Genomic DNA, 250,112 nt, shown 5'->3' with positions numbered 1-250,112 from the left:
CCCACCTGTCCTCCTCCTCAAATTAAAATGAGCAATATCAATAGCTCCAGACTGGTTCCAGTGCAGGAGAAATACAAGCAGGAAGCTGGCCCAGAGCACAGTCACACAAGGCCGAGGCTGGCTTTTTTTTGCTGCCCCATGCGAACAATCACTGTGCTGCCACCCCCCCACCCCCGTTCATTCATTCTCTGTCCTGGGACCGCCAGAAAAAAAACCGCCCAGCTCCCTTCAGTGATATAAACTTTAAAAACTGACGACATCCTTCCACCTCGAACCCATGGCTGGTGCAAGGGTATTAGTGCCCCAGGTGAACCTCAGAGCCTTGCACACCGCACCCTCCTGCCCCATTCCACACACACATAGTTAAGAGTTATGTATTTATATTTTACATGAAAAATATCAAGGTACATTATTCTGAGGTAAAAATATCACTTTCATTACATTTACATGCACTGCTGTGATGCCAACCAGAAATCCCTGCAAAAAAGACACCTGGAACCCATATGGTATTAGGCCTATTGTGCTGTGTGCTGGGTGTGGGCTTGACCCTCTGAAAGCCTTAAAATACTAATACATTTTATATTAGGAGAATGCCTCACCTCAGTCACACTATGCAGAACATAAACAGACCCTCACCAAATACAGAATAGAGCAACAGTAAAGTAGAAATACAAACGCGCAGACAAAAACTGAACTGGGAACTGCAGGAGGCCAGACTCTCTATGCAGTGCAACAATGAAAAAACAGAACCATCACCATTCCTCAAACATCAAACAATAAAATCAGGAAATAAAATAAACACATAATAATAGTACTAATAATATTATTTCAAAAAAAGGTGATGAATAAATGATCAAATAATTAAAAACTCAAGTCTCAAACACCAATAAAATATTTCAGAACAGCAGACACATCAAATAACACCTGAAAAATAAAAATAAAAAGGATTTTAAAAATGCACGCTCTTCATACCTGGGAACTTTTGATTTCTAGTCATCTGAGATTGTCGTGGATTAGTGGGAGTGGGATGTACATTCTTCTCTCTTTCTTATATACACACACATACACACACTCACATACACACACACACAAGCCTATAAACACATATGCTCACTCTCAGACAAACCCACAGTTGTCTCTAGCTCTTCTTCATTTTCTTTCCGGCTGCTGGCAGGTTGGAATCCATCAACAGCCCCCATTCTCTCTCTCTCTCACTCACACACACACACACACACACACCCCTACCCATCCTAGGCAGCCTCCCATTCACACACCCACTCATCCCAGGCAGCCTCCCATTCACTCATACACATATGCAGACCAGGCAGTCAGGGTCCACGGGCCATTTCTCTTCCACTGCTGCTGCCAGCCTGTACCTTCTTCTTTGTGGACAGCAGCCATTCTGCGGCTCTTCTTCATGTGCTGGCCCCAAGATAATTCTACACTTGCACTGCTAATACTTCTTGTATTCTCATCTCGTGCATCGTGAGATGAGAATACAGGAAGAGTTAGCACCACGAGAATTGATACCTCAAGGCCAGCACATGAGGAGGAGGAACTGCCGGACGGGCTTCCTCTTCTGTTGTGGCCTCCTGCTTCTTCCATTGCTGATGGGATAGGGTCCACCAGTGGCACCATGACCCTCCTGTTTCTTCTACCATTGGGTCCACAAGCGGGACCACAGGCCTCCTGTCTTTGCCGCTGCTAGTGGGATTAGGTCCACTGGAGGCAGCATGGGCCTCTCCCTGCTCCCGCCGCTGCTCCACCAGTTGGGCCGCCCTGTGCTATTGCGTGGTTTGCACATCTGGTGGCACCGGGCCTGCAGTCGCCAGCAGCCTAAGGGTCTGTGAGAGAGATTTGTCAGCCTGTGATTCAGAGGGTTTTCTTTTACGTTTTGTGTGGGGTTTTAATGATGAAACAAAGAGGTGGGGGTGCCAGTCATGCTAAGCAGGAGGTGAGGTGGTGATGGCTGCAGTTTTACCCATTGTGGCTGGGCAAGCACCATCCGGTCCCAGAGTGGGCGATAGGGCAATTAGCAGATCGAGCAATTTCTGAGGGCCTCTGGACTCAGTTTTTATTATTATTTTCTCTGCAGACATCTGCTAGTTTTTTCCTTTCCCTCTGCATAGAGTCCCCACCGCCTTTGCCTGGTCCACTCCACCCACAATTTCTGCTGCGGTTGTTGAGGAAAGCATTGTTGGACCTTCCGGAGAGATCCAGTGAGCGCCAGTGCTGTGCCCAGCAGGGATGGAGTAAATGAAACAGTGGAGGATTAAGTAAGAGGAGAAAACCTGAGAGGGAATACAAGGAGGAGGAAGACTCGTAGAGGCCAGTGATGGGGAAGGAGGTCCTTGACCAATGCAGGAAGATGCTGGATGCAGAGTCAGTTCAGGTTTGCCACCACCACCACCAAACAGCTCTGTTGTGTGTTGCTGTGGAGTGAGAAAGGAGACTGCATCTCTAAGGCCAAGCCACTATCAGGTGTCATCACTCTAGGCAACTGCTAGGCCCACCAGTGGCAGACCCAAGCTCTGGGCCAGGTTCTAGTTGAGGCAGAGCTTGTGGGACTGCATCCTCTGCTGGACCTTAATTCAATGCTGGTGCTAAGAACATAAGAAGTTGCCTTACTGGGTCAGACTGAAGGTCCATCAAGCCCGGCATTTTCTTTCCAACAGTGGCCAATCCACGTTACATGAAATAGATCTCATGCTACTGATGCCAATAATAAATAGTGGCTATTCCCTAAGTTAAATTGATTAATAGCATTTTATGAACTTCTCCCCTAGGAACTTTTCCAAACCTTTTTTAAACCCAGCTACACTGACTGCTCCATCCACCTCCTCCAGCAACAATTTCCAGAGGTTAATTGTGTATTGAGTGAAAAATAATTGTCTCTGATTTGTTTTATTTTTTATTTTTATTTCTTTATTTTCAATTTTTGAAAAATTATCCCAAGAAAATATACTCTTGTTCAGCAAATTCGATGTCTTAAACAAAAGAAAAATAGCATTCAAATAATAGATGAATACATACATATAATTTCATGAAATTATTGTTAGACATCTAAATTATAAGATAATAAGGAGGCGGATAATGAGCCTCTACAATAAGAAAATTATTTACTGTACACATTAATTTTAACTGTGCTGATTAGTGCTGAGAACCAATTTCTAACTTACACCAATTCTGTTGTGGTTACTTGGGGGGATGTGCTACTAAAAATTCTCTTAATTGCACAGGTTCCTGAAAGATATAATTATTATTCATATATGTTATACAAGCCTAACAGGGGTATTTCAGTATGAATCAGGCTCTCTGATTTGTTTTAAATGTGCTACTTGCTGACTTCATGGAGTTCCCCTTCTGTTATCTAAAAGAGTAAATAACCGATTCATATTTAACTGTTTTATAGGCCTCTATTATATCTCCCCTCAGTTGTCTCTTCTCCAAGCTGAACAGCCCTAACCTCTTTAGCCTTTCATAGTGAAGCCATTCCATGCCCTTTATTATTTTAGTTGCTCTTCTACGTACTTTCTCCACTGCAACTATATCTTTTTTGAGATGTGGCGACCAGAATGGCACAGTATTCAAGGTGTGGTCTCAGCTTTATGACATTTTCCATTTTATTAACCATTCCCTTCCTAATAATTCCCAACATTCTGTTTCCTTTTTTCATTGCCGCAGCACACTGAACCGACGATTTCAATGTATTATCCACTATGATGCCTAGATCTCTTTCTTGGGTGGTAACTCCTAAGATAGAACCTAATATCGTGTAACTACAGCATGGGTTATTTTTCCCTAAATACATCACTTTGCACTTATCCACATTAAATTTCATCTGCCTTTTGGGCACCCAATCTTTCAGTCATGTAAGATCCTTCTGCAATTTATCACAATCTGCTTGTGATTAAATAATTTTGTGTCATCTGCAAATCTGATCACTTCCCACATCGTACCCCTTTCCAGATCACTGTACTTGGACCAGTGCTATTAAAAAGCACTGGTCCAAGTACAGATCCCTGAGGCACTCCATCTTTTTCCAGTGAGAAAACTATTTAATCCTACTCTCTGTTTCCTGTCTTTTAGCCAGTTTGCAATCCACAGAATGACACCGCCTCCTAACCCATGACTTTTTAGATTTCTTAGAAGCCTCTCATGAGGGACTTTGTCAAACATCTTCTGAAAATCCAAATACACTACATCTAGCAGTTTACCTTTATCAGAATCTTTGTTTTGAAAATCTGTCGGGCCTAGGCCTGGGTTTCTCAAAGGGAATAGGCTGATACCCAAAGTAGGGGCCAAGGCCTACTCCTGAACATGACACCAGCGCTTCTGCTTAGGCCTAGGCCCAGGCCCAGGCCCGAGCCCAGGGCCTTGCCAAGGCATAGGCCAAGGCCCGACGCAGGGGCTGTGCCCTAAGTCTGAGTGCAACGCCGGAGTCTAGGCCCGGGCCGAATGCCGGTCCATGGCCAAGACCTGAGCAAAGGCCCAGGCCTGAAAGAATTTGCTCTGGTCGGGAAATTTATTGACCCCCAGTTACCTTCTCCATCAGGGTTCCATGGACCGTGCCCATGCTGCGACCAGGCCAATGGCTGAAGCCAGGGCTCGTACTTGAGCCTTTACCTATGTCAAAGCCCAAGCCGAGACCCAATGCCGGGGCCCAGTCTGGAGACTGGTTCCTAACACTTGGGCCAGGTCCCAGGCCCGACTCTGACGCCTGACCCGGAGGGCTGGTCCTGACACCTGGGCCTTGGCCCAAGCTCAGGACTGATGCTGGGTCCACCCCCAAGCCCGATGCCGGGACTTGGTCCAAAGACTAGATCCTGAAACCTATTCCTCAGCCGGGGCCCTGCCCAGAGGCTGTATCCAGATGCCTGGGCTTTTGCATAGGCTGGGGCCTGGCCTAGAGGTGTGGTCTCAATGCTTGGGCCTCGGCCCAAGCCAAGTGCTGATGCCAGGGCCCAGCCCGGCATTGCGCATGGGCTAGGGCTGAGGCCCAGGTGTCAGGACCAGGCCTTTGGGCTGGGCTCCAGCATTGTGCCCTGGCCCGGGCCCTGGCCTAGGCTGAGGGCCCAAGTGTTGGGAGCAGGGATTCTGGGCTGAGTCTGGGCTTGGGCCGATGCTCATGCATCGGGACCGGGCCTCCAAAATGTAATGAATTAGAAAACACATGCTTGTTGGTACCGGGCCCATACATAACTCACATATTAGCATCTCAACAATTAGGGTCAAAATGCTGACTCAGTCATAGGACAGGTAAAAGAGAACCTGATGTAACATCCCTTCTTCTGTGTTTCCATTAATTTCCAATGCAAACATTCACCTGATGTTAATTCTCAATTATAAAATAAAACTTCCAAAAATATCTTTCAAAACTGGTCATAAAAAACAGAAGAAATATCCCTCAGTTTTGCTGAATGTAAGTCTAAAGTACAGCCCCAACAGCATTTCAAATGTATCAGATTAATAAAGTTAAAAATGATGATGCTCTTTAGTCAAAAAGGTTTAACTCCACCCAGAATTATTCAGTCACAAATTGTGCGCTTACACCAAGTGAAGTCCATTTAATTATATCAAACCATTGCAGTTACATCGTCCAAACATAAGCTGCATTAATCTATGTCCATGTGAAAAAAAACACTCAAAAGCATTTAAAAAAAAAAAGCTTCCCCGTTGCTGCAGATGAATCACCGGGCACGTGTTTCAGCCCAAGCTCGTATGCCGGCTTCTAAGGATTTTCTTGGCAGCGTACAATGAAATTGCTTTCAACAGTAGTCCACTTTTAATTAAATTCAGTTTTGCTGCAGGATATATACTGTAGTGTGTTGGTTACACTCTGCAGATCTTTAAAAGGCCCCGAGATCTGCTCCCTGAGTGCTTACTAATCTGCCAAGGCAAGAAAGTCAACAAGGGAAAATGTGCTGAAAGGGTATTTTACATTTGTCATTTTGACTGCGTTTTGGGTGCTGGGTTTATTTTCTGTCCCAGGCTGCGTTCACAGTGCAATGATTTACTGTGAAATATTTAAGATTCCAAATTTCGACTTTTTAATGTGTTCTTTCTGTCCCAGATGCAGGACGGAGCTGTTGTTGCTCCTTAAAAATCCAGCGAACTAGGGCAGCCTGGAAAAAACTGGAACATGATTGATGAGTTTTGGCAGATGCTCTGCTTGCCACCTTTTCTTCCTGGGGGTTGGTTGGTTAATGCCCGATTGTTATTTGCTCTCCTGTGGGCCGATGTAATAAGGTGAAGCTGAAACCTCTGCGGGCTTGTGCGCGGATGTATGCTCGTTTTCCCGTGCAAAGCCCTATACGGGGATGTAATAAGGGTTTTGCGCGCAGGGGGAAAAAGCGCGTATGAACGCGCGTACAGACCCGGGAGTTTTTCCTGCGCGAATGTATGCTAACGGCGTGCAAAGGAGGTGATTAGCTAATCATAGGCAATGCAGGGAGCTGCCCTAGGGCGGGTTTTTTAATGCGGGTTTTTTACCGCCTTGGTCAGGGCACAAGTTGTGTCAGCGCCGACTTGGTGGGGGGGGGGGGGGGGGGGAAAGGCTATGTCGGAGTCCGAGCTTCCTGAAAACCACCTAGCTGAGTGCCTATCTCGGCATCAGAGTGGCCAGCTTAGCTTGGCACTTTTCTGGGCGCCCGATCGTATAGATTTGCGAACAAGTAAGCGCCAAGCTCAGCGTCTGAGCGGCAAGATTAGCTAGGTGCCAGAGCGTCCATATTCGCTCCCGGCTGAGTGCCCTTGTCGGCACCCGAGCATCCAGATTGGTGCCCAACTGAGCCCCTATCTCGCTGCTATGCCAGTGCGATTTAGCATCCATGAAAATATTTGCCACGTTTTCTGCAGCCCGGTTATTTGAAATATTAAAAATACTTTCCAGGGTCATACTTTCACTTAATGGGAACCCCAGTTCACTCGCTCGGTTTTATGCGCAGATTATCAGCGTGGGGTTTGAGCGCGCATGCGGCTGCTTATTACATAGGCTCTTAAGGTACGCGCATTTTTCCGTATGCGCGTAGATTTCTGCGCGCAAATCATTTGCATAATTTATGTTTTTCTCATCCCGCGGAAGCGGCAGTTTCAGTTGTGCGCGGTGATCAAAACCCCGTGCTCATAACTAGCGCCTGTTTTGCTGCGGGTCTTATTACATCAGCCTCCTGGTGAATAAATGTCTGCCTACGGACCTGCACAGATGCACAATGTAGGATGCAGTCCTATCCTGGTCTGCTGTTTCACCTTTCTAGCTGCTGGGTTGAAACCATTGGGGAGGTACACGTGCTGTGTTCAGTTGCATCAAATGGGATTAATAAAGCAAATAGAGATTTTTATATTTATTTTGGCTGAACATTATTCTGACAAGTGCAGCTTCCCCTAATCTGTTTAAACCAGTGCCCGGTGTCAGGAAGCATGCCAGTTGTTAGAATAATGGACCGTGATACGGAAGATCTGGGTTCAAATCCAGCTGCTGTCACTGCCACTCTTTGTGACCCTGGGTAAGTCACTTTGTTTCCCATCGCACACAGGAATGTAAGGTCTCATTGTACCTGTATGAAATCTTTTGGGAAGGGCACTGTTTAGATGCAGATTTTGCACGAACTAGGTAAAATTAGCTGTAAATCAGTTTGGACACATTCTAACCAGTAATTTGGTTAATGACATTTTTAGACTGAAATGATAACAAATGATGTTAATTCTCCAATCAGGGAATTTCTGGTTGGATCTGTGTTCTCCAACATACGTTCATGCACTGGCAGCTCCCAGGTGTTATTGCTTTACATCTAGTGGTTCTGAATAACCTAATAGGGCAGAAATGCGGTGGGAGTATTTCCCAGATTCTCACCGTGTATCAGAGTGTGGAAAGAACGTGACATGTTAACCCGTTACTTTGCAAAAAAGAAAACCGAAACAGTATTTTGGTAGTGCAGAGGCTCCCAGACTGCATGCCGTGGGAGGACCTCAGAGGTGCTGCAAACTCTTAGCCACTTCCAGAGGGAAGACAAGGGCATGTCACAGCCACCGCTGCCAGCAGCAAACGTTGTGCTGCCCTGCCTCTCTTTTGCCTCCTGCGGGCAGGAGGAGAACGCGAGCATCGCTTTTTCACCTGCCTGCTGCTGCTGACACCTTCTCCTTTGCCTGCTGTCTTCTGGTCAGAACCATGAGGGGGGGTGTCCCATAGTCTCTGCAAGACCCGCCAGTCCTGTTCAGTGCCGACTTCAGAGGGAAGCCAGCGGAGAAGGAGGCAGCAGCAGGTGTAAAGCAATGTTCTCTCTCTGGTTTCCACTGGCGATCGACAGTAGCAGGCTGACGCCATGCAGGGCGCCAAGCCTAGCACGCAGCTGGACGTGCGGTTGGATGCGCGTTTTGTAGGCAATAGAATAACTCCCAATGCAATAATGCGATTAGGGCGTCCAAAATGCGCGTCCAAACCAGCACGTAGCTAACAGCGCTCATCGCATATACATGCCAAGTAGACGAGGCTATTAGCTAGGACCCCCGATGCAAAAAAACCACCGTGCGTTCAATACTTATATTTGAGCCCGCAAAAATTAACGCCAGCCTAGGCGCTGGCATTGTCTTGAGCCACCCAAGCCTCAACAAAACAGCAAAAAATACTGCTTTTCTGTTGTTCCTCCGATTTAATATCATCGTGATACTAAGTAGGAGGAAACCACAGATAGCAGCATCATGGAAAAAAAAAAGGCTTGACGACGGTCAGGTTAGGAAAACTGACACTCAATTTACCAGCAATTATATGCAAATGTATCTCATGCATATTCATTGTGGATATCCTGAAATCTAGCCTTTTTGTGGCATTCAAGGTGTAGTTATTCGGCGTGAAATAGGCAGCGATACGGAAGCTTACCGTTTCGCTGTCCGCGCTGTCTTCACAGAGTCGGCCCCGGTGCCACACCGACTCCTCCTCTTCCGGGGCTGACTCTGCCCCGATATTGCTTTCGCACGCATGCGCTAAGCTTTCTAGCTATCGCACGCTTGCGCTGGTAGCGCAAGCGTGCGATAGCTTTAGAAAATAACCCCCTTAGAGTGTTACAGTACCTAAATGTTGAGACAAATATTCTTCATTGCTTCTATGTTTTTATTTACCCTTCTCATCTATATTAGAATGAAGTTAATTTGTATAGTAAACAAAGCAGAATTCCTTTATCCCCCAGCTTGTCTACATTCTCATCCTCTGGATGGTTCACATGTTAATTACTCTGGTTGTGTGTTTTATTGTGGTATTCTTTGAAGTGGTGTTATTGTAATTATTATTAATACATTTGATAATGCACTTTCCATCAGAATGGCAACAAAGCTCATTCATTTACCCATATTTTTTGAATACTATGATTTGGATTTTAGATTTAATTATTTACCTTTCCAGACCTGAGCTCAAGGCATGCTTTACATTCTGGGGCTAAACTTACGCGAGGGTGCAGCTTTGTTCGCGCAACCCGGCGCAAACAAATCTATGCCCGATTTTATAACATGCGCTACCACGCGCATATTATAAAATCCAGGGTCGGCGCGCGCAGGGGGGTGCACAATTGTGCAACCTCCACGCGCTGAGCCGAGCGGCCTGCCTCCATTCCCTCCAAGGCCACTCCGAAATCGGAGTGGCTTTGGAGGGAACTTTTTTTTTGTCCCCCCCACCTTTCCCTCCCTTCCCCTATCTAACCCACCCCCCAGCCCTAACTAAATCCCCCCTACCTTATTTCGTGGAGTTGGGCCTGCCTCTGGCATGCCCACAGACATGCCCCCGGACCTCCACCATGCCCCCGGACATGCCTCTGGCCAGCTCCTTATTTGAAGCCCCGGGACTTACACGCGTCCCAGGGCTTGCGCACGCCACTAAACCTATGCAAGATAGGCTCAGCGCGTGCAGGGGGAGGCAGGAGTAGGTTTTCGGGGGTTGCGCGCGTATCTTACGCGCGCAACCCTTTGAAAATCTACCCCATGTATAGTAGGTATTTCCCTGCCTCAGGAGACTTAAAATCTAGGGGGTTTATTTACTTAGCAGCATTAGGGGGTAGATTTTATAAATTTCCGCACGCGCGAACAAAAGTACACTGGATTTTATAAGATATGCGTGTATCTTATAAAATCCGGGGTCGGCACGCGCAAAGGGCTGCACATTTGTGCAACCTGCGCGCGTCGAGCCCAGCGCGTGCTGCCTGTTCCCTCCGAGGCCGCTCCGAAATCGGAGCGGCCTCGGAGGGAACTTTCCTTCCGCCTCCCCTCACCTTCCCCTACCTAACCCACCCCCCCGGCCCTATCTAAACCCCCCCTACCTTTGTTGGCAGATTTACGCCTGTGAGGCCCAGCTATGCACGTAAACCCTCGGTTTTACGCGTGCAGGCCTTTTAAAATCCGGCTTAAATACATACATTTTCACTTTTTAGCACTGAAGCACATTTTCCAAAATCTTTACCAAAATCTAAACAGACAGAGTTAAACCAAACTACCTAGATTAAAGGGGGATTTGCATTCTTTTGAATCACGCCAATCTCTTTCAAAAACAAATCTGCAAAATACTCATCTCTAGGCAAGCCTGCTAGTATCCCTTGAAGGGCTCAGTGGTGCTCTCGCTTGAGCCAGGCCACAAGGCCGAGGGATGAGCAATGTCACTTTAGGTCCTGCCCCAATACACCTTTAAATTTGTAGGTGCCAGGGCATGGTGGGGGCAAAACCTAACCCGGGACTGGCCCGGCCTCTCACGGGTGACCTGGCTCAAGCAGCAAAAGCCGCACAAGCTCCAAATCTCTCTCACACTCAAAAGGAAAAAGAGAGCAGATGAGCCCTACTGCACCATGCACAGATGCAGGTGCAAAACTCGGCAACTCCAACCCCACTGACTTGGATGTTGGCCGGGGAGAGGCTGCGGGCAATGATGAGACTCTTCTCCGATGGCTGCCGACAGCTTGAGCGCCGGCGGCTTGCAGCCTCTCTCCTTTGGCTGCTGGCAGCCCCGCATTCCTGCTGCTGCCGATTCGTTGCTTCCCTCAAGTGTGCTGCCCCATGCAAATGTACGGTGTGCACACCCAGTCGCGCAGGGCCTGTTTATATAGTCTTTGTACACTTGTGTGCATGCGCACATGCACGCAAATAGCTGAGTATATGGTCGTTCACACACTTATTTTAAAGTTATCTTTCCTAGAGGGAATTTTGAAAAGGATTTATGCATCTAAAAGTAGCATACATCGTGGCAACATTCAAAGCCCATTTATACACATAAAACCCATTTTTGCATCTGTAAATCCTTTTGAAAATTTCCTCCATACTTTGTAAGATAAAAGATATGTGCATGAATCCCAATCCCGCTCAAACTCCACCTCCTGCAACACCATTCCATTATGCGTGTAAAAGTACGTAAATGTAGTGTATGTACATATAATTTTACGTGCGTATCAGTTGCACAATTTTCTAAAGGGACATTCATGTGGATTAAAGCATCAGTTTACCTCGCAGAAGTTCCTTTGTTCTCTTTGCCAATACAGAAGAGCTCAGGATTACAGTTGAGAAGGGTCTAATGCAAAATGCTTTACGACTCTTAACTAGGGATGTGCAAAGTCCGAATTTCCCGCAGTTCAGGCCTTTGTGATTTGTGGGGGACCTGAATTTCGTTTAGTGCGCACTAACGGGAGTAGTGCATGCTAACTCCCCGTTAGTGCGCACTAACTCCCGTTAATGCACGCTAACATTTTAACGTGCACTAGTGCACGCTAACTCCCGATAGTGTGCACTAACCCGAAACAGAATTTTTTTCCGAAATTTCCGAAAAAGTCCGTTCGAGTTTTGGGGTCCCCGAACCAGGACGAATTAGGCAATTTAATTCATCCTTGACAATAGCACATCCCTAATCTTAACTTGTAATCTACTGGGGCTATGGGTCGGTAACCAGACCCTGAGAACATGAAGCCAATTACTAATGATGGCTTAAACACCTGAGATCATTCTAGGTGGAGTTTATCAGATTTTAATCTCATTAGGTAGGTGTGCACTTCAAACCCACAGCAGTAGGAGCCCTCTAGACGCTTCTTATTTTTCAGGTAACGGCAATCAGTTTGGGGATCCTGTGGAGCACTTGTAATTAAATAAATTCAGAATAGTTTGATGGAGGACAAGCTCAAGGACCACCATGGGATACTCAATAAAGCAGAGGAAATCCCACTGGTAAGTTTCATCATCTTTCCAGTAAAAAGTTCTTATATATTTTTTTGGGGTTTTCAGTTTACAATGTACTTATCAAATACATATTAAAAGGTAATGTTAGCTTCTTTTATTACAATTCAAGTTTTATACTATGCAAATATTTTCATATTTTATTCTAGATATTTAACATGATAACAAGCGCATGTCCTGATCTAAGTTACTTCTTAGAAGGATTTTTTTCCCTCTAAATATGTAAAGGGAAAGAATGGTATCATATAATTACACAATGTTATTACATATGGCTTATGCTTTTGTACTCCTCACTAAAGAGGTGTGGAAGTGTGTACTAACCCATGTGTTACCAAGAACTTATTATAACAGGGGTAGTCTATTCAAATTCTCAAGTGCTCTAAACAGATCTAGTTTTAAAGATAGCCACAATTAATATGCATGAGATATATTTGCATACAGTGTAAGCAGCACATGCATATTCATGTGGAAATCCTGAAAACCATACTCTTGTGCCACTCGAGGATCAAAGTTGCCTACCCCCTGACATAGTATATAATATCATTTTGTAATTACATTATACTGTTCTAGTTCTGCAAAACACGCAATACAAGGGTTTTCTTTCCTTCCGTAATTTTTAGATTAGAATATGAAACTTTCGGTGCAAAAGTATAAATGAACATTTATTTCTTGATACAAAAAAAAAAAAAGGAGAAAAATTCTGTTCGTGTTTTGGTTCAGTATATGGTGCTGTTCTGCCTTTAAGAGGGTCCGGCGATGTGATCGCCTTTAGCTCATGGGGAGATGCTGGAACTAATTCCTACAGGTCATTGAGTGAAATGATCATTAAAGATCAAGAAATAACATTGGCAATCCCTTTAAATGGAAAGACAGTGAAAGGAAAGATATGGAATTCACACAGCAGTTCTCATCAGATTTCTTCATGCTTAACTGTTTCTCTCCATTTTTTTTAACCTTAATGCCCTACAGAAGAATAGGAAAGCAGGGGGAACAGAGATATCAAAGCTGTCATCTCTGCTAAAAATATATATTTTTGGTCTTGTGGATGATTGTAAGGCAGGTATCAATTTATTTTAGTTTTTCTAACTTATATAGGCTTTTTGATGACTTTTGTCTCTTGCTTGGAAAGCCGACGTCAACACCAACTAAACAGAATGCACCCGAATACAGAGAGTGAGTGACCTGTTGCTTCAGTGCTTTGAAGGAAGGTTCTGTTTAGGAGGATTAGAAATATTAACTCCCAGATCTAAGTCCATAATAAATAACTATAAAGATAGATTAAAACACCCCACAGTTGAAATAGATATAATATACTCAACATCTCTGCTTCACAACTGGCCACTAAGAATAACTATTAATTATGTATCTTTGTAGCCAGCATGGTATGTTAAAATACGAGCCTTTATTGCATCTCTTTCATTAAAATAACCTACCCCAATTCATCTCAGTTTAGTGTTGAAGGAATTTGGGCCAGGCGTACATAGAAGGCGGTGGAGAATTCATCGCGGCTCCAGTTAATATTAGACTTCTGCGAAGGATGAAATAAGTGAATATATTCAACAGTGCTGTGGCTTTAAATCCTAGCAAAATTGCTTTTAGAGTTGGCAGCATAGGTTATCATGCAAAGCATTTGTTAAAGTTGTTTGAAGGAGAGTGCCCCGGGTATCTGAACAATATGCTTTTGTTTTAACCCACTGGAGCCTGGAAATGGAGTTTCAGAAACCAACGGTCGGTTATGCCCTCGCATTTTTACTCATATCAGACCAGGTTTTGCATCAGCTCATTCCAATAAAGCAAGGTATTCAATTTCCCGAACATCTAAGCCGATTATTTGTTGCCATAGAGACCATGTGAACTTAGCAAGAAGTTAATGCAGATTTTTACAGCAGTGCTGGTATTACGGGCTTTGCATATTCAACAGTTAATCTTTCCAAAGTGTATGCATGCTCTCCATGTTAAAATCCAAGTTTATCAAAACTGTATTTTGTGATTTTTTTGTGGAAAAGAAGGTAATTGATTTATACAGTGTCATAAAATGATTTGCCATATGCCGTCTGCAAACTGATTTTGAATAAGTTAATTTTTATGGGAATCAGAAACATTTTATTTATTATTATTTTATTTAAAGCTTTTCTATACCGGCATTCATGATACAATCATATCATGCCGGTTTACAAATAACAGGGGGGTGCAATAACTTTGTTCTTTTTAACCAGTGCAGAGGAAGTAAAAAGTTACAATATAACAAGGTTGTTGAAACTGGGGGAGGAAGAAGACAAGAATAGACAAGAATAAATATAAATCTTTACAGAGGTTATTTACATTGTGCAGTAATGTCTCTTTATGGAATTTATTTACATTGTGCAGTAAGGTCTCTCAATGGATAATAGACTCTGGAGTGCTTGACATGACACCTAAACATGACACCTAAAGTTACACCGGTGAGCAGGATTAGGGATGGAAGACTGCCCTATCACTGGGGCCGATGCAATATAAAGCGTGGAAAGCGGGCGCTGAAAAGCCAGTGCCCACTTTGCTAACGTGTGCATGGCGCCCGCAAGGGGGGGGCGCCATGCAATACCCAAATTAGGGGGTCGTGCTAGCAAGGAGGTGCTAGGGTTGCTTGCGCAATCTTAGCGCCTCCTTGCTAACGTGACCCCGCCGCAGCTTCCGGTTATGAAGACCGACGCCGGTAAACTCGGCATCGGTTTTCATTACTAGCAGACGGCCGGTTATGAAAACTGAGGACGAGTTTACCGACTTCAGTCTTCATAACTCGGCAGTCTGCCGAGTTTTGTTTTTTTAAATTTTTTCTTAAGAAAAGAAGTTCAGAAAAGCAGTTTTTTCTGCTTTTCTGTACTTCTTTTACCTGCGCTCAGTTATTAACGCGTCCAGGCAGGTGTTAATAGCTAAGCGATAAATGTGCGTCTGAGACGCACATTTATTTTTTTGCATGTGGAGTGAATGAGTAATAGCCTCATTCTCGTGCATTTGCATGTGATGAGCGCTATTACATTCACTCTGTGTCTGGTGCAGGTTGAATAGGCGCTAATCCCCCTATTGCATTAGGAGGTGGATTAGCACCTATTTAACCCAGGTGGGAATGCGGGTTATACAATGCACTTGGCTGAGCGCACTGTATTGCATTGGCTCCAGTTAGGGCAATGAACTGAGAACCAGGCAAGTCCTGCTTCATCCACTGGTGCTTATTACGACCTTAGGCAAATGACTTTATCTCCCATTGCCTCAGGTTCCCACGTAAGCACTTTGTTACAGGGACTTATCATTCCTGAATATTTATCGCCATTATACAGCATTGTGGATGACTTAGTAGCTTTAGAAAAATATTAAGTATTAGTCACCAAATTAATAAGGAGGAGGGACAGTTTTATTTTATTGGACAGTATTTCCATGCACTTGAAAAAGTCACAATAAAGAATCATTTACTTCTGAAATTCCAATTAAACTTTACCTATATTTTTTGGCATGAGATGTGGTTGAAGACAATAGCACAGTGTGTTAGAGCACTCAGAAAACAGTGGAACAGATGCAGGAGAGAAAGAGCCCAAAGAAAGAAAGAAAGAAATCACTACCAGGGCATTAAGCTCCATGGGGCAAGCAAGAGAACAATATGGGAACTGTAGCTAGGAATGCACACCCTTCACTCACGAGTGGAGAACACATATAGAAGAAAACTTATCTTGGGAAGAGGGGTATTAAGAAACAGGGATGTGCATTAGTTTTCAACCAAATAGACAATGGCAACAAAATTGTCTATTTTATCTTGTTTTGGGAGCGCCATGAAATGAAAAAAAAAAAAAAAAGCAAAATTTTGGAAAAATTAGTATTTTGTGCTAGTGTACACTAACAGGACTTGGTGCGCACTAATTATAGTTTTCCTATATTACGTACTTAGGGCCGGATTCTCAAAGCCCTACGCGCGTAAATCCCCGGGACGCATCTAAGTCCCGGGGCTTTACAAAAGGGGTGGTCTGGGGGCAGGGAAGGGGGCGGGGCCAGAGGCCTCCGGCACAACGGCCATTTGCCGCTGTTTTGGAGGATCGCGTGCCGGCAGGCTGCCGGTCTGTGCAACCTGCGCCTGCCTCCAGGCAGGCGCAAAAGGTGAGACAAAAATTTTGCGGGGGTTGTAGGGTTAGGGGGCAGAAAGGCTAGGGGAAGGGGGTGGGAAGGTTAGGCCAGAGGGGAGGGAATGGGAGAAGCCCGTGGGTGTCGGCACGCACAAGGTGCACTAGTGTGCACCCCCCTTGCACATGCCGACCCCTGATTTTATAACATGCGCGTGCCTGCGCACGCATGTTATAAAATCGGGCGTACTTTTGAAAATCTACCCCTTTGTGCGCACTAACTAGTTTTCCTAATTTCAGAGTTGGTGCGTGCTAACACAAACAAGTAACTAAGGAGACAGCCAATGGGAATCCAGAACCAGACCTCTAGCTAACAAACTGCTCCTCAATCGACACTTGTTAATTTATTGGTAACATTTTTAGTTAGTGCGTACTAACTCTGAAATTAGGGAAACCTGAAATAAACACCTCCTAAACCATTTTAAAAACAAAATCAAACAGATAACGACCCAAAATGAAAACGACCTGAAAAAAAAAAGCAGTGCACATCCTTATAAGAAACAAGATTAAAAGTCACTATTCTGCTCAAGGGATATTTTGTTTTGTTTTAAAGATGGTTGAAGTAGTATATGAGTGCAGCAAAATAAATGTATATAATGCAAAATCTGAATTAGGAAGTAACAGATTTAATGCTGACATAGTGATCAGTATTAATGGCAGTGACTCGCTTTTGCATTAAACTAGAATTTCTTGAAGAATCATAATGAAAATCTATTAGCATTACACTAATGCTTCTTAAAGCAGGATTTTCACCCAAAAGTCAATGATGCCGATACAGTAAAATCGCGGGAGAATGGGCGAGCGCCCGCTCTCCCAGTGCGCGCACAGGGCACTCTCCTGTGCTCGCGATACAGTATTTTAATTTATTTTAATTAGGGCCGGTGGTAAAAAGAGGCGGTAGGGACACTAGCGTGTCCCTAGCGCCTTTTTCTTGACAGGAGCGGAGGCTGTCAGCGAGTTTGACAGCCGACGCTCAATTTTGCCGGCGTCGGTTCTCGAGCCCGCTGACAGCCATGGGTTCAGAAACCGGACGCCAGCAAAATTGAGCGTCCAGTTTTCGACCCGACAGCCGCGAGCCCATTTTAATTTTTTTTTTTACTTTTTTAAACTTTCGGGACCTCCCACTTAATATCGCCATGATATTAGGTCAGAGGGTGCACAGAAAAGCAGTTTTACTGCTTTTCTGTGCACTTTCCCGGTGCCCGGAGAAATTAGCGCCTACCTTTGGGTAGGCGCTAATTTCTGAAAGTAAAATGTACGGCTTGGCTGCACATTTTCCTTTCTGAATTGCACGGGAATACCTAATAGGGCCATCAACATGCATTTGCATGTTGCGGGTGCTATTAGGTTCGGGGGGGGGGGGTTGGACGCGCGTTTTGGACGCGCTATTACCCCTTACTGAATAAGGGGTAAAGCTAGCGTGTCCAAAACGCGCGTCCAAATGTACTGTATCGGCCTGATAGTTGGGTGGGATTGAGACCAAACCTTCACTGACCGCATTCCAGCAAGAGGGACATGAAAGTTTTTCTGAGTCTGTGACCTCTGTATGCACTGGAAAAAAATATGCTTAGAACCTTTTCACAGTGAATGCAATTTTTATTGACTTTCTTCTTTTTTAACCAAAATATTGTTCAGGAGATGTTTGGCTACAGAACTCACTTATGTCGCCGAGTACTGTGCGTGGCTGGTTACCTCTTGTCCTGTGGGATTCTTCTGCTTGTGTTTTATTGGAAACCAGAATGGAATGTCTGGGCAAACTGTGCTCCATGCTCTTTGGAAGAAGCAGATGTCATCTTGCTAAGAACAATGGTAGGCATGCATATTATACTGCTATTTAAATGACTCCATGTCTCCTGGTTTTGCCCAGTTGCAATGCATTTACAGTCATGTACTTCTGCTTGTTTTGGAAACTGGAACTAAACATGGCAGAACTAGAACCAGATCAACCTGTCTCTGATGGCATTCAGTCATCTGGGAATAATCTTAACTGAAAGCGTTCCCCGCTTTCAGTTAACCTCTCCTCACTCTCCTCGCTCTTCTCACCCCCTTTCCCCTTCCCCCAGATCATTCTTCTCATTGCCCCTATACTTTATCCTGTCCAAGTAATTTACCACTATCAAAGTATTCCTCTCTCAATCCAAGATGATTGGCAATCCTATCCACATACTCAAACACAAATACCAACCCTTCACACAGACTCACCATAAACATCAACATCTAAACAGGCACCTGATCCCAATCATGCTCACACCATTCACTCAATTCCTAGGCCTCACGACCTTATCCATTTTACTATTTAACGCACAATCCATCACAAAAAAAACCACCATACTACATGACTTATTACTGGACGACGAACCAGACATATGTGCCATAACTGAATCGTGGCTGAAAGACACCGACTCTGTCCTACTTAACCAACTGCCCATTAATACATATGACATCTTCTCCATCCCTAGACCCAAAAAAAAGGGAGGCGGGCTTCTACTTGCTGCCAGAAAAGAACTAAAGTTAATCTCATATCCTGTGCAAACCAACACGAAATTTGAAATCGGCCTGTTTAAATCACCCAACCTTCAGATCTGTCTTTTTTATATACCTCCAGGCATACTTGAAAAAAAAACCTTCTCCCCTCATTGAATGTATTGCTCAAAATATCAAGTTTGACACTCCAGCTCAGGGGTCGGGAACCCATGGCTCGCGAGCCAGATATGGCTCTTTTGAGGGCTGCATCTGGCTCGCAGACACGTGTCGCCATACTTCGCGGTTCCCCGCTGACCCAGCTGCTCCCCGGTCCTCCGCCGCCCGGGCTTAAAATGCTGTCAGCCCGGGCGGAACGCGGCAGGACAGCTGGAGTCAGCGGCACCGGCGTGCTCTCTTCTCCTCCCCCCCCCCCCCGCGGCCCGGAAGAGGAAGTGGAGAGCATCGGGTGCCTGCGCGGGAAGAAGAGACCACACTAGCGTGGTCTCTTCTTCCGCGCAGGCACCCGATGCTCACCACTTCCTCTTCCGGGCCGCGGGGGGGAGGAGAAGAGAGCACGCCGACTGGAGTCATCCGGGTGCCTGCGCGGGAGTCATCGGGTGTCAGCCGGGTGCCAGCGCTGGAGTCATCGGGTGCCTGCGCGGGTCTTCCCGCGCAGGCACCCGATGCTCTCCACTTCCTCTTCCGGGCCGCGGGAAGAAGAGAGCACGCCGGTGCTCTCTTCTTCCCGCGGCCCGGAAGAGGAAGTGGAGAGCATCGGGTGCCTGCGCGGGAAGAAGACTGCAGCGCGGCTCGGAGGAAAATGAAAATCTTCAACCGCGGCCGATGGGACTTCCGCCTTCGCCTCCGCGAGGGCTGAAAATGAAGGAGGTTAGCGTTGGGAGGTGGCTGCTGCTGCCGCGAGTTCCCGGGGGGGGGGGGGGGGGGGGAGAGAGAGAGTGAATGAGCGAGCAAGCATGTGTGTTTGAGATCCTGTGTGTGTGAGTGAGAGATTGCATGTATGTGAATGATTGAGAGCCTGTATATGTGAAAGAGAGTATGTCTGTGATTGAGATCCTGCCTGTGAGAGAGAGAGCATGAATGTAAGTTTACCATTGGGAACCTGTATGTGTAAGTTTGTAATTGAAAACCTGTTTGTTTGAAAGAGTATGTGTGTATGATTGAGATCCTTTGTGTGTGAGAGAGATCATGTGTATGTATGATTAAGAGCCTGTGTGTATAAGTAAGAGAGAGATCATGTGTGTCTGTGTCTGATTGACAGCTGGTTTAGGTGATGGAGCATGTGAGTATGTGATTGAGAGCCTGTGTTTAAATGAGAGAGAGAGACCATGTGTGTCTGTGTGATTGAGAGCTGATTTAGGTGAGGGAGCATGTGAGTATGTGATTGAGAGCCTGTGTTTAAATGAGAGAGAGAGAGACCATGTGTGTCTGTGTGTGATTGAGAGCTGATTTAGGTGAGGGAGCATGTGAGTATGTGATTGAGAGCCTGTGTGTAAATGAGAGAAAGAGAGGACATGTTTGTAAGCATGTGAATGAGAGTCTGTGTGTGAGAGAAAAAGACAGCATGTATTTATGTGATTGAAAGCCTGTGTGTGTGTAAGCGTGAAAAGATAGACAGCATGTGTGTAAATGTGTAATTAAGAGCCTATATAAGTGAGAGAGAAAAAACATTTGTATATGTGAGTGACTGAGAGCATGTGTGTATAGGTGTGTCATTGAGAGCCAGTGTGAGAGAGAGCGCTGGTATGTGACTGAGAGAGGAGAAAGTTCCAAGCAAACCACCCCACCTCCTGCTAATTCAGAACAATCTCAGGACACCTGGATATCAAACGTTCCCAGGTATGCAGAGCAAAAAAAATTTTGTATCCTTATTATTTTTCATTACTGGATCTTTGTGTCTGCTATTTTGAAATATTTTGTTGGTATCTGGAAATGTTTTATATGAGTTTTTTAATTATTGGATATTCCACTCATCAGCTGTTTCGAAATATGTTCTTTTTGTTAGTACAGTTTTACTGCTGATGATTTTATATTTCTTGATTTGTTTTATAAGGATGTGTGATGTTTCTTTTTTCCTTTGTTACACTGCATACAGAGACTCTGGCTTGTTGCAGTTTCCAATTCAGTTTTTTCTGCATGCTTCTTGTTATGCGTTTTGGTCTCTTTATTCTATGTTAGGTGAGGGACAGCACGTGATTCAGGTGAGGTTTTCTGCTGGCGTGTAGTTTCTGTGTAGGACTCTATAGCAGCCTGACTTGGTCCGTTTTCCTAATAGGAGATGTATTGGTGTCTTAAGGCCTGGTGTAATATTTTCAGAGACTTATTGTACTTTAAAAGTGTGATCTTACATAAAATGCACACATTTACTTGTATTTAGTTTTAAACATATTGTATGGCTCTCATGGAATTACATTTTAAAATATGTGGCGTTTATGGCTCTCTCAGCCAAAAAGGTTCCTGACCCCTGCTCCAGCTATTATTCTGGGCGACTTCAACATACACGTTGATGCCCTACCTCTCTCACCTGCTTCTGAAACGTTTATTGCTGCCTTAAAGGCTATGGGATTTACTCAAATCCTATCAAGCCCTACCCATCAAGCAGGCCATACTCTAGACCTGATATTCACTAATGACTCCATTAATGCCACCTCACCCACCTGCACCCCTATACCTTGGTCAGACCACCACCTTATTCACACCAACCTTACACTCCAACGCAATGCATCTCATAAAACCACAGAAGGTAAAACTATTCAGGTTCGCAAGCTATGTGCAAAAGATGAGCTTACCAATGCTCTCAATAAGGAACTGCACAACCTTGACCTATCAGATGCTAACACTGCACTCGCAACATGGCACTCTCTCACCAATACTGTTGCAACCGAAATTTGCCCTCTACGCACTAAGAAAATCAAACCCCCCAATACAACAAAAAAACCTTGGTACACTCCCGAAGTAAAAATACTCAAATGCACCCTTAGGAAACTAGAAAGAGACTGGCGTAATGACCCCTCTCTCACACGACGTAATGCTTACAGAACAACCTTAAACAAATACCGCGAACAAACTCACAATGCAAAAAAGGAATACTATGCCAAAAGAATTCATGATTTGCAATTTAACTCAAATGCGCTCTTTGCATATGTAGCCCAATTGACAAAACCCAATACTACACCTTGCATGGACAAAGACGCTGAAAAGAGAAGTGAAGAACTTGCCAAATTCTTTCATGAGAAAATCGCAAAAATCATGACCCGATTTCCTAACAACAATCTTCCTGCCAAACCCATCCCCAATATACATCATGCCACATTCAATTCCTTTGATCTCACCGGCTCCTTAGAAATTGAAAACACCATTAAAAAAATGAAGCCAGCCACACATCCTAGTGATACTATACCTACAAAACTCCTCATATCTATCCCTGAAATAATTGCTCCACACATTGCTAATATTATCAATTGCTCCCTTACCCATGGTGAAGTTCCTACCCCAATGAAACAAGCCATCATTAAACCCATACTAAAGAAACCCAAAGCTGAGCCCTCTGACCTCTCTAATTACCGGCCCATTTCCAATCTACCTTTCCTAGCAAAAATTCTTGAAAAAATTGTAAACACACAACTTACAGATTACCTGGAAAAGCATAATTTTCTCGCTCCTACTCAATTTGGCTTTCGTAAGCATCTTAGCACCGAAACCCTTCTCATCTCACTCACCAACGCCATCCTCACTGGGCTGGACAAAGGGCACTCCTACCTCATAGCCATGCTTGATATGTCGGCAGCATTTGACACCATAAACCACAATATCCTCATTTCCCATCTCAGTGAAATAGGTATAGCTAATACCCCACTGCGCTGGTTTGAATCCTATCTTCAAGATAGACAATACAAAGTCTACTTTGGGGACAAAGAATCACAACTATACAACATAAACCATGGAGTACCCCAGGGTTCTGCTCTATCTTCTACCCTATTTAATATATACATCCTCCCCCTCTGTCACCTCCTTTCTGAACTTGGTCTCTTGTAGGGATGTGAATCGTTTTTTGACGATTTAAAATATCGTCCGATATATTTTAAATCGTCAAAAATCGTTAGAGCCGCGATACAATAATAATTCCCCCGATTTATCGTCAAAAAATCGTAAATCGGGGGGAGGGGAAGGGGGAGGGCAGGAAAACCGGCACACTAAAACAACACTAAAACCCACCCCGACCCTTTAAAATAAATCCCCCACCCTCCCGAACCCCCCCAAAATGCCTTAAATTACCTGGGGTCCAGAGGAAGGGTCCCGGTGTGATCTTTTACTCTAGGACCTCCGTGCGTTGTAGAAATGGCGCCGGCGCTACCTTTGACCTGTCATATGACAGGTCAAAGGTAGCGCCGGCGCCATTTTGTTTTTTTGTCCCCCGACGTCAGGAGCGTAGGAGATCGCTCCCGGACCCCCGCTAGACCCCCAGGGACTTTTGGCCAGCTTGGGGGGGCCTCCTGACCCCCACAAGACTTGCCAAAAGTCCAGCGGGGGTCCGGAACGATCTCCTACCGCGAATCGTTTTTCCATACGGAAAAACGATTCGACTGCAGGAGGTCGTTCCGGACCCCCGCTGGACCCCCAGGGACTTTTGGCCAGCTTGGGGGGGCCTCCTGACCCCCACAAGACTTGCCAAAAGTCCAGCAGGGGTCCGGAACGACCTCCTGCAGTCGAATCGTGTTGCCGTACGGCCGGCGCCATTTTGCCCAAAAAAATTCAAGCAGAAACTTAAAACATGGTTATTCTTAAAAGCCTTCACATAAAGTACCCAACATCACATCCTGCTATTCCCCTCATGCTTTTCCCTGAGACTAAACTTATGTAAATTTGTAAATATGCATTATCCTTTTGAATTACATAAAGTACTCCTTTCTAATATCTTTATAAAGTTGACGCCTAGTAATCTATTGTACCTAATGTACTTAATGTATTTATCCTATGTATTAATTTTAATGTAATCATCTTATTTCTACTGTTTTCATTTTTCCTCTTCCTCCCCATCCCTGTTTGCATTCCCATGTATCAATTCTTCCTCTGCTCTAACTTAACTTTGTTATAATCTCCTAATGACCTTTCTTAAGTTGAATACTAATTGTAAAGCACTGCTGCTTATTTCTATCTGTTCCAGCGCTGCTGCTAAAATTTTGTTGAATGTTAACCGACATGATGTTACTAAACGAATGGCGGTATATAAAGAACCTCAAATAAATAAATAAATATTGCCATAGGCTGACTTTTACAAGAAATTCCTTTATCTACATATTAAAGCAGTAGTTCCAGAAAAAATGGGCCGGATTTTAAAAGGGTTACGCACATAAGGAACGCGCGTAACCCTTTTAAAATGCCCCTCTGCATGCCGAGCCTATTTTGCATAGGCTCGGTGGCGCGCGTAAGTCCCGTGGCTTTGCAAGGGGGCGTGTTGGGGGCGTGTTGGGTGGGCCGAGCAAATTTTGGAGCGTTCCAGGGGCGTGCTGGGGGTGTGGCACCGGCCCAGGGGCGTGGTCGAGGCCTCCGGACCAGCCCCCCGGGTCGGGTGATGGAGCGCCAGCAGCCTGCTGGCACGCGCAGAGTTACGCCTGCCTCTGGCAGGCATAACTTTCCCAACAAAGGTAGGGGGAAGGTTTAGATAGGGCCAGGGGGGGTGGGTTAGGTAGGAGAAGGGAGGGGAAGGTGCGGGGGGGGGTGGTGGAGGGAATGGGCAGCGCGCGCAGGGCTCGGCGCGCGCAAGTTGCACAAATATGCACCCCCTTGCGCTCGCTGACCCCGGATTTTATAAGATACGCGCGGTTACGTGAGTATCTTATAAAATCCGGTGTACTTTTGTTCGCGCCTGGTGTGCGAACAAAAGTACGCGCGCGTGTAGATTTATAAAATCTACCCCAATATGTTTACATCATAGAGTTGTCTGTTAAACCAAGAAGAGACGGCTGAGGAGGATATGATAGAGGTATTTAAAATCATGAGAGGTCTAGAACAGGTAGATGTGAATCAGTTATTTACTCTTTCAGATAATAGAAAGAGTAAGGGGCACTCCATGAAGTTAGTATGTAGCACATTTAAAACTAATCGGAGAAAGTTCTTTTTCATTTAATGCACAATTAAACTCTGGAATTTGTTGCCAGAGGATGTGGTTAGTGCAGTTAGTGTAGCTGTGTTTAAAAAAGGATTGAATAAGTTCTTGGAGGAGAAGTCCATTACCTGCTATTAAATAAGTTGACTTAGAAAATAGCCACTACTATTACTAGCAACAGTAACATGGAATAGACTTAGTTTTTGGGTACTTGCCAGGTTCTTATGGCCTGGATTGGCTACTGTTGGAAACAGGATGCTGGGCTTGATGGACCCTTGGTCTGACCCCGCTTGGACTTAGGTGAGCCTCGTAGGGTCTCCCGGAGAGGTAGTAGAGAGGTATGCCCACGAACAGCAAGGGAGCGTGGTTGGTCACTAGGTTGTAGGGCTGGAGAACCAAGGAAGGCCAGTACAGAATAGGCGATGACAAGGCAAGGGATAAATACACAGTCCACAAAGGAGTGCAAAGAACAATGTAGGTCCAATTTTTATCTTCATCAAAATTATTTATTTAAATGTTCAAAGTCGCCACTCCAATTTTCAAAAACATGCACAATTGAATGACTGTTTCAGGGTCCCCCGATACGGACCCCGTGTTTCGCCCGTAGGCTGCGTCGGGAGGGACAGTCTGTAATTATAATGAAAGCTAAAAAGGAAGAAGAACAATAGTACATAAATGTATAAGAAAGGACCAAATTAAGGGTACAAAATGTATCTATTGGTGCCGAGACACATACCTTCAAGACAGCTGTGGAATTCATACAGCTAAAGCAGCGAGGAGGGCGGGCGGCCAGACTAACCACTGCGTTTAAAAGGGCAAATTTGGCGCGATTTGAACCACCAATCAGAACGCAAAAGAGCTTAGCCAATCAAAACAGGGCAGCACTGCATTCACTGAGGGAAACAGTGAAAGGAATCAAGGAATTCTTGATACCTTTAACTGATTATAAAAAGTACTGCCATTCAATCTCATTATTTAATCCTGCTGGATGCAGGCTATTAAGTGTGAAGATCCACTTCTGTTCTCTTAGGGTAAGCATTTCGGAGAAATTACCACCCCGACTTGGCGGATGAAGCACATCGATCACAAGAAATCTTAAATCATCCTCAGTATGTCCAGCTGTTTGCCAATGGGAGACTGCAGGAGCAGTTTCACGGCCGGTGCGAATGTTGGATCGGTGTTCAATGATACGCGTACGTATCTGTCTCGTGGTTTTCCCTACATACAATTTTGGGCAGGGACACAAGATCACATAGATTACTCCTCGTGACTGACAGGTAGTTGAAAATCTTAAAGGAAATTTTTTATGTGTAACAGGATGTTCAAAAGTAGTGGTGGAGAAGGTATAAAGCCAGAATTAGGAGACGTGGTCAATGGCAGATGGGGTCAGGTTCCGAGGATCAGTCCGAGGAGTAGTCAATGAAGCAAGGGTCAGGTTCCAGAGATCAGAAGAGGTCACAAGGCAGGCAGAGGTCAAGATCCAGGCAGCGAGCAGAATGGTCAAGGAGCAGGCCGAGATCAGTACCAGAGAGACAGTCCGAGGGTACTACCTGGGGAGACAGGACAGACAGATGCTAGAACAGAAGGACGCTGGAACAGGAGGACGCTGGAACAAGACTGTGAATGTGGAGGCAAACTAGTACATGTACAGTGCCGACCCAATTGCCAAGACAAGGAAGTGCAGGCAGGAACTTCCTTATATCGTACGTTCACTCAGGGCACGCCACAGAGCTAGGACCCGTGCCTGGCCCTACAAGAGGCCGGGCGGTCCGTATGTACGCACGAAGGGGCATGGCCAACGCCACTGAGGTTGCCGAACTTCGGCATGAGGCCTGGTACGTGGTGGAAGGCCCGGCAACTGCCACCACGGGACGCTGAGGCCTGGAGGAGTTAGCGGCTGCCGCTGGGGAGGCCGAACCGTGACCTGCAGAGGAGCTAGTGAGGTGAGCAGGCCCATGTGTGGGCCGGGTGCAGATGGGGCATGCAACAATGATCACTATTGCCAAGCGGCCCCACCACCGTTACCTCTCTCACCAAATCCTGTGCTCCACTGAGAATTAGAACATAAGAACATAAGAAATTGCCATACTGGGTCAGACCAAGGGTCCATCAAGCCCAGCATCCCCCTCTTGTCAGTTCATGAACCAATTGCTCCATAAAGCTGTCATTTATTCCATCCAGGAATTTTATCTCTCTTGCATGTCCTGATGATACATTTACCCAGTCAATATTGGGGTAATTGACATTTCCCATTATTACCACACTACCAAGTTAGCTTCCCTAATTCTCTTAGCATTTCACTGTCCGTTTCATCATCTTGACCAGGTGGACAGTAGTATACCCCATCACTATAGTCTTCCCCCAACACACAAGATTTCTACCCATAAAGATTTGATTGTGCATTTAGTCTCATGCAGTATGTTTATCCTGTTGGACTCTATGCCATCCCAGACATAAAGCTCCACACCGCCTCCCAGATGTTCCTCTCTGTCATTGCGATATAATTTGTACCCTGGTATAGCACTGTCCCATTGGTTGTCCTCCTTCCACCATGACTCTGAGATGCCAATTAAGTCTATGTCATCACTCACTGCTATACATTCTAATTCTCCCATCTTACTTCTTAGACTTCTGGCATTAGCTTACAAACATTTCAAAGTTTGTTTTTTGTTTGTATTTTCATTCTGCTTTTTAATTGATAGGGTTAAGTTAGAATGTTTTAGCTCAGGTGAGTTTTTAGTTACAGGCACTTGGACTACTTTTCTTATTATTGGAACCTCACTGTTGGGATGCTCTAATTCTAATGCATCATTAGTATCCTTTGAAGGTACCTCTCTCCGAACCATGCGCTGCTGAGCGACTGTCGGCTTTCCCCTTTGTTCTAATTTAAAAGCTGCTCTATCTCCTTTTTAAAGGTTAGCGCCAGCAGCCTGGTTCCACCCTGGTTAAGGTGGAGCCCATCCCTTCGGAAGAGACTCCCCCGTCCCCAATAGGTTCCCAGTTCCTTGCAAAACTGAATTCCTCTTCCTTTCACCATCTTCTCATCCACGCATTGAGACTCCGGAGCTCTGCCTGCCTCTGGGGACCTGCGCGTGGAACAGGGAGCATTTCAGAGAATGCTACCCTTGAGGTTCTGGATTTCAGCTTTCTACCTAAGAGCCTAAATTTGGCTTCCAGAACCTCCCTCCCACATATTTTCCTATGTCGTTGGTGCCCACATGTACCACGACAGCCGGCTCCTCCCCAGCACTGTCTAAAATCCTATGTGACGCGTGAGGTCCACCACCTTCGCACCAGGTAGGCATGTTACCAGGCGATCCTCACGCCCACCAGCCACCGAGCTGTCTATATTCCTAATAATCGAATCACCAACTATGACGGCTGACCTAACCCTTCCCTCCTGGGCAGTAGGCCTTAGAGACACATCCTTGATGGGAAAGGACAATGCACCACCTGGAGAGCATTGTCCTTTCCTGCTGCACCAGGTTGATGCTCTCTGATCATGAGACCTTCTTCCTGCCAGTCTGAAGTTGGGACTTGGCTACTATGCCCCTGAAGGTCTCATCTATTTACCTCTCTGTCTCCCTCAGCTCCTCCAGGTCTGCCACTCTAGCCTCCAGAGATCGAACTCGTTCTCTGAGAGACAGGAGCTCTTTGCATCGCATGCACATGTAAAAATCATGCATGTTTCATTTCATTTCATTTTATTAAAATTTCTTGATTGCCTATCCCACAATGGGTCTAGGCGATTCACAGTAAAAACATACACAATATAACTTCATAACGTATATTACAGATAGCAAACATACCGTTAATCTTCAAGAAAAACAAAACAAAAGATAATAAAGACATTTTCCAGAGGAAAACGATATTGTTAATATTCATGTAAATCCATCATTATATATTTGGAACAAGTCATGAGCATATTAAAGGAAAGAGGCTATCTTCTATACGCAACTCATTAATTGTTTTGAACACGCTATAAGCATGTTGAAACAGGAAATCTTTTAATAAACGTCTAAATTTTTTCAAATTATCTTGTATGCGCAACTCAAATGGGAGGAGATTCCACAGAGCTGGAGCAGCTACAGAAAATGATGTTTCTCTAGTAGAGGAAAGATGTGCAAGACGGACAGAGGGTATTTCAAGTAAACCAAGTTGAGAAGATCTTGACACTTGATGCAAAAGACTGGGAAGTCCCCCTCTTGCTGCTGGACTGCTGCCTTCATCTCAATTTTGTTTAGTTCCTAGTTAAGTTTTAGGTTGCTATGGGAGTAGGTATGTGTCTAATTAATGTCCTTTAAATATATTAGTGAATTCACTATATATCTGGTAGTGGCCTACAGGGGAATGATCAAACTCTCAATAAGGGTTTTTTTTTTGTGAAAGTGGCACCTGCCTATAAATTAAAGGATGAGCTAGGGGTGGGTGGGAGGGTTGGGAAATACAGTCTAACTTCAGTTAGTCAGCCAGAGTGACTCACTGCTCTCTTGATTAACAAATGTTGGTACCTAATCAAACCAAATCACACTACCTCAACACCTTTCCAAGGTGAGGAACTGAACTGAACTTTTCAACCTTTTTACTTAGGTATACACTGCTCCTAGCTTATTTCTAGCTTCTGGCTACTTTTTTTTTTTAATATACAAACACTCTAACTTCTGCTTATTAGCTGCCTTACAGACTATTAAAAATAAACACACTAACTACTGCTTATTAGCTGTCTTTCTGACTATTTAAAAATATAGTCTAATTTCTGTTTATCCCCTGCCTTACTATTAAAAGCACAAACACACACAAACACACTAAATACTATTCCCAAATAGTTAACTTCATCCCAATACTTTAAAAAAAGAAAACTTCCCAAGCAAAAACTTACTGATTCATTTCAGCTACCAGCAAGGTGATCCTCTCCTCACAGTTCTCCCATTGGATTGTGGATTTGAAAAGTTCGGTTGATCTTCAACAAGCATTGTTAAAAGAAAATCAATTTCTTTCAAACTGTCTAGAACAAATGGAGAATCAAATTAGGGGGGAAACTCTACATTTCATTAATTTTCCAAAAGATCCTTTTATATCCCTAAAGAGATGTGGAAGAAATATTTGATGGAAGTTGTAAAAATATCTGAACAAACTTCACCTTTGTTTTCAAGGATTTATTATTTCCCACTCCGCCTCGTCCAGTACAGACTCGCCAGTTCAGCTGTTGCTGCCTCTGGACTGACCGCGCCATCCTTTCTCCGATGACTACATACGGAGGCCCAACTAAGTCCAGCTGATCTCAGTACCCAAAGGCTCAACCCGCGGGGAACAAGGGCCGGTATTGGCCGAAGCTCCAGCCGGCCTCTGTCAGTCAGCCCACTCTGCCTACCAACGGTGGGGACCTGTAGGATCCCTCCTATGGGTAGCGTCTACCCCACCTCAGCCCAAGGGTCCACCTCCTGCGCAACAATGCTTTCACGTCTCTTCGGTCGGCTTTTACACGCATAAGTCAGGGGATTTTATACTGTGCACGGCAAAGAAATTACCAGTTTTACCAATTAGTCTACCAGTTAACCCAGTTCATCTGCAGCTCGTGAAGACCCTCCTGGCTTTTCAGCCTGAAGTCCCCCCTTTTCACCCAGACTCCCCCACTCAGTCATTTTTTCACTTTTAAGATGTTCACAATCACTTAGAAAGGACATTGAGCAGGAGTAAATATACTCTAGTAAAAGGCTTAGGTGCGGTATCTTGGCAGCTTGTAAAGTAGCAATGGCTCCTCCCCACAATACCCCTGGCCCACCTCTTTTCTGCACATGCAAATTCTCTCACAGATCCTGGTTTACATGTGTATGTTGCAGTTTCTAAATTAGTATACCCTCACGTATGTGCTTTCATGTGCGCGCTAGCGCTAATTTTTAGGTGCGCAAGGTTAAAAAAAAATTCACCTTTTATTGTGTGGCAGAATGGCACCCAGCAAAGTGGGAGAAAAATATTTCATTAATCTTTTATCTTCTCCAGGACGACTTCAAGAAGTACTTTAGGAAGAAGGTGTTATGGGTCTACATACCTGCAGCAAATATTCCAGATAGATCAAACATGGCGGACGAAAACTCTGTTATATATAGAGCTATAATGAAGCCAGATCTAAAAGTAAGTCATTGCTTACATTAGCAGATTTTACGTGGTTCCCTCCACCCCCCCATTTTAGGATTTTCCTTCATATCCAAAGGAATATGATGGCCAATAAAGACAAATCAGGTTTGTTATAAGGCACTGCAGTATTTTCACAATTTTTGCTTGTACAGTTTTATGTAACACTATTTTTCATATGAGCGTGATCTATACATGCAGTTCCATGCAGACAGGGCTCATTACTATACTAGCTAGTCTGATGAAAATTAGGTCTGCTGGGGAAGTGATGAACCCTGAGATGGGAATCTCAAGATCGGCAGAGAACTGATGAGGTGACGGCACACCAGTGCATGGGTCATTCCTGGCATCGTCTTCAACAGTAAGAGGAAAAACTTTGACGGTCCTAAGCAGCACCAGAGATATTCCGGATGATTGCAAAGTTAGGTGGGGTGCTTAAAAAGATGCTGTTCATGCATGAGCAACCAGGCCCTGGTGCACATTTTCTGGGGTGGACCAGATAGCTCCATGTCCTAAGGGACAGGCTGAGACGCTCCTTGAACTTCCATGCCATCTATAGACTTCTAGTTCCACTTTCTAGGAAGCTTCAAACCATCGATGCAGTGGGAGTAATACCAGGACTGTCTCAGCCTGTTTCCTTTGACATGTGTAAACCCTCCTTTCATCAGGTTAAACTGAGCACGGATTCATCAGGCACTGCTGAGCACGGATTCATAGTGTGCAGCGTTAGGGACACAGATTTAGTGATGGGGACAGGCTTATTCGATTTTGATTTATATTGCGATTTTCGGCACTTCAACGTGGATTACATTCAGGAACCGTAGATTTAACCTGTATGGTCCGAAAGAGCCATCACCTTTAAAAAAAAAAATAACAGTCCTCACACCAATTGTTGCGCTCTGAATGAAAAAAAGGTTTACTGAATAATAAAAACAATAAGGCAGATCAGCAATTACAAGAATAGAAATGGTGCAAAGTGCGCATGGCAGAAAAATAGTGAGAATTGCTTAAGTGGTTCTTACAACTATAGCAGGTACAAAAATAGATCAGACACAGTCGTCCCCCCCCCCCCCCCCCAATATAAAGAAAACTCCACTTTTCTGAGGTAGGACTAGGGGATTCCTCATAGTTCTCCCAACGGAATCTTCTCCTCTGGAAACTGATGGACTACAGGAAATTTCTCTTCTCCCACACCAAAATTGATTTATTTATTTAAAACCTTTTTTATACCGGTGTTAGTGTGAACATCACATCGGTTTACAATTTAACAAAATGAGTAGAAAATACAATTAACAAGGGAATAAAACAGATGGGCGAAGAGAAACGTGGGAAAGCAGCATAGAAAGATAGTACATCTTAACATAGGTAACTATTGGAACATATCATGTTGGATAACATCATGAATGCTAGTTATTATATACATTATATATATTATTAGAACATAAAGATCACAGTGTACGATGGTAGAAGAAGATGATTGATGGTTATAGAGGGGGGGGGGTTTGCTAGTCAGGAAATGCCTGTTTCAATAACCATGTTTTTAGTATGAAAACATACTATGGCACCTGATGGGCGACCAAGCTCTTTGGCAAAGCTTTCCCTTCCTCCTTCACCCCTAGAATCCAGGAACCCGTTTCGGATGTGGACACCACAGAATCCACACGGAATCTTCTTCAGAAAGATTCCCACTAGCACCCTTAGATATCAACCCCTCGGAACTTGCAAAGAACTACCCCTGGCGACTCACCTTTTAATGTCTTCCTCACTGAGCCACCCTTTAAGGGTTGGGCCCACCTGTTTGAGTGGGCAACGTTCCTTGGATCCTCCCATTGCTGGAGAGCCTAGCCCCCCCCCCCCCCTCAACACATGGAATTATAGAGGTTTGGGTCAGGGCTTCCGAAACCTGTCCTGGTGAGCCCACCGCCAATTGGGTTTTCAGAATATACACAATGAATATGCAGGAGACAAATCTGCAGATCCTGGGGCTTCAGTTCCCACTGTGGACTTCCTGAGGACTCATCCAGCGTCACCACGACAGGGTTGGGAAAACCTGATTTAAGACACTGGATTTAGTTCTGGATTTCCACTTTTTGACATTCTGGCACAGCTGCACAGTGGAAATTCTGTAACATGAGTTTTGCTGTTGTTAATATCACTGCATGTTAATTGTTGTCTCTCACTTGAGTTGTCTCTCTCATTTGAGGCTGATAAATGGGAGTGGGGAGGGATTTTTTTGTTCCAGGTTTGCCATTGTTGCTGTTTCTTCCTGTAGATTAGATACATCGTGGTACAGAAAATCAAGTATGTCTGGATTGCGTCTGAAAAAAAGTTCCAGAAAACTGGGTGAGTATGATGCAAGGGGGGGGGGGGGGGGGAGTGTTTTTGGTTTTTTTCTCTCAGAAGAGATTTTTGATTAAAAATTCCTTTTGTTGCTAATTCAGATCCCTCTTGCTATTATTGTTATTCCAGAGTCCTGGAAGACAGCCTCTCGTGCTCAGAAATACATGCCAAGTTTGCCTCGGGTCTGACAAGAGACGATCAAGACACAAGGTAGGCATGAAACGCATCTGAAGAACTGCATATCATTATCGCTCTATATCAGCAATGTTGTTCTCATTTTAATATTCTGAAAGTCTTTTTAAACGAAAAAATGCTGAGCTGGACTGGTGGCTCGAGGAGGGGCCGTATACCGCCATTTGGAGAGTCTTTGCTACGATTCTTGGATTGGGTCTTTTACACCCTGGCTTCGCACCTGCAATTTAACAGATGTCATTGCAAATAATGTGTTAATCCCATCCAATAATTGTTATCCCACTGAAAATCTGCAGGCAAGCTTTGAAGCATTGGGGTATAAGCTCTTTATATGTGCATGATGAGTGTCTGGCCTTTCTCGCATCATAGAAAAATAACTCGTCATAACCTGGTGCGACCTAAATAGAATGTTCTCGATTCTGAGCAATCTGACTGGTTGGAACACGGAGCATTAAGGCGAATTTAAAAGCCGGGCACGGGCCAAAATTAAGAGATACGTGCGCATGTAGGACATGCGAGGGTCCACCCAATTTTGAAAGATGCCCACAAGTCCAGAAGCATGAATATCTCACTTCCAACAAAAAAAGGGGTGGAGTGTGAGCATGGTGAGGGTGGGGCATGAGTGTGATCATTCCAGGGTGTGCATAAGTATGTATGCACCAGGGCACGTACCCAGGTCTAGTGCCACTTAACTTTACTTCTGCTAATGAGGAGGTGTAAGTCTAAACAAAACTGTAGGCATCTCCAAGGTATTTGAGGGGGTCTGGGTTAACTTGAGAGGATGCAGGCTTATGAAATTGTTTCAAAATGAAACAGTAAAATAACCCACAATATTTTGTATTCTTCCTTCTATCGTTTTTTAGTGTTTATTATTTGGAAATAGTGTACACTCTTTGAAATAGTGTCTATTATTTCTAAATAGTGTGCACTATTCTGAATAGAGTGCATTGTCTCCAAAACCTAAAAAAATGAAAGAAAATTGGGAGAAAACCTAAATGACACAGAATTTGCCCCCAAACAACATGAAACATGACAAAATATTTGGCCTGCACACCCGTACATTAATTGTATATTAATCTGTGTTTTAATTGTGAATCGCTCTGGTCTGGTATCTGATGTGTGGTATATAAGAAATGAGAAATAAAATAAAGTAAATAATGATTTTCTAAAAGGCCATTTAATGTGTAACTGCTTTTGAAAATTACCCCCACTATTTGTCAATAATGTGCTCTATTTGTTGAAACAAATAATCTAAACTTCAGGAGGATTTCAGAGGCCCCATGCATTCGTTTTGCGGAAAACAAACCAAAATGAAAACGGGCTGTTTTGATTCAGATTCCCCATTTCTTTTGAACAAATTAATATCCCTAATCTGATTCTATGGGGCACAGAGCACATAACATTTGTTACTTTTTCTAGAATCTGTACATAAAATCATAAGTTAGGTGGGTGTGGTTTTAAGAACAAAATGTCTGACTCAACCTGCCTTCATCTCATGAACTGTGCTTGCTAACCCTTCTCATGTCCTTATCATACCAGCAACATTGTTTCTTATTTTTCACAAATAATTAAAACCATGCAGGAGAAGAATTTGTGGGCCCAACACCATTGAAGTTGAAATTGCCCCCATATGGAAAATACTTATTAAAGAAGTGAGTGACATGTTATATAATTTTATTTTCCATAATGTTAATTTTTCATTCTAGATGTCTGAAATGCCACATCAGGTAAGTTTGTTGAAGTGGGACTATGCCTAGTCAAGTCACGCGACCTCATCTACTTTCCGAAAATGCTAGCTTTTTTTTTTTTCTTCTCGGATTTGTCATTTTATTATGAAAATCAAATATCCCAACCCATCGGCCTATGGCTTAATGGTAGGACTGGACAGGCTCATGTGGGAGATGTGGACTCAATGCCCAAACCCGGCTTCTGTCTCTATAGTGCTTGGGGCACTATAGAGACAGCATTCACAGCTCCCAAGCAGGGAGGGAATCCTGGCCATTGCACATTGGTGACACCTAGTGGCTAGACTTGGGCTACAAGCGTACCAAGTTTCATAAAGAGCCACAGTCTGGGGCTCAGGGTTATTGGCTATCACTGAGCTATGTGAAAGGGAGGGAGGGGGGAATAAAATGGGGGGGGGGGGGGGGGAAATCCAAAGTAACTGTAATAAATGCTCATGCCATTGTATTCTAAGAGAGCCGACTGAGCTGGCAGCCCAAATAAAAGCAGGAGGAAACTGCCAAGCAATTCAATTTAAGTTATTCATAATCTTAACAAAAAAGCTTTAATGGGACAATTTTCAGAGTCCGCAGGTACTTTTTAGCCACAGACTTTGCACAAGTGATTACCTTCTTTTTGGCCGAGTATTTTTCTTAAGGGAAAATAGTGCTCATAGAATTGAAAAAACAAGCTGCACCCGTTATTTCCTTCCTCTCGACCTGAACGCACTCCGGGGATCACCTCTTCTAAATGTGGAAGCATTGAGGAAGGTCAATTTTTCCCCCTCACCCCCCCCAACTCAAATGGTTTTGAAAACAGTCCTGTGCACGTGTTCAGGGATTTGTGCATTCATAGAACAGAAACTGGCTCGGCAGAGCAGCACGCTACCGTGGATATAATTTAGGTTTGTCGTATAACTAGAACGCACGGGGCGGTGCGCACCGAAACGCTACCTGTGCTCTCCTGTTATGTTATGGCTGTAGAGAAGCCCCGGGACGGCATCACTGCTTAATTCTAATTCTGTGCTGTTTCCTTACCCACGCAGGTTCTAAATCTATTCTACCTGTTCCAGTTCTTCACCGTCAGCCTCTGGATCTCTGAGAATTACCTTGAATATTCTCTCGTCATCATGTTCATGTCTTTCATTTCCATTGCACTCACTCTCCTTGAACTCAGAAAGGTGAGCCCCTGACAAACGTGCGGCGCGGGGAGAAAAGGCCCACTCTCTTCCGGTTATCGGGGGTCCTCCCTCCCCCAGCTGGGCAGGGTTCCAGTGCACAAGACGGGGCCTTTCTGTGACGAAGGATCCAGGGTTATGGCAGGGACCAGCATTTCGCTCAAAGTCCAATTAAAAGCTCATTCGAGGCCACTCGCAATGTAAGCCTGGGAATATTATCTATGGCTAGGATTTAGAGCCGCAGGCTCGACTAGCACCTCCCCCCTCTTGCTGTGGAAATATTGTGGATGGTCTTACAGTGCAAATCCTAATCCCCCCTACAAAAAAAAAAAAGGTTAATAGAAAACGAATGGCCCGATCTAAAACGTGTGCGCAAACTCCGGGAGGGGTTGTGCGCGGGGCCAGGCCCTGTGCGTGCTGCGCGCATTTTCGAAGGAGCCCGGCCACGTGCGTGAACCCCAGTACTCGCCAAAGTGCCAGGCCTCTAGAAAGGAGAAGGCTGGGGAGGGGAGGGGGGCGGGATACTATCCCGAGGAAGCACGCACCGGCAGCCGTCCAGAGCGCGGAGTCTACTGCTGCTCCAAAGGAGCAGCAAGGTAAAAACCAAAAAAAATTCTTATAGCTAGGAAGGGGTTAGGGGGCGGGGAGGAGAGGGGAAAGGTAGGAGAGGAGAAAAGGTAGGAAGTTTGGGTAGGGGTATTGGGAACCGGGGAAGCCCTACTCGCATCTTAGCTTTTTAAAATCCCCCCCCCCCTTGCGCAGAGGCCACCTGCCCGTAAATGTGCGCGTAGACACTGAAATCCGGCGCGCGTGTACGCACGGGAAATGTATTTTAGAACAGGCGTGTGCCGACACGCGCATGTTGTAAAATTGGTGCGTCCGTGTGCGTGCGCCGGGAACCGCGCGTTCCCTCTCAGATCTTCCTTTAAGTGGTCAGAGACATCATCGGGACCTGGGTCATCCGGACAGCTTGCAGCTTTAAAGGTTTCACCGCCTTGTGTATGTACCGCCTCATCCCCGTGCAACTTTCTCTATTTCCTCGTTGTTCTCGGGCGTAGTGCAGGAACCTTATGACTGATGAGACCCAGGTAGCCTGTACGGCACTATAAATGTAATCCACCACATCATTATTGCCAATCTTACCCCCATCCACCCTGCTACTTCCATTACATCTGCTCTCGCCTCCGCTTTGGTTCATGGGTTTGCAGGCAGAGGGCAGAGGCAGAAGAACATAGCCTTAAAGGAAGGAGTGGGAAAATATTAAGTAACAAGAGACTGAGCGTGTTTTTATTATAGTAACATTCTGCAGGCCTCAGTTCTACCTCTAGCCCCTCTATAGGATGTTATTATCATTGTCCATGCTGATGTAGCATCATAATACATCAGGCTCTCCATTAGCAGTCGCTGTAATGCTGCATTGCACAGGGAATTAATTATTGTTTTCATAACCAGTCATTATAATAATGTGAAGTTGCAGCAGATAAAGGCAGTGTTGTTAGATTCATGGCACCCAGTATTATATAACTCTTATCAGTAATTTAAAACAAAATATCTGTGTTTGGTTAAGTACATCTCCTTATTATATTAAAGTTGAAGGATGCATTTGCAAGTTGTTTTAATTGTAATGTATTGACAGCTTTTCTATACTGACATTAGTATAGACACATCATATCGGTAACACGCACCTTTTTTTTTTCACCTCCCAATTCACAGCAATCTATAAAACTTCACAAGCTAGTTGACGCCCATAATAACATCCTCGTTACTGTGTGCGGAAGGAACGGAGGTGAGTCATTCCGAGTTTTAACTTCCAAAACAATGCAAGAAACAAAAGCAGTGAAAGAAGAGGAATTAACAACATTGTAAAAACTCCAGCCATGCTAGCATTCATAGTGTAGTTCTAGCTTAAGACGTACATAGGAAAAGCAACATTGGAAATCATAATTTGCTTTGGCAGCTGAGGAATCTATTAAAACCTTCATAATTAAGGTTTTAAATCAACTTGAGGCTGATTTTCAAAGGGTGTAGGCTCCTAACTTTCGGAGTTAGGCTCTTAAATCAGCACTTTTGGAAACTTATTAGGGCTAATTCCCTAAATTTAGGATTCTAGTTTTGCTAGTTTTATAAATTTAGAATCCTAAAAAAATGGATTGCTAGAGGGGTAGATTTAGGGCAGGAAAAAAAAAGTTAAGTGCTTATCGCTAATTTTCAGGACTAGGAACATAACCTAGAGGCCTAAATCAGGAAAATGGATGGCAGCCTAAATTTTTGATAGATTTGTGGGACCCATACACTAATGGGATTTTATATAGAATTGCACTAAAAGGGTTTACAAAATAATTAAGGAGGCTTCTATGACTGATGATTGATCCTAAGTAGTAGGATGAGCCAAGCCCTATTGATCACAGGCATCTGTTCCTCCTTATTTTTCGGGCATATTGAAAAATAGTTTATGGGAATGCTGATTTTGTGAGTTCAGACAACTGTGGTCCCTTTTCTCCTTGATACCTTTTTTTTTTTTGCTTTTTACCATATAGAGTTCTTTCTGGCTAACAAATGATTAGGATCATTTATCAAAATGCAATATGGCATTTTTCTGATAGAATCTTCTTTCTCCACACTCAAACAGACACACACCTCTCCACACCTTTCTACCATTCAATTCAGGAAAGCATGTCCATCTGATATACTCAGCGATCAGCTCTCCAAAGAACTCTCTAACTTGGACCTAGCTAACCCTGACTCAGCCCTATCCTCCTGGCAAAAGATTACAGAAGCAGTCGCAAACAAATGGTGCCCAATAGTCTCCAAATCAATCAACCCAACAAAAAAGGGAAATCAACCCTGGTTCAGCACTGAACTTAAACAGATGAAACAGGACCTACGCCATAAAGAAAATAGATGGCGTAAAACCCCTAACACATCTACCCTTTCAACTTACAAGGGATTCTTACATCACTACAGGACCGCCATTCTACAGAAAAAAAAGGAATTCTATGCAAACAAAATACACCATTTCCAGTATGATGCCCAGGCCCTATTCGCTTACGTAACACAAATCACTAAATCTACCCCCTCACCTATTCCAGACGAACAAGCTCTTTCCAAGGCTAATGAGCTCGCTTCATTCTTTCAACAGAAGATTTTAAATACCCTTGCCCTCCTTCCTCCAAATACAACACCTCTCAAGTCAAGCGAGAATCCCAATTCTCTTACTAGACCCAAATTTGACAGTTTCGAATCAATCTCCACTAAAGAGATTGAATCCCTTCTAAAAAGACAGAAACCATCTAGCCATCCGGCTGATAATATCCCATCGAGACTCCTGCTTCTCATTCCAAACACGATCTCAGGACCTCTGACCAGTATCATAAACAGCCTTGTAACTCAAGGAAGCTACCCAGACAGTCTAAAAACCGCCTCACTCAAGCCCCTCCTCAAGAAACACAACTTAGACCCTAATGTACTAGCTAATTTCAGACCCATCTCTAACCTCCCATTCATTGCTAAACTAACGGAGAAGCTGGTAAACACCCAACTTTCTGAATATCTCGAAGACCACAAGATCCTATACCCTTCGCAATATGGTTTCCGCAAATCACGCAACACAGAAACCCTCCTCATTTCACTTACAGACCATATTATTATGGGGTTAGACAAAGGTCACTCCTTTTTATTAGTCCTGTTAGACATCTCGGCGGCATTTGACACTGTCAACCATACCATCCTGCTGGATCGCCTAACAGATATCGGCATCTCCGGATCCGCCCACAACTGGTTCAAGTCCTTCCTCAGCAATAGGACTTTTAAAGTCAGAATCAACAATAAAGAGTCACCCCTAACAAAATCAACTCTCGGTGTACCACAAGGATCCTCCTTATCCCCAACCCTCTTTAACATATACCTCCTCCCCCTCTGCCAACTGTTAACAGATCTCAACCTAATTCATTATCTGTACGCAGACGACGTGCAGATTCTAATCCCCATAACAGAATCAATCTCAAAAGCGCTCACCCATTGGAATAACTGCCTTCTATCCATCATTAATCTACTCAACAGCTTAAATTTGGTACTCAACGCCTCTAAGACAGAGCTTCTCCACATCTCCTCAAATGAATACAATATCTCCCCACCATCACCACACAATTCTCACATTACCTGTAAGCAGGTTAGAGACCTTGGGGTAATACTAGACAATCGACTAAACCTAAAGAAAATGGTCAATACAACCTCCAAAGACTGCTTCTACAGACTACAGGTTCTAAAACGACTTAAACCACTCTTATTCTTCCATGACTTCAGGACAGTCCTCCAAGCGCTACTGTTCACCAAAATAGACTACTGCAGTGCCCTTTTCCTAGGCCTCCCCAAATCCACTACCAAACCACTGCAGATGATACAAAATGCGGCAGCGAGATTGCTGACCAGTACCAACCGCGGCGAACACATCTCACCCATCCTCAGGAACCTACATTGGTTACCAGTGAATTTCAGAATTCTATACAAATCAATCACCTTAATTCACAAAACCATCCATCATCAACTTCAACTCGACCTGGAAATCCCATTCAAACTCCACTCCTCTAACAGACCAACTAGAGATATTCACAAAGGCACTCTGAAATTTCCCCCCACAAAAGCATCACGCCTCTCTACGACCAAAGACAGAGCTTTTTCGATAGCAGGCCCATCTGTCTGGAATAGCATCCCATCAAATCTCAGATTGGAGCCTTGCCTTTTAACTTTCAGAAAAAGACTTAAAACCTGGCTCTTTCACCAAGCCTTCGCCGATCCACCAGACAATCACTAATTGTCCTTTCACGCTTCCCGATCTGGCATTTATACTCACCAACAATGGACCCTGATACTTCCAGGTTAAAGCACCTCTTAGGCTTTTAACCCGTACGCTCTATGGTAACACCTTATATTTATTCCTGCCTTTATCTTCTTTCCAGCTTGTTGCAAGCTTCCAAGTTCTCTTTCCCTGTTGATTGTAACTTTGACTTATTCCTACCTATTGTTATCCATCGTTTACTTGAATTGTCTCTCCAGTTATACCCTTGTTAAATGTAAACCGATCCAATGTGGTTATTTACTATGAAGGTCGGTATAAAAAACTGTTAAATAAATAAATAAATAAATAAATAAATAAAATAATGTGTTATCGCACGAGTTAATGCCTGCGAAAAGTAGAGTAGTGCATGGTGTGAATACATATTTTTTGAGGTGGGGGGATTGGGGAGGAGTTCGGGTGGGTTTTAGTTATATTAGGGGGCCAAATCACAGCGTGCGATAACATAATGCATGCTATTGCATGGTTTTAACGCTGGAAATAACTACAGCTTTTTCCTTGGCATTAAATAAATAAATAAATTAAGATGTGTGATATGTCTGAAATGGCCAAAATGCATTTTGTGCTAAATTTTTGGAATGGCATTTTGGCCATTTCTGGGCTTGGGGGTGGGGGGAAGAGAAAGAGAAAGAGGGGAGAGTCTCACTGTGTGCCCCTATTTATATCTCATAGGAGGGCCACAGGATAGGTCAAGGTGAGGGGTAAGTGGTAGTTTAGGATTTAGGGGTCAGTTTTGCATGTAGAGTCAGGACATACAAACAAGCACAGTACACCTTGGAGAAGATTTGACGTCATTTGGAGTGAGGAAAGTCTCAAAGACGAAATTTCTACTATGTCCTCTCACCCTAGCTTGATGTACTCTATAACAGGTTACCATCAAGCTAGGGTGAGAGAACATAGTAGAAATTTCATCTTTGTGAGACTTTCCTCACTCCAAATGATGTCAAATCTTCACCAAGGTGTACTGTGCTGTTCGTACGTCTCGCTCTACATGCGAAACTGAACCCTAAACCACCATTAACACCTCACCTCGACCTGTCATGTGGCCATCCAATAGAGAAATAAATACTTAACTACTATGAGGACCTTATAGATAGGTTCTCTCTCTCTCCCCCATAAACATGCCCCTTTTTGATAATGCATGTTTTATTAATTTTTTTTTTTATTAATGATGGGGGTAGTTAAGGGATTCTTGCTCAAAGGAAAGCTGGAATGGTTCAAATAGCTCTGTAATAAGAGATTTAAATATATTGTTTGTTTACAGTATAGCACCTTATTGTTCTTTAGTTCACTAAAGACCGTACAGGTGCAGGGCTAATAAACAGGTCTTACAAAGAGCGATATCAAATAGCTCAAATTAGCAGCTTTCAGGAAAACATGTTCTTAGCTCTTAGCGATTCTGTTTCCTTGCCATCAGATATTATTTACATTCTTGATTGTTCTCCAGACTTTGAGGAGACGGAGTCCCGTTATTTGGTCCCAGGAGACGTCCTAGTTTTAATGGGGCGGAGGCTTTATTTACCATGCGATGCCATATTAATCCAAGGAAGCTGTGTAGTGAACGAAGGCATGCTGACAGGTACAAAGCCAAATTTTTCTTTGTAATTTCATTGGTCACATTGGGGAGCTTCTACATGCGATAATTAATGGTTCAATAATTGATCCTTTGCTGTTGCCAACGCAAACGAATCCAACAGCAGATCTGATAGTTAAGTTATATGCAGGACATGGGTAAGACTTAAGTTGAGTGATATCCTTCTCTTCTCTACTATCTTGTTTAGGAGTTGTTATGTAATACATCAAATATTTTACATAACACTTTAATCTGTTGAATCTTCGATTATTTTAGAAACTAGAACATCCTTTAACATGTATTTAAAGCCACTGTTTTCTAAACATTTCTCATATTATTGGCATCAGTTCAGAAACAAGTTAATATACAGAACCGAGTACAACGAAGTCATAAATAGGTCTAGTCTATAGAAGGGAGGACACTGCTCTGGTTTAGAGGGGAGGAGGCTGGACTATGCTTCTCAGAGGTAGTAGAAAAATGTTTTGAAGAGAAATTTAAATTTTTGAGGATGCATTGTTTATTTGGACCCCAGGATCTTCTCATTTTTTGGGTTTGTAGCCATGACATTCCTTCTGCATTATGGAATCTGATAGGGATGGGCATGCCGAAGATTTTCATTTCAGTTTAGGTTTTGTATTTTTTTTTTTGTTTCAGGAGGGTTTCATTTGCCAAAAGAAAGAAAACATTAAAAACAAAAACAAAAAAAATCCCCTATTAGAAATATATATTCAAAACTTGCCTCTGAGAGGGTTCCAACCCACCTCCTGCTCCAACAGAAGCCTTGGGGCCTGGGCTGGGCCCAGCCAGGAACACCTCAGCCGCTCTGACCATCCTGCCACAAAATAGCTCTAGGCTCTCCAGGGCCCGGCTGGGGCCCTCCTACCCCCATCCCTTTCTTTCCACTTGTGGCTGAGAGCAGAAGGCCTCCCCAGCTCCCACTTGCCACTTCTATTGAGGGTCCGGTGTCAGTGGTCATAAAAAGCAAGAGCAATGTCCATTCACTCCTGCCCTGTCACTGTCTCTGTAGAAATGGTGGTACCGGCCCTCCTCGTTCATACCATTTTCGACATTTAACACAAATGAACATTCTTAGAATTTGAATTTCTATTGGCTAAACAGGAAGGGGGAGGAGAGATGTCTTGAAATATTGAAGATGTGGTAGACAGAATGTGACGAAGAATCAGGGGGGCCATGGATCTTGATAGGACCAGACGTGGAAAGGAGAATGCTCAGAAATGAATAAAGAAGTTCCAGGAAAGAGATGCTGCTAACTGTCTGGAGGTTGAAGAACAACACTTTAAAAGATTTTGGGTATATCTTCAGATGGAATGAGACCTATGATTATAAAGGGAGTTGTAAGAGCAGGTTTCTCAATGATTCAAGCACTATGATTGGCGATCAACAATTTATAACGGTCTCTTTAATTACACATTTTTTTGTGCTCTAGTTGAGTAGGATTTTGACAGATATACACATAGGTGTTTCTGTGTTGATATTTTTACCTATGGTGGGCTTTTATTTGCTTGTTAGATCTCTAATAAAATATTCCCTGTATTAGACTAGGAGGAGAGAAGCAAATAGATACAATTTATTTATTTAATTAACATTTTTCTATATCGTCGTTTGGTGGGAACCGTCACAACGGTTTACAATAAGGCACATAAAAATAAAGCTAACGTATCTTAGGTTACATAGATGCCATTTAAGGGTCGGTAACATAGTTAGTAAATGAAATTAATTGGTAAGTGTAATGAGTCATTTCCAATTCACATTGTAACAGTTTAGGTTACTAGATTACCTTTATCATTGTACTTTCACCCTTTTGCTGAGGTTTAAAAGAATGAAACTTGATCTGATTAAAATTACACACATATTGATTTTGGTTATGTGTTTGTTGTTCAATTGCTAGTACTTGCTTTACCTTAAGTGCTATTCTCCTTTCTCTTTTCAATGCATTAAATGCGGGTACTTTTCCCTACCTATTTTAAAAATATACACACGTAAATATTCCGAGTAAAAATGAAGCAGGATTTACCTGCGTAACTCAGGTTTTATGCGCACAGGCCGGTATATTTTATATTTATCATTTTCAATATACACCATCATAATAATATAAGTGAGATCACAAAAACATATCATAATCACAAAAAAAAAAAAAAATTTAGCTGACATGTATTTATTTATTTATTTATTTATTTAAGTTTTTTTATATACCAACATTCAAGACGATAGTCCCATCATGCTGGTTCACAAGAAACAGGGGTGCAATTAAAATAAACTTTACAATTTGAACAATAGTGCAGAAAAGCAGTTACATGTAACAGGGAATCATGTAACAGGGAATCATGTAACAGGGAATCATAACTTGGAGTAAGAAGGAAAATGAAGATCAGATAATTATAAATATATATAATAACATTATAAGGGGTGGCTATTAATGCTATTACTAGCGAAGTATGTTGATTGAAGGGAGTTAAGTAATGTTGGAGTTAGCAAAGGCCTGCGTGAACAGCCACGTCTTGAGTCTTTTCTTGAATGTTGAGATGCTGGGTTCCATTCTAAGACATATCATACTGAACAAAACTATCTTATTTTTCACAACAAAAGAAATTCAATCAGCTCAATTTTTTACTTATATATTCAAAGTAATATAGTGATAACACCATAAAAGGTAAGGAAGGCATTTAGGTTAATACAGGGAGTCTAATCCATGAAAAAAGAAAATTCAAAAAGAAAGCAATAACATAGATTTTTCCTGCACTGTTCTCTAATTTTTAATTAGATAATGGGGATGAAGTGACTACTTTCCTTTGCTCAAAGGGATTCTCCCTTCTGCCCCTGGGGTGCAGTGGTGGGACTAGGGATTCAAGGGTTAAATTAGAAACCAAAACGAACTTGGGTTTAACTGTAATCCATAGCCTTACTTCTGGTGAAGATGAATAATCTGGTGATGTCACTGGAGTATAGTCTGATAGCTCACTGAGCATGCAAGTGCCAGAAATAGACCTCCTTCCCCTGCAGCCTGGGTTCATCAAAGAACTGACACTGCAACTACAAGAGCTTTACACTTAGTCTCTACTCAAAAGGGATAAACCATCCATTAATCTCCTACAGCCCACTCTAAACTGGGATACGTATCGTGTAAATCACGGGAGGTGGCGGAAGGCCTAAGGAACAGTCAGAAGCAGCACTTCTGCTGTCCCTCAAATACTTTAGCTCTCCAACTGCACCTCAAATACCTGGACAGATTTACAAATCTTTGTTCTCTCAGCTTTCTTATTGGTCAAACCCTCTTCTGCGCTTCATTGGCTCTTAGTCATGTGATCGGGGCACAGGGCAGTCCTATGAGGAGGTGACAGGCTGAGGCAGTCCTGTTGAGAAGGGCTGCAGAGATTCCGGAAGCAGCAAATCAGCAAGCAGGGTCCCAGCTCCACTTATGTGACAGGCGTGAAGAAATAAAGAGTAAGCTAAGAGAGCACAACATTTAAAATGTAGAAAAAAAAAAGAAAACAGTAAATGACTTTCAGCGTGAGGATGGTGAAAGCCAAGATATGACTTATACATGCTATAAAAATTGCATGTTTAAATTGATCTATTATATTCTAAGATACACAATGAAATAAGAATTTAAAAGCCCATCATAGTGATTTCTATTATATCCTGGGTTGTGTATCGCTCTGTGCTTGTTTAATTTGCTTTATGTATCTGATTTAAATGAAATGAAACCAAATACGAGAAAGTGTATTTAAACCACTCTTTAGAGAGGTTAATTGGACTGATGAAATTGCAAGCCTCCTTTTTTTTCATTTCATTTTCATTTATTAAAATTTATTGATCGCCTACCACAGGGAGGCCTAGGCGATTTACGACATTAACATACATAATAAAAACATAAAAATAACAAATACAATAACACACGAATTGCATATGTTTCACAGAAACAGAAATAGACAATCTCATGTAAATAGTTAGTAGATCTTCTGAATCTCTTGATTCTCCTAGTAAATAATGATCTTCTTCAGGTGAGAGCATTCCTGTGACGAAGACCCCATTGCCCCGTGAAGATAGCTCCATGCCCTGGAAGAAGCACAGTGTGGAGGATTCCAGGAGACACATCCTGTTCTGTGGAACCGAGGTCATCCAGACCAAGCCATCCGCTCAAGGCCCAGTGAAAGCCGTTGTGATGCAAACAGGTTGGGCAGTAATGATGTAACGGGCATTTCATTCTTCTAGAAGAATGAAATTATGCATTACCTGGATTTCTGAACCCAGGAAAAAGGGACTTCAAAGCAGCCAGCTCTACCCAGGTCCTTTCAGATATCACCTTGTCTCTCGTATGAACTTATTGGTATTGCTGCTGCCTCTGTTCTTAGATCCATCTATTTTTCATGCCCTAGGTTTTATTTTTCCTTCTATTTCGACACTTCTTTGAAAATCCAAAATGTGCAGCTATGTTCTTATTATTATGCTCTCGCTCCCATTATTCCCGATTTATGTTCCTGAAACCACTGACTTGGTTGTTTGCTAAATTGTTCATACTTTCCATGCACCGATGTGATGCCCACATGGCATTCTGACGAAGATCAGCACTGAGGAGCTTCTCATAGTGGTGGGGTATATTAGTCAGAGGAGATTTCCAAATCTTTCAGTACTACTCTGGCTTCAGGAAATAATCAAAAACCAAAAACCTGAATGATTTTGCTCATTTTAATTATCAGCTGAGTTAATAGCATTTTTATGAGTTTAATTGCTCTAGAGCATTACAACTTCATATTTGGCTCCGTTTTAGAGCTGGCGTTCCTTTCTTTTGTTTCTCAACCCATTGATCTGGTTCTTCTCATTGACACTCTTTTTTCCCCCCAAATGATTTACTTTTTCAAGCTGCGCGTTGGACGCGTGTTGTGGAGGCGCTAATCCCCTTATTGCATAAAGGGGATTAGGTTGCGCATAGACAACCCGTGTCCAACTGCGGGTTACACAGTGCTCTCAGACCCTTTGTGTTTGAACGGAGCCTAAGTCTGGTTATGCTCCTTTATTTTCCTTACACAGGAAAGTTGTTTCTGGCAATGCTTTAGGAGGCTCATGCTGATGAGGTCTCTTTTTTCTTACGTCAGCCCTGTAAATGCATGGTAAAATATTGTGGTATAAAATATGTTTTCTTTGTCCTAAATAGTTGAGATATTTACTATAAGCTAAAAAGCTTACTAGTTCTCCAGTGGCAGAAGGATGATCCATCTTGTTAATATCCAAGCTGAAGAAAGCCTACATTTTCTAGTTAGTGTGTGGCTTATTTTCTCCCAGTATTATATGGCTTTCTCCCCCTGTGTTTGATGGATTATGAAGGTGCGACATCATATGTTGAATTTCTACATTGTTTTATGTTTGCATTCTTGGTTTCTGATCATCTTGAACCTCTATTTCTATGGCAAGGTTTACTTGCATTTTGTGAATTTAAATTCTACATAACAAGGTCCTATTATAATTTTATACAGGTCCGCCTTGGTCTTGTGTTTTATAGTATGATTGGAAATCTAGTGCCAAGTACCTAAAAGTTATAATTGAACACAGGTACCTCCTCCATTACTCACAGATTGCAGGCACTCAAGCACACATTGTACTCTACAATGAGCTTTTCCAGCCATTAAACATTCGTTTCAATTTGGGGACCTCATTAGAAGTCTTCTAGAGACTCTGTGATATAGTTAAAAACTGCTGATCACAAGAGATCAGCATTTTATTTTTATTTTTACCATTAATGCTTCTTTTTTTTAAAATTTGAGGTTTCAACACAGCTAAAGGTGATCTGGTGAAGTCCATTCTCTACCCAAAGCCCATGAATTTCAAGCTACACAGGGATGCCTTTAGGTTCTTCATGTTTCTTGCCGTTCTTTCTGTAGCCGGGACAATATATGCAGTGTATGTGTACGCAATGGCTGGGGTAAGTGCATGGTGCTTAAAAGTGATATTTCACTGATGGAGAGGCTGCCTTTCACAGTAAAACCTCTCCATCGGAGCTGAATGTTATCAGCCATGTTACTGTGAGATAGTTCATTATGCGTCACAGTGAGCGGTTAATTTCCAACAGGATGTTTTAGAGGAAACCTTGGACACAATAAGACCCAAGTATAATGTTTATGCCAGTTAGTGGGATTTTTCGGTCTAGTGGTATTGCATTGCATTTATACAAATGCATCCCACAATACAACTTGCTTCATGCAACTGGAGCAAAAATTAACCTTGGTGCAATGTAACACTGGTCTTGGTATGGCTGCATCTATGCCACATGCATTCCAATAATAAAATATTTCAGAAAAGAAAGCTAAATTATTTAATAAAAAGAAATCAATGGGTGATAGTTTGTTCAGTGGTTGGTTCAATTAAATCAATAGACAATGATTGGTTTAATCCAATCAATTGTAGCAGGACAAGAGGCCGGAGTAGCGCGCTGCTTACCTGTAACCGTTTCTACAGATTTCTGTAGGTAGAGTTGTGAAAGAGGCCCTGCTTCTCATGACCGGCGCAATTCCTCCTGCTATTCCGGCTGCTTTAACGACGGGGAATGTTTATGCTCAAAGGAGGTTGAAGAAAAAATCCATCTTCTGTATCAGTCCAGATAGGATCAATATCTGTGGACAAATAAATCTCATCTGCTTTGATAAAGTAAATAAAACATTTTCTATTTTTTGCATTTCTTCAAAGCTGAAATCTCTGCTTCAACCCAAAATCATGCCAGAACCAAGTGCTCAGAGGTGTACAATTGATCAAGAGCATCTCCATAAAATTTCACTTTGTCCCATAATCACATCCCTGGCTTCCTTCCTGATCTGGGTAGCTTTAAAACAGATACCTTTTCCTAAAAGGATTCAGTTCCTGATAATTTCCTATAATTATTTTGCTTTTAGAGATATTAAGGCCTGCAGAGGCCTTGTCTTGGCTACACTAATCCTGGGCTTCGGAATCCTCTGTGCAGGGAGCTTGAAGTTCAGGTTTTTTCTGTTTGTGAATGCATAGTCTATAAACCGTAACCTAACACGGATATCGGTTTTCACTTAGACTGGCACTTTAACAGAAGATGGACTGGATTTGTGGGGTATCATCCCTTCACAAGGAAACTGGTATGTATCTCCCACAAAACGTGGAATATGAACCTCGCAGCAGAGCTGTGGCTCTAATAAACTTTACCATTCTCATTTCTTTAGGAGGTAGCAGCAACAAACTTCACCATCTTACTTTTTCCATGCCTTTTTTTTTTCTCCGTATTGGACCGCATCCTCCTCCCCTAGAACTCCCCCTTGCCTTACTGCCCCTTCCTCTTACTCTGTCATTCGTTTCTCCCAAGTCTTATCTCTGCAAGCAAACCCTCTCCCGTTTTCTTGTACTTGAAATCCCAACTTACTTTCTTCAGTTCTGCCCTCTCCATTGGCTCGTCGCTTTCCTCCCTCATCCGTGGTCTACTGCCGATGTAAACTATTTGCCTTTGATTCCTTCATCCCCTTTGTTTACCAAGTCCATTCTGATTTCTATAAAGGAAAAATAATTCCATCTGCTAGGAAATGGATGAGCTCATCGCCTCCCCTACCTTTCTAAGTGCAGCCTATGGGGGATCGACCCAGCAGTTCCTAACAATGGCACAGTGAGGGGAAGGGTCCATACTCAAGGTATCTCCCTGTCAGAGCCTTCTTGTATAATTCCACTCAACGTTTCTGAACCCCTATACTTCCCTGCCCATGCCCCCCCCCCCCCCCCATCTGCTATGGGCTATGCCTATGTGACTCTAAAGCCACCTGGTGACCAGCTTCTTCCTCCATTTCTCCTTCGTTCGCCCATTCCTTTCCAAGAACTACAAGCACAGCATCTGCAATGGTCTGAGCAGGGGGCACAGCCAGAGCCCAAGGTTATGACCCACCCCCATCCTTTACCTCATCCCAGGTGGGTCTTCACGGCAGTGGCTACAAAACCCTTTAATTTCTGACAGCGCTCTCCATCTTCTGTCTTTCCACTCCCAGTTGTTTCTCGCTATCCCTCATGGAAATGGCAGGTACTGTATGCAAGCTTTAAACAGCAATTATGTAAATAGGCTTCCACCCGGGGCCAGGCATTCCTGAGAGGAGGGGGGGAAAAGTTATCTGCTGGCCCCAGACTCTTACAGGACTGGTGTTTCCCTGCTTAAGCTAAAGGCACAGGGGAGTGTGGAATGGCGGAGATTCCAATGCCCCCCCCCCCCCCCCCCCCAGGCCCTCTAACTGCTGTACCTTTAGGAGCCGACATGGGCCTTGTTGCTAGGGGTGGGAGCCTGACCCCAATGTGACGGGGGGCACAGGCCTCCCAACGCCCACCCGTAGCTATGCCCCCGTCTCCGAGCACCGTGAGCCTGAATTTCAGGAATTAGTTTCAAGTCTCCTGCACTGGACCATGATGCATGGCTACTGGGCCATTTGGTCAGTCTAGAACCCAATTCTTTTGATCGCTGTCATCTCTCTTGTTTCTACAGCAGAGAAATGCTAATTGCCACCAGCTATTCTACTTCAATCAACTTGAAATTCTTTATTTGAAAACAGTTGGAGCTTTCAGAACCTGCAAACTACTCTTACAAGTAGCATTTCATTCTCTTTAATAGTACAAGCGAGCAGAACAAAACACTGTAAAGCATTCCTTAGAGTTTTGTTTTATAATATAGTATATATATAATATATAATTTTATTATATATATATATATATATATATATATATATATATATATATATAACATAGTGCTGTTTATTGAAACTAGCGTGAAAGACGATGCATGTAAATTTTATTTTATTTTCTAAAGAAATGTTTCCAATTTAATAATAAGTTTGCAGAAAGTTCACAACTTCTCCTCCGGCAATGCCTTGCCCCGGGGCCCTCTGCTGGGAGCTATGGCCAGCTGCCACTCGCTGATTGCCCTGGACGGGAATCTCCAGGGAGATCCGCTGGACCTGAAAATGTTTGAAGCCACTAACTGGGTAATGTCTACGGTAAGTTTATTATTTTTCTAATTATATGTGCAAGTATTGATATAGCATATTATTCAGCAAGATAAGTTGCTTAGACATGTGGGAATATTTGTATAGATAAGAAGACCTGTACACGCAGATCAGTTTGCCAGATACCTACATCTGGCCATCAATTATATGACGTGTCATTACTGCACATATATATATATATATATATATATATACTTTCTATTGTAGTATCCTAGGAGACACCACATAATGGAATAAGTTCTTGATTCTGGACTTGGAGATATTTATAGCGAGCCTATGAATGCTCGCTATATGTTAAACATTATCATAGTTTACATGAAAAGACAATTTGTTAATGATAATGCAAGATAGCAAAAATGTTTTTTTTAGTATCAGTGTTAATTAAATTTGAAAAAAAATTATCGGGTAGATTTTAAATGCCCAGCGCACGTAAATCCCGGGGGTTATTCACGTGGAGCAGACTGGGAGCGAACTGGTAGAGGTCCGATCTCGTCACTGCATGTACGTTTATAAAATTAGGCCCACCCTCCCCTGCGCATGTTATAAAATCGGCGCATCCACGTGTGCGCGCCAGGAAGCATGCGCGCATGGACACGCGAGCGCACCTTTTAAAACCTACCCCTGTATTTTCTTGGCAAACAGTTCAGCAAGCCTGTTCCTCCTGAAAAGGCAGAAAGAGCACCATCAAATGAATGCATGATAAAGTGAAATCTCAATTACTGCATATACTCAGAAACTGTTCATATTTATGTTTAAAGTGTCCGTTTTCTTTTCACAGGGTATGGAAGATTCAACTGTAGATAACAATAATGATGAGACACTTTCAGCGACATCAAGCATAATTATTAAACCAGGGCCCAAAGCCAACATGGTACGGTTTTTACTAATGTGGAGGCGTTACAGCCAAAAAAAAAAAAAAATTTCACAAAAGAGGCCAACATGCAAAACATCCCCTTCACAAGTAATCCCCTTTCATAAGTAGTCTGAAACGAATGAGCTAATGCGATGCAAATATCATCCAAAGCAGCTCCTTAATTCAGAAGCAAGCAAAAACCAGCGCAAAAATATCTTTGTGTGCCAGTTTTCACCAAACAAATAACTGCACCTCAATGAGATGTGGTTAACTCTTTAAGCTAGCCCCCCTAGCAAAGTTTCTGGCCCAGCAAACTTGCATGGGAAAGAGGTGATTAACCCATTGGAAATCCTGCGCGTTGGTACATCAACCCTCTCAGTTTTACCTGACCACCAGATACTACTTGTATGTGATAATCTAGAAGAAGCCAAAAAGGAAATCCACCATATATCTTAGCCAAGTTTGTAGAATATTTAAAAATTCCTTCCTGACCCCAAATCTGGTGAATTTTTTTTTTATAAAAAATGTGTTAATCGCCTTCCAATTTTTACAATAAAAATTTCCAAATCGATGTACCTATATTTAAAAACAATACAACTTTAAAGTGAACATAAAACATAGCAAAATGGATTACCTCACCACCTCCTTGTTCCCACCCACCTACTCCATCTCTGATACAACATATTTATCATTATCTCCGTATTACCATCCGCCTACATCATTTTACCAGATATATCACCATCTCTTTTACCTCCCGTCTACTCCGCATTTCTAAAAATAAATAAGCCATCTCCTTCATAGTAATACCCCCCCACCCACTCAACCCCAAACACCTCTAAAATAAGGGACACGCCTTATTCTATAAATTATTATTATTATTATTTTTAACCCCCGTTCGAGGTAACCCTTGTTCTATGTAATATTATTATTATTATTATGTTAACCTTGGCTCGATGTAAACCGATGTGATATGTAGAGTCATGAACGTCGGTATAGAAAAGTTCTAAATAAATAAATAAATAAATAAATTTAACTTCCACTGTCCTTACATCAACTATGAAACTCTTACGCCCTGAGCCAGGTTTTCAAGCAACAAGGTCTAACCACCTAGCTTCTTTAAAAGAGAACTCTGATGCTATCAGCCATGTTTTTAGCAAACAGTGAAATGTCATCAAATTTGTTTCCTCTCTAGTAGTCAGATGGAGCTCATTCCACAATAGAAAAAGACCGATTAAAAAGTCTTGTAGGTTGAAATTTCCAGTTGCTGTCCCTAAATTCGCATACTCCCTAGAGTTTTTATGCCTGCATATCTCTTCTTTTTCCAAAATTTTGTCCCACTTTTTTCTTGCATTGTTACATGCGGTCACCTTGGCCAAAATGGTCTATAATTCAGCCATTCCTGGAGGGAAAAACCCTTTCTCTAAAAGTGGTAAATAAAGCTTCAAAGGAAAGGTATGTATATTTACTTTGCCTGTCGAATTGAAAAATGGCCAAAATGGGTTACTTCATTATATTCACAAGAAAAACGTAACGTGACTCTTGTCCCAGCTGCTGAACCAACTTCCTACAGCACTACCACAGCTCATAAGGCCTGATAACCCCATCCTCATGCAATGTTATCGACAGCTTGTACACTACACCATAATACAACATGACGTCTACAACTCATTCACTACAGCCCGATTGGTAAAAATGCTGTCAACAGAACTGCCAATATCTTACATTAATAGTCCATAAATTGTTAAGAATCAGGAGGATATAACAGAATGGAAGTTAGCATCTATATACTAAGATCGTGCAAACAATTCAAGGCTAAACTTAAATGAGATGAATTTTGGCCTGTTTAGAGTTTTTATTTCACAGAGTCAGTGGGAAAAATTGTCAATATGTCTTCAACAAATATGGGGAAAAATGTCACCAAATAATGACGTTGATTCCCAATCTTCACTGCTAGACTCTGCTGCAGATCCCCATGAAAAGTAAATCTGGTTCAGTTTTCCCCAAATTGACCAACTTGAGTTGTAAGCATCCGATTTCTTTTTTAACAAAGTTTAACAAACTATTCTCATTCATCAAACTTGCAAACTTCTTGTGCATTCAGACTAGTTTGCAAGCTTTTTTTTATATTGTTTGTACATCCCTAAATATCATGTCATTACATAAAGAAATACTTTGAGATCTAGTGAAACTAAAGGCCAGAAAACCTCAACAGCAAATTGAACAAAGCGTCAGGGAAAAAAAAGAGAACTGTATAACAATTTAGTATTTATATTAACATGCATGGCATCTTTTACATCTTTGCTCTTTTGTTTTCTCCTCAGGAATCAGTGCAAGGAATTTCAATTCTCCACCAGTTTCCCTTTTCCTCAGCTCTGCAGCGCATGACTGTGATCACTCGGGTAATTGGAGAGGACGAGCTTACTGTTTATATGAAAGGGGCTCCAGAAATGGTGGTCGGCTTCTGCAAACCAGAAACAGGTATTTAGTATCATGCAGTTGAGTTAGTTACTTCACGCTTGCTGAACTGGTTAAGAGCGTTACAAGTACCAAAACCTCTTAGAATTTCAAATGAAATCAGAACAAATAAACCCAAGGTGCCAGCAAGCCAGTCAGTGTGCTCTATCACTTGAGACTTTGTGTCCATGGAAGAAGATGATAGCAATCATAATTAAGGTCATCATTAAGTGACTCCTGAAGCGTCTGCAAAATTGATATAAAGCCATTGTTGGGCTTTATATAAATTTTAAGAGTGCTGATCTACATATAAATGTTTATATGCTCTGAAAAATACTTAAAAAATCATTGCTTGGGAATCATGAGCCCTTGATGAATAAATGAAAAGACGGGGTGGCCCATGCACTGACTGGCTTGCTGAAACCTTGGGTTTATTTGTTCTGATAACATTTGTGTTTCTAATTAATCTTATTTTTTGGTGCTTGGTTAAATGCTTCTCTTTGTATTGTAATCGGTTAGCACACCTGGTCGAAGTAATAAAGTTCTTTATTGGGTGGTCACTATATACTACTTTCTATACAATATTGATAGTCCATGAACAACAATAGTTGTGGAACCATCTTTATTATGAATTTAAAGTCCCTTTCCGGCAGGGCCGGCACATCCCAATAGGCGAACTAGGCAGTCGCCTAGGACGCCAGCCATTAGGGGGCGGCAAAGAGCAGCCATGTGGGGCCGCAAGCAAAGTCCATCCCACTCAAGGCCAAGAGAAGCAAAGACTCAGCAGGTCTGAGCAACTCTCATTCTGCTCATGGCTGAGAAAAGCAGACACTCGGCGGGACACGAGCAGTGCCTCTGTTTGTATGTGTGTGTGTGTGTGTGTGTGAGTGAGAGGGATTATATGTATACAAGAGAGCAATGGTGTTAGTGACAGAGAGGGAGGGAGCCTGTGTAAGGGTGCGTGTGTGAATGAGACAAGGAACCTAAGTGTGTGTAAGAGAGGGGGCCTGTCTGAGTGAATGAGGTCAGGGCTGGGGCCTGGACTGGAGGGGGAGCGGGGGTGGGCGCAAGGCATAAGGTTCACCTAGGGCGCCTGACACCCTTGCACTGTGGCCCTGCTTTCTGGCATCCTTCAGACATATTTTAATGAGCTTTGCCGTGATATTGCAACTGAGTGCTTCGTGTACTTAAGTGCACATTTATTTATTTATTTGACAGTTTTTATAAACTGGCATTCATCAAAGATATCATATATGTATAATTATTTACATTTTAATTTTTATTACTATTATTGTTTTAAGTTGCCTTGGGCATTGATATGGAAAGATGTCTGCAAAATAAAGATCATGATGATGAGTCACAGGGGCGCGTTGAGGAATTCTCATGTAAGACTTCATACAACTTCTAGGCCAGTGGTTCTCAACTCCTGACCCATCTGTTTTTTTTCAGGCTGTCCATCATGAACATGCATAAGGTACTTCTGCATACATTAGAAGCCCAACATATGCAAATATATATCTCTTATATATACATTGCGTATAACCTGAAACCCAGATCAGCTAGGGCGCCTGAGGACTGCATTGACAACCCCTGTGCCGGGGCCAAGTAACATAGTCACTTGAATGGCTGAGAATCTGAGTTATTCTGATTGCGATATTCTCTTACTGCAAAAATAATTTTTGTGCCAGTTTCTGGGGACTTTTGGGCTCTGTACTGTGGAGATTTACTCCTGTGTCAACTTGCATTTGTCTCGAATTTTGCAGGATAAAGAGTTTTCAGCCTGAAAATGGATGTTTGTTCATTATGGTAGATTTTTTTTTTCTTCTGAGTGACCTAGAAGCTCAGAACTTGTTGTTTCGAGCATATTTAAATGAGGCAGCGCGGTGACTGAAGTGTGTGCAAGCATTGTCAGCTTCTTGTCTTTATGTTAAGCTGATGGCAGCTTGCTCATATCGCTTCCACTGTCCAATTCCAGATGTTGATCAGATCAGTAGCATGGCAATACACATATCTGAAAAGGGATGAGGTTCATGCATATTTTACTGAGACTGATTAGTTTGATATTCCTAGGGATGATCAATCTAAAAAGGCGAATAAAGGGTGTTCGTGTAACTTTTCTGCAATTCTCAGGGTCTCTGAGTCAAGCTTTTTGTAACGTGATTATTTGTATTTGCCAAAATTATAAGACGTCTCTGTGCCAGAAATTTTTCTCAGGCCCATATTCAGTAAGCCATTTAGTGGACAGGTTATCTGGCTAAATCTGGCCAAACACTTTGTCCAGTATATTCAACAGGATAAACATTTCGCCGAATATACTTGACTAAGATTATCCAGCTACATGTAGCCGGATAACGGGAAAACCTAACCGGCAATGTTTGAATATAGCCTAAATCTTTAATTTGAGTGAGGTGAGAATAGAATAACAGTAACTGATCAGAATAAGAAAATATATTTCTTATTAATAATAAGAATAAGAATTATTATTATTATTATTATATTATTATTATTAAAAATAAGAATAAGAATTATTATTATTAATAATAAGAATAAGAAAATATATATCAGAATAAGAAAATATATATTCTCATCAGCAGGTCCAGCTCTCTGGAACTCGATCCCACCTGATTTGAGACAAGAGCCATGCTCTTTAACATTTAGGAAAAGACTAAAAACTTGGCTTTTCAAAAAAGCATTTCCAAGCCTTGAATAAAACCTCCTCTCACTAGCACTAACTCGTATGCAATAATGGAATGTAAACACGAATCAACCAACCTCAAACCCTCTCTCACTAATTCCTGCTGAATATTTATCATACTATTACCATTCACAACTGTGTCATATTTATTCATTTGATTACCTATGTACCGTTTCATAGTCTTATTTTTTCACTTGCTATTCTAATGTATCAATAGGCTGAAATGTAAATATTGTGCAGTTCAATTTCTCCCCTTCCATCCCAAGTTTATTTTCCTTGTTTTTTGTAACTTTCCCTCTCCCTTTTTCTGATTCACTGTATTTAAAGTTCAAGGTTCTTATTGAAAATATTGTTTTTTACGTTACGTTATGCTTTACACTCCTTGTTATTTGTAAACCGGGTTGATGTGATGCCTATCATGAAACTCGGTATAACAAAAACAATAAATAAATAAATAAATAAATAAATATTTACAGGCTACGTGGGCAAAGCATAAACCATTCTTGGAATCCATCAAAACTATTGACTTATTTTTATTTTCCAACAGTCCCACCCAATTTCTCAAGAGAACTTGAACACTATACATTTCAAGGCTTTCGAGTAATTGGCCTAGCATACAAAACTCTGGAAACAAAGGATCACAGTGGATTGGACAGCTTAATAAGGTAAGAAATCACTAAGCTTTGTTCAGTATCTGCTGGGTAGTTTCCAGTGAAGCAGAACCATTAGCAACTTCAATGGAAGGAGGCAAGCAGTGATCAGAATGTCCAAATTCATCCTGCATTGTCTGTTTATTTTAAGAGAAGAGGTAGAATCAAATCTGATATTTCTTGGACTTCTGATTCTGGAGAACCGTCTGAAGGCAGAGACCAAGCCAGTCATACAGGAGCTCAACAATGCCCACATCCGGACTGTCATGATAACGGGTACGTAAGATTCTATACACCATTAGGTCAGGCAGCAAGATATGTAGGACATGGCACTCTCCGGGGAGTTCCCTGCGTACCATAGATGTAATTTAATACATGAGGTGGCTTGCAAGTTGTAAAGGATTATTTGCCATATTTCTGCAGTATGCAAAGCTCAAGAGATGGCATGAGCCAGGAGGGGAAATGAGAATTTCTGCTTTATGAGAGATTTGAAATAAAAGGGGCTGATAGAGTGTCTCAGAAGAAATAATTTTACAAACATGAGTCTAAACGTGAAACAAAACTGCATATGGAAAGGATTAACAAGCTGCCCGAATATATTTGCTGGGACAGATGATACCAAACTAAAGCAGATGTGATGTGAGATAGTTACTGGATTGCACTGGTTTGAACTGGGCATGGTGGGGGTCATTTTCAAACAGCGGTGGCAAATACACCCATAAATTATACCAATTTTCAATGACGATCTTATGCACATAGGTCCACTTTGAAAATTATTCCACCAAATTTGCCTTCTCACAATTTCACCCGCTAATATATATCAGTGGAATCATTTTTGGGGAAATTTACATGCGTACTTTTGAAAATCCAAAAAGTTTGCATATAGGTTCAAACCTATCCCTAACTTCGCCCTCAGGAATGCCTTCACTCAGCCCGGGTAAATTTAGACATGAACAGGACATACATGTGTATCTTTATCTGCATATCGGCAGGGCGGTTTTGAATAAAATCATTTCTTTGGATAAAATATTGTTTTACCTGTAGAAATGTCTTTGAAACTTGCCCTCAGGGACAATAACCTTTCAAACTGGCACACGTACTTTTCAAACTGGCGCACGTACGCACATTTGTACGCATTTGTCGGCCCGTACCCAGGGATGCGGCCATTTTATAACATACGCATGCATATGTGCGCACATGCGCACCAAGTATTAAGTGGGCATGTGCATCTGCGTGCAAATCCCACTGCTGCCACTTAAATCGGAGGATTTTAAAAGGGGAGTGCGCCGATGTGATTCCCAGTTTTACCAGTTCATGCCCAGTTTGCCCAGTTAAGAGATGGGTCCTCTAACCCCCTCTGGTTTGATATCGTCACTCCCCCAGTTAGCCCCAACCCTTAAAACTCCACAGATCCTTCCATTTTTCTTAAAATTTTAACTACATGGAATTCGTAGCAGAATTAGGAATTACTGCTTACTTGATAACTTCCTTTGCTTTAGGACACAGATGAATCCAGAACAAATGGGTTATGCACCTCTACCAGCAGATGGAGATGGAGTAAACTGACATCACAAAATATATACCCCTGCAGTGACATCAGCCTGCCAGTATTTTCTTCAAAAGCAAACAGTGGACAGACTAGCAAAAAACTTGATTTAAAACAGATAACCATTTCAATACTCAGCCATCAGGCAACACTGAGCTCAGACAAGAAAGTAATAACAGTATAACACTTGTCTAGGGACAGGAGTAATACTTACCAGTAATCCCTGTAAAACATAGGCACACAGGTGGATCAATATGCATTCAGTTGGCAGCCAAGGGAGGGAAGCTGGATTCATCTGACTGTCCTAAAGAAAAGGAAATTATCAAGTAAGTAGTAATTTCTTAGCATCCAGGCAGATGAATCCAGAGCAAGTGGGATATACCCAAGTTACTGCCGAATAGAGCGGGAGGCTGCCCACGGTCCAGTCGAAACTGCACGTGCGAAGGCAGTGTCCTCCTGGGCCTGAACATCCAGATGATAATACCTGGAAAAGGTGTGGAAGGAGGATGCTGTCGTAGCTCGGCAAATGTGAACGGGAGACAACAATTTAACTTCTACCCATGACACTGCCTGAGCACAGATGAAATTTAATGTGGAGAAGTGCAAGGTGTTGCATATAGGGAAAAATAACCCTTGCTGTAGTTACACAATGTTAGGTTCCATATTAGGAGCTACCGCCCAGGAAAAAGATTTAGGCATCATAGTGGATAAAATCGTCGGCTCAGTGTGCTGCAGCAGTCAGAAAAGCAAACAAAATGTTAGGGATTATTAGGAAGGGAATGGTTAATAAAATGGAAAATGTCATAATGCCTCTGTATCGCTCCATGGTGAGACCGCACCTTGAATACTGTGTACAATTCTGGTCGCCACATCTCAAAAAAGATATAGTTGCGATGGAAAAGGTACAGAGAAGGGGATGGAACAGCTCCCCTATGAGGAAAGACTGAAGAGGTTAGGGCTGTTCATGCTTGGAGAAGAGACGGCTGAGGGGGGATATGATAGAGGTCTTTAAGATCATGAGAGGTCTTGAACAAGTAGATGTGAATCGGTTACACTTTCGAATAATAGAAGGACTAGGGGGCATTCCATGAAGTTAGCAAGTAGCACATTTAAGACTAATCGGAGAAAATTATTTTTCACTCAACGCACAATTAAGCTCTGGAATTTGTTGCCAGAGGATGTGGTTAGTGCAGTTAGTGTGGCTGGGTTCAAAAAAGGTTTGGATAAGTTCTTGGAGGAGAAGTCCATTATCGGCTATTATTCAATTTTACTTAGGGAATAGCCACTGCTATTAATTGCATCAGTAGCATGGGATCTTCTTAGTGTTTGGGTAATTGCCAGGTCCTTATGGCCTGGATTGGCCACTGTTGGAAACAGGATGCTGGGCTTGATGGACCCTTGGTCTGACCCAGCATGGCAAGTTCTTATGTTCTTATGACGTCGCTTAATGTGGACACATAGACTGCAAGGCCCAACTGTGCGTCCAAAAATTGGGCGCACAACCTGGACACACAGCTAGACGCACGTGCCGGACTGACAATCCTGTAAAGGGCAGCCATAGAAAATGTGCGAAATGACGTTGCGACCTATCACGTGGCACACAGCACAAAGTCTCGGAGCGGGGCCTAGCCTAAGGAGCCTGCTTAACCTGCCAGACTGCTCACGTCCCTCAAACTCCCACAGAGTGGGACGAATGTCAGACCTGTGCCCCGAGCACGGAGACCAGGAGAGGAGGAAGCCCTGCACAACAAAGAACAATTTCCTTCTAAGTCTCTGTATAATCTTTTAAACTTACCAGAGCTCAGTCTTACCTGCATAAGTACAGAGATTGTCTCCGGCTGTGGGGGGAGAGGGCAGGCACCGTCACGGCCGTTCTCGGCTTCCTGCACCCGCTGCCTTTCAGCTGCTCAAGCAGCTAAGTCCATGCTGGCTGAAAAATCAGCTAACGGACCAAGGCACTCGTCCGAAGGCCCACGGAAATCACCTCAGGAATTCTCAACTAAGGGAGGGACCATTTGGTATCACTGTAGGAGAGTGGGGCGAATTTATTTCCTTAATTCTCCTTTTCTTTAAAATAAAAGCAATCCCCAGTAGGGAGATGCACGTCCACCATCTGCTGGAGACGGAGAATACGGCAGGCTGATGTCACTGCAGGGGTATATGTATTTGTTATATCAGTTTGCTCCATCTTCATCTGCTGGTAGAGGTGCATAACCCGCTTGTTCTGGATTCTTCTGACTGGACGCTAAGAAGCTAAAGTTATGCAGCAGGGGGCCTCGGCACATACCAGGTCACCTCAGTATTTGCCCGCACATCTCTGATGTATGCCCCGAAAGGCCCATGCCTCACCTAGACCATGCCCACGCCCCGCCCCCTTTTGAAAAACTTTCTAGATGTGCATGCGTGCTGGGAGAGATATGCGCCTATCTCGGCGGCTTTTAAAATCCACTTGGCACACGCGAGCCCAGCTTCTTCGTGCGTCTCCTAATTAATGCGCATGTCGGGCTTTTAAAATTCGTCCAAATACTTCTATTTCAACAGAAAAAAGTACGGAAAAGAGAGTACAAAAAAGAAAAAGAGGTACAAAGGACGAGGTAAAAGGTACAGGAAGAGTAGATGATAAAGAATGGGAGAGGACATGGAGTGAAAACCTGCTGAGAGTAGAGAGAAAGAAAGGACCATGCTAACCAGAAAGATTTATAATATTTCTAAAGACTGTCCTAGATTAAGGGAAGGACATGTAAATTACATATGTGTTCCTGCTTCTCATGATAATTTCGTAGGCGACAGCCTTCAAACAGCTATCACTGTTGCCAAAAATTCTGGAATGGTTTCCGAGAACAGCAAGGTGATTGTAGTGGAAGCCCGTGGACCAGAAGGAACCAACCTGGCGTCTATCGCCTGGCAAGCACTGGAAGACAACGGGACGAATGGATATGGAATCCATGCAAGCACTGCCTGTGTAGGTCTGAAATGTTTATAGTGCAGGCTGTGCAGAAGGATGTGAGGAGAGCACTTGTCATAAACAGTCACACATTCGGTATCTCCATGGATTTTTCACGAGTTTTTTTTTCCATGGTTTACAGTGGTGCGTTTTTTTGTTAAAAAGTATTTTGGAGAGCTTTAAAAAAGTATTTTTGTTCCTTTGGATCTGTCTTGGAAACTGATCCAGAGGGCTGTTTCCTGATGAATTTCCTGATTTTTTAAAAATGTAATTGGCTTTCTATGTAAAACAACAGCTCTCAGACAATAATAGCATTTTTTTTATTTATTTGAGTCTTTGCTGCATTAAAACAAGACATTTTTTTATACTTCCTACTGTTGGCATATCTATTACTGCTTGCAAATGTTTAGTCCAGGCGGCGGCGTCATAAATAGGGGGCTATGTACTAAAGTGTGTTAATGTTCTTTATTTAATGCACGTCACTTCTGCACCGTTCTCCAGGCAGACAGCACCATTTTTCAAACACTGGGACCCAGAAAAGCAGAGGCTCTAGCCTGTGCCTAGGCCTCGGCACTGGGCCCAGGCATTAGTGCCAAGCCCCAACACTGGCCTGAGCCTAGGTCTTGGTACCAGTCCAGCCTGGACTTCTGCACCGGGCCCCGGTCTGGACCAGGGCCTCAGTGCTGGGCTCAACACTGGGCCTGGCCTAGGCCTTTGCACTGAGCTTAAGACTCTGTGCCATGACCTGGCCTGGGCCTAATCCTCAACACTGGGCCTGGTCCAGTGTTAGGCTCCAGCTTCAGACCCAGGTAGTTTTATGGCTGGAAGGTTTTGGATATTTTCATAAGCAGCTATTTTTAGTTCATTCCATTTCGACTGAACCAAAAATGGCCTTGTTTGTTGCAATTTTGGCATTTGTAACAAATTAATGCACATCCTTATTACATTTTATTTTGTAGATGGAGAATAAATACCCATTAAAAACATATTTACAGGAAAGGAGGTTCAATAGAGGTGTATTTTGTTTTAAAGTTGCAAACTAATTCAACATACTTTTAACAATTTTGGGGATTTGTTGAATTAGTATAAACTTTTTTTTGTCAGAAATCATACGCAGATTTTCACAAATCTACATTGGATTTCAAGCAGATTTGCTGACTTGGGCAGCTCTGCTGTGGATTTCTATATGAATCAGCAGATTTTGGTGAATTTGCTCAAAATTTTCCCCATGACTGCTGGGAAAAATTTGATGAACTTCCATAGCAGATCAGTCAAAATTTTGAAAAGTCCATTAAACTCAAATAAAGCAGAAATCTGCCCACTTCAAGACTGATCTTAAATTATTTTCATATTTCTAGCCCTCACATGCTGAGGGAGTCATTGGGAGAGCTAGATGTCCTATATAGAAAGTTTTTCTCCTTTTTAAAAAAAAATAATTCTATAAGATTTCAAGCTATCACCATCATTCTTCGCACATGAGTCTGATTCTTTGGTCTTATTTTTGATGTCAGACTTCGTGGTAATAAAAACGATTATCCCTAGCCGACGCAGCAGCTCAATGGCAAGGCTCTGCACTCCCTATGAAGGACACTAGATTTGATTCCTGGGCCAGATCTTCCACTCTCCAGGTCAGCCCGAGGCTGGATCTGCTGTGGAGGCAGAGGTCATGGACCCTAATGGGGAAAGGCGTTATAGTCATTGCGCAATGATGACCCCTAGTGGCCGGTTTGATTGTGGGATTCAAAAAAGATCCCTGGTGCAAGGCCCATTGCTGCAATAACTAGGACCAAAGATAAGCTGGGATGGGATATAAAATATGGGGGGGGGGGGGGGGGGGAGGGAATATCTCAGGGTAGTTGCAAATAGGGAGGATTACTTTCAAAACTGCTTGCATGCGCCCATTACTTTGTAACAAGTGCGCACAAATGCTCGCGTATGTAAAAACCACGAACCTGAAAAATGCTGATTTATCCTGCTAAGTAGCAGCACACAGATGGATAAATCCGAAAAGCGCTACTTAATTGGCTATGTAGGCCTTTCTGTTACTTAGTTGGATAAATTGGAATGTTGCCGATAAGTTCAAATTTTTCCAGCTAAATAGCCAATTAAGGCCTGGATTCCTTAGAGAATCCGATGGTAACAGGGGGCAGGGGTTTGAAGCGGGGGGCAGGCCGGCTTTCGCGCCGAATAACTACACCATAAAAGGTGTATTATTCGGCGTGAAACTGGCGGGCGATAAGGGGTCCTTACCTTTCGCCATCAGCGATGTCTTTCCAGCGTTGGCCCCCGGTGCCGCCCCGACTCCTCCCCTTCCGGTGCTGACCCCGCCCAGAACCCGCCCCGATTTAGGTATCGCACACGGGATCTCTTTAGAGAATGACCCCCTAAATTGGAAATGAGTCCGGCTAAGTGTGTGGAAATGAGGTAACCGCGTATTTGTACTTTCAGTTTTAGAAGGATTTGTGAGTAAATCTTACTCGCGTTAATCAGATACTTTAATCCCGTTAGTCAGCTTTTGCACGCGTACGTCAGGGTATTTTCTAACACGCGCCAGCCATGAAATTACCAGTTTTACCAATTAGTCTATCAGTTCCCCCCAGTCCATCTGCCAGTCGCTAAGACCCTCCCGGCTCTTCATCCTGATCTCCCCTCACTTCATCCACAACCCCCAGCCAGTCATTTTTTTCACTTTCAAGATGTTTATGATCACTTACACCAGATATCGAGCAGGAGTAAACATAGACAAGTAAAAGACGCACGCGTGCCACTTTAGCGGGTTTTAAAATAGCAACTTATGTGTGCACGTCTAGGCCCCGCCCTGGGACGCCCCTGACACCCCCCTTTCCTTACGCGCGCAGACCCTGATTTACGCGTTGGTGCTGTGGTTTTGAAAGTAGCGTGCCCTCGCGGATGTGCTATTTTGGGTACGGGAGTGCTCATTTTTACGTGCGCATGGTTTGAAAATTCACCTTTTAGGCACATGGCGCCAGATTCCAGACTTGGACCGAGCAGAGTTGGAATCCCAAATGTGCAGGAGGAAACTGCTGGGTCAAAAAAGAAAAAAAAAAAAGAACAATTTAGTCTTATAAGAGACTAACCTGGAAAACGATTTTGTGTGCTTTCTAGATGTACATCAGTACTGAAGGAGAATCTCACTGTGCAGATGAAACACGTGATTACCATTTCGCCATGAGTGGAAAATCCTTAGATGTTATAGTGGAGCATTTTTCTAATTTGCTTCCAAAGGTAAGTAGGAGGGAAGCTATTTTTAAAACATTTGCTATACTTTGAGGTCTCCTTTACCTGCGTTTTGTCAATGAAAAGTAGCAATGGGCCAGAGTAAAATATCTGAATACCCTTCGATCTGCTTCCTGTTTAATGTAACTGCAATTCATTTAATCAAGAAAAGGTTTCCAAATCTGTATGCTGGGCCTGATTCTTTTTCTACCCTCTGCCTCCTGTCATTCATCCTGAACAGGAATCATTCTCTCTCCCTTCACGAGAACAGGCTGAGATGTGTGGTGCCCCGATAGACCTCATCTTGAATTCAGAATGAACATATTCTTTGCTAGGCACTTCCCTCTGCCCTTTGAAATCTCTCTATGAATATATTTCCAAGTTGAATTGTGCTGAATTGAGCCTTGTCTGCATCTGCCTTGACTAGATGCAAAGAAAAAAAAAATTAAAAATCCTGCAAAAGTCGTACAAAAAGAACATCAACATTCCTACATCTCTACAACACCCAAGTGTACAAATAAGTTATGGCAGCTACATGCATAAGCTGCAGCAGTTTTCAAAATGAACTTTGTGCAGAATCTGCTTTGAAAAGTATACAAAAATATGTACACAGCCTCACCTGCACAAAGTTAGACCTGCTCTTAGCAAATCGGAACTTGTGAACAGGAATATACATGCATACTTTTTAAAATCCATGTAAGAGCTGCACCTTTCTGGTAGTCGCTGCGCATACATTTAAACAAGACACGTTTTCTTGTATAGAATTCATGTATAGAATTCATGTATAGAATTAACAATTCCAGAATTTTACACTCTCCCCCCACCCAAAAAAAAATTACATCCAACACAATAATAAGCACCTTACAAGCACTAAAATGAATACAGGCTAAAAGAGTCATTCTTGAAGTGCACCCTCTCTTAAAATTAAGGAAGTATGAACAGTATACGCTATTAGTGGTTTGATGTTTTCTTATTCCAGTTGTTGCTGAATGGAACCATCTTTGCCAGAATGTCTCCAGCACAGAAATCAAGTCTGATTGAAGAATTTCAAAAACTAGAGTATGTTCTTTTCCTTAAAAGTGTAAACTGCAAACTGCCTTTTCTGTACAGATGGTAAACTCATATGGCCTTTTCTGTTGAGTCTGCAATGCGTTTACAGCGAGTATATTTTATCAAGTTAGTCTGTGCTCCATTGAGCTGGGAATTCTCTCAAAAAATCATGTTTTGAGGGATGAGAGAACAAGATGGCGGCATGGCCCGAGTGCACTGTATTTGTGGCTGAGCGTTTTGTTTGTTGGCTTTACCTTGCCTGATGCCTTCAAAACGCAAAGGGAAGGTTTGGGTCTTTACTTCCCAGACAGCAGCGGATTTCATCTTTCGTGTCTCGGATTTCAACTACCAAGGGGGGGATGAGGTCCCTGTTGCAATTGTGGCAAGGGAACGCCTCAAATGCAGGGGAGGAGGTAGTCCTCTAGATCAGTGACCCCCCCCCCCCCCTCGGAGCAAAGATGCAATCTTTCTAGTTGCCTTCCTTGGCGCCAGTAGATGACTTCATCAGTGCGCCCAAGGTGGAGGGGGCAGTTGCAGCAGTAGCATCTTTTGATGATCTGGTGATGGGAGATGCCATAGATACTGGAAGATCTGCTCAGGGAAGTTTTCTTCCTTTGCAGCCATTTGGGTAATGACTGTTTTGGTGGTCGGTCCCGTCTTTACTGCTGCTTCCATGCTTTTGGATAATTTGGCTGTGCGTGGTGAGTCTTTCGTTTCACCGATTAAATTGGCAGTATTCACCTTAGTCTCTATTTAGGAACTGGTGGCTAATCTTGATAATTCCATTAACAACTGTGGCAAAAAAATAGACTTCCTAGCTGCTTCTTTGGAGCCTTTGGTTCATCAACATAGGGGCCAATTGCAGGAACAAGACAAAGATTTAGGGGCAGATTTTAAAACCTATGCACGTGGCCTACATTAGTACGGGCTGCCTGGCGCGCACAAATGTACCCCCAATTTTATAACATGTGTGCGCAGCCGCGCGCATGTTATAAAATCCGGTGTCCGCGTTTGCAAGGGGGTGTACACTAGTGCATTTTGTGCGCCGAGCCCTAGGGGAGCCCTGATGGCTTTCCCCGTTCCTTCCGAGGCCACTCCAAAATCAGAGCGGCCGCTGAGGGAACTTTCCTTCGCCCCCCCCCCCCCCCCACCTTCCCTTCCCCTACCTGTTCCGCCCTCCAGCCCGAAAAAAAATACCCCATACCTTTATCCCAGAAGTTACGCCTGCCAAGGGCAGGCACAAATTGCATGTGCCAGCACTCGGCTGGCGTGCAATCCCCAGGCCCAGCGGCCGTGGAGAGGTCTCTGGCCATGCCTCCACCCCGCCCCCGGACCGTCCCACCCACCCCACCCCTGGACCGCCCATTCTTTCAAGCCCCGGGACTTACACGTGTCCCAGGGCTTTATGCGCGCCACCGGGCCTTTTGAAAATAGGCCCGTGGCACGTAAACCCCCTACGTGCGTAAATCCACCTGGATTTACATGCATAGGCTTTTAAAATCTGCCCCTAAATCTTTGGAAAAGGATATTCAGAATATCAAGTATCTTAATACCTCTCCAGTTAAGGAGTGACTTGTTCTTAATTAGTGGCTGGAATCAGAGGAAAATTAGGCATTGGAGAACTGCCATTGTTGACTTTAAGAAAGTATTTTCTTGATATCATAAAACATGATCCAGATGCTGTTCCTTTGGTGAATAAAATTTCTTTTTTACCTTCTCACAGTATCTCACTAACCCCTCGATTAATCAAAATGCTATAAATATAGCAGAAATAGCTAAGTAGAGAGTGTATCAAGGCCTGGATTTATCAAAATGCCAGAATCGATGTAGTTCCTACATACAACCACTGGGGGGACCATGTTTAAGCTCCTGAGGGGGGAGGGAGGGAGAGAGAGAGAGAGAGAGAGAGGGAGAGGGAGAGGGAGAGGGAGAGGGAGAGGGAGAGAGGGAGAGAGAGAGAGAGAGAAGCCATAATGCCCTCACACTAGATAGGTATTTATATCTCTAAGGGAGGCCCACTAGTAACTCGAGGTGAGGTTTAGTTATTAGTGTAGGGCTTAGGGGCCACTTTGACATTCAAAGTGAGACGTACGAACAGAACAGTGCTCTCTTGTGAAGATTCGATGACCTTCGGAGTGAAGAAACTCACCCAAAGATGACATTTGTGCAATGTTCTCTCAACCTAGCTTGATGAACATTGCACAGATCTCATCTTTGGATGAATTTCCTCACTCTGAAGGTCATCAGATCTTCACCTCTGCACCTAATAAGGGTTTTTAATGGGCTAGAATAGTTGTGTGCATTGGGCGTCATGCTGTTTTCTAAATATTCCTTTTCTTGATTAAACTCCCTTAATATTTTCTGTTTCTCTTCTCCTTTCTCGGTTATTGATCAATGTTTTGGAAATGAGAGAATATTGTATTACTTAATTTTTGTTTCAAGCAACTAATTTCTATATGTTTCTGTATACAAAGAAGAAGGTTTTGCTTTTGTATTGCAAGTGAAATTTGATAAATACATTTGTTAAAGTAAAATTGTGTTTTGAGTTGAATGCAGAATGTGGAGCATCCTTGGGATTGCCATTATTTCTTGTTTTCTCATTATTAGCAGTCATCTGCTAGTAGCAACAGGGCTGATAACGAGCCGGGCTCACTTTTCTATATAGATACAGGATGGGAAAAATCTCTTAGTGAATCAGGCCCACTCGAGTCCATTAAACACTACCATGGCTGTAGTTCATATTAACTTGACGTTGACCTTGGGACACAACTAAAAAACAATCAGGAAAGAGCCCTGTTGTCGGTAATACAGAATATTATTTGCTCCCAATTTTAGTGAAAGGCATGCCTTAATGTTAGAAGGACTCGATGTATTTCAAATTAAATGGCAAATTTTATAAGGAAAATAAAATTAAATGGCCAAGGAAGTAGAAAGCCTTTAGTACTTGGAATGAATGATATAGGCTGAGCATGAACTAAGGTACTAGCCATGCATGATGGGTCCTTGATTAATTTTTTTAAATGATTTCTTAATTAAGTGTTGGGTTTTATGTTAGTCTCTTTCTGTGGACCTAGTTTTTCCATACATTTTGATAATAACCTGGATATGTTTTTTCCCCAGTTGCACTGAGGTTTCTCCCCACCCTGTATCCTATAGAGTTGATTATAGAAAGAAAGACTTTACCTATATATCATGTGGTCTAGTAATGTCAACAAGTAAAGGCCTGATCTTTTAATCTGTATCATAACTGTTGTTTTAGCTACTACGTGGGTATGTGTGGAAGTGGAGCTAATGACTGTGGGGTGAGTAGATGTGACAAATAGTTTTTTGTTAGTAGAATTAAAGTTTATTTAGACGTGGCTTCAGTGTCATCAACCATTTGAAATTTTTATTTTGGAACTTTAGCTAATTTAAATATTTCATGAGTTGTGTGCAAATATTTTGTGAAACTATGCACTTGAATATCGGATGTACAGGTTGTAATGAGAAAATATGCATTAGATTATCTGTTTTCTAAATTTATATCGTGGTACACTATGGGGTTAATTTTATAACAACCCACATAAATTTAAATCAATTACCCACAGATTTTATATCAATTTTTAAAGGGTCACAGGGAGGGTAATTAACAATGTGCTTAAGTCAGCAAATGCATGAATAAGAGTGTGCACAAAATTATGCCTATATTTTATAAACCATGTGGAGGGAGAAGCCCAATTTATAAAATACCACCAGGGCCAATGCAAGGGTAATAGGCACCTTAGGCGTAAATTACAGCCTGCCACTCTTCAATCAGATTTTCCCCATACACAATAAAAAATTATGCATTTATAATAGATTTTACATGAACGATTACATTTCAAGTACAGTCTTCTGGGTACAAATATCACTTACAATGTATATTTACATGCAGTGCTGTAAAATCCTGCAAAAAAGTAAAAAAGAACCTTGGAATTGGTTTTAAGTCTATTGTAATGTGTGTTGTGTATAGGCTTGGACATCAAAAAGCCACGAATAAACTGAATTGCAATTTCAATATAGTAAATCTCCCATAGCAAAATTTGCAACATCTGCCACAGTCAAACACCATCAACCCTACTTATCAAAAGGCAATACTACAATGGATTACACCAGGCCCTAAAACACCAATGCACCTCCAATTAGGAAAACAGAAAAAGCCAAGCTGCACAGAATCTACACATTAGCAGAATACGTCAACTCGGTCCCACGTGCAAAACACAGACCCTCACCAAATGCAGAATAAAGTGACAATACAGCAATAATGCAAACATGCAGACAAAAAAATTAACTGTAAACCACAACAAGCCAAACTATCAGGGTCATTTATCAAAATGCGTTATGGCCCTAATGCCCACGGTAACGCCATAACGCATGCGATATTTCCCATACACAATAAATTTTGCGAATGCAAATTTTTGGAATTTATTCAGAGGGGGAGGAGTCGGGGAAGAGTTTGGGCGGGTTCTATGAAAATGAGGGCATCACTGCAGCATGCAATAGCGTAACACATGTTATCGCACACTTTTAACGCCAGAAATAACTACACCTTTCTTCCTGGTGTTAAACTGCACAATATGCCCGAAACGGAATTCACGACAGATATTGTAAATTCCATTTCAAGCAGGAGAGAGAGATAGAGAGCTTCTGGGGTGGTCACATAATTCCCATCTATATATACCACTATAGGAGAGTCATCTAGTAACGCAAGGTGAGGTTTGGTGCTGGTCTAGGGTTTTGGGGCCAGTTTTACATGCACAGTGAGACGCATGAAAGTCACAGAAAGATTAGTGTAGAAATCTCATCTTTCTGTGACTTTCCTCTCTCAAAATCACATCAAATCTTCACTGATGTGTACTGTGCTGTTTGTATGTCTCACTATGCATGTAAAATTGACCCCAAAAGCCTAGATCACCACCAAAACTTCATCTCGAGTTAATAGATGACTCTCCCATAGTGCTATAAAGAGTTGACTACTATGAGAGCCTTATTAAAAAGTCTCTCTCTCTCTCTCTCTTGCTGTCCCCCCCAAAATAAGGTTATCATGGGGTGCAATAACCTTAATGCATGGAGTGATAAAATACCTGTGCACCATTCTGTAACGCTAAAATTATCAAAACCACACCCCTTTTCCTTATCGTGGGCATTATTCATGCAAAAAGTATCACATTTTGATGAATCTAGCTATAAGTATGTAGTGCTACAATGGAAAAACAGAAACATTACAATTCCTCATAAAACAAACAATAAATCATCAATAGAAGTAAAACCATACTAATAAAAATAATATTTCAAAACAACTAATAAATAGAATAACATCCCATAATTTAAACTTATATACATTTTCCAAAGACCAATAAAATATTTCGAAACAGCTGACACAAACATCACCCAATACTTAAAAAGTATTTTTTAAAAATCCCCTGCTGTCTAAATCTGGGATTTTTTTGGTTTCCCTAGTTGCCCTGAGATTGTCATGGATTACAGGGGCGAAGCAAGGGGTTGTTTACAGTCTCTTGTCTCTCTAATATATACATACACGCTCAATCACAGCACATGCTCTCACACACACAAAGAGACAGATATATTTTCACATAGACGTGCCCACACACAAACACAAACATGCTCTTACAGGCACACACACAGACATGCTGTCTCACACAGAAACACATTCTCTCACACACACACAGATAGGCTCTCTTTCACTCATACACAGACTTGCTCCTAAACAAACATGCTCTCACACACACATACTGACATGCTCTCTCTCTCACACATTCACACACACACATATATGCTCTCTCACACACATATACACACACACTGACATGCTCTCTCTCACACATTCACACACATATATGCTCTCTCACACACACACACTGACATGCTCTCTCACACACATATACACACACACACACACTGACATGCTCTCTCTCACACATTCACACACATATATGCTCTCTCACACACATACACACACACACACTGACATGCTCTCTCTCACACATTCACACACACACATATATGCTCTCTCACACACATACACACACACACACACACTGACATGCTCTCTCACACATTCACACACACACACATACTGACATGCTCTCTCACACATTCACACACACACACATATATGCTCTCTCACACACATATACACACACACACACACACACACATATATGCTCTCTCACGCACAAACAGGCATAGCCACATAGACACACTGTCTCACTCATGTTCTCCCACCTCCCCATCAGAAGCCTATTCCAGTGGGCAGCCTCCTCCTTCAGCCCCTGGGCAGATGGCATTCTTCATCTTTCTTGAGGCCATAGGGGCTGATGCTACTCTGCTTCCTGCATATGCTGGGGGTGCGGGTGCTGCTGCTGATCAGACGGATCTAGGGCCTATGCTGCCTCTTCCTGTGATGGACTGGGGGGACAGGCTGCTCTTTCTGCTGTTTTTGGCCATGAATGCACGGTCTCTCCTTCTTCCCTCCCGCGCAGACATACCACGTCCTCTTCTGGACTGCGCGGGCAGGAAGAAGGAGGAGCCGCGCCGCCACTTTCCCCCCAGACTGGCAGCATTCCAAGTGACTGCCTAGCCCGCCTGCAGCTTACCCTGGCCCTGAATACTGCATTTCATGTCCCCAAAAGTATGTGTTTCAGTATGCGTACGCTTTTTTAATGCAGCGAGCCACATACTTTCTCTATGTATTTTACACGAGTGCGTTCATATATTTTATGCACAAAATAATTGTGTGTGTGTGTAATTACCGCAATTTACACGTGAAGGCAGGTATTTTGTAAATCAAGCACATACTCTGTTTATGAAACGAATTGCTTGTGCCCAAAACATTTGAACGCCAATTCGCTAATGCCTCTCTCAGATCCTCCAGCAGTTTACCCTGATCCCCGCCACCACTTAACCACAGCCTCCCTCCTAAAAACAGCAAGACAACGGAGAATCGCAATTTCAATCGTGCGACCCGATTAGCGAGTGTAAAGGCGAGCGCGCAAGTTCCATAAAATATGCGCGTACGCTGCTCGCAAGATACCAACTTGGGCCGAACTTCCAAATCCCCGTCTGCCCCGTTTTTTCCCCCGTAGCATTTGCGCGCAGCGCCGCTCGTGCTTGCATTCCTCCAGCTTAGGGAAAATGCCGAGCGTGCCGTTTGCACGGGGATTGGTAACTTTCAAAGGGGCGGGCAGGCGGACATTGACGCGTGCGTGCGGCGGCGCGCGCCCAGGGACAGGGCGGTTTTATAATTGTGCGCACAGAAGCGCACGCGTTATCAAATCGCCCGGGCGCCCCGTTTTTTTGCAAGTTGGGCGCACGGCCGCATAAAGTCGGGTTTCAGCCGCGCAAGTGGGTGAATTTTATAACAGGTGTGCATCCAGTTTGACCAATTTGTCCACCAGTTCTCCCAGTCTACAGCCAGGCCCCCCCCCCCCGGTTCTTTACTCCCCCTCGGACCCTTTAAACCACTCAGGGATGGTTGTGGGTTTTGGTTTTTTTTTTTTTACTTACACTTCTTCCATAGCAGAAGTAAATTTACGCGGCCCTGAACCTGGGAGCGTGCCCCCATCTTTTGACCCCGCCTCGGAATGCCCGTGCCCCGCCCACAGCAGGCGCCCTTTTCATTCAAAGGGAGGTATTCGCCTACGAACGGGATGCGCGCGCATGTAGGCTTCTTAAACCGGGTGGACACGTGCGTGCGTGCGCATCCCCCGATTTTGGCGTGCGGCCCGGCTTTTAAAATTCAGCTGTTAAACTTCCAGTTTTATGCGCTGAACCCATCTGAACGCTTTATTTATTTATTTATTTAGAACATCTGCTCCCTGCCCTTCCATAGTTGGCCTTGATGTGCATATTTTTCCCTTTGAAAATTATCCCCTTCAAATCTCCTCGCATACCCATGTACCCCCTGCTAATGTGCACTTGTGAGCTTGGGATTAAGTGCTGTGTTTGAACATATTCTAAATGCAAATACATAAACATGCGCATACTTTTGAAAATGTAAAAAGTGTCTAGGTGCAAACCCTTCCCCAATTCTGCCCACAGGAATTTTTTCTGCTCGCTGCGGGTAAAGTCATCGGCATATATCTGAAAAGTCCCCTCCCTGAAAATTGCCCTCATGGGATCCGGCTGGAAATACAAGGCAGCCTTCACGGTGGGCGTACTTTTAACCACAAGTATATAGGCACACACAAATGTACTACTGTATTTTATAACCTGCGTGCAAATGATATGCACAGATTATAAAATGCATGTACACGTATGCAAAAACCATGAACCAAGGATAAGGCAAGTTCGGCCTTATCCTTAAAAGTAGCGATACTTAGCTGGATAACTCCTGAAAAGCGCTACTTGCCTATCTGACTAGCACTTTTTGGACTTATCCGGGAATGTAAGATAACTGGAAAAATCTAAAAAAACAAAACAAAACGCTCTTTATCCAGATAAGTTCAAATGTTTCCATCTACGTAGTGGCGAAGGTGCTACTTACCCAGATAAGTTGGAATATAGCCAGATAAGTGTGTGCAAATGATATACCCATGTATTTGTACTTTAAAATTTGAAGGGATATGTGAATAGATTTTATGCACATTATTTAGATGCATTTATCCCCCAGTCGGGTTTTCAGGATATTCACAATGAATATGCATGAGAAAAAATGTGCATGTTATGGAGGCAGTGCATGCAAATTTTCTCTCATGCATATTCATTGTGGATATCTGGAAAACTCGACTGGCTGGTGGGCACCCAGGACAGGGTTGGAGACCACTGCCCTAGAGGCAGGGAAATGCCTCAAGTACGAGAATGTAACTCACCTTGAACCAGCACTGAAAAGGCTTGAGCTAAATTCAAATTAGTTAAGAAGTAAGTGTGCACTTTTTCCTCGGTAGTTTACTGTGTTTTCCAGGCACTGAAAACGGCCCACGCAGGAATCTCCTTGTCAGAACAGGAGGCATCGGTGGCGTCACCATTCACCTCCAAAACTCCCAACATAGAATGTGTCAGTCACCTCATCAAGTAAGTTCATCCTAAGGTGCCATTGGATATACAGAGGTGCCCAATGGAGAAACCATAGATGAGTGCATTTTTTAATTGAATCCCTCTGAAAGATCCCGTTTTTATGTGATCTGTGCAAGAAATGCCTTCCGAAAATTGTCGCTCAAATGTTGAAAGAATGCAATGCCAGTGTTCTCCTGTGGAAAGCAAAGTGGTGGCAGTGATTGTTTCAGACACGTATGAAGCTATGAGTAAAGATGCACAAATGTCTTCAAAATTTGTTGTCAGAACTGGGTTTTTTGTTGGGGTTTTTTTTTTTTTTTTAAGAAAAATCTGATAGAACCAAAATGGATCAAAAAATTTGTTTAGGTGAAAAAAAAAAAAAAAAAAAGCAAAGCGGATTCCATTTGATGCCTATTCAGATGATCAGAAAATCAGAAGCAGGTTTTTTCACATCTGCTTCAGAGTTTTTGGATATTCTTTTAATTTCTCTCCCCCACCCCCCCGTTGCACCAGGGAAGTGTTACAGAATTCAAACTTTCCCTCAAACAGGCTGGAGCTTGACTGAGAATAATTTGTACAAGACTAGGCGTGAGGTCTTTTTAAAGCTAACTCTCTTGGCAGAGCCATTTTTATCTGAGAAAGAATCCCCGAGGTCAGGATGGTCCAAGATTTAAGCAACGATGAAGGATTCAGGAACACTTTGCCATTTTGGCAGTGAATAAGAAGTAAAAAATAGATTTCTCCCAGTCCCTGTGCATAAACCCTGCCATTTGTTTGTTAAGAGCTGATTTCCTTTCTGGTTTCTCGTCGCATATTTCGTCTCTGAAAAATCAGGGATACAAAAAAGGATAACTTTACTCTCGTTTTCCCTTCCCCTCGCCCACATAACATATAGAAACATAGAAACATAGAAATGACGGCAGAAGAAGACCAAACGGCCCATCCAGTCTGCCCAGCAAGCTTCACATTTTTTTCTCATACTTATCTGTTTCTCTTAGCTCTTTGGTTCTATTTCCCTTCCACCCCCACCATTAATGTAGAGAGCAGTGATGGAGCTGCAACCAAGTGAAATATCAAGCTTGATTAGTTATGGGTAGTAGGGGAAGTAACCGCCGCAATAAGCAAGCTACACCCATGCTTATTTGTTTTACCCAGACTGTGTTATTCAGCCCTTATTGGTTGTTTTTCTTCTCCCCTGCCGTTGAAGCAGGGAGCTATGCTGGATAACTCTCTCTTCTCCCTTCTCTTTGACTTCTCCCAATCGATATTCCTCTAATATATTTTTCCCAGCACTGGATTTTTTTGTGTAGACTTGTAACGAAATCAAACTTTTTATTGTTTTATTTATGTGTTGCTTATAATATTATGTATGTTGAATGTTCTCCGCACCGATCACTTTGCTTGGAGATAGCAGAATCCAAGCGCAATAAATAAATAGATAAATAAAAGACAAATAAATAAATAGATAGACAGACAGACTTCCTGGGCTAAGATTGATAAGTAACCAAGTTATTTATTTCCTTAACAGGGAAGGACGAGCTGCTTTGGTCACATCATTGTGTGTCTTTAAGTTCATGGCTCTCTATGGCATGATTGAATACATTGCTATATTGCTGCTTTATTGGGTAAGGCTCTGAACATAATCTCTTATCAATTAGAGCAAAAGTGATCGGGGGCTTCCTAGTATTGTATACCTATCTTACAGCCAGCTGTCGGCAAATTTGCGGAACGATGCTGTGCTTTTGTTGGGAACAACATGTAAAACCTTTATTGTTCTAAGTTATGATGCCAATAATAAATGTTACACTACAACCTCTCAACTCACCTTCATTGCTAAAGGGAATTTTTTGCTAGAAGATAGTCCCTCCCTTGACCGATCATTCACCTTCACAGTCACCACTGCCATTATCTTCACTGTATGTAGGCAGCAATATCACCCAGCAAGGGGTACAGTAAAGGCTGGAGGGGAGGAGTTTGGATCCAGCAGTTTTCAGCTGCTTCTTTAAATATTCCCTCTCCATTGGAACTGGCTCCTACTTGGGCTATTATCCATCATGAAGCTTTATTCGTAGGTATAGGGGTTTTTCCTCCCATTTCTAATTCATTCCTCCCCTAGCAGTGCTTGACTATGAGAGCCAGATACCGTGATTATTTTATTTATTTTTTGTTTTTGGGGGTTTTTTTCTTTTTACTGATGTGAAGTCTGTGCCAGATTTCACCAATAACACAGTCAGGCCTATGCAATACAGTAAACTCAGCTGAGCTCACAACTTTACCGATGCTTCGATGTGTGTTTTGGCTGCATGTCCAAAACCCCTCATGCTATAAGGGGATCAGCATGTCCAAAACGCGTGCACAAACGAGCACGAAGCTAATAGCACTCGTCACATGCAAATTCACCTCGATGAGGCTTTAGCTATTACTCACCGATGCAAAAAAAAAAACCATGTGCTCTCGACACAGGCATTAATTCTTGAGAAGCCCCAAAAGTTTACAGAAAAGCAGAAAATGCTGCTTTTCTGTAGTTCCTCTGGCTTCATATCATGGCGAGAGGAGAGGAGGAGAACAGAACACAAAACTGTCACCGGCAGTCAGGTTAGGAAAACGGACGCTCAATTCACGAGCGTCTGTTTTCCTAACCCGCTGACAGCGATGCCGAGGAGGCGTTAGGGACGCAAAATTTTCTCTAGCGCCTCCTTTGTATCGCAGCAGCCCATTTAAATATTAAATCGGGTGCCTGGGAGAGAGATGGACCGGTGTGTGTTAAGAGAGCAGGCGTTCAATCATGAGCGACTGTTTAACGTGCAGGATATTGCATCGGCCTGCCTGTGCTTATTACTTCAAGGATTCTGATACTTCAGCTTTAATTTACACATTAGTGACTTTTGTGCTCAGCAGCTATCCATTGCTGCCCGAAGCTTCTCTGATTTAAAATACAATTGAAAACACAATCTTCCCATCATAACTGAAGTCAATAGCAAACTTCTCTCTCACTAGTGATTCATCAGGTTCAAAAGATATGTAAAGCTGTATGCTCCTAATTCATTAGGGGTAAAAGATCTTTAATTTTTCTCAAGTGAAAGCTAAATGCTAACTTTTATGCTTCGGAAAAATAAAATTAAACATACCCAAGAATTCACGAGAAAGAGAAAACAATATAGTTGTATCGAAAATATATTGTCTTAGCAGTTTTAACGATTTTAATGTACGCAACTAAGCTACCTTGAAACATAGTCATTGTGCAACACCTGAGAAACTGCTAAATTCATCTGCTAGATAAAAAAAATTCTGGTAATAGCTGCACCATGCAAAGAGCTTTTAATGGAATATCTGATGAAACTATGATGCCTTGCAAAGTTAACATCTGCAAAGAGTTTCTCCAACAGTTACAGTCACTATAATATTCTCTTTTGTACTTTAGCAACATAACATATTTGGAAATTACCAGTTTCTTGTTCATGACCTGGCTATCATTTTCTCAGTTTTCTTAACAAGTAAGTTTCTTGCTAAACTCTACATCTTTTAGTGTGTGTGTGTTATTCAGTTATCTTCCTTCTAGAGCTACATTTTAGGTGAGATGTCCGTGACTATAGTAAAGCCAGGTAAGATATGTTATATTACAATATATAGAGAATTAAGGATCAAGCATGGGGTGTGCGGGCAAAAATATTTGTTTTCAGCTCATTCTGTTTGTTTTTTGCCTGTTTTGGGGATGAAATTTGTTTTGGGGAGTGGGATTTATTCAGATTTTTCATTTTGGTATTTAGTGCGTGCTATTTGAAAATAGCATGTACAGACTGCTGAAACAAAACAAAAAACTGGCAAGTTTTTGGGTTTTTCAAAGCAACAGCTATTCATTTAATTTAATTGAATTGAATGGATTCCCCCATTTGTTTCAAATGAATTCAGAACTGTAGTCGAACAAGTTGTAGGTAAGACGTTTTTATTAGGCTAACTCAAGATATTGCTGACTTTTATTTTAATGAGCAGAGATGGTGGAGGTCAATACTGTAACAGATTTTGGGCATGTTAGGAAGATTATGGAGTAGTAGGAATAGGGTGAGGAGGTCAGTTAAAAGATGCAGAATATCTGATACTAGAGTTAATCCCCCTTGAGACTAATAATTTAACTGCTTTTTTGGAATAATCTAAATCCGATGTTCCTTATAGAACTACTTTATTAGCAGCTTTTAGGCAAGAAGCAGATAAGTAATTGGTTATGAGTTTGTTTTTCACTTAAAATATTTCTCTCAGATCACATGATGTGGTGAGCTGGGGAAGATGTGAATCCCTGAGCTCCAGGTGCCTTCCCCCTTAATCTAATTCCATGTGGATAAGGACAGTGCATTTAAACAAGCCTTTGACTCAGTGTGGAATTACCTTAAGTATTGAGTGTATTGCCTGTAAATCAGGATATGTCAATCCGAGTGACGGAACAGAGAAAGAGAAGTTGTACATACCCGATGAGAAGATGGCCGCCGCTAAGGAAACTGCTCCGATGATGGGATTAAATGAGATGGCCATGTGAGAACTTACCGCAGCAACGGTGACAGCTCTGAATTCTGAAGATCTCTCAGCACAATTTGAAGAAGTGTAAAGGGATCCTTAACGGAGTTTCACTCAAGGCTAGAAATGGTTGAAGGCCGAGTTGGGCTGATGGAAGATGACTCCCAAGTGCTGGCCAGAAAAATAAACAAACGAGAAGCAGGTGGGGGCACAAGAGGAAAAAATAGATGACCTAGAAAATAGGTCCCGAAGGTCTAATCTTCAATTTGTGGGTTTCACAGATAACATCCCTGATGGGAAATTACAAAAAATACTAGAACAATGGCTGCTGGTGGAACTGGGACTAACAGAGCTGGTGAGTCGCTTCGGTGTTGAGCAAGCACATCGCGTGTGTGCCTTCTCGGAGTCGAGAGCAAAACCAAGGATTGACATTGAATAAATCTTAAAATTATGTCTATGAAGTCAAGATTCTTCAAGAATATCCCAAAAGAAGGAACTTTTATATACTTTTATATTTCGACATTTCAAGATTCTTCTGCATGGGGTGTCAGCACAGCGCCATGAATTTACACCAATCTTCTCGGAGCTTGTTAACCAGCTGTTGTGTTTTACCCTGCCAAGTTAAAGATATGGACAGCGTAGGGACTAAATGGTATGACTTGGTACAGGAAGCAAAGGCTTTCCTGCACACAATAACATATCTGGCTAAATCCATTGATGCGGCGGCAGAAGCTGCTGAAATAGTGCCAGATTTTAAATCGTTTACACGTGTAGGTGAGCCTTACGCGCGCAGGGCCAATTTTCAAAGGCCTGGCCACTTGCGTAAACCCCCGGGACGCGTGCAAGTCCCAGGGTTAGTGAAAGGGGTGGTCCAGGGCGGGGCTAGAGGCGCCCAACATAGCGGCCATTTGCTGCTGTGCCAGGGATTGCGTGCCGGCGCGCGTAACTTGCTCCTGGTCAGAAGCAGGCACAAAAAGTTAAGGATTTTGGGGGGATTTAGGATAGGGGGAGGGCAGAATAGGGGAAGGGAGGTCAAGCTAGGGGGTTGGGAAGTTCCCTCCCAGTCCGCTCCTTAATTGGAGCGGACTGAGAGGGAACTAGGGAAGGCCCCGATGCGTCACCGCGCATAAATGCAAATATCTTCCCCCCACCTTGTGCACACTGACCCAGCATTTTAAAACATGCGTGTACCAGCACACTCATGTTATAAAATCGCACGTCCATGTGTGCACGCTGAGTAGTGCGCGTACATGGACGTGCACGCGAGCAATGTTTTAAAATCTACCCCTTAGTTTCCTTTTTTCTGTTTTGCCTTTTGGCTTTGCTTTTTCTTTTTGGACATGTGACAAGTAAACTTTCCGGCCTATAAAGATTGAATGTTTTGCAGTTTTGGTGTTAATTTTAGATTAGTCCCTCTTGGCAGCACATTTTGTATTTCAGCCAGAAAGTTTGGTGCAGAGCGCTTGGGGAACCCTGCTGAACTGTTATCGCACTGGAGGCAATAGATGGCAAATTGCTGAAATTGTAGTACTGTTCTGGAGACAGGATCAACATTCGAATTGAAAGGGTTCTTAAATTGCATGAGGAGTGGTATTCCCGCTCTGTGGTCAGCCGTATTGTTACTTTGAGTTTATTTAAGATGGCGCTGATTATGTGGGAGGGTTGTGGAACTGAAAGCAGCTGCAGCTATTTATTCTCAAATGAAGAATCTGGAGCTCATTATCGTACCAGAGACCATAGCTGATGGTGGAAGATGCTGTACACTGTGGCCAAGGAAGCTACTGTGCCTGGTCTTAAGCTCGCTTCAATCTGGTCATGCTCTATTGCTGCATCTTTACTTAAGGGGGAACTGTGGCTGTAGTTTAACCTTGATTTATTTTTCAGTATAATTAAAGTTTAGTATGGAGTTCCCTGCAATGAGTGTTAAAAGGGGTGGATAAGGTAATAGCTATAATATATGGAATTTCTAAGGAAATGTAACTCTTAGACAGGGTTAGTTTATACATGTTTAACTTACAGTTTATCTAGTCTCTTTTGAGAATATATGGGAGAGTCTCTTTTGGGAATACACGGGGGAGGTTGTTATCTGGGGGAAGGCACCTGGACACATCTATTGTGACTTGGGCTCTTTGATGGAAGAGTGTGTGAAGAATGTGTGAAGGGGGGAGTTCAGGGTGCTAATGAAGGGGAGGAAGGGGAATACACAGGCTGAGATCCATGTTATGAGTTAAGAGTCATATAAGTCTTTGCTTCTACTGTTCCTTTATTAGTTATGAATTTAGATATCTTTTAGTTGCACTTTTATTTTTTTATTTTCATTGGATTGTTTTATGTAATTTTTATTCTAATTTAATATTTTATTTGTATTTTTAACTTGTAAACTGTGGAGATAGAAACTTGTTTTCTGTATAACAGTATAGAAAAGCTGTATAAATAAAATAAATAAATAAACATAAGTACAAGAAAGAGATTAATCTTGTAGCCCATGGATCTACTGATGGAAGAGGTTTCACGATGGATGAGGCTAGCCAAGGGGTGAGAAGCAAGGGGGAAAGGGAATTTTGAGTTTGTTCTTCATATTTCATCAGATATATATGTGAGAGCTTTGCAAAATGGGGAGTTCCGTTAGATACATAACCAGGAATGTGGCGGACGGCATTCCGGTGAAAAGAGAAAAGGTGATCTCACATTTAAATAGGCTTGATAGTTCCATCATGTTTTTGCAAGAAACCCACATATCAAATAAAGAGCATTTAAAACTTAAAAAATGGGGGATCAATCAGGTGTTTGCAGCTCAAGGCTCTTCCATTTCTTTTCAAGTACAGAAGTCCACAGTGGATCCTAATGGGAGATTTATTATCATTTCTGGGAGTTTATTTGGGAAATCGGTGATATTGGGATCAGTCTATGGTCCTAATCAATTTTTCATGGAGGAAACAGCCCATGTTCTCGCATTGTGGAGAGTTCCTGTGGTGCGTTGCTGGCCCACTTTTGAATCGTCAGTCTAAAGGGGTAAACTGACTGATGGGGGTATCTAAAGGGATTCCATTTTTGGTAATGTTCTGCAGATGGTGGATGCTTGGAGAGTTATGAATCCATGTGCTAGGGATTTTACACACTATGCCTGTTCTAGTAATGCCAAAGCTCAGTTAGATACTGGAAACTTTGTTTACTAAGTTGAGTGGGGTTGCCGTTGAAGCTATGGTCATTTCTGATCATTGCCCAGTATCCTGTGTGTTGCAGGTTCTTAATGAGGGAATTGACTATTCTACCTGGAGAATGCTCCATTGTCTGATTCAAGTTAAGGATTTTACTTTTTTTTTGCTTGCTCGATTGCAGGATTTCAAAATTAATAATGCAGAACACAAAGAGGAGCCCATTCTTTTTTGGGAAACTGCAAAGGCGGTGCTTGGGGAAACATTAGTTATGTTATAGGGAAGGAACGAGATTTAGAGAAGGAGATTTTAGATTTAAGTAAACAATTGAATACTATGAAACAGAAATTGAATTTTCATCCAACTGATGAGGTTCAAAAACAAATCTTTATGAGACGGAAATTGCTCAATGACAATCTTCATAAGAAAGCAAATTCTTCCTTATTTTCCTTAAAACATAAACTGTTTTTTGTTTGGGAATCTTTCAGGTAAGAAGCTGGCAAACCTGATAAAGGGTGAGAGAAGGTTGGCGTTCGGTCTCCTGGAGGAGAGATAGTTATGACAATGTGTGGTATAAGTAAATTATTTCAGGAATACAATGAATCGCTATATTCGGTGAAGGAGGTCCCTCAAGCTAGAGACAAGTTTTTGGAAAAAGTAATTTTACCTTGCTTACTGGAGAGCCAATTGAAAACCTTATATAGACCTATTCAGGGTTTACAAATTGCTGCTGTAATGAGTGAGCTAAAAAAATCTGAAAGCACCGGATCCTCATGGAATGTTACTTTTTTTTTTTTTTTTTTTATAAATTATTGAACCCCCAAGTAAAACAGAGTCTAAACAGCTTTTTGATGGAACGATTGATTTAGGAGCGATTTCAGATACACTCAAAATAGCACATACAGTTGAGTTCTCCCCAAACTGGGAAGGGATCCCCTACTAGTGACATCATATCGCTTTTAAATTTAGATATCAAGATCTTTGCAAAGCTGTTGGCTAAGAGATTGCCGGATACTTTGCCATCTTTGATTTCTAAGGGGCAAGCAGGCTTTGCAAAGAGATGCAGGTCAATATAAATATACATTGAATCCTTTTATTGTTAGAAATGCGTAAATGGCGTCACTTTGTTGACCCTTTGTTGGTAGGTTTTGATGCAGAAAAGGCCTTTGATAGGGTCTCATGGTTTTTCTAAAATGTGTCTTAGAGAAGTTTGGTTTTTGGGGGATTTTTCTTCAGGCAATTTTGGTATTATAATCCCATGGCCAGAATTTTTGTCAATAGTCCTCTTTCAAGCCCGTTTAAATTAACCAGGAGAACTCGGCAGGGATGCTCTTTATCTCCTTTGTTGTTTATTTTGACATTGGAACCCCTGGTTCAGGTATTAGAGGAGATTCTCCAAGGTCTGGTTGTTTATAATCACTCTCCTTTTTTTTTGGCTTCATTCCTTTTTGCAGATAGCATCCTCTTATTTATACCTCAAGCAAAATACCATCTTCCAAAAGTGCTAATGAGATTTAAGGAATATGAGAGTTTTTCAGGTCTTAAGTGAAACTTGGAAAAATCGGAGGCTCTAGATATCATGGGATATGTAAGGGGAACCCGCTAAGATGGGTAGACAATAAGCTAATGTATCTTGTACATGCACAAACATACAGATTTGTGGTATCAAGTGCATATCTCTCCAATTATTTAGGAATTTAAACAGTGCAATGGATGAAGTTTCTGTTGTCCTTAATGGGGAGAATTGCATTATTTAAGATGTCACTATTACCTAAACTGTTTTATACATTTTACAGATGTCGCCTTTAATCATGTGGAGGAAAGATATTCAGACAATGTATCAAATATGCTCAAAATGTATTTGGCAAGAGGGTATAGCAAGCATGTCAATGGTAAAGTTGATGATACGCTCCTCAGAGGGAGGGGATAAGGATTTCCCAGTCTGCATTCTTACAATGTAGCTAGGTGCCCTCTGGGCTCTAGGAGACTGGTTAATGGAAAGTAACTATTTTTCAGCTTTGCATGAGGAAAAAATGTTTGCTTCTCCATTTGAATTGAGTTTTCTGCTTCATGCCAACAATCAAATATATGCAATATGGGTGGAAATGTGTGCAAAAATTGTTAACTCTCCCTCGAAAACATTTGCCTTGGCTATCTATATGTGGAGGCTCTTGGTTTAAACTGGGAGAAACTGGTTTAAACTGGGAGAAACTTGGCTCAAGCTGGCCAAGGCCTGTTTAATGATTTTTATTGATTATCAAAACAGATATACTCTTTTCAATACTATCAGGAACGTTTTAAGTTTGTAAGACTGCATTTTTTGCAATATCTTCAAATTGCAAGCTTTATTTCTTAACATAAAAAATTAAGGAGACTCGTCAGTCTTCAGGTTCATTTCAGAGACTGATCCAACTACATAAGGGGAGAAAACAAACATTAGCAAGTTTATATCAATTTCTCCAATCACTACCTATAAAGCGTTTTCTACTTTGGCTGCTGGTTAGAATACGGATCTGGGCTCGGAGCTAGAGAATGATGATTTATCTGATAGCCTGAGTATATTATGTAGAAGTATACTTTCATTCATGATAAGGGAACAACATAGAGAATCTTACATAGAGTAATAATTTCACCTCCTAGGGCACATCAGATGAAGCTCATTGATATAGTCCCAGATGTTTGAAATGCTCTATGGATCGAGCCACATTGAGCCATGGGCTGTGGTCCACCAATTCAGAGTTTTTGGGATGCAATTAGAAAATGTTTGTTACAGCAGATGGAGATTCGAATCCCAGAGCAGGCAACAGTGTGTGTGTTGGACGTGATCGCAGATGATGTGAATTGTACAAATTGGGAAGCCTTATTCTTGACAAAAGGGTTCTGTATTGCTAGGAGACGTATATTGGCAAAGTGAATCTAAAAAGAGGCTCCTACTTTCAACTTTTGGTTTTCCAAAATGTTAGAACTCCTAGTGTTGGATTATAAAACTTGGAGTACTAGGTCCCAGGAAACAAAGCTGGTTTTTCAAAAAACCTGGGGAGTCTTCATTGGAATCTTGCCTTCCTCTCTAAAAGTCAGATTCACTTTGGCCTTAGACACCAATTCCGTAGAATCCAATTAGTACAATACCAGGAAGGTCTGTGAGCCAGACTGAAGCATGGGAGAGGGTATAATATGTTTGTAGGGTGTCATGCTCCTGCGCGGGGGGGGGGGGGGGGGGTTTGGGAGAGAGATGAAGGTGAGGGAAGGAATTTAGTAGGGGAGGGGTAGGATTTTCCTACTTTCACTCATGTTAAGTCTGGACTGTAGCTAAAAATGATAGTTAATGAGAGTTATTATGGATGCTGATGTTTATGTCGATGTTCATTATCTGAATAAATATATATTCACACAAAAAAAAAAGATTCCTTTTTTTTTTAGAACAGTAAATATCTATTTTTCAAATGTTGTACAAGAAACGACAGTTTCTTGATAACTCATAGCACCCCAGTGGGATAACTTCCATAATGCTTGATTAGGCCTGTAATGTTGATTAAGCATTGGTTTTTTTTGGTTTTCTTTTCTTTCATAATAATACACTCTCTCCAAATTTGGACGAGGTGTGGCGGTTCTTTCATTTGCTTTATTTTTATATTATTGCCTTATTTCCTGCATCAAGGTTTATTTATTTATTTAGTTAAAGGTTTTTAGTTACCGGCATTCGTATGTACACCGTGTCGGTTTACATGGAACTGTAATAACAAGGCGAGGGAAATACCTGAAACTAAGGAGTAATAAGAAATACAGGATTAACGGCAAATACAAAAGAAAGGGTAATAAAGTAAATTAACGATATGTACAGTAACACAACTAGGAGGCTATGTTAGCAAATGTAGCATCAAAACCGGCATGCGATTGAGGTGTGGGGGGGGGGGAGGTGAATGCCTAGGGAGAAAGGAGGGCAGGGAAAGAGCTGAATGTGTGGAGGGGCTGCGGGAGAGGGGAGGGCTAAATAGAGCCTGGCCTTGCTGCATCATGGGAGCATCAAGAAGGTGGCCAGAACAGGAGAGATGGTGGCTTAGGAGGACCTTTGCTGGCAGGGAGGCTGCCTAGCAGCCCAGACTGAGACAGTTCTTCATTCTGTAGTAAATAGATGACAAAATGTAAAGATACTACTGGTGACTTGATAAAAAAAAAAAGTATTTTTTTTTTCAGTGAGTTTGAGCAATGCCTACCCAAAGCTGGCTCCATACACACCTCCTGCCCAATTGTCATCTCCGCCTCTGCTGCTGTCGGTGATCCTTCATATCTGTATCAGTCTAGCGATGCAGATGTATGGCTTCCTGGTGGTTCAGAGGCAAAGCTGGTATGATGCCAATGATGTCCACAGGTAAAAAAATCTTATATGTCTGCTATTCCTGTTTTCAGATCAGAGAGTGAACAAACCCGGTTGTTGAGGTTTGCCAACGGGCTATCAAGATATCAGCAATAAATATTCATCAACAATAGATGCATCCATTTTACCCGAGATATGAACAGCTCAGTTACCTGGAAAACCAGATCTGTTGGCAGCTCTTGAGGACCATGGGTTGTGCACCTTTGCATTAGATAACCCAATCAATGCATGTGGAAAATCAACATCTCCTTTGTGAAGTAGTATGGAGCCTGTGCCAAAATATTTAATATGCACATGCTGGGAAATTGTGCGCATGCTACATACCTGTTAGCATGGGCCCCCCAAGAAGGTAACATGTAAGTGCTAAAATCGGTGCTTACCCACCTGTAAATGAGGGAGCTAACTTAGATATCCAGCCATGTTTTGAATATTGACCCCAATGTGTATAAGAAGAATGTTCATGTAAAAATACATTTATGCTGTAAAACCACCCAATTGCTTAAAACAAAATTGAGTTCTTACTGGGGTGGCCATCACTACTGCTTATAAAAATAAAATTAGTTTTAGACATTACCATAGAAAAAATATTTTGATTTGGTGCACAGACATTTCTTTCAAGGTTCAAGCTGAAGATCTTTTTTTTTAAATTATATTATCACACTAGAGAAAGAATTGATGTGCACTTACACAGATGGACTAAAGCCTTGGGCCTTTGCTTTGCAGACACCCTGCATGACATCCTCTCCAACACAGTGTTACCTTTTACATGGGTTCAACTGAACTTATTTATTTATTTATTTATTTATTTATAGATTCTTTTATACCGCGGTACGTATAGACATACATCACCTCGGTTTACAGTGAAACAATAAATTAGCAACAGGCTTTACATGTAACAGTTTAAAAAACAGTGAAACATTTGACAGCAACAGGCTTTACAGAAACAAGGGTTTTAAAGATAATATGCATACATCATTAAAATATCAAACAATAAAATATAAATAACCATGTATTCGCAGGAGCAAATTAACTGTCAGCAGCGAGACCAATGTCACATTGCTTTCAGAAGTCCTATTCTGTGTAATGAGACCGTATGCAAGAGAATTTACCATAAGTTTACACACACTCGGGGAGGGCAATTTATTAGTAAGAGTCCATTTCTGTAGGTAGAGCACTGTTCTACGTGTAGAAATGACCTCAAAATTTACCCTCCTTATGTAAAATTCTGAGATTTCCACACCATAGACAGTATGCAATAGATACGCTAGGGAAAGTTATTTGGGAATTTAAACACGTACTGCTGGCTCTGTTTCGTTTCTTTCACTCTTGGACCCTTACCTAACATTATTACCAGAGTACGTAAAAGAGTGACTGTCTCGTGAAACAGTGCTCTGCACGTGGAGGTTTCCACACTTAATTGCTTCTTTCCCCTCTCCCCCCTCCTCTTTCTGAGATCGAGTTTCATTCTGTAAACTCTGGGGGGGGGGGGGGGGAACATATCACACTGGGACCCATGTCATCTTTTGTAAAGAGGGGCGGATTTTCCAAAGAGCTGCCGAGTGGCGAGGTTAACCGGTCAGTTTTAACAGGCTAACGGTCTCCAGATACTCAGCCGCTGCTAACCGGCTTAAAGTGCAGTTAAATCTAAAAGCACACAAAATTTGTGTGGTTAGATTGAAGGCAACCATTTTCCCCTAATGTGCATATGTTTAGCAGTCTTGGAGGGCAGGTATCAGATGGGCAGTATAAATGTGTAAATCACTACCCATTTTCAAAGTTATTTACCCTATAAGTTAGGAGGAAGCAAAAACTGATTAGTTGTTTGTCTTATCAGTCTATGTATGTACAATTCTTTAAAAAAGACTGCTAAAATGTATTTTCTTTGGATACATATTCTTTTCTTGGTGTAATTCTAGACAAGTATATGTGATTCTTTTTTTGCAGAGCTTGCCTAACAATGAATGAAAGTATTTTGGGGAATATGCTTTCTCTTAATGCTTCCTTCGACACGAATGTGACCGCCAACGAAACACTTCAACTTGTGGCCATCATGCACAAAAGCTTTGAAAATACCACGTTATGGCTACTGGTTACCAACAACTTAATAACCGTGGCATTCGTGTTCTCTAAGGGTAAACCTTTCAGACAACCAATATACACCAACTGTAAGTATTAGCAAACATTAGCATAATTATAGCAGATTCTTAGATTTTTTAGAATTATTTGGTGACAAATGCTCATGTAATATTATAATTTCAAATATTTATTTGGCATCCTACCCAGGGAACCTTACAGCAAAGAAAACAGAATACAACCAATATTTATTTTATTTATTTATTTTTAATTTTTATAGACCGAAGTTCTTGTAGGAACTACAAATCAATCCGGTTTACATACAACTTTTAGATGCCCAAAAAGAGTAGTGGGCTTTACATAGAACAGTTGAACAATAAAACAGGTAACAATAGAACAATAACAATAATGATGGAACAAATAGAATAGATAACCAATTAAACATAGTAATATAGTAATAAATATTATATAGAAAATAAATATAAAAGAGATAGAGTAAATGGAGTGTGAGTACAGTATAAATACAAAAGATGAAAGAGCTCCAAAATTAAGGTACAGTTGAAAAAATCGTAATAGGAAAAACAGTGAGATAACCCATGATTTGGGTTAAATGACTTGATTAGGTAGCATTAGATATACTAAATGACTAAATGATACATAGTTAAAGGCACATGAGCTAATTAAAGAGACGTGAGCTAGGGGCATGAGAAGTACAAAACCATAAAGTTAGAGCTAAAAAAAGTTTGAAAAAACGAGGTTTTGAGTCTGGACCAGTAAGCTAGCGGCGGGATTCACTAATGCATAGTGAATCCCACAGTAACGGGGGGCGAAACGGGGGGCGGTCCTGCGCTAGCCGGCAGTGATCGCGCCTCCGCGGTGTGATCGCTGCCGGCATCACGCAAAATAACTACACCATAAAAGGTGTAGTTATTCAGCACGAAAACTGACAGCGATAAAGGTGCTTACCTTTCGCTGTCAGCGCAGTCTTAGTGGCGTCAGCCCCGACTTCTCTTCCGGGGCTGACTCCGCCCCCATCTTGGTATCGCTTGGAAAATGACCCCCAAAGTGAGCTATGGGGGGCAAGTTGTTCCACAGTGAGGGTATGAGCAGGCAAAAGACACAGAAAAGGGATGTAACTTGATGGATGCACAAGAGTCAGGAGGTTATATGACTGAGAGTAAGGCAAATGAAGAGATAAGTGTGAAAAAATATGGCATGGGAAAGCCATGTTTATATTTTAAAAGCTAGAGCCTAATATCAACTGAGTACCAAACTTAAGGAGAAGTCAACAGGAAAGAACGTTTTTCTTTTACTTTTCTTTTTTGGACAGGCAGGGAGTTAGTTTAACGTCAACTCTGCATTTTAGTATGCACTAAAACACAGAAACAAAACAAAAAACTTTGTTGGTTTTTGTGCCGTTTCAGTTTGGAAATGACATGAAACACGTCAAATGTTTTCAATGTGGTTTTAAATGACTGCACATCCCTAGAAACCAATGAAGAGAGGTTAGAAAAGAAGAGCATAAGAATTCATCTCTAGTTGCTGAAGAAAGTGAGCAATGGAGTTTTAAGTTGGAGTGGAAGGAAAGAGGAGTGGGGAGGGCCGGAGAGAAGGCTATTACAGAAGGTGAGATGCGAGAGAAAGACAGTAGAAGGGAAAAGGCATGAAAGGATAGAGAGGGATGCATTTTCTGGATATTGTATAGCTGAGGGGCTAGGCAGATGTGTGCATACCCAGGGAAAGAGTGAGATTGACAGTAAGCTGGAATCAGAGAACGAGAGAGAGGACTAGATCCAACAAAGAGAAGTCAGCCAACAAAGGTATATGGTCAGCTACAGGAAAAATAAAGAACTTTAATCCTGGACACAATCATGTGGAAATAGCAGAAAAGCAATAAGAAAACTGATCTAGCACTGAATATTTATTTATTTGTTTGTTTGTTTTTATATACCGACATTCAAAAAATATATCACATCGGTTTACATGACAAATAAAAGGTAAAACATTCAATAGAAAAGCGAAACAGGAATCACAATGAGACATTATAAAGCAATAAAACATTATAAAACAATAAAACATAATAAAATCAGTCAAATCATGAAATATAAATCTGAATAGGAAAGGTGAAAGGAGAGTACCAAAGGGGTCAACAAAGAAATGTCAACAAAAATTTCAGTTTTATTTCATGATGAAGATGATAGAAAAATGAACATAATTTATTTTGTCTTAATTTCCTTTAATTTTCAGATTGCAGCCAGCTAGCCTCTCTGCCTTCAGGCTATTCCCCTCCCTGTCAATAGTGAGCAGAACTCAAATCTCAAAACTTTTAACCCCTGTTCAATCTTAATGTGTGTCTTAAATCAAAATATTCATATACAACTCACACCTCTTGTTCGTACAATGAACATAGCTCTTCTTTCCACCCTATGCCGGTCAAAAAGGCTAGAATCAACTGCTCAATCTCATATCTTACTTCAATATATAATTAGCTTTCTAAATCTCCCCATGCGGCCAGGTTTCAGAACAATGTCCTTCATCAGGGAAATTATCCAGACAAGTTACCAAATGTCTCCAGCAGCAGAAAGCTGTTAAAAGATCATAGTCCAGATGTATACCACGCATTAAGAAAGGTGGAAGGAAGGCAAAATGATTATCGGCATGGTTAAAAAGTGAGGTGAAAGAGGCTATTTTAGCCATAAAAACATCCTTCAAAAATTGGAAGAAGGATCCAACAGAAGAAAATAGGATAAAACATAAGCATTGTCAAGTTAAGTGTAAAACAGTGATAAGACAGGCGAAGAGAGAATTTGAAATGAAGTTGGCCGAAGAGGCCAAAACTCATAATAAAAACTTATATATCTGAAGCAAGAATACTGTAAGGGAGTCGGTTGGACCGTTAGATGACCAAGGGTTAAAGGGGAAAATAAGGCCATTGCAGAAAGACTAAATTAATTCTTTACATATGTGTTTACTAATGAGGATGTTGGGGAGATACCAGTTCTGGAGATGGTTTTCAAGGGTGATGAGTCAGATGAACTGAACCAAATCACTGTGAACCTGGAAGATGTAGTAGGCCAGATAGACTAAAGAGTAGCAAATCACTTGGACTGGATGGTTTGCATCCTAGGGTTCTGAAGGAACTCAGAAATTAAATTTCAGATCTATTAGTTAAAATTTCTAACCTATCATTAAAATCATCCATTGTACCTGAAGACTGGAGGATGGCCAATGTAACCCCAATATTTAAAAAGGGCTCCACGGGTGATCTGGGAAACTATAAACCAGTGAGCCTGACTTCAGTGCCAGGAAAAATAGTGGAAATTATTCTAAAGATCAAAATCACAGAGTATATAGAAAGACATGGTTTAATGGAACACAGTCAACATGGATTTACCCAAGAGAAGTCTTGCCTCACAAATCTGCTTCATTTTTTTTTAAGGAGTTATTAAACATGTGGATAAATGTGAACCAGTAGATATAGTAAATTTGGATTTTTAGAAGGTGTTTGACAAAGTCCCTTGAGAGGCTTCTAAGAAAACTAAAAAGTCATGGGATAGGAGATGATGTCCTGGTTAAAAGACAGGAAACAGAGAGTAGGATTAAATGGTCAGTTTTCTCAGTGGAAAAGGGTAAACAGTGGAGAACCTCAGGGATCTGTACTTGGATTGGTGCTTTTCAATATACCGTATTTTTCGCTCCATAAGACGCACTTTTTTTCCCCCAAAAGTGGGGGGGAAATGTCTGTGCGTCTTATGGAGCGAATATAAAAAAAACCCAAAAATCTAACAACCCCCCCAGACCTGCCAAATTAATTTACCACAACCCCCCACCCTCCTGACCCCCCCCCCCCCAAAACCTGCCAAAAGTCCCTGGTGGTCCAGCGGGGGTCCAGGAGTGGTCCGGGAGCAATCTCCTGAACTTGGGCCGTCGGCTTCCAGTAATCAAAATGGCACCGACGGCCCTTTGCCCTTACTATGTCACTGGGGTTGACCAATGGCAGCGGTAGCCCTTTGGCCGTCGGCGCCATTTTGATTACTGGCAGCCGACGGCCCAAGTCCAGGAGATCGCTCCTGGACCCCCGCTGGACCACCAGGGAATTTTGGCAGGTCTTGAGGGGGTTAGGAGGGTGGGGGGTTGTTCCCACAGAAATAGAAAGACAAACGTTTTCTGATCTGGGGAATGGACCGAAATGGCCCTCCCCAGACCCGAAAACAAAATGGGGAGAAAAAAAATGTTATGCACTCCCCTAATTTGCTCCATAAGACGCACAGATGCCCGGGGACAGAGCCGGTTTAGCACAAATTTTTTTTAAAATTTCCCCCCTCTGAATCCTAGGTGCGTCTTATGGAGCGAAAAATATGGTATATATATATATATATTTATTTATATTTATAAATGATCTGGAAAGGAATACGACGAGTGAGGTTATCAAATTTGCAGATGATACAAAATTGTTCAGAGTAGTTAAATCACAAGCAGATTGTGATAAATTGCAGGAAGACCTTGTGAGACTGGAAAATTGGGCGACAGCAGATGAAATTTAATGTGGATAAGTGCAAGGTGTTGCATATAGGGAAAAATAACTCTTGCTGTAGTTACACGATGTTAGATTCCATATTAGGTGCTACAACCCAGGAAAGAGATCTAGGTGTCATAGTGGATAATACTTTAAAATCGTCGGCTCAGTGTGCTGCAGCAGTCAAAAAAGCAAACAGAATGTTGGGAATTATTAGGAAGGGAATGGAAAATAAAACGGAAAATGTCATAATGCCTCTGTATCGCTTCATGGTGAGACCGCACCTTAAATATTGTTTAGAATTCTGGTCGCCGTATCTCAAAAAAGATATAGTTGCAATGAAGAAAGTACAGAGAAGGATGACCAAAATGATAAAGGGGATGGAACAGCTTCCCTATGAGGAAAGGCTGAAGAGGTTAGGGCTGTTCAGCTTGGAGAGAGCTGAGGGGGGATATGATAGAGGTCTTTAAGATCACGAGAGGTCTTGAATGAGTAGATGTGAATCGGTTATTTACATTTTTGGATAATAGAAGGATTAGGGGGCACTCCATGAAGTTAGCAAGTAGCACATTTAAGACTAATTGGAGAAAATTCTTTTTCACTCAACGCACAATAAAGCTCTGGAATTTGTTGCCAGAGGATGTGGTTAGTGCAGTTAGTGTAGCTGGGTTCAAAAAAGGTTTGGATAAGTTCTTTGAGAAGTCCATTAACAACTATTAATCAAATTTACTTAGGGAATAGCCACTGCTATTAATTGCATCAGTAGCTTGGGATCTTCTTAATGTTTGGGTACTTGCCAGGTCCTTATGGCCTGGATTGGCCACTGTTGGAGACAGGATGCTGGGCTTGATGGACGCTTAGTCTGACCCAGCATGGCAATTTCTTACGTTCTTATGAGGACTAGCTGTTTCCAAGATAAAAGAAAGAGAGGCGTTAGTTGCACATGACTATTTTGATTTAAGACATTTTTAAGCCACAAATTTCACAGCATGTATTTAAAAAGTTTTTCCTTAAAAATATTTTTTGTGAATATGCAACACAATGAGGTGGTGGGTGGTTTTTGTTACTGATTATACTTGAACAGTTTGGCAACCAATTTTTGAATTCTTCAAGCAGAGATTGAACGGGGTTAAAAGTTTTGAGATTTGAGTTGCTATATTGTTGACCCCGAGAGTGGGGATTTTTTGAGATTAGTGAGAATAAATAGTGAGCTGAAGCCATCCCCGGTCTCTCCTGCTGCAGTGCTATTTTGAGTAATCCACTGGCAGGGCAGGAGGAGGAGGACTGAGGATGGCTCCTGCCCTCTTTTCACTCACAGAAGGAGTAAGATAAAGGGGAGCCTGGGAGAATCGTGGGGGGGGGGGGGGGGGGGGGGGGGTGGGTAGTAGTGGGCCAGGCTAGGAGAGAAGCTTCTTTCCTTTCGCAGTGAAGGGAGTGGGCCCAAGCCTGTTTTTGTTTTTTTTACCCTTGTGTGGTTTATTTGTATTTTATGCACACCCCTAGTAGAGCGAGAAAAATTGGAGAAAATTAATGTTGTCGAGAAGGATGCAATATGGGGTGAATCCAATGAGGGAAGTCATGGACTTGGAGTCCAGAGTTAAACTGTAAGCATTGTGGAATGAGAGAGAGGGCTGAAAAAAAAAAGAAAGAGAGAAGGACTCCACCGAGTGCATGGCCCAGACTGGAGAAGAGGATGAGCTCTCTCTCATTACATCCATGTCACACGTCAGTGATGAGATGTGCTGCAGATTTCACAGGAATCTGACCGAGACTGTAGGGTGAATATTTCTGCGGTGGCACCTGGAAGGGGACTACAACCAGTGCCATAGTTTCCATAGGCCGTCTAACCTGGGATTTGAACCTCTGGCCTGGAGGTAAAATGCCCTAGGAACCTGTTACCATTCCCCTGAACCTTCTAGTCCCCCACGAGGAAGGAGTAACAGAGCACATAGAGGAAATCTTGTCAAAGAAAAAAAGTGAAGAAAAATGGATGCTGTTAGAAGCAGGAGATAAATGCAGGAGGAAACTGGGAATTGAGACCAAAGGGGACGGAATGGTTCTCCTATGAGGAAAGGCTAAAGATGTTAGGACTCCTCAGCTTGGTTAAGAGATGGCTGAGGAGAGAGGGGTCTATAAAATGAGTGGAATAGAGCGAGTAAATGTGAATTGGTTGTTTTAAAGAATACAAAGACCAGGGGACACACAATGAAGTTACTAGGTAATACATTTAAAACTAATAAGAGAATATTTTTTTCCTGATGCATAATTAAGCTCTGGAATTCATTGTCAGAGGATGTGGTGAAAGCTGTTAGTGTAGGTGCATTTAAAAAAGGATTGGACAAGGTCCTGGAGGAAAAGTCCATAAACTATTATTAAGGTGGAGTTGCAGAAATCCCCTGCTTATTCTTGGGATAAGAAGCTTGGAATCTCTCTACCTCTTGGGATCCTGCCAGGTGCTTGTGACCTGGCTTGGCCACTGTTGGACACAGGATGCCGGGCTTATGTTCCTATGTTCTTATGAGAAAAGATAAGCTTTAAAGCGGTAGAAGAATTAAAATGTAGGTCATAACTGAGTCATTTATTTATTTAACACTTTTCTATACCGACCTTCATGAATAAATTCAAATCAAATCGGTTTACATGTAACAAGGGGTAGAACTCATGAAATTTCTTTCACCTGGCAGAGATGATGACGTTGGAGGCAAAGGGTAGAACTGAGCCAAAATTGTAGATCAGGTCTGCTGTGATTGTTAGAAATAGTAGGACAGAGGGAGGCAAAGGAAGATGATAATGCAACGTTAAAGGTGTATGCAGCAGAGTAGTCGCTGAGAGACTGGTGAAATAATAATAAAAAAAAAAGAGTAATCATAACCTTCAAAGAATCCTGGTATCCAGGAGGATCTTAGAGTCTGATTTGCAAAAGCTTTTTCCCCATAAATGCTTAGGGGCGGATTTTAAAAGGGTTAAGCGTGCATATTACGCGCGTAACCTCGAAAAGCCGCTCCTGCGCACGCTGAGTCTATTTAGCATAGGCCTGGCGACGCGCGCAAGCCCCGGGACAAGCGTATGTCCCGGGGCTTGAAAAAAGGGGCGGGGCGTGGGCGGTCCGGGGCGGGACGGGAGCGTGGCCATATGCCTCCATAGGGCCTCTAGGCCGGGGGATCGCGTGCTGGCACTTGGCCGACGTGTGCAACCTACGCCTGCCCAGAAGCAGACGCAACTTATTTAACAAAGGTGAGGGGGGGGGGGGGGGTTAGATAGGGCTGGGGGGCAGGTTAGGTAGGGGAAGGTGGGGGGGGGGGGGGGAGGTGGAGGGAACAGGGAAAGCCATTGGAGCTCCCCTAGGGCTTGGCGCGCACAAGGTGGGTGCACGTGTGCACCCACCTTGTGCGCGCCGACCCCAGATTTTATAACATGCATGCGGCTGCGCACGCATGTTATAAAATCAGGCAAAGATACTAAAATCTGGCCCTTAGTGAATCAGGTCTGTAGTAGCTCTTGAACATCTTTGAGATCAAACTCTTTCAAGAGCAGAAGCCTTATGATTACCACAGCAAATATACTGCACCCTTAATCGCCTACTTCAGCTTTGTGACTATTGTAAATCTTCAAATCCCATCTGCGTTACAAATGCATTGGATTTGCTAGGCTCAGTCTAGCACAGATTATAACCTCAGCAGAGAACACTGACTTTACTATTTCCATAATCTTTCTATTTCAGATCCATTTCTGCTTGTGCTGATTGTAAGTCTCGGATTTAGTATTTTCTTCATATTTGCTGACATGAAGAATGTATATCTCGATATGGAGGTAAATATCAAGTTGCACTGCTTATTGGATGGGATTTATACACAGTAGCTACAATACATGGTATATGTTTCTCTTCTTATATACTACATGTAATAGCCTTGTCAATTTTTGTACTGAATTTGGATTGGATTTCGGTAATGTGGGAACCTATCCACTAGCAGGTCAATACTTAAAAGATATCCTGCTAAGTGACTTAGCCAGATAAGACTTATGCAGTTAACTCACACAGGATATTCAGCGGCACAGCTAAGCTGCTGAATATACCTGGATAAGTGTCTAGTTAGCCGGCTAAGTGCTTATCTGCTTAAGTGGCAGCTGCTAACCACGGCAGATATTCAACACCACCACTGTATTTATCTGGCTTAGTAGCACTGAATGTTGACCTGTAGGAGCTGAATAGAAAGTATTATGGTTGGCCACTAAAGCAATGCTGCTGAGAGTGGTCCTTGTCCCCCTCAACACTTTCAGCTGGCCTGGTTTTCAGGATAGACATGGCAAATATGCATAGGGTATAAGAACCATATTAATATATGCAAATATTCCTCATGCATCTTCATCAGAGGTATCCTGAAAACTAAACCTAAGGACTAGTGGTACACGAAGTCAAGGGCCACTAACATGTATCCAAATATTCCAAATATTTGGATACATGTTAATGGGTCTTACAATATTTGCATATATGTTAAATGGGTTCTTCTAAATGTATAATGTAATATTATAGATGATACATATGTATTGCGGTTTTTTATGGATGAATGGTATGTATGGAGTATGAGCGTGTGATCAATAAATTTGATTGATCATATTTTAGAATTTATTCTAAATGTATAAATGTCTCACACATGTCTGTATTGTATAAATTTATAAATGTTTTGTATACACAATAAATTAAATAAGTGTTGGGCTTGAGATTTTGCCTATTGTCCTCTGGTATAGTAACATTGTTCCTAGAGATGTGCAGCAGGGACGGATTCGTCCCATTCGGTATTCGTATTTGTGGGAAGCCAAATCCATTGCATCCATTCTCGGGGGACCCCGATCCGTTCATTAGTTACATATTTATTCGTTTCCCAAAAAAAACCCCAACCCAACCCTTTAAATTTAATTAACTACAACCCCCCCACTCTTCTGACCCCCCCCCCCCAAGACTTACCAAAAGTCCCTGGTAGTCCAGCGGGGGTCCCGGCACGATCTCCTGCACTCGGGCCGTCGGCTGCCGGTATTCAAAATGGCGCCGATAGCCTTTGCCCTCACTATGTCACAGGGGCTACCGGTGCCATTAGTTGGCCCCTGTCACATGATTGTGCCTGCCATCCATTGCTCCTACCATGTGACAGGGGCCGACCAATGGCACCGGTAGCCCCTGTGACATAGTGAGGGCCCCCCCCAAGACTTTTGGTAAGTCTTGGGGGGGGGGTCAGGAGGGTGGGGGTTTTATTCGTTAGATACGTTGTATTCGTGGGGGTTCGCCTTACATTTCGTTTCCTCACGAATACAACTAATAGGGCCATATAAGTTGCGGATTGCCAATACGTCGAAAACGAATGCACACCCCTATTCTCTAGTCTCAACCTCACATTTCACTGCTGTTTAAATGACTTAAATCCATTTTATGTCATCTGCAAGTTTGGTCACCTGCCTTTCTTCAGATCATTTATGAAAAATGCTAAATAGCACAGATCACAGTACAGACTCCTGGGGTACTCCATTAATGACCTTTCTCTGTTTGAAAAACTGACCACTTCATCCTACCCTCTCTGTTTCCTGTCTTTTATCCAGTTACCAGTCCACAACAGGACACTGTCTCCTATCCCATGACTTTCCAATTTCCTGAAGAGTCTCTCATAAGGGGCTTTGTCAAACGCCCTCTAAAAATCCAAAAACACTATATCAAATGGCTCCCTTTATCCTCATGTTTTTAAAAATCATCTAGTAAATTGGTAAGGCAAGACTTCCCTTTGCAAAAACCATGTTGACTACTCCTATTAAACCATGTCTACCTATGTAGTCAATGTTGTTCTCAAGCATAGCTTCTACCATTTTGCCTGGCACCAATATCAGGCTTACCGGTCTATAGTTTCTGGATCTCCCCTGCAGCTCTTTTTAAAAACTGGGGTCACATTGTCCACCTGCCTTCAGGTAGCATGGCTAATTTAAATGAGAGATTGCAAATCACCAGAAATGGGTCTGGAATGTTATGTTTGAATTCCTTCAGAAATCTGGGGTGAATGCCATCTGCTCCTGGTGATTTGTTATACTTTTGTCTTTTAACTGAACGACTAATAATAATATAATAAAATCAGGTTATCACCATCAAAAAAATGTTTCCAGTGTGGGTAATGACCCTGACAACTTCCTCAGTAAACAGAAAGGCAAATAATTTATTTAGTTTTTCTACTGTTTCCTTGTCCTCCTGAGCATTCCCTTTTACCCCTTGGTCATCTAGAGGCCCAACTAACTCCCTAACAGACTTTTTGCTTCAAATTTTCTTGAAAATGTTTTTGTTACTTGTTTTTGGCAAACTTCTTTTCAAATTCTCTTTGCCTGCTTAATTTCTTTTTTATATCTAACTTGCCAGTGCATATGTTCGTCCTTATTTTCCTCGTTTAGGTCTGCTTTCCATTTTTTGAAAAATGCCCTTTTGGCTTTTTTTGCCTTTCACCTCGCTGTTAAACCACGCTGGCAGTCATGGTTTTCCTTTGACCTTTGGTAATACAAGGAATACATTTTGTCTGGCGTCAAGAATGGTGATTTAACAAAATGTCCATGCCTCCTGCAAGTTTTTAACATTGTAAATTGCTCCTTTTGATTTTTTTTAACAAAGTTTTCTCATTTTATCATACAGGTAAATGCTACTGCAATTTTTTTCCATAGTATTCACCTTTCCATGATTATGTCAAATTTTATTGCATCACGATACCTACACCATCTGAATGTAATCTGCATTGAAATTCCAAAAGGCAGAATATTTTTAAAAAATCAAATACGTATCACTGTTACCAAGTGGATCCACCACCTTTATCTGTTGCACCAGCTCCTGCATTCCACTGAGAGCTAGATATAATATAGTTCCCCCTCTCTTTGGTTCCTGATCAGTTGCTGCATGAAGCAGTCATTGATGGTATCTAGAAACTTTATCTCCCTTGCATGTCCTGATTGTGTTGCCCATTTTACTAGCAAATCTAATCTATTAGCATTTTATATTGCTTCCTCATCCTGGCCAAGTGGGCAGTAAATAACCCCACTACTATACTCTTTCCTTTTACCCTTGTAATTTCTGTCCTTATCGATTCAAGTGTGCAATTTATTTCCTGCAAAACTTTTATCCTACTTGACTCAGTGCCATCCTTCACATATAGTACCACCCCTCCCCCAATTTTATCTGCACTGTCATGTCGATATAAATTGTACCCTTGTATTACAGTGTCCCATTGGCTATCCTCTTTCAACCAGTGTTGCGACTCGGCTCGTGGCTGGTGTCACGAGCCGCCTCTTACCTGTGCGGCAGGAGCCACAGACGCCCTGGTTCCTGTGGCCCAGGGCCACTATCATGCCAGCGCGGCAGGAGCTGCACTGGGGTGCTCTATCGCAGTCCGGAGACCGCCCACACCTTCCTCGGCACGGCGGGCCATGCCACCTTGCTCCAGCGCGACAGGAGCTGCCGCGAGCCAGCCCTCTTCCTCTGCGGCCCGGAGGCCACCATCACCACTCATGTGACTGGCCCAGGCCGTGTCTGTTTCCTCTTCACTGTGGCAGGACCCGCGGGCTTGTACTGCTTCAACGGCAAGGGTTGCCGCTGGTGATGCTGTATCCTTGCAGGCCTGGAGGCCTGATCTTCGGCGCATGACGCCGCCTGTGCTCCACCTCCTCGAGTGGCTCGGACGCTGCCTCCAATGTTGGGGCCTGCACAGCCTGCTCCGGCTCCTCCTCTTCCTGCTTCTTCGGCACGGGGCCACGCCTCCTCACTAACTTTAAAGGGCCAGTGAGGGAGTGGGCCCTGGATGACATCACTTCCTGAAACTCCCTCTTCTGCCTACAAAAAGCTCTTCAGGTCAGTCATGCCTTCCCTTCACAAGGAACAAGTTCTTCCTTGGAGCTTGTCCTTCAGGAGCTGGCCTCCTGAAGGATCCTTGTCTCTGCTCCTGCTGGCATTCCTGTATCTTCTTGGGATTCCTCTTCGTTCCTGGTCTCTTCTCTGGATGTTCCATGTTTCCGGTCTCTCCTGATGTGTCCAGTGTTCCAGCATTCCTTGATGTCCCAGTATTCCCGACGTCCTCTGTCTCAGATGTTCCCAATGTCTTTATGTCTTTAAGTTCTTCATCCATGTTCCTGAGGCTCCGTCATTCCATTCCAGTGGTCCGTGACCAGCCCGGCTGGGCTGTGTAGGGCACTGGTGGGATTCCTCCATCCCAAGGGACCGAAGACCCTCTTTGTCTATGTCCAAATGTCTTTGGTGTTCCTGACGTCTCCTTCCTCCATACTTGATTCCAGATGCTGCCCTTTCCTAGGGCAGGCCCCTCTCCCCTTGAGGTCCGCGACCAGCTGGCTGGCTGTGTAGGGCGCGTAGGGGACAGTGTGGGCTGTGACCAGCCCAGCTGGGCTGTGTAGGGCGCCTGAGGGACTTTGCCTGCCTGACAGTCCCATCCTGTCCTTGGATTTCCATGGTTCTGATGCCTTCTTGTGTGATCCAACTAGTTGCAGTGACATTTGTTTTTGGACAGAACGCTGTTTGAAAGTTTTATTGCAACAACCAATTTACAGATTGGTATATTGACTCTTACTGTGGTGAGAGTATGTTTACAACATAAAGCCCCTGATGCAGCCTTGTTGGCGAAACTCAGTTCGAGTCGGGCATCTTTAATAAAATCTTCCACGGTGTAAGGTAGTCCCTTTGTTGTTTTTTGCTTTCCTAGGGCAGGCCCCTCTCCCCTTGAGGTCCGCGACCAGCTGGCTGGCTGTGTAGGGCGCGTAGGGGACAGTGTGGGCTGTGACCAGCCCAGCTGGGCTGTGTAGGGCGCCTGAGGGACTTTGCCTGCCTGACAGTCCCATCCTGTCCTTGGATTTCCATGGTTCTGATGCCTTCTTGTGTGATCCGCGACCAGCCCGGCTGGGCTGTGAGGGCACCTGAGGGTCATTGCTTGCCAGGAGGTTCCAGACTTTTAACTACTTGATTTTAATTTGCCTTGCCTTGATCTGCCTTGCCTTGCCTTCCTCAACGCTTGAGTCATCGTCTTCCTTAACGCCTGATCTTCGTCTCTTCATCCTGTACCAGATGTCTCCGTCCGCCTGCCTCTTCTTGCCATTACCAGCCTGCCGCTTCTTGCCATTACCAGCCTGCCGCTTCTTGCCGTTACCCAGCAGCAGGTCCAAAAGGGCTTGGAGTGGTTGGAGGACCACTCAGAGACCACCATTGCATGGTGGCCTCACGGAAGTGTGCAGGTCCAGTGGAGGGCCAGGGTCTCCAGATTCCCAGACAAGGAACCGTCTCTCCGCAAGGGCATACACATCTTGTCCCACACTGGGGAGCACCCCCTAGTGCTCCCTTCCAACGCAGTGCAACAACCAGGTCTTCAAGATGCCTATTATGTCTCTATCTTCTGTTAAGACTGGATAATTTGTATGCATTGCATTATTTTTCAAACATCTGCATTCACATACAGACATTTTAAATAAATAAATAAATATATATATATATATATTATATATATATAATTACTAGGGATGTGCAGAGCAAAATTTTATGTTCATATTTTTTATGTCCGAAAGGGGGTCCCACTTGCGGCCAATATGGACATAAAAAAAATCCAATGAGTTGGGTATATGTACATATGTGCAAAAAAAAAATTTAAACCCCCTCACCCTCCTTAATCCCCCCCCCCAGACTTACCACAACTCCCTGGTGATCGAGCGAGGAGTGAGGACGTCATTTCTGCAATCCTTGGCGAGAAGCATGTGACGTCGGTGGCACGTCGAGTGACGCGGCGTCACGTGATTCCCGGCTCGTTCGCGCCGGGGGGCCTCCTGACCCCCCCAAGCTGGCCAAAAGTTCTTTTTGGGCCGAACGAGCCGTCCGGCGCGAACTCGCCGGGAATCACGTGGCGCCGCGTCACTCAGACGCGACGTCACGTGATTCCCGGCAAGTTCGCGCGGGACGGCTCGTTCGGCCCAAAAAGAACTTTTGGCCAGCTTGGGGGGGCCTCCTGACCCCCCCAAGCTGGCCAAAAGTTCTTTTTGGGCCGAACGAGCCGTCCCGCGCGAACTTGCCGGGAATCACGTGATGCCGCGTCTGAGTGACGCGGCGCCACGTGATTCCCGGCTCGTTCGCGCCGGACGGCTCGTTCGGCCCAAAAAGAACTTTTGGCCAGCTTGGGGGGGTCAGGAGGCCCCCCCAAGCTGGCCAAAAGTTCTTTTTGGGCCGAACGAGCCGTCCGGCGCGAACGAGCCGGGAATCACGTGACGCCGGCGTCACTCGACGTGCCGCCGACGTCACATGCTTCTCGCCAAGGATTGCAGAAATGGCGTCCTCACTCCTCGCTCCATCACCAGGGAGTTGTGGTAAGTCGGGGGGGGGGGGGATTAAGGAGGGTGAGGGGGTTTATATTTTTATTTTGGCTCAATAATCGCGATTTCCCACATATCGAACATATCTATGTTCGATATGTGGGAAATCCGATCGTTTATGTCGAATCAATTTTTTAAGTAAAAAAAAAATATGAGTTGCGTTTTACTAATGCGGTCAATCCGAATGCACACCCCTAATAATTACATACACATACACACACACAACCTGTTATCAGTTTGAAATCATTTTAATCTATGTGCTTTCTAAATACATCTGGGCTTTTTTAGTTTTCACAACCACATCTCTTATCTGGACATTCTAACTTACTTGGTTTGCTGGTATCTTTTGACTATACATCCCTCTGAACCATGCACTGTGGAGTGACTATTGACTTTCCATCATGTTCTAGTTTAAAAACTGCTCTCTCCTTTTTAATAGTTAATGCCAGCAGCCTGGATCCACTTTGATTAAGATGGAGCCCATCCTATCAGAATAGGCTTCACCAACCCCAGAATGTTCCCGTTCTTAACAAATCGAAAGCCCTTTTCTCTACACCATTGTCTCATCCATGCATTGAAAGTCTGGAGCTCAGCCAGCCTCTGAGTTCTGCACATGGAATGGGGAGCATTTCTGAGAATGCAATCCTGGAGGTTCTAGATTTCAATTTCCTAACTAAATTTAGCTTGAAGACCCTCCCCCTCCTGCACCTTCCTTTGTCACTGGTACACACATGTACCATGACACCTGGCTTCTCCACAGCATTCCCAAGCAGGCAAATTACCAAACGATTCTCATGCTCACAAGCCACCCAGCTAGCTACTTTTCTAATGATTGAATCTAATGATTGATTCCAATGGCTGTCTTAACCCTTCCCTCTTGGGCCCACATCCTCAGAGGATAAGGCATCACCTGGAGGCCAGATTCTAGCCACAGGATCATGTCCTACCACATCAAGGTGATGGTCTCCTGCCAAATGATCTTGCTTCTCCAAAATAGCAGAAGGGCTGCTAGACTGAAGTTGAGACCATTCTACTACGTCCCTGAAGGAATCCTCTATATACTTCTCTATCTGCCTCAGCTCCTCCAGATCTGCCTACAGAAATCAGACTTGTTTTATAAGAGCCAAGTATTCTTTGCACTGGGTGCACACATACAACCTTGCACCAACAGGTAGATAAGCATACTTTTGGCACACAATGCACAGACTGGATAGCCCCCATTTCACAGCTGAACTTCTATCTGTATCTTAATTTGTTGCTAGCTGATTAAAGAGTGGGTATGCTTGAATTTAGCTGACTAAGGCCTGGATTCTCTATTGTCACACAGCTTTGTGAATCCCACGGTGGCGGGGGGGGGGGGCCTGCGAAAGCCAGCAGCGATCGCACCACCACAGTGTTATCGCTGCTGGCTTTTGCACCCAATAGCGCCACCGTGAAAGGTGGCGCTATTGGGTGTGCTACTGGCGGCAATAACGGGTCTTACTTTATCGCCGCCAGCGAAGTTACCGCTGTGTCCGCCCCGATGCTGTCCCAACTCCTCCTCTTCCGGTCCCGACTCCGCCCCTTTTCATGTGCGATACTGATAGAAAATGACCCCTTAAGTTAGGGGCATTCCAGGGCATAACTGGGAAGAGTTGAGTTAGCCTGCTAAGTTATCCAGCTAGCTCTGATATTCAGAGTTAACCAGCCAATGTAGCCATTAGCTAAGTATGAATCCAGCCAGCTAAGGGCCTCAATTATAAAGCACTTTTCTCAGACACAGAATGGGAGAAAAGCCTTAGTACATCAGGCCCCAAGTCTGGTCAGGCTAAAAAGCTTCCTAAAATCAGCAAGATAAAATTATCCGATTAACTGTAAGATAGTTGGCTATATTTAATCGTGTGGCTGCAACAGTGAACCCAAGAGTTTGGCAGATGATGTTTTTCACTAGGTTGAAAAAAAGGGACTGTGTACAGTTGTTAGAAAAGTGAACATTTTGGCTGCATTTCCAATACTTCAGGTTCATGTGTTTTCAAGAGATGCCTCAACTTGGCCAACGCTACATCAGTTGCGTTGACATGCTATAAATGTATGCCGTCAAAAGGAGACAACCACTTTAACATATCAAGCGTTACGTTTACTGTGAGTTGGGTCTTGTTCCAATGCTCTCTTTTGCCCCAGGCAGGCAGACAGGGAGGGATTAAGCCTTCTCTTTTTATTTTTTTTTTATTTATTTACCTGATTTTTATATTCTGCTTTTCGGCACTTCAAAGCCGTTTACATTCAGGTAAGGTTGATATGAAGAAAACATCTTCTGGTGGGCAATTTTCAAAGCCTTTTTTAAAAAATTGATTTTGCATGGTCAGATGTTAATATCCCTGTGGGACCCTGATTTGGACAAGTGTTCACTGGTATACGTTCATCAAATGCTCAGGAGCACCAGGGAGAAAAATTTACCATTACTCCGGGAGATGCAAGGACTGTAAAAAATAAGTTGGAATTCTTTGTGGCTGTAATCGTGCTTCAAAATAATGAGTATATATCCATGGCTTCCGCTTGAGGGATATTGGTGTACAAAGCCTCAACATCAAGAGTCACCATAATCAGATCAGATGTGTCTCTAGAAAAATTTTCGAGGAACTGAATCATAGCCTGGGAATCTCTAATGTAAGATGTTTGCTGTGGTACATAGGGTGCCAAAAAAATAATCAATGAATTTGGATAAAGGTTCTAACAATGAACCCTTGCTGGAGACAATGGGTCTTCCAGGGGGTTGTGTGATGCTCTTATGTATTTTTGGGAGGATGTAAAATACTGGAACTTTCGGAAATTGTTTAATCAAAAAGGACGCCTCATGGGAATTCAAAAAACCTATTTCTGTGCCAATTTTCACTAGAGCTTCAATTTCTTTAATAAGTTCGATAATGGGATCCGCTGAAAGAGGGTGGTAAAAGGCCTGATTACTCAATAGCTTCTGGACCTCTGTGTAATATTAAATGCGGTCTAAAAGTACTATTTTGCCTCCCTTATCTGCTGGTTTGATCAAATTGGTGTTTTCTCGAAGTGACTTACAAGTTTTTTTGCAATGACAACCTAGCTTTTGGTTATTCAGTCAGTTGTAGACATGGTCGCTATGACGAACAGCGTCATGACCTCATTACGTCTCAGTTTTCCGCGGGCTATTTAATCTTATCAACCTGTTAGCGGTCTCTGTCCCCGTTTCTAAGAACTCATTGCTGCGAGACCTGGCGTACATAAGGAGGTTGGCTCTCTTGCATTGAGAAGATAAGTAGACTATATATATATTTTTTTTCACGTCTTATTGGTTATCTTTTACTGTCTCGTTTTTAAAGGTAATCCGACCCCTGAAGAAGCTGCACCTTTGCAGCGAAACACCGGCCGCTGTCGGGCAGTTAACAGAGACATCGTCACAGTTTAAAAAATTGGGACAGATGAAAATTTCTACTGGTACAGGCTTCGGCAGCCGCTAGTAAAAGCTTACAGTTTCATAATTGCTTGTACAGGCTTTTTTAGCTGCAAGAAAAAAGAACTTCACATTCCCTTGAGGCTATCAAGCCGGGGCATATGTGTTTCAGCCATTTCTGACGGAACATTATTCAGTATTTCACATTCTCTACAGGCTTCACAGCCGGTAAGAGCTGCAAATGAGGGGTAGACCGGACGGTCCAATTTTGTATGGTTGGACACATTGTCAGGCTTGCTGATGCGTCATCTGAGATTAACAAATAATTTATTGATATTTGCTCTGAGTCAACGAGTATAATGTATTAATTGAGTGGTGCCTTTTGTCTACTGGATTTGATTTACAGGACCCTTTGTGTGCTCTTTGTTTGCCATTGTTAATTTTTAATCTTTACAGGTTTCAACCCCTCGATGCAGGCATAACTTGCCAAAATATGGCCATGTTGAGTTATTAGAGCTCTTTTTTCCAGTTCTGGTTTTGTGGCATACATTTTTCTTTTTGCCTTTATTTATTAAATAGTTATATTGTTCATTTACCCTCTGTCTGTATTATTTTTATATTTTTGTTTCCACCTCTTCTTTCTGACAGTGCTATGTACTGCCCAGACACCCTTGCTAAATTTTTTATCAGCTGGACTGAAGTTCCAAGGTAACTTTGCACTGGTATGGCAAAACAGGGAGTTTTAATTGAATTACTTGCCCGTTCTGTAAAACTCCTTCTACTTTGAGCACATTTTTTTTTCCCCGATGACCTTGAGTTGGACAGCAGGTGGAAGTATAACAATGAAGACTGCTATAGGCACCAACAGCTGGAGCTGATAGAGCGAATCCTGGAGTCAGAACAAGCTAATGGCATCACACTCTGCTGCTGAGGGTCCTTTAGAGCAGTGGTTCTCAACAGGTGTGTCACAAGGTCACGGAAGGTGCGTCGCAGACCCAGCAGAAGGCTGCTCTTTCCTCATCAGTCTGGGCAGGAGTTAGCTGATTTCTCCTTTATTGGGTATTGACAGGAAGCTGCTCTTGTTTCCTTCTCCTCTTCCTGGCCCAGTGGGAGATTATTCCCTTCTCTTTAACCCAGATCAGAGTGAGATATCACCAACTCCTGTTCATAGGGGCCCGGCAGGACACCAACTTCATCTTCTTCTGCCAGGCCTGGCAGTGAGGCTGCTGATGTTCTCGTCATGGGGCCTGGACATGAGCATGAGGGAGAGAGGTGCGTGCTCTATAGATCCACTGCCGACTTCCATTGTTGCTGCCTCATCTTCCTCCTCTCCTCAATGCTTCTTGCCTTCATTGGCCACTGATAAAGTGGAAGGGAGTCTCTGGATTGGACTGAAGGCTTTTAGGCTGGCTGGGAGCCAGGAGGAGGGGGAAATGTGCTGGGCAGGAAGGCCTTGGGAGATAGGAGTCTGCTGGGTGGGGGGGGGGGGGGGGAAGGAAGGAGGTTGGAGTTGCTGCTTAGGGAGAGATAGAGGAAGGAGGGGCTGGGGGCTGCTGGTCAGGGAGGAGAGATGGAAGTGGAGAGAGAGAGAGAGACAGAGGTGTGGGGCCTGCTGGGTTGGGGAGAGGGGAGGTCAGGGGATGCTGAGCAGGAAGGAGTGGGAAAGGTGGTCAGAGGTATTCTGGGTAGGAAAGGTGAGAGGGAAGGGCAGAAAGATTTGAGCAGGGGAGAGAGGCGGCACAGGGAAGAGGATGTAGAGGGTGGGGAGTGTTGGGAATGTTGGGCAGGGGATATGAGCATGTGAAGGGACGATTGAGTAGTTGAGAGGGGTGATGGAGGCATGGAGGGGAGTGACTAGGTAGAAGGGCCGTACTATATCAGTTTTGAGAATATGCATTTGTTCTCTCTTTGAACTTTGCTTAGTGTAGGAGAAAATATATTTCTGTTTCTAGTCTCCAGTTTTGCACTGCATGCAGAAGGTGGTCTTGGGGTTTCCATTCCAGGTTTTGTTTGCACATTTGTAATTTGTGATCTTTTACTCTATAGTTGGTGAAGGCAGGTCTGTCTGTGCTCTGTGTGTATGTGACTGAGATGAGATCCTTTACTAGAGGTCTGTATCAGCCTTATTTGTTGTATTTTCTCAATATTATATTGTACTGGTGGTGAACTGCTACCTTTAAGGGTGGGGCTATTGCTGTTTCATTTCTTGTAGTTAGTGCTACTGAGGTATGGCATGTTTGATAGATGTGTACAGAGTGGGGTTTGTTTGTATTATTTTACAATGCACCTGGTAGTAGAATGAGTTTGTGGTGCTGTTATTAAGATTACACCAGAATCAGAATATCTTTTTCTGTATGGTGAGTTGTACAGGGAAACGTCTTAGTTCTGCTCTGCACCCATTGTTAGGAAGCGGGGGACTCCTGGGGATGCAGAATACAATATTTTTATATTTAGTCCCATGATGGTCATGTGCTCAGTGTGTCACGCATGTGAGCGTCACCTCTCAGGTGTGTCCTGATAGAAAAAAGGTTGAGAACCACTGCTTTAGAGATATAGAACTGGCTGACAGCTAGAAATAGCAGAGGGAGAAAGAGACACATTTCAGCTGCTGTCAGTGCTGTGGCTCCATTCGAGAGACAGAACTGGCTGAGAGAGAGAGAGAGAGCGAGAGAGAGAGAGACAGAGAGAGAGAGAGAGAGAGAGAGCTGTTTCAGCTGTGGGTTAACAGCAAAACCTAATATATGACTGAGGACCCTGAGATATGCCTGAGAAAAATGCAGTATTTCACTCTTAGCCAAACTATTTAAACATAGCAGTCAGTTTTACTGTGAACATTTTTCTTTTTCTATTTGCTTTTTAAGTTTTTAAAGCCTTTTTTTGAGTTCATTGTAAATCTTTTTTTTTTTAAATAACATTTTTAGTTTATTAGGATTGTGTTTTGGTGACCCAGATGAATGAGGTGCTATAGGATCCTATTATTTTGGTCTGTGAATGCCCTTCTTAGAGTTCAGTGACCTCAATTGGTTGGGAGGTCCAGCATCCCCCTCAGAGAGTGGCTTATGAGCAGGGCACTTGCCCACATGCAAGTAAAAACCCAGTTAGTGGGTAGGAGGTTGGCAGGAGAGAGACACCTGCTTAAGTGCAGGTGAGGCTTGCGCAGTGCTTGCCAGGTGGCCAAGGGTTTAACCCCTGGTGGGTGGTAGGGATAGAACGAGGGCATTACATGACACCTGGGAACAAAAGGAACAAGCAGGTTGCACTCAAAGACCTGACATCTTTACTTCAGCTGAAATAATTGCAGGATGTAACAATATAATTTGTGGCAGAAGAAGCTTAGGTTAGGTTATCAGATTTAACAATTAAACCCTCTTTCAAAACTCTGATTCCATGAAAACAACAAAAAGAGAAGTATCTTACAGTCAGATTAAATTGTACCAGCTATAAAATGTATATTCCATACTGAAGAGAAGGAAGACTCAATGAGGCTGGTAATTCGGTGTAGGAGCAAAAACTCATAGAAACGTGTTGGCAGCAGAAGACCGTATGGCCCATCTAGTCTGCCTATCCACACCAACTAATTTAACTTTACAATTCCCATAACTCTCTCAGAGAGCCCCCTGTGTTTATTCCATGCTTTTATGAATTCAGATACTGTTTTCGTCTCCATCACCTCCACTGGGAGGCTGCTCCCATCATCCACCACCCTTCTCTGCAAAGAAATATTTCCTAAGATTACTCCTGAATCCAGCCCATCTCATGAAGTGAGCCTCCTTTCCTTGAACGAGGGCTCACCTCCTGTCCATGGAGACCTTGGAAGTTTAATTGTCTCTATCATGTCTCTCCTATCTCAGCTTTCCTCTAGGGTATGCATTGTTTACCACTACCCTCGTCTCCCACTCAGCCCAGGGTCCATACCAAGAGCATTTATTTAGTGTGGAATTGCGTCAAAAGCCTTACTGAAACCCAAGTACACCACATCTAAGCACTCTCCCTTGATCGGACAAGATTGACCTCTGGGAAAACCAATGCCACCTCAGAACTTGACATCTGTTGGCTTCCAGAAGCTGCATTAGCAGTGATTCTATTCATTTGCTCCCTTTTTTGTACCTGAACTATCATCACCCCTTTTCATGGAAGTTGCAAAAGTTCCTATATAAGATAGAGAAAAAGCAAGTTTGATCTAATACTCTGGTCTAGGAAGAACAGGTGGCGTAAGTGAATTTGTTTCTAACCCTGTGCATTTTCCATCCTTACAGCTTGTTTGTACACCTACTCTCTGGAGGGTTCATATTGTAATCATTCTCATTGTACATTTTTCGGTATCATTCCTTGTGGAGGTAAGAGACTCTTTGTTTTGTTTTTAATTGCAAAAGAGTTCGACCTGTAAATGGTCCCGGAAAATCCTAGAATCCAGTCTAAAAAAAATCAAAGCCAAGAAATGTTACATTCTAATGAAGCATTTTTTTAATTCTTTTTGACAATAGCCACATTATTTCTTTCAGGAAGTAATAAAATATTATATAAGACTGAATCTGAGTCAGCGGCTGGCCACCTCATTGAACTTGCCCAACTCCATTTATCGGTATCCAAGCCCAACTCATCATGTCATGGATTTTTGCCCTGGATCACTGCAACTTTTTGTGACGTGCTTGGGTTTTGGCTAGCTACTGAAAGTTTACTGAGCAATGGCTGCAATAATATAATAGACCTGTAAAACCAGAGAGCTGGGAAAGTCCCCCTTCCTCTTCCTTTCCAATTCTCCTTCTTGCAGCAACCCAAAACAATTCAAATGTCTTAATTCACAGGGCTTATAGTGCAGACTAGCCACCATTTTGGTGGATCTGCTCTAGACTGCCTCTACGTTGTTTATATGTTATGTTTTTTAGTTGTATTTGATTACATTTGGTTGTTTTCTTATGATGTTCCTTATCTTGAACACTAGTAAGTGAGGAATACATTGATAAATAAATAACTCTTTACAATGTTTCAGCCTCCATATTGGAGGTCTCGCCATTGATTTGTTCAGAGGTCTTATCAACTGCCTTTTTCTGCTAGTTATACGTTTCCATATGCACATTTTTTGGCTGTTGCCATTGCCTTGTTACTCTGTTTGGTGACCTGAGATTATCAGATATGATCCCCCTCCTTCCCCCCCCCCCCCAATTTTTTTTCCTGTTTGGTACACAGTAATATAAAATATTCATTGCTTCTGATTGCCAAAAATGAATGCTGGCAGCCAATGCATCAGGTGAGAAATGATTGTATCCTGTTGACCATACAATAGCATCCTGAAATTATGCTCTCAAAATGAGACCATTGCATTTGCTGTGTGTGATTTTGCAAGTTGTCTTTGCTCAGTTTAGTGGTTCTAAGTTGCTATTTTATGCACTTTAGAGAGGACAAGTCTCAAAATCATTTTACACTGTTAAACAGATGTTTATCTGCATTAAGAGGGCCACCGGCAATAGCCCACCCTCCCCACTGCAGGTAAAAGTAGTACAATCCATAAAAGGGGCAGGATTAGGGTGGGGAGGGAACAGTCATATAGAGATATCATTTTGAAAATACTACTTGTGCTTTCACACGCATGCTTTGCGCTTGGTTTCACAACAGCAGCAAAGTTCACAGGTACAATGTACTCGCTTTTCCCGGCTGGCCTGGAATTTTCCAAGGGAAACTTGGAGGTTCGTGAGTACAATGTGGGCCTGCAAGCACTATGTGCTTTCAAAAATTGCCCTCCCATGTGTAACTTTATGCAGATAGAAGGCTTTTGAGAGTTGCTACAATAATAGGTTATTAAATTGTCAATAGGTTTTTATCTCCTTGAGAAGTATTTGCGGAACGTGGGTGGAGCATGGGTGTTCCAGGGCGGGGCCCAAGAGATACACACGCAAGTACCTACTCACCTGGGCGTACGCCCATGTCCACTGCCACATAACTTTACTTCTTGTATGGATGAGGTGCAAATCTCAATAAAATGGTTTGTAGGTGTCTGAGGGGTTTGGGTTAATTAGAAGGGGGATGAAAGCTAAAGAATCAGGGCGGTTTGGAGGATTTAGCTGTAGACTGGGCAAACTGATAGATGAACTGGTGAAACTGGTCATGGTGTGGATGCGCATTGGTTAGAAAGTTCCCCTGAAACCCATATTTACGCTGCTGAGCAAAATTCGACACACATATCAGAAAACCAAAAATGTTCTGATCTTTACCCTCATCCCTATCCCTTCTTAACCCAGTTATATTGTCCTGAACGACTGCCTTTGCATGCACCCATCGTATCTAAATGTTTCCCTAGCTCACAATCTGTACGTACGTCTACCTCTGTTTCCATTATTTATTTATGAGCGTCTAACCTGTGCACCGTCATGAACTGGTGATTCTCACATGGAATGACGGCGCCTAAAGCACACAATTAAATAAATAATGTGCACGCGGGTTGCAATGTTGCTGCGCCTCTGGGTGCACGGCAACACACATGTGCGTATATGTGCGCCTGTGAAACCCGTTTGAAAGTTACCATCACACTTTTCAAGCAAAATTCTACCTGCAAAAAAAAGGGACTGTAAGCATCTGCGTGCATTTTCTACCCCTAGCATACTTTCCCTTGGAAAACTGGTGCAAAGACCAAGAGTAAAAAATATGAACAGGCTTTGCACCAATGCATGCTGTTTGAAAATTGTTCCCTCTAAAGTTATTGCACAGAAAAGAGTATTAGGGAGAAATACGACGGCTCTTTTGGGAGCTGACTTCACTGTCTCTCCAAAGAGCTTTCCTTTCACTATGATAACTTCTTCAGTGAAACTTCACCTTACTCAAAGAAGATAACACACATAGTTACGCCGACTTTCATAGCGAATGCACGAGTGTAAGCTGGCTTAAACAATTTATGTGAATGTGCACGCGGAAACTCCTCTGCCCAGGATCACACCTGCTCTTTATAGCGTGTAACTTGTGCGTGTGAATTACTTTTTAAAAACAAAAAAAAAGTGTGCATAGAAATTACGAGTCCCCTAAACCCTAGGACACCTCTTTTATCATTTGCAAAATAAGTACACGAGCAATCAGGTTACGTGCATGCTTTAATGCGCACAAGCCCCATAGACAATTTAATTACAAGCCATTTGCATGCATAAACCCATGTTTATGCATGCAAATGGCTGTTTTAAACTATCGTGGATTGGGTATTATGCACTAAAAATAGATGGTGACAAAGTTGGTGAGAACTATTTCAATTACAAATTTTAATCTGATCTGAGTACCAACATGGCTTCAGTTTTCAAAAGGTTTAGCTGCATTCACATTGGGAGTTAGGATCCTTTGAAAATGTACAAGGGCTGAGTTTTACTAGGCATCTAAATTTAGGAGCTTAAAAAATGGGTGGCCATGGGAGCAGAGTTAGGGCAGGGAGAAAAACGTAGGAATTTAGCATTGACTTTCCAGCACTGAATTGCAGGCCTAAATTTAAGCCCCTAAATTCATTTGAAAATAGAATTCTAAATTAAATTCTGAAATTTAGGGGCTCAGCTTTTTTTTTGGATCACCCATTCGTAATTCTATTATGTTCTCAGAAGGATACGATGCATTCTGTACATCTCTTTTCATAGGAGACCATCATTGAAAACAGGGCACTCTGGATGCAGTTAAAGAAGATTTTCCGATGCCAAGAAAAAAGCCAGTACAAAAGGTTACGAAATACTTTGGATAAGGACCCAGAGTGGCCCCCATTCAACAAAGTGGACTATAATTTGCCGACTACAGGGCAACCAGATGGCAGCTTTGAGGGGCATCAGAACCCAGCATTTGATGGCCTGGACGAGGTGTTCACGGAGGACAGTTGGAAGAAGGACGTGCAAATTTTAGACCAAAGGGAAAGGGATTACATTACATATTTGTAGCAAACAAATCTTTTAACATATTATTATGTGCATATTTAAGATGTTATATGGTATTCAAAAAGTATTAAATTCTCAGATTTGTTTTCCCACTGTGTTGTGTAATTATATTTCTGCTTTGGAGGTATAATTAATGACTCAAGATAAATGGGCAGTTGATAGAAATAACATAATGTGACTTATACTATGGCTGCTCTAAGTATACATTTTTGCTATATTGCTGAAGTTAAGTTTAATATAGACACTGAGCAATATTTTAATTGCAGGCCTGAATAAAACAGGAGCAAATATAAAAAAAAAAAAAAACTCCAGCTGATCCTATCCAAAATTTGTAATTACCTGATCTTGATCAATGGACCTTGTAGCCAGTAACCTGAAATTGTTTTGTTTAGCAATTCCACACTATGATTGGCTTGTAGATTATTTTTCATTCTGGAGAGATTTTGTGTGGTTATTTAACTAAACAGTGGGCAGTTTGGTCAAGCTATCTATTATTTGCCTAAACGATAAAAAAAACCTTACTGTTTGGTCACATCAAATTCTGAATAGCCTATTGAGGACAATCCTACAGTCAGAGCGTTCATCTTAATGTTTTATCTAACTCACCTGCTGTAGTGTAAGCTCAGGACTTCTTGTCCTGTCGTCACACAAGTGAGAACAAGCAAACACCATCCTCATGGCACTCCTCCTGTTTGTTCCTGAAGAGAGCTCAAAGTTACCGCTCATCCTCCGGCCGATTTCCTGTTCATCAGCAGCAAAGCCTACAAATGCAAATCCCTGCCGAACGCACTTTAAAGAATTTGGCTTTCTGCTAGCAGTGAACAGGACCATTGTTTTTATAAGTATTGAGTTTGATGCATGGGAAAGTGTATCTAGGTGCCCCCAAGAAAAAGGCTTTCCAGTTCAAATTGTTCAGATCTGGGTTCTCATTGGCCTCTTTTGTCACATTTCAATCAACGATTTGGTCTCTGCAATGCCACTTCGAGCTTCAGGTCTATAGATGGGCAACATGCATATGGAAGACGGTAGAGTAACTCTGATGATCCGCAGGTCCCAAATAAACCAGAGGGCAAAAGGCACCAGGGGTGGTTTTGAATGGACTGAAAGATGACATTACTTGTCCCCAAGAGGTTAAATTCCTTAAACCTGTAGGCCCACGGATTCTCCTAGTGCATTACAATAACCTTCCTTTGTCCCATTTCCAGTTTGAAAGTTTTGAAGAGGAGTCTAAAAGCTGTTGATATAGATGAAAAGGATTTTACCACCCATACACTCTGAGCAGGGGTAGCAACCACAGCAGCAGCTCCCAAACAGGAAAGTAAAATGTTTAGGAGAGCATTTGGGCATGACCTCCAAACAAATGTATTTGATTTGGATGAGAGAACAAGGGATATCGTGGGACCAGTTAACGCCTCTTCATTTGCACAAGCACAGGTCACAAGCTTCACTTTGGGTGCTTGACATTACAATCAACACCCACTGTGGAGCTAGTGCAAAAAATGCAAAAGATCGCATTGCAATCGCAGGAGTAGTCCCTGGTGCACATATCAGTAGGCCCTGTATTATCCTAGATAGGTTTGAAGAGGACAGAGATTACACCAAGCAAGGAGAAACAAAGAGAAAACTAAATAGGAGGATATATATAGGTTCATGGCCTCCACACAAGGCCTTAGAAATAACACTTAAATCAATGGGGAATTGCCCTGGTTTATTCCATCCAGACATGTAGCATTGGTCAGATATGGGCCTAGATATATTCAACAGTGACTTGTAGGATGCCTTGGAATTGCTGTTAGTGAGGCATGACGGCAGCTGTTAGTGTTGGGGGAGTCCCATGCTAAGTGGTGTCACTACCAGGGGGTTATGGTGCAGTGGGTAGCATTGGACTCGTGCTGTAAGCAGATATTGCATATTTGGCAGGGTGAGGACAAGTGCAAAAAAAATCCTCATTACAGTGATCAGTGCAACCTCAGCTTAAAAGGATGTGGAGAAATTTAAGGCAATTCCCTGCTTCTATGACAGCGCCCGTAAATTCTTGCGCCCCAGACTTTTACAGAATGGGGTGCCAGCTTCAAAATCATGGATATTCTTCATGCGAACGGCTGTGAAAGAGCAAGGCTTTGATGGTGGTTCCCACAGCAAAAGATCAGAGGCAAGATGGCTTTTACAGCAGAGTCCATGAAAGCAAAGCTTGCATGCAACTAAAAGAATAAAGCAGATACGGGGATCGGGTTTAACAGTGCTGGTCACGCCCTATGAAAGTTGACAAACAGGAGCTTTGTTGCTGGCCGTATTACTGTTAACCAGTATTATTTGTTTTAGATATTTTGTTATACAGCAGCCATAAATTACCAAATAAAACTCCTGCTTCACAAGTCTGATTGCGTGATGTGAGCAATATGTGTAAGAATGTGGGTGTCACCTTCCAACCGTGCATGCCGTGTTATATACACCCGTTTGTTTATCCTTCTTAAGTACAGCACCTTGCATTGGCCCTTTCAACTCAATTTCTTTATGGACCATTTCTCCGAAATGTCAAGGGCTTTTTTTGAATTTTACTCTTCTTCTCGGCGCCTCCCAAATTCATAGCATCTTAAATTTTACAAGTATATTTCTATTCTGTCATCCAAACTGTACATGTGTTGTAGGACTGACCCCAGTGATTTGATATGTCTTCCCAGGTCGACATAATGATACTACCACTACTTATTTTAAAGCGCTACTAAGGGCTTATGCTTTTATTATGAATGCTAACTTATCCACTTAGAACAAGTTTTATTGCATAGTGTACACTACAAATATTTTAAATACACAGTGCTGTATAGATACATTTAAGAGACAGTGCTAACTACTCTTTGAGTCTGTTTTTCTAACTAGTAGTCCATCCATCAGTAGTATGATCTAAACTATAAATCTGTTTTTTACACTTGGATTTTACACATGCAAATGCTCTTTAATCATTTAAGAGGGCTTTTGAAAATAGCTACCATATAGGCCATTAAATTGTCACTAGGTTTTATTTGTGTTAAGTGCACTTCTGGGGATAAATGACTTTTGAAAATTGCCATGATGGTATGGTAAATTTACATGCGCGCCTCCGATAGATTTTCATAGCTTGTATATAAGAATATCATGTGGGACAAAGTCAAATACCTTGCCAAAACCAAGGCACATACTGGTTCCCTCTTATCTACTAAACCTGTTATTCTGTCATGAAGACAAATTGGGTTTGGCACGATTTGTTCTTTGTAAATCAATGCAGGTTAAGTACTACCTTATTGCCATCAAGGTGCTTGTAAACTGATTGCTGAAACCCATACCAGTGCTGACAATATGATTGCATATTTATTTGCTATGGATTTTGAGTTTTTTCACCAGTGCTCAGGTTTAGCAGTAAGATGCTGTTTTGTATTGCGTTAATTAGTTAGGAATCTTCAGAGGAATAAAGTTCTTTCATGTCACCTGTTTTCTGGCTATATTTTGTTTTTAATTTTCCAGGTTTTCAAATTTTTCATGTTCTTGTTTTTATTCATTTTTTGGCAAATAGTTCGCACTAGTTGGAGTCAATTTTAAAAGTCTCACTCGAGCAAAAATGCCGCTGTACGTGAGTGTCTGGGCTGTGCCCCAGCAATGTGTATTTTTAAAAGCCAGAAATGTGCGCGAGTGGGGAAAAAAAAAAAAAAAAAAAAGGAAAAGGAATGGGCATTCTAGGGCGGGGCCTACAGTTATGCGCCCGTCCGTACTGTAAAACCGTAGGCCGCAGCGCGCAGCAGCCTGTTAGCCTCGTTACTTTACTGCTCCTCCTGATGAGCAGCAGGTCTGCAGATCTTGTGTTTTAGGGCTTACACAACACAGTGAGGGGTCCGGGTGATCGGGGGGGGGGCTGCAGGATGAAGAACCAGAGGGGTCTGGATGACCTCGAAACTGACTGGGCAAACTGGTGGACTAATTGGAAAAACTGCAATTGTTCCTCAAACGAACATGCTTTAAAATCTGCTTACATATGCGCATTGCAGCATGCAAAGTCCTGTGGGAGATATATGAAGTAGGTTTGCTCGAGTAACAGCTTAAATTAGGAGCACACATACGCACACCAGGCATATTTTAAATCCTACGCACGTAAACTCGCGCACGATTTAAAATTCCAGCGCATGTTCGCTCACATGCCTGTACGCGTCTGTATGGGCACCCCACGCGCTTGTTTTAAAATTATCCTAACTATTTGCAAACAGTAAGCACTATTTGCTGAAAACAAAAACAAAAAAACTTTTCAGTTTTCCTGGCTCAAATTTTATTCATTTAAAACAGACCAAAAATGGGCTTATTCGTCTTGTTCTACCCATTCATTTCAAACACATGCACATCCTACAATTACCAGGGTGACGCAACCTGTGAAAGTGATTCTCTCTTTACATGACCATTGGATGCAAACATTGTTATTTTATGTGAGAAAAAGGCAAGTGAAAATGTAATTTGTAAAACAAATGCCAACTCATCTTAATTTTGACCCAGCTCAGCCTATATCAAAGGGAAATCTTATCACTAAATCTAAACTTTTTTTTTTCCTTTGTAGGACTTTCCATCTCAAAGTATAAAGTGAGAAGTGGATGAGGGGCAATATATGCCAACCAAAATCAAGCACAGCAGTAACCCTGACACTGGGCCCCAGTCCCCTTTCTTCTCAGCAGCGAGAAAGTACCACTTCTAGTACTTACCCTGTGAAAGGGAAGGCCACACTAGTACCACACCATGAAAACGTGGCACCCTTAGATTGCACTGGGCAGACTGATTCCAAAATCCTGCTGCATACTGCTCCCGCATCCTCTGGGTGCAGGAGCTTTGTTGACACTAAAACCCGTCCCATCGAGGAGTGTCAAACCTCCTAACACACTCCTATGTACACTGAACTGACTAGCAGGAGCAGGTTTTGTTGAGACCATTGGTCCGACACTACTGGTACACCAGGTCTGCCGATACCACTGTGGCGATAAGGACAGCTCCACTAGTAAGGGGCAAATTTGGGGTCCCCTTTCAAATACATAAAATTTAACAGGAACAGTGGGGGGTTTTTTAACCGATATTTGAGTTAAGGCACCAATAGAATTATTTCTTCTCCCCTGTGACTTTATTATTATTTCAGAGGGGAGCTGATGGATTAACTAGCCTGCCCCTGAGGGTCGGGAAGCTATCACTGTATGTGGCGTTCCCAGTCCTTGGCAGTTTGAGAGTTAGGAACATGGGATAGGAATGAAATCCCTATCTCCCTCTAGGTAATGCAGAGCACCAATTGTATGGCCAGGAGGTGAACGCAAGTAAAACCATCTTGGGCTGAAAGTTAGTCGAGCATAATTAAGAAAAACACAAGACTAGAATTTCTTTAAAATTCAGATTAGAAGAGCATTAATTTGCAAGCCAACATTCTTATGATGTCAGCTCTATTCTGCCTCACACAATACCTTGCTCTGTTCATCTTCCTTGAACCATATGTGCCTTGCCAGGTAGTTGCACCATGGTAGCCTTGTGACAAAAAAGCTAAAATTTCCCGGACAAAATTTCTCAACCTAGACCAATGTGGGTGGGATTTTTTTATTGAGTTTTGTATTATCTCTTTCATGTGGTTCACTCAATTGTGCTGCATGCTGAGATCCCATTGGACAAATGCTCCTCTCTAGTTCTTCTTCTTGCATCACATCTGATTAAAGTTTCTTTTGGTTTGGAGGAGTGGGATGTGTTTTGTTTTGCAACTCCAGGCTCAATGTATATAGAGGAAGTGAAGAGGGGACCAGAGTGCTGCTGAAATACTAACACCAGTTTCTTAATTTTCTTCACACTGACTTTCATTTTCATCAACAATTTTTAGGGGCATTTCTTTATAAGGCAAAACATCATATCTGTCCGTTCATCTGTATGCGAGTATCAGAGCTGCCTTGCATGGTCAGATATGACTGAAATTTGAGAGAAGAGACTCTTGCTAAGAATCAGATTAAGAACCCCTTGCTCATTGCTTTTTTTTCCCATGTCATGGATAAATGTGTCAGAGAAATAAGTTTTAACATATCCATTAATGATCCATAAAAGGAGCAAATGAGTGAGATCTTCAGATTTGCAGTTGACACAAAATTATTGTGAGGAATTGCAGGAGGACATTGCAAGGCTAGAGAGCTGAACATTTCTATGGCAGATGAAAATTAATGTGGACAAGAACAAAATATTCCCACAGGGAGAAATAATCCTAATTACGTATTCTGTATTAGGAGTCAACACCCAGGAAAAGGGCTGTGAGCGAGTGTCCCTGAAAACCGGCACTGGACCAGGCACCTGGTCCACCTTAAATATAAGGCTACCAGGAAGCCCTAAAAGTGGGGCCCAGTAAGCAAGGTTAAGAGTACAGCCCTAGGGAAAACAAAGAGGCCTAGGGTCTCCAGGAGACAGCAACTCCCGACATATCTCTGTCCTGAAGGTGATGCTGACTGTGAATGTTGCTGAAGGTAAGCGGTTTATGTTGAACCATTTTCTTTCGGAAAATAAAATTTTATGCAAGAAGAGCAGAGTATGTCTATCCCCTGGAAAGCTACAGTTTGCTCAGTTTTGCCACATATGATGTCAGTTTGAGGATTTCTATACTAAGCAACTTCATAGGCAGAAACCAAGCCTACAAAGAGGAAAATAGAAAATTAAACTTTTTTTGTGTGTTTCCTGCATGGGGAAGCAGTCTGGTGCAGAAGCAGTGCTGCTAAGCATGGCACACAGAGCACAAAAACAAAACAGCTGGGAAATATTTTTGGGGAGGGAAGCACAGAGGATTGACTGCATAAATAGCTTTGAAATATTACTGCAGACTAAAGAGAGTAGCTTCGCTTGGCTAGAAAGGGTCTATATAGTGAGAGCTGAACCACAAGTTTTGTTTTTCCTTTCCTTTCCTCCTGGTTTTCAAAAGAAAAGAAAAGTTGAACATGGCATGGCCCTCTGGAAGTGAGCTAGCCTGGTTTGTGCTAGAATATGACTGAGCAAGAAATAAAAGTGTGGCTTCAAATCCTCCAAGAGGGACAGAGCCAACTGAAAAAGAGCTTTGTAAAGAGTCCGATTTCCTGGACAGGTACCATGAAAGAGCTTGAAGCACAGAGTACTCTCCTAACTCCCAGGTTCACAGAAGCAAGGCCAGGGAAGGTCTCACTGCACCTGGAAGCAGAGGAAGTGCAGCAACCCTATGAGTCACCTGACTGGGGTGCACCATCCAGGAACATGAAAATTCAGCGGTACAGGAGAGAGAGAGAGAGAGAGACACCGCATGGCCGAGGCCCACCCTGATTGTCCCAGATAGAAGCCTGAGGATGGCACTAAAGGAAGGGCTGGCAAAGAGTGAATACACCACTGGAGCAGACAGGAGAAGGGAACACAGAATTGCAAGGCTGAGTGCAAGAAAAGAGTAAGGGAGCCAGGGGAATGAATCTGCAGTGACCGTGTTTCATCTCTAAAAAAACAAAAAGCCCAAGGTGGGACCTTGTGGTATGGTTCTGATTTGAAAGCAAGGAGACACAGGTCAGCCATGAAGAGGCGCAACGGCAACCCCGAAGCGAGATGGCAAAAGTGATCAAAACTGGGCTTGATCCGGCAGAGCCCTCAGATATGGCTGGACGGGACAATCAAGAAAGAGGAACCAAGGAAAAACTCTCATGAACCAACGGAGGGCAAGCCAGATCAAAATCCAGAGCAATCACTGGATTCCCCTTCCCTCCATAGCCAGACTTGTGGGAAAGGAGCCATTTCAGGGTGAAGACAAACCAGAAGCAGAAACAATGGCTGTTACAGAGAAGCCTGCCAGAGGGGTGGCAGAAAGGCCAGATGGAGGCACTGCAGGCAGCACAGCGAGGCCTAAAGAAACTGTGATAGAGACTGGGAAAGGTAGAGGAGGTAGATGACAAAGAAAACCATATTAGTGGCAGTGCAAAATCTCACAGCCTGCTAATGAGCATAAGAAAGAAGGAATAGAGCAAGTGTGCTTAGAAAGACTCAAGGAAGAACAGAACATTTTTCAAGGGAAGCAATACCAGCTTACAAGAAAGTCCTCAGAGAAGAAGGAGTTCCAGAAGGAATGTGCCTCAAGGAGAAGGACTGGAACTCAGAACTTCTTATAGAATGATATAAAATAATATGTGAGATTGCTCGGCAAAGGGCACAGTGGATGGTTTTGGTAATTGGGGCTTGCTTAAGGGTAACCCTGGTGAGAATGGAAAAGGATGGCCCTATAGCCTTTACTCCGGGAGTTAATTGGTAAACGTTCAGTGGAATTGTGTAGAAAACATGTAAAGTCGAAAGGACCCTTAGATGCAGGAGGACTTGCTTCGTCCCAGTCCATCAATGCGGACAAGGGTCATCCCATGTTCAGGCTGGAGTAGCTCACTAGAGAGAGAACCCCATTTCCCTGGAAGATATCTGGAGGGAACAAAAACACTTGAGCCGATAGGTCCAAGCTGACTGTAAGGAGTGTCCCTGAAAACCCTCCTTAACCAGCACTGGATGAAGCATCTGGTCTGGTCCACGTTAAACAGTGTAAGGCAACTAGGTAGCTCTAAGGGCAGGGCTCTGAGATCAGGGTTAAGTATACAGCCCTAGGGGAAGGAAGGAGGCCCCGGGGCTCCAGGAGAAGGCAGCTCTGACACACCACTGACCCTGAAGGTAAATGCTGAATGTGAATGTTGCTGAAGGTAAGCAGTTTATGATGAATCATTTACTTGTAGAATATAAAGTTTTATGTAAGGGCCAGAATCCAGATTGTGTCAGTCCTTTGAAAATCTGGCCTTGAGTGAAAAAGAATTTTCTTCAATTTGTTTCAAATGAGCTACTTGCTAACTTCATGGAGTGCCCCCTGGTCCTTCTATTATCTGAGAGGGTAAATAACCGATTTACATTAACCTGTTGAAGTCCTTTCATGATTTTATAGACCTCATTGTCTCTTCTGTAAACTGAACAGCCCTAATTAATATTTCTTTAGCCTTTCCTCATAGGGCGGCCGTTCCATGCTCCTCATCATTTTGGTCGCCCTTCTCTGCACGTTAGCAATTCTTGTAGGGAGGTGATGGATATTGTGATAGAATCCTTGGCGTTTAATGATTGTGACGAAATATTGTGCTTCTAACCATTCTTCCTGATTTGTTACCTTGTCCTTCGGTCATTTCTCTCCTCTTACCAATAAACCTTCTTCCATACCCAGAAGGCAATAATCCAAGTGCTCAGGTTGTAAAGTTGACCAGGGGAAAGCCACTCAGCCTTCCAAAGCCTTCATCTGCTGCTGCCGTCTCCCTTCCACCCACGGACGCTCATCTGCTTCCTGTGCCCCCCCCTCCCCCCCCACCAACCCCAACCCAATCAGGCCTCCATCCCCCTACTGCTCTCCCTAGCCACAGTGCTCCTCTTTCAATTGCTGCCTCCTCCGGGTGCTCTCTTGCCTGCCCTACACGGGCCGTCCTACCTTCCCTGCCCTGCACGGACCAATACCCAGGGACTGGATTTTATTACATTTCTGTCAAAAAAAAGAGGCATTTCCCCCATTTTTGTTTTACTTTTTGCGACCCTTTTTACCTCCCCCCCCCCCCCCCGTGCATTCCTTCTATTTTCCCTTCTTTCTTGAGTTTTTCCCCATTTTTTCTCTGCTGTCCTCCCTATGTCTCTCTTCTGTGTCACTCCTCTCTCCTCTATCTCTGTTCTTCTCTCCCCCTTCCCTCTGTGTCCATTCTTTTCCCTCCCTCCCTTTCCTGTATATATATATATATATATATCTCCCCTGTGTGTCTTTCTTCTCCGTCATCCTTCTCTCTCTAGAGATGAGCTTTCATTTAAAACAAAATAGACAATGTCAATGACATTGTCTATTTTGTTTCATTTCATTGGAGCCACGAAACAAAAGACAAAATGCTGAAATGTAATTCTTTTTTTTAGTTTCATGTTAGTGCGCATTAAGTCCGGTTTGTGCGCACTAACAGAACTTAGTGCACACTAACCATGAAATTAGGGGGGGAAACCAATGAACCATTTAAAAAAAAAAAAAAATCAATCAAAAAATGACAAAATCACACAAAAACCCTCACTGCACACCCTTAATAAACTTTGTCTCTGTTCTTCTTTTTCCCTCTAGCCCTACGTTTCTCCATTCTACTTTCTCCCCTCCATCCTTGTGTATTTCTCCCCTGTGTCTCTGCTTTTTCTCTGTCTCTCTCCCCTCTCCTCTTTTTTCCCCTCTTTACTTGTGCCTCTGCTTTTCTCTCTCCTGTCTCAGTTCCTTTCTAGTTCCTCCCCCGCGCCTTAGCTCAGGTGCTTCCCATTCGATTTGAGCCCTGCAATAACAGGAATGTCCGTTGTGTTTCCCTCCTCTGTTACCCCACAATCAGACCTCAAGCTTAGAACAAAGACGCACCTTTCACGTGGTCTTTACGAGGTGGATGTGAATGCACGTGAGAGGTGATGAACACGTGGTACTGAGCACTGAAGTCTTAATGACAGCTCTTAAGTCTGACAAGCTTCAGACTTGAGTTATTTAATTTGACTGTTCAATATGCACTATTCAGAAAACGATTATTTTATGTAAACCACATCAGTGGATTGTTTTTTTTTTTAATGATTTTGCAGTTAATCAAGAAATAAATCAACAAAACTACAAAGCATGAATATAACAACACAAACTGTCCAAACTACAACCCGGCCATGAATGAGAATACTTGAGCAATGCAGTGTAGTATATACAGTATTTCTAGCCATATGATGCATTAATGAGGCTCAGGAACACATCACTTATTGTATTTGAGTCATAAGAACCTGTTATGAGGTTCCTACTCCCAGGTGGGATCTGCTGCTGGGTGAGGACCAGGTGCCAGCATTGGGAGGTACATTATATCTGGATGTGCAGTGACTCAGGAGTGAGCCGAAAGCAGCAATCCAGTAGGAGAGCTGGGACAATGCTAGATCATAGGATTGGTAGCAGAGCTAGAGCAAAGCACGTTCCAAGAACTGGAGCAGATGATAGCAGAACTGTGTACAGAGGTTGTCTGCAGAGCTGAAGTAGCTTGGAGTACAGGAACAAACTGTAGCAGAACCAGGTGTGAAGACTAGATGCACAGCATAAACCAGAAACTGGAATATGCTGGAGCAGGTTTGGAGGCTTAAAACCAGTAATAAAAAGCAAGTAAAGCTAGGTAATTGTTTAGAGTTTGTGTGTGCCTGAAATAAAAAGCAAGCATAAAGCAGGTCATTCTAGTGTCTGTCTTTCCTTCCCTCTCACCCTAGCTGTCACCTACCCCTAGCTCATTCTTTGATTTATAGGCAAGAAACATTCACATTAAAATCAGAGTTTTATCTAAAACACAGGATTGCCCCAGCCCTTATCAAGAGTTTAATTATACCCGTACAGGTCATTACCAGATTAACAGTGAGAACACCACATAAATTTTAAGGACTCTAATTTACTTATTCCTACTCCCTTAGCAACCTAAGCTTAAAATAATAATTCAATAATATTAAGATGAAGACAGCATTCCAAGTGTGAGATGGGGGGGGGGGGGGGCTTCCAGCCTTTTGCACTGAGTGTCATATGTATGATTTTTTAAAAGTTGGTGAGAGGGTATGTAGGGAGAATTAGTCTGATCTCTGGAGGCCAGATTTGCAGACTTGAAAGAGATGAGGCATTCAGAGAGGTATATACACATAGAGGAGACCTTCAGGGACATAGTAGATAAGTCCCAACTCCAGTCTGGCAGCCCTGATGCTGCCTTGAAGGAAGACGGTCACCTGGTCAGAAAGTGATCCAGGACGGTCACCTGTAGCAGAAAGTGATCCAGGACTACTACCCAGGATGGGAAGAGTTAGATCAGCTGTCATAATTTTATTATTAGGAATGTAGATAGCTGGGTGGCTGCTGGACATGAGAATTGCTAGGTAACTTGCCTGCCTGGTGCGAAGTTGGTGGATCTCATGTGGCACTTAGATATGATTTTAGACAGTGCTGGGGAGGAGCTGGCTGTTATGGTAGACATGGGCACCAATGACATAGGACGACGTAGGAAGCCAAATTTAAGTTTTTAGGCAGAAAGTTGAAATCCAGAACTTCCAGGGTTGAAATGCTTCCTGTTCCATGCTTAGGTCCCCAGAGGCTCTGGAGTCTCAATGGGTGAATAAGATGATGGTGCAGAGAAAAGAGATCAGTTTGTAAAGAACTGGGCATCCTTTTGGTGGGAATCTTTTCCAAAAGGACAGGCTCCACCAGGTCTCTGAAATACCAATTATATCTACCTCTTCATTCAGTGTTATGCACGCTAACTCTCCCATCTTACTTTAGACTTCTGTGCCAGGAAAAATCATAGAAACTATTCTAAAGAACAAAATCACAGAACATAGAGAAAGACATGGTTTAATGGAACACAGTCAACATGGATTTACCCAAGGGAAGTCTTGCCTCACAAATCTGCTACATTTTCTTGAAGGGGTTAACATGTGGATAAAGGTGAGCCAGCATATTTAGTGTATTTGGATTTTCAGAAGGTATTTAATAAAATCCCCCATGAGAGACTCTTAAGAAACTTTAAAAGTCATGGCATAAAAGGCATTCCTTTTGTGGATTTCAAACTGGCTAAAAGTTTGGAAACAGAGACTAGGATTAAATGGTCTGTTTTCTCAGTAGAGAAAGGTAAACAGTGGAGAGCCTCAGTAATCTGTACTTCACTGGTGCTTTTCAATATATTTATAAATGATCTGGAAAGGGATACGACAAGAAAAGTAATCAAATTTGCAGATGATATAAAATTATTCAGAACAGTTAAATCAAATGCAGATTGTGATATATTGCAGGAAGACCTTGTGAGACTGGAAGATTGGGCATCCAAATCGCAGATGAAATTTAATGTTTGACAGTGCAAAGTGATGCACTAAGGGCCTGATTTTAAAAAGTGGGCTTTTGAAAATTGATATAATATATACCATTGATTTGTCCATAGGATTTACTCTCGTCAGTGCACTTTACTCGAATAAATGGCTTTTGAAAATTGATATGACAGTATGCTACATTTCGCAAGTAACTCCTTTGAAAATTACCTGCATAGGGAAAAGTAACCCATGTGGTAGTTAGATGTTAGGATCCATATTAGGAGCTACTACTCAGGAAAAATATCTGGGCTTCATAGTGGACAATACATTGAAATCATTGGCTCAGTGTGCTGCAGCGGTCAAAAAAAAGCAAATAGAATGTTAGGAATTATTAGGAAAGAGATGGTGAGAGAATGTCATAATGCCTCTGTATCGCTCCATGGTGAGACTGAACTTTGAGGACTGTGTGCAATTCTGGTCACCGCATTTCAAAAAAGCTATAGTTGCACTGGAAAAGGTTCAGAGAAGGGCAACCAAAATAATAAAGCAATGTAACAGCTCCCCCTAGGAGGAAAGGTTAAAGAGGTTAGGGATGTTCAGCTTGGAGAAAGACAGAGGAAGGATATGTTAGAGGTCTATAAAATCATGAGAGGAATTCCATAGCCAGGAGTCTATTGGTGATTTTTGTCCATGCTGGTTTTAGAGATGGAGAGCAGAGAATCCACTGAGATAAAATGGCAGACCTCGCTGCAAGAGAAACCTTGTCTAGAAATAATAGGCGTAGAGTCGAAATGGAGGGAGGTAATGTCATAAACACCCAATAACCAAATGCCCGGGTCCAGTGGGATAATATTATTCCACAGTTTAGTCAAGATAATAGCTAACTCAGACCAAAAACTCTGCATGGTAGGAAGAAGACGTCCCCTAAAAAATTCACAATCATGATGGATGTTTGGGGGCGGGGAATACATTAGTTCACTGCCAACCACCTCTGTTACCGCCCTTGTTGGATAAATATTCTTAGCTGAACACTTGCACCACATTACTTTCTATAACCTTAAATCATAACTAAGATTAGGTAACGAACACTTAGTTGTTGCACATTTATACTAGGTTAGTACTCTGCATTATGTTTTGATTCCATGTTTTTGAACTTTAATTTTATTTACTACTCTTAGAGGATGGGGAGAGAGGGGGTTTTAGTAGTTAATGATAAAAAAAATTTGTACTTTAGGCAAAGGTTGCCAGATTTGAACCCTTATTTCTTAGACGTATTTGTCCATTCTGTAAAGCACCGATGTCTCGCGGTTGATGTACACTCCTTGTGTTAGAGTTCTTTGAAATATTGTCTGGTGTAGTGTACATTTGCTAATAAAAATTATTGAACAAAAAGAAATCATGAGAGGACTAGAATGGGTAAATGTGAATCGGTTAATTTAGTCTTTCAGATAATACAAGGACTACAGGGCATTTCATGAAGTTAGGAAGTAGAACATTTAAAACAAATTGGAGAAAATTTGTTTTCACTCAATGTACAATTTAGCTCCGGAATGCATTGCCAGAGCATACGGTTAAGGCAGTTAGCATAATTGGGTTTTAAAAAGTTCTTGGAGGAGAAGTCCATAAACTGCTAGTAATTAAATTGACTTAGGGGCAGATTTTCAAAGGGTTACGCGCTTAACCCCCGAAAAGCTGCCCTGCCTGCCCCTGCACATGCCCCGGGATGCGCATATTTCCCGGGGATTCAAAAAAGGGGCATTCCGGGGCAGAGCCGGGGGCGTAGTGGTGGTCCATGGGCATGGTCGAGTGCCCTGACACAGCAGCCTATGTTGGGGGATGGTGAGCCGGCAGGCGTAACTTTTTCAACAAAGGTGGGGGGGGGGGGGATGGGTTACTATCAAACCTAGGCCTGGACTTCTTCCTATACGCTGATGATGTACAAGTACTCATACCCATTCAGAAAACTCTCAATGAAACCATCCTTTTCTGGGAATCTTGCCTAGCCAGCATCAACTCCCTACTAACCGACCTTCACCTCGCTCTCAATACAACCAAAACCGAACTCCTCTTTATATCCAAGCAACCTGAACACGACTCCTCCACCACACCACCGCCCCCCTTCATCTCACCCACACTACCCCTCTCCGTAAGAGACTTGGGAGTCACACTCGACCAACACCTGAACTTCAAGCCACACATAAAGTCCCTTCTTAAAGCAGGCTTCTACAAACTCCAGATCCTTAAAAAGCTCAAGCCTTTACTCCATACCCAAGATTTCAGATTAGTCCTACAGTCCACTATTTTCTCCAAAGTGGACTACTGCAATGCCCTTCTACTAGGCCTTCCATACTCCACCATCAAACCACTTCAAACTCTTCAGAACGCCATGGCACGAATCCTTACAAACACACGTAGAAGAGAGCATATTACACCTATCCTAGTAGACCTGCACTGGCTGCCCATCCAATTCCGTGCCCAATATAAGACCCTAACTATTCTACACAGCACTCTCTACAAAAACAACTCCCCCTGGCTTAAGGAAATGCCCCGCTTCCACCTCTCAACCCGCCAGACTAGATCCACATCTACAGGCACCCTCCACACCCCCCCCCCTCAAAACAGCCCGCCTCTCCACCACCAGAGAAAGAGCCTTCACCATTGCAGGCCCCGCCCTCTGGAACTCCCTCCCCACACACCTCCGTCTTGAACCCTCACTACCCAACTTCAAAAAAGGCATTAAGACCTGGCTCTTCAGACAGGCCTACCCCGAACCCAACCCCTCGTAGCCAACCCCCCTGAAACCCCCCTAGCCACAGTACCGCCCACCACCCACTCACCCTACTCCCCCCCCCCTCCTTACACTTTACCGCACCCCTCCTACCTTACAACCTGTACAACCTGCATATTTAAAAGATAAAATTAATTATCTTTCTTCACCTGCCATAACTGTTGTAAATAAGTAGATATATATGTTTCTCATAATTTGCCATAACTACCGTAAATAAGCCTCCATATATATACTCCATACATTCCATTTTTTTTTTTCCTTCATTATCCGCTGTAACTTTGTGACAATGTTCATCCCTCATTTATTGCCTCTCATGTAAATAATGTTACGTTCCTTTTAATTTCTCAGCTGCTATCTTCTTCCTCCTTTACTTCCCCCCTCTCTCCCCCCCCCCCTTTTCTCGAACCTGCTCCATCTCCCACTCCCTGTTTTTTGTAATTTCCTCCTTTCGCAAGTTTATTGTAAACCGGCGTGATGTGCTCGCACGAACACCGGTATATTAAAAGCTGTTAAATAAATAAATAAATAAATAAATAAATAAAGGGAGGGGAAGGTGGGGGGGCCGGGGAACAGGGAAAGCCATCAGGGCTCCCCTTGGGCTCGGCACGCGCAAGGTGCACATGTGTGCACCCCCTTGCGCATGCCGACCCCGGATTTTATAACATGCGCGCGGCAGCTCACGCATGTTATGAAATCGGGCGTAGATTTGTTCACACCGGGTTGCGCGAACAAATCTACACCCGTGCATAAGTTTAAAAATCTGGCCCTTAGAGAATAGCTTCTGTTTATTACTGGCATTAGTAGCATGGGATCTTCTTAGTGTTTGGGTACTTGCCAGGTAGTTGTATCCTGGATTGGCCACTGTTGGAGACAGGATGCTGGACTTCATGGCGCCTCTGTCTGACCCAGTATGGCAACTTCTTATGGTCTTATGTTCTTAGGGGGTTCAAAGGTACGTGACAGCTGGCTGTAGGAACTAAAGCAAGGTGAGGTCAGGCTCTGGTTATGAAGCATAGTAAAGTCACTTTGCAAAGGATTAGGCCGCATTCTGATTGCTGGAGGCAACTTCCTGTTTCCCAGCAACCCATTTTACCTGAGCCTCAGCCAATCATGGGGTTGGAGTAAGAAAAATGGCTACAAAGCTCCCTTTTCAGCCTCTCCTGATTCCTGACCATATTTGTCTTTGGCTCATCAGATAGCTCTGTGACTAGGTCTCAGGATCTCAGCTCCCTGATCCATCCCTGGTTCAAACTCCACCGATGCCCTCACTTCACACCTACATTGGGTTGTTGAATATGCTCCTTGAACTGAGATGGTATTTTTCTTTTCAATCACTGTTAACAAATATTTGGAAAATGCTAAAATAGGCCCGTTTTCTTGGACAGATTTTTTTTTTTTTTTTTTTAACTATTCTTTTGTCTGGTGCAGAATACAGAACGGCAACAAGATTGTAAGGCAGAGGAGGAGAGGAAGGTGAGTTTAAAAAAAAAAGGAGGAGCCAGAGTCTTTTGGGGCAAATTTGATAGATTTAGAATGAAAGATAAATGGTAGGGATTCAAGGCCCAAGTATTGAGTTGGGTTCAGTTATTGAAGAATATATTTAGTGAACTGGCCCTGGAAATCCCTTTGAAAATCAAGAAGAGAGGAGTACCATGGTTTAAAGGACCCTTGTAGGAGTTAAAGCAGAAGTGATGAGTTTTAGGGAGGCGTTGGAGGAAATCAAGGAATAGAGAGGATCAGAGAGATTGCCTCATCTTGTATATTATAAAGAGGCTATTGTTCAAGCAAACAGGATAAATTATTCGTATTTGATTACAAAATCCCCTAATGTGATAGGTTTTGGTTTTTTTTTTTTATTTTATAGGAGCTCAGAAAGATTAAAGTCCACTGGAACCTAAGGAATTTGTTGGGTGTAGATGCAGATTCTCTGGCCAAATTCTTTGGGAATAAGATCCAGTGAATTCAGGGGGAGACGGTGGAAAAATGTAACAAGGTAGGCGCCCCAAAAATTGACTGAGACACCCCTGGGTCAGGTGGTGAAGATATGGGAGTCTTTTGAAATAATAAGACAGAAAGACTTAACCTCACTAATCTGGACACTGAATCCGAGAGCATCAATTCTGGATCCTTGCCCTACATTAAAAAAAAAAGGAAAAAAAAAAAAGGTCAATTTGCCACCAGACAGAAATTCTGTGGTTTCTGTAGGAAGCCCAGGTGATGTTTTTTAACAAAGGCCTAATGATCACTTGTTTCCGCTAGCAAGGAAGGTAACCCACTCTCATATAGGAATTCACCATCTGAAGAAGTGCATCCAAGCATGAACTACTTCCTGTTTTTATTAAGAAGATAATGGAAAAGGTGGTTTTGAAACAGTAACCCTTTCTTGAGGGGTTGACTGTCTCCCAAAGGGCCATACAAGTATTTATTTTGGGGGGCTTTTTCCATGGGCACACTGTTTCCTAGGATGTATGTCCTTCCTATTGGGGGGAAAGCTGACCTTCAGGGCCTAGGTGGTGTAATGAATTCCCTCCTGTTTAATGCCACTGTGCTGGCTATCAGTGGTAGCGCAGCAGGGAACAGGCAGGACCCAGCTTGGGTGCTCAAACTGATTCTCCAGGAATAAATAAATGTCCAATCAAGGAGATAACTGTCCCTTTACATCTGTGCTCTCACTGGGGGTATTTACAGTGCTGACTCTTCCTTCCTTTCCTTTCTGTGTGTGTCCTCAATACAGGGCCATGGGCTAGAGCTTATCCCCCAGGGAGTGAGAGAATGAGGTATCTCAGCTAGTTAGGGAAATCCCTATATGCAAAGAGGATCCCCCTTAGTCTTAAAAATTATACCTGAGGTCCATGAGAATCCAAGTCTGTGAAACCCAAGCCTATGTCCTGTCCCATAGGGTGGAGCCTCCAAAGCTGTTCCCCTCTGCTCGGATTCCTTCTGATGTGACTCCTCTTTGGAAAAGGTCTGATGCTGGAAAAAAACAGGCTAATATAGCCCAACTCCAACCGTGAGGAGGTGTGGCACTAATCCTCCGCAGAAACCATAAAGGGGAAAACACTTTTCAAGTCCTCAAAACTCCCTTGAGGTGAACAAAAAAAATCACTGCAGCCAGGAGAGAAGCACACAGATCTTCCAAGCTCTGACCTCTGGCTCTGGAGCTTGTCCCTCAGACTGGTCCAAGGCCTCACCACAGGCAAAACTCCCCCCCCCCCCCCCCCCAAAAAAATACCTGAACTGTCAAAGTCTTTTTTCCACAAAACCGGAGGCAGGTCCTGACGAGCAAGGCATGCCCTGCAGAAATCTCCTCTCAGATCAACCAGCTACCAAAACAGCTCTTTACTCTCCAGAAGCCAAACCAAAATGGCCATCCTCTCTAGAGCACCAGCCCCACCTTCTGCACTAAGAAGCTACCATTCACTCTACGGAAAGTTTGGTTAAGAAATGGTATCTTCCACTAAGCTGGAATACCCAGGGCAGGGATCTAGGGCCATCCAGTGGAGGCCATGGGGTCTCTATACAAGAATTTAGATATTTCTATGAGGAAAACTAGATTTTAGATTCTAGGCAGGCAGAGTTTAGGCCCAGTCCTTAGTACAGAAACACTCCTGGTTTCTACGGTGGATGGCCTCTGTTGTATTTTAAGAAGGGGTTCAATTGCTGTACTCGTTCCTTTGATGTTAAGTGCAGCATTCAATATCCTTGATCACGAAGAGAAGCGGGAGAAACGAGTGGAGTTGAGTGTGGTCGGGCATCCCTTGGCTTGGTTTTCATATTTCTTGTCAGGAAGGACCCAAACTGGTTTGCAGGGGAAAGGGCAACGATTCAGCCAATTCAGTATGAATGTGTCACAGGGGGTCGCTCTTATTTAATCTCTGTTTGCAACCACTGGCAAAACTAATCTGGAAGTCTGATGTACAAATTTTCTTCTTTGCAGGCAACATGCCGTGAGGGGAAAATTAGAGGGAGAATTTGTATAAATGATGCTTAGAAGCACTGTCAGCATGGATGGATGCAAATTTTACGAAACTGAACCCTGAGAAGGTCGAAGAATTACGTGTGCTGCTAAGAGATCTCTGAATTGTCCGGAGCAACAGATGATGGGAGGGCATTTTGTGGTGATGAAGCATTAGGGTGGTTACATAGTAACATAGAAAATGATGGCAGATAAAGACCCCCAAAAGATCCATACAGTCTGCCCAACAAGTTGCTTGGGTGGTAACTGCCATACCATGCAGGTTCCCCTCCCCCGAGCCTTCTTTTAAGGGTAAGGGATGTCGCTTTGTACTGGTTCTATTGGGGATTAAGTTAGATGGGGGGGGGGGGGGGGGATTTAACCATGAAATCACAGGTGTGATCAGTGGTTAAGAAATGTCATTTCCATCTTAGCAGACAGTTTCTAGACAACATTTTGTCTCTTTTGCACATGGCTAATTGACAGCAAGATTGGACTACTGTAACCTCCAAGTGCTGGGGGGATGCCGTAGAAGGAAATAAAGAGATTTTCAGGTAATCCAACATTCAGCTGCTGGGTTAGTACATTCACATGTATATGTCACCAATGCACAAACCTCTCAACACACATATTATACATATTATAATCATTACAGTAAAACAGATCTAAACAAAACAGTTAGGCCAGCTTGAATAAATGTATCTTTAATAGTAACCTTGAAACTCTTGGTACAAGTTGTTAGACACAACTCCTGTGGCAGCGAGTTCCCCAGTCTGGACGCTGCAACCGAGAATTCCTAGCGCGCGTCTCTGCCAGAGACCTGCCGGGTCATCGAGGAGGCCCCCTTGGTGAGGAACGTAATGCTCTTGGCGGAGGGAGCATGTGTCTCCTGTACTCCATGAGTTACACTGGATGAGGGTAGCAACGTAGACTGGAGTTTCAGATCTATAAGATCTTATAGGAGGTGGGCCCAGGATATTTTGAGTGAAAAGTTGCAACCCCATTACAAGCATTACATTCACAAGAGGAAGATCAGCTGGAGCCGACATCAGTAAAAATAAAAAAGGATCATGAAATCATTTGTAAGGGATCCCTCAAATATGCCCCTTTACTAGTGGAGTTGCCCTTGATGGTTAGGGGCCCGGTGGTCTCAACAGATCTGGTGTGCCAGTAGTGTAGGATCAATGGTTTCAACAGATCCTGCGGACCCCCCTGTTAGTGAGTGTGAAAGTATCTTAGGAGGTATGACACTCCCCAATGGAAGAAGCCCGAGGTTTGATATAACTGCTATGCCTATGTGACGCAGCTTCAGAGGACAAAGGAGACTGAGGGAGTCAGCAGTACCTCTGCTTAAGTTGGGGAGGGTCCTCTCGCCTTCAAAGGAAAGGACCAGAGAACTAAGTGCTAAGTGTCTGAAGTTGCAAGGAAATGGATTGCTTTAGAAACAGAGCGATACGAGAGGATTGTCCTTTTCAAGGAGAAGCTGCCTGCACAAGGAAGGTACTACAGACTAGTTGCTGAGTGGGAAGGAATCAGCCAGAGGCTCAGTTAAGCGTAAAAAAGAAAAAGGAGAGAGGTTCCAAAGAGGAAGAGAACTGCAATCTGACACAGGTACCTGGGGAGGGTGAAGAGAGAAGGATCCCTGCCCCAAAGAGCTTGCCCACCAGCATGTGCAGCCGTTTGCTACTAAAAGAGAGACTGAGGTTTGTTTTGGTGCTCTTGGACTTTATTATCTGATGCACCAGCGCTTGGTGGGTCACCATTTTTCGTGTCCGTGAAAGAGCTTTTGGACTCATTGTGTGGTATTGGAGTTGTTGTGTGGCACTGGGCTGATGAGCAGAAGGGCACTGGAGAGGGGAACCAGAGCGCCTTGAAAGAGAGGCTTCTTTACCCTCTGTGTGGAAGGAAGCCTGGGACGGCGCAGATCCTGCACTGGGCTACGAGCCTCCCCGTGAGCTCCTGTGCCTAGGACCGGATGGTGAACTGCATTTCATTCTCTGATTGTTCCGTGTTGGCTGAATGCTGTGCTTAAGTGAAATTCGCAAAGCTGGAGGAACGATGAGCTGAGAAGTAGGTAACAGTGGTAAAATCATTGAAGAGAACCCACGTCGTATCTTAAATAGTTGAAGGGGCTTTATGGGATGGGATTAAAGTTGCCTAATTGGTTTTTAAATTGTTATACGCAATAGACATTGTTTTATTTTTGACTTGTACGCCACTTTGATGTCAATTGAAAAGCAACAAGAGAAATGTGAAATAACTGATTAAATAAATACATTTCAAGGCAAGCTTTTAAGGCTACTGGGGGTTCTTCCTCAGGCCCTGCCTCAGAAATATTTTGTTTAGTTTAACTACATTTAAACAGTGCTAACCAATAACAATGTTCACTGTGGTGACAGGGCTGTGTATTGAAAATGTATCTTGGCAAACCAAAGCAAAGTTCTCGTCTTCTTATTTTATATACACAAGGTCTAATGACATTAAGGGGCCTATGTACTAAACTATGGTAAAACAGGCCGCTTACCGCAGGTACCTCAGCTACAATACCCGGCAGTAAAAAAAGTGGCTGATTGCACTCCATATGGACTAAGCTAATGATATGCAGAACTAGCACATGACAATGTTTCCTTGGTAACACCAAGGGGTATTGACCTTAGCAAGAACAAATTCAGAGGAGGGAATATAGGATATAGATGATGACAAAGTGAGGGAGAGGAGGAGAATAAAAGGGAGGAATGGTGGTTGGCATAGGTAAGGAATAGGTGGAAATTAGGAGGTAGGGGTGAGGGAAGGGATGGCAGGAAGGGAGTGAGCTCTCATTTCTTAATGAGAACTCACTCCCTTTGCCAAGATACATTTTCAATACACAGCCCTGTCACCACAGTGAACATTGTTACTGGTTAGCACTGTTTAAATGTAGTTAAACTAAACAAAATATTTCTGAGGCAGGGCCTGAGGAAGAACCCCCAGTAACCTTAAAAGCTTGCCTTGAAATGTATTTATTTAATTAGTTATTTCATGTGGGGGCAGATGCAATACCTTGAGCTCAGCCTAGCGCACAGTTTGGCTGAGCTCAAGGTATTGGTCATGTTAGAATAACTCCCAATGCAATAATAGGATTAGTGCGTCCAAAAAAAAAAAAAACACGTCTAAACCAGCGCATAGATAATAGCGCTCATCACATGTAAATGCCACGTAGATGAAGCTATTAGCTTATTACCCTGATACAAAAAAAATCACTGTGCACCTGAGGCACATGTTTCAACATGCAAAATTTAACACCAGTCCAGGAGCTGGCTTTAAGTCTTCACGCGCTCCAAGCCACCACAAAAAAAAAAAAGATCAAAAATACTACTTTTCTGTGGTTCCTCCTGCTTAGTATCATCCCGACACTAAGTAGCAGGAACCACAAGAAGGAGCGAAAAAAAAAAATCTTGACGGCGGTCGGGTTAGGAAAACGTACGTTCATTACTTGAGCGCCCGTTTTCCAAATCAGCGCACAGCCCTGTCTCCTGGGTGCCCAATGCCCTGGTCGCGCCGGGGACGCACAATTTGTCCCTAGCGCGTCATTTCTAGCGTGGCAGCTCATTTGCCTATTGCATCGGGTGCCCAGGAGAGGGGGGGTGTGCGTGCGTTGAAAAAACACGCGTGTCCGGTTTGAATGCACTTTTTTTTTTTTTTTTTGCGCTTGATATTTCATCGGCCCCTGGATATGAAATTATATCACAGGCGCTGAGCAGCACAGAAGTTACATCCCACCCACAACTTGGATCTGCAGAATCTTTTTTCAGGGCCAAAGGGAATGACTCGCCTTCTGACCCACAGTCTGGGGCAATTCCTCACCACAACCCAGGGAAGAATCCAGAAAGAGGTGAGGGATTTAAGTCCTGGCACAAACACGAACAGAAAAAGCATCTTTGGCATAAGGAGGGCCCAACATTTATAAAATCGCAGGTAACTTATCCGGCAGCGTCTACATGCTTAAGTTATGCAAATTTTCAAAGCAAACTTACCCACATGAGTTTGCTTTGAAAATGATGTGAAAGTACACCCAGAAATTCACCTGCACAGATACGCCTGCTCTTTTTTAACGCATAACTAGGGCATGTGAATTTACATGCGTGCATTGTCATATCAACACTATGCACACAAATCCAAACTCCACCCCACAAATTAATTTAGCGGACTAGATCTCCAGGTTAACGTGTCCCCAGCCCCCTTCAGGACACACCCCTACCCCGTTGGGTTTTCAGGATTGCCGCCATGAATATATGCATGAGATAGTGTGATGTGCCTTGGAGACCCACCAGAAAAGAAAGAGGCGGGGTTTGGTTGGAGGAAGCAATAATGCACACAGTTTTTGCATTTTCAGCACTATGCATGATGTTTTGCAGGGAATAAATATCCACGGGGAAAAAAGCAGGCACAGAAATCTCTGAAGGTTTCTTCCTCTCTGGGCAACTGTCGAAGGAAACGTACATGCATACACTGTTCCTTTGAGTACTGCCAGTACTCAAAGGAACAGTGTACTGGTGGAAAGGCAGCAGGTAGAGGCCCTCGTAGACTTTGCAACTACCCGCATGCTTTCGAAAATTGCCCCCAAGATTTAGCGTGCATGAGACAGGCACAAGTGAGGTGATGTCATTTTAATTTAGTAGCTTTAAAATTGATAACTCCCTCTGTCTGCAATTCCTTATGATGCTAAAATGTTTATTTGTGAACTGGCAGTTCTCTTAGTTCATGGGGAGAGCAATTTTCAAAGCAATCTGCAGGAGTCAAGAGCATTTGATCTGGCAATTGCCAGCCCTCAGCGTGGCTAAAAGTCAAGGTTGTTGTCCCACAGCAGCTGCACTTTTAGCCCCATGGAGAGGATACATTCCCGGGGGCATGGTTAGTTTAGGACAGGAAAAGTCTGCACTTAGATGGGATTTTCAAATCTTTGCAGGTACTGATCCGGCAAACATCAACGTAACTGCAATAGTAAAAAAAAAAAAAAATTCCTTCTTCAAATTGCAAATGATAAAGAAACTTAAACCCCTCCTATTTACATCTGATTTCAGATCTGTAGTCCAGGCTTTGATTTTATCCAACCTTGACTTCTGTAATTCCCTCTACTTGGGGCTACCAGCTTCGACAATCCGCCCTCTTCAACTCGTTCAAAACTCTGCTGTGCGCCTATTGTACAACCTATCCCGCAAGGATCACATCATTCCAATACGCCAGCATTTACATTGGTTACCAGTCTCGTATCGTATCAAGTACAAAATTCTTACCACAATCTACTCTCTATCCCCCTCATCAATCCGGCTCTGCACAATGCTAAGGCTCCCATACCGACACGACAACTTCGCTCAATGGACAAATGTATTCTTGAAATAGCAACAATAAAAACAGCAAGACTTGACCCGACTCGCAGACGGGCACTCTCAGTTGCCGGCCTGATTCTTTGGAACTCCTTACCTGAAGACATTCGCCTAATACCCTACCCAATACTAAAGATTTCAAAAACGTATTTTTGTACCATTGCCTACAACATCACATAACTATCTTCCTATTTTCACCTTCTATTATCTTTAACCAAGTAATTCTAATTCTAGTCTATTATCCAGCTGTGTTCTATATGAGTCTGCTAGACTGATGTTTTTATTTACATACCCCCCTTTTTTTTTACTGCTTAAATGATGCTTTTACTCTCATAAAGATTTTGTGTATGTTTTATTGTAAACCACTTAGATGGATTAATGTATTCGTATTAACGGCAAATAAAAACTTTTAAATAAATAGCAGGCGCCAATAACTGCTCGAACTTCGTCCCTGCAGCAGTTTTCAAAAGTTGAAACTACACGCATGGGTTTTGGAAACTGATGCAAGAACCTGCAGGGGAAAAGCCGGCGTGGATCATTGTCCCAACGTGGACAGTGGGAACACTTTCCCCTAAATGATCACCTTAATACATATCACAGCGAGACGATAGCTTTCAAACAGGCACGCGGGCGCAGATATGTGCGTGTATGTGGGCGCACACCCAGGGACGCGGCCATTTTATAACTTGCACGCACATACTCCCCTAAGTTATAAAATAGCCCAAGTGCATGCATATGTGCCCCTAATTTTACGCGTGTGTGTGCCCAGCAGCGAAAGTGGGGTTTCCACGCCGTGACCAGTTTCACTAATTCGTCCATCAGTTTGCCCCGTGAAGATCTAGGTCCTCCAAACTTCCCTGGCATAAAAGCCTGCCCTCCCCCCCAGTTAACCCAGACCCCTTAAATCCTCTAGCAATAGCTAGAGGATGTGGTTAGTGCAGTTAGTATAGCTGTGTTTAAAAAAGGATTGGATAAGTTCTTGGAGGAGAAGTCCATTACCTGCTATTTTCTCCAAGTTCATGTTCCTGTTCCATGTAAGACACACTTGTTAAGTCACTACAATGTTATATGTAAACCGAAGTGATTAGCAACATTGTTGCTAGAACTTCGGTATATAAAAATGTTAAATAATAAAAATAAATATTAAGTTCACTTAGAGAATAGCCACTGCCATTAGCAATGGTTACATGGAATAGACTTAGTTTTTGGGTACTTGCCAGGTTCTTATGGCCTGGTTTGGCCACTGTTGGAAACAGGATGCCGGGCTTGATGGACCCTTGGCCTGACCCAGTATGGCATTTTCTTATGTTCTTATGAAAATAGTTTTATTAATACCCGCACACCTCCTTGATAGCAGAAGTAACGTTACTCGGCACTGGACTCGGGTGTAAGGATTTGCACACACATCTCTTGGCCCCTCCACACCGTACCACTTTTGGATTCAGAATGAGATAGTCACACATCAGGAGATGCGTGCACATGTGTGGGCAGCTTTTAAAATCTGCTGGGTGCGTGCACGTCCTACATGCGTGCGTGTCTCTTAATTTTGGTGCCCGCCAGGATTTTAAAATTCACCTTTGGGGTAATAGTCTCTGTCAGGTAAAACTTTTATAGCACTTGGGGAGTTAACACTTTTTTTTCTGAAGTTCTTCTGAGTCTAATTCAGAAGGCGTGTTCTTTGCGAGCTCACTTGCGCCAGGAACAATAGTGATTCATGAGTGATTTCCACATGTACAGTTAAGGCAGAACAAGCTGTAATTCTGTAGTAAAGAAGTCTCTTCAGATTCGAGAGGACACCGACACTGAACCAGGCTTAGTTTGATGGGGGAAAAGAATAAGAGAGATTACCATGCATTACTCAACCAAGGAGAAGAGAATGAGATGGTAAGGGATTTGCTCACTTGATTTATATTTTAAGGAGTCCTTAAATTAGATAATTAAGTATAATTGCTCAAGATTTTGCATATAGAGTATCACTAGCCAGGAATACCAGTTAAAGGCATAACATGCTAGGAGCAAATGTATGCTAATCTATTTTAAATATTCTATATGCACATCTCCCCACACATAATGCTCTACCTCCAAAACTATGAACACCACATGAATAGGTAGGGCTGTCTGAGAACTTTGAGAGTTTACTGAAATAAATTGAATTTCTTAAATTGGGGGGGGGAGGGAGGGGTTTGCATTTTTTGGTGAAATTAAAAAAAAAAAATAATAATTCCTGATGCAAACCATTCAAGCCAGCGAATCTGGGCAAAATTCAGTCGATCCAGAGCCTACAGCTAACAACTGTATTGCGGATTTCCATGAATCCTGAAAGGGTAAATTTTAAGAGTTATTCGCGCAAAAAAGGACCATACATGCGAGTATATGGGCCGAGAGCGAGCGAAGTACGCACGTATATGTGCGCGTGCGAGCAACAGAATGCGCGTAAAAGTGGTGCATGTTACAGGCGGTCGGGGCATTTCGGAGCGGGGCCAACACTTACAAATGCAGCATGCATTGGAGTGTTTCCTATACATATTTACTTCTGCTCTTTCAGGTGAGTCTTTGTGAGGGATCTGGGGAGGAGTGCAGGCTGAAGAACCAGAGGGGTCTTGATGACTTAGAGATAGACTGATCAAACTGGTGGACTAATTGGTCAAACTGGTTATTTCCTTCACGCATGCATGTTATAAAATGTGCTCACTTACTTGTGTAAAAGCAGACAAGTCCTAAGGAAAGACACGCGAATAACGTTTCCCCGCGTAACCTTTTAAAATTAGGAGCATGCATCTCTCCAGGTGTATTTTATATTATACATGTGCACTTGGGTGCATGATTTAAAATGGCAGTATATGTAGGCTCGCTTCCACATATATGGGTGTGCATGCTTGCTTTAAAGTTACCGCCTCAGCGAATTAGCTTCAAATGTGGTCAAACTCTCACTTCATTCATCACTGCCGGGCATCTTTGGAAATTTCTTTTTAAATTCCTGCAAACTCAAAACTAGCCTGAAATTTGCCTGCTTTAAATCTGAACTCTGATTTTCAGCACATCTTTGACAATAAGCTATTAGATTCACAAACTGATATTTGTAAATATAATAAAATAGCGGACATGCTTGCATGAAAGTTGCAACCCTATGTGCAAATCTGTCAAGTGTAAGGATGTGGTATATGACGTCGCTTTAAGGATTATTGTGGTGTATATTACATTCTGTATATTGAGTTTTGACTAGTATGGCTTTCTGGTGATCATATACACAGAGAGAGACAGTAAATTGTTTTTCAATGTCAGATAATTTATTATAGCATGGTTATTTCCAATATTATCTATTTAAAAACATTTTTAACCAGCACTCTACATCTTTGTGTGAGGTGGCTTACAAAATATGATGTTGTGTTTGGCAGTCTGTGGGCTGCTTCTGCAAACTGCCACATTTACCTCCCCAGCCAGGCCATTCCCGCTGGCTCCCAACATGGCCAGATGCCCCCCCCCCCCCCCCCCCTCACAGCGCTTTGACGCGGAAAGGCACTGCCAGCATAACATGCAGCAGGACGCCACCGGCCTCAACCAGCCATGCTTCTTCTTAGGCACGCATGCACCCAACGTCAAGATACTTAAAGGACCCGCTCCCTCAGCTGCCAGCTCCTCCACGGTATGTCAGGACTCCCAAGCGATATTGGGGATTCCCTAATTAGTGCAGAATGCACTTCCAGTTACAGGCTCCACTATTACCCAATGACCAAGCCAAGTTCACATACATCCTTTCATTATTCCAGCACTGGCCTGGGCTTCTCTCCTCTGAAAGTGAGGAAATCACATCTTGTTCAACCTCTAACAATTCATGGAGCTGTTTTGCATCATTTTTGAAGAGCTAGGTCGTTCCACTGTGATGGCCTCTGATCTGCTCCATCTCTGTCAAGGTTCCGAACCTTGGCCGAATATGCAGTGGAGTTTTGGACACAGGCTTCTGAGCTAAACTGCTGAGAAGACAGCTTGGTCACCGTCTTCCTGGAAAAGCCTTTCATCAAAATCAAGGATGAGTTCGCCGCCCGGGAGAGTCCCACCTCACTAGAGGGTCTCATTGCCCTAAATGGCAAAATAGACCACTTTTTACAGCAAAGGGCTCTAGAGACTTGTCTGGCATGGAGGAGTGTCTTGCTGGCACCCTGATTCCAACATCCACTCTCTCCTCCAACTGCTATACCCTTGACCTCTCTTCCTCCTCCTGAGGAACCAATGCAGTTGAGATGCAGTCGCCTAGCCCCAGAAGAAAGGCTCTGTTGCAGACAATAGGGCCTCTGTCTCTATTACGTAATTCAAGGCCATCTCTTGGCCCAATGCCCACAAAGGTCAGGACTTAAACGCCTAGGGTCCTTTGGGGAGATAACCCTAGGCCTTACTGTAACAGCTCCTCAATTTCTCCTACTGGTCACACTAGAAATGGGCTTCACATGTTTTCTACTGAGGCCTTTGTAGACTCCAGCTACGGGGGAATTTTCATTTTGCAAAACTTGGTTGATCAGCTTCTGATTCCCACATTCCAGATGGTGTCTCCACTGGTGATGTCCTCAGTCTATGGAGATCCACTGTGGGACCAAGTTACTCAGACTGTGGTGCCAGTAGCCTTACGCACGTCTGCTTGCACTTAGAGAAGATCAGTCTTCACGTGATCTTCAGAATAATTCATCCCATCATACTAGGTCTGCCATGGCTCCAACAATATCAACCCTACTTTGATTGGTCCACCTTACAACTCTCCCACTGAGGTCACAGGTGTACAGTCTTGCTTGGAACCTGTGGAGCCACCCCGTCCAGTAACCGTGGCTTCTATTCTTCCAGGATTTCCTCCCAGTATGCAGAATACAAGGATGTCTCTCAATGAAGAGAGCTGAGATCTTGTCTCCTCATTGCACGTATGATCGTGGCATAGAGCTTATTCTAGGAGCTGTGCCCCATGAGGCCGGGTTTACCCCTAACTCTCCCAGAGAATTAGGCTATGTTGACCTATTTTCAAGAGAATCTGGAAAGTGGATTTATCTGGCCTTCCTCTTCCTTGGCAGGAGCTGGGATATTTTTCATCACAAAGACAGACAAATCTCTCAGGCTTTGCATAGACTACTGTGGTCTGAATGCCATTACTAAGAAGGACAGTTATCTACTATCTCTAATAACTGAACTCTTCGATTGCTTACAGGGCACCAAGATATTCACGAAATTGGATCTGGGGGTACACACAATTTAATTTGCATCAAGGCTGGCAATGAATGGAAAACCACATTTAACAGTTGTGACAGACACAATGAGTATTTAGACTTTGTAATGCCCCGGTAGTTTTCCAGAAAATGGTCAGATATCTTCCACGATCTGCTATAGACCTGGGTAGTTGTATACCTGAATGACATATTGATCTTTTCCCAGACTTTAAGTTCCCATTATAGAGATGTTCTCACCATTCTGCAGCACCTGTGAGAAAATAATCTCTTCACCAAACTGGAGAAATATTGCTTTGTACAAGAAGAGCTTCCTTCCTTGAGAACATAATCTCACGAGATTTTTTTTTTTTTGATGGATTCTGCCAAGGTAAAACTCATCACTGACTGGCCTCGCCATTTGGGGCTTTGGGCCTTACAAAGGTTCCTGGAGTTTGCTAATTATTACCACCAGTTTATTCCAAATTACTCCGCTGTGGCAGCCCCCTAACTGCCCTTGCCCACAAGGGCGCCAACATCAATGAGTGGCCACCAGAGACTATTGAAGCTTTCCAGAGGTTAAAGAATGCCTTTGTTGGCAAGTCTTGCCTATATCATTCATACTCCACACAACCCTTCATTTTACCTGGGGGTAAGAGCTGTCCTCAATCAACACACTCCAGAAGGGATACTTCATCCATGTTTCCACAATGTCACTATATATATGGACCACAAGAACCTCGAACTATATCAGGTTCAGCAGCTTAATGCTAGACAGGCCCATTGGTCTTTGTTCTTTGCTCACTTCAATTTTGAGTTACAATATCGCCCAAAGCTCAAAAATCTATGAGCAGACAACCTCTCTCACTCCTTCCAAACCGAGGATATCTCAGAATCTCCTAGGCACATCATCAATCATGCTAAAATACTCCTATCCACTATGGTGTCCATCCCTCCAGAGAAAATGGTAGTACCAAATTGCATGAGAAAGAGTTGAAATGGGCCCATGACTCCCATGTCACAGGACACCCTGGGTGGATACGAAGCTTTGAATTGCTTCAGTGGCACTACCGGTGACCCCAAATGAAGCAAGACATCAGGCCTATGTTGACTCATATCCCACTTGCGCACAGCAAAAATACTGCATGGCCAATCCTGGGGGCTGTTACAGCCATTGCCAGCCCCTAGGACCCACTTGTCCATGGGCTTTGTCATGGACCTCCCTAATGGTGCCACCCTGGTAGTCTGGTTGTTTGAACGGGCAGGAGCGATGCCTGTCTGGGGCTCTTTAATAAAGGCAGCACTGTCAGTGCCGAAATCAGATGCTGAAGTCAGATCACTTCAGCACCTGGCTCAGATACAGCCAGCACCATGTTGGATTTTTTTTTTTCATTTTGGAGAGAGGGAAGATCCAATGCAAGAGTATTAGGTGCCCTAGGTGAACCTTACAGCCTTGTGCCCACCCTCCCCATGCACACAATTTTAAAGTTATGCATTTATAATTACAGATCTTGCATGAAAAAGGGAAAAATAACCCATGCTATAATTACACAATGTTGGGTTCCATATTAGGTGCTACAACCCAAGAAAGAGATCTAGGTGTCATAGTGGATAACACATTGAAATCGTCGGTTCAGTGTGCTGCGGCAGTCAAAAAAGCAAACAGAATGTTGGGAATTATTAGAAAGGGAATGGTGAATAAAACGGAAAAATGTCATAATGCCTCTGTATCGCTCCATGGTGAGACCGCACCTTGAATACTGTGTACAATTCTGGTCGCCGCATCTCAAAAAATATATAATTGCGATGGAGAAGGTACAGAGAAGGGCTACCAAAATAAGGGGAATGGAACAGCTTCCCTATGAGGAAAGACTAAAGAGGTTAGGACTTTTCAGCTTGGAGAAGAGACGACTGAGGGGGGATATGATAGAGATGTTTAAAATCATGAGAGGTCTAGAATGGGTAGATGTGAATCGGTTATTTACTCTTTCGGATAGTAGAAAGACTAGGGGGCACTCCATGACGTTAGCATGGGGCACATTTAAAACTAATCGGAGAAAGTTCTTTTTTACTCAACGCACAATTAAACTCTGGAATTTGTTGCCACAGGATGTGGTTAGTGCAGTTAGTGTAGCTGTGTTTAAAAAAGGATTGGATAAGTTCTTGGAGGAGAAGTCCATTACCTGCTATTAAGTTCACTAAGGGGCGGATTTTAAGAGCCCTGCTCGCCTAAATCCGCCCGGATTTGGGCGGATTTAGGCGAGCAGGGCCCTGCGAGCCGGTAAGCCTATTTTACATAGGCCTACCGGCGCGCACAGAGCCCCAGGACTCGCGTAAGTCCCGGGGTTTTCAGAGGGGGCATGTCGGGGGGCAGGCCCGAACCGCGCAGCGTTTTCGGGGCGTGTCGGGAGCGTTCTGGGGGCGGGCCCGGGGGCGTGGCCGCGCCCTCCGGACCCGCCCCCAGATCGCGTCCCGGCGCGCTAGCGGCCCGCTGGCGCGCGGGGATTTACATCTCCCTCCGGGAGGCGTAAATCCCCCAACAAAGGTAAGGGGGAGGTTTAGACAGGGCCGGGCGGGTGGGTTAGGTAGGGGAAGGGAGGGGAAGGTGAGGGGAGGGCAAAAGAAAGTTCCCTCCGAGGCCGCTCCGATTTCGGAGCGGCCTCGGAGGGAATGGGGGTAGGCTGCGCGGCTCGGCGCGCGCCGGCTATACGAAATCGATAGCCTTGCGCGCGCCGATCCCGGATTTCAGCGGCTACGAGCGTATCTACTGAAATCCAGCGTACTTTTGTTGGCGCCTGGAGCGCCAACAAAAGTACGCCTATTCGCGGTTTTTGAAAATCTACCCCTTAGAGAATAGCCACTGCCATTAGCAATGGTAACATGGAATAGACTTAGTTTTTGGGTACTTGCCAGGTTCTTATGGCCTGGATTGGCCACTGTTGGAAACAGGATGCTGGGCTTGATGGACCCTTGGTCTGACCCAGTATGGCATTTTCTTATGTTTTTCTTATGACAAAGTATAGTCTTGTGAGATAAAAATAGTACTTACAACATGCAAATGCCAACCAGAAAACCCTACAAAGAAGGCACTTTGGTATTGGGCCTATTGCAATGCATGTTGAGTATGGGCTTGGCCCTCAGAAAGCCATGAGCAAACAATTACAATATTGCAAACTCCCATACCAAGACAGCACTAAATGCCAGCATTCAAGCATTCAGCAAATGAAAGGGTGGAGAAGGTGAGCAGTATACACGCTGGTGACAAACCTTGTGTCAATGGTATAGCACTAAAGGTTCTGAGATTCTTGTAGAGATGATCAAATCAAAAGGTCAATGAAGATGTTGTCAAACATTTCCAACTTTTATTCAAAAAATACAGTAAATTTCAGTCCCCCAGACATTGACAAACTTACCTATGAAAAATCAACACTGCAAATATACCAAATCCTAAAACATCAATACACCTCCTATTACAAAAACAGAACAAGCCAAACTGCTACAGATCCTTACATAGAAACTACAAGCTAGCACAATAACTCACATCATTCACACATGCAGAACACAGACAGACCCTCACCAAATACAGAATAAAGTGACTAAAGTATAAACAGAAATGGCAAACAAAACTGAACTGGAAATTGTAAGAAGCCAGACTCTGTATGTAGTGCAACAATGGGGAAAAAAACCCAGAAAGATCATTCCTCATAAAACATTAAACATAATCAAGAAATATAAATCATGAATCATAATAGTAAAACCATACTAATAAAAAGAATAAATATTTTAAAAACAGGTGATGAATAGAACATCCAATAATGAAAAAAAATCTTATACATCTTTTTTAAATTCCCAGATATCAATAAAATATTTCTAAACAGCAGACATATCAACCAACTCCCACTAATTAAAATTAATAAAGATTTTTAAAATCCCTGTTCTCCATACCTGGGAACTTTTGACTTGCAAATGCCCTGAGATTGTCATAGATTAAAGGAGGGGGAAGCAGTGGTCTGAAGCAGATTCAATGTAGCCTTTAGCATCATTCTACATCCAAGGAACATGGCTGAACTTCCTGCAGCCCTCAAGCCCTTCTATACTTCCTGCTGGCAGAACATCCTGTGACACACACAGATGACATCACATCCTGCCCAGTATAAAGGGAAGCTCAGAACTACTACTTAGGGCCTTCACAACAGATCTCCTGCTAGTTCTAGTTGCTTGCTATGGTGTGTTCCTGCCCCTGCCTTCTCCCAGCCTTGCCTGTTCCTGTCTGTCCTGTTGCATCCTTCCCCTGGCCTGACTTATTGTTGCCTTGACCGTGACTCTGCTTCATCTTCTGCCTGCCCTGATCTCGGACGGGACTTCGACTCCGCTTCAACTTCAGCCTGCAAAGTCCTGCTGGGCCGCCGGAACCTGAGGACTCAACCCAAGGGAGAGGTATTCGGTCAGGCAGAAGATTGCCTCCTGGCCCAAGAGCTCAAACCAGTTAGCATGACAGAAACCGAAAAAAGCAAAACCCCTGAAACAAAAAAAACCCGAACTGAAACAAATTGGTTTTGGCTGTGCATCCCTATAATTTACTAGCATTATGTATTGCATGTTAACACAGATGTTACTGGAAAAAGTTAGTTGTACCTCCTCAATGTATGATTATGTTTTTTGTGTTAAAGTGTCTGTGTTCACCTTTGCACATTTTAACATGCTGTGACAGTAACTTTAACGTGGGCATACGGGCGCACAGATACTTGTGATATGAGTGTGCAGCCAGATATGTGGCAGTTTTCTATTCTGGGCACACCTACAGGTGTGTTATAAGATATCCCTGGCGCAGGCATGCGTGCGCAGCAGCGTGAGTCGGCTTTGGGACACACCAGTGAGGGGAATTTTATAACAGACGGGCCTCCAGGCCATGACCAGTTTCACCAGTTTTCCCAGTCTAGAGCAAGCCCCCCTGGTTCTTTAGCCTGCATTTCCCCCCATTACCCCAGGACCCCTCAAACACTTCATAGATGTCTGGACTTATTGAGACTTACAGCGCCTCCACGCAGAAGTAACTTTGTGCTCAAGTATACCTGGGCGCGCGCCCGGGCACGAAGGTACTTGTGTGCACTTCTCTTGGCCTCGCCCTGGAACGCCCGTGCCCCGCCTTTTTCCCCCCCACCGCAAGATATTCACGCACTGGGACTCGTGCACACATGTGGGCGGCTTATAAAATCAAGCGGACGCGTGAATGTGCTAGATGCGCCCCCCCCCACCCCCCAACTCCTGATTTTGGCACCGGCCTGGCTTTTAAAATTCCCCTTATCAATTTTTAGGGTGCGCATTTGAAAATGCGTTTCGTTTTATTTTTCATTCAGTTTCTTCTTTCGTTCATTTTGTTTTGTACGCCCAAAATTGAAATAAATAAAAAAGGAAAAAAAAAAACCCCACAAAAAAAAAACAACCAAAAAACAAAGAAAAATTCTCCCTCAACCCACCCACCAAACCTAAGGAAAGGCCCCTCCCTCCCCCCAGCCCCAGGACCCCTCTGACTCCTTCGACCCTGGTCCTTACCCAACGGCTAGATCTTGGTTCTTCCAGGGGCAGGAACGACTCCCAATCACTCCTGCCTCGCAGCTCTGGCCTTTCAAAATTGCTACCACTCAACCCGGCCCCGTTTTTTAAACTTGGATTAATGCTCAAGAAAGCCTTAGCGCACTTTAATAGATTATCTTGTATGAAAGAGAAGGAAATGTTTGTATGTAGAAGTTTGAACTGATCTCACTTCCAAACAGAACCGTTCTAGTTCTTGTACCCCATTGCATATGTTCTTTGACAGGTACTGCTGCGTTAAGAAAAAAAAAAAAAGATGCACCCATTCTTAAACTGAAAGATGTTGCATGTTCAGCAGCCACAAGACCGAACGGGGATTTTAATACAACTGGTTCTGCAATTTAGCTACCAGTGTTCAGTTCCCACCTTCAGACTTAAAGACAACAGCACATTCTGCACTATTCCCTCATCCTGCTCACCTAATAATATTTATAAGAGAACGTCAGAGGTCTCTGGTTGGGTAATTAAGCGGTTACTCGGCTAGGTAAGTGGAGCTGACAGCTGTCCTCCACTGTCTATATATTATATAGTTGCCTAGTTTCACTCCAAAAACTGACATTCCCGAGAGTATGGTTGGGGTAGACATCTATGTAAATACATTTGATTTTTCAAAGTGCATGGTCATAGTTATAACATACATAGATTTGCAACATCGTTTAAGGTAATGTAAATGTGTGCGCTTTTACTTTTAGGGTGCTTGCATACTTTACTTACTCTCTCCCTCCTACCTCTACGAACTTCGATCTGAAGTGAACCCATCCCCAAGACCTTTCTCCCACCCGCCTCCACCAAACTCCGATCTGAAAAAGAACCCCCTACACTCTCCTGGCCAAGACCTTTCTGCCACCTACCTCCTCATGCCCTACTCTGATAAGGAACACCCCTCCAAACCCAGACACCTATCCCTCTCCCTCCCTCCCACCCTGTACGCTGTAGAAAAATTTAACTTTTCCATGCTGGACTCTGCCACCCCCACACAGGGGTGTGCCTTCTTGCTCCAGCGTCAAATTCTGAATGCCGTCAGCAGGTCTTGGAGATTTTAGTCTGGGGAGAGGGTGGAGTTCCTGTTCAGGTCTGGGTTCAGTGAGATGGTGGGAGAGTTCTTGGTCGGGGGGGCAGAGGATTTCCTTATCAGGTTAGACTTTGGAGACGTGGAAGAGAGGAATGGCTTGTGCAAATTCAGCCATTCATGTTATATGTGACTAAGTCTTAGGTAATTTTCAGCTTCAACCTACTTGGCTACTTGGCTGCAAACATAGCCAACGATTGTAACCTAAGCAGCTTAGTCGGGGTTTGCCTACACTGCTGACAATTGCTCCAGTACAGTACATATAGAGGCTGCAATAAATTCAGGAGTGGAGGAGCAGCCTAATCATTAGAGCAGCAGGAGTTGAACCAGCGAAGCACCCGCTCAAATCCCACTGCTACTCCTTGTGAACTCGGGCGAGTCCCTTCACCCTGAGACCACACCTTGAATACTGTGTACAATTCTGGTCGCCGCATCTCAAAAAAGTTATAGTTGCGATGGAGAAGGTATAGAGAAGGGCTACCAAAATGATAAGGGGAATGGAACAGCTCCCCTATGAGGAAAGGCTAAAGAGGTTAGGACTTTTCAGCTTGGAGAAGAGATGGCTGAGGGGGGATATGATAGAGGTATTTAAAATCATGAGAGGTCTAGAACGGGTAGATGTGAATCGGTTATTTACTCTTTCGGATAATAGAAAGACTAGGGGGCACTCCATGAAGTTAGCATGGGTCACATTTAAAACTAATCGGAGAAAGTTATTTTTTACTCAACGCACAATTAAACTCTGGAATTTGTTGCCAGAGGATGTGGTTAGTGTAGTTAGTATAGCTGTGTTTAAAAAAAGGATTGGATAAGTTCTTGGAGGAGAAGTCCATTACCTGCTATTAAGTTGACTTAGAGAATAGCCACTGCCATTAGCAACGGTAACATGGGATAGACTTAGGGGTAGATTTTCAGACGAGCGCGAACAGCCTACTTTTGTTTGCGCTCCAGGCGCAAACAAAAGTACGCTGGATTTTAGTAGATACGCGCGTAGTCGCGCGTATCTACTAAAATCCTGGATCGGCGCGCGCAAGGCTATCGATTTTGTATAGCCTGCGCGCGCCGAGCCGCGCTGCCCCCCCCCGTTCCCTCCAAGGCCGCTCCGAAATCGGAGCGGCCTTGGAGGGAACTTTCCTTTGCCCTCCCCTCACCTTCCCCTCCCTTCCCCTACCTAACCCACCCGCCCGGCCCTGTCTACACCCCCCCCTTACCTTTGTCGGGGGATTTACGCCTCCCGGAGGGAGACGTAAATCCCCGCGCGCCAGCGGGCCTGCTGCGCGCCGGGCCGCGACCTGGGGGCGGGTACGGAGGGCGCGGCCACGCCCCCGGGCCGTAGCCACGCCCCGTACCCGCCCCCAAAACGCTGCCGACACGCCCCCGGAACGCCGCGACGACCGGGCCCGCCCCCCCGACCCGCCCCCGACACGCCCCCCTCCGAGAACCCCGGGACTTACGCGAGTCCCGGGGCTCTGCGCGCGCCGGGAGGCCTATGTAAAATAGGCTTCCCGGCGCGCAGGGCCCTGCTCGCCTAAATCCGCCCGGTTTTGGGCGGATTTAGGCGAGCAGGGCTCTGAAAATCTACCCCTTAGTTTTTGGGGTACTTGCCAAGTTCTTATGACCTGGATTGGCCACTGTTGGAAACAGGATGCTGGGCTTGATGGACCCTTGGTCTGACCCAGTATGGCATGTTCTTATGTTCTTATGAAGAGGGAGGTAAGTGTATAATCTAGAAGTTATGCTATTAATCTAGAATAATAATCTAGACATTATGCTATTATGGATATAATTATAAATTATGAATATAATTAGTTATGAATATAATCTAGACGTTATGCTATTAATCACGTTATATTGTATTACTATCTTGTAAAACAGTTATATGTACATGTCCAGTTATCCAATTAAGCTTATATTGTATCATGTCATTATAAGGCTTGCCTTAGACATCTTGTTATATGTAATCCGATGTGATATGTCAAATCGAATGTCGGTATAGAAAAATAAATAAATAAATAAGAAATAATCTGGGTAAGCCTGATTAAAGAGCCATGTCTTTAATTTCTTTTTGAATTTGGTGGTACAGGGCTCAAGTCAAAGAAAGGAAGGAAGTGAGTTCCATCGCGTGGGACCAGCAATGGAAATGGCACGATCCCTTGTAGAGGAGAGATGAGCCTTTTTAAGAGAGGGTACCTGGAGGGTTCCTTTATTGTTTGCCCTGGTGGGACGGTTAGAGTGTGTGAGGCAGAAGTGTTCATCAAGCCAGTTGGAGTTGTGACAGTAGATGGATTTATCTAGTATTAAGTAAGAATAACATTCTTTATGGCGAGATATTGACCACTGAGGGGTGAGGGTAAACCGGGGAGACTTCAGGCTGAAGAACCAGGAGGGGTCTTGATGACCTAGAGATAGACTGGCCAAACTGGTGGACTAATTAGTAAAACTGGTAATTTCCTTCACGCACGCATGTTACAAAATTTGATGATTCATGTGCATAAAAGCCGACAAGTGCTAGGGAACATATGTGAGTTAAATCTCCATGTGCAAATGATTAAAATTAGGAGCACACTTGCATATAGGAGATTTGCACCACTTATCTGGTTAAATTTTGACTTCTCCAGATAAATGGTGGCTTTGCTGCCACTTAGCTAAATGAGTCTCAAAAACTGCTACTTATCCAGCTAAGTAATATCGCCAGATAAGTACATAAGAACATAAGATATGCCATACTGGGTCAGACCAAGGGTCCATCAAGTCCAGCATCCTGTTTCCTACAGTGGCCAATCCAAGTCACAAGTACCTGGCAAATACTTAAACATTAGATAAATCGCAGGCTACTATGGCTTATTAATAATAATTACCGTAATAGCAGTTTATGTTTTTTCCTCTAGGAACTTATCCAAACCTTTTTTAAACCCAGTTACACTAACTGCTGTAACCACATCCTCTGGCAATGAATTCCAGAGCTTAACTATGTGCTGAGTTGAAAAGAATTTTCTTCGATTTGTTTTAAATGAGCTACTTGCTAACTTCATGGAGTGCCCCTTGGTCCTTCTATTATCTGAGAGAGTAAATACCTGATTTACATTAACTTGTTCAAGTCCTTTCATGATTTTGTAGACTTCTATCATATCCCCCCTCAGTTGTCTCTTCTCCAAACCGAAAAGCCGTAACTTCTTTAGTCTTTTCTTATAGGGCAGCCGTTCCATGCCCCGTATCATTTTGGTCGCCCTTCTCTGCACTTTCTCCAGTGCAGCTATATCCTTTTTGAGATGCGGTAACCAGAACCGTACACAGCATTTAAGGTGTGGTCACACGATGTTGCGATACAGAGGCATTAGGACATTTATTTATTTATGGATTTTTTTTATTAGCTTTTATATATCGACATTCGTGGGTACATTTCCTTCTTCAGTTACAATATAACTGAAGAAGGAAATTACAAAAAAACCAGGGTGGGGGGAGAGGGAGCAGGTAGGAAGAAAGAAGGGGCGAGAGAAGAGAGGGAAAAACAGGAAGAGGAGAAAAGGAACAGTACCTGATGGAAAACAACAGAAGAACATAGTAAGTAGCATTCCAAATTATACACTCAGTAAGGGACTGTGTATAACCTTAAACACTGTGGATAACCTTATAAATTATACACTCCAAAAAGTATTATATACAATAATAACAAAAAGTATTATGTACAGTAATATACATTATCTTTAACTAGTACATATAGGAGACACTATATATGACATTACAAATTATACGTTCAGAAAGGCAACTATATATAGACTAGCAGGGTTGGTATAGGGAAAAGTCCTTCATTTTATTTCCTATTCCCTTCCTAATAATTCCTAACATTCTGTTTGCTTTTTTGACTGCTGCAGCACACTGAGCCGACGATTTCAATGTGTTATCCACTATGACGCCTAGATCTCTTTCCTGGGTGGTAGCTCCTAATATGGAACCCAACATTGTGTAACTACAGCAAGGGTTATTTTTCCCTATATGCATCACCTTGCACTTGTCTGTACATCACATAATACAAAAACTTAAAACATAATATCAATCTTTAAACACTAGTTAAAAGAGAGAGGTTTTCATTGCTTTTTTAAAGAACATAGGATCTTTCAGGTTTCTAATTTTGTTAGGCAACTGATTCTGTTAGGCAGAGTCAGAGGGGCAGGAGGAATAGAAAAGAGAAGGCACTTTAGTTACAGCTACCCTATACATTACCTATTTCATTTTTTTTATTTGGATCGTTTGCCAAACCAAAAATAAATTAAACTAAAAAAAAATCCCCCCCACCCCTGGTTGGACTGTCCTGGGCCAAAAAACAGCCCTGGCCAAGGCCTGATTCTGAGAGCTGGTCCTGGTACCAAGACCTGGCCCTGATGTCTGGTTCTGGCATTGAGGCCTGGCCCTGTGGTCTAGTCCCGGTGCCAATGTCTGCCCTGCAGCCTAGTCCCAGGGCTGGGACCCAGCCCTGAGGCCTGCTGCCAACACAGAACCCAGCCCTGAGACCTGTCCCAGGGCTGGGGCTTGGTCCTTATGCCTAATCCTGGCACAGAGACCTAGGCCTGGGCCTCTATGAGTCTCCTTCATGTCCTGGTGAATAAAAAAAATGCTGTCTGCCTTGAGAATGGCACTGTAGTGACATCATTCCAGTGCTTCCTCTGGAGTGGATGTCACCATTTTGCTGTACAGCAGTAGAAATGTATGGCCATACATCAAAATGGCACTGGCCACACTGTTAGAAGGCAACAAAGTGATATTATACTGGTGCCATCTTCCAGTCAGCAGCATTTTTTAAGTGCTGGGCCACAAAGACGACTTCCAGAGGCCCAGACTAAGTCCTCAGTGCTGGGATGAGGTATCAGAGACAGGCCTTGGCACCTGGACCAGACCAGGACTCAGCCAGGCTTCAGCATCAGGATCAGGCCTCAGACCTGAATCTTGGTGCCAGAACCAGGCCATAGCCTTGGGACTCGGCGCAGGCTCTAGGCGCCAGGCTCAGCCCAGGCCTTGGTGTTGGGATCAGGCCTCAGGGTCAGGACCAGGTCTCAGTGCCAGGAAAAGGCCTCAGTGCTGGGCCTTGATACTGGCACCAAGCCTCAGGGCCAGGCCTCAGAGCCAGGAGCAGGGCTCAGCATTGGTTCTATTCTTGGGTGCTAGGACCAGGCCTGAGGGTCAGGACCAGGCCTCAGCATGAAGACAAGGCCTCAGAGACAGGCCCTGACACTAGCTCTAGATAGTAGGCCCTACCCTGGTCTAGGCTCAGTGTTAGGATCAGGCCTCAGGCCCAAGCCCCAGTGCCAAACTGGGTATTTTTATAGGAAGGGGTTTTTTTTGTTTTTCCATTCAGCACAAACCAGAAATGGCCATGTTCATTGCATTTTTGGCATTCGTGCAAAATAAATGCTCATCACTAGAGTCTATCCAGATGTTGATAACAGGCCTGTAGGTGTTTTTCACTTGATAGAAGACTCTACAGGCTAAAAGATCTACTTTAAAAAAAAGAAAACATGTTAAGTGGTGCACAATTCAACAGGGCACCTAATTGCAAAGTTACTTGTGGACTTTTAAGCTTGCTGACAACAAACCTATCTTCAAACACAAGGTTCCCGTTTGAGTTTGAAAGCCAGGTTGTGTTGCAGCTAAATACACGCAGGTACATTTATGTGATTCAAAATAGAGGTGTAATGTTAGACATGTTAGCGGCCTGCTGTTTATATGCTTACCTTTTTAATGTGTAAGGTACATGTGTACATCTAATATGTGCCCTCAAACCTCTGTCACCCTTGGAATGCCTCTTTTTAGGCTAAGTTTGTATCCATTATGAAATTATGCACATTCTTTGAGGTGGCTGAAAGTCCACTTACGCTCATAAAGCTGATATACGCAGGTTAATTCTATTTTTACCTATGAAATAGGAGACTAAGGATTTGGGTTTATTAAAACTTTTTTTTTCCCATAGACAGAGAATGGGGAAAAAGCCGTAGCAAATCAGACCCTATCTTTGAAAATTCACCGCCAAGTGTCTTTCCATTCATGGTTATTCCTGGCCCGATACAGGTTCACAACAGCGGTTAATCACTGGGAAGGCTCCTGATGTCATTCCATTCGACTGCAGGTTATCATCCACCTGTACCGGAGGCAGCCGCCAATGCTCTGAGTTTTCCAAGTGCTTATTACTGATACAACTGTGCCCATTCTATTTCAATCTGAATCAAGTGTATTGTTCAACATTATTGTATTCTAGTCTTGAATGAAAATAAAAAGCTGGGGTGAAACTGACAAAACAGATCAGCCCTTAGCTGGCCCCATAGGATCTGAGATACTTTCACCTGAAAGAACCATCACAAGAGTCACACGTGTTGCTCATACAAAATCCTGTTTTCTGCCCACCCACACAGAATGAATCTACTTAGTCATTGACCGTTGAAACTAACTATTCCAGTTTAATTCTTCTTTGTGCTTTGAAAATTGAATTTATATTTCGTAACAATTGAAAACAGCTACTAAACAGAAGCGTTGAAAGACAAAGCACGTAAAAATTCAGCAAAGAAGTATTAATGCCTCAGGGAATGTTTTAATAACCTAATTTTAAAATGAAAATTGACTTCCCTACTTATGTTGTAATTTCTTCTTTTGTCACTTGTTACCAATTGTGTTGTCATGAAAAGAGGAGCTTTGTTAAGTTGATCTCTTCCAATGTCATCTTCAGTAGACATCCTGTTTATCATTATCACTGCACACAAGGAAACGACAATTAAAAGGCAAGGCCACAGACCTCCTCAGTATGACTATGAGTTCCGGGAGGAACTTGCGAACAGCTGATATACTCATCCTGTCTCCTCCAGCCCTAGGCGCATGATGTACAGTATTATTTCAATGGCAAGAACTAAAACTCTTACAGTTTGGATCTATGTCAATAAATTTCCCCATCCCCAAAAGAAGGTGAAAATGTTATCAGGATTGTGAAGGTTCTTGTTAAAACTTGGACTTTCACAAGTAAATGCTAAAACACTTCAGATTTTGGATAAATCTTTAGAGAAGTAAATTTATTTTGTGCTCTGATTCTTAGATGAATTTTAAGGGCATTGGCCTGGACACCCAAGGAGAGTTAGCTGATTTGCCCACTCTTTAAACATTGTACTCTTGCTATAATTTGGGGTTTTATGAACTTATGCACCTTTCAAACCTAAACAATTATTCCAGCAAGCCTAACAATGAACTTCTAGAATGCAGAATGTAGCCAACATTCCTTGCCCATAGGTGGCTGACTTCAAAGCTTGCACAAGGCCACAAATACCCCACCACAAGGCCACAAATACCCCACCACAGGGCCATTGAAGGAAATTAGAAGTCTGCCAGTTTTACAAATCAGAGCCAACCATAAATTTACCAGCAGTTAAACAGCACCACTGCTGGCCACAAAAATTAATCCCTGTTGGAAACCAGATTATTTTAAGTTCAACATGCATGAAGCAGTTCAATTGTGTGATCAGTCACTGCTGAAGTTTCTGTAGGACAAATGATTGGGAAGATAGAAGTCAACGTTGTATCAAATCTTTTGAGGTAAAAGTTTAGAACTTGAGATAATTGGAGACACACAGTAAATGGATTAAACCAACTTTCTTTGCTCCTACAGGACATATTTGGCTACAGAACACAAGGCTGGCAGAGAGCCTGTTGCATTATTGGTTACATCTTGTCCTTCGGGATTCTCCGGCTTTTGTTTTATTGGAAACCAGACTGGGATGTGTGGGCGAACTGTGTCCCATGCTATTTACATGAAGCAGACGTTGTATTGCTCAGAACAACAGTAAGTTTGCTTTAACTTCACACTTTCATTGGACCTTATATGCAAGGGATAGTATATACAACGAATGACTAGGGTGACATATCATACTGGAAACATCTCTAAGCATTTGGATGCAAAATGTTCTCCATAGTGGGTCCCAAGTTGTGGAACTCTCTTCCAAAGTCACTACATCAGATAACAGAAAGAAAGAGTTTTAAACAAGAACTGAATAATTGGCTGTTTTGAAATGCATATGACCTAATGTAAATAACCAATATGCCAATAACATCACTGTCAGAACCTAAGATTATGATAATAGATTAAGGGGCGGATTTTAAGAGCCCTGCTCGCCGGTGTGCCTATTTTACATAGGCCTACCGGCGCGCGCAGAGCCCCGGGACTCGCGTAAGTCCCGGGGTTTTCCGAGGGGGGCGTGTCGGAGGGCGGGCCCGATCCGCATGGCGTTTTCAGGGTGGGACGTAGCGTTTTGGGGGCGGGTCCGGGGGCGTGGTTACGGTCCGGGGGCGTGACCGCGCCCTCCGGACCCGCCCCCAGGTCGCGTCCCGGCGCGCTAGCGGCCCGCTGGCGCGCAGGGATTTACGTCTCCCTCCGGGAGGCGTAAATCCCCCGACAAAGGTAAGGGGGGGGTTTAGACAGGGCCGGGGGGGTGGGTTAGGTAGGGGAAGGAAGGGGAAGGTGAGGGGAGGGCAAAAGAAAGTTCCCTCCGAGGCCGCTCCGATTTTGGAGCGGCCTCGGAGGGAACGGAGGTAGGCTGCGCGGCTCGGCGCGCGCCGGCTATACGGAATCGGTAGCCTTGCGCGCGCCGATCCAGGATTTTAGCGGATACGCGCGGCTACGCGCGTATCTACTAAAATCCAGCGTACTTTTGTTGGCGCCTGATGCGCCAACAAAAGTACGCCAAATCGCGCTGTTTGAAAATCTACCCGTAAGCATTTAGTATTGACCGATATAAAGTGTAAAACGACAACTTATCGAGTATATCATGACTGATAATGAATTGAAAATTACAGGTTACAATCCATTATAACACCCTAGTTAACTAGTACTCATTATTAAAAATCGACTTAGAATATGTATTTGATATTGTGATGAACGATTATGTAAAAATAGGACCTGTAATATGTGTATGCCCTTGCACTGTCCTATAACATGAATGCTGATTCATTAAGGGAATATTGACCCAGAATCTGATTTTGTAAACCCTTGTGATCTCATTTTGGAATGTCGGTATATAAAACCCACACTGTGACTGAGTCATTTTCACTGCTTTGCAGACACAAGTATTTTCTTTATAGCAGCCATGCTAACTGAATTTTTGAAAACACCAACCCATCTCTCAGTTGTGTTGCTTCACTTCTTAGGTGTCCTATCTCTTTTGACCCAATGTAATTTATCTCTTATGTTCTACACTTGTAAGGACCTATTGGACTTCTTAGAAATCTCATCTGGATTCTGACAGCAGAGTCTATGCTGCTCACGGATTGTGAGCTATCCGAGACTCCCTTACTATAAAGAAATTATTAAAGTGAAGAAAATGTACTATTCATCTTCGATCTCTAATGCCCCCAATCCTATTAAAGACTGAAGGAACGAGTTCTCTTTTTTTCAAAATCAGATGGTTTGGGGAATCTGGAACTTTCTACTAAAGAATGTGAACATATGCACTATATTTTTTTTTTTTCAGGACAAGATCACTAGAATTTAAATAGAGTTAAAAGCCAGGTCAGATATCTATAAGCAGGGAAATCCTCTATTGAACTGAGGGCTTATTATCAACCTATTACAAAGGCTGATGATAAGGCAAAACGATATAAAATTTAAAAAAATGTTAAAACTGTGTCGAATAACTATTCTGCATCCTCTCTTTAGCAGTGAAACAAGGCTTGGATTAAGTACGTTTGAAATCTAAAAAAAAAATAAAAGCTTCCTGAAAATATAAAGCTTTTAATTGTTTTGAAAATAATCTCAATTTTTCGAAGTTCAGCAGGGTTTCACACCATGGGTCCCACCTCTGAAAACAGACACTTGCATGTAGCTTGAAAATGAAAGTCCTTAATTAGAGGGAACTACCAAGAGCTGTTTATTCACTGAATGCAACATACGATCTGCTGTACATGCTGATAATAGATCACACTGGGGACTATCAAGTTTAAGAACCTTAGAACGAACATGACAATTTCAAATGAATCCTTTGTGAGCCCAGCAGCTGATATCATTCTTGGGATAATGTGATCCCTCTGGGGGCAGATGGTGGTAAGCAGCATTTTACAGCAATTGCAATACCTTTAATTCATATTTAGGAAGCCCATATAAAGTGCACTGTAGTAATCCATCATGGTCAAAATGAATGCTTGGACTAAAATACAAAACTCATCAATAGACTAAATATATTTAAATTGCCTATTCATTCTGAGTTTGTAGAAAGAATAACAGATTGGGCACACGGCCCAAGATGTTATCTTCTTAGATGGCCACACTTCTAGCTGCTCCTGATTTTTTTCAAATTTTCTGTTCCCCTATATGTAATACTTGGCATGGTTTGGAAGAGGAAGGTTAGAGTGATGTTTTATCCTGCTCTTTCATCGATCCCTCCTTCCTCTGGTCCCTTGGATTCCTTTGTCTTGCGTTCCGGAGCGCTGGGAGCTGGACCGAGAGATGCTCTATCAGGATTCTCCAGGGGAGGGAGGTTAGGATGTGCCCCTGGCTTTCCCTGGAGGTAGCGTTTCGCTTAGCCCCTGACTCAAGTAGCCATGTCCCGTTCAAGTGATTTGTCTGGAATGATGGCAACAACTGGCGACGCAGAAATCTTCACCGCAAATGCAGGGAAAATGGCTCCATCAGCTGGACCGCTGCAAGGGTGTGCTTCTTCCTTGCAAAGAATCTGTGGGGAGTCCTGAGCCTCTGAAGAACTTGGGGTTTACAGTGTCCCCGGTTGTGACTGGAACCTAGGTACAATCTCTTGTTCCTGCTACCTGTGTATATCTAGTGAAACTGAGCTCTCTTTGGAAAGACCATCAAAGGTCTTCACCTTGGAAGAAACATGGAAAGCTATACTGGGCCTAGGTAAAGCTCAAACAGTTCAAATTGCCCCTATTTCTGTGAATAATATGGATATGGAAAAAAGAATTGGGGGATCTGGAAATATTTAAGAAGGAAAGTGAAGATCATCTAGAGTCAGTGTCTCAGTTAAAATGCATGGAAGGAGTCCAACAGATGCTAATTAAAGATAGTGTAATGCTTGCATGTAAGTTGGAAAACTTGAAGAATACAGTTAGGCATAGGAAATAAGGTCTTATTAATTTTCCTCAGCATCCTTCGGGAACACCTTTGGCTGTGTTTAAGTGTTATTTGAAAAGCAGTTTTGAAAGTTCCAGAAAACTCTTTTCCACTAGTGTCAAGAATCCGCCTCCTCTTAAAAAAATGTGGCGCAGAGTCGCAGAATAATTTGTTTTCTGATTTCAGTTTAAATCTGTCTGATATTCTGGAGACATCTGCAAATTGCTGCCTAGCTGGATAAGTAAAATTTAGCAGATCTAACTTAACTGGATAAGGCCAAATATCGAAACATATCTGATTAAGATAACTGGATCAGTTGGCCTACCTCGTTCTACCCATTGCCCACCCCCAAGATATCTGGCCATCTATTTAGCTGGATAAATACATATCTGTCTAGGTTAGGGTGGCCACTGAACACAGCCAGATTTTCAGCAGCAGCCACTTAGCTGGATAAGTAGTGCTAAATATCAGCCTCCCTGAATTTATATTTTACTTCATAAATTGAAGGACTGTCCCTGTTTTATTGCTGCAGATATGTTTTATTACTACGTTAAGGTGCTTTGGTTTTCAGGGATGTTTATTTTAGAAGAGCATTTTGGGCATCCTTTATTGTAAATAGAATGGTTTGTGTTACCTTTTATTTATTTTTTTGTTTTTGAGATGTATAATAACTTACCTTTTGTACCTATGTCTTTTTTTTTAGTTGGTTGTACCCTGCTTAGAGCACTGTTTTGAGATAAAGCGGTTAATAAACTCAAAGTCAATCAAAACTGTTTTGTTCAAGAACAAACTTATCCTCGTCTCTGGAGGGAGAGGACCATAGTTTGTGCCTCTCGTTCAGAGAACACTCAGGGCGATGACTGGGTTAGATGGACTGGGGGAGAGAGGAATGAAGCAGCAAAGTCCAGGTAACTGCAAATAATCACAAGAGACATTTAATAGCCCCATATGGTGCAGTATCCAATTGAGCTGGAAGCCTGAAAGCAGTAGGAGAAAGCTGCAAGGGGGAAAATGCACTTTTCCAAGTGGAAGGCTTGGAAATTATTAAGTCATTGAACATATTTAATTTGTACTAAAACAGATTTATCAAGGGCTGTTTCCCCATCCTTCAGAATATTTTTTTTAAAGTCCTTGATAAAGCAAGCCCAGTTGTCCCTTCCTGTTGGTGAACAACTGAAAGAAAGAGTAACAAAATATTTTAACTTTAACTTGCATCTTCTTCCTGCAGGATGATTTTAAAAAGTATTCTAGGAAGAAGGTGAAATGGCTCCATCTATCTGACTTGGATAGTTCATTGACTAGGAAAGCAGATCATGCGGTCGTTGCTGATGGAAACTCCATCATCAATAGGGCGATAATGAGACCGGAATTAAAAGTAAGTGGCTGCGGATACCCATCTTTTCAGTGACATTGCTTGTGAAACTACCCGCGCTGTGCGCACACTAAGCTTATTGTGACATTGCTTTGCTAAGGTATTATGTGCCCTTCTGTAATGATTGTGAAAATTGCTTCGTTTCAGTTTAATGTAGAGGCCAGAATTATGTCCAAGTATTAATATACCGGTAATTTACAGGCCGCTAGTCGGGGAAATTCTTCCAGCGGGCTAGTGGCTGAAACTGAAGATATCTGGCCCTTGGTATTTTTTCCAGTGATAGAGAAAATATATTTTTTTTGTCTGCCCAAGGGCTGGTGAGCTCTTTCCCAAGGAGATTTACCACTGTGCATCATTTCATGAAACAGAGGTTTCACATACACTGTATTTCTGCTCAAATGGGCCAATACACTGTAAATAAGGACGTGCTGTCATATTTACAGGGAAAGCCCAACATTTCTTGGTTCATTTTTGTGTCATTTTCCATCCAAAATGACACACAAAACAACAAAATATTCTTTTTTTTTTTTTTGGTTTCTAGATTTTAGCACATGCTAAATAATTTTAATACTAAAAGAAATAAGCATGAATTAAAATGTAGCAACAAACCCAATAAAACAAAAACAAACACCTTTAACCATAACTGCACGTCAGTCCTATATGCAAGAAGTTGTTGAACTTTCAAGACCAACTTCAGATGTCAAAGCTCACATGCAATGTCTTTAGAACATGTGTCTGTTGATCTTACATGCCTTAAGAAGCAGAGGGTGTTTAGAAGACTGCACTGTTTTCAGCCTGGCATGCAAATGTTAGCTTCATTTGCCAGGCAGTCACCAAAATGGGTATTCTAACTAAACACACACAGTTATCGGCCTGTGTGTTATCGTCCTGCAGCAGTTTTGTGCTTTCTGATTTCATGTCGGCCAGCTAAGTTGTATGAGCAAGTGTGAATAAACCTGTATCTCCTCGTTCACTCTCTGAGGCAGCAGAGGCATTCCAGTCTACATATGACTTCATTTTTCTGCAAATGAAAACTAGTGCATTACGAATCATAGGATAGTAAAATCTGAGGGATAGAAAATAAAATGAAACAGAAAAAACTGAGAACAAAACATTATAATAAAATGTCAAATAGAAGCATTGACTTTTTTTCTCATGCAAAGTAGCACAATCCTTATTGTTATTTACCCATTGTTATTGGGCTCATAGATAAAGCATTTGATTAGAAAAACAGCAAATGTATTCTTCCATTCCGATATGGACATGATATATGCACTTTGCAGTGTACATATTTCTTTAACTCTTTATTTATAATTTCAAACTCGAAAATATCAAATTAAATCTTCAAACAGAAAATGTGAAGCAGATAATACATACAACATAGTACACATTAAAAAAAAATCAATGTATGCTAAATCAAAATAATGCACACTAAATTAACAGGGGCATCCCCTCCCCAACGCAGCCAAGAGCCAAACACAAAGTGGCTCCAGGCAGTGGATTGCTTTTGGAATTTTGGGCCGCAGCTTTATTGGCATCCGAAAATAACAGGACAATTGCAGGTTTAAAGGGCTGAGTCTCAAGTACCTCAAACCCCCAACCCTTCCCCCAACCCTCCTTTACTGGGGAGGTCCCGAACCAGCACCCGTCCAAGAGCTGCTCCCAGGGTCATCAAGGCAATGCATCTTGACCCGCTGCTCCTGCGGCCCCTGTTTGCCACAATCACGGCCCATCTACCAGGACACCGCCCCCCCCCCCCCCCCCCCCCCCCCCCCAATTTCTGCCAGAGGTTCAGATAAACTATTCTAACACTGAATACCTAACACTTAAGGAGGAATGGGTGGGGCGGGAGGGAGATGCACCAGCAGGCAGGAAGGCGATCCAAAAGGAAAGGAGGAGTATCCTCTCCCTTTTATCCCCTGCCAGCACCTCCTCCCCCCCCCCCCCCCCCCCCCCCCCCCCCCCCGTCCAATAGCGTCTCCTCGCTTGACTGGCCAGAATAGTGATGTCATCACATGGCCTGCGGGCCTGCCGGGAGGATCCCAGAAGGAGCTTCATGGCCACAAGGCTGGTCCCCCACTGCTGCTGCCAAACTCAAGGACCCCCCCTCCCCCCACAAGGAAGGGTGCCCCATGTCTGCCCGAGCCTTGGGCCCAGAGCGCGACCCTGCCGGACACTACCTCCCTCCACCACTTAGGAGTACCCAGCGGAGGCAGTGGGGAAAGGGGAAGGGGGGAGGGGGGGGCCTTAGCACCGCCGGCGCAGCAGCCACCAACAGGATTTAGTACAACAACAAAAATAAATTAACAAAAGTGGGGAAAAAAAATGCAACAAAAAATGTTTGGCTAAGCATTGCTAATTTATTGTGCTCTGGTACATTACATTGTTTTAGTATTTCTGCACTTGGTTTTTGTCTTCATGTGTTTGCAAAGCACTGTAAACTCCTAAGATGTGCAGAGTAATTTTATACGGTGCACAAAGGGGTGGGTTTTTAAAGGGACGTGACCGGTGTGCACACGTGGACACGCCGACTTTATAACATGCGCACGCCGGCACGCGTATGTTATAAAATCGTCGGGCGATGTGCGCAAAGGGGGGAAGATTTAGGTAATTCTTGCATGGCGACGCATCCTAGACCCCCAATTCCTTACCCCCCCATCTAACCTTCTTTCCCCTTCTCCTCTCCTCCCCACCCCTTAAACCTACCCTACTTTACCTTCTTTTTTTTATTTTTTAAGTTGTTGCTTCTCCGGAACAGTAGTAACTTGCACGCCGGCTTGCTGCCGGCGCACGCTTCCCCAGCACAGTGGGAAATGGCCGCTGTACCGTTGCCTCCAACGCCGCCTGCACGCCCCCCTGGACCGCCCTTTTATCTTGGCCCGGCACTTCGGCGCGTAACGGGGGTTACACGCGTGGCCGGGCCCCTTTGAAGATGCGCGCGGTGCGCACAAGGCCCAGGCCACATGCATAACCCCCGTTTTTTATGCACACAGGGGGATAAAATCCAGCCGATAGTGCACAACAACAGTGCAATGAATGTTTCACTACTGCCTAATGGGTAGATTTTGAAAGGTGCGCGCACTCCCGGCCCGCACACATGGACGCACCGATTTTATAACATTAGCGCACCGGCGCGCGCATGTTATAAAATCGTTGGGCTGCGCGCACATGCGTGCCGGGCTTTGTGATCCAAGCACACAAGGGGGGATACAGTTCTGCAAATTTCGCGCGGTGACGCATCCCAGCCTTCCCCAGTTTCCTCCCAGTCCGCTCCAATTAAGACGCGGACTGGGAGGGAACTTCCCTACCCACTACCCTAACCTCCCTTCCCCTTCCCCTCTCCACCTCAACTCCTAATTCCTACCTTGTCCTTTTTTGGTTTTTGTCTTCTAACTTACTTCAGGGCCCAACCTGAAGTAAACTGTGTGCGCCAGTAGCTGGCCAGTGCGCAAGTCTCCGGGACAGTGATGATCGGCGCTGTCCCGGCCTGCCCCCCGTCCCCTCCCCATCCAGAACACGCCCCCAGGCCTGCCCCTTCAAAGAGGCCCAGAAGTTCTGCGCGTAACAGGGGTTACGCGCGTGGCCGGGCCCCTTTGAAAATGCACGCGGTGCGCACAAGTCCCAGCCACGGGTTTAACCCCCGTTTTTAATGCGCACGGGGGGGGGATTTAAAATTTGGCCGTAAGTTTGCATGTTTCATGGTAGACATCGGAGGTAATTTTCAAAACCAAGTGGGTTGGTGCAAATTTCACAAGTTCTTTTCCCCACAGACTTTGCACCACATTTCAAAAACTTTCCCAGGGGGAAAAGTACCCACATGGATTTTCGCCTGCTCTTTCAGTGAATGCTTTTTCTCTGAAAATTAACATTCATTGTGCTGAAAATGCAAAACTGTGAGTTGTTGACTCCTCTGACCTAAACCCCCTCTGATTCCATTTATTTCCACGGGTAAATGTAGGCATTTTGTTGATTCCCTACATAAAGGGATCCCTACAAAGGGCGATCCACGGTTAGACAGCCTATCTACCAGGATAAATGGCTTTTCAAAATTGCCCCCTGTAAGATTAAATAAGGTCAGAGATATTGGACAATGAGCTTAATATGGTAAATACTGTAATTAACCATGGCATGGAGCTTCAGTAAACTAACTAGATGCTCATTAATTTCAGGTAGCTGGTTCCAGCTAGTACCCGTCAGAACGGCTGATCATGACAATGCTCTCAGTTCTTTATTGTCCTAGTAAGGGTGTCAATTACAGGAACCAATTGCTCAATGCCCACGGTGAAGAAATGCTACTGGGAAACAAAAAAAGAGCTTGTATTTTTTAAAAAAACACTTAATTGCCTAATCTGCTGCCTAATCCCTTTAGCATTTCCCCTTATGAAAGCCAATTATTATATAATTTTTGTTTCTCCTCAAATCTTTATGAACTCCTTTACTTGAATTTGACTGGCACGCTTGACTTCCGGTGCGACCGCTGTGGGAAATGTCCTATTTCTAATCCCCTGTCTCCAAACAATATAGGATCAATGCAACCATCTACCACATCCTCGAGGGTCCCCAGGAAACACAACGGAAGCCGATCTAGTGAAGCCAGTAAGCGAGCAAAAAAAGGAGAGTAGATTGCGTGTCCTTAGGGATTTTTTATCAGACCTGTAGCGATATAAAATTAAAATATCAAAGGCCCGACTCTGGCCGAGTTTTGCCCATACAGGATGGGCTGCTTCAGGGGCTGGAAAATGTAATTAAAATGCATGTAAACATCTGTAAACAAGACATTAAAATCAACAAATATAATAAATAATAAACATGTATATAACATCAAATAAAACTGAATACATTGAGAAAAATGACAAAATGACGTAGAATTAACAAAAAACATAAATGTGTGTTTCAAATATTTTATAATTTTATTGTTAATATAGTTTTTTGTGATATTTATAATTATGAGAAAATGTATTTTTCTTCTTCCTGTTTTAAGTTGTTGAAAATGTGAACCGTAGAGATGGACTTTGTCTGCACAACGGTATATAAAATTGTTTAAATAAATAAATAAATAACAAATGTGTAAAAAACAGTATAATTTAAAATGGGAAGTGGCTAATCAAATAAATCACTGGATGTGATTCATATGATTAATTATATATGTTTTGTATGCGTACCCACTAGCACAAACAAGATGAATTATGTATATTAAAAATATGTGACCTAGGGCAGTGTAGCCTACTTAGACTTGCTAAACCAGGTGTGTGTAAACCAGTTTATGTTGCAGCTTCCGATACTGTAAAAAAATAATAAATATGAGTTAAAACATATATAGATAATTATGAAAATAATATAAATAGATCATAACATTCTATGCTTTTTTTAAAAACTGAAAATACAGTTTGCAGCAGTTGAAATCAAATTATTTATGGTGCTTGGCTAAAAAATGAAAATTATAATATTACCTGCTAACTTATTAGTTCATATGCAGATGATGGCGTATGCTCCTGAGCGAGTTTAATCCGGTCAAACAAGTATGGTTGTGTCAAAAAAAATATCTTGAATTCTGATGGATACTTTTTACTAGATTGAAATACAAAAGTACCTTAAAGGAGATATCAAAAAATAGCTCAAATATTGTAATTTTTGATGTAGCCAATCAAAATCTTGTTAGTAACAAGTAAAAAAAAGGACAAAAACAATGGTCACTGATTATGTCATAATAAAAATTGTTTATATATACATACATACATGTATATATGTAAATATTTCTTCGATCTGTGCAGAATAAAATAAGAGGCAAAATATAACAGGAAATGTTTAAACAGCTAATATGCCCCATATTGCACATACTCTGAGCCGTATGCAAAACGGCATACTGAGCTCATGGAAAGGAATGTGAATAGTAACTGCGGGCTATAGCAGCATCCTCCAGTTGGGAATGAGAATACGGTTTAGAAAACGGCAGAAACAGCTTCTATGATAAAAAGTTACCTCTGTATCTCACACGCCTCTGCGGGGACCTCCTCCCAAACCTTTGCCCCTCAGTTATGTTTTCAGGATATTCTCAGTGAATATGCATGAAACATATTTGCATGCAATGGAAGCCCTGCCTGCAAATATATCTCATTCGTATTCTTTGTGATATCCTGAAAATCAAACTGACCCTGAGGACAGGTTTTGGAACCACTGGTGTAGAATGAAGCATAATTTGCCATTTTTTGGATGAATTACTATTTGTATAAAATTATGGAGGGCAATTATTAAACTGTCCACATTGGGATCAAGACCATGTGTACTTTTTTTCCACAAATTTTCAAAGGAAAAGTGTGCAAGGGCTTTCACTTTGTTCATTACCCTAGGTGCAAAGTTTGCACAGACTGGGCCAAATTTTAAAAGGTGCGCGCGGGCGTAGATTTGTTTGCGCAACCTGGCGCAAACAAATCTACGCCCAATTTTGCAACATGCGCGTGCTATAATCCAGGGTCGGCGCGCGCAAGGGGGTGCACAATTGTGCAACTTGCGCGTGCCGAGCCGCGCAGCCGTCCTCCATTCCCTCCAAGGCCGCTCCGAAATCGGAGCGGCCTCGGAGGGAACTTTCCTTTTGCCTCCCCCCACCTTCCCCTCCCTTCCCCTACCTAACTCGCCCCCCAGCCCTACCTAGAATCCCCCCCCTTACCTTTGTCGGGTAAGTTGTGCCTGCCTCCCGGCAGGTGTAGCTTAGGCACGCCGGCCAAGGGCCGGCCCGCGATACCGGGCACAGCAGCAAATGGCCATTGTGCCCAGAGGCTCCGGCCACGCCCACGCCCCGCCCCTTTTTGCAAGCCCCAGGGCATCCGCGCATCCTGGGGCTTGCACGCGCCGCCGAGCCTATGCAAAATAGGCTCGGCGCGTGCAGGGGTTTTTTTTTTTTAAGGGTTACACGCTAAGTGGATTGGAAAATGTAATCTATATGCACGCATCTCCTCCCTGTCCTAAACATGCTCCAGGGAATGTGTGTTCTCACTGTGCATGTAGGTCCTCTTCTGGGATTATCCACAGGGCAAAGTCCTTGTCCAGTCCAACAGCAAGGATTCTCCCAAAGGGGGGCAGGATAGGCCTCCAGGGCCTGAAGGGGAGCGGGGTGACTCTTGCTGTGGGGTGCTGCGGAAGGGTGTAGTTTAGGGGTGTGCACTGATTCAACTTTCAGTTTGTTCTATTTGTTTCTTTCCCTCCCTTTTTGTTTTCATTTGTTTCATTAGGTTTTCTATTGGGGTTTTTAAAAAGTGTTCGTTTAGTGCACTAAATTGAAATAATGCGCACTAAAGGAAAAATTGGGAGAGAGAAAGAGAGGGAGAGAGCCTGTGTTAGAGAGACAATCTGACACTCTCTATATATATCCCACTGTAACAGGGCCACTTTCAACTCAGGGTGGGTTTGGTTTTTTTGTTGGGGGGGGGGGCAGTTTTAGGGTCTACTTTCAGTTTACTTAGCTCATTCTATACCTTCGCTCTGTAAACAGAGTTTTGTCTACACCATCCCCATCTACAGTCTTGTCAACCAGCACTGGTCCTTCTCCAGGGTCTTCTTTAGTGAACACCAAACTGAAGTATTTGTTTAATATTTCTGCCATTTCTTCATTTCTCTCCACACAGTGCTCCTCCTCACCTTTCAATTTCACTGTACCACTTCAGGCCTTCCTTCTTTCTCTGATATATCTGAAAAATGTTTTGTCACTAGGTTTTCCCTCTTTGGCGATCCTTTCTTCTGCTTGATCTTTCACTTTCCTGGTTTCTTTCTTCATTTCCTTCAGCTTCACCAGCTATTCTTCCTTGTGTTCCTCTTTTTAGGATCCTTTACACTTCTTGAATGCCATTCTTTTTGCCTTTATTTTGTCAGCTACTTCCTTTGAGAACTAGATCGGCTTCTTTTTCCTCTTACTTTGGTTTACTTTTCTAACATATAGATTTGTTGCCTTTGTAATTGCTCCTTTTCATTTGGCCCACTGTTGTTCCACCTCTCTCATTTTCTCCCAGTCTTCCAATTCTTCTTACTGGTATATCCCCATTTTGACAAAGTTTGTATTTGTGAAATTCAAAACCTGGGTCTTCGTGTGACTTCTCTGTATCCTGTTTGCAATATCAAACCATATCATCTAGTGATCCTTGGTGCTCAAGTGGGCACCTACCTGGATATTAGAGACATTATCCTCATTAGTGAGCACTAGGTCGAGTATCACACCCTCCATTGTGGGTTCCATTACTGTTTGTTTGAGCAGAGCCCCTTGAAGGAGATCCACTATATCTCTATTTCTTGTAGATTCTGCAAAAGGGATGCTCCAATCCACATCTGACAGATTAAAATCTCCAGGGAGCAACACTTCTCCTTTTTTTTCCCACCTTTTGGATGTCTTTGATTAGATCTTTGTCCAGTTTTTCTTTTGAGAAGTTCTGTAGATCACTCCAGTGAAAATCTTATTTTTTAGGACTGTCCATAATGCTTCTTCTCTACTCCACATCCCTTGTAATTCAGTTGCTTGGATATTGTTTTGGACTGAAAGAGCTGCTCCTCCGCCTGTTCTGTCTTCTCTATCCTTCCTAAACAAGTTATAGCCTGGGATAACCAAATCCCAATTAAGTGAATCAGTGATCCATGTCTCCACAGCAACAATGTCCAAGTCCGCCTCCACCATCAGGGCCTGCATGTCTGGAATTTTATTGCTCAGACTATGAGCATTTTGTTGTGATAGCACTGCGGGATAAGCCTGCAAGCGGCGTCTCATCTTCCCTACTGGCTGGACACCGGCTCTGGTCCCTCCCCGCAGTGTGGAGCACCCGCAATGCTGCCAATTGCCAACGCAGCCTAAGGCACCATTTTCCTCAGCAACCCCGATGCTGGCACCTTCCTCATGCTGCCGGGAGTGCTGCTGGCACCGGCATCGCTGTCACTCTCGTTTGTGGCCTGGACTGCCGCTGACATCTGCTGCCGCCTGTGAGCCAGGCGGCAGGATGCCTCCTCTGCCATCTTCGTGGCCTGGGCGACAGCCAGCATCTGTTCCTGTTCCAGCTCTCCCCGGCACCATCTTGGTGTGTGCCTCAGCACTGAATTTAAAGGGCCCAGGGTGGGAAAAGTCCCCATGGCCCTTCTGGATGATGTTTTATAGCCAGCCCTATAAGAGGGCTTCTCTGCCAGTTCAACTTTGCCTTTGCAAGGAGTTGCCTTGCTCCTGGAGTCCTGTATCATCTCTTCGTTCCAAGAGACTTCGCTTCTTCAAGGTCTTCTGTTCCTTGTTCTTCGTAGGAGCTCTTTCGTGTTGCATGTTCAACGTTCCTGGTCTCGCGTCAGTTCCTTGACCAAGTCTTCTGAGTCTTTGCCTTGTCCAAGTTTTCACCTCGTCCAGCCTTCCAAGTCCTTGGAGCCATGCATCCAAGTCCTGCGAGTAATTGCACCATGACCAGCCTACAGCGTGCAGTGTAGGTCACATTGCTGCCCAAGTCCTGGGGCCAAGTCTCCTATATATTCATCATGTCAAGCTCCTCGTGTGCCAAAACATAGTTTGTGGTATTTAATATTTATACTGTCTGAGGATCCTGCCTGGCATAACTGTTGTCTCTCCATCAAAGTAAATTGCCAAATTGGCTCCTCTGACATCAGAATCACCCAGCTTTCTGTTCTGACATTTTATCCTGTTGGAGAGTCTGGGTGTGTTGGGTGACTACTTCCCTTTCAGACATCACTTCATATTCTACGGCTGGGGCTTATCCATTTTCCAATGCAGAAAAAGCGTTATGTAAGGGTAACAGCGGGGGAGAGCGGGTATCTCTATCACAGGCCTTATTCTGCCAGAGCCCACTGTTATCCATTTATTCCAGGGTTTCTGAATCTTGAATGTTCGATTTCTCTATGGGAGTGGGGGCAGAATGCTTAGAAGATGGGGAAATTGGGTTCTCAGAGTCATGGGTCTTGTTCTACCAGAGCCCACTATAAACCATTTTGTGCCTGGGTTCTTGTCTCTTGTGGGGAGAAATATTCTGGATGCTGCAAGGAAGAGGAGGATTTTTGAAACCTGGATAATTTCTCTTTCAGGTGAATTAGTTCCTTTTTCATGGCCAAGTTGCAATCCAGCTAATGGCAAATTGGACAATCCTTAATTGTCCAATTTGGTCTTGGGACATAAGCACCACAAAAGTGAGCATAGATTTTCTGTGCTTTGGAAATAATAAATTATTACATGGAGCAGATTTTATTAGTACTCTTTGTTCTTGCAGCTGAGAATGATCAGACTACAGAAAGTCAGTTATGCTTGGGATAACCACGAGAAACAGTTTCAAAAAGTTGGGTGAGTATAATTTGTAGTATTCCATTTCAGAATGTGATTTTTTGTGCCCCGGTCTGCAAGAAGTCTTACGTAACTCAACACCACGAGTGCACTGCTTGCCTGCCATAACCTTTGGCATCTCACCAAAGAGAACAGGTAGGCGCCCAAAATTCTGATTGGAGTTCTTTGGTTTCGTATCCTGAATTTTCTCTTCCATTTCCTATCAGGCCGATACAGTACAGTGCGCTCCGGCAGAGCGCACTGTTAACCCGCGATTGGACATGTGTTTTCGACGTGCTAGGTTTACCCCTTATTCAATAATGGGTAATAGCACATCGAAAACGTGCGTCCAACCCCCCCAAACCTAATAGCGCCCGCAACATGCAAATGTTGCGGGCACTATTAGGTATGCCCACGCGATTCAGAAAGCAAAATGTGCAGCCAAGCCACACATTTTACTTTCAGAAATTAACGCCTACCCAAAGGTAGGCGTTAATTTCTGCTGGTGCTGGAAAAGTGCACAGAAAAGCAGTAAAAACTGCTTTTCTGTGCACCCTCCGACTTAATATCATGGCGATATTAAGTCGGAGGTCCCGAAAGTTATAAAAAGTTAAAAATAAAAAATAAAAATTTGAAATCAGCCTGCGGCTCGCGGGTTGAAAACTGGACACTCAATTTTGCTGGCGTCCGGTTTCCAAACCCGTGGCTGTCAGCGGGCTCGAGAACCGATGCCGGCAAAATTGAGCGTCGGCTGTCAAACCCGCTGACAGCCGCCGCTCCTGTCCAAAAAGAGGTGCTAGGGACGCACTAGTGTCCCTAGCGCCTCTTTTTGCCACGGGCCCTCTTTGAATACAGAATCGCACGCACAGCAGAGTGGCCTGTGCGCGCGCCGGGAGAGTGGGCGTTCGCCCGCTCTCCCGCGACTTTTACTGTATCGGCCTGTATGTTGGGTTGATTACATGTACATCAACAGCAAATGTCAAAAGCCTATAAGTAAATTTCCAGGGTGCACATTTATTTCCCTGAAAGTGTTACTTCACTCTGCTGTAATTTCAGAACCCTGGAGGATGGCCTTTCTTGCTCAGACATCCACTCAAAGCTTGGAGCTGGTCTAACAACAGAAGAACAAAGTATCAGGTAAAAAAACATCACTAACAGTCAGCCTACAGACCTGAGCACTAACTTCATGGAGTGCCCCCTAGTCCTTGTATTATCCGAAAGTGTAAATAACCGATTCACATCTACTCGTTCTAGACCTCTCGTGATCTTAAACACCTCTATCATATCCCCCCTCAGCCGTCTCTTCTCCAAGCTGAACAGCCCTAACCTCTTTAGTCTTTCCTCATAGGGAAGCTGTTCCATCCCCTTTATCATTTTGGTTGCCCTTCTCTGTACCTTCTCCATCGCAACTATATCTTTTCTGAGATGCGGCGACCAGAATTGTACACAGTACTCAAGGTGTGGTCTCCCCGTGGAGCGATATAGAAGCATTGTGACATTCTTCATTTTATTCACCATTCCCTTCCTAATAATTTCTAGCATTCTTAACATTCCTTTTGCTTTTTTGCCCACTGCAGCACACTGAGCTGACCATTTCAATGTAATGTCCACTATGATGCCTAGATCCATTTTTCTGGGTGGTAACTCCTAATGTGGAACCTAACATTGGGGTAGATTTAAAAAAAATGTGCGTTCGCATACTTTTGTTGGCGCATCAGGCACAAACAAAAGTACGCTGGATTTTAATAGATATGCGCGTAGCCGCGCGTATCTGCTAAAATCCAGGATCGGCGCTCGCAAGGCTGCCGATTTTGGGCAGCCGGCGCGCGCCGAGCCGCGCAGCCTGCCTCCGTTCCCTCCGAGGCCGCTCCGAAAACGGAGCGGCCTCGGAGGGAACTCTCTTTCGCCCTCCCCTCACCTTCCCCTCCCTTCCTCTACCTAACCCACCTCCCCGGCCCTATCTAAACCCCCCCCCCTACCTTTGTCTGCGGATTTACGCCTCCCGGAGGGAGAAGTAAATCTGCGCACGCCAGCGGGCCGCTGGCACGCTGAGACGCGACCCAGGGGCGGTTCCGGAGGGCGCGGCCACGCCCCCGGACCGCCCCAGGCCGAAACCACGCCCCCGGGCCCGCCCCCGAAACGCCGCGTCCCGCCCCCAAAATGCCGCGTTGATTGGCCCCGCCCCCGACAAAAAACCCCTGGACTTACACGAGTCCCGGGGCTCTGTGCGCGCTGGCAGGCCTATGGAAAATAGGCGCGCTGGCGCGCAAGGCCCTGCTCACATAAATCCGGGCGGATTTACGCGAGCAGGGCTTTTAAAATCCGCCCCATTGTGTAACTACAGCGAGGGTTACTTTTCTCTATATGGCTGCCGGGACCTAGGCAACTAGTTATTTATGCAACAGCCTAATGTTTTGGTAACTGTTTAAATTACTACAAAACTTGATGATAAGGTATGGATGTGGGGGATGGAGAGCCTAGTTGTTAGATTGAGGGGTAGATTTTTTAAAAAAGCGCGATCGCATACTTTTGTTTGCGCAGCAGGCGCAAACAAAAGTACGCTGGATTTTACAAGATACGCGCATAGCCGCGCGTATCCTCTAAAATCCTGGATCGGCGCGCGCAAGGCTGCCGATTTTGGCAGCCGGCGTGCGCCGAGCCGCGCAGCCTGCCTCCGTTCCCTCCGAGGCCGCTCCGAAATCGGAGCGGCCTCGGAGGGAACTCTCTTTCGCCCTCCCCTCCCCTCACCATCCCCTCCCTTCCCCTACCTAACCCACCCCCCCTGGCCCTATCTAAACCCCCCCCTACCTTTATCCATGGATTTACGCCTCCCGGAGGGAGACGTAAATCCACGCGCGCCAGCGGGCTGCTGGCGCGCTGAGACCTGACCCAGGGGCGGTTCCGGAGGGTGCGGCCACGCCCCTGGAATGCCCCGGCCCGAAACCACGCCCCCGGTCCCGCCCCCAAAACGTCGTGTCCCGCCCCCAAAACGCCGTGCCGTTCGGCCCCGCCCCCGACACGCCCCTTCAAAAAACCCCGGGACCTACGCGCGTCCCGGGGTTCTGCGTGCGCCGGCGGCCTATGGAAAATAGGCGTGCCGGCGCGCAAGGCCCTGCTCGCGTAAATCCGGGCGGATTTACGCGAGCAGGGCTTTTAAAATCCGCCCGTAAGTGTGGGAACTTGTATGCTTATCTACTCAGGATGATAGAGAACAAAAGAGGATGACAATAAAAACTGAGCTAGATAAGGAACAAGATCCTACATTGGTAGATGGGATATATCCTTTGCAGTCTAGTCCCCAATAACTGGGCAGATCGAATGGGCCAATTAAAGTTTACTATATCTATGCCTCCCCGGGCCTCTCTGACCTCCCCCCACCCCTAAACATTTTCTGGGGCCACGATCCTCCTCGGCCCCTATTTACCTCATTCCAGGAGGGTACCCAAGATGAAAAGGCCAGGAGTGATGCCCACTTGCTCCTGCTCCGAAGCATGGTCCTTACAGCCAGCTCATGACAACCTCCAGGTCATTCTTTTGTATGGCTCAACCCAGACGGATAGGCTCAAGCCCTGCAGTTTTCTTGGAAGGGTTGGAAGGGGATTGAAGGGGCCCAGGGAGGCCCCAACTGGGCTTCGTTCTGCACAACCAGATAAGCCTAGGTCCCATAGCTTTCTTGGTGGGAGATGGTTTCGGGGCTCAAAGAGGTGTTTTGTTTTGTTTGGTTTTTTAGAAGTCCATATTCAAAAGCAGTTAGCCAGCTAACTCAGAAGTTAGTTGCTAAATGAATATTTGGGCATTTATCCAGCTAAATTTCAGCTAACTAAAAAGTTGGGTGGCTAGAATTTAGCTAGATAAGTGAGGGGCGTTCTGGGGGTAGAATTGGGAAAAGTTGAGTTAGCCTTATGACTTCTCCGACTAAGTCTCTTCTCACGTGTGATCAAAAGCGATCACACGTGAGAAGAGACTTTTCGCACGTGAGAAGGGACATTTTGCATGTGAAAAGTCCCTTTTCGAGTGCGATCACTAAATGGGGGTGGAGTCAGCCCAGGAAGAGGAGGAGTCGGGGCGGCACCGGGGCCGACGCTGCGCAGACATCGCTGGCGGCGAAAGATAAGGACCCTTATCGGCGGCAGTTTCTCAATGAATAACTACACCTTTTACGGTGTAGCTATTCAACGCGAAAGCCACAGTGGTGCGACGGCTGCCGGCTTTTGCAGGCCCGCCCCCCCCCCCCCCCCCCCCCGCTACCGCCAGATTCTCTAAGGTCTGCGACCTTAGAAAATCCAGGCCTACGTCTAGTCAGGCCAATGAGCTGTCCTAATGTTAGCCGTCTATATTCAATAATGCAGCTGCACTACTGATTATACCTCCTAAGTCAGCTGGCTAAGTTTATCCTGCTAACTTTGTTACCAGACTGCTCCTGAATATGGACCTCTTCATGTTTAGGAAACAAATCAAATGAAAATAAAACATTAAACAAAGAACAAAAAAGAAGCTTCTATGAAAATGGAAAAAAAAACCCAAGCCTAAACAAAATTCTTATGCCTGCACATTCCTGTGCATTCTCAGGCTGGTCAGGCTTTTTACTGTTAATAAATCTCTTCTCAGACAGATATAAACCTTACTTCACCATTACTCCAGTCCCTGAAGGAGACTCTACATCCGTCCTAGTTTTTCCTTCTCGTCACTCCAGGCATTCTGGGATTTGTTACCTCTACTGCTATTTATTGTAGAACAAAATGGCGCAGCCTCAGGGCTGCCAGGGCTACTTTTAAAGGGCCGTTCTTTCGGGGCAGGAGCAAGGGGACATCATTCTTGCCCCTTTCATTTTGGGGTTTCCTTATAGGAGGGAATAAATAGGGACTGGGGAGATCCCCAGCCCCAGCAAATATTTTTGGGTGCTGGTGGGGCCCTGGCTGGTCACAGCTTTTTTGAGGGGCGGAACTGAGATGGAAGACTCGGGGAGGGTATTAAAAAAAAATAATAAAGCTTTTGGGGTATTTTCATGCAAGGCCATTTTTGGCATGAAAATGACCCTTTTTTTTGATTGGGATGCTCCTTTTATTTAAAACAAATGCACATCCCTAATCGCGCAGTAGCAGAGCCGTGGAAGAGATCTAGGCACAGGAGAGGCAGTGACAGAACCAGCTTCCCCACACTGTCCTGCATGGACTCTCCTCCGAAAGAACCACCCTTGAGGCTCACGGTGCCAGGGTAATAATCTCTGCTGGGACTGCTGATGATGCTTCCGATTAGGGGTCCATTCATGACCTGCACGCGGTCCATGGGAAACCGTCAAGAGGCTGCCAGTTCATTGCACGGCTTCCCAGGAGGCGCATGACAACGTGTAGTCAAAGGGGAACAGTTCTGACGAGAAAGCCAGACCTCTCTTTTAAGAATAAACAAGTTCCCCCTCAGAGCTCTACTAGGAAGCGAATGGGAGGCAGGGTGCAGGAGAATGGTAGAGCTTTGATTTCCGATGTATGCGCATCTCCCCCTCCAAGATGGAGCTACAGAAAGGATGTCTATAAAAGGTGCGATGCATACAAGCAACAGAGGAGCTGGTTAATAAATGGATTGGAAATGCACTTCTTTTTTGTGTTTGTCCTCTAGGAGATTTATATGCGGGCCCAACACCATTGAAGTTGAAGTTACTCCTATATGGAAACTTCTAGTTAAAGAGGTACTAGCAACAACAGTTCTGGGTTTTATTGCTGTTTTATTTTTGAAAAATCTGAATAAAGTTATCTCGATAAAGGGGAAAGAAAGGTTAAAATAAAATAGTCTATTCGCTAAAGTGTATTTATTTTAGAAGAGCATTTAGTGGGCATCATTTAGCTTAATCAATTAAGGACAGGGTGAGTCATAAAAGAGCACAGGCAAACATATGGCACACGGTTCCTGCTGCTCAACCCAACAGCATCGCAACGCATCTCTCCAAACACAGGAAAGCTGCTAGGACTGTTCATGTAATATGCTTTAATGTTGGACTAAATGTGCTTCATCCATATGAGGAGGAGTAGCCCAGTGGTTAGAGCAGTGACCTGGAAACCAGGGTTCAAATCCCACTGCCACTCCTTGTCACCTTGGGTAAGTCACTTTACCCTCCATTGCCTCAGGTACAAACTTACCCCTAGATCCACCATTCTGCCGCACCGCACACTATCATCCCCGGAGTGCCATGGGAAAAGGTGTGGTGGTTATTTCCCGCTGTGCTGCCAGTAATCATTATTGCCTGCAGCGCTGCCAGGAGATACCCACACTCTTCCCCTTCCCCTAAATGTAGGATTACTGCCGCGATACCAGCACATCGCACAATAAAGAATAACCCTGTTACATTGGATACCCTCTAGGCATGGAAAAAATATCTATGCTTTAAAGCAGACTTTAAAAAACATGCTTAGTGCTCAGAACTAGGGTACAAGTAGACCCACGTGTAAAACATACACTAAAAAGTGAAATAGCATGAAGGTGATTAACACTATTAGAGATACCATGGTAGCCATTTACTTTGCCCTAAGAGCCATCCAATGCTCTTGGAGTTAGGCCAATCACAATATTGTCTTTGATGACAGCATGTATGTAACTAGTACCAAAATAATGTGTCCCACTCATTTATGTCAGATAACAATGCTTTTCTGTTGCTAAGGTCCTTCTCTACCACAGCCCTATACCTTATTAACTTCTGACATACTCCATACACTTAGACGCAGGGCTGTAATAATTCTGCTTAGTCTTCTATCTTGCTTCTATAAGGCAGTCCGAAATGGGCACAGTAAATTAAATAAGCAAAAACTGTCTGTTTCTTTTTCACACAGGTTTTCAACCCTTTCTATGCATTTGAAGCCTGCAGTTTGGCTCTTTGGCTGAGTGTGGGCTATATTGAATATTCCACTGCTATCATAATAATGTCCCTTGTTTCCATAATATTTACAGTCTATGACCTCAGGCAGGTAAGTGCCATGTACATCTGTTGAAAACAGTTCTTAAAGGCCCTTTTTTGTGTATTCATAGCATGACAGTGATTAAGTGGCTCGTTTAGTCAATAAATGAAATTACGTTTTACTAGAAAATGAGAATCTTTTTCCTGCCTATAATTGTACAAGTTCTTCAAGGTTGCTTAAACCAGAGGATTTTCCATTACTGTAGATATGGTTTATCTTGCTTTTAATAGCTTGTGCATAATAATAATTATTGCATGGCTTTCAATGGCTTAAATCTCTTTTTGTTTCCACTTTCACAGTCTGAAATCAGGGCCTTTAGTCTGCAATATTCCTGAAATGTGTACATGACTGAACTGTAGAATTTTGCTCCTGTTGCATAAAAAAAGGCATTCAGGCAGGCTCAGGAGAAACCTAAGCTCTCCCTCAAAGAGATTTAACCTTATAGAAAGAGATTTCACAGTATACATGATAATTTATTTTGCAGACTTCTGAATTACACAGGCTAGAGGCCCAAGTGTTTGGCATCATGGAGAATAAACATAAAATTAAGTGGAGGCGATGATAGAGCTCTACACACCAAGGAACGATGCTAATCCTATGATTCTGATTGCCATGTTTATGAAGGAATATTTTTTTCCTTGCATCAGGATTGGCCACCGATGCATAGTGTTGGTTTCCCTTCCCCTGAATTGCCCTGTAGACAGCGGTTAGACAACCAATAGATGGTTGGACTCAATGCATTGATGGTCTTCTTCTTTCAACCTAAGCAACGTAAACTGTGGCTGTAATATGAAGGAGGTATCCAGCTTCACTTTACCACAAATGTTAGAGATAGGAGTTTGTAACTTGAGAAGGTTGTGGAACCTTTCTTCTCCCGTCTTGTTCCCACCCATCCTTTTGGCACTCCACTTGTTCAATGTGTCTCCTTTTTACCCATCGCTGCTCCTCTGAGACTGGCCATTCTTCCAGTTGAATGTCGTGAAGGCAAATGCTAAAAATCTCTCTCCAGTTGACTAATTTAAGCAATGATTATCAGGTACATTCGTAATTGCTGATTGAAGGTTCTGGAAAAGAATCAGGTGGAGGGCGGAAACATTTGGTGGGACTGTGAGCAGGCTTCAGATAGCAGGCACTGATCTTTCACAGGATGGCAGGGAAAGGCCCAGATAATTGGATACAGAGATATTGCTACTTGGTAAAGGATAAACACACATATCAGTTCTTGCAAGAAAGAAACAGACCGTTTTTCGCTGCAGCTGTAATTCTTAAACGAACAATGCATTTTCAATGGCTTAGTCTGCAATCCATTTAACTCCACAGGAATCCGTAAAACTGCACAAACTCGTCAAGTCCAATAACAGCATCATGGTGACTGTGTGCAGACAAAATGGAGGTGAGTTATGCTTCATTATTCCTTCCTTAGTTTTAAATACTGCAGGCCAAAAAAAAAAAAACATTTCAAGAGATACATCTGCTCATTTATTCCTGACTCCACAAATTTCTGTGCTGAAGGTTTTTGGTTCTGGACACTTTTAGCTTGCAATACCTTTTTATTTTCATAAGGTATCCTGCATAGGATCTGTGTCAGCTGTCCCTTGTTTTAAGAATTATTGTCAAAAGATACCTGAAAAAGGAACCCGTTTAATCTCAACTTATCTTATAGAACATCAAAATCTTTTAGTGGATATTCTCAAAGTGGTTTGGTTAAAGGTAGTTTTGATGCTCTCATGTAATCTCAATCTGAAACCTATGCACAATGACATGAAATATTATGAAAACAGCTACTTGGAAACGTTACTAATGATTTTTGAAAGATCAAACGCTTTGTGTATTTCAAACTTCCTTTCAGAGTGTGAGGAGCTGGAATCCCACCGCTTGGTCCCAGGAGACATCATTATTTTCACTGGGAAGAAGCTGTTTCTACCATGCGATGCCATTCTACTCAGTGGGAGCTGTATCATCAACGAAAGCATGTTAACAGGTAGGGAAACCAGCAGATGTCTGGGCAAAGCTTTAAGGTAGCAACTGGCTTCTGCTGAGAGAGGACGGAAAATGAAAAAGCATAGCCACCGGCAATTTTTAAATACTGGACTGGTAAAGTTAAAGCCATAGCTCTGATTTAAAAGAATTAAGGTTATAACATCTCTCAGTCTATCTCAGCTCTTCCCCTTTGACTCAGACAGTGGCTTTGCCTCGGATAAGCTACAGAGGAGGAGTTCACAGTGGAAGATACCGCAGTGTATTGCGCAATGTCTTCTTGAGGCCTGTACACTGCTTACCTGGAGTTCCATTTTTTTACTTCTCCAGTGTAATTTATTTTAAAATCTACTTTCTTCTCAACCTGCTGTTTTTTTCAAAGTTACGTTTTTCAATGAGGAGGAGGAGAAAGCGCTGCTGTAGCTTGCAGCTTGCAATTTTCAAAAGCAGCAAGCTAAATCCTTGGGAAACCAGTTGCATTGTGCTCACGAGTACAGCGTTTCTAATTTCAAACACTCAGGTACAAAACCTAAGCAGGGTTATAGTTGAGAACGTGTGCGTTTAGACCAGTTGTATGAGCATTTTTTTTTACTTATGTACAGCAAAGTAAATCAATGTTTTTTGATTATAACATAAAATTGCCATCTACCAGTCACATATGTTTTTCAACATGTCAACCAGCGGAAGATGTAATCACTGAGCTCTAGATTATAGTGACAATATTACTGATAAATTGATGGAATTCTAAGGCTCAGGGATTCAGTGATTGATGTCATTTGACTTCCTTAAGGTGAGAGCATTCCAGTTATGAAGACACCTCTGCCGAGCGTGGATCAGTTTATGCCCTGGAAGATGGCCAGTGGAGAAGACTACAAAAGACACATCCTGTTCTGCGGAACCGAAGTCATACAGACCAAGTCAGCCGACCATGGTCTAGTGAAAGCTGTTGTATGGCGAACTGGTTAGTCAATGTGGTCTATATTGCAGTTTTTCACCTAGTAAGCAATCATTAGTTGTATTGAAACCATTATTTAAGGGGCTCCTTTTAGATATAGTTAGTGATGCAATCATAATGAGGAAAGATGTCAAAGGCATTTATGCAGGTAAAAATCAATTTACCTGGGTAGTTTTGAAAATTATCCCCTCCCGCCCTTTAAATGCAGCGAAAAGCATGAGTGCCATTTCAGGACACAAATACTTTTAGCCACATTTAAGGGATGTGTTCCTGGGAATTTGTTTTAAGCAACATAAAAAAGCTAACGTGGAGATTGTACTTTTAAATCTGTGCGCGTATTTCCCAGACAAATTTTATGCACACAAAAAAGCGAGCACAAAAGTCCACAGGTATTTTGTATCCGTGGCAGTTTTCAAAGGGAGCGTACATTAAGTAGATACATGCCTTCCTTCAAAGGTTAGTATCTCATTACTAAATGTTTTAATGCACTTTAGGGTTCAACACCGCCAAAGGTGATTTGGTGAGGTCCATTCTCTACCCCAAGCCCATGAGTTTCAAGCTGTACAGAGATGCTCTCAGGTTCCTCCTGGTTCTTACAATCATTGCCATTCTTGGACTCATCTACACAGTGCTTGTGTTTGGAATGCAAGGGGTAAGTGTTCTAAGTATGGCAGATGAAGAGACTGAGAGGAAAAGTGCCATAAAGAATATAAATTCTTGTTGACAGCTTGGAGAAGAGATGGCTGAGGGGGGAGGGGGGCGGATATGATAGAGGTCTTGAACAAGTAGATGTGAATCGGTTATTTACACTTTCGGACAATAGAAGGACTAGGGGGCATTCCATGAAGTTAGCAAGTAGCACATTTAAGACCAATCGGAGAAAATTCTTTTTCACATTTGTTGCCAGAGGATTTGGTTAGTGCAGTTAGTGTAGCTGGGTTCAAAAAAGGTTTGGATAAGTTCTTGGAAGAGAAGTCCATTAACGGCTATTAATCAAGTTTACTTAGGGAATAGCCACTGCTATTAATTGCATCAGTAGTATGGGATCTTCTTGGTGTTTGGGTAATTGCCAGGTTCTTGTGGCCTGGTTTGGCCTCTGTTGGAAACAGGATGCTGGGCTTGATGGACTCTTGGTCTGACCCAGCATGGCAATTTCTTATGTTCTTATGTTATGTTCTTAGTGGACTATTTTCTCAAAATATAAAGTCATTATTGATCTAGAATGTATGGAAGTAGTCTATTCCCTGATTCAGTTTCCGAAAAGCTTTTTCTGTGCACTATTTGTCAGACATCGGCATCAGAAATTGTGATAAAGGCACTGATCATGGCCACCACTGCGGTACCTCCAGCCCTCTCCGCGGCTTTATCAACAGGGACGATGTATGCACAGAGAAGAATGAAGAAGCACGGGATCCACTGCATCAGCCCTCAGAGGATCAATGTGTGCGGACGCCTGAACCTGGTCTGCTTTGACAAAGTATGCAAACATTCCTTAAAAATGCTTTTTAACAGAATTTGGTCTCAGAATATTACAATAAAAATGATGAACGCCAGCTGCTGTGCTATTTATACTCTTGGTATATGCATATCTTCGCAATAAAAAATGAGTATGGTCTGTTTCATTCTGAACAGTAATATTCGTACTGAGAGCTCCCCAGAATTTCAATGAAATTTCTAAATCTCAAGAGACAATTGGGAAATCTTTGGGTGCTGGCCCTGCTCCCCTTGCCTGAGAGAGGGAAGAAGCAACAGGGGCTGGATTAGGGAGAAGAATAACTCTCGTGTGCTCCGTCCATTCCATCCGCCACTCTTCCCTTCCCTTCTTCTTTCTAAGACAGGAGGGGAAGTGGAAACAACAGGAGCTGAAGGGTTGAATTAGGGAGCAGGGGGACTCTGCTCTCAGCCTCACCTCTCCCCCTCCCCCCCCCCCCAACTTCCTGTACCCTGCAAACTTCCTGGAAGGGGAGGGGTGGAGCAGGAAGCAGAGGGAGACCTGAGACGCTGGCTGAGAGTGTCTGGCATGAGCCCTGTGCTCTCAGGCCTAGTGAGGGGAAGAGCGCTGAGGTCAGAGCAGGGGCAGAGGTGCTGGGGGGGGGGTCAGAGAGTGTGTGAAAGAGAAGAACGTGTGTTTGAGAGAGTGTCGAGGGGGTGTAGAAGAGAGAAAGTCGATGTGCAACCTCCCCTCCTTCCCTGTTAATGCACACCAAATTGCAAATTTTATAATTATTAGGATTTTTTGCAATTTCCAGCGATTCCTTCATTTCTGCGCTTTTCCTGCAGCTGATTTCCTCTGTGGGCAGGCTCTTGGATAAGGTACCTAGCTATCCTTATTACGGAAGCTGTTTTTACTCCTGGGTAATCCCAGAAATGAAGAGCAGGGTAGACTGCTTCTAGGCCTGACGCAAGGAATTTCTAAAGGAATTCTCCAAGAAAAGGGCCTAAATATCAGAGAGGGCTGATTTCTGGGGTACAGTGATCTTCATGGAAGAGGCAAGGCTTAGTCACATCTTTTTCAATTGAAATGGGATTTTGGAGTGCATTGTAGCCTTGAATTTATTTATTCAGTTTTATATCCCATCTCCCCAAAAATAATGCTCAAAGCTGTTTATAAAAGCATCAAAAACAATCATAACAGTAAAACAAAACAACTCTAAAAACCAAACTAAATTTGATACCAGAAAAAAATCATACTAAATTATATATTACCCAATTCAGCAAAAATATCAATCCAGTCAAAGAGTAAAGGATATTACAACAGAAATTGCTACTTAATCAATCAGTAAAAGCCATCTCAAAGAATCTAGCTTTAATTTTCTTTGGTAAGGCTGGATAATTATCCATGTTACAAAAATCTTTGGGGAAATGATTCCCAAATTGAGGCCCGGCCTAAGAGAAAGCTTTCCTCTTAGTGCCCTCAAACTGGATATCTCTCAGTGAGGGAACACCATCGGACGATCCATGTGACTTTCTAGGAATTCAAGGCATAATCAAGCCATTCAATGACCCTGGAGGCTTTTTACGAAAAGCTCTGGGTACAATATAATATAGGAAACCAGTAAAGAAATGCATGTTCCCTCTAGGTTAACCCATGAATAGGGACCTTCATTTTCAGTTTTTTATTTTATTTTTCCTGAGGGAACAAAGCTGGGAAAAAAATAGTTGGGGGAAAAATGAGTCCTTTGTTTTGACTGGATTTTTCCAATTTGTGTTTTTTTTATAATAAACAGTGATACATTCCCATGAAAAATAAAATAAAAACTGAAAACGAATGTCCCTAGCTATGCCCCTTCCTACCCGCATTATTTTGAACAACTTGAAGCCCATAACCCCTGAAGTTTAGGCAAACCAAGCTATACAGTGTTACAGTCATAAATTCTAAATAATTTCAGGGATTGCCCCACTGTAGCCAAACTCCATGTAGTTAACAATGGATACAACTGCTTTACCAATTCAAGAAAACAGGAAATAGACTTAATGACAGCTGAAACTTGATTGGTCATTTTTAACGGAGAAGCTACTAAGATGTACTGATCCCAAGTGTATGAACACGATCTAGAGGGATCAGCTGGGAATCATAGAATTTATTCTCTGGAGCAGAGAAGATTAATGAAGGCTTTCTCACCCACAATAGCTCCAATTCTGAGAGATTCAGCTTGAGTTTATTCAATCATTAAGTCTACCCACAGGCCAGGCTGCTATAGAGTCCTACATAGAAACTACATGCTAGCTATCAGAATATCTCACCTCAGTCACACATGAAGAACTTCACCAAATATAGAATAAAGTGACCATAAAAAAGTATAAATAGAAACATGCAGACAAAACTGAATTGGAAACTATAACAAGTCAAACTCTGTATGAGGTGCAACAATGTAAAAAAAAATAACAGAAACATTACCATGCCTCATAAAACATCAAACAAAATAAATATAAAACAACAATCATAATCGTAAAACCATACCAATAGAAAGAATAAATATTTAATAACAGCTGATGATTAGAATAGCATCCAATAATAAAAAACTCAAACACACATTTTTAAAAATTTTCTAACCACCAATAAAATATTTCTTAGTCTCCCACATGCAATCACACACATGCTCTCTCTCCTACATGCAATCACACACATGCTCTCTCTCCTACATGCAATCACACACATATGCTTTTTAGTTTAAATATACAGTGGGAAGAGGTCTGCTGGTGGCCCCTGTCTCTCTCTCTCTCTCTCTCTCTCTTCTGCTGCGTGGTGAGCTGTCAATTTGTGAAGTGTGTGGCAGCAGGAGTCGCGTTTAACCAAACATCATCTCCTGCTGCCATGGGGCCAGTCTTGCGATATAAGCTGTGAGACTAGTCCCCCAGCAGCAGGAGATGATGTTTGGTTAAATGCGACTCCTGCTGCCGGCATGCGGGTAGTGTATTTCTCCATGTCTGTTTGACTTAGGGCTGCCTACCCCCATCCGTAGCAGCAGCAGCAGCCACTCAGCTGGTATTCAATGTCGTAACGTGCCACCACTGCCATGGCAATAAAACTGACCTCGCCATAGGTTTTGCCAATTCCTGGTCTGGAGTCTGGCAGCTTAGATTTAATGCGAAAAAAAAAAATGCATTCATGCATGTGGGCTCCAAAAACCAATGGAAGCAGTATAGTCTAGAGGATTGGAGCCTTCCATGCAGAAATCAGAAGTGGGATCTGGGGATGATCATGTCTGATGGTCTCAAGGTGGCCAAACAAGTGGGTAAGGTGATGGCAAAAGTCAGAAAGACACTTGGGTGTATAGGGAGAGAATGGTCTGCAGAACAAAAAGAGGTAAGACTGCTCCTGGTGAGACCTCATTTGGAAAATAGTTCTGGAGACCACACCTTCAAAAGAATATAAAGCAGTTGGAGTCAGTCAAGAGGGTGACTACTAAAATAGTCGATGGTCTTTATTACAAAGCATATGAGGACAGACTTAAAGATCTGAATATGCACACCTTACGGGAAAGATGGGATAGGGGAGATATGATATAGACATTTAAATACCTCAGAGGTATCAATGCATAAGAGGAGGGTCTCCTTCAATGGAAAAGAAACTCTGGAGTGAGGGGAGGGATCATAGGATGAGACTGAGGAGCGGTCTATGGAAGTATTTCTTTACAGAAAGGGTGGAGGATGCACGGAGCCCTTCTCCCAGCAGCGGGAGTGGAGACAAAGAGAGTATCTGAATTCAAGGAGGCATGGGCAGGGCTGGTGCAAACACCTCCCCCGAACGTATCTACTTGTGGCTCCAGCGCAGTGCTCCCTTCTTTGACAGTACTGGCTTTGGTATGGCACCCCCTCTAGAGCTCACACTGGCAGGATTTTGTCACCCCCGAAATCTTGGCACTTTAGGTGGCAGCCTAGCTTGCCTAATGGAAGCACCGACCCTGAGCATGGGACATGCACAGGGGGATCTCTAAGGGAGTGGTAGGGATTGTAGAGCAGAGCAGTTATTTGGATGGGCAGACTGTATAGGCCATATGGTCTTTTTCTGCTATCACGTTTCTGTATTTCTATGACAAGAATAACATAGTAAATGACAGTAGAGAAAGACCATCTTGTAGACCATTCAGTCTGCCCACACTACTAAGGATACATCCCAGCTGGCAGCCACTGAGTGTGACCACCTGAAAGATTTCTCCTTATCAAGGACTGTCATTTTTCTATCTTCCTCCATAGAAAATCCCCACTTATTTGCCCCTGGCACCCATCTTTCCCATGCCTAGCCTCAACAATCTCTAATCATCTAAATAGCCAGCGATACCAGCGTAGCTGTTTTCAAGGATCCGGCCTCTTAGTTCCTCTGCGTAGCTTGTCTGAAAGACCTGGCTACATGAGCGCTTGCATTTCCACTGGGACTTCTGCTTATTATAGTGCTGGCAGCCTGTCGTACGGACCCAATCAATGTGTAATACAGTGAGCTTTCAGTCATGCTAAGGCTTCTTTCTTGGGCGTTGTCCTGCGAATAATGGTAAAGAGGAGAAAAGGGCCAGCTGTGAATTTTGCATAAAATGAAAGGAATTAACAAAACCTTAAAGACTGGAAAGCTGCTGAGCAGCTGCTAGTCTGCAATGCATACCTCAGAGATGCAGTAACGTAGAGACAGTAACTTTCAAAGTGGCGCGTGGGTACACGTTGGTGCGTGTGCGTCGGCGCGCGCCCAGGGGACACGACGATTTTGTAACTTGCACGCACGTATGCGTGCATGTTATAAAATAGCCTGAGCGCACGCACATGTGCCTAGTTTTATATGGGCACGGGCCTAGGCACGTAAATCCTTTTCTACTGTGCAAGACAGGGTATTTTAAAACTGGCGCATGTCCACACCATGACCAGATCATCCACCAGTTCACCCAGACTTGAGCTAGGTCCTCCAAACCCCCCCTGGTTTAATAGCCTGCACTCCCCACGTTACCCCTTGAAATCCCTCCAAAACGGCTGGGTTTTTTTTGGATTTACACCTCTCCTCCATAGCAGAAGTAAATTTACATGGCAGCGGACCTGGGTGCTCGCTGGGGCACGTATTTACGTGCCATATGTTTCATTGTTGTGCCCTTATGTAAACCGTTGTGATGGTTATCTAACTTAACGACGGTATAGAAAAGTTTTTAAATAAATAAATAAATAAACATCTATTGGTCATGCACATACTACATACGGATCCCGCCGGCACCACACCTTTTTTGAAATCAAGTGAGACTTGTGCGCGCATCGGGAGATATTATGCATGCATCTGGGCCGCTTTTAACATCCAGTGGGCACATGCCAGCCTGACTTGTGGGGGCATCTCCCAATTTTGGTGCATGCCGGGCTTTTAAAATCTACCTCAAATTGTTTGCAGTGATCTGAATTAAGATAAATGTATCCAGGCTAGCTAGCAATCCTGGCATGATACTTTTTCTCTGCCTTAAGAAATATGGAAAATTAATACACTTTCCCAAAAGCAGCTGAAGTTAAAAGATGTTTCAAACCTCACTTGAAGCTTCTTATCTGACCCTAGTGGTAAGACCTGGCTATTCAAATAAGCCTTTCCTTAAAATGCTGCGGTACATTCATTCATTGAATCACAATGTAGTTATCGTTTAAGTATATTGCTGTAATTATTATCATTCCTGTGTTCCTCCCTTCTCACTCCACCCCCTTCTTCTTATCTCCCTAGCTCTAGTTACCTTCCTTTACGGTAATTATCGCATATCAATTTTGTAACCTTTGTCATTTAGTTGTTCCTTCCTTCCACTCCCCCACCTCCCATATCTTCCTTGCTCTAGTAACCCTTTTCCCTTGTTAATCTCCTCCCTGCTTAATGATTAAGTTAACGCTATTACCCCCTGTTCGATGTAACTCACCCTTGTTCGATGTAAACCGATGTGATATGACTTTCGTCAGGAACGTCGTCATAGAAAAGAATTAAATAAATAAATAAATAAATAAATAAATAACTAACAAAAACTCAGGTCATTCCACATCCATTAACTTCATAAAGACATCATCTCTGCCCTGCCACTTTTCTTGATTTTACTTTCATGATTTAAGGTAGTTTTAGCTTTGGAAGGCTAACACTGTATTTTCCCTTCTCCACTTTATGTAGACTGGAACGTTAACAGAAGATGGATTGGATTTGTGGGGGGTTAGTCCCTCTGCAGGAAACTGGTAAGTTACACTAGATCGTGTAGTGTGTATATTACTGGCTTGAGGCTATTTATCTATTCTAGGTCCCTTTACTCCGAATCATCAATTATTAAGAATGCCCAGTTCTCCCTTTGAAAGCTTCCTTCGATATATTATATGCTAATCTAGTTTAAATACACAAGGCTCTGCTGCAGCACGTCACAGTTTTGTTCTCATCTATTACAGTACAGAATGCACAGTGCGGTTAAAGGTGTAGTAAATATATATGTTTTTGGCAAGAAAGAATCAACATTTCGGAAAGTGACACGTTATGCTATCTCCACTTTGGTTTCTAACCAGTTTCCTGAAAGTTCACAAGTTCTCCTCCGGCAATGCCTTGCCCCTGGGCCCTCTGCTGGGAGCTATGGCCAGCTGCCACTCGCTGATTGTCCTGGATGGGAAGCTCCAGGGAGATCCGCTGGACCTGAAAATGTTTGAAGCCACTAACTGGGTAATGTAACGCGCTGAGCAAGGGGCATGAAATCATTAACGGAAGGTGGGGATGGACTTTCGTTTTGAAAAGGCAGGAGATCAGCAATGACATTTGTTGGTTTCGTTTCATGTCATTATCAGAATGAAAAGACAGAAACATTATTTTTGTTTTAGCTTAAAATGAAACAAAAAAAAACAAACAAAATGAAACATAAATTGCACAAAATGAAACAAATAACCCGTTTATTCCCCTGTACACCTTAATGGAAAGGAGACTTGGATATGTAGTGATAGAGGTCAACAAAGGGTTTTACCTCCAACTTCATTAATGGAAAGGAAATGGAATTCTGTGACATATAATACTATGAGATTATTATTTATAAAATGTATTGCTGTTATACAACAGCAGTGACTATTACTATGGCAGAATTAGAGCATGGGCATTGAAATAACACCACTAAGTGTATCCTCTGTAGTATATCCCCATATACACACTTGAAACATCTTTGCAAGATGAACAAATTTCCATGATAAACAAATTTTGTCTATCTTAGAGCCACGGGTCATTTGTTTTTGTAAAATTATTTTCTTCCCTTTAGATTGTTGTTGTATATAAAAAAAAAAAAAAGGCTTGATAGCACCTCTGTCATCTAATGTAGTTCCTACATTCTGGAGAACATGCCTGATGCACTAATGAAGAAATGCTGGGCGTGTTTTGCAAAGCACTTTAAGGTGAATTTTAAAAGCCCTATGTGCGCCAGAACCGGGGGATGTGCGCATGTGCGCGGCCGGCGTGCGCCATGCGGATTTTAAGAAGCACCCGAGCGTGTGCGTACCTCAAGGCACGTGCATTACTCAAAACTTTAAAAAAAAGGAGCCCGAGGTGTGGGTTTGGTCTGGCTGGAGCACGGGCAGTCACGGACGCTCCGGGGAAAATCACTTGAAATGTGCGCGTAACTATTTATGTGCACAAGCGCGCACCGGATTTCCCTTACCGCGTGACTTTACTTCTGCTATGGATATTCTGTAAGTTTTAAAATTAAAAAAAAAAAATCAGGGCTAGTCCGGATGGTTAGGAAGTCGGGATCCTTTACCTGGCTGAACTGGGAATGGACTGAGGGAAACGGTGAATTGCGTTGGCGCATGTATCTAATAAAATCCCTCCACTTACACGGCAGTGCTGGCATTTGCGTGTGCACAGGCACGCGTCCATTCTAAATTGTGCACACACGCACGTGTGTACAGTCAATTTTATATCATACATGCACATACGCATGTGTGTTATAAAATGGCTGTGCCCCTTCACGTGAGCCACCGTACACACGTACATGTACGCCCGCACAGCAGTTTATTTTTATTTTATGTATTTATTTATGTATTGGTTTTTATATACCATCGTTCGGCATAGCCATCACAACGGTTGACAAGGCAGTGCATCAATCAGTATACATTCATTACATTAAGTAATTAATAAAGAGGCAAAACAGTAAACTATTAAAAATGGCACTTTAGAATGAAAAATACACTATAATTTTAAAATACAAGTACACATGTTATTTGTAATAAGAGCACATTACATTTAAAATTACTAGAGCATAAATATCAGATAAAAGGCAGGATTTAAAAGTTAGAGTTGTAGAGACCTCTAGGGCGTATTTAAAGGTAGGGAGGCATCTTGATAAGCTGTTGAGAAGAGCCAGGTCTTCAAGTCCTTTTTAAAAGTTTTGAGATTCATTTGTAATCTAAGATCAGAGGGGAGTGCGTTCCATAGTTTGGGGCTTGCAGGCAAAGCACTTTGAAAGTCAACTAGGGGCGGTGTGAGACCTGTTTAGGCGCAAACTTTCTCTGCCCTTGTAAAAGGCATGCCAAGGCAACGGAGTAGAGCCAAGGAAAGGATTTGCACGCGGGGATGGTACCTTTTAAACAGCCGCGTGGGCTTACATTTACGCCCTTATACGAGCTCGAGACAGTGGGCGCTGCCATTTTATACCATATGCGCGTATATGTATGTGTATTTTATAAAATCGGCAGTATGCATGCACGTGTACGCAATTTTATATGGATGCACGCATGTGTGTGCAAATGCCCCCTCTGCTGTGTGAGGGGATTTTGCTAGGCACACGAGCTGATGCAAATACCTCTTTCCCCAGTTTGCTCCCAGTTCACTCCGGTAAAGGATAGGACTTCCTAACCCGCCTAGCTAGAGAATCTCTCTTTTACCCTATTAGCTCTGACCCTTCAAACCCTGCTGGCTAAACCTGATTTTTTTATTTTAAAACTTACACACCATCCATCGAAGAAGTAAAGTTAGGGGACCCTGCCGCATGCATGTCTGTGTAAATACTTATGTGCAGACGTCATGCTACAGAACCGGACCTCCCATGTCCTGTCCAGACCCCGACGACGCCACACCCCTTTTTTTCGATTTGTGTGCGTACCAGGAGATAAGGCGCATACTCAGGGCACTTCTTAAAATTTGCCCGAGACGAGACTATATCCCGGCTTTGGTGCACGTAGGGCTTTTAAAATCGACCTTACACTTTGCGTTTTTAAAAATAGGCATGAAAATCTGCTCGCCCAAAGTTGCACCTGCTCCAACCTTCAGCACATATCTCCATGAACATACTAGGAGGCCATGCATATTTTCAAAGCGGATGCAAGTGTGGGGGTCCAGTTTGAAAATCTGGGCTAAAATCTTTAGCCCTAGGCGGATTGTGTGAAAATTGCCCTTCCCGTGTCTAAGTGCAAAATTGCATGCAGACTAAGGGGGTAAATTCCTCAAGCATGCTGTGGAGTTACATGGGTTAATGTGCAATATTAGAAAATAGACCCCCCCGTTACAAATAATGGCAGCTGTAGTTTAAAAAAAAAAAAAGTGTGTCAATGCATGTTGTCATGCAACTCTGTTTGATAGATATATCTGTAGATTTGAAAAACCTGGGGGAGATTTGCTGCTCTCCCTACACAGCAAAGCTTCATTGCTGTAGGCTTTTCTTGCCTGGGCTTCCAGTTCATTTGGAACCTGAAGTGTGCAAGGCTGGGACGCCAAAGTTCTTCATTTGTTACTATCCGGAGAGTTTCTTCCCCCTTTCATATTCCTTTTCCCCCTTCCCTCTTAGCCGAGCTGTTGCTGCTGAGGGGCACAGACTGCAGCTCCTTTTGGAAGCTGCCACGTGCAGTCTCTTACACAGTCGTGGTTGTCTCTGTTGAGCAATGACCCCAGCGGGGCTCTTCTCCCTCCAAGATGATGGGACAGCCACTGCCTCTGGCTGCAGTCCATTTTGAGCTTGGCAGCTTCTTTTGGTAAAATGATGCTGTAGAATTGTAGTGCTTGAATCTTGTGTTATATATATTTGTTTAAATACTTGAATTATTTTAACAGCAAATGGAAGACTCCGATACAGCAGACAATAATGGGATACTAACACCAAGCATAGTTGTTAAACCAGCACCTAATGCCAGCATGGTAAGTTTATTGATATTGCGCTGTTTTATCATGTAGATGTCTTTTTGTGTATCTATGAGCGCTGCTTGTTAGCCACAGAATATCTAGAGCAGAGCTTCCCAAACCTGTCCTGGGGACCCCACAGCCAGATGAGTTTTCAGGATATCCACCATGAATATGCATGCGATTGATTTGCATTCAGTGAAGGCAGTGCAAGCACATTTATCTCATGCATATTCATGGTGGATACCCTGAAAACCTGGCCTGGTTGTGGCTGGCTCCTGAGGACTAGAGTTGGCCATCCCTGCTTCGGGAATTAGAAGTAACTCATTAAAATGTCCTTTTGTTCTTTATAAGCCAGTTTTTTTATAAGCACTTTGCATGCATATGACACATTTCTAAGGGCTTTTTGAAAATAGCCTTGGGGCTGTATATATGTGTGTAAAGAAACAATTTTGCATGTACTTGAAAGGTGTTCTCGGGCAGGGGGAAACCATTAATGTGTATAATTTTGATCTTCAAAAGTGTGCACACAAACGTACACATACAGGTTTGCACCTGCTCAAGGGCAGGTATAAATGTGTGCACATGTGCTGTGCATGATTCCGTGTACACCTGCTAACTTCCAAAGCACAGTTACTCACGGAAGTCCACATTGACTTCATCCCTGCGCACTTGTTATAAAATTATCTTTTATACATCTCAGTTTCATTCATTCAAAAGAGGCCGAGGTGCTTGAGAAGCTCCTGTTGACACACAGCTCCCAATGCTACAGATTCGGATAACTCTTGGTGATATTGGGCTGGCTGATCACAGATGTCTAAACCAGTATCATCCTGGTACATGAAAAGTATGACTGCATCAAAAACAGTTGAAAAGTGATTTACAAGGTGGACATTTTTCAAGGCGCTCATGTTCTATATCCCCAAAAATGTAAACAAATAAATAAATAACTGAAAGAATACCATCAAAGAGAAGAATGAATAGCGCCAAGAATAAGTGATGTTCGGGAATGGAGAGGCTTACCCCTAATAGTATTTTTGAGGGACTAATTTTGTAAAGTGCATAAAAAGGTCAGCAGATACCTGCATAAGTTACACCAAATTTCATGGCAGACTTCCGCACATGTCCACTCTAAAAATTATGCCACCAGATATACTTGCACAAGCTTCGCCTGTTAAATCGCCAACCCCAATTCTTCAAGAAGATCTATGAGCACAGCCTTCAAAACCCGAAGGCTTGCGCATTAGTTCCAGCTCTACCATCGAGAGCGCCTCTGCTCAGTCTGGGTAAACCTATGAGCGGACTGCACATAAAACACTGCACCACCAACAGGATCCCTCCAAAGGTAGCACTTGGCTGCCGAAGGTCATAGATACATGAAACAGCCTCCTTACAGATGTTGGGTGGAAAAGCAATAATGAAATTTTAAAAAGTGTGATGGAGAGGGGGATCCAAGATGGCGACCGCACGGAAGCATTGAATGCCATGGAGATTTCATGTTAGATGTTTTTCTTGGAATTACTGCCTGATAATGCCCCATTTGGCCAGGAAAAGGCGAGCGAGGGAGAAAGTTCGCCCTGAAGCTGTTCCGGAGACACCTTTGATTGGCCCAATGGATGCCCACATCTTTCGAGGGGTTTTAACATCGGGAGTGGAGCCGCAAAGGCAGGGAACCATGGAGGAGGAGCAGGGTTTCCTGCCGGACTCAGATATATCTTCGTCCCCGATGGTGAGAGAGGCGCCGGTGAACCCTGCTATGCTCAGAAACCCGGATGTGAACCTGGTGGAGTCGCCTGCTGAGGCTGCAGGCGGATGGAGGCACCAGGCAGGGAGTTCATCCCCCGGGAGGAGATAGCGTAGATGCTGTACCGTTGCGGCACGATGAGCAGACCGGCATCCCAGCCATGGGAGAGCTTAGTTTCAAGACATTTGATGATTCTTCAACTCCTTTGAAGTCAAGTCCAAGATTCTTCCTTGTAAAACCGAATCAGGTAACACTTGAATCACTTTCGGGCCGATACAGTAAAGCGCAGCCGCGGTTACCCTGTTTTTAACCTGCTTTGGACGCACAATTTGGACGCGTAAGGCGAACCCGCGATTCAGTATCCGGTTTTACGCGTCCTTACCGCTTGCCGAAATGGACGCATATCCGTCTCTGCCCGCCGCATGTATATGATATGTTAATGATCGATTTAGCTATTCCCTTCGATACAGTAATGTGCGCCCAGATCATCGCCTTTTTAACCAGCTTATTTGCCGCGTCTTTAACCTGCATATTTACCGCCTACCCTGACCTGGCGTTAGTGTGGTGTTCAGTCAGCTTCGTACCGGACAGTGCCAAGGACAACATGCATATTATTGCTCTGGCCTGGCCGGACATCCAAGGCCGTGGCATCCGTTCATGGACCTTTCCGCCTGTATCCGGGCGTCCATGATCGGAGGCCCCGCTGCCTTGAGCGCCCGGACGGACGTCCAAGGTCGTGACTTGGATGTCCGGCCAGGTGCTCAAGGCAGCGGGGTCTGTAGAAAAGAACCATCCACTTACCTGGTGGAATGACATTTGTAATGACATTTGAAATGACAGGTACCAGTGCACCCTGGATACTGTATAGGCGCTGTACCACTCTATACAGTAAAATGGATTGCGCACGCCTACCGCTTCATTGATGCGCTTTGGACACCGCTTGGATTTGCGTCTAATTTGAATACTGAATCGAGCGGTATGTGAACCAAAATATGCGTGCGGCCTGTTTGGGAGGCAATCGAGGGCTTGGGGAATAATCATTATTAATCAACTTAATCCTTTAACAGAAAAATTAGAGGACCGTGAAAATCGAATAGAAATCTTGGAAAACACAGCTAAAGTTTCCAGTCAGCAGATTACTGAGAAAGACTGTTACGAGTTCCAATAAAGTCCTGCAGGATTCTTTTGTTAAAGATAATACAATTCTGTTAAATAAAATGGAGAATACTGAGAACACCCTGAAAGGAAGGAATCTCCATTTTGTGAACTTTCCAAAACTATCATACATATCCCCCCAAAGATATGTTTAAGAAATATCTAACGGAGATACTGAACGTAACAGAGGAAACCATCCCACCATTGGTACGGGCGTCCTATATACCAGCTGGAAAAAAGCTGGGACATGGAGAAAATCTGGATGGGACAGAAAAGAGTAATATTCCCAAGTCTGCAGAAGATCCTGGAGGAGAAACGGCTTTCCCAGGGTTGAATATCACTGAATTCTTGGAAACCTCGGATTCAGCGCAAACTATACCAGCAACTACGAGAGTGACTTTTGTATTGGAACCTGGTAAAGAATGGGTTTTGAAACTCTTTTTCAAACATTGGTTAGAATCTTTCTTGAATATGCAGGTTGGGATTTTTCCTGACGTGCCCAAGATGACACAGAAAAGGAAGCAATTCTTGCTACTTAGACCCCAGGTTTTACAAATTGGGGCCTATTTTTTTGTTAAAATTCCCCTGCAAATGCTATATCAAATGTAAAGAGATTTCTTACCTTTTCTATTCTCCTTCCCAATTAACGCAATTTTTGGGTGATAAAAGTAAAATTTAAGAAAAATATTGGATAATGTAATCTCTATAAGTCTCCCTATATGGCTGGGATAGTCCTTTCTCTCCTATAGTATGACCCTTAAAGGATGCTACCAACGAATTTCCTTATTTGCTTTTTTTACTTCATGTAGTAATTCGTGACTTGGACCCTCTGTATTTTGGACTTAAAGTGTAGAAGTGCAGTTTATTATCTATGTTTGTTTCCTTTTTAAAAGTGGTTTGTAATTTTCATGTCGCTTCACATATATTTTCTGTATTCAAGATGGTTCTTGATATGTAAATTTATAAATGAATAAATAAAAAATTATTTAAAAAAATAAAAATGTGATGGAGGCAATCGTAGAAGATCCTTAGTGGTGACAAAAGCAAAGTTACAGGCAGCAAGATGGTAGAGAAAATGGGCAAGCTAGGTGGCTTCTGCGTTCTGTGTCTGCTGCCATAGTAAAGCACATATACATGCATTCAGAACATGCTGCTGTTTTTAATATCTTGGTCAGGATGATTTAACTCATTCATCCACAGCTTCATAAGGTCGCTCTGTAAATGTTTTCACATAAGCGTAAAACAAACGGCAATCTAAGTCTATTCCGAGATTTGGTGCGCTCGTGATTTCAGAAATGCTTCTCAACTTTACTCTGGTTTTCCTTCAAACGCTTCCTCAGAGCCTGTAATGTGTTTTCCCTTTCAGGGATCGGTGGAAGGTATTTACATTCTCCATCAGTTCCCTTTCTCGTCGGCCCTGCAGCGCATGTCTGTCATCACCAAGGTGGCTGGAGATGATCGACTTACTGTTTATATGAAGGGAGCTCCTGAGACGGTGATCAGATTTTGCAAGCTGGAAACAGGTATAGGATTATGCTTGGCAGCCCCCACATTGTTTAACCTGCATAGTTTAGGGGAAAATTTGAAAGAGAAATGTACCCACATTTGATTCTCTTTGAAAATGAACAAATGCAACAAGCATTCAAAGCATCTGCGTATGTTACGCCAGTTATTTGTGCAAGTAAGAGAGGTGTGTGTGTGTAAAATAGCTCACGCCCGATTTTATAACATGCGCACGCACCCTCACGCATGTTATAAAATCCCAGGTTGGTACGCAAGGGGGTGCAGAGTAGTGCACCTTGCGTGCGCTGAGCCCTAGGGGAGCCCCGAAGGCTTTCCCTGTTCCCTCCGAGGCCGTTCCAAAATTGGAGCGGCCTCGGAGGGAACTTTCCTTCTGCCCCCCCCCCCACCTTCCCTTCCCCTACCTAACTTGCCCCCCAGCTCTACCTAAAGCCCCCCCCCCCCGACCTTTATTTTAGAAGTTGCACCTGCCTTTGGGCAGGTGTAGGTTGCGCGCACCGGCCATGTGATTCCCCAGCCTAGCAGGCCTTCGGAAGCCTCTGGTCATGCTCCCACCCCGGACCGCCCCCGCCCCTTCCATTTTTTCAAGCCCCGGGACATACAAGCATCCCATGGCTTGCCCACATCGCCGGGCCTATGTGCGCCAGCTCTCCAGCCCCCGGCACAAGCCATTGTGCCGGAAGACTCAGGACCGCCCCGACCGCCCCCGAACCTCTGCCACGCCCCCAGACCCACCCCATTTCCGCCACCACGCCCACAGGCCCACCCCTTCCCACCCCTTTTTCGAAGCCCCGGGACATACGCGCATCCTGGGGCTTGCGTGCGCCGCAGAGCCTATGCAAGATACGCTCAGCGCTCACAGGGGCAGCTTTTCGGGGGTTACGCGCATATGTTACGCGCGTAACCCTTTGAAAATCTGCCCTTTAGTTTTAAATGCTTTTATCTTCTTTTAACAGCTAAACTTTTCTATTGATGTCCTTTTTAAAATTTTAGCTGTTATTACTAATTACTAAATGTTTTATTGTATTTCTTTTACTGTATTTAAATTGTAAACCGTTGTGAAGGCTATAGCTAATGTGATGGTATATAAAAAACAATAAACTCCAAACTCTAAAATCATTGAAATAGACTTTTAACATTTTGACTCTTTTCCAAAAAGTTCCAAGCAGTTTTTTAGATGAACTCCAGTTTTACACCGTGCAAGGTTTCAGAGTCATTGGACTGGCCTACAAAACTATAGAAAAAGAGGGATGTGATGGCGTGACCAGTCTAACAAGGTAAAAAATAAAAGAACATTATTACTATCCTTGATAGAGCCCACATATAGGGGTAGATTTTAATAAAGTACACCCACAAGGCTGTGCAAAATCGGCAGCCTGCGCGCACCGAGCCGCGCAGCCTGCCTCCGTTCCCTCTGAGGCCGCTCCGAAATCGGAGTGGCCTCGGAGGGAACTTTCCTTCCACCCTCCTGCACCTTCCCCTCCCTTCCCCTACCTAACCCATTCCCCAGCCCTATCTAAAGCTCCCCCCTACCTTTGTTGGAAGACTTACGCCTACCCGAGGCAGGTGTCACTCGCGCGCGCAGGCTGCGCGATTCCCCGGCCCGGGAGCAATTTCGGAGGCCTCGAACACGCTCCCGAAATGCCCCCAGGTCGGAACCAAGCTCGTGGACCCGCCCCCTATTGCCGCGCCACCGCAACACGCCCAACACGCCCCCGACATGCCCCCCCCTAGCAAAGCCCTGGGTCTTACGCGCATCCCGGGGGTTGCGCGCACCATCGAGCCTATTCAACATAGGCTCGGTGCGCACAGGGGGAGGTTGGGGCAGGTTTTCAGGGGGGTACGAGCGTATCTTACGCGTGTACCCCTTTGAAAATCTGCCCCATACTGTATATGCCTTATGATGAAAACCCAGTCTATATGCTCAAGTGATTGGCCAAATTGTGTACTTAGGGGTCTATTTATTAAGCTGTGATAATGCGTTAATGCATGTTAAATGCTGAATTTGGCACTCAACCTACCATAGTAATACCAGAGTCTAGTAAATATTGCAATAAATAACTGGCATTAAAACTGGCATTAATGCATGGGCTTTAACACAGTTTAGAAAACACAACTTTTCAGGGAGCCATTTGCACAATTATTTTTAAATTCAATCAGGTGCATAAATTAATCAGATTGCACACAGATTGCGCGCGCAAGTTATAAAATCGGGGGTCGGCGCGTGCAAGGAGGTGCACACACTAGTTCACCTTGCGCGTGCCGACACCTGCGGGCTTCCTCCATTCCCTCCCAGGCCGCTCCGAAATTGGAGCGGCCTGGAAGGGAACTTCACGTCCCCCTAAGCTAACCTTCCCACCCCTTCCCCTAACCTTTCCTCCCCCTAGCCCTATTCTAACCCCCCCAAAATTTTTATCTAACCTTTTGTGCCTGCCTTGGAGGCAGGTGCAGGTTGCGTGCGCCGGCAGCCTGCTGGCACGCGATCCTCTGACACAGCGGCAAATGGCCGCTGTGTCGGAGGCCTCTGGCCCCGCTCCCACCACGGCCACCTCGGACCGCCCCTTTTTGCAAGCCCCGGGACTTACGTGTGTCCCGGGGCTTTATGCGCGTCTCCGGGCTTTTTTAAAATAGGTCCGGCGCGCGTAACCCCCTCCTCGCACGTAGGGCTTTTAAAATATGGCCTTAAATGCATGTGGTAGAGGAAATTGCTCAGCTTGGCTGTTTGCTGGAAAAGTGTTGTGCTCAAGCCCCTTGAATAGATCATGCAAAATCCAATCAAGGTGCCCAGTGTACCACTTTGTGTTTTTGGTTTGCTTACATCATCTCTCCAATGTGCATATTTCGGGACCCACATCCCTGGCGCAACAGCAGATTTCATTGCACCACTCCTCGCTGAGCAAAAATCTCCAACATAGATGCCTATTTAAGCCACTAAGGAGTGGATTTTCAAAGTCCTTTATGTACATAAAACACTGCTATAAAAAAACACTGTACTCGGTGCACATAAAAGAATGCACAAGACCTGGTTTCACTTGTACTTTTATGTGAACTGGGGGATAGGCATTCCAAGGAAGTGGAATTTGAGTGAATTTGGTAGTTATGTACTAACAGGTGAATTTTCAGTGAAGTTTGTATGCAAATTTTACATACTATCAGAGCAATTTTCAAAAACCCATTTACACCTGTAAAACACATTTCTAAACATGTAAATGCTTTTGAAAATCAGGACCATACTTTCTTATTTTCAAAAAGTATACTTGCAATTTAATCTGCACCAGTTTCCTCCTTGCTGGAGCGCACCAAACTTGGGAAGGGGGGGTTGTGACATTATGTTCTTATGTTAATGTCCTATGTCACTTACCCAGGAATTTTCAAAGCAAACTTAGGCACATAAGTTATCTTTGAAAATTCTGGATAAAGTGTGTGTGTACAAGAATAAAAGTTACAGGAAAGCTTTATGCCTTCCTGCACAGACATAAAATTACCTTCTCTGAGGTTAATTTTCATAGGATTTAGGCAAAAAGCTTTGGGAGTTAGGCTATTAAATTGGTTATTTTGAAAATTTGCTTGGGCTTAGTCCCTTAATTTAGGCTCCTAGTTTCACTAGGGTCCTAAATTATGTTCCAAAAAAGTTGCTGGCTACAGTGGCAAAGTCAGGGTGAGGTAAATAAGTTAAACTGATGTTTAGCACTAGGCACCTAAGTTAGGGTCTCATTTACTAAGCATTTTTCCTATAGAATGGCAGAAAAGCATCAGTAAATCAAGCCCTTAGAGTCCAAAATCTAGACAAATGAGTAGCAGGCCTAAGTTTATTCCCCTGCATTTTAGGATCATAAATGTAGGTGCATTTTCGGCTGAAAACTTAGGATGTAACAAATTCCAAGAAACAGATCTGATGCCTGCTACATTCGTTTCATTGAGGGTCTCCTAATACTAGATTTAGGCATCAGTCCTTACAACTAGCAGGTAGCAGATTTAAAACAATTTGGAAAAAACTATTGTTTATTCCACTCAACTCACAATTAAGCTGTGGAATTTGCTGCTGAAGGACGGGTGGGGGGTCAAAGCATCAAGCATAGCTGGATATAAAAGGGATTTGGATAAGTTCCTGGAAGAAAAGTCCATAAACAATTCTTATGCAGGTGAACCCAGGGTAAGCCATTGCTTGTCCCCAGGAGTGAGCAGCAAGGAACGGGATCAACTCTTTGGAATCTGCTGGATACTTTCTGTTGACCCGGATTGGCCATTGCCAGAGACTGGATGCTGGGCTAGATGGACCTTTGCTCTGAGCCAGCATGGTGCATTATATTTATGTTAAAATTAGAATTTGTATAGTTATTAAAAGACTTTTGAGTGGTAGAAAAAATGAAAAAGGGCCTGGGCGTCATAGTGGACAATACTTTGAAATCCTTGGCTCAGTGTGTGGCGCCTCTCAAAAAAGCAGAATATTAGGAATTATAAGGAAGGGAATGAGGAATAAAATAGGGACCCTCATAATGCCTCCGTATCGCTCCATGGTGAAGCCAAACCTGGAGTACTGTGTGCAATTCTGGTCACCGCATCTCAAAAAAGATATAGTTGCATTGGAGAAGGTACAGAGAAGGGTGACCAAAATGATAAAGGAGATGGAACGTATCCCCTATGAGGAAAGGCTGAAGAGGTTAGGGCTGTTCAGCTTGGAGAAGAGACGGCTGAGGGGGGATATGATAGAGGTGTGAGGAACCCCTGGTCACCCACTAGATGGCCCTAGATCCCTGCCATAGAAATTAGACAGCAACAGAAGATAACAGCCCATCAGCACCTCCCCCAGAGGATGTCTGAGATAATTGGACCCCTTCATAAACGTGGGAGCTAGGAGTAAGTTAGATGTGGTCTTTTGAGTAAGCTCCTGAGCTGAGAGGAGCTCTTTTGTTTTTACTTTCAGAATGAAGCCCATCCCCTTCACCTGATAAAGATTGTTCAGAAGAAAATCCCCACCAGGCACTGTCTGCCAGTGTAGGTCGGCCTTCTAGGCTTAAAGAGCGACTTTGTTGAGATTTTTAGCTATTTGACTGGAGGGTGTTGACTAGAGGTGAGAACCGGGAGCCTCCACGGGGAGGGCCATCCCCTGGATCTGGAGGCCAGGTAACCGAAGACCTGTGAGCCCCTGTCTGAGGAGGAAAGGGGGCTGCAGTGACAGAATTCACTCCAGAGGAGATTTTTGGACCTTTCAGTGGTTTTTCCTGAAAGGTCCACTGGCTTAATCACTTCCTATGGCAATAAATTCCAGAGCTTAATTGTGCATTGAGTGAAAGAATTTTCTCTGATTTGCTTTGAATTTGCTACTTGCTAACTTCATGGCGTATTCCTAATCTTATTAAATAATCAATTTACATTCTATTCCACTCATGATTTTATAGACTTTTGTAACCCCCTTTTCATGGCTTTGGTAGGATCCAAAGGGCATACAAAAATTATTTCCATCTGGGGCTGTCTTCACGAACAACCGTCACCCTCCTATTTGACCCCAAGGCGCGGGTCCTTTCTGTGGGGGTGAAGGCAGACCTTTGTGGCCCAGGCGGTGCTGTGATGTCTTTCTAGCTGTGTGATTGTTTCTATCACTTACTTGAGCAATCTCCTTGTTCTGTGTATGCAATTGTAACACAAAATGTAGAATCGATTCAACTTGTGCAAAATTCATATCTATTGGCAATTTGGGCATAGTGGGCAAAGGTTTACGCCTACCAAACAATATCTCATGTGGAGTGAGTCTATGTTTATGGTTAGGCATATTTCTTATACTCATTAAAGCCAAGGGTAAAGCAGCAGGCCACTTCAAAAATGTCTCATGAGTAATTTTTCCCACTTTCTTCTTTCAAATCTGATTGTATTCTTCAACCAAGCTACTGGCCTGCAGTCTGTATGGTGTATGTAAATGTAACTTTATACCCAGAGCAGGCCCCAAATCTTGCATTATCTGCAATTCCAGACCTTGGAATTAATTCTTTTAATAGTTTCTTTGCTACCGTCTGTGAGTCCACCTTAGCAATAGGAAACGCTTCTAAACATGCACCGAAAAGTCAGAGTACCATCAAAATGTACCTTAAATTCATTGCCTGTGGCGTAGTTATAAATCCATTTGCAGTTGCCCAAATGGGCCCCAAAGGGGCAGTCAAATGTGAGGGTGCAACCCACAATCCCTTCCTCACATTACAGAGTACCACTTGGAACATGTCTGTACTGCTGCCTGCACTATTGGACCTATTTTTGGAACCCACCAATAAGCTTAAATTTCTTTCATCACCTCCATTTTTTACAGAGTGTGAAATGGAATGAGCCACTCGAGCAAGGTAAGGGACACTGGAGGCAGGGCCAATAGGGAGTTGATTAGGTCCCAGTCATATGTTGCGATTGCTGCTGCGGGACAGGCCCGCGAGCAGGCCACTCATCCCTCGACGCTACCTGTTGCTGGCGCAGACTGAAGTGCCACTTTCCTCAGTGACTGCCCGATGTCACTGAGCCATGCTGCTGCTCCCATGCAGTGCAGCATCATCTTGCCAGCCTGCTTTAGCATGGCTGGATGCCGATGCCTCCACTCTTCTGTAGGGCTTGGAAATGCCTCCATCTCACCCGATGCCGCTCTGCTGCTGGCGTCCTCTAGGCATGCGTGCGTGCCTCTCCTTGCACTTTAAAGGGCCCACAGCAGGAAATGCCCGCAGCCCTCCTTGATGATGTCCTAGTCTGCAGCCCTATAAAAGGGCTCTCCAGTCACTTCAATGTAATTTGCAATGGATCACTAGCACCATCAAGGTCTTATTGTTCTTTGTTCCATATTCCTGGTCTCTCATTGGTTCCTGGCTCCTGTCTTTAGCGTCTTCAGTCCTGAGTCCAAGTCTTCACCTTTGTTCCTGAGTTCAAGTCCTCCACATCCTTGGAGTCCTGTATCCAAGTCCTGCGAGTTTGTGGACCATGACCAGCCCATGGCGAGCTGTGTAGGTTGCATTGCTGCCTAAGTCCTGGGGCCAAGTCTTCCGTTCCTCATCTCCAGAGTCTGAGTCTTTGTCTTCAGTTTCAATCCAAGTCTTCATTCTCAGTCCTGAGTTTCAGGTCTCCTTCTTCACCTCTCAAGTAGTTCCAAGTTCCTTCAGACATGCCAGCGCATGATCCATGACCAGCCATGGTGGATGTGTAGAGTGCGTCACAGCTCAATCCTGAATCCAAGTCTTCAAGTCCATTTCTGCTGGTTCAAGTCCTCGGAGGCCATCCTCGTTACAATACTCCAGTTTCCTAGTTCTGATCGCATGGAACTTGTCCATTCAATGGATCTCCATGTAGCCTAGTTCCTTGATCCTCGTCTGGATCCCTGTCTTCAGTTTGCGTGGATTCCTTGTCAAGCCTTAACCTCCATCTCAAGTCTAATCCTAAGCCTTCAGTGCCTTCTTCTAAGTCCTAAGTCTTTAGTGCCTTTTCCTGAGTTTCAAGTCTTCAATGCCTTTGACTAGGTTCCATTTTTTCAGTGCCTTCATCTAAGTTCCAAGTCTTCAGTACCTTTGTCTTGTCCACATCCCCAGAGTCATCTTCAGTCCTCACCTTCGTCTATCCTGACGCACAAGCCATTCCCGAGCGGCATGTCCAAAAGGGCTTTCGGAGTGGCTGGAGGGCTACCTCAGAGAACAGCATTGCATGGCTGGGTCGCACTCCTGTGTGTGCAGGTTCAGTGGCGGCTTGAGTGTTCTAAGTCTCCAAGTGCTTCTAAGCTTCAGCCTAGCCCATGCCAGGATGCTTTCACCTACCCATGCGTACCTTGGAGCCTTGCCCTGAGGTTGTGCAGTGGCCCAAGGGCTCACACTCATCTATGGATCAGGCTTCGTGCCCAATCGCAACAGATTGCAAAGGCCCTCCTCTCTCCAGAGTCTGCAAGGGTCTGCTGCCGCAACACCGCAGTCTAGTGGAGGCCCTTGTGCATCCCTGGCATTGGCAGGAAAGATGTTCCTCAGTCGCTTCTTTTTTGTAGTCTGAAGAGATCCTGTTGAGTGATTGGTTCTGGAATCTGTAAAGAAAACAGAGGTGTTATTTTGGAAGAAGGAGATCCTCCTGTCAGCACCTCCTGGTGAGCAGCTGTGTCTGCCAGCGCATTTCCTTTTACTTCAAATGAGTCTTATTTTGAATGGCCATCACATGAGGGGGTAATTTTTTAAAGCATTTACACCTTTAAAGTCGGGTTTTACACGTAAATGCACTTTCTGCGTATAAGTGCACTTTTGAAAATTTCTACATTGTATGCCATTGAATTGTCCATGGGATAGTCACGTATAAGTGCACTTTAAGCACATACATGGGCTTTTGAAATTTGCTACAATAGTATGTTACTATTTACATGGATAACTCCTTTGAAAATTCACCTCCGTATAATGTGTTTGCACATAATTTTACACATGTATCATCACACAATTTTCTAAAGGGCCATTTCTGCGGGTACTTTACACACAGAAGCCTCTTTGAAAATGATCCTCTCTGGGGCCGATGCAATACAGTGCGCTTAGCCGAGCGCACTGTTAAGCTGCAGTTGGACAAAGGTTAAAGAGGTGCTAACTAATCCCCTTATGCAATAAAGGGATTAGCGCCTCTACAACGTGCGTCCAACGCAGAGTGAATCTAATAGCGCTCATCACATGCAAATGCACGTGAACGAGGCTATTAGCTATTCACTCCCTGTGCAAAAAAAAGAATGTGCGTCTAGAACTCACATTTAGTGATCAGAAATTAACGCCTGCCTGGAGCAGGCGTTTATAGATGAGTGCTCCTTCAACCAGTACAGAATACCGTTGCGATATTAAGTAGGAGGAAAAACAAAAGTAATTTAATTTAAAAAAAAAGTTTAAAAAAAAGCATTGGCAGTTGGGTGCAGGAAACAGGCGCTCAACTGAGAAGGGTCCGTTTCCTGAACCCCCCTGGCTGTGTGGCATTTAGGGAAACCGATGCTGATAAACTAACCGGCAGACGGCCAATCCGCTCGGGCTCTCCTTAGCAAGGAGGTGCTAGGGGCGCACAAGCGACCCTAGCACCTCCTTGCTAAAGCGACCCCCTAATTTAAATATTGCATGGCGCCCCCAGGATGGTGCCTGGGGGGGCGTGTTAAAAAAAGCGGGCGCTGACTGTTCAGCGCTCGCTTTCTGTGCCAAAATATTGCATCAGCCCCTTTGTGCTATGATTATGCTTTTTTGACTTTATTTCCTCTAAAGAGAACAGGTGGAGTCTGATCTGGAATTTCTTGGCCTTCTGATACTGGAGAATAGGCTGAAGGTGGAAACGAAGCCTGTCTTAGAAGAGCTCAACAATGCCCAGATCAGGACCGTCATGATTACAGGTATACAAGGATAAACATTCTTTTATTGAAGAACCCAAGAAGTGCCAGGCTGGCTCAGACCAGTGGTCCACTGGTCCCAGCAACTTGTCCCTGAGAATGGACCACTGGGATCACTTGGCAGATCTTAACGAGGAGATTCATGCCAAGTTGTTCAGTTTCCAGAATTAAGAGGTAACAAATCCCAAGTCTACCTGGCTGATAATTTTAGTTTTACCACTTAATATACCGCTATTCCTTTCCAGCATCAAAGCCATGCACAATTAAAAATAACATCAATCCGTGTGATTCAAATATACAAAAACGAAAATACAGCACACAATACTAGTAAAATAGGATAAATAACTAAAATACAACATAATATAATTACAAAACAAGAAACCACGTACTACAGTTAGAAAGTACAATACAGCATAATTAATTTACAGAGAGTCCAGAGTTTATTGACCTGTCCTCCAGAATCATGAAAAAGTTGCTTCTGTTTTCCAGAATTGAGAAAAAGTTAGATACACATCTAGAAATGGTTCCTATAGTACTCACAGGGCTGATGCTAATTGTTTTTTGCTGCCCTGTGTGAATACTTACTGTGCTTCCCCCCTTCCCCGTTCATTCATTCTCTGTCCCTGGCCCAAGAGAAAAACGCCCACCTCCCTCCAGTGATACAAACTTGAAAAACTGACACCAGCCCTCCTCCCCAAACCCATGACTGGTGCAAGGGTATTAGGTGCCCCAGGTGAACCTTATAGCCTTGCACAACACCCCCCTACCCCATTACACACACACACACACACAATTAAGAGTTATGCATTTATATTTTACATGAAAATATCAAAGTACAGTATTCTGAGGTAAAAATATCACTTTCATTACATTTACATGCACTGCTGTGATGCCAACCAGATATCCCTGCAAAAAAAGACACTTGGAGCCCATAGGGTATTAGGCCTATTGTGATGTGTGCTGGGTATGGGCTTGACCCTCTGAAAGCCATAAACTACTAATACATTTCATATTAGGAGAATGCCTCACCTCAGTCCCATATGCAGAACATAAACAGACCCTCACCAAATGCAGAATAGAGCAACCATAAAGTAGAAATACAAACGCGCAGACAAAACCTGAACTGGAAACCACAAGAAACCAGAATCTCTATGCAGTGCAACAATGAAAAAACAGAACCATCACTGTTCCTCAAACATCCAGCAATAAAATCAAGAAATAAAATAAATACATAAATATAATGCTAAAAACATATCAATAATATTATTTCAAAAAAGTTGATGAATAAAAGCTCATATGCAAGTTTTTTTAAATGTCCCACACACCAATACAATTTTTCAAAACAGCAGATACATCAACTAATACCGGAAAAATAAAGCTTAAAAGGATTTTAAAAATTCATGCTCTCCATACCTGGGAACTTTTGATTTCCAGTCACCCTGAGATTGTCATAGATTAGTGGGAATGAGATGCACAAACATTCTCTTGTCTTATATATATATGCACACTCACACTCACACACACACACACACACAACCCAGACAGCTCTCATTCTCTCTCTCACACACACACACACACACACACACATACAAATACACACACAAGCTCCCATTTACACCCACACACCCCAGGCAGCCTCCCATTCACACACACATCCCATCCCAGGCAGCCTCTCATTCAATCATACACATATGCAGACCAGGCAGTCAGTATCCACGGGTATTTGCTGCTGCTGCCAGCCTGTACCTTCTTCTTTGTGGACAGCAGCCATTCTGCGGCTCTTCTTCAAGTGCTGGCCTTGAGATAATTCTACACTTGCGGTGCTAATACTTCTTGTATTCTCATCTCGTCCATCGTGCGATGAGAATACAGGAAGTGTTAGCACCCCGAGTATTGGTACCTCAAGGCCAGTACATGAGGAGGAGCTGCCGGATGGGCTTCCTCTTCTGCTGTGGCCTCCTGCTTCTTCCGCCATCAATGGGATAGGGTCCACCAGCGGCACCATGAGCCTCCTGCTTCTTCTACCACCGGTGGGATTGGGTCCACCGGTGGCAATATGGGTCTCTTGCTTCTTCCGACGCTAGTGGAATCAGGTCCATCACTGGCACCATGAGCCTCCTGCTTCTTCTACCACAGTTGGGATCGGGTGGAACTACCACCGGTGGGACTACAAATCCATGGATGCAGTGGGGCAAACCAGAAGTGAATTGGCCTTAAGACATGACATAGGTCAGGTGGCAACACTAAATTGAGTACTCAGGCCAGGCGCCACTGGGTCCACCAGTGACACCACAAGCCTCCTGCTTCTTCTACCACCGGTGGGATTGGATCCACCAGCGGCACCACAGACCTCCTGCTTTTTCCGCTGCCATGGCCTCTCTCTGCGCCTGCCGCTACCCCACTGGGTGTGCCGTCCTGTGCAATTGCACAGTTTGCACACCTGGTGGCGCCGGGCCTGAGTACTCATTATAGTGTTGCCACCTGACCCATGTCATGTCAAGGTCAATTCACTTCTGGTTTGCCCCACTGCATCCATGGATTTGTAGTCCCACATTTTGTATAGAAACTGAAACTACAAATTCTCCTCCCCAAATCACAAAATAAATCCAAATTATCCTAGTTGTTATAATTACTAATAATAATATTAATCAGGAATGACTTTGTCACTGTTTGGATGGGAGACCTCCAAGAAATCTACAGATTATGTAATAACCAGGAGTGCCATTAGCTTTATGTACCAGGAGATTAAATAATATTAATATTGAAGATGGGGTTTAAGTTGAAACCTGACTAATACCCATTTCACAGCTTCTCCTTCAAAAGGTGAAAAATAATTCTATTTTAATTTGATTTAAATATTTATATAATGCATCTTCAGGTAAGATACCTATCTCAGGTGATGTACAATAATCACTAAAACAGTACTAAAGTTATAGTGCACTGCATAATCATAATTAAAACAGTATAAACGTTATAAAATGTCTGTGGACAAGAAATTAAAGTATTTCACAATACTACAGAAGAGAAGTAAAGTTAGAGGATAATGACTGAACCAATGAGTGTTTTTTCACAACAGGATAAATAATAGGGGTGTGCATTCGTTTGCAACTTATTGGCAATCTGCAACATATATGCCATATTCGTTGTGTTCGTGGGGGTCATGAAACGTATGGCGAACCCCCACAAATACAACTTATCACAAATGAATAAACCCAACCCTCCTGATCCCCCCCCCAAGACTTGCCAAAAGTCCCTGGTGGTCCAGTGGGGGTCCTGGAGCGATCTCCTGCACTCGGGCTGTTGGCTGCCTGTATTCAAAATGGCGCCGATAGCCTTTGCCATTACTATGTCACAGAGGGTACCGGTGCCATTGGTCGGCCCCCTGTCACATGGTAAGAGAAATGGACGGCCGGCGCCATCTTGTACTCCTACCATGTGACAGGGGCCGACCAATGGCACCAGTAGCTCCTGTGACATAGCAAGGGCAAAGGCTATCGGCGCCATTTTGAATACCGGCAGCGGGCAGCCGACAGCCCGAGTGCGGGAGATCGCTCCAGGACTCCCACTGGACCACCAGGGACTTTTGGCAAGTCTTGGGGGGGGGGTCCAGGAGGGTGGGGAGTTGTAGTTAATTACATTTAAAGGGTTGGGATGGGGGTTTTTTGGGAAACGAATACATATGTAACTAATGAACGGATCATTGTCCCCCGAGAATGGATGCAACGGATTTGGGTCCCGACGAATACGAATACCGAATGGGACGAATCCATCCCTGATGCACATCTCTAATAAATAATACTTCTATCCAGAATTATAGTATTGTATGGGATGTGTAGCAGGTATAATACTATTTTATTTCTTTACCTACAAACTTATTGTATAAATTTATTTCCCAGGTGACAACCTTAAGACAGCTATTACTGTGGCCAAAAACTCTGGCTTGGTTTCTGGCAGTGGTAAGGTCATTCTCATAGAAGCAAATGAACCAGTGGGATCCGGTCCAGCCTGCATTACCTGGACGCTCACGGGAGAACAGAAACAGAAAGAATATGGAAATCATGTATGTATGCTTCTGATTTCACAGGGCAATCGCTGGAGCTAGTTTGGCTATTAAAGTCCTTGTCAACTCTTCTTGGTCTACAGGAAGTACACATCAGCTTCGAAGGCAGCCCTCATGTGAAGAATGGAAAGGAAGACTTTTACTTTGCCATGAGTGGGAGATCCTATCAAGTCATTGTCCAGCATTTCAACACTTTGCTACCAAAGGCAAGTCTGGAGACTAGGAATACACTGCTAACATTCAGGCCGATACAGTACAGTGTGCTCCGGCGGAGCGGGCTAACAGTGCGGTGGAGCGCACTGTTAGCCCGCGTTTGGACGTGCATTTTTGACGCGCTTGCTTTACCCCTTATTCAGTAAGGGGTAATAGCGCGTCGAAAACGTGCGGCCAACCCCCCTGAAATGAATAGCGCCTGCAACATGCAAATACATGTTGCGGGCGCTATTAGTTATTCCCACGTGATACAGAAAGTAAAATGTGTAGCCAAGCCACACATTTTAATTTCTGTTGGCACCGGGAAAGTGCACAGAAAAGCAGAAAAAACTGCTTTTCTGTGCACCCTCCGACTTAATATCATGGCGCTATTAAGTCAGAGGCCCCAAAATTTAAAAAAAATTAAAAATCGGCCCGTGGCCCGCGGGTCGGAAGACGGATATCTCAATTTAGCTGGCGTCCGTTTTCCGAACCCATGGCTGTCAGTGGGTTTGAGAACCGACGCTGGTAAAATTAAGTGTCGGCTGTCAAACCCGCTGACAGCTGCCGCTTCTGTCAAAAAGGAGGCTCTCCCACAGGATTTAATGTATCGACCTGATTCTCAGCCTCTAGGTGGGATTTCCCTATCCAGATAAATGAGCAGCGAGTCGGAAAATGTGAGACCTAAAAAGAGAGGTTTGCTCTGGCAGCATTTAATTGATGTAGTAAATGGTGTGCAAGATTTACTCTCAAGAGAGCGCAAAAGGGCAAGATTTCAATTTGTTATCACTGCAGCTTTATTCCAAAGAGATCTTTATGTAAACAGATAGATGTAAATGTACCTGTTGGGGGTTTAAGTTAAATGCAATACAGCACCCACGTTTTTCAGTGAGATTTAATGAGAAAACACTCTCCCCCTCCCCGCCCCCCCAGCAATACCATATAGTGTGTTCTCTGACTTACAAATTTCAGAAGAAAAAATAGAAAGCATGGTAGTCCAAAAAATGCGTTCTCCCTTACAGGAAACCAAAGGAAAAAGTTCCAGTACAATTCAGCATGTTTTAGCGTGACCCTGCTCAGCCCGAGAGTTCAGACCAGAGAGATGTGCCAGCAGAGGACTCCCTGAGCTGACTAGATAGCCAATAACTACCAGACTGGGTGTAACCTCGCCCACAATACCTGGGAAAACTAACCCTGCTACTGCTTTCCTACTTCCACCAAGTCTAATTAGCTCCAGCCCCCGACCATTCAAAACCCTGCATTGGCCTTACAGTACCAAGTAGGCTTGGCAGTAAATGAAACAATATGAATTTATTTTATTGCAATCACTCTGGTGTCCAAACTAATTCAGGTGCAGAGCGAGTCCTGAGGTGACTTGCTTCAGATTATCTCTTATTTTAATTGCTTAACTTACAAGTGCCCTTGTTTGAATCTGCTGAGTAGGTGAAGATCCCATTTGTAAAGAGATTTGCCTACTGGTCCAGTTGACCAGATTTTAGCCATGTTCCCTGTGCTGACAAATGTGAGAACTACTGCAAAATTGGTTTGTCCAGCAGTTTGGTAAAGCTGGAGAAATGTCAACGTTTTTTTTATATAGAATTGGTTTGTCAAAACGTTTTGAAGAAACCCAACACAGATCTGAAAAATTCATTTTGGCTTTTCCAAACATTCGCAGCAAAACGTTATCAGATTTGTGGGCCGGCTTTTGACTTGCTTGCATTGTTTTCAGATTGTCCTCAAATCCACTGGTAAACATCGAGCAGATATTGTGACAACCCAAAATTCAAACTGAGTGAAAGCTGCCTGGTTTGGGTTAGACTTTGAATTCTTCATACATTCCCTAATCTCAAATCCAATTAAACCCCCAGGGATTTCATTCTATACCGTCACTTTGCTTTTCTAGTAAAGTGTTGCGTTTTTTAATCTTGCTCACGGTGCATTCAGCTTGTGCAGGTAAACACGATTCCCCCAAATTCCAGCACATCCACCTGAGCTGCATTCGTTGGACATTGTGATCTCCTGTCTGTCTAACAAGTCACTTTGCAGGAAACTGTCTTCCGAGCTGGCCTGTCACTTGTTCTGGAATTGTCCCACTGCAGGTGGGAACACCTGAGACATGTACATAGTGGAGTAGGGGGGTAAGGGGGCAGCGAGAGTAATGCTATACACCTGCAGTATTCCAGCAGGATGTAAAACTGGGCCTTGAGAGCTCTATCTGACATCATATCTACAATTATTTGCTGCAGAAATTAACTGTATACGCTTTGAAAAATATCTCGACTAAATGGGCTATGTGCATTTCCATGGCTTTTAAAAATTTATATTATTATTATTTTACAGATACTGGTGAATGGAGCAATTTTTGCTAGAATGTCCCCTGGGCAGAAGTCAAGTCTTGTTGAAGAGTTTCAGAAATTAGAGTAAGATTTCATATTGAAATGATGACCACAGATTATCAAATTAATCTCACTGGCTAATAGACTACTAATGTGCCTGTGGATCTTACATCCGTGTCAGCTACTGAAAATTGTCCCAAACGTATAGGATTGCAATGTTTGCTTTCCACTTTCCAAATTATTTATTTCAATTGAACAAATAATTTCATTGCTATGGAGCAAACTGAAAATACATTCTGCCAGATAACTTTATCTGAATGTTAGTTTTGCAGTGGGTTGTTTTTTTTTTTTTTGGATTATGGCATATTTGCAGAACAGTCTAGTGAATGCCATTATATCAAGGTCACCAGGTAGCCTCATGTCATACGGCACAAGCTGTACCAGCTTTGGTGCGGGTTTTCAAAGGGTTATGCACATAACCCCGAGAATCTGCTCCTGCGCGCGCCGAGCCTATTTTGCTTAGGCCCGGCGACACAGGCAAGCCCCAGGACGCGCATCTGTCCCGGGGCTTGAAAAAGGGGGCGGGGCGGGACTGGAGCCTCCAGGCCCAGCTGCTATTTGCTGCTGTGCACGCGCAACCTACGCCTGCCCAGAGGCAGGCGCAACTTCTAAGTTAAAGGTAAAGGGGGGGTTTAGGTAGGGCTGGGGGCAGGTTAGGTAGGGGAAGGGAGGGGAAGGTGGGGGGCATGTTATAAAATTGGGCGTAGATTTGTGCATGCTGGGTTGCGTGCACAAATCTACGCCCACACGTAACTCTTAATATCTGGCCCTTTGGTTGTAGCCCAATGCATGCACAAAGATATAGTCCTGGATTTTTCTTAGGGAAATCAGAACTGCATAGCCAAGCAATGCCATGGGTCAAAACCAGAACTGGCTCGGCTTGTCCCTTAATGTGTGGACCTTCAGGTGGCCTTACTTTAATGCACAGAAATAGAAGTTAATAAGGTGATATCTTTTATTGGACTAAATATATTTCTTGATTAGCTTTCATGGGATGCAGTAAACGGGCCAGAATCCTTTTGTGGTAAGGAACTCTCGAGTCACCTTCCACGTGGGGAGCGAGTCTCGTTGAGCTGCCTAGCAGCAAACAGCAAGTACATGGATTCTTTGGTATCCGCAGAACCAAAACAAATTTTCAAAGGGAAACCATCTCTCTTGCCTTTGAAAACGGGCTGAAGTTACGTTGGTACAAAAGGTACCTTTCTTCTTTTCCTCTGCCACTTGTGCGACTGGGTATACATAGGAGAAACACATGCAAAATTGAAAATGCAATTATGGACACAGAGTTTACCCGCCATCCTCCTCAACCCAACCCAACCCAAATGTGCACCTGTGCTTTATAAGCAGCTAAATATACTCTCACAGTGAGGGACAATTTTCAGACCCAGGATTCTAGATGTATAACTCCCAGCTGTATTGCAATTCAAAATCACCCTCTAAATCAGCTGCACAGGGAAGCTATTTTGTAGATGGTTCAAATGGAAGATAAAACAAACATCCTCGAGTGCCACTGTTTTATTCAAATTTTCATTTAGTTCTTGGGAAATGCTAGTATTTAAAAAACATTTGAACAAAGTATTGTCTTTGCTGTTTTAGTCCACTCACAAACATAGAAATAAGGACAGAAAAGTCGGAACTGCTTCCTGTTTCACCGGTACAAGTGTACGAAAAGTTTTGTACTGCTCTGCTGTCCGCCAGGAAAACCCCCGGCAGTCACCAGACTGATACATTAATATAACAGAAGAGCCATGGGATTAGAGATGCGTCTTTGCTTCCAAATGAAATGAAATACACAACACAATTTTTTTTTTTGTTTCTCTTTGACAGTGAAATGGAATTCATTTAGAGGAGAACTTTCAAACAGCCGCGTGGGTGCATATATACGTGCATATGGCAGCTCACATGGATGGATGAGGCCATTTTATAACATGAGCGCATATGATATAAAATCGGCCCTACGAGCAATTTTATATAGTCACACGCATGTGCGCGCAAATGCTGGCTGCACCATATAAGTAGGGGGATTTTATTAGATAGGTACGCCAATGCAATTACCAGTTTTCCAAGTTTATTTTTATTTATTTATTTATTTATTTATTTATTTAGACGTTTTTATATACCGAAGTATAGCAAGCTGCCTTCACTCCGGTTTACAGATATAACAACTTAGTACATTAAGTTGTTAGTTCATTAAGGGGCGGATTTTCAGAGCCCTGCTCGCGTAAATCCGCCCAAAACCGGGCGGATTTACGCGAGCAGGGCCCTGCGCGCCGGGAAGCCTATTTTACATAGGCCTCCCGGCGCGCGCAGAGCCCCGGGACTCGCGTAAGTCCCGGGGTTCTCCGAGGGGGGCGTGTCGGGGGCATGTCGGGGGGCGGGCCCGGTCGTCGTGGCGTTTCGGGGGCGTGTCGGCAGCGTTTTGGGGGTGGGTACGGGGGCGTGGCTACGGCCCGGGGCGGCCCAGGGGCGTGGCCGCGCCCTCCGTACCCGCCCCCAGGTCGCGGCCCAGCGCGCAGGAGGCCCGCTCGCGCGCGGGGATTTACGCCTCCCAGAGGGAGGCGTAAATCCCCCGACAAAGGTAAGGGGGGGTGGGTTAGGTAGGGGAAGGGAGGGGAAGGTGAGGGGAGGGCAAAGGAAAGTTCCCTCCGAGGCCGCTCCGATTTCGGAGCGGCCTTGGAGGGAACGGGGGTAGGCTGCGCAGCTCGGCGTGCGCCGGCTATACAAAATCCATAGCCTTGCGCGCGCCGATCCAGGTTTTTAGCAGATACGCACGGCTCCGCGCGTATCTACTAAAATCCAGCGTACTTTTGTTTGCGCCTGGAGCGCAAACAAAAGTAGGCTATTCGCGCTCGTTTTAAAATCCGCCCCTAAGTTGTTAGGCCTTAAAAATGCCTTCCCTGTGCCGTTTACCTGAGGTGGAGCGGTGAGAAGCGATTGCTTTTTTGGAATACCTACTCTGGGGGTGAGGTGGCCTTACCTGGCCCCGACGGCACTTCATTGGACACTTACCGAAATACCTGATTGACATCAGCATACAGGGACGCAGGAAGGCCTTAAAAACGCCTTCCCTGTGGTGCGCAGCCGCCATTGGCGTGCTGCCGAAGCCATGCATGCCAAAGGGGCACGCGGCTTTGTCCCAACTGAGTTGTTGGTTTTTTTGCCTCTTATAAAATAAAATAAGTATTATATTGAGACTGAGGTTAGCTTAAAATTCGGCTTCCACCCTCGCCTCCATTTGGTGGAATCAATAACTGAAACTTTACAGAAAGAATCAGAAGTAAAGCCTTCATCTTTATTTTCCTCAGTAGCAGTTGTTGGTAATGCCACATACAAAATGCAAGGGCAGGATACGAGCTGATGCCTCGACAGCTCAAGTTCAAGTCCCTTTGCAGCCTAAAATTGAAGGGTTTTTTCCCCTGCAAACACTACATCTCTGGGAGGGCTGTCTGTTACATTACTAGGTGAGGAGCATATGCCAGTAATATAGAAACATAGAAACATAGAAATGATGGCAGAAGACGACCAAACGGTTCATCCAGTCTGTCCAGCAAGCTTTCACACTTTTTTTTTTCATACTTTTCGGTTACTCTTGTCCCTTTAAATAACTTTTGTGGTTCTATTTCCCTTCCACCCCTGCCACCGTAGATAGCAGTGCTGGAGCTGCATCTAAGTGAAGTATCTAGCTAATTGGTTTGGGGTAGTACCCGCCGTAATAAACAAGCTACTCCCACGTTTGTTTACCCAGCCTGTGCAACTCAGTCCTTGTTGGTTGTTGCTGTTGGACTCTCAAACATCTTTAAGCCCTGGAGCTCCAGAGACCCCTTTTCACCCATGCAGTGAGCAACCCCAGCAACCTAATATACTTGACCACTGGAAGTTGATGAGTGAAGCATTGCTATTGAGGCGATTGCCGAGAATGAGATCGATGCTATTCAGTCTACCAGAGGCTCGGGAACACTGCTCCAGCTGCGGCAGCAAGAGCTGGGCGCAATTGGAGGGGGAAAATCTAGAACCTATACTGATGACTTCTACACTTCTGGGTCGAGTAGACCGGACTGCGATCACCCTGAAAGGGCAAGATCTCCGTCAGGAAGCAATGTTAGGCACACATTCATTAGGGTTGGCCTTGGTTAAAAAAACATGAGTTCACATTAGAGAATATATGGAAGGCCTTAGTCTCCCTAGAATCTTCAATCTCTACTTTATCTAATATAATGTCTGAGACTAAACAACATATCCATCAAATAGATCTAGTAGTGAATTTGCATACAAATAGAATAAATGCATTAGAAAAACAGAGAACCCAGCTTCAAAAAGTCCAGGATAGAGTTATTCAAGGTGAATTAACTAACTCAAGGAAATTAGAAAACCTTGAAAATAAGTTAAGATATAGAAATTTAAGAATTGTGAATTTCCCCCAAGTTAAATTGAAGCTACCTTTAGATCAATTTAAAAAATATCTGCCAGAAGTGTTATTACCTCAAGAAGTATTACCTCCAATAGCTAAGATATATTTTTTAAATGGTAGTAAGAGGGAAAGGGGTAAATTTCAGATAAGCCCTATTGAACATCTAGGAGATATAGGAAATATTACGGATATAATTGAACAACCATCAGAGGATCAGATTGAATTTAGAGGAACTTTACTTGTTACTTTTGTTTTCCCCTCAGATCGGGATTTAATTCTGAGACAGTTTTTTCGAAATAGATTAAAAAGTTTCTTAGGTGAAAAGGTGTGGATAATATACCTGGATATAACAAGAGAAACTCAGTTGCGGTAGAAGAAAATTTCTCTCAATATGTCAGGAGGCTAGGGACATAAGAAACACAAGTAAATGTGTTCTAAAATTTAACAACAATAGATGTTTTTTGACCCTGATCAACTAAGGTCATTTCTAGATGCAAATGTACATAAAGAATAGTGAGCACAACATAGTTATAATGGAGTAATTATATAAATTAATGTTCGCCTTTTTGTTTTTCCTATTTAATTACTAATAAATAAGGTGCTCCAAGTGATATTGATCCACCAAACTTCCCGCAAGGCCGTTACTGTAGTGCTTGTCTTGACTCCTTGCCAAATACGCAATCCTCCCTCAGATGTGAGTTTGAATCCAGCCACAGGAAGAGGAAAAAAAAATGCAGGCAGCTCTGCTAAAGGGCTTTGAGTATCTTGTAAGGATTCCCCTTTACCCACTCTCACGGTCTCTGTTCTGTATCACACATAGCAGCCCTTTGATAGTTGTGGATTTTAAAATTCAAACCAAAGAAAACTGAAACAAATCTTAGCGCAGGGTTCTAAAGGCCTGTGTGGTTTCCCTGCGTCCCCTCTCACAGTCACGGGTGAGTAATTATTAGGGATGTGCATTTGTTTAATTCGTTTCATCGTTTCCCATTACATGTCAATTAGATGTGCATTCGTTTCATGTTTCATACGTTTCATATTACAAGCTTGTATAGGAAACGGATGAAACGGATGAAAAGAATGCACATCCCTAGTAATTATGCTCTATGATATGATATGCCACAGGTGTGTTTCATAAAATAAAGGATAGGCCAATGTCAAACCCAAAGTCTTGTTCTGTCGGCCTTTTAGTTAACATAGAAACAGATGTGCTGTCTTTGCTATTCCTGATCACTTATCTGGTTTTTTTTTGTAGTTACTATGTGTGCATGTGTGGAGATGGAGCTAACGACTGTGGAGTAAGTATAAGCAAACAATAAAATCCCTTAAAACGAGCAGTGCGTTATTTCTGCTCCCTGAGCCATCAAGGGTGCCCAGTTTCCGGACAGACCAGCTCTGATTGGCGATAGTGGGGAAAGGGATGCCTGCTGTCCTCATCCTCCGGCCCTTCCAGATATCCTCAGCATGCCATCTTTACATTGATTACTTCATGCTTGCTTTTTATCTCTCCCACTAATCATACTGCCAAGTGGCCCTGTAAGGTAGGATGACCACATAGTGGCAACTACGATACGGCCATTATAGATGTCTGACAAGGGGATAAATAATGAAAAGAAGAGCAACACGTACATCCTGATAAAAATCAGGAAGGAACAGAAAACCTAGTGAGATTGGAGAAAGAATAGAGTAACAGGTATTAATCAGTGTACCAAAGTTTAAAAAAAAAAAAAGGTCTTCAGACTGGGACTTCAAAATTAAACAGCTAAGTTTATGAATGTGCATGCATGCATGTTGCTTTACCTCATCCTCGGAGTAATTACCCTGCATTCCAGTTCTCTCCATTGGCAACTTTTGCCAATGAAGATGAGCATCTTGCTGACCGGTAAGTATCCTGAGTGCAGGTCCACTGATTTCTAGGAGACAACCTAGTATGGCAGGTAGAAATGTCTTGCACACAGCAACAGGGTGTGCGCAGTTCGGTTCTACTGAAATGCATGCCACCCACTGTTCAGTGTTACAATGTCATTCAATAGGTTATATTTACAAAATTCCTAACTCGCTTCCAACATCTGACAATGGCGTATGTGTTCTGCAGGCACTGAAGGTGGCCCACGCTGGGATTTCCTTGTCAGAGCAGGAGGCATCTGTGGCCTCACCCTTCACCTCGAAAACCCCCAACATAGAGTGCGTCCCACAACTCATCAAGTAAGTTCAAACCATTATCAGCACCTTATTAGCTACACAATTAGGTCTCGTGAACATTCCATTGTTCCCAAGATCAGATACTGAAAAACACTCATAGAGCATTCTGCACGGTTCTTAACTAAATATATTTATTCTGTGACGTTTCTTTCTTATGTAGCAACAACAAAAAAAACAAAACAAAACTCATGCCGGCTCAGGTGATATTTGTCTTGTCACATGGACATTTAGTCCAGTGCATGAGTCTTTTGCATACTTGCAAATTTTGCCATATCATACTAATATTGTCATCCTCGTGTCCTTATGGCTTCTTATCTAGGCTGTTCTTCAATAGCTTTGCCTCGAGCCCCATGAAGCAGAAATCTAATTCTTAATAAATGAGGCATGGATTGGGTTAGAAACAGCAACAGAGACCTTACACTTGGTGCAAAGTATCAGAAAAATGTGGAAAGGCTGAAAAACGAAAATGAAAATAATCAGCAAACTGTGGTGTCTGTGGGGACCTGCGGTGAAATCGGCGCCAGTTGTCAGTGCGCATTCTCTTTTTAGCAGGTGCATCAAAAGCAAGCTCCTCCATGGGATGTAAAATAAAGGGACCATATGCAAATGAGATGCGCACAGAAAATCCACCCAAAAGTGAAACCCGGTTAAAAACGCGCACTCATGGCCCTATGAAACCCGCCTTTATTGGTGACCCACGAGTGATTCTCAGGGCGAAAGCCTTCCCGCTGTATAAAATAGCGGTCCAGGAGTGGAAGTGAAGGTGGGTAGCACAACGTCTATCGTGTTCCGTCTCCGACTGCGTGGCGGCTGTACCGGCGGATGCCGGCAGGGGCTGGAATGCGGCAGAGAATTCTACTGCCGACCCACAAAAGTCTTCCAAACATCCCGGAAGAAGTGAAGGTAATCCACGATTACCCCCCCCAGAGTAAACCGGACTCCAGAGACCCGCTGTAACTTAACTCCTGCCCTGAACCCGGCGCTGAAAATCCCACGTTGAAAACCCCACAGTGACCTATTTATTTATTTATTTATTTTTAATTTTTATATACCAACATTCTTACATCCGATGTAAATCATACCGGTTTACATTAAACAGAATAGCAGGAAATAAATTTCCATAGTCTAATACAATGAACATTTCTAATTAAAATTGTTAACAAGCGAAAAGAAAAGGTAAGGAATTGGAATAAAGGTTAAATTACAGAAAAATATAAAAGATTTTTTTTTTTTTTTTTAAGAAGCACAAGGGTTGCACGAAGGGGTGCACAAAGGGGAGAGCCCCTTTGTTGCGCCCCTTCGGAGCGCGACGCACGACACGTGGCGCCTGATGGTGAGGCGCTCTTCAACCGTCGCCGGGGCTCCCAGTGACATCAGGGGGGGCGTGGTCACACATCGCATCGCAGTCATTCATTTCCCTCACCTCCTGCTGTTGGTTCTATATCTTTTTCCCCCCTGCCATTCAGTTTGGTGTTCAGTTCTCGCGGGGGCCCAGGATGGAGGGTGGCCTCCCCGCTCGCCGGCGCCTAATGGTGAGGCGTTCTTCAACCAATGCGCGGCTTCCCATAGCCCGTGAATAGTTTAATTGCCCCATTTGCATGCACTAGCGGCAAACACTTTATTACAAACCCCGTGTGGGGCTAGTGTGGGGTAAACCCCGGCGGCAGCTTTAGCACTGCTTATTACATCTGTCACCACATCTGGTACTCCAGACCTCCAAAATGGGAAAAATAGACAACTGTCTATGTTTTAGTTTTGAAAATAATATGAAGATGTTGCTAGCAAACAATAGTCTCCCAAGAAAGAATACGATGGTAATTATGAGGCTGATATTCAAGAAAAGAAGAGCTCCAATATTTAGACCCCTAAGTTACATGCCTAGTGCTGAAAATCAGGGTTAACGTTTTCCTCCACCCTAACTCTTTCCCAATAGCCTTCCACTTTTTAGGGCCTAAATTTAGCACCTTAACAAAACTAGACACCTACATTTTGAAAATTTTGAAAAGGGACAAACTTAGGGGCCTAACTCCCAACGCTAGGCACCTAAACCCTCTGAGAATTGGGCCCCTCTGTTTCCCGCGCGCAGCTTTAAGCTCACGGCTTGCCGGTGGTTTTCTTTCTCTAACGTCCCGTGGCGCCTCAGTTTCTTGGCTTTTCTTTTCTTTATGAAATCTCCACGGTTTTGCCTTTTTCTTCAGCAAATCGTCTTTATTTCGTAGATAAACTGGGGCCGGGCTTGCAAATGTTTGGCTTAAATGTCAGAACTGTTTATTTGTATTTTCGACAGGGAGGGACGAGCAGCGCTGGTGACATCGTTCTGCGTCTTTAAGTACATGACCCTTTACGCCATGATTCAGGTCATTTGCCTTCTGCTGCTGTTCTGGGTGAATATATTTTTACTTTATATGGAGGGGGAAGATGTGATCTTCTGGGTGGCAGGGGGGTGCAATGAAAGGGGAAGGGAGTGAGCCAGTGGCGCAGAATTGCAAGAAAGCCGGGAACAAGGCCAGATGATACTGTGAAATGCGGATGTGAGGGCAAAGCCTTGGACTGAGTGGGCTTTGCGGTAATTACATCAGGAGCGGACCTTAGTTGATCAGGGTCAAAAAAACAAGTATCTATTGTTGTTAAATTGTAGAACACATTTACCTGGGTATCTTATAGTAATAACAGCCCCCGTGTCCCTAGCCTCCTGACACATTGAGAGAAATTTTCTTCTACCGCAACTCTATTGTTATATCCGGGTATATCCACACCTTCTCACCTAAGAATATAGACCCCCATTTAATCACTTACTCATTAGATCCCCATTTAGGGCCTGATTTTAAAAAGCATTTACTCGAGTAAAACAGGGTTTTACTCGAGTAAATGCACTTTACTTGAGTAAGTGGGCTTTTGAAAATTGCTACAATATATGCCATTGAATTGTCCATAGGATTTACTTGTGAAAGTGCACTTTACTCCAGTAAATGGCTTTTGAAAATTGCTACAATAGTAGTTACATTTACATGCGTAACTCCTTTTGAAAATTACCTCCTTAATCACTTACTCATTAGATCATTAGCAGATGTAAAAATACGTTAGTAAGTTGGAAAATGTATAATGCATGTCTTTTAAAATAGCAACATATGCATGTAACTGTTGGCCCTGTCCAGGAACACACCTAGACCGCCCCGTTTTCACATGATTATATATGTGCGCAAAAGTGAATATACATGCCTGTTTGGACTTTTATAAAGTACGAAATACTTGAGTAGAGGTCCTTACCCGTGTATATGCTCATTTTAATGCATGTTACATTTTGAAAATTCATCTTATAATTTTTAAACTCAGGAGTATGGGGGTAATATTCTATCACTGCCTGGACTGTAAAGATAAACTTATCTGGCTAACTTTGGAGTGATATTCAGGGTGTAGCTGCACCACTGCAAACAGTTGGCTATAATGATATATCTGGATAAACTAAGGGGTAGATTTTCAAAACTTTACCTGCGTAAATCCCAGGCTTACGCACGCCAGGCCAATTTTCAAAGGCCCGGCAACGCGCGTAAATCCCCGGGATGCGTGTAAGTCCCCGGGGCTTCGGGAAAGGGACGGGGAGGTCCGGGGGTGGGGATGGGCATGGCTAGAGGCCACAAAATCGAGTATATATAAAAGAGATACTGCACATATCATACAATTAACACAGATTGAGAATATGTGCAGAGCTTGTAGACCCACAGGCACTTTGTACTTGTAGGTCTAGAAAATGAAATCCTGCAGAGTTTCCCTTTAAAAATGTAGGGGCCAGTTGGCGCTGCAGATGCTTTCCTACATGGCACGTTGTCTGCTGGTTCCACGCTCTTCCAGCCCCGCCCCTTTGGTTATTGGTGAAAGTACCCACGTTGGGGTACTTTTACTATCTATCAACAGAAGGTTTTACCTAGCTAATTGCTTGGTAGCCCAAGTAAAATCATTTATAAATTGCCCTCTCCCTATGACTGCACTTAAAGACAGCAAGATTCATGCACACTGCCTTCCTATTGCAATACTTCAGACTCCACGTGATCTCTGAGCTGACCCTTACATCCTTTCAGGTAAAGATCCTCTGCAGACGAGTTCGGGATCATCATCTGGAGTTTGTCTAAAATAAAATATAACCATGCTGTTGATTTTTTTTTTTATTTCTTAGCAACTAAAAATCCTGGGGAATTATCAGTTCTTGGTCCAAGATGTGTTCGTCACCATCTTAGTGTGCTTGACAAGTAAGTGACAGAAATAAGGGTGCACCCCAGGACATGTGCAAGGGTGGACCCCAGGACTTTAATGCTAAAGTGAGCAAAACATATGCTTGCTCAATTATGTGAATTCACCATTTATCTCAGCTATTTGTGCACATATATTATTATAACTGGACAAGTTCTACATTCAAACAGAAAAATACACACATTTCTATTGGATACGTGGTAACAGACACACAACGGGGTTGAATAGCACAAGATTGGCACTACTGCTCACAAGTTTCAATGGTCAAGGCTTCAATCCTAACCACGTTCCTTTAGTGCATCTTTAATGTATGTTCATAACCTAGTGACCTTTAAAAAAATACAACTTTCAAGGCTAATAGTATTATGGTTGTTGTATTAATGATCCACTTGTCTGAGTGTATTTAAGGTGATATCTTTCCATTGGGCTAAATATATTTCTTGAATAGCTTCAAGGAGAAAACATTGCCTTCCTCAGGTCAGAAAACATTTCTCTCTCTCACCTTTTTATCACATCAACCCTTCCTCCATCCCATTCACGCCTCTTTCTAATGCAATCTTTCATTCACTTGCATGTTCCACATCCACCTGATGCTCTGACCTGCTTATTCTGATTTTGATCTGAGGAAGAGCATGTTAGCTTCCAAAGGCTAGTCAGGAAGTGTATTAAGTTAGACCAATAAAAAGATGTCACCATACATTATTTGTTTATTGACCTTTATTTGCTAGAGTAAAAGTAAAGTGTTTTGTTGGCTCAGCTCATGCTTGGATTGATAAGAAATGCTGGGGCTGCTGACTGAGCTCCTTAAGAGCTCAGATTAGGAAACGTAAATATCAGTAGAGGAATGTGATTGTATGTGGAGGGGAGGGAATTGAAACAAGGGGAAAATTGCATTAACAAAATAGCTTGGAAACTGACTTATGGAGTGATCCTAAATTCACAAAAAATACAGGAAGAATCAAATATTGCCATTGATCCTAGCACAATCCCTTTCTTCTTACAATATACATGTCTGAACTTGGCTAATTATGATTAGGCTTTTAGATTGCCCAATTTACAGGTCGATACAGTAACGTTGAGTTAAAGATTCCCGGTCTGTAACGTGCTGGGAGCGCACAATACAGACGAGTAAGGCCATCCAGCGATACAGTCTCCAGTTTCACGCGTCCTTAGCGCTTCCTAAACCCTTTCCTAAACCCTTTCCGCACCCAGCATGTAAATGAACGAAAAAGCTGTATAATGAAGGAATTAGCTATTCCCCTGCGATACTGTAACGGGCGCTGATATTATCTCCTCCGTAACCCGCTGTTCTGCCGCGGCCTTAACCTGCTAGTTTACCGCCTCCCCCTAGTAGGAGTTAGTGTAGTGTAGTGTAAAAACATTGCTTACCCGCACTGGTCCCGTCCGGTCTCCTGCAGCCCCGTCCGGTCCCCTCCTCCCGAAGCAAAAAAAAAACAAACGAAAAAGTAGCAAGGCTCGGGCCTGCTACGGTAAGTGTAAAAAGTGTAAAAAGTGTAAAAAACAAGAAACCTGTGTGTTATATAAAAAAATAAAACAATTTTAAATACCTGTCGGAGGGCCGTGGGTCCAGGCGGCCGGTGGGCAGCCATCAGCGGCATCCGGTAGTCCCTTCTCCCTTCCTCCCTCCCTCCCCTGCCTGGATGAGCGCCAAAATCGCACGGGCGGGTCGGCAGCGGGGGGGGGGGGGGCGGCGGCGGGATCCGGGAGCGGCGGGGAGGCAGCAGCGGGGTCCGGGGGGGGCAGCGGCAGCGGCAGCGGGGTCCGGGGGGGCAGCGCAGCAGGATCCAGGGGCGGCAGCGAGATCCGGGGGGCGAGTAGCGGCAGCGTGTTCGATCGGGCAGGCAGGTAGGTGGCAAAATAAAGATGGCCGCCTGCACGGGAAAATCGTGCAAATGGCCGCTGAAGACGTGACGTCACGACGTTTGGCGTCACGGGGTGTGACGTCACGTCTTCAGCGGCCAATTGCAGCTTTCCCCCGTGCAGGCGGCCATCTTTTTTTCCCACCTACCTGCCCGATCGAACACGCTGCCGCTACTCGCCCCCCGGATCTCGCTGCCACTGCCGCTCCTGGATCCTGCTGCCGCTGCCCTCCGGACCCCGCTGCTGCCTACCCGCAGCTCCCGGATCCTGCTGCCGCCCCCCCGCTGCCGACCCACCCGTGCGATTTTGGTGCTCATCCAGGCAGGGGAGGGAGGGAGGAAGGGAGAAGGGACTACCGGATGCCGCTGATGGCTGCCCGCCGCCCACCGGCCACCTGGACCCACGGCCCTCCGACAGGTATTTAAAATTGTTTTATTTTTTGTTTTTTACACTTTTTAAACTTTTTTACACTTCCTGGTGCCTGTCATTTCAAATGTCATTTGAAATGACAGGTACCAGCGCACCCAGGTTACTGTATAGGCGCTGTTACAGCGCCTATACAGTAAAATGGGTTGCGCAGGCATAACCCTTCCCTAACGCTTCACAGTCGCGGCATGCATTTGCATGCGATTAGAGGAGAGTATCGGGGAGTTAGTGAAGAGAACTGTGCGTGCGGGGAGGAAGGGTGCGCCTGACACTGCCGCACTGTTTTTACCGCGGCCTTACTGTATCGAGCCGTTAGTTAGAAATACATTTCCAGTAACTCTCTTAGCCATGTACATCAAAATGGCACCATCTGCTGGGGTGAATGTACCGGAGTTAATTAACCCCAGTGTAACCCCAGTGCATAGCGTCAGAAGAAAGAAGATGAAAACGGTAACCACGGTGCTGCAAGGACTGGGCCTGACCTTAGGCCGAGGCCCAGGTATCAGGATCTGGCCTCCAGGTCAGGCCCTGGCATTGGGCCTGGGTCCAGGCAGAGGTCATGGCATTGGGACCTGGCCTCCAGGCCAGGCTGCAGTGTTGGGCCTCGGTTCAGGTTTCAAAGCCTAAGTGTCAGAACCCGGTTTCCGGCTGGTCTGCGGCGTTGGATCTGAGTCTGGGCTCTGGCCTAGGCCGAGGCCCAGGCATCGGGACATGGCCTCTGGGCTGGGCCCCAGCATCTAGGCCGAGGCCAAGGTTGCGGCAACCTATTGTGGTCTCAGGCTACCAAGGCCTAGGTTTCAGCCAAGGCCTAAACCCCACTGGACGGGGTAAGTTAAGTCCAGGGGAGGATCCTGGCCCTGACATTTTTCCGGGTGGGTAGGAGTCCTTGTGAGGCCCTGTTTTCATTTTTTTGGATGTATTATTTTGAGCAGGACCCAGGGGGTGTTAATGTTTGGTTTGTTTTTTTTCACACGAATGAAATGAAGCAAACATTCCACAAACTGAAATTTGTGGGGGAAAAAACCTCCTGAAAATGAACTGAAAAACAAAAAACAATTTTTTTTCTGGAGATCCCTATTAAGAACCTCAGCGAGCACAGGCTAGACCCAGGCCTATTTCTGCCACTTATTCTGTTACATTATTTTCATACAGCTTCTATGACTACCTGATAACACAAATAAACTTTATACTTTTGTAGCAGGAGTTGTGCACCGTTCGTGTACTACAGAGTATAGTTTGAATCTGGTTGAACATCAATAGAAAATCTCTTGTACCTGTTAAAGAAAACTAAGTTTTGGCCTGCATTTCTTCCAGTGAGTTTGAACCACGCTTACCCCAAGCTGGCCCCATTCCGACCTCCAGCACAGCTCATCTCTCCCCCTCTGCTGCTTTCGGTGGTCATTCATGTCGGTTTAAGCCTTGCCATGCAGGTCTGCGCTTTTCTGGTGGTCCAGCAGCAGCCATGGTACTCTCCCGCCCCCTCCAGGTAAAATTTCTTCATTTATTGCATCCGTTGACATGGTAACCATCCGCACTGGACTAGATCCAAAGAGCTCATTTGTGAGCGCTCTTTCCGTTGAGTTCTTAGCTGCTAGTTAGGAACCGCTGTCTTGAGAGTAGAAACGCTGCGCTCTACAAGCATTGCCTGTGGTTCTTCTGCAGAACGTGCAGGTCGGTAAATGGAAGCACGCTTGAGGGACCCTCTTCTTCCAGTACCGCCACAGACGTAAACAGCACTACAGATGGAGCTCCGAGACAAGTCAACCAAGGCCATGAAAATTTCGAAATTACTACATTGTGGCTATTATCTACCATCAACTGCATTATTGTGGCATTTGTGTTCTCCAAGGGAAAGCCATTCAGACAACCAATATATACTAACTGTAAGTATACAGGGGTCATGTACTAACATGTGAAAAAATCTGGAACGTTATCCTGGGTAACCATCCAAATTTACCTCCTGAGCACAATTTTACTTTGGGATGTACTAAAAAAAAAATTATGTGAATTAAGGCCCTTGATATTGTTTGTGCAGTAATTGGCACCATGTCTGCGCTAATACTTATTGCAGGTGTGCTAACTAGGGATGTGAATCGGGTGCCCGATTGTTCCTGCTTTCGGGTTCATCTGGCTGTGGGAAAATCTCGCTTTCCTGTGGATCGACGGGGTTTTTTTGTGAAAAATCGGTTTTCGGCTTAGTGCGCGCTAACAGGAGTTAGGCACACTAACAGAAAATAGCAAAAAGTAGCAAAAAATAACAAAAATACATTTTTTTTTGTTAGTGCGCACTAGCTATCGTTAGCGCGCACTAACCCAAAAAATAATTTTCATGAAAATTCGGGGGGAAAAGTGTTCATTTTTTGTTTTAACCGATATATAAAGAATTAAGAAATATCATACAATATTTCAATTCGTTATAAAAATGATTCACATCCCTACTGCAATAAAATGCAATCCCTAACTCCTCCCCACCACCTTTCTGGAGAAATCAATTCAAAGGTAAAGGGTTGGGATGTGGGACCAAGACAAATAATTTGCTAAAAATATGTTTCCTGGAATGATGCATGAAGCAGAGTCCTTAACCTTCCTTCCTGTTTCCTGTCTAAGAGAATCAAATTTGGATCCACTTCCCTTTCCTGCCACTCCCCTTCCAAAACACATGAGCCATTCAGGCATCATCCTGTGCCTGTCACAAAACTTCCTGTGATCCCTGTAGGAATTTTCATGCCAGATAATGCACTTTCATAAATAGGCGGCTAATGATAATACACAGCTCATTATCCTCCATTTACAAACATATTAGACAATTTGCATGCATGACTGCAGTAAATGTTAACACAACTGCATTAGCATTGAATGATGCATTTTTTAGTTCCATGTTAGAGGATTAGTAAATAGTGGGGGTTTTACAGTATGCGGTGTTATATGTTTACTGCATGAGGTAAAAGTATTCCATTTTATTACACAGTATATTTTGAAATGGTATTCAATTTATTACACACGGGCCGATACAGGAAAACCACGGGAGAGTGGGAAAACGCCCGCTCTCCCAGTGGGTGCACAGGTCACTCTCCTGTGTGTGCGATTCAATATTATAATTTATTTTAATTAGGGCCAGCGGTAAAAAGACACTAGAGCGTCCCTAGCGTCTCCTTTTTGACAGGAGCGGCGGCTGTCAGCGGGTTTGACAGCCGACGCTCAATTTTGCCGGCATCGGTTCTCGAGCCCGCTGACAGCCACAGGCTCGGAAACCGGATGCCGGCAAAATTGAGCGTCCGGTTTTCGACCTGACAGCCGCCGGCCCATTTAAAAAAATTTTTTTTTTAATTTTCTACTTTTTTAAACTTTTGGGACCTCCGACTTAATATCGCCATGATATTAAGTCGGAGGTCACTGTACTGTATCGGTCACTGTACTGTATCGGCCCGACAGTGTGGCCTATCATAGCAGAGCTTCATATGTTCAGCATGTTAGAATTCAATTAAAGTAATGCAGCGTAATAATCTCTGTCATTTGGGGCTCAATGTAAACTCAGTACGTGGGTGTATCATTGGCCTAGAACCCTCTTCACCAGTTCAAATGTTTGTGTAATAATTGCACTTTAAAAGGACCATTTTATAACAGCCTGACTTGTACTTGCGGATTTTAGCTTGAATTTTCAAAGAGGTTTATGGGTGTAAGTCCACTTTGAAAATTCAGGGGGACGAGGTTTAAAAGTACATGCAGTAATCATTTCTCTGCCTCAACTCTGGCCCTGGGAACACCCCTTTTTGGTGCACATAAAATACACAGGGAACCTCTTCTGCATGTATTTGTGCACGCACAAAACCTCTGCTGAATTTTTGAAAAACCCATTGATGCATATAAAACCAGATTTAATGTACATAAATGCACTTGAAAATGTATCGTTTAACTAAGATCAGCAGTAGTAAACTGAAACAATTATAATCCTTTTTCTGGGATGTTCACATCTCGGGTATTTTCTCTAAAGTTTTAAGACAAAAGTGGCCAATTCCCCTGTCTTTGAGAGCCACAAACAGACCAGGTTTTCAGGATACCCACCATCAATATGCATGAGTTAGATTTGCACACAATGGAGGCAGTGCAATCAGATCTGTCTCCTGCACATTCATGGTGGATATCCTGAAATCCTGGGCTGTTTGTGGTTCTCAGGGACTGGAGTTGGCCACCCCTACTTTAGGGATCAAATAGCAGAATGATTTTTTTTTCCCCTTAGGCTTGTAATTAGCAGGCATTTTACACCTGAATAATGTCAAACCATTTTCATCGTTAAAATGATTACATTTAGCATAAAATTTATAACAGCAGAGCTAAGCAGCTGTGTGGATGGGCAGACAAGATAAATCATATGGTCTTTTTCTGTCGTCATGTTTCTATGTTTTATGACAACAATGCCTTCTTTGGGGCAGATTTTTAAAAAGTACTCGAGCGCGTACTTTTGTTCGCGCACCTGGCGCAAACAAGAGTACGTCGGATTTCAATAGATACGCGCGTAGCCGTGCGTATCTTTTAAAATCCGGGGTCGGCGCGTGCAAGGCTGCGCAAAATCGGCAGCCTGCGCGCGCAGAGTCGCACAGCCTGCCTCCGCTCCCTCCGAGGCCGCTCCGAAATCGGAGCGGCCTCGGAGGAAACTTTCTTTCTGGTGCCCCCCACCTTCCCTTTCCTTCCCCTAACTAACCCCCCCCCCCCCCCCCCCCCCGGCCCTAACTAATTCGTCCCCCTTACCTTTATTGCATAAGTTACGCCTGCCCGAGGCAGGCGTAACTTGCAAGCGCCGGGCCAGCTGCCAGCGCGCCATGTTCCAGTCCGGAGGCTGGTCCGGAGGCCACGGCCATTCTCCCGGAACGCCCCCGATGATGCGCCGGCCGCAACACACCCCCCGACGCGCCCCGCCAGGAAAGCCCCAGGACATGCGCGTCCCTGGGCTTTGCGCGCGCCGGCAGCCTATGCAACATAGGATCAGCGCGCGCAGGGGGAGCTTGGGGCAGGTTTTCGGGGGGGTACGTGCGTATCTTATGCACGTACCCCTTTGAAAATCTGCCCCTTTGTGTATTTATAATTTTTTTATTTTATATTTTTTATATTGTGCGTTATACCACACTTTGGATTTTTGGAAAGTATTTAATTTGCACCTCGATAACTTATAACACAGTGCAAGATCACCAATGGAAATCTTTGTAAAATCTCCATTCAGTCTGTGCTGAACCTGATAAGGATAAACTTGATGAACGAAATCCATGTTGTAGGGGAGCAACAAAGCAGCGTATAAATAGTCTTTAAAAAAAAAAAAGTAAAAACACGCAAAAATGGGCATTTTTGCGATTAGGTGGATCCCGCGTGAGCAATGCGGATTTTAAAAGCCGCCGATTTATGCACGTGTATAGGCATGAGCATACCAAAAATAAGGGGTGAGGGAAAGGGGCGGGGCATGAGTGGGGCACGGGCATTCCAGGGTGCGGCCAACGCGTACATGCATAACTCCGTATTTTAAAACCGGAGGCCTCAGTGCACGTTGGCTTGGTAGCCCCCGTGACTTTACTGCTTCTGCTAATGAGGATCAGGTCTTCAGATCTCGTGTTTTAGGGTTTACATGACAGGGTGAGGGGGTCCGGATGAACTTGGGGGGGGGAGGGGCCATGAAGAACCAGAAGGGTCTGGAAGACTTTGATATTAACGGGGCAAACTGGTGGACTAATTGGAGAACCTGGGAATGGTCCCTCGCGAGAGCGTGCTTTAAAAGCCACTTACACACGCGCGTTAAAGCAGGCAAAGTCCTATGGGAGATATGCAAAGCAGGTTTGCTCGAGTAACCTCTTAAAATTAGGAGCATACCTACTCGAGGTTGGTGCATTATAAATCCCACGCACACAAGTGTGCACAAGATATAAAATTCCAGGGTATCTCCGCTCACGCGCCGATACGTGCGTGGGTGGGTGAATAGGCGATCATTTTAAAATTAGCCCGAAAGTGTTTCTTTTAGTTAGTTAGTTAGTTAGTTAGTTAGTTAGTTAGTTAGTTATTTTCACATGGAAGTTTTCTCCTTCTGCTTTGGGTTAACTGCTCATTTCATCCGAGGCCGGGATCCTGGAGCCAGGAGACATCATTCACAGCAAATCCAAGATTTTTTTTCCCCCTTTCACATACCCTACTTACATTACTGCAGTCATTGCAGCCACAGTGGTAGGGAGGAGGCTCCCTGCAATCATAGCCCTGAATTTCGGCCTCTAGGTAACTACTGCACGATGTCTGATGGACACTGCCCCTGGGATACAGGGTCGGCTCCTTTTAACAGTGGCGGTATAAAAGCAAACACATCTTGCAGGAATTCAGGGCTACAACACAGTAACTGCGAAAAATATTCAAAATTTTGCAAAGAGATTTCCTTAGAAGTACTAAGAATTTATCTTCATATGCCAGGTGATATAATTTTGGGTGTTCATACTATTCTTCGATACGGGGAAGCATGTGGAATAAACGTTTGGGTGTAAGTCCAGAAGATAGGGACCCCTAATTCACAGCTGGCTGCCTGGTGAGGTCGGATAGGCCCAATGGGCCCATGCTCCATTATTCCCTGATCCCCCACTTTCATATCATCCCCCTTATATGCACTACTGGCCTGGACCAAAAAATAAGATAGATAAGTGTAACCCCCCTCACGTTGTGGGGCATAAAATAATAGCGGGTCGGTCGCTGTGGATTCAAAAGTCAAAAATGGTGAGGCTCGTGTTATAGTCGTGCCCTAGGCTCCGGAGCATGGGATTTGTACATTCTCCAGCTGGAAAGATTTCTCAAAACACTTCCTTCCCCTCTGTGACACCCCCCCCCCCCCCCCCCCCCGACCTCACCCCAGCTCCTTCCTTAACTTTTACTTGCCCTCAGCCGAAGTTAACAAATAATCAAATGCACCGATTTAATCAGGGCTGACAGGTTCCTGCAGCACTGAGATAGCGGCAGCAGCAGCAGCAAAACACTTTTCCTCTGCGCCTCATAGGAAACACATGAAACGTGCTCCCCATCCAGCCTCACTTCAGTAAGATGTAGAACGCGCATCTTCCCTCGGCGCGCTTCCCAGTCATTCTCCCAGCAGTACTGTTCACTTAAAAGGTGAACTTTAAAAGAGACACGCGCTCATAAAACGGCAGACGGATGCGCACCCAAGTAGCATTTATTCGCGCTGGGGCTATTTTATAAATCTCTCGCACGAACACCGATGCGTGAATGATCTTGAAAGAAAGGGGTAGATTTAGGGTGTGGCCAAGTGCGTTCCGGGGCGGGGCCTGACATTTACACACGTAAGCTGCGATTTTATATCCTGTGAACACAGCGGACGGACAGCCCTTTACCTGCACATATTTACTTCTGCTATTTATCAGGTGTAAGGATGCACAAAACTATTTCTAGCCACATAAGGACTGCGTGAGGGGTCTGGGTAAATTGGGGGGTAGTGCAGACTAAAGAACTTCGAGATAGACTGGGCAAACTGGTGGACTAACTGGTGAAACTGGTCATTTCCTTCACGCGTGCCTGTTATAAAATGTGGTCACTTGGGTGTGCAAAAGCCGTCCGTTCCTAAGGAACATGCGCTAATAGCAGCTGCTCGTGTAAATGCTTAAAATTAGAAGCACGTATACGCATGCTAGGTGTATTTTATATAATACGCACGCACTTGCACGCACGATGTAAGTCTCGTGTGTACGAGGCGGTGTGCCCACACGTGTGCAAAATGGCAGGCGCGCGCTCGTTTAAAATTTGTACCATCTTAGAGGTGAATTTTAAAAGTCTGGCGTGTGCATTAATTAGGAGATGCGCGAATAAGCCAGGCTCGTGCATGCCCAGTGGATTTGAAAAGCCGCCCGGATACGCGCAATTATCTCCCACAGCGTGCACAGCTCCAAAGATTTCGGAAAGGGGCATGGGCGAGGTCCGGGCAGGGTGAGGACGTTTCGGGGGCATGAACCAGAGATGCGCACGTAAGTACTCGCGCGTCCTGGCGCACGCCAAGGTCCTCTGCCGCATCACTTCACTTCTGCTATGGATGTCGTGTACTTTAAATAAAACTAGGCGGATCTGCGGGGTTTTAAAGGCTGGGGCTAACTGGGGGGAGTGAAGGTTATTAAACTAGGGGGCTTTGGAGGACCTATCTCTTAACTGGGTGAACTGGGGATGAACTGGTAAAACTGGGAATGGCGTCAGAATGTGCCCCTTTTAAAATCCCCCCATTTACATGCTAGAAGTGTCATTTGCGTGCACATGCATGCTCTCACGTAAAATTCGGCGCACATGTGAGCGCAGCCAGACTGTTTTAAACCAGATTACACCCAGAAGTATCATCGAGGGATCCCCACTGGACTGCAAAGCTCATGGGCTCTCCACGGATTGTGCAGCTCCCTCTTCCTCTCCTCAGTCTCTTGGGTCCAACTTCAAACTCCTTGCCAGTCCCCTTGGGAAACCCCTTCGGCATCCTGGGCCTTTCCCCTTAAAGCCCTTCCCAAGTCCCTCGCTCCTGGTGTGAACCACTCGCTAAACTTAAACCATGCCACTGTTGACATATATGTAAAGATTACATGACATTTCTAAAAATCATTTTGTGGAAAACCCTAGCAATCCGGGACCCAGTGAAAGCCCGGGCCACTCTTCACCCAAAAGCACTTTCTCCCCGTATATCCCACTGAAAGACATACCAGTCCCCTCTGCCACCGTGGAAACCAGCGTAACCCATCATAGTTACTCAAAAATGATGTGAAAGCAGACGTGGACGTCTCTGAGAAACAAAGCCTCTAACACTCACACGGCTCTTGTTCCTTCAGATATGTTTTCGTGTCTCCTGGGAGTGCAGCTCGCAGTTTGCATGTTCATCTTATTTGCTGACATGGAAAACGTATACGCGCTCATAGAGGTAAGGTTATTGCAGAGAGAGAGAGAGAGCTTACAGTACTTAAGTCTTATTGTACATATTTTTATCATTGTGTCTGTAAGTGACACAAGTCACAAATTCACACATGAAGCAAATCAGTGTCTGTGTCATATTGAAAAACAGAGAACTACCTAAGCACCAACCCAAATTCATTCTGTATAGAATAGAATCACTTTTATCATATTGAATTCTAAAAGGATTGTTTTGTGGAAAAAATGTCTTTATTGGATATGGCCCAATAAATGTTCAGCGCTTCACTTAGCTGCAAAGAACTATGGTTGCATGTTAGTTCCCTTGGATATGTACAATTAAGATCGACAAACAAGTTGTAGACCCTTTTGCTGGACTAATGTAATACATTGGTGGTTCTCGAAAGCTAGCCAGAGATGTATTAAGTTAATCCAATAAACGGGTGTCTACCCTTAATTCTAAACATTGCTTAGGTTCCTAAGTTTTCCTAAATATAAGTTTGCAAATTCAGTTGCATGGATTTAAATTAGCTCCTAAATTAGATTCCTAGTACTAAAAATCAACACTAGGAACCTGAATTTTTTTCCCACCCTAATTCCACATTTTAGATGCCTAAATTTAGGGCATCAGCCCAAGTCAATTTTCAAAGGATCCGATTTAGGTTCCTAAGCCCTTTGAAAATGAACCCCTTATTAGTGTCTAAAGGCTTTGCACGTAAAACATGCATTTTGCATATTTCAGCACTCAAGTAATAGCAAGTGTGTAGGTCTTCCAATAAAAAAAAAAGATCAATTTGGCCATCTGTCAACTTGTTTTGCTTGCTTAGAAGTTCATATGACAGAAATAGATATTTCTGTACCTTGCTTATCAAGGCCTCACCCTGAAATAATTCAATCAGAATGATATTACCATTATTCTAAATAGCTCAGAATAGCAGAGTAAGCCATGTTTTTTTCCATATTAAAAAAAAAAAATACAAGGCCAAAATTTAGTGAGTGTGAGATCCGCCAACTTCAATTTGAATCAAGAACAGAGAGTTGGATCGAAAATTAAAACAAATCATGATAGAATTACTGAATTCATGCACCCAGGACCATAGTTTGGGGATCTGCTGGTCTCCGTAACTGATCAGAACTGGCTGCCGTAGACAGAGTTTATACAAATCACAAACTAATATCTATTGTGACTATGTATGGTGCTGTTGTAAGACAAGGCAAAGATAAGATCGGTTTGATGTGAGATATATGGACATCAGCTCTGTACTATTTCACAAAGGTGCGAACATTTAAATTTAAGGCTCCAACTTTCTCATTTTAGAAAAGAGGCAGTAGAAAACCAGTAAAATATTAGAGGTAATGCATAGACATTGCTTTGTTTCCTTTAGTTTTTCCTTTAGTGTTTTTATTCATTTTTTAAATTTTGTTTGTTGTTTGCTTTTGTTTCTTTAACGTGAAAAAAATTAAGCAAAAAAGTAAAAATTAAAAAGTGAAAAGAAAAATGGAAATCAAAAGTAAAAAAAAAAAGGTTGTCACTGCCAGCAAAAGAAAACACCCCTGGGTCCTCTCCCAATTCTGCTCGTTACCTCACCCCAGGACCCTCTTATCCTCTTATGAGGGCAATGTGCTTGGTGCTGACTGTATCTGTTATGATTATTTGTATGCTGTATTTTTATCAGTTTTACATCTGTTTTTATATTTTTTATGTTTTAAAGTTTATTGGTTTATTCCTGCTTATTAGAAGCTAGATTTTAAAAGGCGCGCGCACATGGATGCGCCAGTTTTATAACATGCCTGCATCGCTGCGCGCATGGGCGGGTCGAGACTAGCGCACGCGGGGGAGGGGGAGGAATTTTTTAAAAGTACGCGCGGCGATGCAATTGAATCCTTTGCCCAGTTCCCTCCCAGTCCGCTCCAATTAAGAAGCGGACTGGGAGGGAATCCTTTGCCCAGTTCCCCCCCCCCTCTACTCCCTGACCCCAGACTAACCCTAACTATTCAACTTGTTTTTGTTTTTACTTCACCTCAGCAGCAGTTTCTGCACGCGCGGGCTTTTAAAAAATTAGGGCTTAAGTGTTTAAATTGATATTTAAATTTTGTCAACTGCCTAGGAGAGTTGATAGGTGGTCTAGAAATTATTTAAAGAAAGAAAGAAATGTCCTTTCCTTGAAAAATTCTTCATGGGCAGGAGCTGATGCCCCGTTCGCCCCTGCCGTGCTCCTGCCACTATTGCAAACGCCACCAACAGACCGAGGGGGTCGTCATTATTGTAAATGTTTCCCATGTAAACCGGGACTGGCCTGGACCTGGGCCTGGCTGGCACCATTTTATATAGCAAAAAATGTATATAATGGTGCCAGCCTCGGTCTTCCAGCCCCATTTGGAAGAGCGACAGCTGCGGGGCAGGAGTAACTGGGGATCTCTCCTGCTGATGAAGAAAGTTTCAGGAAGAGCACAAGAGGGGTCTAAAGAGAGCTGAGGGAGGAGCAGGGGAGAGCCCCAGACTTGGGGGGGCCGGGGGGGGTGGGTGTGGGGGAGGGGTGTTTGGCAGTGATCACAAACCTTCTTTAATTTAAATGAAATGAAAGAAAAAAAACATTTACCCTGTTCTTTCATTTCATTGCAAAAGCGAGATTAAAGGAAATGGGATATTTTTTTTGTAACATGTCCCATTTCGTTTCCACAAAGGCACCCGAATATAAAATATTGAACCAAAAATAAGTGAGAAGGTTTGCTAAGGAGTTGAGTGCTTGAAACTCCTCTGATTCTCAGCAGTTCCCCCCCCCAGGACGTTTATTTCTAACGGTTCTCCACTTGCAGGGTTGAGGATTACCTGGAAGTTAACGGTTTATGAGGCGGCGACTGCCGACAATGCTCGGGATTAGATTACGTGGGAACTGTGAGGTTCGGACGTGAACCGGGCCGATGTCAGCCGTGTCAAACGTCTTAAGGCTGACGGACAGAGCCAGGAACGGCTTTGCAGGCACAATTTCATTTCCAAAAACTGCATTCACTCAAGTGCCGTTTCAACACGGAAATTTTGCGTTTGAAAAGCCATTCACAAAAAAAAAAAAATATGTGTAATACCTCTAAGCTGAAGATCCAGACAAGCCAGCTCGTTAGCAATGCAGAGGTAGATAAATTACATGCAAAAAAAACTCCAGCAAAAGTTCAGTATCGACCTCCAAATAATTATTGTATGCACCAATGACAAAAACTTGCTCTGACTGAGCAGCATATCCATAAATTACCCCATTATAATGTACTTATTCCTTGTCCCCAAAGCTCGTCTGCACCCCTACTCAGTGGAGAATTAACCTGTTAGTGATGTTGCTGGCCACTCTTGCTGCATCAGTCATTGTAGAGGTAAGGGTTTGTTTTTTTAACTCTTTAAAACTGAAAACCTGCAAGAATACATGTGTGAGAGAGAATCTGACCTGGTTCCAAGGACCGGCATCTAAATTGCATTAGGGTTTGATATGAAATGTATGTGACCGAGTGAGTAATTTTCTCGTCTTTGGTTAAAACAAAGGCCTCTTGAATTATAAAATTGCTAAAACTAACGTCCCTATTCCTTGTTTTGGGTGCATAGAGTTCCCCCATGCACTGAGATTGCTTTCGTTCAGTGTGTAGGTGTCTGTGTAGCGTGTACTGAAAGGTGAATTTTAAAAGCCCCGCGCGCGCCAAAGCCGGGAGCTGCGCGCACGTGTATCTCCCGCTACGTGCACAAGTCAGACGTTCAGAGCAAGGGGCAGGGCATGAGCGTGATCTGGGTGGGAGGTGGGTGTGTCAGGGGAAGGCCAAGAGATGTGCGTATAAATACTTAAGTGCACAGGCGCCTGCCAGGATCTCCTGCCGCGTAACTTTCCTACCGCTATGGATGGCGTGTAAGTAAAAAAACAAAAGAAATCTAGGCTAGTCAGCAGGGTTTTAAGGGTTGGGGCTTACAGGGGGAAAGGGAGGCTAATAAATTAGGGGTTTTGGAAGTGCTGTCCCTAAACTGGGTGAACTGGAAATGAACTGGGACAACAGGTTATGGTGTCAGCTTGCGTCCCTTATAAAACTCCCCCCATTTAAAATTCTGCTACATCTACGCGCATTTATAATGTGTGCATATATACGCGCCTATGTTATAAAATGGCTGCGTCTCTAGACGCAAGCCAGCAAACGCGCGAACGTGTACGCCAGCGTGGCTGTTTCAAAGTCACCGTCTCCCACACTGGCCCCTCTCGATCGTGTATCTCCCGGCTTTGGCGCACAGAAGGCTTTTAAAAGTCAGCCAATAATGCATATTAAGTGCAGAAACCAGCGCTCAATGACGGTAACTTTCAAACCCGCGTGCGCGGGGGCGTCTATGTGTGCGCAGTAGCTGGCATGCGCAAATGGACGCGCTGCTTCTATATCGGCGCACGCATGGGCGCTCGAATGCCGACTCGCACACGAAAGGCGGGGAATTTTCCGGCATGCCCGTGGCTTCGCGATAGGCCCTAATCCCAGTTCCTCCCAAGTCCGCTCCAGTAAAGGAGGGGGCTGAGAGGGAACTTCCTAAATCCCCTGCCTAACTTGCCTCCCTTTTCCCCTACTAACCTCGACCTCTAAAATCCCGCTGCCTACCCTTATTTTTTGTTTGTTTTTATACTTACGTGCTCTCCGAGGCTGCAGCAACTTCCGCGGGTCCGTCGTTCCCATCGCGTGCTTCAACGGGACAGTGCCGTAATGGCGCTGACCCAGCCCGCCCACGCCCTACCCAGACCCCGCCTCTGGCCCGCACTTTTTTAGGGAACTCTTTGCTCTTCGCGTACCGGGAGACACATGCGTGACCGCGGGCGTTTGAAAATCCCTGCGGCACGCGCGTGGCCCAGCCCACGAGCGTTTCTCCCGGATTTCACACAGACACGGGACTTTTAAAATTAGCCCCAATGAGCGTAAGAGCACATTATCGTGCGTCAGCAGCAATGCACATTTCTGCATTATCAATAAGGCAGCAGTAAATCAGGCACAACTTGCGCAAAATATTAATGAGCTGCATCACATACGAATGCATGCTAAACAGCTCATTATTATGCAAACGCCTTAATGTGGATTATGATAAACATTGCATGAGCTGCAGTAGTTAATTGTGCCTCGAGATATCAATAACCAGCACCAAGATCTAATGTACTTGCTGATGCTTTTTGGTTCCTCCCCCTCAGTAAAAGCTAAGAGGTCTTGGAGCCTTGAGTTCCCACCCCCCCACCTCCTCTGGTCATAGACGCCCCCTCCTGCTGCTGCCGCAGACCTCCTGCCCCACCAAGTGTAAAATTGTAAGTTCTGCCGCACCCTCCTATCCCCCCCCCCCGCAAACGAAGCCCTTCCTATGCTTCTGGGCCTGTCCATACCCCTCCCCTCAGGAGGAGAGGCTTTTGCCCTGACCGTGCCACAGTAGAAAACAGGGTGAAGGCAGCCTCGGGTCAGCCGGGCCAGGAGCGACTTGGAATCACTTCTGCCCTCCTCTTCACCCAGGGGCTTCGCCAGGTAAGGATGGTGTCCGCAGGAAGGGCAATGGAGTCCAGTCCTTGAAGCATTGGGGGGAGGGAGATATCTTTTTTTAGGATTTTGGGTAGGGGGGTACTGTCACCAGTGAGGCAGGATTTAAAATTTTACATTTGTTTGGGGGGTGGGGGATGCCGGGGAGTGATGGGCCCACAAGAGGATCGTTTATGGGAGGGGGGGTTTGATATATGTGGGTGCAGAATATTTCTGTGCTGGAGGAGGAGATGCAAAAGTTATGCAATCATAAACCTTTAAGTGTTATCCAAGATGGGGGGGGGGGGGGGGGGCGGGTCTCCGGACATATCCACCTCCAGTAACATCCATGTTTTAATGGGCATGGGAGCAAGCTACATTGGTTTATGAAAATGTGGTACTCGGTCATTGCAGTTTAATGAATACTGCAGGAACCAAACTGTGCTAAAAGCAGCCTCAACATCCGGTTGTAGTGCAGATTTAATAAATAGATTTCATAGAGTATCTGACAGTGCCCTCTCCTGGAATTAAATATCTCTACATAATCCTTTCACAAGTTTTTTATAGTGCACAGTATTCTAATACATTTGGAATACTTTGTTTTATTTATTTATTTTAGATTTTGCTCACACCTTTTCATTGCTAGCTCAAGGCGAGTTACATTCACGTACAGTAGGGATTGTCTCTGTCCCCCACAGGGCTTACAATCTAAAAGATGAATTTTAAAAGCCCGGCATGTGCATTAAGGGGTAAATTTTAAAAGCCTTGCGCGCCGGCGCACCTATGTTGCATAGGCCGCCGGCGCGCGCAAAGCCCCGGGACGCGTGTAAGTCCCAGGGCTTTGCTTGGGGGGCGTGTCGGGTGCGTGTTGGGGGCGGTGCAGCATTCGGGGGCGTTCCAGGAGCGGGGCCGTGGGCATGGTGCCGGCCCGGGGGTGTTCCGGGGGCATGGCCGAGGCCTCTGAAGCAGCCCCCGGGCCAGGGAATGGTGCACCGGCAGCCAGCTGGCGCGTGCAAGTTACGCCTGCCTTGGGAGGCGTAACTTTTTCGACAAAGGTAGGGGGATTTAGTTAGGGATGGGGGGTGGGTTAGATAGGGGAAGGGAGGGGAAGCCGGGGGGGGCCGGGGGGGGGCCGGAAAAAAAGTTCCCTTCAAGGCCGCTCCGATTTCAGAGCAGCCTTGAAGGCAACAGGGAAAGCCATTGAGGCTCCCCTCGGGCTCGGCGCATGCAAGGTGCACATGCGTGCACCCCCTTGTATGCGCCGACCCTGGATTTTATAACATGCGCGCGGAAGCGCACGCATGTTATAAAATCGGGTGTAGATTTTTTTACATGGTAGAAGCAGTATTTTTGTGCACAGGTGCTTGCCCACTTAAAATTTGGTGCACATGTGCGTGCGGCCAGGCTATTTTATGCCATGTGTGCATATGTGTGTGTGTGTGTGTGTGTGTGTGCGTGTTATAACATGGCCACATCTCCCTGGGTGCAGGCTGACATACGCGCGCCCATGTGCGCCCGCCTGCTGGTTTGAAAGTCAACGTCCCTGGGAGTGATCCGCTAAGCCTTGGTATTTTTCCTGGAGAGGAAAATGCCGCAGGATTTAATAAGCTGTGGTATTTATCGCTGGCCGCTCCAGCTCAGCACTCCTCCTTACTACCCACAGTGGTGGCTCCAGGACTGCATTCCCTTGTTTGGCAGTATTAGCTCTAGCACTACATCCCTCTGGGACCTCACACTGGCGGGATTTTGCCACCACCAAAATCTTGGCACTCTAGGCGACCACCTAGTACTCCTAATGGAAGCACCTGACCTGTTTACTCTACATTTAATTTAACAGCAAAGTTCAAAAACATCAGGAACTTTGGGGACCTTTGTTGATAATTCTGCAACAGGAGTTCAAAACCTGCCCTTCCACTCCTGAAATGGTCAGATAAGTGGGTCAGATCTGTTCCTGGGTTTTCCACATGACTGGCAGCCTCATACTCCAAGCCAGGCATTCAAAATGAGTTCCCAGCTAACAAGACATTAAGAAAATCAATGTTATGAACCCTAAGAACATAAGAAATTGCCATACTGGGTCAGACCAAGGGTCCATCAAGCCCAGCATCCTGTTTCCAACAGTGGCCAATCCAGGCCATAAGAACCTGGCAAGTACCCAAAAACTAAGTCTATTCCATGCTACTGTTGCTAGTAATAGCAGTGGCTATTTTCTAAGTCTTCTGCCTTTGGAACAAAATTTAGAAAAACACATTTTGAAGAAGAATTCATATCTGCTTCCTCTTCATAAAACCAGTGAACATGGGGAAAATAATTTTTCTTACTAGTGATGGCACTGGTAACAAGTGTGTGTGTCCTCAGTCAGAGGCATTATAATAGCAATGTTTTTCTGACCATTGTGAATGTCCTGCAGCACATTTATAATTCAGAGGATGTAACACCAGTGAGAATAAGTGAAGCACTGCTATGTTACTTGATTTAGACTTCAGTAGGGCAACATGCTAAATGCCATGCATGACATTCCTAATGCAAAGAAATAAATTACTCCATGCATTAAAGCATTAAATGAAATCTGGAGCTAGGAAGTATTTCTAGTTTGAATACTGTTGTCCTTCTTTAGAAGGACCTCATGTGAACCATTATGTTTTCTATTACTGAATTGTCATCCACCTTCCCTTTAGAAACTCAAAGCGCGGCACAGGAATAACAATACATTAAAATAACATTGAGAATCAAACATAAAAGAAATAGATAATTTTGTACTGGGAAGATCCAGATTTTTTTTTTTTTTTAAAGGAAATAAATTCTCTGTCCCTTTTGCTTCCAGGCCCTCTATTGACAAATGCATTTCCTTCTTACAGGAGACTGTGATAGAAAACAGGACGCTTTGGTTGATGCTAAAGGAATTCTTTAATTACCATTCCAAGAGCCAGTACAGAAAATTCATCAGAATTTTGCAGAAGGACCCAAACTGGCCCCCGGTGAACAGAACCCTCTACGGTGGCCTAACCAATGGGGAGGAAACCAAAGTTTATTGCAATCCGGCCTACGAGAACCACGAAAAGCAGCTCGCCGACATAAAACAGACAAAGGGCAGCTCGGGACCGTCAACGGTCTGCCCAGGCAGTTTGTTATAAAGCACAGCCCTGGCAGGGGAGCTGGTGCGTGAACCTGCAGACTGCTGTATCCACCCCCTTGCAAAATCCGAAGCCTAGGTAGAAGATGTTTTCTTTTCGAACCGGTGCTCTTGCTAACCAAACGCCAGCCTTCACTGAAGAAATAGCGTAGTAGCAGGTAGTGGTGACAGCACAGTAAATTCCATTGAACAAATTTCTATCAGAGCGTATGCAAATGTATAACAGGAACACACTGGTCACACCCAAGGAATAACGTAGCGCTGTCATCCCCCTGGCCACCAGCATTTGCCATATTTACAAATCCTCATCAGAGTTCAAAGACCTCTAAGTTATACATAATACACAACAAAAACATTTCTCCGAGGAAAGGAGGTTCTAGAGCAAGGGAATCATAATATGAGGCTCAAAGGGATAGATTTTTTTTTTTACAACAAAATGTTAAATACAGAATTGATGACAAATGGTTATCCCTGCCAGAGCCTAATGATCTGGTGGGAATAACTCAGTTATTGATATTTAGAATCTAGTTCCAAAGAACACATCTGGTTAACCTAACCAACTTGGTTTTCAGCTGATCAAACTTTTAACTGGCTAGATTTAGCAAACAGAGGGCCTCGTTTTCCAATATCACATTGGTAATGCATTAAGGGGCATTTCCCATGCAAATGAGGCTTTTTTTGTGCAATGGGGAAACTTTGCATGCCATGAGCCAGCCTGTTTCAGCATGAGTGAGAGAGAGAGAGAGAGAGAGAGAGAGAGAGAAAGAGAGAGAGAGAGAGAGAGACTGGCTGGCTGTAATATCATGGCCCATAGGCAGGTATTTGTATCCCTAGGGTAGGCCCATCTAGTAACTCGAGGTGGGGATTAGGTAAGTGTGTAGGGGGTTAGGGGCCACTTTGACATGCTACGTGACACCTACGAACAGAAGAGTGGTCTCTTGTGAAGATTAGCTGGCCTTCGGAGTGAGGAAACTCACTCCAAGATGAGATTTGGGCAATGTTCTCTCCACCTAGCTTGATGTTACCCAGGTAGAGAGTCCATCAAGCTAGATTGAGAGAACATTGCCCAAATCTCATCTTGGAGTGAGTTTCCTCACTCCGAAGGCCAGCAAATCTTCACAAGAGACCACTCTTCTGTTCGTAGGTGTCACGTAGCATGTCAAAGTGGCCCCTAACCCCCTACACACTTACCTAATCCCCACCTCGAGTTACTAGGTGGGCCTACCCTAGGGATACAAATACCTGCCTATGGGCCATGATATTATGGCCAGTCTCTCTCTCTCTCCATACTATATTACCATGCCCCTTTTGGTATCGCATGCAGTACTTACCCCATTTTGATAAATCCA

At 43.7% G+C, this 250,112-nt stretch overlaps 2 protein-coding genes across 2 annotated transcripts; both read left to right on the top strand.

Annotated features, from left to right (window-relative positions):
* The first annotated feature begins 12,111 nt into the window (after positions 1-12,111).
* Positions 12,112-116,698, top strand: LOC115099327 (probable cation-transporting ATPase 13A4). The gene is made up of 30 exons (XM_029616912.1): positions 12,112-12,183; positions 17,973-18,146; positions 30,925-31,056; positions 33,329-33,399; positions 33,526-33,606; positions 35,171-35,240; positions 36,356-36,490; positions 38,201-38,273; positions 42,787-42,918; positions 46,935-47,105; positions 48,693-48,850; positions 49,384-49,572; positions 49,966-50,027; positions 51,749-51,899; positions 52,699-52,791; positions 55,095-55,251; positions 58,470-58,587; positions 58,724-58,848; positions 62,902-63,091; positions 66,203-66,308; positions 67,279-67,358; positions 70,609-70,651; positions 76,291-76,400; positions 77,911-78,007; positions 79,804-79,876; positions 88,238-88,412; positions 90,363-90,583; positions 98,729-98,817; positions 113,038-113,118; positions 116,386-116,698. Exons 1-30 carry the CDS (start codon positions 12,124-12,126, stop codon positions 116,674-116,676), a joined length of 3,708 nt encoding a protein of 1,235 aa, XP_029472772.1. The 5' UTR covers positions 12,112-12,123; the 3' UTR covers positions 116,677-116,698.
* Positions 116,699-143,387: 26,689 nt separating this feature from the next.
* On the top strand, positions 143,388-249,502 carry LOC115099329 (probable cation-transporting ATPase 13A4). The gene is made up of 30 exons (XM_029616915.1): positions 143,388-143,512; positions 161,109-161,282; positions 165,787-165,933; positions 176,163-176,233; positions 177,269-177,349; positions 181,826-181,895; positions 183,031-183,165; positions 184,477-184,549; positions 185,006-185,137; positions 185,924-186,094; positions 186,583-186,740; positions 187,377-187,565; positions 193,695-193,756; positions 194,075-194,225; positions 197,589-197,672; positions 201,920-202,076; positions 203,234-203,351; positions 211,296-211,420; positions 215,314-215,477; positions 215,561-215,683; positions 218,010-218,089; positions 223,726-223,768; positions 224,566-224,675; positions 226,960-227,056; positions 228,844-228,916; positions 232,539-232,710; positions 232,887-233,107; positions 240,053-240,141; positions 243,411-243,491; positions 248,489-249,502. The coding sequence occupies exons 1-30, from the start codon at positions 143,450-143,452 to the stop codon at positions 248,762-248,764; spliced, it is 3,690 nt and encodes a 1,229-aa protein (XP_029472775.1). The 5' UTR covers positions 143,388-143,449; the 3' UTR covers positions 248,765-249,502.
* Positions 249,503-250,112: the final 610 nt, after the last annotated feature.

This window comes from Rhinatrema bivittatum, chromosome 9 (genome assembly GCF_901001135.1).
Source record: "Rhinatrema bivittatum chromosome 9, aRhiBiv1.1, whole genome shotgun sequence".
Lineage (NCBI taxonomy): Eukaryota > Metazoa > Chordata > Amphibia > Gymnophiona > Rhinatrematidae > Rhinatrema > Rhinatrema bivittatum.
This window is presented reverse-complemented; position numbering and strand designations above follow the sequence as displayed.

What these genes read in the sequence shown, in the direction of transcription:
- LOC115099329 (XM_029616915.1), top strand. Translation starts at nt 143,450, where the DNA reads ATGGGGGAAAAGAATAAGAGAGATTACCATGCATTACTCAACCAAGGA. An exon ending in TAATGAGACCGGAATTAAAA is followed by an intron (nt 165,934 to 176,162) that starts GTAAGTGGCTGC and finishes TTGTTCTTGCAG; the next exon opens with CTGAGAATGATCAGACTACA. An exon ending in TTGTGTTTGGAATGCAAGGG is followed by an intron (nt 186,741 to 187,376) that starts GTAAGTGTTCTA and finishes ACTATTTGTCAG; the next exon opens with ACATCGGCATCAGAAATTGT.
- LOC115099327 (XM_029616912.1), top strand. Translation starts at nt 12,124, where the DNA reads ATGGAGGACAAGCTCAAGGACCACCATGGGATACTCAATAAAGCAGAG. An exon ending in ATCTCATCTGCTTTGATAAA is followed by an intron (nt 49,573 to 49,965) that starts GTAAATAAAACA and finishes GTTTTCACTTAG; the next exon opens with ACTGGCACTTTAACAGAAGA. An exon ending in ATGTATATCTCGATATGGAG is followed by an intron (nt 98,818 to 113,037) that starts GTAAATATCAAG and finishes CCATCCTTACAG; the next exon opens with CTTGTTTGTACACCTACTCT.